Below are 288358 nucleotides of genomic sequence, written 5' to 3' on the forward strand. Positions count from 1 at the left end.
GGCACACTGGATGGGTGAGGGGAGAAAGAAGGAATTACATCCCACAGAAACCTTAGTAGTGCAAGTAGTTACTTGCTGCCTTGTAGCGGCAGAGCAAAGATGTCCAGTGAAGTGCAAGGCTCGTGGGGCAGAGAATGTTTTCATCTGAGCCAGGAATCAGCCTCCAAACCTATTTATTTACTGTACTTTTAAACCACTCAATAACATAAAATGAAACTTATAAAACCAAGAATAAAAGTGTTTGGAATAGCAAGGCTGAGCCCTGAAATGTGTCAAGTAAAGCACAAGTGCATCTGAGGATGTGCAGAGGGCATTCCCTTCACCTTTGAGTTATTAACCATACCCCCCTCTGTTACATCTAAGGCATGAGAGTAGGGTAAGCCTAATCTGATTTTACTTTTTTTTGTCCCCATCTAGCAAAGCTCCACAATAACAACATAAGCAGAAATTCACCAAATGAATTTGGCACTTTTTGCATGCAAAGTGTGTCCTCTATAACAGCTTCCCTGGGAGTCAATGATCCAGGTACTGAACCAAGAGCTCAGGCAAACTGAGCTAAATGGATGGTTCATTAACTGAGAACATTCCAGGAAAAACGCACACCTTCAGCCCCCAGGCCCTTTCTACACCTAAGGATTATCCCAGGAAAATAGAGGGATCGTCCCTGCCTGCTCCCGAGATCCCCTGTGTGTCATTTGCATGCACAGGGATGATCCAGGACAATCCCTGGAAAAGGCAGGTGTAGAAATGGCCCCAGTAGCCAAACTGGGCAGCATCACCGTTCCTTTTTCATTTGTTTGTTTATTTGTCTCATCCTCCCAGCTAGGCCAAGAAACATTTACCTAGCCTATATTTATGGACTCCAAATCCCAGAATGCCCTCTTGGTCCTGGAAGTGGCTCCCTTACATACAGGTTGTGGGGAGATAGATGGGATTCGGTTAGTCACCATTACGCCTGGAACGCTCTTCCAGAACATTTGAGAACTACAAGTTCAATCGCAGCTTTTAAAGCTCAACTAAAAACTTTTCTTTTTCCTAAAGCTTTTAAAACTTGATGTTGTGCGGACTTTATACTGTTAGTTTTACCCTACCCTGTGCCTGCTTACCCTACCCTGTGCCTGTTTGCATTCTCTTCCCCTCCTTATTGTTTTACTATGATTTTATTAGATTGTAAGCCTATGCGGCAGGGCCTTGCTATTTACTGTTTTACTCTGTACAGCACCATGTACATTGATGGTGCTATATAAATAATAATAATAATAATAATAATAATAATAATAATAATTGTCCTTTTCCCATCGCTCGGCCCCAGACAGTCTGATGGCTTGGTGGAACAAACCCGTCTAGACTTGAGGGAGTCACTGATCAACTGAAATAATATGTAGGGTGACCATATGAAAAGGAGGACAGGGGTCCTGTATCTTTAATAGTTGCATAGAAAAGGGAATTTCAGCAGGGGTCATTTGTATATATGGGGAATCTGGTGAAATTTTCTCTTCATCACAACAGTTAAAGGTGCAGGAGCTATATTAGAGTGACAGATTTAAAAGAGGGCAGGGCACCTGCTGCTTAACTGTTGTGATGAAGAGGAAATTTCACCAGGTTCTCCATATATACAAATGACACCTGCTGAAATTCCCTTTTCTATGCAACTGTTAAAGATACAGGAGCCCTGTCCTCCTTTTCAGATGGTCACCCTAATGCTGGGTCAGACCAAAGGTGCATCTAGTCCAGCAGTCTGTTCACACAGTGGCCAAACAGCTGTCGACTAGGGGCCAATGAATTTATTATTGCATTTATATCCTGCCTTTTCCCCCTCCAAGGAACCCAAGTTGGCATACATAATCCTCCTTCTCTCCATTTTATCCTCACAACAACAACCTTGTGAGGTAGGCTGGGCTGAGAGTCTGTGACTGCCCTAAGTTACCCAGAGGGTTTCCATGACCGAGTGGGGACTAGAACCTGGATTTCCTGACCCAGTCCAACACTTTAGCCACTACACCACAACAACAGCACCCTCCTGTCCATGTTCCCCCACATCTGGTGTATTTAGATAATTTAGAGTATTTCTGAGCATGTACAGAGTGCCTTTCCCTCATCCCTGAGTAATCAGAGCCCATGCCTCACATCGAGATCTGTGTGTGAGCTGGGACAAGTGGTCCTTGTCAGATGCCAGGAAATCCAGGTGGCCACAATTCCCTTCACTTTGATATGATCCATATTCCTTTTTACAACTGGATTTTCTGAAGTAAAAAAGCAGATAGCCCCTGAAAACTAAGGCATCGGTTTCATTTGGTTGGTTCACCTGCATCTGGGCTGTGCTACTTCAGACTGCAGGAAATGGTGTCACATGTCAGAAGGCTTCTCCATATCAACTGAAGTCCCTCTGTGTAGAAAATTAGCATATCAGGGAGAACCAATAGCTGGAACCTTTCATGGGAGAGTTCTGCATTCAGGGCATATTTCTTGTTGGTGCTGTTTGTAGAGGAGCGTTCAGTTCTGTGAGTCCCGTCTTCATTCTGAAGTGGAACAACCCAAATGTAGGCCTTGACCTAGGCCTTGTCGTTTTTTTTTTTTTTAATGTAGGCATATTTATTTATGAGTTTTTAATGTGCCAAATGTTGTGCTAGGAGTTCTACCACAAACAAACCGCCCCGGGCAACAGCTTGCAATCTAGCCATATTTAAAATATTTATATCTCTCTTCCTCCCCAAATCCCACAACTTGCAAACAGGCTCAATGGCAAATCTAGCTTTCCCCTCCCTGCGGCTCTGCCCAAGCAGATCTGGCAGTCTTTCACTCTGGCAGGGTTGTTTATTGTCACGCGTTGTTAAGACAAGAGCATATTACTACAACTACAAAAAACAAGTACAATACAAAAAATACACACACACACCGGCAATACAAATACAATACATGGACACTGCAGTGTCCATGTAAATAATATAGCGCGCGTGCTTGGGGTGGTATAAAACCGGAGGGGGAAGAGAGATTATCCTCTCTGAAATGCAGCTAGAACGAGACACACCGTTTCTGTGCAAAGAAGCGAATTTTACTCTCTCACTTTACTATGAGGTTCCAACGGCCGTTACGAGTACGTAAGTAGCACGTGGGATATTCTCCTCGCACTAAGGCTCCAACCCTAGCACTCACATTTAATTTAAGAGAAAGCCTCATTGTGGGCTTTACTTTTAAGAAAATATGGAGGGACCGGAATTGCGAAGGAACGCTCTTCGCAATTCCCGCGGGCGACGATGGGGATCTGCCTCAGTAGAGTCACTTACCCTGGAGTAGCTTCTGTATCCGCAGTAGTGGACTTTCCCTCTTTGTGCCCAAGCTGTAAGATCTAGTTCTCAAAGACAAGGCTGCGTTTCTTGGCTCTATGCAAAACAAAATAAAATGAGGCCGCCTGAACGTAATTTCCGCACTCACCTACTCCGGATCTGATCTGATCTGAGCCATGCTATTTCTATTCTTCAGAAGGGTGTGTCTCATCAACTTCGATGGCTGTGGTTGATTGTTATTCGCGCCTCTCTTGATTAGTTTAATTTTGTCATTGTTCCTGGGGCGAGATGGGCCTGGCTTCTGGTTAGCTAAGCATCCTATAAGCCATTAAGTCGACAATAGCGTTGATGAGTGACCTTTCAATTGTCATCGGTATACGCCATTCCTTTATGACACAAAATGGTGGCCACAGCCACCTGGAATAGTTTTCTGCTCAATTGATTGCCTCAAGGCCCACCCATGCCTCGGTGTCTGCCCTAGCCTCCGAGAGCCTTTCAGGTACAGCCTGTGTATCCTCATAACCTATATCCTACTTATATAAGAATCTCTATACATGGCCTGCATTCAATTCAATTCAAATTTGGAATGCTTAAAGCTCTCCCTAATATATATTACTGTGCCGATTTTGGTGTCTTTATCTTTGAAGCTTACGCAGATGTAAGCATTTCTTTAAAATCCTGCTCTTGCGCCCCAGCGGCGGCTGGGAAGATACACTCAAAAAGTAGGGGCTGCACAATTAAGGCAGGATGCATGGGACCTTGGATTTTGTGGCTCTGTCTATAACTGGTTTGCCTCCTATCTAGCGGGTCGCTCTTTCAGCGTGTTGGCTAATGGCAGCTCGTCTTCCTCCTTTCCCCTTTCAGTAGGGGTTCCACAAGGCTCGGTGCTTGGCCCGTTGTTGTTTTCCTTATACATGTTGCCCTTGGGCAAGCTTATTCAATCTCATGGCCTCCAATATCATCTGTACGCCGATGATACACAACTATATCTGTCATCTCCGGAACTTTCTCCTGATGTTCACGATCGTATCTCGGCATGTCTTTCAGATATCTCAGCTTGAAGCTTAACATGGCAAAGACTGAATTGCTTGTTTTTCCTCCTAAACCTTCTCCTCATCTCTCATTCTCTCTTACTGTCAATGATGTTACGCTTACTCCGGTCAAGGAAGCTCGTAGCCTTGGCTTTATCTTCGACTCCTCGCTCTCCTTTATTCCTCATATTGAGGCAGTAGCTAAATCTTGTCGATTTTTCCTGTATAATATTGCCAGGATTCGATCATTTTTGTCTGTCTCTTCTGCCAAGACGCTTGTTCATGCACTGGTTATTTCACGGTTGGACTACTGCAACCTTCTTCTCTCTGGCCTTCCTTCTTCTCACATCAGTCCGTTGGTTTCTGTTCACCACTCTGCCGCAAAGATCATCTTCTTGGCTCGCCGCTCCGACCATGTTACTCCGCTTCTGAAATCTCTTCATTGGCTTCCAATTCACTTCATAATCCAATATAAACTTCTCCTGTTAACCTTCAAAGCTTTTCACGGTCTAGCTCCTTCCTATCTCTCCTCTCTCATCTCACACTATTGCCCCGCTCGTGCTCTTCGCTCCTCTGATGCCATGTTTCTCGCCTGCCCAAGGGCCTCTACTTCCCTTGCTCGGCTTCGTCCATTTTCGTCTGCTGCCCCTTACGCCTGGAACGCTCTTCCAGAACATTTGAGAACTACAAGTTCAACCACAGCTTTTAAAGCTCAACTAAAAACTTTTCTTTTTCCTAAAGCTTTTAAAACTTGATGTTGTGCAGACTTCTACTGGTACTTTCTACTGTTAGTTTTTCCCTACCCTGTGCCTGCTTACCCTACCCTGTACCTGTTTGCATTCTCTTCCCCTCCTTATTGTTTTACTATGATTTTATTAGATTGTAAGCCTATGCGGCAGGGTCTTGCTATTTACTGTTTTACTCTGTACAGCACCGTGTACATTGATGGTGCTATATAAATAAATAATAATAATAATAATAAATACTTCACAATCAAAGCAGATTATAAGGTGGAAAACTTTTGAGTCCTTTGCATGCAATTTGCAGTGACTGCACAGTATAACGCTGGTGTGATAAAGCTCTAAATCCTACACCATTCAGGCTCTTAATATATCCCACCTTTTGCAGTATGAATTACTTTTGTTTGGTGTTCCTGAACTGTTCCTATTTCTAAAGTGGTCCTCTGTTTGCTGGCCTAACTATATATGCAATTCAAGTGATGGATTGGGGCTCAGGACTAGGTGCAAAGAATGTGCTTTGATTTTTGAACAGCTGTGAAGAGTGACATAGGAAGGCTGGAGCATTTGAAACCAGGCAGAATACTGCCTGCATATTTTTCCTTATTATGTCTCTTTACGTAAAGGGACTAGTTGCTTACTTTTCTTTTTAAAATCAAAGCTGTGTATTCATGAAGGAGGCTCAAATATCCCTGATGGTGGCAGATGCCCTTTGGCTACAGCCTTACACAAGTCCACATTGCCTATCATTTTGCTCAGCCCTGGAGCATGCAAAGTACATTGGAACGTAAGAAGAGCCATGCTGGGTAGGGTGACCATATGAAAAGGAGGACAGGGCTCCTGTATCTTTAACAGTTGTATTGAAAAGAGAATTTCTGCAGGTGTTGTTATTTGTATATATGGAGAACCTGGTGAAATTTGGGACGGTGTAAAAGCCGGAACGGAACGGAACAGGCCGGAACAGCCCCATTATATTAAAAAACCATACCAAAAACAGTGGCATGTGTTAGCAACACTTGAGAACAATATTTTAGGACTAAAACCATACCAATATTATATCACTATTAACCCCAAAACTCCCAAAACGACGTCCGGAACAGAATGGGATGGCCGGAACGGCCACTAGGGAACGAGCGATATCAACCAAACTCACCAGTCATGCATAACTAAATGGCAGGGATGCAATAAGCCCCAAAAGTTGCCCTGAAACCACGTTCAGATACCCATTCCGGGCAAAAACGCGTATTGCGAAAAACGGGCCGTAACAGCAGCTTCCCAATGAGGAAAGTCAACCAAACTCACCAGATGCACATAACTCGGTGGGGCAAATATAGAAAGCTCCAAAAGTTGCCCCGAAACCACGTTCAGATACCCGTTCCGGGCAAAAACGTGTATTGCGCAAAATGGGCCATAACGGCAGCTTCCCAATGAGGTAAGTGAACCAAACTCACCAGATGCACATGACAATGTGGGACAAAAATAGAAAGCTCCAAAAGTTGCCCCGAAACCACGTTCAGATACCTGTTCTGGGCAAAAACGCGTATTGCGCAAAACGGGCCGTAACAGCAGCTTCCCAATGAGATAAGTGAACCAAACTCACCAGATGCACATAACTAGGTGGGGCAAATATAGAAAGCTCCAAAAGTTGCCCCGAAACCACATTCAGATACCCGTTTCGGGGGGAAACGCGTATTGCACAAAATGGGCCATAACGGCAGCTTCCCAATGAGGTAAGTGAACCAAACTCACCAGATGCACATGACAAGGTGGGACAAATATAGAAAGCTCCAAAAGTTGCCCCAAAACCACGTTCAGATACCCGTTCCGGGCAAAAACGTGTATTGCACAAAACGGGCCGTAACGGTAGCTTCCCAATGAGGGAAGTCAACCAAACTCACCAGATGTACATGACAAGGTGGGACAAATATAGAAAGCTCCAAAAGTTGCCCCGAAACCACGTTCAGATACCTGTTCCGGGGGAAAACACGTATTGCGCAAAATGGGCCGTAACGGCAGCTTCCCAATGAGGTAATTGAACCAAACTCACCAGATGCACATGACAAGGTGGGACAAATATAGAAAGCTCCAAAAGTTGCCCCGAAACCACGTTCAGATACCCGTTCTGGGCAAAAACGCGTATTGTGCAAAACGGGCCGTAACGGCAGCTTCCCAATGAGGTAAGTCAACCAAACTTTTTGTATGTCTCTTTGCACATGTGCTATGCAGTGGCTCACCTGTCCCTTTCCCAGCGGACATGGTGCCTGTACGGCAGTGGATTGCAAATGAACTTCTCATGCACAAATCACTTCTTCCACGGCCAAGTTTAATGCAGAGACAGCAGCAGAGAATAAAGAAGCAAATAAATCAGAGAGAAATTAAGCAATTCAATAGTCCTGTTTCTAGAAAACCACCGAAAGGAACATTTTCTACAATCCAGTTCTTGTCTTCAGCAATACAACAGTATAACACTTCATCTTGGTCTTTGTGCTTAAAGGGTGATCAGTGCAAGAAACCCAAGGAGGACACCATGGTTCTGTGCGAGGGAGCCTGTCAGGACTGGCACTATCTCTCTTGCCTTGAGATAAATCAAGCTTCTCGTGGTATATTCAAATGTCCAAAGTGTTGTGAGAAATGAATAATCTACACTGTAGGCAAAAATTTATGTTAACAGGTGCTATATGTTAGCATTTACATTTACACACACACACACACACAGAGAGAGTATATAGATATTATGTACATTGTTTTTGTTCTTACTGTTTGTGGTTATTTTTCTTGTATTTATGTTTTCATAAAGAATATGACTAAAGAAGCGTATATGTTAATAAAGCTTCAGAAAATCACAGCCAATGACAATGGGTTATACTGAATCAAACAAATGGTCAACCTAGCTCCCTCTTATTCACATGGGGCTAACCTATTCAAGACACCTAACATACAATTAAAAATTGTGTGATTGGCTTTTAAAAATAAATTCCATGTTTGGGGAGGGGAGGGGTACCTGTCAAGATTGTGGAATGTGGGCATTAACGCTTTGTCTCCTGGTGTGATAAGGGTGACCAGATGACCCGGAAAACCCGGGAGACCTCTGGAAAAACGGAGATCTCCAGGGCAACCGGGACTGGCACCCAATTTCCTGGGGGAAAGGGCTGAAGGGGAAGGCCTCCATCAGCCCTGGAAGGGGTTGGGGGCCGCGTTTTTGGACTTCCTGGAATGCAGCCTCCAGTACTCCCATGGCAATCCTCAAAAGACCTGGGCTTTTTTGACAGAACATTTATATCCCACCCGCCACCCAGAAACGCATGGTGAACTACAATGGCCTTTCCCAATTTTGTAATAACCCTGTGGGATAAGTTAGGTTGAAAGATGTGAATAGCCACAGGTCATTGTAAGCTTCATGATGGAATGAGACAGCCCAACCCCAACAATGCCATCATAGACTGATATTTTAAGCACACTACCAAACCACATGACAACTATCGGCTTCTGTAGGAAACCATCTTTGCAGAACTTCACTCTGGATTCTGAGAAAGTTTATTAAATGTTCCAGTTAGTACAATGAAAGTAGTTTATTTGATTGCATTCACACACATAGAAGTTGCCTTTCGAGGCAATTTCCCGACAATAGATAGTGCCTCATTTTCCTCACCCATAATTTTCTTTGCCAGCTAATTTTGGGAATATGAACTATGGCCCGGAATGGGTAACAGAACCTGACTTTCATGGAAATTTCAGAGGTTATTATATCTGTCCCATCTAGTAATGTGCTTCTGGTGAGTTTGGTTGACTTACCTCATTGGGAAACTGCCGTTACGGCTCGTTTTGGGCAATACAGACTTTTGCCCGGAACGGGTATCTGAACGTGGTTTCGGGGCAACTTTTGGAGCTTTTTACATCTGTCCCACCTAGTAATGCGCATCTGGTGAGTTTGGTTGACTTACCTCATTGGAAAGCTGCCGTTACGGCCCGTTTTGAGCAATATGGGTTTTTGCCTGGAATGGGTATTGGAACCTGGCTTTGGGGCAACATTTGGAGCTTTTTATATGTGTCCCATCTAGTAATGTGCGTCTGGTGAGTTTGGTTGACTTATTGGGAAGCTGTCGTTACGGTCCGTTTTGAGCAATATGAACTTTTGCCCAGAACGGGTATCGGAACGTGGTTTTGGGGCAACATTTGGAGCTTTCTATATTTGTCCCACCTTGTCATGTGCATCTGGTGAGTTTGGTTGACTTATCTCATTGGGAAGCTGCCGTTACGGCCGTTTTGCGCAATACGCGTTTTTGCCCGGAACGGGTATCTGAACGTGGTTTTGGGGCAACTTTTGGAGCTTTCTATTTTTGTCCCACCTTGTCATGTACATCTGGTGAGTTTGGTTCACTTACCTCATTGAGAAGCTGCCGTTACGGCCCATTTTGCGCAATATGCGTTTTTGCCCGGAACGGGTATCTGAACGTGGTTTTGGGGCAACTTTTGGAGCTTTCTATTTTTGTCCCAACCTTGTCATGTGCATCTGGTGAGTTTGGTTCACTTACCTCATTGGGAAGCTGCCGTTACGGCCCATTTTGCGCAATACACGTTTTTCCCTGGAACGGGTGTCTGAACGTGGTTTTGGGGCAACTTTTGGAGCTTTCTATTTTTGTCCCACCTTGTCATGTGCATCTGGTGAGTTTGGTTGACTTACCTCATTGGGAAGGTGCCGTTACGGCCCATTTTGCACAACACGCGTTTTCCCCCGGAACGGGTATCTGAACGTGGTTTCGGGGCAACTTTTGGAGCTTTCTGTATTTGTCCCACCTTGTCATGTGCATCTGGTGTGTTTGGTTGACTTACCTCATTGGGAAGCTGCCGTTACAGCCCATTTTGCGCAATACGCGTTTTTGCCCGGAACGGGTATCTGAACGTGGTTTTGGGGCAACTTTTGGAGCTTTCTATATTTGTCCCACCTTGTCATGTGCATCTAGTGAGTTTGGTTCACTTATCTCATTGGGAAGCTGCCGTTACGGCCCATTTTGCACAATACGCGTTTCCCCCCGGAATGGGTATCTGAACGTGGTTTCGGGGCAACTTTTGGAGCTTTCTATATTTGTCCCACCTTGTCATGTGCATCTGGTGAGTTTGGTTGACTTACCTCATTGGGAAGGTGCCGTTACGGCCCATTTTGCGCAATACACGTTTTTGCTCGGAACGGGTATCTGAACGTGGTTTTGGGGCAACTTTTGGAGCTTTCTATATTTGTCCCACCTTGTCATGTGCATCTGGTGAGTTTGGTTCACTTATCTCATTGGGAAGCTGCCGTTACGGCCCATTTTGCACAATACGTGTTTTTGCCCGGAACGGGTATCTGAATGTGGTTTCGGGGCAACTTTTGTGGCCTATTGCATCCCTGCCATTTAGTTATGTATGTCTGGTGAGTTTGGTTGATATCGCTCGTTCCCTAGTGGCCGTTCCGGCCATCCCATTCTGTTCCGGACGTCATTTTGGGAGTTCTGGGGTTAATAGTGATATAATATTGGTATGGTTTTAGTCTTAAAATATTGTTCTCAAGTGTTGCTAACACATGCCACTGTTTTTGGTATGGTTTTTTAATATAATGGGGCTGTTCCGGCCTGTTCGTTCCGTTCCGGCTTTTACACCGTCCCGTGAAATTTCCTCTTCATCACAACAGTTAAAGCTGCAGGTGCCCTGCCCTCTTTTAAATCTGGTCACAGTATAGCTGCAGTATAGCTCCTGCAGCTTTAACTGTTGTGATGAAGAGGGAATTTCACCAGGTTCTCCATATATACAAATAACACCTGCTGAAACTCCCTTTCCTATGCAACTGTTAAAGATATCCCCCTCTCTCCTGCCTCAGATAGATGTAGGCTGAAAATAAAATGGCTGCCTGGCTCCTCCTGTGGTTCTGACTCTATACTGTTAGCTTCACCCCACCCGGTGCCTATTTACATTTCCCTGTGCCTGTTTGCATTCTCTTTCCCTCCTCATTGTTTACTACAACTTTGTTAGATTGTAAGCCTATGCGGCAGGGTCTTGCTTTTTACTGTGTTATCTGTACAGCACCATGTACATTGATGGTGCTATATAAATAAATAATAATAATAATTTCCTTACTGGAATCATTCCTTATGATTGTTTGGGTTTGCTTTAACCACTAAGCAGCCTGGTTTCAGACCCTATCAGAAGAAAGGTATGGGATTGAAATGTTAGTTCATAAGCAGCCCTGGCTTTCTGAGAAACAGACTCGGCCTGGTTCTTGCCTCCCTTTTGAGAGAAGAAGAGTTTTCTTTTCTCTTTTGGAACATGTTTTCCTTTGGCTTTTTGAAAGTATTTTGGGCTCTCTTTTCCCAAGGCCACTTTGCTTTTTTGCTCACTGGTGAAGCATGGTGTAGAATTCAGCAGAGATAACTTTCAGCCTTCCTCTGGATCCATGATCACCAGGTCTTTAGATCTCTCCTTGGAATAGATAGATACATTACTTTTAACCCCCTGCCCCCCTCCCTCATACACACACAGTGCCCTTTTCCGTTTTTTCCCTAAGAGTTTGGTCCATGCCACAATCCACTACTCCTGTGAAATTCTAGACCAGTGGTTCCCAAACTTTTTCAGGTCACTGCCCCCTTGGTTCCACAAACTCATGCCCAGCGCCCCCCTACCCTACACTATAAAAATAATTATTCAGAATAGTGGTTTTCAATGACCCACCAAGGAAGATAATAACAATAAAATTCAAAACAGTAACAATTAATTGAATACTTTATTCAAAATCCAATTGGTGTGCCCTGCCATGCTGGCTGCAAACAGAGGCATTCACTCTCTTTTCCCTCCCTCCCTTGGCAAGCCTGGGGTGGGTGCTTCCCATTTAGAGGGGATTCTAGGAGTTGAAGGACTTTTTTCGGTCTAAACATGCATAAAATTGTGCCTTTAACTTATCATATCACACTAGCATGAATACAGGAATCAAATAGGATTTCCTTCTTCAGTGGAACACACTTACTTAGGAGTAAGCACCATTTTGTTATAGGAAAGGATAATGTATTTTAATTAAAATTTAAAAATAATTATCTGCCACCTGGTACAGAGCTTTCCTATGGAAAATCTGGCTGGGACTGAAGTAGAGGGGCACTAATTTTACTGTACTTATTGTCTTTAAATATGGTTAAAAATCCCACAGTTACCTTGCTATTCTATTTCTACAATTCATTTTCTCCTGTCTTTTCTTTCACCCTCTCTTCGTTTTCAGGCTGAATCCTATGCACATTTACCTCAGAGTAAGTTCTATTGATCTCAGTGGGGCTTTCTTCTGAGTAGACATACTTAGGATTGTGTTGCAGCTCTGTTTTTATGGTGACACAAGATACACATACCATGTTTACCAAAAGAACGCTTGAAAAAAGGGGGTTGAACACCCAGAAATAAGCAAGGGCAGATAGGAAGGTGCTGCTGAATCTTCTTTAGCCAGGAAGGACCTGGGGAATTGCAATTCTCTCTCCCTCCCCCTTTTCTTTTCTCTCCCAATCCTCCTAAACCTACTCATCTCTCATTCTCTCTTAATGTCAATGATGTTACACTTACTCCAGTCAAGGAAGCTCGTAGTCTTGGCTTTATATTTGATTCCTCGCTCTCCTTTATTCCTCATATTGAGACAGTAGCTAAATCCTGTCGTTTTCCTGTATAATATTGCCAGGATTCGATCATTTTTGTCTGTCTCTTCTGCTAAGACTCTTGTTCATGCATTGGTTATTTCTCGGTTGGACTACTGCAACCTTCTTCTCACTGGCCTTCCTTCTTCTCACATCAGTTCGTTGGTTTTTGTTCACCACTCTGCTGCTAAGATCATCTTCTTGGCTCGCTGCTCTGACCATGTTACTCCACTTCTGAAATCTCTTCATTGGCTTCCAATTCACTTCAGAATCCAATATAAACTTCTCCTGTTGACCTACAAAGCTTTTCACCGTCTAGCTCCTTCCTATCTTTCCTCTCTCATCTCACACTATTGCCCCGCTCGTGCTCTTCGCTCCTCTGATGCCATGTTTCTCACTTGCCCAAGGGTCTCTACTTCCCTTGCTCGGCTTCGTCCATTTTCTTCTGCTGCCCCTTACGCCTGGAACGCTCTTCCAGAACATTTGAGAACTACAAGTTCAATCGCAGCTTTTAAAGCTCAGCTAAAAACTTTTCTTTTTCCTAAAGCTTTTAATACTTGATTTTGTTCTGACTTTTATACTGTTAGTTTTACTCTACCCTGTGCCTGTTTGGTGCATTCTCTTCCCCTCCTTATTGTTTTATTATGATTTTATGAGAATGTAAGCCTATGTGGCAGGGTTTTGCTATTTTATTGTTTTACTCTGTACAGCACCATGTACATTGATGGCGCTATATAAATAAATAAATAAATAAATAAATAATAATAATGTAGTCCAGATTTTTTGGGGGGTGGGAGCACACACACAGACACACAGCATCTCTCTCTCTCTCTCTCTCTCTCTCCAACCCCCCTCCTCCCAAGCCTCACAATAGCTGCCGGGCTGATTAGGATAGGAGAGCAGCAGCTCAGAGGGGAGATGGCCCCAATCTGCAACTCCTGACAGGGGAAGGGAGCCTGGTGATACCTTGCAGCAGCACAAGCAGTCCTGCTCCCCACCCAGCCTGCCGACTGACTGCTGTTCTTGGCAGCTGCTCTGCCGCCCGCCATCCTCCACATGCTCCTTCCACTCCGCCACATGGCTGCTGCTCCCGCCTTGTGCAGCAACTATCGCTAGAGGTCTGCCGGGGCAGCTTGTAGAAGGGAGCAGCTCTGGCCGAGGGAGGAAGGGAGCGAGCGAGCAGGCGGCGGTGGCTCCAGCAGGAAAGAAGCCCTGGGCCCTCCTAGGCAGGAGAAGAGTGGGCAGAGCAGCTGAATTTGCCGCTCTGCTGCCTCCTGTGGGCGCTTCCCCCACCCCCTACTTTTGGTGGGGCCGCTGTGGGCTTGAGATAGGAGGAGAGAGTGGCTGCGTGAGTGAGAAAGTCCTTCCTGAGCAGGAACGGTGTGCAGAGAGCAGCTGAATTTGCCACTCTTTCCTGCTCGGTCCCTGGGTTTTAGGACCTTCTGGTCCCCTCAAGCGCCCCCCTGCCACCCCTTTGCCTGTTAGTGCCCCTGCCAGCGCCCCCCTGCCGTCCCTTTGCCTCTTAACGCCTTTTCTTGCATGGCCTCTGTGCCTTTTAACTAGAATTTAACACATGCAGCCTTGGGGAAATAATCTACTAGTTGGATTCCTACCTGTCACGCTGCCTTTGGGGCCCATGAGCCTGCTAGTTCTGTTGGTGCAGGGGTGGACAACTTATGGCCCTCCAGATGTTACTGGACTGCAGCTCCTATCTGCCCTAGCCAGCATACCCAGTGGTTCTAGTGCCAACATCTGGAGACCCACAAATTGCCCATCCCTATGCTAGTGAAATGGTCACTGTGCTTAAAAATAACATGGAAATGACTGTCAATTGCTCAGTTGTCCCAGGGCGTTTCAGAGAATTCCAGTTCCTATTGCTGTATTTGTTATTCATTTCCCTTTTAGCCTATGGCAGCCCAAACCACTGGAGTCCTTGAAAATGGTGTGTGTGTGAATGGCTTTGACAAAATGTGATGGAACTAGAAATCCACTGTTAAGTGTCTCCTACAGATTTTTATGTTTGAAGTCTTTGTTGCTCTGCCTTCCATTCATTATTACTTAAACTTTTATTTACGCTTATTCAAGAAATTTCATGTAATGACTTGAAGTTGGATATATTAGAAGAATGGGGAAACGGGGAAACTACACAGGGGAGAAACTTGCATTGCTTCCAAAAGCTCACCTGTGTAAATATTGATGTTGAATATTTACAGGACACTCTCTGAATATTTAAATATTAGCTTAAGTCATCCAGTCTTTGATCTGCATCTTTGACCGCTGATTATTTCTATCTTTTTATATTTTTCAGTCAATACATAACAGGATTTGATAGCTGACATGCAAAGTAATTAGTATTGTCTGTTGCAGATAATAAGACATGCAAGAGCATTTTGAAATTTTGCATTTAACATTTGCCAAAATCAAAGTAAGTAATAGATCTCAACAAACTTTAAGCAGAGAGATAAAACTTGAAACTTCTGGATTTCAGGATCAAAGTGTTGCATCTGTAAATGCTACCAACCAGGCCTATAGCTAAATAACTTATGATTATAAAGGTTTACTGGATGAGTGTGAACACTAAGGCCTAATCTACACCAAGCAGGATATTTCACTATGAAAGCAATATATAAAAGACAGGAGCCACATCAAGCAGGATATAGCACTATGAAAGTGGTATGAAAGCAGTATATGGCATGTGTCAATGGGCCCCAACAGTTGTCAGTGCAATTCAATACCACTATAAAGCAGTAGTGTAGCTCCTGCCTTTTATATACCGTGTTCATACCACTTTCATAGTGCAATATCCTGCTTGGTGTAGATTAGGCCTAAGTTTCTGTAGAAAAGCAAATGCCTGCATATAAATTGTGATATGCTTTAGATTCTGGGACTAAATTTAAACATATTTTTGTGGAAAGAAGCCCTGCTGGTTTAAATACACTTCCTTGAGGGCTGCATCCTTCATTTATTAATCTAAATTGAATTATTTTAATGCCAGATGCCGAAATGGGCATCTAGGCCCCTAGATTCTAGCATGACCACTGACTTTCTAGTCAAGAGAGAGGTTGATATTCCATTGCAATGTAGCATATCTCTAAACAAATCCTGTATTTCACAACATAAAACCACAATTTCATTAGAGGCATTAATGTTTCTTCCAGCTACATGGGTGGTAACCAAGAATCATCTAAACCACAGGTGGGCAGAAGGTAGACTTGGGGTGGCTGATAGATCTCTGGGCAACTTGCAATAGATAGCAAGGATTTCTGAGTTTGTAAGATAAAGGAATATATATATATATATATATATATATATATATATATATATTAAATGTATTGTCCTGTATCAATAATTCAATTTCAATCCAGTGTGTGTTTAAGCTTTTTTTTTCTTTTTATATGTTTAATTTTGGAAAATTAATTAAAAAAAATAAAAAGCAAGGATTTCTCAATACCAATGATTTAATAATGGCAGCAACAAAAAGAATTCTCTTCCATCTTAAATTGTCCTGCAGAAATGAAGGCAGCTTGGGTCATGAGGAGATGGCATCTATCAGACTTGTACCTTGGTTCTTGGGCATTTTAAGTTTCTTTTAGTCTCACAAGTTTGCTTTCTGGGAAATGAGAATATTGTGACCAGCCATGCTGACCATGGCAGCCATTTAATGAATGGGCAAACCCCTCCCCCCGTGGCATCCATTTTGCAAGACCACCAGTGCCATTTTCAAAATCTGTATGTGTCTACTGACCCAACAGGGTTGGGGTCCCCCGGATCAATCAGCTAGGTTAGGGAAAGGTGTGTAAGACCGATCCATACGCTTCTCTCTTGCTATACCCAAGCTGTCTCCAAATACCTTCAAAACACACTGCCACCACTCTTCATTTACACTTTTCAGAAGGGGATGAAAAAACATAATTTCTGTTATCAAGATTAACCTTGATCTTGAAAAGCTTTGGGGAGCAGATTGATACAAGACTATATCTCAACCGATAAAGCAGAACTTTATTAGGGTTCAAACGGGCCATGTATTGGGAGTCTGGTCGGACACAAGGCAACCTACAGAGAAGCTGAGAGCTTGCTAACCACCTCTGCAAAGTTGGGATGGAGTAGTACCTCTGTGGAGGTATATAGAGCTGAGGAATTGCGAGTTGTACACCATCCCTCTCACCCCTTCCATCTGTCTTTCACAGCTACATTCTGAAGTATTTCAGCACAGGCCTGTGGAGTTACGTTGACAGAAGACTGCCCGGGCAAAGCAGGGCTTTGCTGTTATCTTCCTCCCTGTTAATTGACCATTGTTCAAATGGTAGACATGTCCTGTTGCCTTCCAGTAACTAACATGGAATCAACAACCAAGGCAGACTAGCTCAGCAAACAGAAGGGATTAAAGATGTGGATTCAGGATACAAGCAATGTGATCCAAGGGGTTTCGGCGGAAAGGGAGGGGGGAAGAAGGAGGAGATTTTTTCCCTACTTAAACTCTGTGTATGCTCAATAAAGGCACTTGAGTGGCCTCGGTCGCTTCAAGTCACTTCAACCATCAACCCTCAGATGTGTGCGTGAGTATTTACTACAGAGTGGCGCTCGCTCACAGGGACCATCGCAACCGCCTAACATACTTGCCGTCAGCCTGGCACAGGCTTCCAGTGGTGCACCCTCGTCTCCTCGAGACCCCCGTCTTCAAAAGACCCCAAGCGGTAAGTATGGGTTGCAGGTTATCAAGCCACCAGCAGAAGCACGCGGTAGAATTGACCCGCATAGTCAATAAGACAGGGGGGCAAGCCACATTGTCCTCGCTTCAGAAGCTGGTTGGTGAGATTGGGAAATTTTGTTTATGGTACCCGAAAAGCGGTTCGCTACTTTTAAGTGATTGGGAAAAAATAGGGGAAGTTTTACATCAAAAACCTCGCACCTCAGTTAAAATCTTGCTTTCTTGGTTTCAATGTTGGGTAGCGCTCAACAAATTTCATCAAAGTAACTCAGCCACTTTGCCTGCTGGCAGGCTAAGTGTTAATCTACCACCCCAAGACAAAGCAGTTGGAATTTGTAAGCCAACCCCCACTGTAATTTCTGCTTTTGCATTAGCTCCCGCTCCTGAAGAAAACCCACCTCAAGACATTTTGACTACTAGCGGTTTGAGCGTTAATCCGCCACCGTACTATAATGCAATTGAAATTTGTAAGCCAAAATCTTCCCTAGCCCTAACTTTAACGTCAGTACCAACTCCTGACCCACAGCCAACTCAAATTGTTTCACCACAGCAAGTTTTAGAAGCCCAATTTACTTGCAGACAAGAAGACATAATAAAATTGTCAGAAATGTCTTCCTTGAGTCCTGCGCACGATACTGGCCAAATAAATCCACAAAATGCCTGTATTGTAGATTATAAACCCTTGCCATGCCCTGTTCTTAGCAAATCTCAGGCGCAGAGTGTTTGGCCTGCAGTAACAGCCCTGCCCTTAAAGGCAGATGCCTCCTCTAGGCAGGCAAGCAGACAAAGCAAGCTCCCTTCCCTGCGTCCAGCAACTGCCTCCTTTCTCCTTTCCTTCCTCCCTGGGCAGCAAGCACACAAACCCCTTCGCCATCCTGCCAACTCTGCCTCCACCTCCTCCTTAGCGCAGCGCCGTCACAGAGCTGCCACCAGCCATAAGCGACAAAAGCACCAAGTCGGTGCTAGAGAGCGAGTGAAGTGGAGTAAGAATGCAGCAAGTTGCCCAGACCACTGGCCTGAGCTCAGAAGTGCTTTAAGAGTGCTTCTGCCGCGCCGCTTCTCCAGGCGAGGCTGGGTCAAGAGCATGCACAGCAGCGGCAGCCATAAATGTAAGCCCAAGCCCCGCGCCATCGCACAGAGAAGGCAGCTGCTTGCAAAAAACAGGCCAGAAGAGCGCACCTTAAGTCCCACACGCGCCCTGAAGCTGCAAAAGCAAGCCTGTTTGAGTTTAAACTTCTCGTGTGTGCTTGGTGTGTCCTCCACCATAGCCACCAGCATAGTTTCCACCCCTGCCACCACAAGTGACAGTGCAAAGATAGATCCTACCTTGCAAGAAAAAATAGAAATTAAATCTCCCAGAGAAGTGCAAAGAGTTCCCTTCCAACCTTCTGATCCTTTGCCTTCTAGATGTTTAAGCCTAGTGCTTCCCTGCTTAAGCAGTGAAAAAAAGAAAATGTTTATTGTTCCAAGAGTAATTGATTCTGATTGTGCCAGCACCATTATGGTGCAGCCTCAAGCATGTTTGCCACGAATCCTCCCCCTTCACACCAGACCCCCTCAATTGTTAGAATTACTTGATCCAAGCCCTACACGTTAACGCAGAGTTGCCCCAGCCCAACGTCTTTTTTCAGATGTATCCATGCCATTACAGAGCCAGGCATGAACTCTGAGCCAGCCAATATGATTAAAACCTACAAGAATATTGGCACAGCCTCTCCCCTTATTACCATTATAGTTGCAGCTCTTGTAAAAAGAGCTTGTTCTCATCCGCCAATCCCTCTTACCTAGCTTTCAACAACGCCAGAGCAATAGCCACACTAAAGAGAAACTCATTGCTCTACATAAATTAGTTCAAAAATGACTAGCCGCCCAACCTAAATTTAGTTTCCCAAAGATTTTCAAGTTCTAGTGATTGATCTAAAAGACTAGTTTTTCCACCATTCCTCTGACGAAAGCTGATTAAAGTTGCCTTACAGTTTCTGCCCTGCCCCAAGGTATGTTAAATAGCCACTGTCTGTCAGTCTTTTGTTTTCCAAACACAAGCTTATGCAGATTTGGGAGCAGAGAAAAAGAAGCGTGAGCTTCAAAGCCTTACCATAAAGAGATTTCAGAGAACAACAAAGTTAGAAAGAGCCCATAAGGCCATCGAGTCCAACCCCCTGCTCAATGCAAGAATCCACCCTAAAACAGATGCTTGCCCACCGACCCCTTGAGTGCCTCTAATTTAAGAGAGCTCACTACCTAACTAATTTGTTTCCTCTCACTAAAATACAGATAGAATGCCTTCTGCAAATGTCTGTAGCATTGCAAATATCAGTAGATGAGTTTAAAAGATTTTTTCTTTTCATGTCCCCCAACGCTTTGTTTTCCTGTGTATTGACTCATCTTTTCCCCTAACCGCTGTTCCCATGTTCCACTCCTTCATGCCCCCACCTTGTATGCAAATGAGAGAAGAGCTAACAATGACTAACTTTAATCCTATCACCCAGCAGTGACAAGCTATTTTACCGCTGCCAATGTATCTGTTTTTAGAATTGAATCTTATGTTAGACTTCCAAAATGTGTGCTTTATTATTGCAAATTTACCTAGAGCTTATGTTACCTCAAAACTTGCTACAAATACAATGGCTTCTTTAATATAACAAACAAATCTCCCAAAACCCTTTCTTTGTCGCTCACATGCAGAGCCATTAAAGCCCCTGATTGAAAGTTTCACTCAGCTTTAACTAGCCCTTGGCAGCCTAGCCAAGAGCATGTGCAAAGTGAAAACTTAGCCCTATTTTAAAAGAAAAATGCACAGATCCATGTACATAGTTCTTGTTTTATTGCTCTTCATCCAAGCGATGGAGAGAAGTCCACACCTCTTGTGTAGTTTATTTCCAAAATACAGGTTTTCAGAGTTTTCCCAGCCTGGCCTAGAGACGCAAGAAGTCCTCTCAGAAAATAATAATAAAAGATGAAACCCAGGTGAACTGCAGTACCAGAGTCCAGATGAGCTGCAGTACAGAGTACCAGAGTCCAGATGACATCAGTTGCAGCAGTCTTCCAGCATCAAAAAACCATCAGAGCCAGAAACAGCTGCCCCAAAGATTCCATATTGGCTATTTGCTTCAGCCAGTGAGAAGACCCACAATGGACTGTAAGCAGTGTTCCAGATAACTTGGTTACCGTTGAAACCAGCACAAAGACTTGCTTTGCTCTAAAAATTTCCATCCCGTCAAGAACTGATACCTCAGCTGAATAAAATTGAACTTTGAGTAAAATTGTTTTACTCCTGTATAAAGAAGGACTTGTCTTGCAAAGTCGTGCAGCCACTGACTACCTACTTCTTCAGCAACACCTAGGCTGCCAAATATAGAAAGCATGTGTTGCTTTAACCTGCAGGACAATTCCCACAAAGTACAAACTTAACATGGACTTACAAACAGTTATAGCTTCCAAACAACATGTGCTTCAACACTAGCGAGAAGTAATGTGATCATGCTTCCCTCTCAGCTGACTAAATTCTCTCTTGAAGTAAAGTATTGTATGTATTACATTGTACTACTCTTTCCTGAAGTATTATATATAGTATATTGCATTGATCACTGTATTAATAGTCGCCTGTTGGTTTATTCAATGTATCCCAAATGTCTTATTCAATGTATTCCTAATCTGGTGCAAATGTGTAGCCGCTGCTGGCGGAAAAACACCCCTCTGAGACCTTATCGTCCAGAACACATACAGATGTTATACAAACAGCTGTCCAATCACATCCCGGGAGTTCATCAGGACAACACCAATTCGGCATAATAAATTAATAAAGAAAAGGGGAGATGAAGTATTTCAGCACAGGCCTGTGGAGTTACGTTGACAGAAGACTGCCCGGGCAAAGCAGGGCTTTGCTGTTATCTTCCTCCCTGTTAATTGACCATTGTTCAAATGGTAGACATGTCCTGTTGCCTTCCAGTAACTAACATGGAATCAACAACCAAGGCAGACTAGCTCAGCAAACAGAAGGGATTAAAGATGTGGATTCAGGATACAAGCAATGTGATCCAAGGGGTTTCGGCGGAAAGGGAGGGGGGAAGAAGGAGGAGATTTTTTCCCTACTTAAACTCTGTGTATGCTCAATAAAGGCACTTGAGTGGCCTCGGTCGCTTCAAGTCACTTCAACCATCAACCCTCAGATGTGTGCGTGAGTATTTACTACAACATTCCTTTCACAGCTACATTCCTATGGAAACCTTAAGCATCCCCTGGGGGCATGCAATAAGAGGGGCCTTTTCTTGGAACTGTCCTCATCCAGGAGAAAGAAGCCACTGGAGTTATAGTTCCACACATCTGGAAGGCGCCAGGTTGAGGGAGTCTGGAAGAGTTGCATGGGAGGGCAAAATACTATTATAAATTATTATTATTATTATTATTATTATTATTATTATTATTATTATTACGCCTTTTGCCCAATGCTGGGCCTCAAGGCGGCCCATTATTATAAAGCCCTGATCCCCATTCCCCAAGGGGTGTGTTTCAGCTTATGGCCAAGCAAGTAAATTATTTTTACTCAAAGCGACTTGCGTGTTCATTCAAAACAGCACACATATATCCCTTCCTTTACTTTTCCAGTTTAACAAATGGAGGGCCAGGTGGAAGGTAGGCTTGCTGACTGCTGGTGTATATTGGGGGAGAGTGGTGGCGGGAGGGGCAGGTTCTACTGCAAAGAAATGCTGAGTTCATTATCTTTCAGCAATTGTTAGAAAAATGTCAGTCCTTCATCTCTAGACAATTCAAATTCTGCACCAAGCAGCATTTAAATTAAGAAAAAGTATATAATTTGCAGCGCAAGCCTGAACATGCCTACTCAGGAGTAAGTCTCAGAGTTTGAGACAGCTTACTTGCAGGTAATTAGGTATAGGATTACAACCTGATTCTGGTTTAGCTAGAAGTGAAAAGGAACATGCATAGCCCCCTAAAGGCACACCCAAGCCCTGGAAATGCCATTTGGTCACTTCTCTGTTTCAATACATATTTCAAGTACATCTCTCAGCCCACTTCCTATGAAGAAGGAACTGGGTATGTTTAGCCTGGAGAAGAAAAGACAGGGAGAACTGATGGCCCTGTTTAAATACCTGAAGAGATTTCTTCTCTGCTGCCCCAGAGTGCACGACTAGATCTAATGGGTTTTTGTTATAGAAGGGTATAGTTTGGCTGAACATTATGAATGACTCTTTGATGGTAAGATAGTGTAACTAATTATGGGGAGAGGGGTGTGTCCTCCCTTGTTGGAGGCCTTTAACACAGGCTACGCAGTGATCCGTTGGAGATGCAAGATGAACTGCACTAAGCAGAGGGTGAGATTGGACGGCCTAGCAGGCTCCCTCCAACTCTGAACTTCCAGGGCACGAAGAATGCCTTAGTATCATGCCTTCTGAGGGGAAACACTAGCCACACAATAAGATTAGCAGGTGGGCCAAGCCATTGCTTAGTGGTGGAAGGCTGGTGGGCCGGGAGAGGGCAGGGGGCATATATTAGGGTGGCAGACACTCGGGAGCACATGCTAATCTGGGGAAAGGCGCTGAAGAGGATCAGAAGATGAGAACGCTCTTACAAAACTTTTGGACTATGGAGGGTGCCCAGAGTAGAGGGAGGACAACAGGTAGGGGAGCACTTCCTCCACAGCACAGACACATAACCTTTTCAGCCCCCAGGGTTTATATGACGCTGGCTTGAGAATTGGACTCGCACCCATCCCAGCAAAATGGATACAGATCACCCTTTTCTCGGTAGCCACAGTGGGGAAAGAGCGGCTTGTATGAAGATCTCTGGGGAAGGAATGGAGAGTACAGGGAACGGGGAAATTGGTGATTCCTGCGGATCAGGACACTTCTGGGGGGCTGCAGTCAAGGCCTTTGGGGGGGGGTGCATGAAGCCTGCACACCATGTATGCCTGCCCTACAGGGAGGAGCATTCCCTGAAGTAAGATGCAACAACGAAAACAGCCCTGCTCATGGGTTCCCCGCTGGCACCAACAACCCCTAGGACAGTGATGAGACTCAGAAAAAGCTGGAGATCAGATACATCGAAAACTGGTCATGTTATGTTTTGGTCAGTGTGAGACAAACAGGTGGGGGAAGGGGGCAGCTGGGGACACAGCAGGTCAATGGGGCAAATCCCACGTGGCTCCTCATCGCAGTAGTGACCACTTGATCTGTTCCTTGGCTGACTGCAGTACCTGCAAATAGACGTTGAAGGGTCAAGATATGTGCAGCCCACGGGATCCAGTCAACAACTCTCCATAAATACTCCCCCCACCAACGCATGCTGTTGCTGGGAAACTATCAGCAGAAAAGGCCTTAAATCTTGGAAGAGGGGTTTATAGCGCAAGCATGCCCAAACAGAAAAGGGAAAATCCAAGGCTGTGCAAACTCCGAACTAATAAAATTGAAATTCTGGGCCCTGTATAAAACCTGCAAGCATTTGTGCTGCTAAGCAGAGTGCTGAAGTCCTACCCTTTGAAAGGTGAAAGGTTAGAAATCCTGCACAGGATTTCTCTGTCCTGTGAGATACTGTATAATCTACAGGGCTTCAAACTTCGCCATAAGGCGTAAAAGCTAGGGTGTTGTTGTTGTTTATAAATGGATGTCCAGATTCTCCACATATTCTGGATCCAACTCCCAAACCCACAATTGCAGGAATGTCCTCTGGGTGGTAGCCCTGGAAATAAACTCAATGCTGGCTTCCACTAAGGCCTTCTGGTTTAATGAGCCAGGATGTTTCCGTAGGAAGGAGGGCCAGGGAAGCATGCAGGAAAGAATGCAGGAAGCAGGATTTAATGAAGGATACTTAACAAGACCAGGCCAGTTGACCTACCTGTGAGACCGTCTGCTCTGTAAGAGGAACATCCTCCCCCTGAAATAAGGAAGAAGAAAATAGTCTGAGGGGGTACAGAAATTCTCATGGATGCTTCTGAAAATAGGTCCACACACTCTTCAACACTCAACTACACTTGGATCTATGTGTTCCTATCCAGGAGGTTTTTAGGGGACTGTTCAAAAGGGCCGTCCAAAAGGCAATTTAGTCATCCAAATGTAGAGCTATCCTCCACCTCTTCTCTCCCCTACACCCATCAACCCCATGCAATTGCAGCCAGTTTCCCTCTGTTACCAAAACGCAAAGCCATGGGGCGCCTTGTGCCCCTCAAGCTGGGGCAGGTTAGAAAGGTCAGGCCTACTGGACAGGCATGCAAGGAAGAAGAAGAGCGATGGGGCTCACTTACCCGCACTGCAACTCTATGTAGCACCTGCTGGGGGTCACTCTCAAGAATCACCCTGTAAGAGATGAAGGGGGAATCAGCCACTGGGCGGGGGCTACGATCTGTGGTAGCGCTTTGGGTGGGTGGAAGGAGTGGTGCAGGTGGCTGTATGAAAAGCAAGGCCTGCAATCGGGAATACACATTCTGCCCAGACACACTCAGGTATGCACCATATGCTATTCAGATATAAGAGAGTTTGGGGCTCCAGGTATGAAAGGAGATGCACGCCTAGCAGATTTCTGGCCCTCATGTGCTGTGTATCGTAGTGGCCGGACTCACCCCCCATCCACGATTTCATCCACTGCCAGGAACAGGCCCTCCATGTTCTCCAGGAGGGCTCGTTTCTCCACGTTCTTCCTGCAAATGAAGACACCAAATCTGCTCAGGGAGGAGCTGAGGACCTAAATATTATCTTCGCACCCAGAGCCAGACTGATCCTAAGAGCCCAGAGCATCCACACATCCCACATTTTGAAGCTTTACTGTGCAACAAGGAAGACTAGCAACTCATTTATCATCTCAGGATGCTCAATTCTGCACTGGATACCAGTGCTTGCAACCTAAACCATGGTACAAATCCTTGGAAAAGGTCTGCCTTTAAATGTGTGTATACTGTGCACACCTACATTCACACCACACAAAAGAATGCCATCGCCTACAACAAGAAAAGCCAAATTGCACAGCCCTCACAAGTCGGGCAAATGTGCATTGATTCATCTATTGATTGCCATAATATACTCTGCTTCTGCTAACCATCAGTGAGGAAGCCAGAAGCTGAAGGGCCTGGAAGCCATGCCCCCTTGGCCACTGGAAGTCCCACTCGATCAGTCCACTTCTATCTGGTGTCATCCCTCTATTTTCTTTTGAAAGAACAAAAGCCAAGATGCCTTGGTGGTCAGACTCTGGACCTCCACCATGCCAGACACACCTAATATAAATAAATTAAGAAAGCCTTTCTTACTGCTCTTCACTGCAGTATTCACACCGACTTCAACGGGTAAAAAGGAACAAGCCACCTGCTTGCAAATGCAGCTTGGCTTGGATAGTAGCCAATTCCTGCACATCTGGTACCAAAGATCCCTTTCCTCTCTCCGTTCACGTATGGCTATTAGCTCGACCCCTCCTGTGAGACCCCTCCCTCTCCCCACATCCCTGCCAACAGGAGAGAGATGAGAAGTTTTATTTGCTCTTATCATGGCTGACATACTTCATCCCATGCCTGAGTTGCTTAACACATTTTTTTTGTAACAGAGTCAGGCATGTGTGTGAAAATGGGATAGATTTGTGTTGTCCATATTGAGACTTCGCACATCCCGGGACAGGTGAGGGGGGGGGGGTTGAGGAATGCAGAGAGCTGTGATGAACCAGGGCTTGAGAGTTACAATCTAGACAGTGAAGCATTTACAAGACTTGTTCCAAGACAATTCAGTCCACTGACACAACCAATTTGCTTGGACTTCAACCTACTTATATATAAATTTAAAAAGTGACTGGGTGAGTTCGGATGACACTTTAGTCCACAGAGTGGAAATAGTCCACAGATGCCTATTTCCGGGGCGGCTTTGGGCAACACAGAAGTGCTGCTCGATGGAGTATACTATTTCCACTCCGTGGAGTTGTCATCTCTCCCACCCACCCACACTTCTCGGCCCTCCCCACTGAATGCCGGCACTGGTTACCGCTTACCTTACTGGAGCGCCCCCATTTTGTGAGGAGGAGAGGCATACTGGCCCCACTCAGAAGACACTTTAAACCATGGCCTTAGCCATGGCGGTTAAGCCAGAAAGCCAGGCCATGTTCAGAAGACACCTTAAACCATGGCTTTAACCATGGTGAATAAACCAAAAAGCCTTATTCACCATGGTTAAAGCTGTGGTTTAAGATGTCTTCTGAACACAGTCTGGCTTTCTGGCTTAACCACCATGGTTAAAGCCATGGTTTAAAGTGTCTTCTGAACTGTGTGGAGAGGCAGCGCATCCGTTGCCGAGCAGCGGCTGCAGCAGAGGAGAAGTCCCACCTCCTGTCAAGAGGAGAGAGGGCTCCGCCGGGGCTTCTTTCTCCAGCGATGGACACAGCGCATCTTTCGCAGTGATTAAGTCCTATTAAATAGTCCACCGTTGACTAACGTGTCGTCTGAGCTGAGCCAATGTGTTCTCAGTGGTGTATCCAACACAGAAAGCCCATTTTACCCTGCTCCCAAATTTGACCCTGCCCTGAATGACAGGTTTGGACATGACCGGAAAGGAGATACTTACCTCAGCATCTGACTGAGTGAGTCGAAGAGGCAGTTGAGCACAGCCATGAGCATCAGCTGCAAAGGAATCGCATAGACATACAGTCAATGCACACGCATAGAACTAGCCCCAGGCAAAGCCAGCTCTGCAGCATTTGGGGCATATACATACAGGGGCAATACAATGGCATCAATTGCCAGGCCCCAGAAAACAGTATGGTAAACTAAGTTCATTTTGCTGTTGACAACCCCCCACCCCACCCCCAAAGAGTCTCTGGAGTTTTCAATTCCTCTCTGGGGCTGTTATCTAGAGGTTCAGTGAACTGTCCTTGTCACAGCTTTCCAGTGATGATCAGCAGCACCTCAAACATGCTTTGTGCCACAGGGAAATCCAACAATCTCAAGCAAAACAAAGAGTATGAGTAACACAGACTCTGTGTGGAAGGCAGGACGGCTGAAGCCATGCGTTCTTCTGCACAAGCGGCGCAGAGAGAGGCTTTGCCATGTCGGGATTACCCACCTCATTTTCATAGGAACTGCCGATGACGTAGAAATACAGGTCGATGCTGCTCTTGTAAACAACCGTCAGCCCCTCTAGGAGGGCAATCTCACCTGGAGAGGGAAGGGAGACAAAATTAAGTGAAAGGAGAGCAGGAAGAGCACGTGAAGACATTCCCAGTCCTGAAGAAGGGTAATGCTCCAGTGCAGTCACCTTTTCCCATTATTAGTGGCGTAGCAATAACGTGTTATCTAGAGGCATCGCAAACTCTAGGTTTGCACTGCTGGGGGAAGAACCACACCTGCATGTCTGTTTAAACTGGAATGCTGTGGTGCACTACAACCAGGTGTGGCACCATATCCAACATAGTGTGGACACTGCCCCTGCCACGCGCCAGCAATCATGCCTAGCTGCACACTACCGCACATCCGTGCATGGAATCCACCCATGAAATTGTGCTAGCTCAGCAGTACAAATTTATATAGAGCAGCTGCTTTTGGAGACGGAAACCTGAATGATTTATTTATTTAAAACGAGTACAGACCCTCTAGTCCACAGGGCACCCTAATCCAGCCCATGGACCCCCTTGGGGTTCCTTCAAGGGGTGGGGTGTACGCTTTACGCGTGGCCCTCTGGAGGGATCTCCCAGTTGGAGGTAACAGCAGGGATGCAGGGCAGCGAGACTTGCCTAGGCTAGGAAGAGCAGCTGCTGCCCCACATCCTCACTGTTATCTCCAATTTCAACCAGCTCGCAGTTATCTCCAGTCTCCAAGGGGGTGCTGGGAGCTGCACAAAGCCATATGTTGTTGCTGATGCTGGCCAAGTCCCTTTCTCCATACTGGAAGGAGACACGGAGTGAGAAAAAAGGGTGGGGAACGAAATTCAAGGGGCCAGGCTATGCCCCAGGATATCATTCAGCCTACGATGGGCCCGGGGGGAGGCAATCCACCCCATCACCCTAAAATAGTTCTGCACCCCTGATTTAAAATATTTATATACTACTTTTTATCTTATAATACCAGGGCAGTTTAAGTACATTCCCGATATCCCTCGTCCCTCATCACCACAACAGAGCTAGGTGGATACATAATGTATCAGCTATTGGTTGCTTTCAAAGTCTGTTCCTCAGAGAGTTTCACATAAGGAGATCCCTGCTAGATCACACCAAAGGCCTGTCCAGTTCGCATCCTGTCCCTCCACTGTCGCCAATGAGCTTCCTCTGGGAAGCCCATAAGCAGGACATGAGCGCAACAGCATCCTCCAGCTCATGTTCCCCAGCAATGGGTATAAAGAGGCAGGCTGGAAGTAAGATATTGTGACTAGTAGCTACTGACAGCCTTATCCTCCGTGCATTTATCTAATTTGTTTAAAATGGTAGATGTCACCACACCGTATGATAGCGAATTCTATTGTTTAACTACTACTACTTCTACTACTAATATATTTATTTGTTACCTGCCTCTCCCTCTGGATTGAGGCAGGGTACAACACAAATGCAAACACCATAAAATACATATAATTGATTAAAAGATATAAAACTAATACATTATTAAAAGCAGCACATTATTAAAAGGCATCTTAAAATTCGACTGGGTAGGCCTTCTGGAAGAGATCAGTCTTTATAGCTTTCTTAAATTCCGGAAGACTCTTAAGTTGATGAATAGTGTGAAGTACTTCCTTTAACCGGTCCTGGATCTCCCACCATTCATTGCACCACACACACACACACACACACACACACACACACACACAAGCAAGCTCTAGTGTTATGCAAGAGGGAGAAACATTTTCCCCTCTCCATTTTGAAGTATGACACACAGGCCCGGAATTCCATGTTGATAGAAAACTGTCCGTGGGCAGAACGGGCTTTTGTCGTTATCTTCATCCCAGTAAATTGGCCATTGTCTAACTGCAAGCATGTCCTGTTGAACTTCCAGACTAGCATGGAACAAACATGAGGGCAGACTAACTCGACAGACAGAAGGGATTAAAGGTGTTGATTCAGGATACAAGCGAGGTGATCAAAGGAGTTTCGGCCGAGAAGGAGGGGGAAGAAGGAGCAGGGATTTGGCTACTTAAACTCTGTGTATGTTCAATAAACTTCACTTTGGCCCTCAAACCTCGGTGTGTGTGAGTTACTACACCATTTTCTCCACACAATGCAGAATTTTAGAAATGTGATCATGCCCCCCCTCCCCTTACTCGCCTTTTAGGTGACAAAGAGAGCCACAGATCAGTCACTGGCGATGTGGCCCCCCTTCAGCGATTCCCAAAAGGACCTCAGATGAGATCAATTAACCTTCTCTATATTGCCATCCCAGATGCCCTCCTCCCATCGCACTCCCCGGCAGAACCTACTATCTGTCCTGTGGGTCTTGTTGAAAATATTCTTCTCAAAGGCCTTCTGCTCCTTGACGGTGGGGTACGTGTCATCGTAATACTGCAGGGGAAAAGAAAAGGTTCGGCACATGACAGTAACAGCATGCAAACAACTTGCCAGGTTCAAATACTTCTCAAGCGAGCTTCACAAATGTGACAATGTGATTATTATGCTTTAAATAAATAAATCATGCAATTATGGATTTCAACCTGGGGTGTGGAACCTGTGGCTTTCCCAAGGTTGTTGGACTACAATTCCCAGCATCACTGACCACTGGGCATACTGGCTGGGGCTGATGGGAGCTGGAGTCCAGCAGCTTCCTGAGGGTCACAGGTTCCCAATCCCTGATTTTCATGTACAATCTGCTATACTTTCAAGGTATGGAAAGTGTATCAACAATAGCTTCCCGTCATAATAAACCTCACTAAAAAGCCTAAGATGTGGCAGAGACAAGGCCTTCTGGGTGAAGGCATGGCTCAGCTGGGATTTGAACCCAGGTCCCATACACTCTCCAGTAAAACACACCAGTTTAGCTATGGGCAAGGGAATATACTACCCTCCTTTGCCAAGGCAGCAAATACAGAACTGGGTGTGATAGCATAGTAAAGGAAAAAGAGACCTTCTACATTGGAACTTCTTCAGTAGACACTGATTACATGAGTGGGACAGCATTGCCAGCAAACAATCCTGCAGCTACCAAGGACTGCATGGAGAAATTGGATGTTAGTCACTCCTGCAAGAAAGGCCTGTGTGTGAATGAATGGAGCCTGCAGAAAATGCTGGAATGCCCCCACTGATATGAATCTTACACACTGGAAAGTGTGTAATAATCGGATCCTGGGATTGTTGATTGTTACAATTGTTTAGATATGTGTGTCGTCTGTTTAAGTGTTTGCATGTAAATGGTTTTAGTTATATACAAAATTGTATTTCTAAGGCTTTTAATCTTTGTAAACCTCCCAGAGAGCTTTGGCTAGTGGGCGTTACAGAAAATGTAATGACTGGATAAATGAAATGAATAAACGTCTACTAGCAAGAGTTAAGATAAGGCTCATGTTGCCTCAATGGGCCCAGGCGGGCAGGGCAATGTCCTTCTTGCTCAGAAAGCAGCAACCCAAGCTGGCTGCCCATAAGAGCATCTTAAAGATAATTCTGCCAAGCTGCCTTGCTTCAACCCCTTAGAGCAGGACTGAGCCACTTGTGGTCCTCCAGATGTTTTGACCTACAACTCCCATGATCCCTCATCACTGGTTATGCTGGCTAGGGCTGATGGGGGGTGGGCATTGTAGGCCAAAACATGAGGAGAGCCAAAAGTTGCTCAGCCTCTCCCCTAGAGCCCTGCACCTACTCACCCCTTCTGGATTCTAAGAAGGCTTACCTTGGCAAACAGACGGTCTCCATCATTGTCCAAGATCAGGATGGCTTTGACTGTATAGAGAGACGGCTCCTGCAAAGGAAGGCACAATGTCATGGTTCTAGCCAACCAACACCGTGTGCTCCTCCCTCCAGCTGCAGCCTGAGCTCTACAGGTTAACCCACCCAGGAGTGGGGCCACAGAGATGGGGTGACATCACAGAACAGAGCTGGGCATGTATGAAGACAAAATCTTATCTGAATTCTGTGCAAAAATTAATCCAGATGTTGTGAGGATGGAAAAGTCCCACAAATTAAGCAGATCTGCATACTTTTGCTTCTTTCCCCTTCTATTAAGGCATAGGGAAGAATACTTAAAACCCACCTGCTAACCACTACACAGCCCCTCTCCAGCTTCCAAGGTTTCATGTCACTACCCACATGGTTTTAAGCTTATCTCCATAGTCATGAGGACTAGAAACTTGCCTTTATTTCTGTCAGGGCAGAAAATTTATCTACAGAAAGATAAGCCCTGAATAAAACTGGACTTGGCATAGAGTTCGAGTTTCAGTATCACAGCAGTTGTTGCTAGTTAATGATGAAACTGTAAAGGTCAAAGATAAGGGGAGACGTTCCCCCCTTATCCCTAATTGAATAATTGACTGATGCAATAGTGTCATCATCTAGTTTCTGAATGTATATATAGTTGTACATATTGAACGTTTCTTTTTCTTGTTGTTGCTGGTCGATGGAAGATTATGTGTTGGGAACTATGTATGTTGATATGCCACAGTAAACTCTTTTACTGAAGGAACTCCACGTCTGTGAGTATTTCTTTTGAGAGGGCACTCTGTCGTTGAGCAAAGGGTCGAAGGCTGATGTGCTTTTACTTAAACTCTGCTAAGTACCTAACAATTTCCCCCTTTAAGATGAAAGCTGGGATTCTCAAGCTGCTGAATTGTATGCCAGGTATCAAGTACCATTCTTGCCTGGTACAATTTCAATATGCCCTGCACATGAAATAATTTGAAGGAGTGGTTGAAACCATACATAACAAAGCCCCACGTGTCCATACCAATCTTTCCAGGCCTCTACAGTTCACAATCCACCAGCCATGTAGGGCAGCCTACCACCAAGGGTACCTATATGGGACTGGAGGGAAAATGAGAGCGAGGCTGTCAAGTACCAGGTAGGTCACAAAGAGAGTGAGGCTGTCAAGTACCAGGTAGGTCATGAGAGCGAGGCTGTCAAGTACCAGGTAGGTCACAATGACAGTGAGTACCAGGTAGGTCACAATGGATGGCTGCTGGGCCATATTCAGCTTGGTGAACTAGGTTGTATAGGCCTGAATTCTTGCATGCATCTTTAACACTGCCTTAGCCAGAGGCTGAAGGAAAGGGACTGTGTGCCTGGATGGTGCCAACAGTTCTCAACTCAGGCCACCCCACTGGCAGCTTCAAAGCAATGAAAGCCAGTGTTTTTCTGTAGGAAAACCTTCCTTCCTTTCCCTGAACTTTGACAGAAGATCCTTTTCACAGTGACTCAGCCCCTGCTCTTCCAGGAGCCTGGGAGCTCCTCTTTCCACATGGCATAGTTCCACACTGCGACCGACTGAACAGGGCTGATCTTGTGGGTCTTTCCCACCCAATTAGCACCCTTCTCTGTCGTTGGAGTGGCGAATCCATGAGAAGAACCTATGCACCACCCATGTTATTCCCGTACGGGCACCCCTGCAGACATGGAAGCAGTGCCCTCGGTGCTGGGAGAACGTGTGAAGTCCCCCACCACCACCGTGTCCAATGGAGAATAAGCCAATTGCGGGGGGAAAGGAGGTCTCATTTCAACCTCCTCCACAGAAAAACCTCCTTCTAGGCCTACCCTGTTTCCACCTGGGGCTGCATCAGCACCAGCACAGCAGGACTTGAATTCTCCTGCAGGAGAATGTCCCCATTCCAAAGAGGATCCATGTGGCACAGAATGACTCTACTGGTATCAGGCCCAACAGTTTCTTGGACAGGAAGTGACTGGGAAAGGGAATATTTATGGCACATCACACCTCTGTTTATCCAATAGGGCAGGTGAGCTCAATGACTAGAAGAGAACCTGACTACCCTAAGAGGTGGCTTTTGCCAACATATCACCAATCCACAGTGCCTCGGATTTAACACCTTCCTGTACCATCAAGAAGGATTCCATGAGACATACTTGTACACTGATTGTGCTATTATACATCATCATCGGAGAGGCCCAGTTTGTATGATGAACTTAAGCCCTAGGCAGGCCGCCCTGACATCCTGGACCTGCTCCAATCTGTGTCCCAAGCACCAATCCCATTCCCACCTTGGCCAACTTCTAGCCCTTCACCACCAAGGGGAGCCCCAGGACCATGGTGGCTAAAAAGCAACCTTGCTGAAAACCGCATCAAGAGCCATAAAGCCACAGGAGCTAGGAGTACAGTATTATACACACAGCCTGCCCCACCACATTTTGCAGTTGTCATTCTCTAAACCATCCATTTTCAATTAATGAATTGAAACCCACACATTAATTCCACCAATGGGTGCACTACTGTTTCTCCCCCACCCACCCACTCCTTTTTTTAAAGAGACAGAGAGAAAGTAGTGGGTCGTAGCTAGAAGCAAAAGAAGGCAAGGCTCTTTAACTTTTAATAGTTGCAAAGAACAGAGATTTCAGCTCGCAGCAAGCTGCAGTTGCATCTGGTTGCCCTAGCCAGACAAAAAGAAAGTTGCACGTGTATGGTTCAAAAAAGAATTACAGCAGGTCCCACATCAAGGGTGAGTCCTGTGTCAGAAAAGATTGATAGCTACCGCTCTACACTCAACAGTAGCACATGATGTGGCCAAGAGCAATGACTACAGTTATAGCTTCTACCACTAGGCCAAGATGCATCCTGGACGTGCCTATCTCAAAGAGAGATTAAAACAGGTCTGCACACAGGGCCAAACTGCCATGCCTGTAGCTCAATGTGATGACTTGGTTAGTGCTTACAGGGAGGGGTGCTTCAATTGGCTTCAAAAGGAAGGGCCATTGCTCTTTGCATGCAGAAAGTCCCAGGTTCAATCCCTGGGGTCTACAAGTAGGGGGGAAACTTCTGCCTGAAACCCTGGAGAGCTGCTGCCAGTCAGTGTAGGCAATACTTGGCTAGATGGACCAAGGCAGCTCCCTAAGTTCCCAATAAACCCATGAAGCAAGAGAAAGGAAGGACCAGAAAAGACACAGCTCTTCCCTGCTGGATGCTGGAAAGCTCTCGAGACAAAGTTCTGTGATGCACTGACTTCCACATAGCCACAGTCAGAGTGTATAACAGAACTTCACCTCAAGCGCTGCAACAGCCCCTCCATGGGAGCAGATTAGCAGGCGGATCTGCTACTCTACAGGGACTCTAAGCCTGATCGCCCCACCCAAGCCCAAAGAGCCAGTGGGGAGAATGCCTCTGCTCTGATTTTGAGAGACTCGCATGCCCAGCCACCATGGGAATGGAAGCCTCTCTATTCTTCCCTGGAGCTATTATAACAGCAGACGCCCTCTCCTCCCTGAATACAGCACCCTTTTGCAGAGCAACCTGCCTGTATTTCATGGAACACTACGATGAGTTGGAAATTATCACTGGCCCATTGCGGACTCCTGTGGTTCTGGGCCAGCATCACAACAGGGCAGCCAGTCATAATTCTAACAAGAGAATAGTCCTGATCCTAGAACTGTTATGGGTTGGAAGCTCTCAACACTGTCTAATGCAGTTATTCTCACAGTATGCTCCAGGGAATCCTGGGAATCCTCGGCAGCTTATCAGGGGTTAGTTGCTCACATGAGAAGATGGTGCCAGCCAATTTACCCTGAAAGACTGCTCACCAGGCATCTCCTAAAACTCACATCTGCTCCAGGGCATGCTCTTAGCTCACACAAAGCAATGAGGAGGCCCAACAGGACTGGCCAGCACCCTGGACAAACTAAGTACCCATCCAAAGTGGACTTCCAGGAAGGCTCTTCAACAAGCAGGAGATCTGTGGCCAATGTTGCTAGAGTTCCCCTACCGGCAAGTCCACTTGGAAAGGGATTGGTGAAGGAAACCAGTTTTCTAAACCATAGCTCTAAAGAGGTTTCCATTTGTCAGGGGTCTCTCTTGCCAGTTCAGCAGAAACTATCCTGCCTCATACAAAGGAGGAGAAGGGGGGAAAAGAGACTGGTTTCAGAACCCCCTGTGGCTCATCCATTATCAGGTGGAGGAGCAACAAGGCAGACAAATTTAGATTCTCCTTCTGTTGCCTTCAACCTCATTCATACACAGGCACATAAATTTGCCTGGCAAACTTAGGAGGCAGGCAGATGTGCAGTGGGAATTTTACCTCTCCTCCTATAATATTTTACCTGCCCCGTGGGCAATGCCTGCCAACAGCAGTTTGAGAATCTCTGTTTTACAGCAAGATGGGGAGTCCAGATTCCCCACTGAAGCCCTTTGAAACTGCAGGCACAACAACACGACGCCCCAAAGCCAGCCAGCCAAAAATCCATACAAATGCCATCAGAGGAATATTCACCCCCTGATCTGGACCAAGCAGAGCCACAGACGTGGAGCAAAAGGCTGTGTCTCCCTCCTGCCTTACTTTCAGAGAATTAGAATAAATGCTTACTGTATAAGCATCAGAGGAGAATTTATACATCTCTTTGCCAGAGAGACAAGCTTCCGCCGGAGAGACAGCAAATAAAAACACATTTTAAATCTATAATGAGTGCTGACTAGAAGGCCAGAAGCAGCATAAATTTCTCTCTGGAGGTTTCCAGTTCAAGCCAAGGGCTGCCTCAAGCAATCAACCATTAAAACAAGACGTTAAGAGTTACTGCACAGTTTATTCTGATCATTTAATTCTGAAGTTTCAATAAATTAAACTTCAATCAATTAAACTAGGTGTGCAATGGCCCAGATGGTCAGTGCGATAGCAGCAGCATCGCCATAAAGATTTTACAGCTGCCAAGACCCCGCGGAAGGGGAGCGTTTGGCGAGGGAGACGAGGCGGCAAGAAATACGTCTGTGCTGTTTTATTTGCAAATGGCAATCGGAGAGCCACGCGGAAGAGGAAGGGCCATTCCCGGCGGGCTGCCTGGGGCTGGCAGAGCTCACATAGCAAGGTATGCCTTTCCTGAAAAAAGGAGGAAGACACAGGGCCTAGGACACCACGGCCCCCCAAATCACACCACTCTCGGTCAATATAGGCAGCTTGGGAAAAGTGGACACGTGCTCCGCGGCAAAACGACATCCTGCGTTCTCGTCAAGGCAGCCACGCTGTCGAACGTAAGACACTCCTCTCCTCCACAGAAGGCTGCATTGGTAGCTATTGTTCAGAAATCCCACTTGCAGTTCATTGAGGCCAGGAAGGGCTTCTTTCTCTTCCTATCGGCAACTGGGTAACCTCCAGATGTTTTAGAGTACAGTTTCCATAATCCCTGAATACTGGCCATACTGGCAGAGGCTACTGAAAGATGTAGCCCAAAGCATCTGGAGGATACCCAGTCACCCACCTGTGCTTTAGGGTTTCTTCAACTTCCACCACACTCCCCAGAACAGATGGGGGAGGTGCATGGGGGAGCGGAAATCCATTCCACCAGCAGTGTCCCTTCTGTTGGCAGAACAACATTGCATACAACTTAGTATGTGGATATTCTTCAGGCGCGCATATATCTCTGGCCTCACACTAGTTCAGCACATAGTGACGATGGTCATGAACAATTAAAATGGGCCTATGTACTTAGAATGGACTGCGAAAACATCCATTTTGCTATCATTATTTTATTAAAGCAATTGACTAGTCTGCATTGATTGCATTGCTAAAATAACAGACTCTGCCTGGCCATATGCTCATCTAGCTCTACTATCTTCAACCTTCCAAAGGTCTCCTGTTCCTTCAAATGACACCCCCCCACTGCCCCTTACCCATAGAGCTGCCTCCCTGAACATCTGCCAGTGCTTCAGCCACCACCACCCCTCTTCCTCCCATAAATCCCTCCTCCTCAAAGCCCACTGTTTCGTTGAACTACAAACCTTTATCCCATATGACAACTACATCCAAGTACATGTAACTGAATATTAAATACATATTCTTTTCATTTACTAGAACCTCCCTCTCCCCCCTCTCACATCTGCTCCATTGCCCCTCCAGTGTCAAACTTCAGAGTGCAAGTTCCTTGGGGGGGTGGCCCTGTCTTTTTTGTGTGTTCTTTGTAAACTGGCATCCACATCCATAGTGCCGCATGAAAATTATTATTTCATTATTATTTAAGAGATTTTTTAACCCGCCTTTCGCAGCACACTGCCTTTACAGGGCAGCATACGATACTGCAAAAACATAGGCATACAATTTCAATTAAATGCACACATCTTCACCACCAGAAGCTACTGATTTTTAAGTACCAAGCGCACATTGAAACAATTGTATTTTTGTTTTTTTGGGGTTTTTTAAGCCAGCACTGATGAAGTCATATGTATCTCCAAGGGGAGGGAGTTCAAAAAGTGTGGGGCCACCATTGAGAAAGCCCTATTGGTAGTACTTACAAGCCTAATGGTTCTTGCTGTTGGGCCAGAGAATAGGTCCTCTGATGCTGATCTTAATGCTTGAACAGGTGTAACATATGGCCCCAAACTATTTAGGGCTTTAAAGGCCAAAACCAGCACCTTGAATTAGACCTGGAAACTAACAGGCAGCCTATGGCCCCATTAAGAAGACACCTTAAATCACGGCTTTAACCATGGAGATTAAGCCAGAAAGCAAAAAGCCTTATTCACCATGGCTAAAGCCATGGTTTAAGGGGTCTTCTGAACAGGGCCAATGTAAATAATACTGAACAGCACTACTTCAAAATACAGCAAAATATTTATCAAATTAGTGTATTGCCTTCCTTCAAGAGCTTAGCTCATAGGACATGAAGGTTTCCCATTTTATCTTCACAACAACCCAGTGAGGTAGGTTAGACAGATAGTGACTGGCATGAGGTCACAACTGTAGCAATTCAACATCAATTGCCAGTAGCTAGTAGAGATGTTAGACCTCTTTACTTGTCAGACTGTTACGGCTTGACATCCTAAAATTGTTTTCTTTATTCTTTATAGTCACCCAGTGAGGTTCATGGCTAAGCAGCACTCTACTGACTTTACCACACTGCCCCTTAGAGCTAATCAACAGAGTCATCAGGGCAAGGCTTTGGAGCAGCAGAATGGGCGGGGCGGTGGTGGTAAATGAGCAGGATTGGCTTACCATGTTTTTAAGTAAGCAAAGTAATACAAATTGCTATTGGGGGGTGGGGGCATAAGACTATTAAGTCCAGAGTCTAAAATTACCCAACTACCCCACCAGAGCTAATGCAGACAACCCTGCTTATACTTCCCATATGTCAGTAAATAAGACAACCACTTACAAGTCATTTACATGTACCCTTTTGGGCCCTACAGATTCAGCAAAGGGTTACCACCCGATCAACCATAATTTCCCAAAAGCTGGGGCAACTGGCAAAGGCCAACGCTCCAGGAAGTGGTCCACTACCAATCCCTGGAGCCTCCTGCCCTCCTGCTACTTCTCTTGGCTGCCGCTGCCCATTCAACTATGGAGAGGAGTAACAAGAAGGAGCATGCCTTATCATGTCTCTCTGTCTCTGAAGTGGTGCCAACTATGCCCAGAGGCAAGTGAAGGTGGGTCCTCTGAAATCATCTTACCCCAGGTGCTCCCCAAAACCTGAAACTGGCACAGTCTAAGTCACCATTCAGAGATTAGATGCCTTATCTGCAAAACTATTTCAGGATAAACAGTAACAGATCCTTCTCTTAAATGCATTTATATTATTGCCCTCCAACTACACTTGGCAGCTATTAGTTGCTAGCCTGTAAAAAAAAAAACCACTTTCCCACTGCCAGTTGCATCAGAACAGGTGAATGAGATGATAGCCTTTAGGTCAGCTTTCCCCAATCTAGTACCCTCCAGATATTTGGGATTTCAATTCCCATCAGCCCAAGCCAGCATGGCCAGTGGTCAGGAATGTTGGGAGCTGTAGTCCAAAACATCTGGAGGCCACCAAGCAGGGGAAGGCTACTCTAGATCATTATTTCATTTTATTTTTTTAAGGGCAATGGGGTAAGAAAATCACAATTGTTGCAGAAGAGCTAAAAGCTGAAAATTAAAGTTAAAACTGAATGTACCAGGCAAGGGCTGGCCATACTAGAATAGATTTTGGATGTCATTAAAGGCCAGTAAATTAAAGGCCAGTGTGATATAGTGGCTAGAGTTTCAGACTGGGAGTCGGAAGATCCAGGTTCTAGTCCCCACTTAGCCATAGAAACCCACTGGGTGACTTTGGACCAGTCAAAGATTCTCAGCCCCACCGACCTCACAGGTTTGTTGTTGTGAGGATAAAGTGGAGAGGAGGAGGATTATGTACGCTGCCTTGGGTTCCTTGCAGGAAAAAAGATGGGATATAAATGCAATAATAAATAAATAAAATTTTAAGTGATGCAATTTACGATTATATCTTTTAACATGAACAGGGCATAATTTGGATTTCCAACTAAGGTTCCAAAATATCATAGGCTGACCCTGCAATTAAAAAAGCTTCCCACCATTTTCAAAAGTATCAGTGTTTTGCTGATGGCGCAGAAACAACTCGCATTTGTGATAATAGCATGTCATGTGTTTAAAACATGCTTGATTGATGGTGGTTCAGCTGCTTAATGAGGATGGCAAATTGATAACAGATGACAAAGAAAAGGCTGAAGTGCTCAATTCCTACTTTGCCTCGGTCTTCTCCCAAAAGCGGGTCTATGACCCCCCTGGAAAAAGTGAAGCAGAAGTTGAGGGGGCAGGATTGCAGTTTGAGATTGATAAACAAATGGTCAAAGAACACCTAATTTCCTTGAATGAGTTCAAATCTCCAGGGCCCGATGAACTGCATCCAAGAGTAATGAAGGAGCTAGCGGAAGAACTCTCAGAACCTTTGTCTATTATCTTTGCAAAATCATGGAAGATGGGTGAAGTGCCGGATGACTGGAGGAGGGCTAACGTTGTCCCTATCTTCAAAAAGGGCAAAAAGGAGGAACCTGGGAACTACAGAGCAGTCAGTCTGACATCCATCCCTGGGAAAATTCTGGAGCAGATTATAAAGAAGTCAATCTGTAAACACCTTGAAATCAATGCAGTGATTACTAGAAGCCAACATGGATTTGTCAGGAACAAATCCTGTCAGACTAATTTGATCTCATTTTTTGATAGGATAACCTCCCTTGTGGACTGTGGGAATGCTGTGGACGTCATATATCTTGACTTCAGCAAAGCTTTTGACAAAGTACCACATGACATTCTGATTAACAAACTAGCTAAAAGTGGGCTAGATGGAACAACTATTAGGTGGATCCACAGTTGGCTACAGAATCGGACTCAAAGAGTACTTATCAATGGAACCTTCTCAAACTGGGGAGAGGCAACGAGTGGGGTGCCGCAGGGCTCAGTCCTGGGCCCAGTGCTCTTCAACATTTTTATTAATGATTTGGACGAGGAGGTGCAGGGAACGCTGATCAAATTTGCAGATGACACAAAATTGGGTGGGATAGCTAATACCCTGGAAGACAGAAACAAACTTCAAAGTGATCTTGATAGGCTGGAGTGCTGGGCTGAAAACAACAGAATGAAATTTAATAGGGATAAATGCCAAGTTCTACATTTAGGGAATAGAAACCAAATGCACAGTTACAAGATGGGGGACACTTGGCTCAGCAATACTACAAACGAGAAAGATCTTGGAACTGTTGTAGATCACAAGCTGAATATGAGCCAACAGTGCGATATGTCTGCAAGAAAGGCAAATGCTATTTTGGGCTACATTAATAGAAGTATAGCTTCCAAATCACGTGAGGTACTGGTTCCTCTCTATTCGGCCCTGGTTAGGCCTCATCTAGAGTATTGCGTCCAGTTCTGGGCTCCACAATTCAAGAAGGACGCAGACAAGCTGGAGCGTGTTCAGAAGAGGGCAACCAGGATGATCAGAGGTCTAGAAGCAAAGCCCTATGAAGAGAGACTGAAAGAACTGGGCATGTTTAGCCTGGAGAAGAGAAGATTGAGGGGAGACATGATAGCAGTCTTCAAATACTTAAAAGGTTGTCACACAGAGGAGGGCCAGGATCTCTTCTCGATCCTCCCAGAGTGCAGGACACGGAATAACGGGCTCAAGTTAAAGGAAGCCAGATTCCAGCTGGACATCAGGAAAAACTTCCTGACTGTTAGAGCAGTGCGACAATGGAATCAGCTACCTAGGGAGGTTGTGGGCTCTCCCACACTAGAGGCATTCAAGAGGCAGCTGGACAACCATCTGTCAGGGATGCTTTAGGGTGGATTCCTGCATTGAGCAGGGGGTTGGACTCGATGGCCTTGTAGGCCCCTTCCAACTCTGCTATTCTATGATTCTATGATTCTATGATAAAGAGATGGATACATACAGGTGGTTCTTCAGAATAAGGCCAAGGCCATACAGTTTGGGGAGGTCTTATCGAGTGCATCAAGGTTTCAATCCCAGCCTGCAAAGCAACTTATAAAAGCAAAGATATTCCAAATTGAAGATCACTCTCATTCAGAAGAAAGCAGCAGGAAAGTCACTCTTTTTGCTTCTTTTAAAATCTGTTTTAAGTGGTTTATTCTGTTTTTATTTTCATTCTATCTTGTACACCGCTCTGAAACTTTCAATGGGGAGCGTTATATAAATATTGTAAATAAATAAATAAATAAAACACCTCAAAGGCTTCAAAACGGAAAACTGTGGTTAAGGGGATTCTAAAATGCCAAATATATACTTTCAAGGCATAAATAGCCAGTACTTAATGTCACAGTAAGTTACAGTGTAGCCCATTAATGTACTCTGAGTGTACAAATTCAATCTCTGGCTAGTGAAAGTTTACTGATCCCCGATTTACAATATACTGATACATGGGAGACCCACAGCAAATCAAGTGTTTTCCAGAATAATTTCTCTATAGTCTTAATGGTCTTTATGAAAACAACTGCCCCACAAGCAAATAAGGATCTCAATGCAATCCTAAGCATACAGAAATGCATTCCATCAGGTTCAAGGAATGTGCTTACAATTGCAACTTCAGCCTCAAAAGGCAAATTGGGTGAGGTTTCTTACTGAAGAATAGGTCTATCAGTTGGGCAACAGTGAGATAAGGCTATCGCTTCCATATCATCCTTGTAGGTTTCCCAGGTGCTTCCAGACAAGGCCTTTATCATGCAATTGCCCTGCCTCATTAGTGGAATTTTACAGGGGTCTAGACATTATTGTCTTTGATTTGTTACCCTCCCACATTTTTCCACTGCTTCAACTTTTTTTTCTTCCCACGGGAAAAAGAAATCATTAAGGAGGAAATGACAGAATGTCTTTGGATTGATAATGTAAAGACCCTCCATCTGGAAGCACCCCCAAAAGCATCCAGATGGGCACCAAAGGAAAGAGGTTGGTCTGATCCAGCAGAGCTCTTCTTATGTTCCTATCCATGAACAGATCAGGGCTTTTTTCTTTCCTGGCAGGCCTCCTGTAACAGCTGCATGGTAGAAATGAATTCACCAGGTGAAGCTTTTCCTATGATTTATCCGGATTTTATCTGTCCTGAAGCTAAGCAGGGGCAGGGCACATGTGGCCTTCCAGATGTGGTTGGACTGCAACTTCCATCAGCTCTAGCAAGCATAACCAATGTTGAGGAATGGGAGGATCTACAGTCCAACATCTGGAGGTCAGCACATATCCACCCGTGTTAAAGGCATAGCAAGGGAGAGGGTTGGAAAACCCTGTTTAGATTTTCTATTAGATTTTCTATTAGATTCATCCCTGAATGACGACCCATGTGTCAAAGCCATCTTTGGAGGCCCTTCTCCAGATCCCCCCATCTTCAAGGGCCTCTCACACTTGCTATGGAAAGCTCATACGGCATGTGCTCGTATGCTTTTTTGGTGCCAAATGATATCTATTTAAAATATTACCTGAGTTGGTTTTAACTCTGATGCTATTTTCACTACTCTATTGTTTTAATATTTATTTGAAATGTTGGTTTTTGTTACTTTGATTGTTTTAATATTACCAGAAGCAGTGAAAGTAGACTATAGATCTTTAAATAAGGAAAGAAAAATTACAAGTAAGGGCCACTACATTTGCAATGCCCAAGTAAGCCGCAGATCACACTACTGTACCCACTGGGCCTGTTCAGACAACATGCTACACCATGGTTAGGCTGCTAATCCTTTTGCAGCAAATGGTTAGTGAGCATGTTTAAGCCATGGTTATGTAGCCACCATGGTTATAGGAATGGTTCAAACAATATTGTACATCATGGTTCACATGACACCACTCTAAGCCATAACGTTTCACTCAAAATGCTTAACCACCATAGCTTAGCATGTCATCTGAACAGGTCTTCTTTCCTCAGTTTCTATCTACCTTTTCCACACAGCCTTTCTGGACAAGGAACACCTACATTTTACAGAGGATTGTGGGAGTGCTCCACATTTCACATACAGTTCACGCAGGGCACTGACCAATCCTGTTGGACCTACTTGCGCTCTGTAGGAACTAAGTGTGCACCCTACAGCACAGAACTCTTCACCAACTGCAGGGTATTTTCGGTAGTGGTAGGCAAGCTCTGTGACAGAGAAATATAGCCCCCACTACTGATTATCTCAATGAAAAATCCCAAGGTTCCCTGGCCTACAGTTCTAAAACCTCCTAGCATAGGAGAGGAACCCTGTGCTCCAAAAGAAACTTTTACATCAGAGATGGGGAATGAGTACCCTCCAGATGTTGGTAGCCTCCTTATTATCCTATCAGTACATTAATACCTTTATTCGGGAGTCCCTGTCATTTCCCATCAAACAGCCTTCTCCAAACTAGTGCCTTCCAGATGTGCTGGCCTACACCTCCCAGCTTCCCCCAGCCTGGCTGGGGGATACTGGGAGTTGCAGGCCAACACATCTGGAAGCACCAGGTAGGAGAAGGCTGCCATAAAAGGAGCTCACCAGAGGGCCTCTAAGTGGCATCTGGAGCTCCTCTCCCTCCCTACTAACAGAAGTTTGTTCCCCCCTCCCCTCTTTTGACATATGGGCCAACAACCTCCCTGCCCCCACCAAGAACCTGGGCCAGGGCTCCATCCGACAGATCCAACCCAGGCCCAAGGAGCCCCCCAGCAGCAACCTACTGGTTCCGCCACGCCCACCTGCCCGTCTCCATAGTAACGGGCGCGCCCCCCAGCCATTCGCCCTCTCCCCGCTCTTGCCCCTCCGGCTCCTACCAGGATCAGCGCCTCCATCTTGGTCGCTCCGATGCCGACGTGGAGCAGCTGCCGCGGCTGTACAACATTGGCTGGCTACACGCCAATCGTTTCCTCAGGCCCCGCCTCCACCTTTCTAAGCGACAGTTTATTGGTTAACTCTCGTCTTCCTCGCCTAACCTGCCCGGGACGCCTTGCTACCTCTTTCAGCTAGGCGAGCTTCCAGCGAGAAGGCGTGGATCACCTTGAAACCCCGCCTCTGCTTATGATTTGAAAATAAAGCTGTCGGTCACTTGCCGTAGACCAATTCCTAGGAAGGTGGGGAACGGAAGAATGCGATAGTTTCCATAGTGAATAAGGAAGCGGTTAGGCTGTCCTCGTCCTGGATAATGATTGGGTCAGCCACAATCACATGACCGGAAAAATTGCGAGCCTGTCCTGCGAATGGGGAAGGGAGGACTGCTACGTTCTAAAAAATGTTCTTTGAGGGTATTGGCTAAGACGAAGGTTGTGCGATGGTGGGGGTGAACTGTTGCCATGGCGATTCTACTGCCAATGGAAGCCTCAATATCATTCTATCGGTAACATAAGAGCGGTATTAGAACTAACTGGATAAAGTCATAAAGTCATGGGCAAGCTTTTGAGCTCACTATAACTCTTATACAGGTCGGAAGTTAATCAATAAATAAATAAATGGGGGAGACAGAGAAAAAATACTAGAGGGATAGCTGTGTTGCAGCAAAACCAACAAAGAGTCTTGTGGCCCCTTAAAGACTTAACACATTTTATTATGGCATATGCTTTTGTGGAGTACATCCACTTCGTTATGTTGACGTACAAATATATACACACATGCATGGTCTGTGTATATGGATTGTAAATAGCTAGGCCAAAGGGAAATGAAATATATTTGCTGAGTGCAAGAGGAGGTATTACGCAGACATGCAGTGCAGTCCTGTGTATTATTCTTTTTTACTTAGAAACAAGTGAAATAAATAAAAGAGGCTTACTTATAAGTAAGATCATAAGATTGTATTCTTAATTAGAGCACATGGTGCATGCAGTAAAAAATAAAAATAAATAGAAATCAGTAGCCAGGCATGCTGCATCTTCACACATGATATCTGAAGCATTTGGTGTGTGGTTCTGTTTTGTTAAACACCTCCATTCTTTTTCTGTCCAGCACTGACAACATTCATACATGCAAATAATCAGATATGGACTTGAAAGGCACTTTTGGGATTGTGTATGAAAATGCCCTAAAATTTATGATGGGCTTCATACACACCCTTAAAAAGAAAAAACCGGTATCCTATGCAAATACCAAGTAAACCAAATCCTTCTTCTTACCCTATAAAATCAAAACTAAGCCTTGGAAGCTGGTATGGTAGATTTCCCAGGAGCCATTGTGAGAGCTCTCCTTCGGAAGTCACCACCAGAGGGCAGATAATATTAACTTCAGAGGAAAGTCCCTAGAAATACTTCTGATATCACTGGATTCCTGGAAGTAGTATGCTTTCAGACAAATCCTTAAATATAGTGACAAAAGGGGATTCTTAGCACTAGCCTGATTCAGTGCTAAATTTTGTCTGCATGGGCTGACTCACATTGTTCAGAAAAGTTATGCTGGAGGAGTTGATTATGCATGGGTCTCCTGGGGGGGGGCAATGTCACACCCCTGGATGAGCCATACTCCCTAGATTCCAGCTTTCATTAAAAAAAGCAATCTCTAGAACAAGAAGAGGCATGCTGGATCAGACCAAGGGCTCATCTAGTCCACTGTTCACACAGTGGCCAATCAGCTGTAGATGGGGAAACTCACAAGTAGGATGTGAGTGCAACAGCACACTCCCACCCATGTTCCCCAGCAACTGGTGTACATAGACATACTGCCTCTAATACATAGCACGTAGCCATCAGGACTTGCAGCCATTGGTAGCATTCTCCAGGAATTTGTCTAACCCCCTTGTAAATCTATCCAAATTATTGGCCACTACTATGTCTTATAGTAACAAATCCCATAGTTTGACTATGTGCTGTTTGAAGAAGTGCTTCCTCTTAACTGTCCTGAATCTCCCACCAACCAGCTTCATGGGGTCTACCCAGGTTCTTGTATTATGAGAGAGGGGGGGAAAGTGTCTTGCTAGCTTTTGTAGAACCTGAGATACGAAGTAAAATGCACATCCACTATTCTGCCCATTTGTTTTGTAAATAGACATAATCTGCTCCCGCCTTTCAGGGTTTTTAGCCAATAAATGAAGGCATAGCAGTATTTGACACACCCACTGTCTGCAGAAGCAATTTCCTGATTCATTGTAAAGCCTTTTGGAGGGTCTTTCCTGGTGGGAAGTGACTGCTGCCAAAAATCCAATTCAGAAATCCAGGATTTTAGTGTAGCTCAGATTGGACAGTAGTGTATCTACCCAAAAAGAAAAGGTAGGAGCAAAGATAGGAGTTCATAATCTTTTTAACTCAGGTCTTAATATTTCTTGTTTGAGTATGTAAACATTTTAAAAATGACCCTGACAATGCAGGTGGTTAAAGTTCTGCATGATTATAGCTACTTTATAGAAGTCGACTGTGGCTAAGAGGGTGAGTTACACCAGCCCTCAGAAGTAGTCTAGTGTTGCTATCCAGTCTCCTGGTGTGTTGATTGTTTGAAGGAAATACAGGGTGGAGTGGGCCTGTGAAGTTGATTATAACAGCACTACAATTCATTAAGATGTACAGGGGGTAGCTGGGATGTGTGTGTAAGTAACTTTAAGAGAATGTGCAAGTTTTTAGTTTTTGCAGGATGCTTGAGTGGAGCCTTTCCCCCTTTCTTTTAGTGCAGGTCTTGGAGCTGCAGAGTTAGGCAGCTCCTCAGAAGTAAGTGTTCTCTCATGTATTGTAATAATGAGCCCTGTTGTAAAAGTGCCTGGGTACATTATGTGTTTTCTGGAGAGGAGGTTACACCCACACCCAATATTAACCATACCTTTCATGTAGGGGTGAAGGGAATCAGGGAAACTACTGAGGAGTTCAGCTATCTGTGGAAAAACATTATCTGGACACCAGGTCTGCCTACTAAGAAAAGAGAGATCTCAAAGGGGGGATTTGCAGTCTGAATAAATTAATCAGTGGTAGGTGTTTCAAGTATCAGATTACGCCTAGCAATGCATTTGGGGGAAAAGAAGCAATGGCTGATCTATGTTTCTGAGAACACTAAAGCTGGCTGCAACTAGGCTGCCTCTTGCCTTTGGCAAAACACACAGGTTTGTGAGGCAGCATAAAGAAAAAATGGAGAGAAACATGGCAAGTCTTTATTTTAATAAAGTTGGAGATTAATATTAGATGGTGCACTAGGTGAAAAAATAAATAGAGGCCAAATTGTGAACATTACCTAATGGTCGGTGGGAGTGGAACTTGCGTGGTATAAACTCTTCCCTCACTCTATTGCTATCACTTATTCATTCAGATTGCAAATCTCCATTTTGAGTCTGGGTCTGTCTAAACTTCAGAACGCATGGCCATAATACCTGGCCAAACGTTGTATCTTTTCCCGTCTCCTGATCTTTGTACCACTTAGCTTGATGAACAGTTCTGGAGAACTAGAAAGCTTGCAAAATTTTGTGGAATTTTGGTTGGTCCTAATAAAATCCCCTGACTGTGGATTTTGGATATTTTTCTCATTGACCAGCACAACTACTTTGTGGGTTTGGGATTTATTTATTAACATGTGCAACCACACACAAAAAAAGCAATTCCAAGAAAAAAATGTCCAACTCCAAAAGAATATTCTTGCAGTTCAAAACTCAAGCCATGCAAATGTTGAGTGTAAAAAGTGGCTGATAATCTGAAAAGTAAAGTGTGTAGTGCAGGCTCCTATAGAAACCTAAACCCTAAACAACCACACCTATTTCTCCTCTGCCTGCCAAAGACATGCACAAGAGATTCCACTACTAGAATTTTCATCAATGTTTCCAAGATGGGAGCGTGTTCAGAGGAGGGCAACCAGGATGATCAGGGGTCTGGAAACAAAGCCCTATGAAGAGAGACTGAAACAATTGGACATGTTTAGCCTGGAGAAGAGAAGATTGAGGGGAGACATGATAGCACTCTTCAAATACTTAAAAGGCTATTACACAGAGGAGGGCCAGGATCTCTTCTCGATCCTCCCAGAGTGCAGGACACGGAATAATGGGCTCAAGATACAGGAAGCCAGATTCTGGCTGGACATCAGAAAAAACTTCTTGACTGTTAGAGCAGTACGACAATGGAACCAGTTACCTAGGGAGGTCGTGGACTCTCCCAAATTAGAGGCATTCAAAGAGGCAGCTGGACAACCATCTGTCAGGTATGCTTTAGGGTGGATTCCTGCATTGAGCAGGGGGTTGGGCTCGATGGCCTTATAGGCCCCTTCCAACTCTACTATTCTATGAAAGGTTTGTTCATTTTAAAAATATTCTTTATTTCAAATAAATATATTTGGTGCCTTTGTTGCAGCCTCTTAAGAGCATAAGAAGATGGATTAGACCAAGAGTCCATCTAGTCCAGAATTAGGATATTCTTCTGCATTAATGCTGTCAAATTCCTAGATGGTTTTTTTGTTTTTGTCACTCTGTTGACTTCTAAAAGTCATGGAATACGACACACAAGGAAAATGCACAGGTGTGTTGTAGGAGCACATGTTGTGCAGGTCTATTACAATCACACTACTGGGCAGCTTGACCACCACCACCCCAAGAAAAAATCCTGTGTACACCCACATGATCATATGTTGTGTATGAGCACTTGGACTAGCCACCCGTTTCCCTGTTTTAACAAACAAACGTGCTTATCATTGCTATTGTTGCTTTTCCTTGAGGGGAAAAGTCAATCTCTGCTTAACAATTGCCAACAGTGTTGGGGGCGGGGACAAGGACTCCGCCTGCCCACTTCTTTTCTCACAGGAGCTCCTGCTCCTATTGTTGCTGCTGCTCTTGGAAAGGAAGGTAAATGGCTCATCAATTTTATCTCAGTTTTGCATTGAAACTATAAGGGAATCACTGCAGAGTCCAAAGGAAGAAGTATTTGTCAAGTTAATGTTGAAAGTATTGTGTCCAGTTCTGGGCTCCACAATTCAAGAAGGATGCAGACAAGCTGGAGCGTGTTCAGAGGAGGGCAACCAGGATGATCAGGGGTCTGGAAACAAAGCCCTATGAAGAGAGACTGAAAGAACTGGGCATATTTAGCCTGGAGAAGAGAAGATTGAGGGGAGACATGATAGCACTCTTCAAATACTTAAAAAGTTGTCACACAGAGGAGGGCCAGGATCTCTTCTCGATCCTCCCAGAGTGCAGGACACGGAATAATGGGCTCAAGTTACAGGAAGCCAGATTCCGGCTGGACATCAGGAAAAACTTTCTGACTGTTAGAGCAGTATGACAATGGAATCAGTTACGTAGGGAGGTTGTGGGCTCTCCCACACTAGAGGCATTAAAGAGGCAGCTGGACAACTATCTGTCAGGTATGCTTTAGGGTGGATTCCTGCATTAAACGGGGTTGGACTGGATGGCCTTATAGGCCCCTTCCAACTCTACTATTCTATGATTCTATGAAAGTAGCCCTAGCACTGTAGTAAGGCTGCACCTATTGCACTGAAAATTATAGGCTTTCTTCTCTTTACACTTTGCAGTTCTACTAGAGTTCCAAGGCAAACAAAATAATTAGTTGAAACTGACAAATTACTGGTCAATTTTACTGTCAGGGTAGGAGCTTTAACTTGTAAAAGGTTTCAGATCCAGGACCTCCATAGCAAAGGCTCCATTATAAAAGAGACATAGTGGCAGCCAGGTGAGAGAGGGAGAGGGAGAGAAGGGTGGGTGGGGTTTCAAATGAGTTTGAGAAGGATAGATGATAGGCACTTGCCTATCAAAACAGAGTCATTTGGCATCTGAAAGACCAGCAGATTCATTATGACATAAGCTTTCTTAGACTAGAGCCCACATTATCAGTTGGGCTCTAGTCCACAAACTTTTATGCTCTTATAAGTCTGTTTGTCTTTAAGACGCTGCCAGACTTTTTATTGTGTTTACCTCCAAACTGAGTAGACAAAAGCACTTCCTTACTTTACGTCTGAATAGCTTGTGCTTAGGGTCTGAATAGCTTGTGCTTAGGGTGGCCGCATGCTAAAGAGGACAGGGCTCCTGCATCTTTAATAGTTGTCATGCTGAAATTCCCTCTTCTGCACAACTATTAAAAGTGCAGGAACCCTATCCCCTTTTACATCTGGCCACTCTAAATTGCTACAGTTACTATGGGAGCTCTCAGAATTGCTACAAACCAGGACTTTAAAAACAAAACGTGGCAGGATGTCCAAGAAAGAACAGAACTGCTATAGTTTGGACGAAATTTTGTCTTGATGTTTAGAAATAATTGAGTGAGAACAATACCTGACAGACAAAAAAATGTACATTGGTTCAGGTACCTGTGGAATTGTCACTGTTCTCACTGAAAGAGGATGTTGTGGAGGTGGGGAGGAGTTTTTGGGTCAAGTGCAAGTGAGGACATGTGGTTTTGCCAACAGTATCACTGGATTGCAAAATGGAAAATTTTCAGTAGGTCCAATTGCACAATGCATTAAAAAAAAGTGTTTCTTCCACTTGCAAACAGTCATTATTTTTCTGGTGGTGTTTCCCATACTTTCTACACTGAGGAAAGACCCGTGGTTTTGGAGTGGTATGATAATCTATAAAAAAATATATGTTGATTTAGTCTTTGCTTAAAAGGCACAACACTCCCTGAAACAACTGGAAAATCCAGGGGTAATTCCAAGTATACAAGGGGTGAAATAATAAAGGGATCATGTCTACAGTTCTAGAATACAGTGAAAATAACTCTTTCCTCCTGAACAGAAATAGTTGGGCAGAATGACCTCCCATGATCCAATATGCAGTAATATAATGCGTACCATCCCCTCCCCCCAAAATCAAAGATTTTAGCATGTCATTTTTAGGTACTTGTAATACTCATAAGAACATAAGCAAAGCCCTGCTAGATCGGAAAAAGGGCATATTTAATTCAACATCATATTTCAAATAGTGGCAAGCCAGATGCTTCCAAGAAGCCTAAAAGCAGGTCAAGAGGAAAATGTCCCTCTCTTGCTGTTGTTCCAGGGCAACTGGTATTCAGAAGCATGCCGTCTCATCCTAGATGTAGCATATAAGTATCATGACTAGAAGCCATTGATAGCCTTATCCTCCATTAATTTGGCTAATCCCCTTTTAAAGCCATCTAAATTGATGACTGTCATCAGATCTTGTGGCAGCAAGTTCCATACTTTAACTATTCACAGTGTGAAGAAGGCCTTTTCTCTGTCATGAATCTTCCACTGTTCAGCATCACTGGATGACCCCAGGATCTACTATTATGCATATAATAGTAGATGCATAATAAAGAGCCCCTTCTATAAAGAGCCCCAACATTGTAACATTTCCCCTTAAGGGAATTGCTGCTGATCATTTTGCCTGCACCTTTTCCAGCTCTGTAATCCAGCTTTTTGAGATGCAGCAACAAAAACTACACTGGGGGTGCAGAAACTCTTTCAGTCTGAAGTCCAAATTCAATTTCAGAGAAACTCCTGAGGTCTGCATAAGAAGACCTTGCTGGATCAGATCAAGGGTCCATCTAGTCCAGCATTCTGTGCACACAGTAGCCAACCAGCTGCCCACAGAAAGCTTACAAACAGTACACAAGTACCCATGTTCTCCAGCAACTGGTGTACGTAGGCATGCTGCCTCTGATACTGGAGGTAGTGGTGAGTAGGGCCAAAGGCAAAGGGAACTCTCCCACACTAGAGGCATTCAAGAGGCAGCTGGACAATCATCTGTCAGGGATGCTTTCAGGTGGATTCCTGCATTGAGCAGGGGGTTGGATGGCCTTCTAGGCCCCATAGAATTATCCTATGATTCTAAGGGACGGGGCCAAAAATCCCCCAAACACCAACATATTTTAGCTTTGAGCTCTTACTGCCAGTAACTATGTCTTAGGAGAGGCATTTCAACCTTTTAGAATGGGGAAAAACTGCACCAAAGTCAGGAAACCACCAAATGACCAATGTGGAAAGGGTTGGGGCTAGGAAGAGGGTGTGGCCTCCTGAGGAACCCTGAAGGGGCAGGTTGGGCCTCCTAGAGGGCCAAATTGAGACCCCAGGCCTGAGATTCTGCACCTCTGTTGTACACAGTATTACAAATGTGGTCTCACCACAGATTGGCTTTTGAATATCAGCAGTTTTATTTTTGACTAATTTCCTAATGATCTCTAGCATGGCATTTGTCTCTTTCATAACTGCTGCACATTGTGTTAACAGTTTTTTTAAAAAAATGTTACCACCATGACCCCAACATCTCTTTCCTGGCCTGTCATTGCTAGCCTACACCGATCAGTGTATATGTGAAGTTAGGATAGATAACCTCTATGTGTATCAGATTACATTTATTTATTTATTTATTTATTTATTTATTTATTTTATTACATTTATATACTGCCCCCCAGCCGAAGCTCTCTGGGCGGTTTACAACAATTAAAAATCGTAAACATTAAAAGTATATATTTTTTAAAAAAAAAACCCATAAAAACAGTATAAAAACAACAGTATCCATTTAAAAACAACAATTCTGGGGTCCATTAAAAACAAACTTAACGTTGTTAAATGCTGTTTAAAATGCCTGGGAGAAGAGAAAGGTCTTGACCTGGCGCCGAAAAGATAACAATGTTGGCGCCAGGCGAGCCTCATCGGGAAGCATGGCACAGTCAGGGGGCAACCACTGAGAAGGCCCTCTCCCTTGTTGCCATCCTCCGAGCTTACATTAAACTGCATTGGGTATTTTATTCTTCTTTCAGCCAGTTTTGAGGGATCCTTTTGGAACTTTTTGCAATCAGCTTTTGTTTTCACCACACTGAATAATTTGTTGTCATCTACAAACTTGGCCATTTCTCTGCCCACTCCAATTCTAGATCATGAACAAGTTAAAAAGCACTAAACCTTCCGAGTACAAATCCTTGGGGACTCCACCTTATTTCCCTCATTGTGAGAATTGTTTCTTTATTTCTACTCTCTGCTTTCTGATCTTTATAGTGCTATAAGATCCTTCAATGATGTCTACTCAGAAATAAGTGTCGTTCAGCAAAGGCCTGCTGCAATTTTAATTAGAAGTTTCTTCCTTAAGGTGTCTATCTCTAATTGCTTCTTGTTCACCATAACCAGCATTGCTCTGTGAATAACAGGTTAATTACCGCTTACTTGCTCCTTAAGTAATTCCTGAGTGTTTTTAATTACTGGTTTACTTTCATAATTGTCTTTTATTGTGAAATAGCACTATTTTGGAATAATAATAATATTAATATTAATAACAACAACAACAACAACAACAGTAATAAGAGAAACAGTAATGAAAATGGGAAACAAACTGACTAATTAACAGACAAATCATTGGTTATTCATCAGTAATGACAAAGGAGGAAACTTCTAATTAAAGGCACAGTAACTGTGAAAAGCTTCAATAATGCTTTGCCTGTCCACAGTGCACAAGCTGGCACTGCAGTTATATTTTGTGTAGGAACAAAATCAGGGAAAGAAGGGAAGACAACATTGCAACAGGGTGGCAACGGCTTGTTTGGATTCTCTGAAAAAGTAAATGAATTCAGACTAAAATACTAGCAATAGCATAGGAGGCTCTGTTCTGCCTTATTAATTCCCTTTGCAATAGTCTTTCCTACTACATTAATTTCAAAGCAAAGAAAATAGCTGTTATTGTGGTTAAAGCTACCCCTGATAAACCTATTTGCCCTACAATATGTTCTCAACAGTTCAAAATAAACCTTCCCAAATGGAGTGCAATGATATGGAAGGTTGCACACTCAGTGGTGTTCTAGCATTCATGAGTATTGTGTTTACAAGCACTCAAGAAAATACAGCTGTCTTATGCTTAGAGCTGTGGCAGCTGTGAAACCTGAAAACACTTTAGCACAGCGGTGAATAGCTTTGCATAGCTTTGCGGCCCTCCAGATGTTTTGGCCTACAACTCCAATCAGCTTTAGCCAGCATAGCCAATGGTGAGCAATTACATGAGTTGTAGATCAAAACATCTGGAGGGCTACAAGTTGCCGACCCCTGCTCTAGCAGTTAACATTTGAAAAAGACAGCTCCAAAATGTCAACAAAAGAGGAAAACCAGTTGACCAGAGGCAGTTACCAAAACATAGGGGCAACCCCTGTTAAATAGGGGCTAGTGGAGCATATGTTAATAATGCTTAGTGAAAGCAGTAGCAGGAAGACCAGAGAAATGAAATATTTCACCTATGGCTAAATTGGGAGTGAGCTTGTGTTGAAAATGTAGACACAAATATAACATGTAGTAAACAAATGCAAATGTTTGTAAAGAGGCAGGACATTTAAATACTTGAAGGCACTTAGTAAAGATTTAATCAGTGTTCCACCTCCCCTTCCTGTTCATGGGCTCATACCCACCCCCCTCATGTGCTGGGAGGTAAAATCAGAGCCATCCTGTGCATAGCACATGGGGGAAGGGGGTGGACGAGCCCCTTGCTCCTAGGCCTTTTAACAGCAGCCCAACACACTGGAATTTACTAAGCAAAGCTTTTCCTGCAGCTGTTGCCCTTGTACCTGTGCAAGTTTCACCAATTTACTTTCAGTTTACTGCATCAGGCTGCAGTTAAAGCAAGGTAAGGGACCTTTTCTCTGTTGAGAGCTGCATTTCTCAAAGGATATAATTGCACAGTGACAGAACTAACTATAATACTTAGTGGGTCACAAATCAAAACTTCTGAAATGCTGTTTCCTGTTTTTGTGAGGTTTTTAATGGTGTGCTGCTTTTAATGATGCACTGGTTTAAAACATTTGAATTAGTTGTATGTATTTTATGGTGTTTTTATTTGTGTTGTACCCCACCTCGATCCAGAGGGAGAGGCGGGTAACAAATATATTATTGTTGTTGTTGTTATTATTTAGTTATTTACCTAATTGAATTTGTTGGTTTTTTCCAGAAAAGCCAGGGTATAAATGTTTTCCATAAACAAATAAGTAATGAAAAGCAAACTAACAGGTACCAATTCCTTCTGGCAAACCTGGTGTTTGTAAGGAATGTGTGCCACATACAAATTAAGTCTCCCAGGGTGCTTCCAGATTCCTCAATCACGGAATTTTACAGGGTGTCCAGAAGTCCTCACCTTTCATCTGTAACCCTCCCAGTTTTTCCCACTGCTTTGTTTGTCTTTTTTCTTACTACGGAAAATGTGTTAAGGAGGGAAAGGCCAAATAGCTGCACAACATCTTTTGAATGGTAGTGCTAGAAGCCCTTCATCTTGAAGCACCCACAGTCTAGAACTGAAAAATCTGAGATGATCCCTTTCAAAGTAGACTATCATGCTAGACACCTTGCTGAGTTAAGATAGGGTACAATTTCCTTGGACAACTACTACTGTTGACATTAGAATCCTTCACAGAATCGCCACCCTTCATAGTCTGCAGTGAAATGGATGAGAGAACCTCTTTTCTAGTTTTTTTAAAAAGAAAAATAAATTAATGGATTGTATTCAGTTCTAGCCATCCACCAGCAGAATGAAAAATGCTGGGGGAATGGTGTCCTCTCCTCCAGCCCCCCGCCCCCAAATCTGCTCTGTAGGATTGGGGGATCACCTGGAGCAGATTTAGAAAGTGCACAGGAGCTGCAGAAGGAGGGGGGAGGAGCATGGAGAAGTCCACTTGTGCAACATTGGTTTTAAGCCATAATTCCCACACACTTTTTTAAGCTTCACTTGCTAAATTTCTCCGTGTTAGGTGACTGGATACAGGAGCAGCAAAGCCAGTAAAAAGGTGGCAACCCTAAGCCAGACTTAGGGAAGCCAGATGCAAAAGAGGACAGGGTTCTTCCTGTACCTTTAATTGCTTCGTAGACGAGGGAATTTCAGCAGGTTGACATTTAGCTTGTCATGCAAGCAATTCCTATTGGAATTCCTCCACCTACACAACTGTTAAGAGTGCAGGAGCCTTGCCCTGTTTTATATCTGTGCAGACTGCTTGACAAGAAACAAACTGCTTGGTAAACAGAACTTTGAAATTGAAAGCAAAATGTAGTGTCCAGAACACACACTCCACCCTGTTATAAAGAGAACACAGATCTCTCCGGCTTCTAAAAATAGAATAGGATATCTTTGGGATACTATAGGGATAGAAGCTAGAGGTCCTGCCTGGTGTAAACCCCTTTGCTGTTTACCCGCCAGGTTCTGGCCTCTGTGGATTGCACCTAGATGGCAGAAAGGGCCAAATGCTCTGGCACAGAGCTAGGCCACAACTCCCTGGAGGATGATTTGCTGGGGATAAGAATCCTGGGGCTGCCTGATGCAGATGACAAACCGCTTTATCACGTGCACCAGAAGAACCAAGTGCTGATCTGCGACAACTTTCTGCTGGGACACTGCCCATTGCAAGAGCAGTGTCCTCGCCACCACACTCCGTTCCCCTACCACTGGCAGTGTCGCCGCCGGGAAGACCACGTGTGGCTCAGTTTCAGCTTCTCGGCTCAACACCACACGGAGAGGTGGTACTGTAATGAGGAGCAAACCAAAGCAAAGCTGCTGGACAGGTAAGGACTACATCTCTTCCTCCTTCCAGCTTTTCCTGGGAAAGGGTTCTCAAACCAGGCTCAGCTATGGAACTGTCCCAGAAACTGTGAAGCAATGATAAAGAAGGGTACATTTCTCTCCTTGTTTGCTGAGTAATCATCAGACAGTCTTGCCAACTAGGATTATGGGGCCTGACTTTAGGTGACAAGGCATAGCTGAGTCCTGACTCAGCTCTTTTTAGAAATCAGTCAGTACTTCCATAGTTTTGAAAGTATGTTCCAGTCAAACAGCACCTTTTCAGTTGTTCCCTGAAAGACAGCTTGCCTGCCTGAGGCCACAATTTTACATAGGGACAATCAGGCCAATCTCTACAAAAGAAATGACACAAATCTGCATTACAAATGGCAGTGTTCAAAAACCTGTGGGAGGACACTTCACCTCTGTCACAATGGCAGTTGGGGAACAAAGAAAATTCATAGGGTGATTACAGCCAGAGACTGTTGAATTAGAATTCATCAAGAGGTTTAATTCTGTCCTGAGCCATGAATTGGGATAAAGGGACCGTGTCCGGCTTGTGGGTCCCTGGTTGACAGATGGTTGGCCACTGTGTGAACAGTGTGCTGGACTAGATGGACCCTTGGTTTGATCCAGCAGGGCTCTTCTTATGTTCTTATGATTGGTAGTACTTAGAGCTGTGTGTCTGGAAGTATCTATGGTATAAGCTGCCCTGCAAAATGTGATTTGAAGGGCAGGGTAATTAAATACTTAAACTGGGGGGGTGGGGGAGGTCTATATGACACTACTTTGTAGCCGATTCCCTGAAAACGCTGCAGCATCGCTACTACCAGGTGGAAACAATACATTTAGATGGCAGGAGGGAACTTGGGCTATTTGGCCAGGAAAACCGCAGTGCCAGCAGCCATTCAGATCGTCAAGCCCACCCCCTGCCCTGCATTGCTGCGCTAATGCTGGACTTGGATCTGCCCCAGCAATGCCCACTGCTTAACTCAAACCCAGGCCACCACTGACAGACAGAGAAACGTGATGACCTCAGAACAACTAAAAAAATCATGGTGAAACAACACTGTGAAAAGCACAGTTTCAAGGGTAAAAGCTCGATGTGGCTGAAAGTTGGTGGCTGTGTCATATAAACAATGCAGCACCACTGCGCAGCCATGATGGGACAAATAGGCCATATAGACACCCCTGAGATATGAAGATGTTAGCAGATGATAATACTTATCCCCTTGCTGTGAAAAACTTCACCAGCTATATTATGCATTTCGAATTAAAGGCACAAGAGCAGGCTGAGTCTTGCTCCTCATCAGTTGGCAACCCTAGGTCCTTCCTCCTTTCTACTGCTCTGATGAGATGCTTATCTTACTTGCAGGAGTGGCAACTACCATACCTTAAACTTGGATACTATGAAGATCTCAGGCCCCCCAGGTTGTTGGCTTTATGACAAAATAAGGCGTCTGTCCAACAGCAGTGACCCTGCGTGCAACCCCTACTTCCCTACAGTATGGAAGGTTTACTGGGAGGAAACGGGTACTTGGATGGAATACGAGGAGGTGAGAGGATCAAAACCTATAAATTCCGTTGCCCATATTAATGCAATACCTTTATTTGGCCAAACAAAACTTCACACAAAAAAGTGAAAGCTTTTGAGATCTTCAGATCTCTCCAAGGAGCAAGGAGTTACAAAAAGCAGAGAGGGGGAGGAATGGAGGGGGAAATCCCACTGACTTGATGGTGGAGTCGTGGTGTCTGTCCATTCAGATGCCCAAGATGAAGTGGGGGAGACTGACTGTAAATAATCAAATTAAGCTCTAACAGGTTACATTATGACCTATAAAAACTATAAAACATAGCTGGGCAACTTCCAGGGGTCCAATCCCCCACCCAAGACCCCCCAGGGTCTGTACCCCCAGCTACTAAAATTGCTAGAGCAGCCAAAAAAAAAAAAAAAACCCAAAGCCCCATTTTCTCTTTAAAACAAGGGACACGGGGGAGAGCATGTCTTGTTTTAAAGCAAAGTTATGTTCCCCTGGGGCTTCCCAGAGCTTGGTTTTGCTTTTAAGTAGGGCTGAGGAGCCTCGGGCCCCGCGGGCCAAATCCAGCCCTCCTGGGATCCCAATTCAGCTCTCTGGGGTTCCTCAAATGGCCCCACCCCTTTCCCCTAACCACCAATCATTTGGTGGTTTCCCACCTTTTGTGCGGTACCCACCCACACACATACACCCAGTTGGGGCCACATAGGAATGGGGAGTGCACTGCGTCGTGCCCATTCGCTGCGCCCACTTAGCATCTGGTTTCCTAAGGCTTACCTATTGGCTGTAAGAGCTTTAAATTAAAATATACTGGGTATTTGGGTTCTGGTCTTTTTGTCGTGGCCACAGCCTCCCCCCCTTCTGCCCCATCCACCACTGGAATGTGGCCCTCAGAATCTTCTTTGAAACTCCGTTTGCCCCTCAGGTAAAAGGGATTTCCCCAGCCCTGCTTTAAAACAAAATGCTATTTCTACTCAAGGGGCCCTGACCTGGATCTCTCCACCATCTCCCTCTTTGGCTACATGCCTGGCTGAGGACAGCAGGCTGGGGGTCCCGCCCTGTCTTGCTTTGTTTACTCAGGCTGCCTATTCAGATCCACCCATTTTCTGTCCCTCGGCAGGCTCTCTGTTTGATTAGCTGGGTGCCTAAGTTCCTGTCCCCAGGCTCTAATTGATGAGATTCTCCATCCTGACAGAGTCTCTTGCAGTGCCAGCTGCCTTAGAGCCTACGTGGTCTGGCTGAGAGAACTATCCAGACAAGTGGGAAAGAACTGGTTTGCACATAAATACCAACTATGGGTTAAACAATCCATAGTTAGTTGGGGCCACCTAGGAGTGAGTGAGCGTCCTGCCCACTTATCACTTCCACTTTGCATCTGGTTTCCAAAACAACTCTGGATTGTTCATCATGATGTCCGAACCTGGCACTCTAGGTTGGTGAGGGAGAAACAACCCAGAATTTTAACCTAACAACAAACCTTAGGTTCAGACTCTGAGTTGTTTGTCAAAATAATGTGTATGACAACGCAGACTGAGGGTGCTTCCAGGCAAGGCTTTTATCTTGCCTTGTCTCATTCATAGAATTTTTTTGCGGGGAGGCAAGCAGTGTCACCCTCCCATGGTTCCCCACCACAGAAAAATCTGTTAAGTAGGGGAAAGATAGACTAGTTGCACAGTGTCTTTTGTTTGGTAGTGCTAGGAGTGGACCGTCTGGAACTGGAAGTGCCCTTAGTCCTGCCATTCAGTACAGGTAAGCAGGAGTAGTGTAACTTATGAGGATCAGTGGGATGGGCCAAAATTGGTGGGGCTCAGGCAGGAGGTGGGGTGTCTGGATTTCATTAAGGGACTCCCTACTGTATCCCCACAATTCCTTCAAGCACTGCATTAAGATAATGTGAGAGAACCCTCAATGACTCATTCACGCAACATGACAAGCCAGAGTATGGGTTGAGTATTGGTTGAATGTGGATTATTGAATCGTGTTGTTTTGTGTGAACCCAGCTGCAAAGAATCCATAGTTAGTTAATCATGAACAACCCAACAACAAACCATGGGTTCTCTTTGTGGGTTATTTGTGGTTAACACACCATGGTTTGTTAGTATAGCTGAGTTTACAAAACACAACCCACAACTCATTCAATGACAAACTAGACTGAATCCATACTCTGGCTTGTCATGTTGCGTGAAACCAGCCAATGGGTGCTTCCAGACAAAAGGCTCCTAGCGCTTCCTATCAGAAAGTATTGTGCAGCTATTCCATCTGTTTCTCCTCAATGGATTTTCTGCATTAAGGAAATAGACGGAAGAAGCAGTAAGAAAACACAGGAGGGTCAGGACTGGAAGATGATGACGTCTGGGCCCCAGTAAATCTCCATGAATGAGGCAGGCCAATGGCATGATAAAAGCCTTGTCTGGAAGCCACTTGAGGAAAGAAGAATCGAGGAGATCTTTGGCATCTCAGAATGGAAGAACTTCTCATGCTCTCTCTCCGCAGCCCATTGCACAGGAACTCGTGGCTGCTTTTGAGCGGGGAATGTGGAACCACGCCTTCTATCTGAACAATCGCCTCTACAATGTAGATCTCAAAATGCTGACCCAGTGCAACGTGAAGACGGGCTTCACTCGCAGTATCAAGTACCGACCAGTCTTTCGCTGTGGCACCTCTACTGCACTCCATTTGCAGTGAGTATGTCCCCAAATCTATCTTTTCAAGGTTGTTGGCTCCTTGAGGGTGTAAGTGTGTCTAATCCTTTAGTCTATGAATTGCAGAACCCCATGTATTTGGGTTAGAAAGATAGAGCTGATGCACATGTGTAGAGTTCGATATCTAGTGGGAAAATGAGCATTCTGATCTCAACTTTTTAAAACAACAACAGGAACAGGACCCTTACACACTGAAGAACAGTATGAGAAATACTATGGATACCTCAAAATACAGGTGCCACCTTGTAAAGTTGAGGGAAGCAGGCCATCTCAGTGTATGATTTCTGCTATATGGATTGCACTGCCTATACTAATTCCACACATTGATGCCTATGGTGTGAAAAAACTGGGGATTGAAATGGGAGCAAATATTGAGATGTCCAGTTTATGGAGCACAACCATCTATTAGCTTAATCACACATAACCAAGTAGATAATATGCAAATCTGTATGGCAATGCACAAATAGACTTTCATGATAGTGAGGTCTCTAGCACTGAATTGCTGAGTTGCCCTACTGTAGGGGTGGGCATCTTGCGGTCCTCCAGATGTTTTGGCCCATAACAACTGTCATCCCTCATGTGTTGAGTTTGCATTCTGGTTATGCCAGGAACAAGTCATCAATCAGGTTCTTTTAGTTATCAAGATGAAAAAAGCTAGTTGGGCAAAAAGATTACAGTTTATTGATGGAAAATGGATGCAGAATATATACATGCAATTAAGTTAGCACCTCCTTCCAGCTAATCAAGCTTTCATAGCTGGGTGTCTATCGGGGGGCCCACAATAGACGGAAGCAATCCCTTTGAGCTATAGCAGGTTCTCCAGGCCGGTAGTATGCACAGTTCCTCCTGAAGCAAAGCCGAAGCGTGAAGCTTGTGCATTGGATATTATAGGCTTCCTTGCTAGATTCCTGCCTCTCTCTCAGGAGCTCACAGGCTGCATCCCTCCCCATCTCTCAGAAGGAGCAGCGGGTGGGGTCCCTCTCACCGGTTCTCAAATTATCTCAGCTTGGGAAAATAATTGGCCTGGTTAGTCCAAACCTCCCAGCTCATCCAGAGATAAGACTCTATGAGAAAGGGGTGACATAACTAAGAGAGGCCCATCCAGGGAATGAGGCCTGCCCTTGTCAGCTAAAGCCTGCTAAAATTCTACTCACTGTGTTAGGTTATACAGGTCTTTTAGCAGCATTTTGTGAAGTCTATATTTCTGCTCACTAGCAAACTTACTACACCTTACCATTGGCTATGCTGGTTAGGGCTGATGGGAATTGTAGGCCAAAACATCTGGAGGGTTGCAAGTTGCCCAGCCCTATCCTAATGCCACGGGTGGAATGTGGCAGGCAGAGAGACATTTACTGCTAATGGCTGAGTTCTTTGGATCTTAGGAAGTGGCAGGGCAAAGAATATGTAGTTGGGGATGGGAGGGGGAAATGGGGTATTAAGAGGGTAGCAGATTGGTGGAGCTAGAAATGCAGGGTTGGAACTGCAAGTTGATTCAGAAAATGAAGGCCAAATGGGATGGCAAATGGGGATTAAGAAGGGGCGTATAGTAGGGTGACCACATGAAAAGCAGGACAGGGCTCCTGTATCTTTAACAGTTGTATTGAAAAGAGAATTTCAGCAGGTGCCATTTGTATATATGGAGAACCTGGTGAAATTTCCTCTTCATCACACCACTTAAATCTGCAGGTGCCCTGCCCTCTTTTAAATCTGGTCACTCTAGTACAGCTCCTGTATCTTTAACTGTTGTGATGAAGAGGGAATTTCACCAAGGTCTGCATGCAGACAAATGACACCTGCTGAAATTCGCTTTTCTATGCAACTGTTAAAGATACAGGAGCCCTGTCCTCCTTTTCATATGGTCACCCTAGCGTAGAGGGGAGAGGGCCAAAGCTCTTAGCACAGAGAGGAAGGCTGACATTCACATGTTGACTGTTTAAAATGTTAGGGTTTTTGTTTGATACTTAATTTGTGTAACTTATTCTTACACTGTGTATAATCTAGGCACATATTATACACAGCTGCTGAGCTAGGGATGTTGAACCTCAAGCCCATGGGTCAAATCCAGCCCTCCTGGGGCCCCAATCCAGTTGCCCAGATGACCCCACCACCTTCCCCTGGCTCCACTCCCTTTCCCCCAGTCACCGATTGGTGGTTTCCCTGCTTTTGTGCAGTTTTTTTCCCCATTCTAAATATTGAAATGCCTCTCCTAAGGCCTAGTGAGTGACTGGCATTTAAGAGCTTTCAGCGACAATATACTGGTATGTTGGCAATGTCCCTTCCCCACTGCTGGAACATGTTCCACTAAAGCTTTTCTAAAATTGAATTTGGCCCTTGGGCTGAAAGATGTTTGACACTCGTGTGCTGAGGTATTTAAATGGAGCCACAGTGGCCAAGCAGCGAGTGTTTCCTGCTATTAAAACACAGGGGGCTGCAAACGGGCAGATAGTCTATCAGAAAGCTAAGCTTGTTCCTGCCTCCTTTCCCTTCCAGGTCGGTTGTTCCATCCCTTCAAACTAAAGTTGTACCCGGAGAGGACGCTATGGATTTGTACAATGGGCCGTATCCTGCTACGTGGGTCCCACCACCGCAAGATGACTTTTCTTTTACAATGGTAGAAATGACTTTATCAGAGGCGGCTTATCAGAAAGTGAGGAAGCTCTTCCATGCCACATTGCCTGAGGATGAGGCACTGGTGCTGGCCATCTACCGTATACGGAATGACCACCTCTGGCAGGCGTACATGAGGCAAGAAGTGTAATATATATGACACCGGCTTCCTGGCGCTCGCCAGTATGTCTGGAGTACCTTGAATGGTAACTCTTACAATGAGGCTGGGCAGGAAGCACTGCTAAATCTCTGAGTAATTTGTAGTGGGTTGGCAAGGATTCCTGACTTCCATGTTCTAACAAAAGCAGCAATAAAATGTGCTCCCAGGACCACCTTAAATGATACTGCTGGAATCAAGGATCAGGCAGGGCTGGCGCCAAGGGCTGGCATGGTGGGGCGCCTGATGAGAGTCTACACTTGACAAGGGTTCCTGGACCTGCTTCTCTTCCTTCACCCTTGCAACCAGCTTGTTCAGCTTCTCCTTGCTCTGGCCCAGACAACAGTGGTGGTGTGTAGGAGGAACAATAGATGCACTTCATTGGCTGGCTGGCAAGCAAACAAGTGATGGCAATGATGAGGAAGGGGAGAAGGAGCAGCACGCGCCAATGCTGGCGAGAAGGTCAGACGGAAAGACGTTTTCCACTGAAGTTTTCTTGCCCGAGGGCCCTCTGAAGCCACCACTGTAACCAGGAGCGTTTCTCTGTTCTAGTACTCATAGTGTCCAATAGTGGTACTCAGGACATATTCCTGGACTCAAAATACTTTAATTCTAAGCATATCTTTTGCACTAGGCTCCAGTCGGTGGATCTTTGGATTTTGGCAGATCCTGCAAGTTTGAAATCGACTCACCTCTTCCTTACGGTGTGGGATTTCCACCTGCACCCCCCAGGTGCTTGTTGCTGGTCTTCAGTACATATCTGAAACCATGTTTAATAGCTCTTGAGGGCCCCCCAAAACTGGTTTATCATTCCCTCTACCCAGGAAAACCTGTGAACTATAGTTTTATTTATTTATTACATTTATATACCACCCCATTGCCACAGATGTCTGGGCTGTTTACAAAGAAAGATTGGATTGAAAAGACTGAACATTAAAAATCAACATACAAAATGAAGTGGTAAGCTACAAATCTCTAAGAGAATTCTCAGCACCCTCACCAAACTATAGTTCTAAGGATTCTTCAGGGCAATTAAGGTCTGATCAAAATAATGTAGGTTTGTTTAGTAGTTACAAACCACTGTAGCACCACTAAAGTAGTGAGTTGTGGACGCTTCACGTGGGTGAAGGTGCTATGGCTGACTTGAAATACTTCCACCCAATTCTAGCATGAGCATTTCAAGCCAGCCTGCTGTTTCACTCCTGAAATGTAGTCTACTTTACCTGCGAAAGTAAACAACCCTTTGTCTCTTCTTTCTGTTTCCCGCCAGGCAGAAAAAACTCATGTCTCTGGCACGCTCCGCAGAAGACCAACTGTTCCTGGAGAGGCATCTTTTCCATGGCACAGGAGCAGCCCAGGTTAAGTCTATCTGCACATCGAACTTTAACCCTCGCTTTGCAGGGTTGCACGCTGCAGCTTTTGGCAAAGGCATTTACTTTGCGTCGGACGCATCCTACTCACACTGGTATGCCTCAGAAGCCAAGGACAATATGCGGCACATGTTTCTGACCAAAGTCTTGACAGGGTACTGGAAGAAAGGCCGCCCAAGGCTTAAGCAGCCCCCTGTTTCTTACGATTCTTGCACAAATTGCAGGTCCGATCCTGACATTTTTGTCGTCTTCAAGAGCTGCCAGTGTTATCCCTACTTCTTGATTCGCTACAAGGAAGTGAACACACCTGTGATTATAGACATATGACTGAAGAGGCCTCTCCTCTACATCTTGCTGCTATTCCAATCCAGGTCTAGTCAGTCCCAAACTGCACCTGGTACTTCGTAGGGTCATTTTTTTCCTTCTCTGCAGCAAAAGCCCAGTGTATAGGGCATGGAGATTCTTAACCGTTTGACCTCTGGTGGATTTTTGGTTAAAGGTTGACTGCTTCCCCCAATCTTCTTTGCTCCATGTGGGGGAAAGATATGGGTAATACATGTGAGCGAATATCACGTGTAGTTTGGCTCTTGGAGAGGAGACAGGGTGGCCAGATGGAAATGAGGAGAGGGTTCCTGCACCTTTACTACTTCTGTTGAAGAGGGAATTTCAGCAGGTGTTGCTTGTCGTGCTACATCTGCTGAACTTCCCTCTCCTACACAACTATTAACGACTCTTTCTATTTCCATCTGGCCACTCTAGCTCTTGTGCTTTCAACAGCAGCTTGCAGAAGTCAACAAGTGACTTTTTCCTGACAGGTAGATGAGCAATATCTGCAGAGCAAGCTGCTGTTAAAGGCACAGGAGCACAGACTGGAAAAAATATCTGACAACCTTAAAGGGAAAGTCTTCAGGCAGGTGGGGTGTGTGTGTAGTCTTGGAATCTCCTATGGGGGATCACCTACAAGCAATCCCAACCTTTTGAAGGGCTCTGCTCCATGGGATGTTGAAGCAAAGATAGGGAAAGGCAATGAAATCCAGCAGTTATTAAAAATAAAGGATTGGAATTGTCAGGTCTGGACTCTAACTGGATTTGTGTAGCTTTCTGAGTTGAATAGAAAGGAAATGTTTACCAGGGCTTCTCCTTGCACACTTAGTGTCACAATGATGCACACTGGCACAATTTCCCCCCCCTTTCTATGCAGTTCTGAAAGGTTCAGGGAGCCTTTTAGGGTTCAGAGTTGGCAACCCAAGAAAGGACTTAGGAGGTGCGCAGCTCATTCCTTTCCTTGTCTATTCGGAAGTATTCTCACTGATATTTAATGAGCTCACTCACAAGTAGACAAGTATAGGATTGTAGCCTGGAGGATTTTCCTTTCTCTACTGCAAAGGACCTGGCATTGAAGGATAAGGGTCCTACTCCTGGGGATGATGTGGTGAGGCTATTTAGATGGGTCTCTGGGGGACCCTGACTGTTGGTGTGGGGGGAAGCGTCTGGCTCAGGAACAACTGCCACAGAAGCTTGTCAACCAGTTGCACAGGAAGTTAGGAAGGCGGATGCATTGTGAGGAGCTGATAACTCAACACCAGACTCCTTCCTGACCCGGCCAGCTGCCTCCCCTCCTCCTCTGCTGGTTTCATAATATCCCACAGACTGTGGGGAGTGGCCTCTGTGAGGGGTTGCATTCAGACTGGGGGCTCTTCCAGGTGCCGCTTTGGCCTTGTGTGTCCTCTTACAGCTCCGGATCCTTGGGTTGCTAGAAGGGGTTTTGCTGGTTTTGCCTCAGTTTGTTGACTGACTGAGTCAGCAACTAAACTTTAAAGACTAAAGAGTACTTCTAAGCAGATAGAAAGTACATCTCCCTCACATGTGAATAAACAACCCCACTGTGACACAGGCCCCATTTAGAAGACACCTTAAACCACGGCTTTAACCATGGTGGTTAAGCCAAAAAGCCAGGTGGTATTCAGAAGACACCTTAAACCATGGCTTTAACCACAGTGAATAAGGCTTCTAAACACGTCCAGCTTTCTGGCTTAACCACCATAGTTAGCACCATGGTTTAAGGTGTCTTCTAAATGGGGCCTGTGTCACACACAGGGCCAGGGTGGTGGAGATGTCAACACCAGATTATGCTGCTTAAGGCACTGCTGACATGGAACCTTCCAGAAAAAAGGTGGCAAGACCTACTTTTATGGCATCTGATGGAAAGCCATCCAGCATCCTTCAATATGCTGACTCCTCCTAGTCTTGAGCATTAATTTACTGCCAAAATTACCTTACCTCAGGAATTTCCCTATGAGTTATTATGCTAAAATGAGGTTGTGATGCCCATGTGTCACTCCCCTTGACAGTGCAGTGACACATATCTCTATCTCCCTCTCTGTACTACACATGTCAGAATTCCTTTGTTTTACTCAGAGAGGCCTGCAGGGAATATCCAGAAATAGGTCCAACCCCTGAGGGTTTTGAGTTGTCCATATGGCAGAAAGAGACAGGAGGTGCCACAGAAACCACAGTAACTGCCTTCCTGTGGTGGGCAGTGTTGAGAGATGTGACTGTGGTTGGCAGAGCAGGGTGGGAAAAAGGCCTAGAATGGGAGAAATATATCCCAGGCCTTGTTCCCCCCCCCTTTTGTTCTATGTATGCATCAAGCTGCAGACATTTTAAAAGCAGTAGTTCTGCCCAGATCAGAAGAACTGCCCATATTGTGAATGCATGCTGTTTGAGAAGTGTGTAGCCTGATAACAGAGGCAGCCTGTAAGATGGGTGTTATGGGTGGCCAACACCCAAGATGACAGCCTTTTGTAGGCATGGGTTAACATGGTATTATATTGTGTGAAACATGTGCTCTTTCTAAGACACCAAGGAATCAAGCTTTGGACAGTAGTTTTGATCCCTTAACTGCCCTGCATGCATCCTTTGCAAGCATTTGAGGGAGGGGGTGCTGGTTGGTTATTAAGCTGTAACAAGACAATTAATATAGAGTACAGCTTGAGCCCCCAATTCGGTGCACATTTACTTGGGAGTAAGTCCCATTGTACTCATACTTCTGAGTAAGTGTGCATTGGACTAGTCTGCCTGGATCATGGAATTGAACCGCTGCCCTGATCTTCCTGCATATTCCTCATGTGTAGCATTTCATTATGATCCATTTATCATCTGTCGTATTGCCATTGGATTCCATGCCAGAATGTATTTCAGATGTGATAACTTGAAGTTTTCATTTTCATTCTGTTTCCTAATAAATTCCTAACACTGATTTTGGCTTTTTCATAACCTCAGCACCCTGAGCCGACATTTCCAGTGGGGTTTCCTCTGCAAGCCCAAGATCATTTTTACTGAGTAACCATTGCTAAATAAGGCACCATCAACATACATGAAGTTCAGATTTATTTGTTTTTGTCCCAGTGTATATCACTTTTCACTGACTTTGAATGTCACCTTCCATCCTTTTGCTTATTTGGGAGGAAATTCATCCACCTGGATTCTTCGCCGTTCCGGATAATTTTATTTGGTCCAGAAACCTGGCTGACTTAACTGTTTAACCTTGACTCCAGATGAGAAAATTAAATAACAGGCCTGTTCAGACAACACGCTAAGCCATGGTAAGGCTGCTAACCCTTTTGCAGCACATGGTTAGTGAGTGTGTTTAACTGTGGTTATGTAGCCACTGTGGCTAGGAATGGTTCACATGGCATGCTAAATCATGGTTCAAATGACAAACTAAGCCATAATGGCCCTGTTCAGACAACAGGCTAAACCATGATGGTTAAGTGTTTTGAGTTAAACATCATGGCTTAGCAAGTCATCTGAACAGGGTCAATAAAACAGATCCCAAATCAGATCATTGTGAGACCCCTACTGTTTACTTTCCTCCATCATGAATACTGCATATTCCTACCCTTCACTTCCTTTTTAAACTTGTGATGCACAAAAGGACTTAGGGCACAGTTTTATGGGGATGGCTGTAAGCCTCCAAACTCAGAGGCTTATGGCCATCCAATATACAGTGGGATGACTGGCGGAGGCAATCTTCGCCTCTGCACTCCCCCTGCTCTGCATTTTAACTAGACGGGCATTTTTGCCTGTCTAGCTGAGGCAATCGGGGAGAGGGAGGGAAAGAGTCTGGAGAGGCCTGGGGATACACAAGCACCGTTCTTTCTGCACTGGCTTTGAGCGGGGAGGAGAGCTCAGATTCCTCAGCTAGAAATTCCCTTTTCATCGCAACAGTTAAAGCTGCAGGAGCTCTGCCCTCTTTTGTATCTGATCACTACAAAAGAGGGCAGGGCTCCTTCAGTTTTAACTGTTATGATGAAGAGGGAACATCACGAGGTGCTGCATGCATACAAATGACATCTGCTGAAATTCGCTTTTCTATTCAACTGTTAAAGGTACTGGAGCCCTGTCCTCCTTTCCTTATGGTCACCCTAGCTGTATGGAAAGGGGAATTTCAGCAGGTGTTATTTTTATTTGTAGGCATGCAGCACCTGGTGAAATTCTCTCTTCATTACAACAGTTAAAGCTGCAGGAGCACTGCCCTCTTTAGTTTCTGGTCAAGAGGGCAGGGCTACTGCAACTTGTTGTGATAAAGAGGGAATTTCACCAGGTACTGCATGCATACAAATGACACCTACTAAAATTCCCTTTTCCATACAACTGTTAAAGATAAAGGAGCCCTGTCCTCCTTTTCATATGGTCACCCTAAGTTGGCGGGTATGAATTGTTGGAAGCAGAGTGTTCCTTGATCTCATCCACCTGCTAGAGAAGACCCCATCCCCCTAAGGGGCCATCCCACTCAAGCAGGGAAACAAAGGCTTCTTTATCACCCCCAGTAAACACTTGGGATGTTTGCAGGCACAGGCACCACTCTTAAAGGCACAGGCAGCTCCTATATGTCCTTGAGGGCATCTTATTCTGAGCAGAAAAACAGGTGGAGTCTATTCACAGTACATATGCTCAAAAGGTGATAGCAACAAGCATCAACATGAAAAGCCATAAGGTGGGGGTAGGGAACATAGTGCCTACAGATGCACCCATGAAGGTCCTTGCTGATACCTGTTATTTGTTTACTTTTATCTTGTGTGTGTTTTTTAACTTGAAAGTACTTCAGAGTGAAGGACTGGCCTCCAGTCGCCTGCCACCTTTATTCCACAAAGAAAAGATGCTAGGTGGATAGAGGCCAGCACTTTGCTTTGAAGTGTACGCAGGCTCCTGGGGGCAGCGGAATGCAAGCAAGGAAGGGATGGATTCCATTGCTGTTGCCTCATAAGGAGGACATCTTTGACAATTGGGGGAGGACTGGAAGTGACCCAATGTAGTGGGAGACCAGGCTGATAGAGAAATTACTGATTTGGATGAATGGATCTTGTGTGCTGAGAGTGTGTGTGGGGAGAGAGAGAGAGAGAGAGAGAGAGTTGGAGGGTGTCCTGAATGAGATAAAACTGTATGGGGGCTCAGTCCTCACCTCTGCCACATTTTCAGGATTGTAGGCATGTTACTTTTAGCCTCAACAGTTTGCCTTTGTGAAATCAGTGTTTTGTGATTGGCTGCACTCCCCAAAGCAGCCATTTTGTAAATGAGCATTCCTTCTTCCCATGGTAACCATTTTGCAATGGCATCCATGACACTTCCTCAAAATTCCAGATGTGCCCACCAGCTCAAAAACTTAGAGGCATCTGTTAGAATTGCATAACAATAGAAGTCCACAGCTGGATCACAGTGCAGGACATCCTTTTCATGCCAATATACATACCACATCAACCACACAATCAGATTGCTGCATACCTGCAACACATTTCAAATATAAGGGTCATGGGCAGGAGACAGCTTTGCAATTCATTTCACATGCACAGCAGACTAACACACACACATCCCTGCCAACGTGTTTGCACATATGTGTCCATTAAGTTGGTACATTTTTGCAACTTTCTTCATAAATAGATAGGCTAGTACAGAACACCCCAGTTCGCTGTGTCAGGTAAACACAATGTACTAGCGCACACCTTCGCAATTCATGCAGACTAGGCAATGTGGCGGGGAGGTTCACATTAAAGGAGGATAAGGAAGTAACAGAAAAGCTGACTGAATTATTTGCATCTGACTTCACTCCAGAAGATATGGGGCATCAGATACCTGTGCCTGAACTGTTTTTTTTCAGGAATGGAATTTGAAGAACAAAGTTATAGTGGTCACAAGAATTTAAATTTAATGCCTTATTGACAAATTAAAAAAATTAAAATCCGGAAGTTTAGATGGTATCCACTTGAGAGTTCTTAAAGAACTCAGATGTGACATTCCTGATCTTATTACAAAGATATGTAACTTGTCCCAAAGACTGGTCTCTCTAAAAGTGGACTGGAAAGTAGCCAATGTAATACCAGGGGTTTGTTTTGTTTTGTTTTTACAAACAATGTGGGGAGGGGGCATGGAATCCAAGAAATTTCAGACCAGTTAGCTTAACATCTGTTAAGATGTTGGAAAGCATTATTAAAGATAACATTATCAGGCATATAGAAGAATAAGCCTCTCTGAAGATGAAACAGCATGGCTTCTGCAAAGGTCTCTCTAACATTTTAGAGTTGAGAGTGTCAGCAAGGATGTGGATAGAAATGATCTAATAAATATTATATACTTGGACTTTTAAAAAGCTTTTGGCAAGCCCCTCATCAGACTCCTGAGTAAAATTAGCAGTCATGGGATAAATGCTTCAGAAAGTTTCACCTGATTGATTTCTACCCGTCAGGATGCAATTAATTGCTGCACAATGTCTTATCAGTGGTAGTGCTAGGAGCCCTCCATCTGGAAACAGCCCTAGTCCAAGATGTTGAGAGAGTAGATGGAAGGAACACAGCTGTAAATACTCAGAAGTATTCTGCATCCTTTGACAGGGATGTTTGTAAGAATATGGAATTTATTGAGTATGAAAGAAAGACTGGATGAGAAGGTAAGAATGAAGTCTACACTGCTAATGTAATCTAGTGTAACTGTCATGGCTTCCACTAAGAAACCCTGGGAACTGTAGTCTCAGGGGTTTAACATTCTCTCACAGGAATTCTTAGCATTGTCACAAAATGGCCATTCCCAGAAGCTTTTGAGGAATATCATGAGGAAACATTTAAATATGGTTTGGATTTGTAGCATATCTACAACCTCTCTGTGTGTGTGTGTGTGTGTGTGTGTTTCTGTGTAGCTGTGTTTCTTTAACGATGGGGCTTATATGTGAAATGTCTTTATTTGCTGGGCATGTTGCTTTGTGTGTGCCTACGCAAACATCTTAATACAGTGTGTGTGTGTTGTGGCTATGTCAAGTGTTGTTTTAGGGCTGATGTTGCAGTATGGGTGTGCTCTTCGCATGCCTGTGTTGTAGTGCTAGTGCAGTGCAGTCTTGTGTGTACTCTTTGGCTTTCTTCCCTCTTTTTGTTTTGTATTATTTTCTGGCTTCCATTTATATCTGTCCGTCCGTCCGTCCGTCTGTTTCTCTCTCTCTCTCTCTCTCTCCCTGTGTGCGTGTGTGCGTGTGTGTGTGTGTGTGTGTGTAGCATTAGATTCGCTTATATACTCTCTGGCTTTCTTCCTTCTTGGGAATGTGTGTGTTGTGGTGTTCTATGTACTCTCTTCCTTTGCGCACTGTAAGTTTAGATAGGGGAGTACTCTGTGGGCTTTCTTGGAAAGGCAGGTTGCAAATTGCAATACAAGGCTTGTGGGAGGGAAAAGAACTCTTCGGCCAACTCTACCGCCACTGCCACTGTGGTTTCCCTGCCTCTTGCACAGGGGCGGCTCCTGTTATGTAATATCAGCAGCCCCCAGTGAGGCGAGGCGAAGCGCACACACTGTACATCTCTGGCCACCTGGAGTCTGTGGGACTGCAATGGAGCAGCAATGGAGGCACCCTGAAGCCCCTTAAAGAGGGGAACTGTGCTCACACCTTGGGAAAATTGGGGGTCCTTTCTCCTGCACGTTCTGGAGGGAAAGCTGTCTCTTCCCCACACCCCCAAGCTGCACACCTGGCTAGGCAGCTAGGAATTCCAGCAGGTAAGGGACCATGCCACAGGCTCAAAGAGTACCATTGTTTCCATTTCTCTTAGGAAAGGAAGAGGGCGGCATGGGGGGGGGGTATTTGTGTCCCTGAATGCGTGGCCGGATGAGACGGGGATGAAGTTAGATGAAGAGAGGCAGGATCTCAAACTGAAACATTCTGACTGAACTAGCCCTCTTTCCAAATGAGTGTTTGAAACCCTTTGGCCAGCCATTTCCGTTGTTCATGGGGCTAGGCATCGTGTTCAAAACCTTCCCTGGGAAGCGACTCCTCCTGGACTGTGGTTCCTTACTCCACTCCTTAGCCTCTTGTTCCATTTCACGTGTACGTGTATGTGTGTGTTAATAATCAGGAGCCAAGATGCTTCTTCTGCTCAACAGTTCTGATCCAATGTTGAGGCTGCTGTTCTTCTCAGGAACCTTTCACTTTATCCTTGGACTCTCTCTTTCTAGGTAGCCTGCCTTTGGTTGAGAAAAAAATTATGATTTCCTAGAGGGGTCCAAACCCCAGGGTGATGGGACAGATCAATGAACACTCATGAGTGAAGCAAGCCAAACTATGCAAACAGTAGTCTTCTGCGCTAACGGGCATATGCATCGGCATAAAAGTTCACTTGCAACTAGCCTCGTAGACAAGCTCTCTTGTGCACAAACACCACTCCACAATACAGAGACACGCAAATAAGGAGAAGCCTGCATATCCCCAAGTCTTTTCTATGTATAAGCCTATGGAAGTGTGACTGGAAGTGGTTGTTGTAGCAGATAATAGCAGCAGAAAATTTTAGTATTTGGCTGTTTGCAAAAGAACCCCAGAAAACACTTCCAGTCACACAACCCCTTGAATTGGATTAACACTGGAATTTGCAGCAGGCATGTTTGTGAAGGCTCTTTCATATTACGATGAGAGGATGTTATGAAGTCCTGGAGAAAACATTAACTTACCGGATGGAAGTTGTTTAGAATGGATGCAGTTGGTCAACCAAGATTTAATCTGAATCTAGGGATAAACCCAAGTACAGGAATTTTATGGTTCATGGGAATGTGTGAGGGGTGTGAGCCAGGGTGGCTAGAACATTTAGTTTGAGGGTTGGGAGCCTGAGTTCAAATCCTTATTCAGTCTTGAAACTCCAATGGTGACCTTGACCAAGTTACACTGAATAATGACTAGCAGTAGTCAAGTAGCGACCATACAACCACTGGGTGAAATGGTCATCATTGACCAGAGACAGACTATCAATTTTGGTTAGTTGGTTGGTTTTGCAAAGCGTTGAAAGTGACCGAGAGAAAAAATGCTGCTTGCGTTGTGCATGCTCACTGCACGTTTGTCTCTGGTAAAGAGGATATGCAAACTTGGGTATTTTTTCAGAAACATGCAATATTGTTTTGACCAGAGACAGAGGTGGGACAAAATGTGTGTTTATGTCCACCACATTAAGCAACACCTCTCTCAACTCACACCCTTAAAATTATAACAACAAAGAGTCTTGTTAAAGATTATCACATTAGAACCTTAACATGTCTCCAGCCAATATCATCCTGGCCACCACTGAAGAGAATTTTACCCATACCCTATTTCCTTAGATTTCTAATCAGCTGCAGTTGTGTTGTATCTCTCTTAGCCTAACCTACATCATAAGGTTGTTGTGATGCTAAAATGCCAGTCTGAACTCTTTGGTGGATGAGCAGGACAAAAATATCATGATAGAGAAAGGAGTGTCTTTGAGCATGGTCAAAGTGCCTCTCCTTAGTCCCCCTCCACCCCTGCTCCAACATCCCTAAACTGGAATTTGGGATAAGGCTGCTTCCAGAGGGAATGATTTTTCAGGAGGGTTTGAGCTCTGGAATCTCCCATGTTACAGTGTGTGTGCGCGCGTGTTTGTGCGCACGTGTGCACGGGCGCTTTGGAGTATGCTCTTTTATAGTTTGTTTCTCCTTTATGGTTTGTGACACATAGATCTATATTATCCAAGCTGCCTGCAAAATCTGCTTGATGGGGTGTTACTGTGTAGTGTGAATGCAAGTTATTGTTAATTTTGGTTTGGTTCTTCTTCCTGAAGATTTCTTCTGATCTTTCAGTATTCTGTTAACTCCTTTCTGCAGTGCTGTTTGCTCCAGTGTTATGGGCAGGGCCTCATGGCAAAACTACCACAAATGGCTCCTCACCCCAGGCCATGTTGCAGCCAAAGATTCACACTTTAGGACCACTCTTATTTGGGTGTTTGTGGGTGTGACCATATATATGCAAGCATGTACACATATATGTATTATATTCACATGCACATCTCTGTGTGTTCTTGTTTATGTAGGCATGTGCATGAGTCCCCACTCTGCTGCTGTCTCCTGAGTTGACCCTAGATGTCTAGTCTCTTTTCTGTTCTCTAGACTAGAGTCAGAGGGCTGTCTGGAGTGAACTTCACATACATCGCATAGGGACAGAGATTAGAGAATCCTTTCCCCTCCTTTTCAGCCTGAGGGTCCTATGTGCAACTGTGTGACATGTGCTCCAAATATACATGCAATTCAGATTCACATATCCACATTTATAGCTTGCATGCGCATGTCACTCAAATCTGAGATGCTCACCACCACATCCATTATGATAGGGCCCACATGAATGAAAGCTACACATGTATCTAGGATACATACATAACTTTGCATGTACCTGCATTATTTTGGAGCAGTGTTTACTCAATTCAGTTGTGAGGGAGACCACCCTGTGGGCCCATCCTGTGCGCCCGCTGGCCGTGTCCTCTTTTACCAAGAACAGCCCTCCATTTGAAAGGATCCTCTATTTGAAGGGCTGTCCTGTGCAATTCCACTTTAAAGATAAAGATCCATCAGAACAGTTGTCCATCAGTAGTTAGCATCTGCACAGCAAGTTGAATAGCCATGCACACAGGTCTTTTGCTGATGCTGTTCCTCTTGTTGGCCGATTCATAAGCGGCCACCCTACATCCCATAGTTGCAGCCAGTCCCTTGGCTCTGGCTGCCATGTTTTCCATGCTCATCAACACGGTTGCAACTCTAGCTTCCTTTGAAGCAAAGTGAGCTGTAAGGTCAACTGCTGTAAGGGTGAATGGGAAGCTGAGAAGGCAGGTGCCTGATGGGCTAGTTGGGAAGGCTCAGCATAGGGACATAGGCAACTGCCTTCTTCCAGCTCAGGCTGCTTAGCCATCCAGCCCAGTTTTGTCTATTCTGTCTGGCAGTTGCTCTGCAGGGTCATCAGCAGGGAGAGGCCTTTCTCCATTGCCTGCTACCAGGTTCTTTTAACTGAAAGTGCCAGCGATTGAACCTGGGACCTTCTGCATGCAAAGTGTGTGCTCTGCTGCTAAGTTTTATAGTCACTTCCCCAGTTCCCGCCTCCCCCCTCCGCAAACCACCCCTTGAGAAGTAGGGTGGGAAGGTCTCTTGGTAGCTAGGGTGACCATATGGAAAGCAGGACAGGATTCCTGTATCTTTAAGAGTTGCATAGAAAAGGGAATTTCAGCAGGTGTCATTTGTAGGCATGCAGTACCTGGTGAAATTCCCTCTTCAGCACAACAGTTAAAGCTGTAGGAGCCCTGCCCTCTTTTGTAGCTGGTCAAGAGGGCAGGGCTCCTGCAGCTTTAACTGTTGGGATGAAGAGGGAATTTCACCAGGTGCTGCATGCCTACAAATGACACCTGCTGAAATTCCTTTTTCTACACAACTGTTAAAGATACAGGAGCCTTTGTCCTCCTTGTTTTGGCCTACAACTCCCATCATCCCTGACCATTGGCCGTGCTGGCTGGGGCCTATCAGAGTTGTAGGCCTAGAGTGACCATATGAAAAGGAGGACAGGGCTCCTGAATCTTTAACAATTGCATAGAAAAGGGAATTTCAGCAGGTATCATTTGTATATATGGAGAACCTTGTGAAATTCCCTCTTCATCACCACAGTTAAAAGCTGCAGGAGCTATACTAGAGTGACCAGATTTAAAAGAGGGCAGGGCACCTGCAGCTTTAACTGTTGTGATGAAGAGGAAATTTCACCAAGTTCCCCATATAAACAAATGACACCTGCTGAAATTCCCTTTTCAATACAACTGTTAAAGATACAGGAGCCCTGTCCTCCTTTTCATATGGTCACCCTATGTAGGCCAAAACATCTGGAGGGCACGAGGTTGCCTACCTTACACTAATCCATGGAGTGGGAATGGGATAGGTCGATCCATGGCTGTTAGCTGCAACAGCTAAGCTGAACTTCCACATTCAGAGGCAGTGTACCCAAACTACCAGGTGGTAGGGACAAGCATCAGGAGAAGGCCATCACCTTTGTGCCTTGCTTGGGGGTTTGCAGGGGCATCTGGCTAGCTGCCAGCTAAGGGTGACAGCTATGGTCACTCTGTTGGTAGCTCTCTGCAAACATGTTTTGCAGCAATGAACTTGCCCCATTCTGCGCATCCTTGGCCAGTCCGGAATCTTTTGAGCGCTGCTTATTTGTTTCATAGAGACATGATTGACTTGTCAGATGAGGTCCTCTTTGGGGCTGTGGAGCGGGGGAATTCTCAACAACATGGCTACATGGGCAGGGACTTTTGTATAAGTCTTTTCCACGGAATCGGCATGTGATTAGCTCTGCTTCCAGGGTTGCATTATTCAGACACCATTTCCTGCAGTACAGGATTGCACCACAGTGAAGTGACTCTCCCAGCCCCGGGCATTTCAGACCAAGATCTCTCCAGTCCTGCATTCTGTTGGCATGATAGGGTGACCATATGAAAAGGAGGACTGGGCTCCTGTATCTTTAACACTAGCATACAAAAGGGAATTTCAGCAGGTGTCGTTTGTATGCACACAGCACCTGATGAAATTACCTCTTCATTACAACAGTTAAAGCTGCAGCAGCCCTGCCCTCTTTTGTATCTGGTCATTCTACTATAGCTCCTGCAGCTTTAACTGTTGTGATGAAAAGGGAATTTCACCAGGTGCTGCACACATACAAATGACACGTGCTGAAATTCCCTTTTCTATACAACTATTAATGATACAGGAGCCCTATACTTCTTTTCATATGGTCACCCTCAGCTGGCAGCTAGCCAGATGCCCCTGCAAACCCCCAAGCAAGGCACAAAGGTGATGGCCTTCTCCTGTTGCTTGTCCCTACCACCTGCTAGTTTGAGTACACTGCCTCTGAACATAGAGGTTCAGTTTAGCTGTTGCAGCTAACAGCCATGGATTTGTGTAAGGTAGGCAACCTCGTGCCCTCCAGATGTTTTGGCCTACAACTCTGATAAGCCCCAGCCAGCATGATCAATGGTCAGGGATGATGGGAGTTGTAGGCCAAAACATCTGGAGGGCACCAGGTTACCTACTCCAGTCAGATCCTGTGATGATGAATTCATCAATAAGAATATAAGAACTGCCTTGCTTAATTGAGCCAGCTTTCCCCAATCTTGGTCTCTAGATATTGTCTGACCACTTGCCATCCCCAGGCAGCATGGTCAGTGATGATGGGAGTTCTAGTCGACAGGGTTGGGAGAGGCTGTGATGAGCTAAATGTTTTTGGTGATCACAATGCAAATTCCAATCCCCTGTTGTTTGGGCCCTGCGCCTAGTATACTGCCTTTAGACCTTCCACTTATCTTTCATGACTGAAAGCCATTGAAAGAATTTGTCTCATCCATCAAACAACTGATCTAACTTGCCAGATTATTTGCCTTTGGGGATGGGAAGAAATGAGATGGGACAATTGTAGTTTAGAATCCCTGCTGAAGCCTTGCTCATTACATTAATGTACTTTCTTCCCCTGCCTTCACCCTCAGTAGACTGGAGGTGTCTCAAAAGCTCTGGGTGTGGTTTCTTCTCTTGTGCAACATCCCAGCAGAGGTTAAGGAAATTGCAGGGCTGGCCTCTGTCGAAACATGCACGGGAAAAGCAAAGAGCGAGAGGCGATAACGGACCACAGAGAGAGGATGGGGGAAGAGGGCAGGGTTCATGGGCTTTCAGATCTGCAGGGCTTCCTGGAACTGCAGAGCGTTGCCTCCTAGAGTTAGCAGGCATCAATGTCCCATTGAAGGAGTATGCCATAGTTACACCAGAAATCGTGGCCGGTGGGTAACGAGAGGTGCTGAGGCCGAAATGCAGCTGGAACTCACACTCCTAGACCAGAGAGGTGTGGTGCGCAAGCGCCACTTGTCCATTTAGCCCAATATTGTCTACTGTGACTGGTGGGAGCGCTCCAGGATCTCAGAGAGAGGCCTTTCCCATTACAGGAGAAAGCATTGTTCAGTGTCAGCTCCATGTTTTGTGGGGCCCTAGGGCAAATCACCATCAGTAGGCCTCCTCCCTCAGTGAGTCCGCCTTCTCAGTGCCATTGCCAACAGCTGCTCTTGCTCCTCCTCCATCTCTTTCTCATCATTGGTACCACTTGCTTCATTGAGGGGCAGGGAGCCAGTGAACACACAGTCCGCAGCATCTACTGCTCCTCCTTTTCATCACCACCATTGTCTGGGACTGAGTGAGAGGCAGGTGAACAAGCAGGTTACAATGAGGAGGAGGACCAACTCCAAGGCGCTCTTGACTCTGTGCCCCTTTTGGGGTGTGGCCTCTCAGCAGGTGTCCAGCCATGCTGACCTTTGATGCTGACTTGGTTATTGAACTGGTGATTGTAGTTCTGTGGAGATGCTGGCTGGGAATGATAGGAGTTGTAGTCCAACATATACAGAGGAAACCAGATTGGGAAAGAGTTGGGGATCTCTTAATAGAGGAGCTCACAGCCAACAACACCACCCAGGATTCTTTGAGGGAAACCATGATTGTTAAAACAAAACAGGGTCCCATGGCATTTTAGAGTCTTAACATATTTATTATGGGATAAGCTTTCATGGGCCAGCGCACATTTTGACATCTGATGAAGCAGGCTCTACTGAACAAAATATGCTACAAGATTTTCAGGCGCCCCACCAGGATGTTGAGGCAGACTAATACGGCTCCCCGTCTAGAATCTCTCATGATACGTGGTATAAGATTGATATACGTTTTGTGGATAATATTAGGGTGACCATACAGAAAGGAGACCAGGGCTCCTGTATCTTTAAGAGTTGTATGGAAAAGGGAATTTCAGCAGATGTCTTTTGTGTATGCATGCGGCACCTGGTAAAATTCCCTCTTCATCACAACAGTTAAAGCTGCAGGAGTTCTACTAGAATGACCAGATACAAAAGAGGACATGGCTCCTGCAGCTTTAATTGTTGTGATGAAGAGGGAATTTCACCAGGTGCTGCATGCATACACAAAAGACACCTGCTGAAATTCCCTTTTCTATACGACTGTTAAAGATACAGAAGTCCTGGCCTCCTTTCCATTTGGTCACCCTACAGAGTGTCCAGTGACTTTCCACATGTATTCACAAACGGGTCAGCAAAGCATGTTGCTACCTAGAGGTTTCTGCTCTGGCTTTCAGTGTATTTATCACAGGAACAATTTTAAATTCTTGGAAGGGGGGGCAAGGGTCCTAATAGGGTCCCATGGTGCATTTTTATTTTTCTTGGCATATGCTTCCCCTCCCAGCCTTGTGCCAAAATAGAACTAGATTTTTTTACCCACCCCATCCCACAAGACTATGGGGTAGGTAATTTTTAAAACAGTGGGCACAATGCTACAAAAGCCTTTAAAAAGAAAAAAATGGTGTTATTAGTTTTCCAAAACAAAATCAATCAAACCAACAAAAAGAAGAAAAAGAGAAGGAAGTAAATAGATGAAAAGAAATACATTACATTTAAATCTAATTATTGACAGAGGGTAGTACATTTAACATCTATTCATATTTTTCTGCTTTACTTTACAGACCAGGAGATAAGTGGAAACCATAGGCTGCATAAAAGTTTTCATTATAATTCTTCAGTATATCAAAGTTTTTTTCATCATGGGAACAGACTGAGTCAGATCATTGGTCTGTCTGTTATTTTTTTTATTACATTTACATCCCACTTTTTCACTATAAATAAGTCTCAAGGTACCTAACAACAATAAAATACAAAAACAAATAAAACATAAAAAAAAATCCAAAAAAGAAATAAATAGCACCCACCAAATTAAAAGCCCAAAGCCTGTCTGAATAAAACTCTCCTTGCTTGCCATTGGAAGAACAAAAGAGTTAGAGTTAGGTTGGCCAGCTTTGGCAGGAAGTTCCAGAGCATGGGTGCAGCCACCAAGAAGGCTCCTCTCTCTCATTCCCACTAAATGTGCCTCTGATGGTAGAGGGTCAGAGAGAACAGCCTCTCCCCAGGATCTTAAAAACCAGGCAGGCTCATATGAGAGAAGGTGATATTTCAAATAGGGTAGGATTCTGGCTGGCAGCAGCTCTCCAATGTTTCAGACAGGAGTCTTTCTCTGCTCTACCTGGAGTCAATGTGGATTGAACGTGGGACCTGAGAGAATAAAAAAGGCCTTCACCTGTCATCTGAAAGAATATAGTGTAGATGCCAGATGAACCACCTTAGGGAGCTCATTCCACAGCTGAGGTGCCACAGCAGAGAAGGCCCTCCTTCTGGTACTTTTCAGGTCTGGTGACTAAAGGAGGAAGGGGCAGGTACAGTGTACTAAGCCAGGCTAGCCAATCCCCTTCCTCCCCTTGCTTGCCACTCACCACCTCATCACTTGGCCTTCATTTCCTGTCCTCTGCAGGCAGAATGTCCAAGCCAGCCTCCCCAACCTGCTGCCCTCCAGCTGTTTCAAACTTATAACTCCCAGCAATATGGATATTGTCTGATTTTGTTTGTATTTTATGCTTTTTATAGTTTTAAATTTTGTATATTTCTTTTTAATGTTCACTGTTTTTAACTTTTGTAAACCACCCAGAGAGCTTCGGCTATGGGGTAGTATATAAATGTAAATAATAATAATAATAATAATAATAATAATAATAATAATAATAGTAATAATAATAATAATTCCTGACCGTTGGCCATGCTGGCAGGGGCTGATGGGAACTGAAGTCCAAACCATCCGGAGGGCACCAGCTTGCGGAAGTTCTGTCCAGGGAGGAGGTGGATCAATTATATAGCCATGTTTATGGGTTTATATGGGAAAAAGAGAGCCTAAAGCAGAGCTGTGCATTCGTACACAGCAACTGATAGAAATTCAGCAAACGTGCATGATTTCTCTTTTGTTGCATAATTTATTCTGCTTTTGCAAATCAATGGGAGTGGTACCTTCTCCACCCTTAACCACAGGAAATCTTATTTAACAACTCCTCTGACTTCTGAAATTTCAGCAGGCATTGTCCACCTACTTTTAAGTGTACTTTTGCAGTCATCAGATCTAGTTCCTCGCTCCTCACCCCCACCTCTTCCAAGGTGTAAGATTCTAAGGAAGCTAAACCATGTGGCCAATATTACTTTCTTTGTGCTTCTGCTGAAACACAGTATATAATATACACAGAGACCCCTTGATCAAAAATGTGGCTCAGCTTGGGATCCCGGTGTCATTTTATCCGATCTTTTTAAACAAAATATTTTTATTAGCTGATTTTTCTCACCTTGCCTCAACAACTGCTGCATTTCAGCCTTTGAGGTCATCACTAAAGAAACTAGAACTTCAAATGATGCTCATATACCTGAAGCAGAAGTTGGTGACGGTGGCTGCGCCCCATCCACAGTCAACCTGCTTCTCTGGGTTGTATGTGTGGGTTAACAGTACATCTATCATGGCACTCATAGGTACATGTGTGCAATGTGCATGTAGGGATGCTTCCACCTTAGAGGCATCAGGGTGACCATATGGAAAGGAGGGCAGGGCTCCTGTATCTTTAACAGTTGTATAGAAAAGGGAATTTCAGCAGGTGTCATTGGTGAAATTCCCTCTTCGTCACAACAGTTAAAGCTGCAGAAGCCCTGCCCTCTTTTGTATCTGGTCACTCTAGTAGAGCTAAATAGAATTTCCATATTCAGCATCTGAACACCAGAGATTATATACCAATAAAATGGGAGAGCTATGTCTTTCTTGCCTTCCTTAGCGGCTTCTCAGATGTGTCAGGCTGGCTGCCATTTGTTTATTCCTCACATTGATTCGGCATTCTTCCTTTAAGGAGCGAAGGGTTGCATACATGGATGGGTGTGCTGCCCTTTATCCTTGCGACAGCCCTGTGAGATAGGGGTAAGTTGAAGCAGAAAGTGATGGCCCAGGCACGGAGTTGAACACAAGTCTGCCCAGTACAAAGTCCAACCTCCTCTAAGCACCACACCACTCAGCATACTGGACCAGGCAAGTTTCTTTGGTCTGTTCCAGCAGGACTCTTTTTATGCACCCATGCAATTCTTCTGCATCTCACTGATGCCTCTTGTCAATCAGGTGTGGCAGGTTTCTGAAACAGTACAGAACCGTGCAAAACCTGCTTAACCCCTGGCAAAAGCAGGGATCAGTGGATGCATCATGAACAATGATCCTTCTTCAGCTCCAGGGGGGAAAAGGAGCTTCCTTCCGACCGACCGCAGTTTCAACATTTCCTCTAATCCTCTGGAAGAGGTTTAGGGCTCCCCATCTTTACTGTGTTAAATGGGGTCTCTATGGAAGCCAATAGATGCTTCTAGATAAGATCAGTCCCAAAGAAACCCCATGGAATTCAACCTGAATAACAAAAAGGAGGGTGATGATGGAAAGGAATTTGTCAGCCCAATGGTAAAGACAAAATCCCAGCCTTCCTGTCCCATCCCATCCCACCAATTCACTCCCCACCAATCCTCTCTTCACCTGCTCCTGCTCCTTGAGTTGATCTCTACCCAGCCTCTTGGCAGGAGGGCTACGGGTGAAGAACTCTCCACCATTAAGTAGCCACAATCACTCACACCCATCCCTTCCCAGGGCAAGCACTGTGGCTGATAAGGCGGCTGTTATCTTTCCTTTGCAGGAACAGAGTGGGCACCCTTGTGGCTTCATGAATGTCTGATCCAGGCAGCTGCACGCTGCAGATTCACAGAGCCGGCTCTGAGGTAAGCAGGAAGTATGCGGAGCAGCTTATCGAGAACCAGACGGGCAGTCCCCACCCTCAACAAACTGGGATGAAGACATGGAGGGCATGGAAAGGGATGCTTGGAAATCAACCAGAAAGGAAAGGTTACATTCAGTCCTGCTGTCTGCCTTTTTCTGCAAATGTTGTGGCCCCCAGAAATCTAGACACAGGTTCACAGCAGTACATCTACTTTTCTTTTGCCATTCGCTGACCTGATGCTCATTGCATATTTTCCATATATAGGCACTTTTTCATCATGGAATTAGTAATTTAGATTTGAGCCGCACCCCAATCAAATGCAAAATTACTCACAATTGTACCCTGCGCAGCTTAATACAGTTGAAGCACAAACCAGTGATTTTCAAATGTTGATTTTCCAGCAGCCTTTGCCACGTCAACGATTCTGTCAAGGAACATCTGCCAGAAAATCCCTGTGTGTTGCAAGGGATTTTGGGAAGTGTTATAGGAGTACTGTGGATTTTTGGCATCATGAAAAGGCAGCAAAATGTTAGCTATTAATCATTGCATTTTTATTTCCAGAGATGGGATGACGGTTCATTGCATCCCCCCCCCCCCACGCGCAGAAGTAGCTTGACTGGTCTGGAGTACTATGGACCTTGATTTAGCGGGGGTGGGAAGGGATGGTATTGCAGCTCTGCCTCAGGCAGCAAAGTGTCTTGGGTTGGCCCCGCTCCCCTGGTTTGTCTATTACAGAGAAAGCTTGGTAGAGGCAAACAAACTTTATTTTTAAGGCGACTGTAACATGCATCCCTGTGTAGCATCTTCTTTTGCCTTGTCGAGTATTTTAGCAGCCACTGTGTTGGTCTGCAAACCAATATCACTGAGTTGGATCCAGAGACGGATGAGCAAAACTGTGCTCATGTAATGAAGTGTTCCTGCCTCTTCCCCATCCTCAGGTACAGGTGCCTGTGCTCCCCCACCCATTAAAGTCACTCCTGGGGGCCAAGGGGCCTTCTCAAACATGTGATGGGGAGAGGGGATGCAGCAGGATTATGTTTCTTGTAAGCTGCCCCAAGGCAGGATGTAAATACGGTATAAACGGCATTCATTGAAATATAATGGAGGGAAGTAACAAAGTTATGTGAACTTATCCCCCATCAAAATCCATGGGGCATAAGTAGTGACTAAACTTACCTAAATGGAATCAAAGTTCAAATGACTTATGTCTAGATCCAACCTAGAGTTTCTAACACAGCTCTGTGGCAGGATCTACACTGCTGCTTTAAAATGGTTTATAACAGTAGTGACAGCTGTTAGGGTCCAGAACACACTATATACAGTTTTCAAGCTGTTTTCAAAGTGTCATGTCCTGCTTGGTGTAGATCTGGCTATTGACAGATCAATGTTAAATACTAAGCTGACATACATAAAACAAAATAGAAAGCCTGCCAGGTCTAAACCCGAGACTAAATACGCTAAGATGACAGTTTGCTAGGTCATACAACAGAGATACAATAGAGTTAACAGTGGTGGCTAATCCAGCATCCCCCTCTTCCCAAATTCCCCAGAAGTCTAGTGCTTGGTCAGTTTTACGAAGCATCGTCAGTGATTCTCTTCAGATTTTGAGTCTAGAATCCAGCGGTGCACCCTGGTAACTTCTAGGTAGACGGAAGGCCTTTTGAGGCACTCACTTTATTATAATCCACAAAAATGTTCAAGCTTTTGAGTTACCCCAATGAAGAGTTCTAGAGAACTCAAAAGCTTCCACGTTTTTGTGGAATTGCAGTTTGTCCTAATAAAAGTATTGCCCAACAGTAGATTTTGAATCCCGCCCCCTTCTTGGATCAAGACTATGTTTTGTTGTTTTATTTTTGTGTGTTTCGCAATACAGAGAGTGGTTGTGGATCCATCTGATCCAGTTTTTTGTTTACATTGCAGAACTTTGCTGCCACGGCTGATTTTGGGGGAACCCTGCTGGAGCAGGTGCTAGGCAGGGTACGGCCTGACAAAATGCCTCCCTGCCCACCCCAGCAAGGATGGGCCCGGGGTACCTTTCTCCCCTTGTACAACCCCCTGGCAGCCGGGGAACCTGGCTCACAGGGAGAGATGGAGCTCACCTGGCAAGAAATCCTGTCCATTTCAGAATTGCAGGTAAGCATGGGATTGCCAAATGACTATGGGGCAGAATCTGAGGTATGGAAATGGGGAAATTACTGACACTAACCGAGGTAGCAGCTAAGAGGATAGATTTTTTGCTGCATGTTGGGACAAAAAAAAGCAACTTCAAGCATAACTTGATGGGATCTGAGCCAAGAGAGAGATCTTGGGGTTGTAGTGGACAGCTCGATGAAAATATCAACACAGTGCGCAGCCTCTATATAAAAAAAGGCAAACTCCATGTTAGGCATTATTAGAAAAGGAATCGAGAATAAAACTGCCAGTATCATACTGCCTTTATTCAAATCTATGGTGTGACCACACTTAGAATACTGTGTACAGTTTTGGCCACCACACCTAAAAAAAGATATTGTAGAGCTGGAAAAAGTGCATAAAAGGGCAACTATGCCATGCTTCTCGCCTGCCCAAGGACCTCCACTTCCCTTACTCGGCTCCGTCCTTTTTCTTCTGCTGCCCCTTACGCCTGGAACGCTCTTCCAGATCGCTTGAGAACTACAAACTCAATCACTGCTTTTAAAACTCAGCTAAAAACTTTTCTTTTCCCTATAGCCTTCAAATATTGAGTTTGTTCTGACTCTATACTGTTAGCTTCACCCTACCCGGCGCCTGTTTACACTTCCCTGTGCCTGTTTGCATTCTCCTTCCCTCTTTATTGTTTACTACAACTTATTAGATTGTAAGCCTATGCGGCAGGGTCTTGCTATTTACTGTGTTATCTGTACAGCACCATGTACATTGATGGTGCTATATAAATAAATAAATAAATAATAATAATAATAATAATTAATAACTAAGGGGCTGGAGCATCTCCCCTATGAGGGAAGGTTACAACAGCTGGGATTGGTTGCTAGGGGGGAAGAAGGCTGAGGGGAGACATGATAGAGGTGTACAAAACTATGAATGGTGTGGAGAATGTGGATAGGGAGACATTTTTCTCCCTTTCCCACAATACTAGAATCCATGAAGCTGATTGGTGGAGATTCAGGACAGATAAAAGGAAGTACTTCTTCACAGAATGCATGGTTAAACTATGGAATTCACTACCACAAGATGTAGTGCTGGCCACCAATTTGGATGGCTTTAAAAGGGGTTTGGATAAATTTCAGGAAGAGAAGGCTATCCATGGGTACTAGTCCTGATGGCTAAGTGCAACCTCCAATATCAGAGGCAGTAACCTTGTATATACTATTTAATTATTATTATTTATTGCATTTTTATACCGCCCAACAGCTGAAGCTCCCTAGTTGTTGGGGAACATGGATGGGAGGGTGCTGTTGCACCATATTCTGCTTGTTTATCCCTGGCCAATGGCTGGTTGGCCACTGTGTGAACAGAGAGCTGGACTAGATAGACCCTTGGTCTGATCCAGCAGGGCTCTTCTTATGTTGCAAGAGTATGCTGATGGCGGTAGTAATGAGGAGGAAAGGGTGTGCTAATTGTTGACAAGGTTTGCACAACACCCTAACCCATGCTCAATTGTTGAGGGTGTGTTGTTAAACCATGGTTTGTTTGTTGAACTGTGGGTTAGCGTCTTGTCTGAGCCTAGGACATTTTCCTCAGGGTGGCTTGTTAACCATGTGGTGTGGCTTATTTTTCTCAAACAAGTCCTAGGTTCGGACAATGCTAACTCACGTTCAACGACTGAGTATGGTTAAGAGTGTTGTGTGGAGTTAGAACAGAGAACCATGTTTCACTCCTATTGTGAAGGAAACACATTGGCTGTGTTCAGATGGTCACGGCAGGTGAAGACGCCATCATGGCTTCTCCCCGTACTGCTGTGTGTGCTGCACATGAGACCGCCATTTGCATTATTCCCCATGCTGCAGTGTGGCTTGGCAGAAAACAGGTGGCTTTGTATCCACCTGACAACTCTACTGCACATCGTGAGTTGTAGGATGGGTATGAAGCTATCCCTGCTGCACCGGGTTAGGATGACACGCCAAACTATGCTGCAGGAGGATGAATAATGCAAATCGCGGTCACATGAGCTGGGGCAGGGGGAGAAGTCACAAAGGCTTCTTCCCCTTCTGCGAACATCCTAACCCAGCCACTGCCGCTCCACTGGAAGAACTAAATCAGGAGTATGGAACTTGGGGCCCTCAGGCTAGTTTCTTCTTGAGTCCCTTAGTTTAATATCAAAAGTCCTGCGATCATCTTTCTCCAGGCAGCCTGCTGGGTTGGGAGAAAGTGAGGCGTAGGGGTGGCAGGAAGAAAGGCAGGTTGCAGGAAGAGGAAGGCAAAGGGGTGGCCTCACTCACTTTCGGCTCTGGCCATTCACTGATAGCATATTGTGGACTCCATCAAATTACTCTCAAGGGACTACTTCGCTAGACTGAAAAATGGTTCCAAACTCCTTGACTAACTGCTGTATCTGCATCCCAGCAAGTTTGGGGAATAATTAGGACAGGAATCCATTGTTGTAGTTTTCTTTCCTTTAAGAATTGAAGGAAATTTGGAAGCAAGATCTCTGCTCATGGTATGCGTACACTCATTCCATTTGCACCTCTAGTAAATAGGTGTTTTAAGTTATTTGTGTTATTTCAGGAACTTGCTATGCCTGTTTGTCCAGAGATGGCAGAGAGGCAAAGGAAATTTATGCAGGTATCATTGGAAGTGATAGTGCAAGGAACAGGTGCTAGCCTTAACCAAAAACTAAACAGTTGATAACAAAAAAGTTAAGGAAGTAAATAATCAAACAATAAATATAATTTAATACATAGTGTAATTTTCAAAATTAACACTTAATATAATTTTCAAAGAGCACTTTTTATACACATTAAACACAAATAATACAATAAAAATCGTGCTCAGCAGTCACAATAAGCATAGGCCAAAGCTTTTCCACAAGTTGTCTTCTTCAGTGGCCAATTAGCTGAAAATATACATAAGAAACAATAGTAAATGCCTCAGATACAGGAACAGGAATTGTGGTTTTTATTATGTAAATAATATAAAAGTAAATTAGTCCTACCCAAGCTGTTATGTACTTCAGAAGAGTTATTTAGAAGGGGGGCTGATTTGGGGGAGGGGTATTTGCATGGACTATTGGTACTCAGCTCAGAAACACACCCAGACATATTACAGCGATCCCAAGCTTAGGTGGCCACTTCCATCTCCAAACGCATCACCAAAAAAGGGGACAGCAAAGGACAAAGATTTGCAGAACATTTGCATATTTCAATTTATAATATAAATTTCAATATATCTACCTATAAAGCAGAAAGTATGTGTGTGTCATGTATGTCCCTAAATGTTTACCCTCTTCCACATAGGGTACTGCCTTAATGCTGTTCACCCAGACAGGATTTTGTGTACATGGATCAGAAAAAATCTAAAAACATGAATTTTGGAGTTTTAAGTATTTTTAATGAATTTAATAAAAAACTAGGTTTACACCTACAACTCCCAGCATGCCTTGGGTAGGAGGCCAGACTGACTGGCCTTTAGTGGCCATTGTGATTCCTAAAGTCAGTCAACCCAATTCCCCATAAAAGGAAACAACCAACATAAATGGGCTGCATCTGTTTGTGGTGCCTCCTCCCACCTGCCATGTGTGGTTTTAAAATCATAACTAGATACAATTGTGTGTCTTTGAGAGGCTGAACTCTGGACATGCTCAAAGGCACCCTGTCCTGATATCGGTTTTCTCAGAAACTGAGGGAAGCACATGTGCGGCCTTCACCCTTAAGAGGGAGGGAGGGAAGGAGGAAAGGGAAGCACTTTGCGCATGCCCAGAAACAGGCTTGATGAAGGGGGCAAGTGCCTGGCCCAGTCCCGGCCCTTCAGTACAGGCTCCTGATGGAGCACTTTGTGGGTGAGAAGTGCGGGCTGAGGCAGTCCCAGCAGGACTTGGCTGGAGTTGTGCATGTCCACTGACAGCTGCTTACCTCCCTCCTTGGCGATGCTACTCCTGGATGCTGTGTCAAGGAGCCGCATCAGCCATGAGAGGAGGAAAGCGCCTCTCAGAGGACATGGGCACCTGAGGGCTGCCAAAGGCATGCTGGGAGCTGTAGTACTGGCATCACTATCTCTCAGTCCTAACTCGGCCCCCACTAACTGACTTTCCCCAACTACCACTAACTCCGCCCACCATTCCATTCTAGCCTGAGCTGTCAGTCATTCCTCCATTCACTCTTCTGTTTCAAAAGCCTTGGGTGGGAGGGAAGATTTATCAGGCTTTGGCAGCCATCATCTGGAAGTGTATCACCATCCTGGGCCCGAAGGGAGAGTGCCTGGGTTGGCTGCCTCAGTTACTAGGCCTCATCTGGAGCAGAAGGGAAGGAGGTCGCAGCTCTGGGCAAAAGGCATGTTGGAGTTTTTGTTTTCTGTGGGGACAAGGAAAATTATGATGACAGCTTCGAGGCGGCCCTGGACAAACGTTGAGGGTGTGTGAGAGAGAGACAGAGAGAAAAGAAACTAATTTAATTTGTTTTAAAGTTACCTCACAGGCCTAGGAAAGGCCTACCTTGCAGGGTTGTCATGAAGGTAAGGGGGGGAAATGAATTTAATTTGTTTAGAGGTTAACTCACAGGCCTAGCACTGGCCTGCTACTTTAAGATGATTACCTCACAGACATATATATCTTAGGGGACCCGAGCAAAGCTGGGTAGAAACTTGAAATCTGGCACGCTGATAGGTCTGGCTGTACAATGTACCAGAGAAATCTAAAAACATTAATTTTTGGATTTTAAATATTTTTAAAGTATTTAATAAAAAAATGAGACTTGCCTACAATTCTCTGCTCCGGCCAAGGCATGATAGGAGGTGTGGGCTTTTCGGGTAAAACAAAAAATGTGGTTTATCACGAAGCTCTAATTTAAAATACAGTTCTTATTAACACAATTTTCCATTTATTCTAAGAAAACAATTTACTAACTCAACCAAACTAAAACAACAACCTAAAGATGATTAAGTTACATAGAAATTTATTATATATCAAATAAATGTTATAAACATTATTCATGGACCCAAGCACACACACGTTTAAATAAAAATGCAATACACCTTACCATAGCATGAAAGACTGACCAGGTAACCTGTGTGCCTAACTGCGTGGGAGCTCGATAGGCAACTTTCAAGGGCCTTCCCTTCTGGTTCTTTTATCTTTAAGTCAGACCTTGACCGACTGGCCTCTATCCCAAACTGTATTTTCAACCTGCTCTTTTCCAAACAGTCTAAAAAGGGGACAGAGCTGCCTTCATGGTGATGAAAAGCATTTATAGCAATGGTTCCAGTTTTATCACCAGGCTATTAAACATATTGGGCGTTGGGGTGGGGTGAAGAATTCTGTTCTCTGAAGTCCCCATATTTCTAGACTATAATCCTTTCTTTTCATTAAGAGCTTCTTAATCAAGAACTGAGGTTTGCGGGGCTCTGAATTGTGAGCCTGGAAGTCACCTCTCACATCTTCCATGAATTTAGCTGGGTGGGCTGAGGTGACCTACTCTCTCTGCCTCAGCACATGCCTCCCCCTACACCCATCTGCAATGAGGAGAAAATCATACTGACTTGCCTTATGTTGTGTTTCCGAGATAAGGCATACAATAGGGTGACCAACTGTCAGGATTTCCCCAGATTTGTCCTGGTTTTTGTTCTTTCCATGGTGTCAGGGGGGATTTTCTATAATTTACAATAATGTCCTGGAATGACACACCTTCCCCTTTAAGGCTGCCATTAGCATGGCAGGAGTGAATGACATGCTTTCTTGAGGCACATCATTCCCCCACCCCGAGCTCCAATTGAGGTCTTAAAGGGGAAAGTGGGTCATTCGTGGACATTATAGAAAAGGCCCCAATTGGAGTGGATGGTGGTGGTGCAGAATGAAATCCTTTCCCCTCCTCCACTCCAATCGGGTTCTTTAAGGTGGCGGGGGAATAATGTACTTTCTGCAGGACTCAGAAAGCTGCTTCCCCACACACACTAGGTGTCCTCTTTTTTGGTTTCCCAAATATGGTCACCCTAGCATACAAAATCCCCTGATTGCGTTGCAAGCCTTATAGAAATGGTGAAGAACCTTTTTACCAACGAGATGCCCACCAATGCTTGAGTTCCGTGTCATAATGGGTGGGGGGGGGGGGAGAAGAGAATTGGTCACTCGGCCACTGATATCACAATAGCCCTTAACTGCACAGTGGTGCAGCTAGGGCTGGACCTTAGGGCCAAAGTCCAGGGTCTTCAGATGACCACCAAGCAAGTGGCAGGTGCTGGGGAGAGCAGCAAAGAGGCCTGGTTGCAACACCTGGGCAACTTGCACTCACCAGGGCTGACACTGCTTGCCATATCATCCTCTCTTATTTAATAGATAGATAGTCCAGGGTGGCCGAGCCAGCATGCAGATGGTTACAGTTGCTTATTTCATTAACCTTACTTTAAAAATATCTTATCCTTTTCTACAACAAAATGGTGTTTATTCCTAGCTAAATGCTTGTTTAGCATGAGTGTAGCAAAAGAAAAGACCTTTTTATTCCTGTAGTGATGACAGTGAATTAAGTGTGCTTTAAATGCGCAATTGCACATGATCTCTCTCTGTGTGAGTTCCTCTCTATCTCAGGATTGGTAAACCTCTAAAGAAGGAAGGGCATAGGACCATTAAGTGCAGGATCTAAAATTACCTACCTGCTCCACTGTTAAACTGCACATTGAACGATGCTTTTCCTTGCTGCTGTGGGTTCCATCACACGTAATTTTCCTGCTGCTTTGCCTCCGCGTTTTTTTTTTTTTTTAAAAAAACTCTTGAGCCCTTTTGCTCGTTTGCTCTTCCACTCCACCCAGCCCCTTCTCTTTCTCCCTCCAGTTCATTGGTTGCTCCTCCCCCTCCTTTAACAGGACAGGTCCTGTCAGATGAGTACTTCAGCCAGACAGCCTTTCTGCCTGGCAAAAATGGAATGACCCTTTAGTCTGGCTCCTTGGGGGCATCAAGGGAGTACCAATCCTGTCTCTGCAGAGATCTGGGCATTGTACGATTTTTAAAAAACACTTTCGAGCCTGGGATGCAAGATTTGGATTTTATATTGAGGCTTGGAGCTGGCTGCTGGGAGAGATTGCTTTTCCCTGCCAGGACCTGATGCAACCCATTTAAGCCAACAGCAAAGCTCCTGCCACAGCACACGCCCCCAACAAAGGAAAACACGCTTAAGGAAAATAATCCAGACTGTAGGTACTCTAGGAAAAGATGGAAAAGGTTGGGGAAGAGGCGGGGCATTAGCAAGATAGGCTAAGTAACGTGCTGCAAATCTGCACACCAGGCGTGGCGAGAGTGCACTAAATCACTGGTGTAATGGAGCTCTGTATGTAGAAGGATGTGGCATGTGGAGGCTGTTCCCCTTGTAGTAATGTTACTTAAAAAGTCTAATATGGTATCAGGAAAAAGATTGGAGTGTAAATATGAGTAAATCCTCCCAGTCCTCTTTGGAGGTGTGCTATATAAGATTAACAAACATTTCTTTCTTGGATTATCACCATATACATTAGTTTGTTTTTTACTATGAACAATTAACATATTTAATTGTTATGGCAGGAGATGTAGCATTATGGAGACAAAATCAGGTAGATAGATTACAAAATCCGATAAATAGTAAAGACATTTTAACAAATAAAGAAGTGGTTAGGGCCATGGCAAGTAGAAGATCTCCAAGCTTTCAGTATTTTCAGGCACAACATGCCATAACACTTTTATGTAGAAAAGGGCCTGTTCAGACAACATGCTAAGCCATGGTTAGGCCGCTAACCCTTTTGCAGCAAATGGTTAGTGTGTTTAAACTGTGGGTATGTAGCCACCAAAGTTAGGAATGGTCCACACAACACGGTCAGTCTAACGGAATGAGAGGGAAAATAGTTTTGAATTACTGATTGGCACTGTTAATTGCAAAGGTCTTGTAAGCCATTTATGTTTAGACAGAAAAAGCCCTACAGCTCCCAGAATTCCCTAGCAAGCCTGCATAGGATTGCACCCTTAAGAGAGTTATCTGGAGCTTTTATTACAAAGGTTTGAAACAAGAGATCCAAACAGAGAATGGATATGGAGAAATATTTATTTATTTATTACATTTTTATACCGCCCAATAGCCGAAGCTCTTAATATCAGCTGGTTTGAAAGAAAACTTTTTTAAAAGTCAGTATCAAGAGCATTTGACTCCACATAGGCTAAGCCAGATTTCTATCACAACTCCTGATTTTTGTTGTCAGTGTGTGTCTATCTACATGTGGGGTGTTGCGCAGACTTTTTGCATGTATTTCGGAACTGTCCCAAAATATTTGGGACAAATATTTTGAATTTGGTTAGTGAAATCACTGATTGCTCAATACCACAAAATGCTATGGGAATACTATTGGTGTCTTAAACATTTGTGTAATGATACTGACCTTGAAGCTGTAGGAAGCCTGCTCACAGCAGCGAAAACAGGTATAGCAGCAACTTTGAAGAAAGCTAATTCTCCGACAGTATCTGAACAGTGTGGTAGAATATGCAATGTTGCAGTCTTATCAAAATTATCTTATTATAGAAGATCAAGGAAGGGACAACAGATTGAAAAATGGATCTTATTTGCAGTGTTCTGCAATAGTAAATATCAAGATAATAGTCAACCATACATTTTCTTGTTTAGTGTAGTGTCTTTTTGTATGTGTAAAATATCGTTATTACATGTAAGAAAGCACGATGCATATGTAGGAAATAGTTTTAAGATGTATTCACATAGAAACCCTCTCAAACACTAGCAATGTTAATAAAGAGATTATAAACTAACACATGGGACCCTCACCCTCTAACAGGAGTGCTCCAGTTTCAGATTCCAGCTAGCTGGTTATTCCTTCCAAGTAGGGCATTCCACTCCTTCTCCACTTCCAATTTTTTTTCAGTTTTCAACTAACACTGAACATTCGGTGGCTACTGAGCACACACACCCTCCCTTGGCTGCTTTTTGCCTAAGGGAGCAACCCTACATACTGTGACCTTGCTTCTCAGAAGCCCACAAACTCAGAGGCTTTTGAGATTCCTGTGCCCTGCTATCGACAGGGGAAGAAGGAGCAGCGGAGACCATCTTTGCCTCTCCAGCTTCCAATCTCCTTCATTTTAGCTAGCCAAGACACTTCAGAGGAAGAGGGAAGGAGGCTGGAGGAGGCTCAGAATAAATCATATCTTGGCCTTTCCGGTCTCCTCCCCTCCTTGCCCACTGCCTTTTCTTCTTGGAGAGGCAGCCAGCGTGGTTCTCTAGACACAGGTCCAATCTCTGACTCCCCACTCCGAGGATTTAATGAGCCATCCTGTAGTCCTTGGGATGCTCGCCCAGGGGGACCACAGCCTTGTTCTCTCTGGTCTTTGTCTTTAAAGTTATTTTGCGTTATTGCAAACCTTGGCACTCCCTTACGAATGCCAGTATCTCCTTCATTTCTCAGTAGTCCTGTTTTAGCCACATTGCTGCTGGCACTCACCCCAAATTCACTATTAAGGGAAATAATTTGAATACAAGTAGTGTTTCTTTCCCACTCACTTCCAAACACAAGTTTAGCCTTGTGTGCAAAATACCCATGTTGCTGCCAGGATGAAAGCAACATTTACCACTTCTTTTTTTAGCGTTATGGAAGCTCCTTGGCTGATTTAAACTGTAGTTCTAGACACATTTACTTGGACATAAATCCCATTTAATTTGGTAGGATTTACGTCTGAGTTGACATGCATGCAAGGAAAGAACACGAAAAGAGCTACAAAAGGTGGCCTAAAGGAGCAGCTCACATGTATAGAGGGTTTAGGCACTCGGTGGAGGTGTGGACCGAGTCCTGGTTGCGGGGTGGCAGGTATTCATTACACACAGCTGCCTTTTTAATATAGGCTCTCCCAACACTGCCCCATTCAGCACCTGACCCTGGGGAGAAGTGAGGTGGGGGACATGGTGTACAATGGGGGATCTGTGTGATGGGATGAATCACCCTTTTGTTCTTAGGGGGAATATTATCAACCATCCATCTCAGCCAGGGAGGCACCTGCGCAGTCCTCTTCAGCTCCCCTTCCACCCCCGCACTCCTCAAATGATGGGAGTGTTATGGAGCAGAGGGAATGGGACTGAGGGATGCTGGAAAGCTACCTCCTACTTGTTATTAGAAGAACTGCCAGAATACATACATGAATGCGGGAAGGACGTTATTAAATAAAACTCCATTGAAAAGGAACCGAGAAAACACCTGCATTTTTAACGAATTAAACTGAAAGGGAGAATCGGGAGAGAATTTTATTTAGAGTTGGGCTTAGTGGATAGTCTGCCAAAGAACAGCCTGGGCTAGGAGCCCAGAATCCGTGTTCTCTTAAGTTCTGCTCCTTAGATTTTGAGATGAAATTCACCCCGGAGCCTCAACTGTGTCTCCACACATCTTTCTATGGTGGGGTAGGTACTGAGTGTTAACGATCTCCACGGGGAGAGGGCCTGCTGCTCTTTCTCAATGTGTCTCTCTCATCTCCACAGGGCCTCGATATTCCAAATGAAAGTTGCTATGACCCTACTGCATGTGGTCATGCCCAACAGATGGTACCACCTCCTGGCTATGGGCTATGCACAGGGATGGGAGACAGCTCAGGTTCCAGCTACAGTCATCCTACTCCAGCATATGAGCGTCCATACCCAGAAACTCTACCAGCCTCTTGTACTCTCTACAGCTACACCAGCATGCTGATCTCACCCTCCCTTGAGCCTCCAGGAACTGTCACCCTGGGTGGATATAAAGGAGTGCCAGAGATGGTGCTGGAGAGGGACTTGACCAGTAGCTATGGAGCCCAGGGACCTTGCAAGCCCCAGGAAGACCTGGAATCAGACTCTGGGTTGTCACTTAACTACAGTGATGCAGAGTCCTTGGAGGCAGAGGGGCTGGAGCGAGCGGAGTATACTCCTCTCTACCCCATGGACCAGATAACAGCATACCCCATGTTGACCCCTGTGCCAGAGATGACCTACCTTGAGCCACACCCAGAACATTCTCTGGAGAAGGGACGGAGCCCACGTGGGGAACTGGCTGGCAGTCGGGATGAACGTCGGGCCCTAGCCATGAAAATCCCCTTTGCTGTTGACAAGATCATCAACCTGCCTGTGGACGACTTCAATGAGCTGGTGTCCCGCTTCCCGCTGAGTGAACCTCAACTAGCACTGATCCGGGACATCCGTCGCCGTGGCAAGAACAAAGTGGCGGCTCAAAATTGCCGCAAGCGCAAACTAGAGACCCTGGTGCACTTGGAGCGAGAGCTGGACGAGCTGAGCCGTGAGCGGCAGCGCTTGTTACGGGATCGCGGAGAGTTTAACAGGACTCTGACAATCACCAAGCAGAAGCTGGGGGCTCTGTACCACCAGGTTTTTTGCATGTTGCGTGACGAAGCTGGGAACACCTACTCCCCTGAGGAGTATGTGCTGCAGCTTACTGTGGATGGCGGGGTCTTCCTTGTGCCACGCAACAAGCAGCCTGACAATGCCACTGGCTGAATAGAACAGGCTGCGGTGGGAACTGAATGGAGCCATTTGACCCAACAGAAGTGACCCTGCACCCTTTTCAAGAGTCACATAAAATATCTGCTGCCTTAGGGCTTGAGACTACCCAAATTTAATAGTTCAAATTTGAAACTCCAAGCCATATGGCACTTGATCATCAACCTAGTCCAACCGACACCTCACTTTGGTTAGTTTGAATGTTTACTTAATCCCTGCACATGATCTTTAAAGTCTGAGGGTTTTATAGAAGAGTATTTCCAAACCCTTGCTATGGCTTTAAAGTGTCTGTCCACTCCCACCACACTTCCCAGTTTTCCTGATTTTTTTTTTATCAGAACTCTTGTAACTTAGTTCCCTGTACAGATGCATTTGCGTTGTGTCAAAGGAAAGGCACTCTACATGTACTCAGAAGTACCTTCCTTATATAATACTTCACATTTCTTTAAAAGGTGCATAGCTAAAGGCAGGAAGGAATAATGCTTAGCAGGCAAGTCTAGGAGGGAGGCTGGGGCTGTAGGATCAAGATTAACATTATCCAAAAGAGATCTCAGTTTTTCTCTGGACAATGCGTTCACTAAAGATGCTCTCATGAATCCCAAGCATCAAGTTTAACCCTTTGCCAACTACCATCTCAAATATGTGCAATCCCTTTTCAGCAGTAGCCAGGGCCATATTCCTCTAGAGCAACCAGGATTGGCTAGAGCTCCAGAAACTAAAATAGTTGGCTGCAAAGGCTACTTTGGAAGTTTGATCCTTTTAATCAGAGGCTACATAAAAGGCTGAAAGGTATCTGTACAAAGGCAACCAATGTTTTATAAGAATTTAGGATCTGTATTGTGTCAATCCAACACATTTGTATTTATTTTAAGTCTCAGGAAGGGGTAAAGAGCTATACAAGGCATAACTAGCAACCCATCTCTACAAAATTTATTCTGTAACCCCCAAATTCTGAGATTAACAAATTACCATGTTACCTAATTTAGGGAACCTGGGCTGTGGCTCAAGAAATCCAAGCGTTTATACAGAAAACAACAACACCCCAAAGTGAATCTCCATAAAAGAACCTGAAGGTGGTGCGTGTGGTCTCAAGACAAGTAAACAATATTATGGGTCTCAGACAAATTTGAATAGCCTTGGCTATGATAGCCCTCTATGTTTTACATAGATGGATCTCGAATACAAACAACACTCTAAAATGTCTCATACCAGAGAGCATGTAAGTTTATTAAATGTAAAACAGGACACCTGCATCCAACAAAGGAGATGTATTGCAGAGTTGTTTTGCACAAGACCTGAAGATGCTGCAGGTGCTACTGATAGTTTGCCTTACCAGGACAACTATGACGCCAAAATAGGCCTAGCCTTCAAGGCATTTTCCTTCACTATATATTTGTAAATAGTTGCACTTATTCTTTGTACAGAATAAACTCCAGGCTAACTGGCTAAATCATGCATCAAGCGAGTGGTCCTTCAATATGCAGTGGAAGAGAGGTAACAGTGGTTTCATTTGTCAGTATACCAAGGTCAGTGGACTACTTGACCTAAGAATTCAATTGAGTAATAGGCAAAGTAAGAGCTGGGTTTACAATGGCACCACTTACCTATTCAGCCAAGACATCTGGTTTTGTTGATAGTGCTCAAGCACAATGCTCTACAGCAGGGGTGCACAACTTGCAGGCTGCCCACATGTGGCCCCAAGACAACCGTTGTGATGCTCCTGTGCTGCCCCCCCATTAGCATTACTGCATCTCACCAATAGTGATGCGAAAGCAGAAAGCTTGTTAGAGACATGGGGAGAGGAAGCGAAAGTCTCTCTCCACCCCTCTCCTGGTTACCCTGCAGCAGCCAGTACCGCTGCTTTCACAGTGCTAATTTGGCATGAAAGCAATGCCCAGCAGGGTCACTAGGTGTATGTACATCTGCAGCAGCCCCAATGCTGTCTGGGGGCCAAAATGGTTGTACACCTGTTTTAATGGCTGTCCTCATCAATGCCAGGGAGTTGAGGCTTATTTCGCCCTTCTCCACGCAAAGCACACAGAAAGGCTACACATTGCCGCTAAACAAGAGCCACGCCCACCAGGTGCTCTGCCCATTCCAGGCAAGTATTTTAGCAAAGGCTCAGTGTAATTGCACGTTTAGGGCAGTGTATATTTGTTTATACACTTCAAGGAGGAAAATTATTTCGAGAACAGGGAACTTTACATCCTTTAACAGAACCTTCGTTGCAAGAAGTGAACTACAAGGGAAGCGAGTGGGAATATTTCATATTGTACTGAAGCCTCTCTATAGAAATGTCCATCGGCTTGTCTTATGCAAGATTTTGATTGGTTTGTCTCAGCAGGCTAATGCTATACAGCTTTGGGACAGGCTTAAGCCCCAAAACGTTTCTGTTTACACACAGTACCCCCAGTTAGCAAGAAGCAGGGTCTTACTATTGGAACAGCTCACTCCTTCTCTCCATCCAGGATGCAAGTGTCAACTGTAAACAATGTCAAGAGCAATGGGATGGAACTCATTTTTCAAATGCCTTAGATGGTGACAAGCCTCCAAAAGCAAGCACGTTATTGCAAAACTTTATTCGACAAGCAAAAATGCTATTAGCACAAATAGCTTACACATACAGCTACACGGTAGCCATTTAAACCTTTTCTGAAAGTTTTATAGTATTCCAAATTGAAGAGTCCTGCAAGAGAAAACAAAAACACGAATGACTACAATCATCAGATATGGGGACAATAGAACACTTGGTTTTGTTTCACAACACACTGAAGCTTATCTCCATTTCTAGTGGCAGCCTTGCATTCAACATCAAGCTATCTTTACAATCCCACACAGAATCCATTCTACAGTTGTCAAATGGGCTCTTGTGGTATTCCTGGTTCATTCTGTTTGCCACTATTCCCTGCCCTATACAACTTCCGGACTGTCTGATTACCTTTTTAAAAGAAAAAGGCGATCCAAAGACACCCTAGTCCACCAGCCTAGAGCAAAGGCGTTTTAGCACTGGACAGCTCCTCTTCTCCTGTAAAAAAGGAAGAAGTGTTAAATATCACTCAGTGTTAAGTGTTCCCTATAACATTAAACAAAATGCTTTGCATGTGTCCCCCACCCCCACAGGTAGTCATTTGCCTTTATAGCAGCACAGCCAGTGCATTGTGGTACTAGACTAAATCTTTTAAATCGATAAGGCCACCCAAAGAGGGAGATAAGAGGCAGTGCTTTCATTAAATATATTTCACCAGCCATGTTAGGCCTGTGACTGAATTATTTTTTTAAATACACAAACCAGTATCATGTTCTATCCATCTAATGCTTGTATATTACAGCACTGGGCATTAAAAAAAAAAAAAAAAGTAGCCGGACTAGTATTTACAAGGTAAACTCAGCTTCTCAGAAAGTTAGCAGGATTAAAAAAAAACTGTATAGGACATAAGTAAAATCTGTTCTTACCTACCAGTACAGTAATATAACCTTTCCTTCCTTCTGCGTCTGACTGCTAGTCCTAAGAGCAAGGATCCTTACTCTCGTCTGCCTCCTTCCGATGGTCACTGAGCACTCCCTTCTAGTCAGCAGGAGCCTGCACCTGGCTTATCTGTCCACTCGACTCAACACACGTGTCTACTCTCAGCTGTAGTAGCGTCTGAGCTGGAAGCCATTCGGAGCTACGCTTGCTAGCCGTTCCTAGTAGCTCAACCATCTGCATGCCTCCCGGATTTGTAAAGCTACTTAGTTTTCGGGTCCTGGTGTGCTCTCCTCTGTTGTGGTTATGCTACCATGCCAAAACGAGTATTACTTCATGTATCCTGAGGTCTTGTCTCCCTCAATAGAATAAGGATCCACCTGCTATTGCAAACTCAGCCACGTAAAAACCCATAAGGACTATTAATTTTGCATTCTAAATTAAGCCATTCACCAATCAAACAAATATATATATATGCATATACACACGCAGACCATATACATGCACCATTGTAATGTTAAATGGATGTAAGCACAGGTTGCTGGCCTTTTTTTGCAAGACGCTAGGATGGCAATATTTAAAGTGCACTCAGGGCCCGATAAGATTGACTCAACACTATGCCGCCACCAGCACACCCTTCCAATTTTTAAAATGCAGTTCTACAGCCATCTCAAGGAATTGACAGCAGCACACTAGAAAATCATGTTTAAAACGGAGCCAGAAAAATTGTATCCAGGAGACCCATTTTCGACTATAGAACTGCACTGAGGAGAAATATGTCTGAGACTGTTACTTCATAGAATGGAAAAAACCATGGCCTATCCATGGGATTTGGAATTGAAAAATGCAACTAGAGCAACAGTTGAGATGAGACCTTGCATCCCTCATTGGGATGAACAGAAATAGATTTAGGAAGAGTAAATGAGGTAGGTGCCTCTGGCACACTTGTGGCACCTTGAATGCCACAAGACTAACTTAGCTTTATTAATCCTGTGAGGAGGTTCTGTTATATGTTGTAATCCTCTCAGTACAAAACCTTATCTAACCCTGAAAACAGGTCAGTGTAGTCTTAACCCAGATCTGCGGCATTTTAGGAACTTTTGACCAATTTACGTTAAAGAACAATCCTGTGGATTGCTATCTCTTACGTTCAGTGACTGGCTCCGTTTTCTTTGCATTCCTCTACCCCGCCCCATTAACTGAGATGGACCCGCCGTGTCTTCCTATCAATTTAAGCAAGTGATAACATTTCTGGGGATCAGTACCAAAGTTTCAGCTGGTATTTTGCTATTATAAGAACAAGACTGCAAAAGCAAGCCATTTCGACTGGAATTAGCTCACTCAGTATTGAGATACCACAGCCGAGGGTAGCAATTTGACTGACCCTCTTATTTCTATAGAGGAATTAACAGAGTTAAAACTTGCTTGGCAAGTCTGATGTCGGTACCACATCCACAGCAAACCAGAACCAACTGGATTTGAGGGTCTAGAGCTGTCTACACAAGCAACTATCACAGCACATCCCCGTAAATATTTAGTTGCCAAATATCTCAAAAAGCATTTCAAGCTGTAATGGCTTATATTGGCTGCTGTGCTGGTCTGCAAGTGTAGCCTTGTCATTGGTCTTTAATCCAGTATATAGGACTCCTGTTCTCAGGCATTGGAACCCTTTTAGCTAAACCTGCATGCCAACCATGCAGCTAACACCAATACATGTTAACTTGCAGTAAACTAACTTTACACAGGACATTAAAAAAAAGAGACACATTTATTCAGCGTCATGATCAGTCTATTACAGTTAGCAATCAACAGCATGGGTGTGGAAAAAAAATAATCTACATAAAACCCTTGTCGGAATGCTTTGCATTTTCCACAGAACACAAAAACTAAAATATCCTGTTATACAGTTAGTCACAAATACAGTCCTGATGTTTGCAAACAAGCGCTTGTCTAACACATGTCTTCATGAGGCAGTTCTACCCTGCCACAACTGTGTTTGGCTGAGTTCACAACTGTGGTAACCTGTAGCTTCCCTGTCACTTCTCTGGCTCTCCTCTCCTGCTAAAGCTTTGATTCCTGTTGAATAATATGGAATAAAGTTGTTAATCTAAACACATTTAGACTCAAGGCTATAATCCAATAGCAAGCTTGTTCCCACCGATTGCCAATCCATATATTAGCTTTAACATCTGCATTTTAGTCCAAGTATGCTTAAACTACAATAACTTGCTCAGCTACATTAAGAGTTACTGTTACAATTCATTAGCACTGCATAGTTATCCCTAGGCTAAAGGGGAAATTCTTACCTAGGAATTAAAACCGCCTTCCACCACCATAGCTACTGCCACTACCAGAGCCACCGTAGCCACCTGAAAGAACAAATGTTCCATTTTCAGAAATAGGCTAGAGTTTAACAAGTGGGAGCAACCCAGAATGAGAAAGGAATTGTTCAGAGGGCAAGAAAGGAGAGTGCAATTACCAAAGTTACTGTGCCAGTTCGCACATCGTGCCACGTCAATCCTGGAGAATAAACAACCGTGGGATGGTTGTTCATTTGCCAGCCCATGTTGCTCCCAACAGATGCAAAGCCGTTTGTTGTGGCTTCTTTCTCCCTCAGTCCTCCAGCCCGCTCCCTGCAGATATCCCAGGTGTCCTTTGCATGGCAACCCCTACAGCACCCCCCTTCCCGCTCCAGTCGCAATCCCTTTTTTGGGAGCACTTACTTCATTTGCCTCCTTTTTTAGGGTGATTCAGAAGTACACAACAGGGATTGCAATTTTTTAAATTATTCCACCCCCACCCCAGTCTTTTGCAGGTGTGCAGATTTGCCTGTCCGCTATATGTAGTCTTGGCTTGTTGGGACTTGGGGAAGTTTCAAAAGTGGGGAGGACTGTTCAAGGCATAATAGCAAGAGACATGGTCAAATGGGAGTTACTGCCCTGCTTCAGTGCTCCCTTTCAGAGCAATTACTTATCTTGCCTTTTAAAAATGTTTTTCTGTGCTCCTGAATTAAGCAAATGGGTTCCTATTTTCTTAGTATTTCTCCCCCTGGTCCTTTGGAAGTGTGCACAGATCACCCTATGTGTAGTCCGGTCTTGTTGATTTCCTAGTAAGTTACCTACTACACTGCAGACAGGCAAAAGACCAGGGGAAAAACACTAATAAAAAATTGCAATCCCATTTGTGTATTTCTGAAGCACTAAAAAAAAAGGCAGCAAAATAAGTGCTCCAAAGAGGCAGCAATCAAAACAGGATGGAAGGGGATACTGGTGAGATCGTGAGGAGTGGCATGGATTTTTCTGCCACTCTTGTCAGGTAGCTTGGCAGCTGCCTGGAACAAACTACAGTGCCAAGTTCAAATGTTATAGGCCACCCTCAACAACCCTACTACACAAGCCATGAGTTGTCAGGGTGGCTTGTGTGTGGTAAAGAAACCACGCTGAATTGTTCACACTGGGAACATGCTAAGTCACACTGACACTAACAAGGCTCGCAGTCTACCGTGGCTTATCGTATCATGCAAACTCCGTCACTATATGGAAAAGGCAAGAAAAAATGGAGGAAACTGGAAGAGAGTCAAGAGCTGGCGGAGTCAGCTGCTGGCCTCTTATCGTTGTTAGATAAACAGAGACTAACTTTTCTACGTCTAGCAGATCAAGAGTCAGACCTGGAATTGGTGTGGTTCAGCTTTCCTATCCAACTGCCAGTGTTTCAGTTAAGATGCTTACCGCCACTGCCACCATATGGGCCAGAGCTCCTGCCCCCAAAGTTTCCTCCTTTCATGGGCCCAAAGTTTGAAGACTGGCTGTTGTAACTGCCGAAGTCATTGTAGTTTCCACCACCTCCAAAATTGCTTCCTGGGTAGAGCAAGAAGCAACCATTTATTATGACAGGTACCTATGACAAACCAGACCCCTTTCAAAATTCAGTACATTTGCACCTACCAAAATAGGAACAACAGTTCACCCCTTTCCCATGATGTCCAATATCAGCTGCATATATTCGTATTAATATTTATCTCTATTTTGTAAACTGCAGAATTACTGTATCCACCCTAGATAACCCTCCTTACTCAACCCATGACACATATGTGAGACAAAAAGAAAAACAGGTGGTGAAGTCACAACAGTGCCTGATTGTGTGCTTTGCCACTCAAGATTTTAGAGCAACTGTCCTTCAGGAGCTTCCTGCAACATAAATATGCAAGTTTTTTTAAAATCCTCCATAAAAAACACCCTTGAACTTCATAGAAAGAAGCATATTCACAGTTACATATAAGCAGAGAATAGTATTATTATTATTATTTATTTATATAGCACCATCAATGTACATGGTGCTGTACAGAGTAAAACAGTAGAGTTGGAAGGGGCCTGTAAGGCCATCGAGTCCAACCCCCTGCTCATATACAATTAAAAACAATACAACTGAAAATAATACTTATTTGTAGTAAGTCATGGATTGTATTGTCCATGGCATTGTTATGCCAGCAAACAGGTAATGTTGTGACCATCACCTGTTTTTCTTTTCGTTATTTGAGTGCTTCTCTGTTGATTCATGCAATACCGGAGTGTTTTAATGGAATTGTTTTAATTGTGGGTTGAAGGTTTTAATGGAATTGTTTGATATGGTATTGTAAAGCGCCTCGATGCCAGAAATGGTGAGGCGGCGCTATAAAAATGCTTTAAATAATAAAAATACCTGAGTAAACCTTTACAGGTTAAAATAAGGATTAATTTGTCTAGAAAGCCGCATCATAATTATAAAATGGTCAGTGAACAAAAACCATCTCCCAGCTACAGATTTTTGGATTCTACTTACTACTGCCAAATCTGACAATACAAATATCAATTACATGAATATTTCCATTAGCAAAGTTGAGTTTTTCCTCTAGACCAGTAGTGCTTTCAACACACAATATCTACAAGTCTTGTTGCCTTAACTAGAACATTTCAAACAGGTATATGGCAAATCCTATACAACCATTTCACCATATATGGGAACCTGTGGTCCTCTAGATGTTGTAGGACAACAACTCCCAACACCTGTGACCACTGGCCATGCTGGCTGGGGCCAACAGAAGCTGGAGTTCAGCAACAAGTGGAGGGACACAGGTGCCCCACCCCTGATTTACAAGTTCTCAGGTTATATTGCATTATTAATCTTCCAAGACCTCAGCAGACATTTGCTGAAGCCTAAAGTAGTGTCCCAGTTGAAGCTCCTCAATGGATACTTCAAAGACGCTTTTATATCCATTCAAGATTTTAAACAGATCATTTATCTTAGGCAAATCAGCCTGAAAGATGGTTGTGCATAACTGTTTGAAGCTATGCTTCACCTGCCACAAGTTGACACTTTAGTATGCTTAAGAATGCCTGACACTAACAAACCCCTTTCAAGGATTTTTTTTTTAAAAAAATTGCTCCTGAAAGATTGCAGAGTTGAGAATCTGGGGCAAGATCTACATTACTGCTTTATAACAGCACTGAAGTGCACTGACAACTGTTGGGACCTATGACACATTCCATTTACCATTTTCAAATCACTTTCATAGTGTTATATCCTGCTTGGTGTCAATCTGGCCCAGAATGTAAGCAGTGAAGGAATTGCACCAGTAAAAGGCTCAGTTAATATCCCTGCATCCCTAACTTGCCTGAATTTAACAGGAAATGTTATAACACTAATGATTTGATGGATCATCATCAATAGGACACTTACCACCACTGCCACCACCAAAGCCACCACCTCCATTGTTATAGCCATCATAGCTGCCACTGCTGCCATAACCCCTGCTTCCTCCAGAGTATCCAGGGCCACTACCACCATAGCCTAGAGGAAGGGCAAGACCCAGTCTTGTTAAATCTCATAGCATAAACTTCCTAGTAAACCACACACACACACACACATCATCATCATCACAGTGAGACTAAGAAATATAAAGCATTCTTCTAAGAATTTGGGAAGCACAAAGTGATGCCGTCAATTCTTTCACCTCAAGGGGGAAGAAACAGCAGAGTGAAGGAGACAGGTGAAGACATCAGTTTGTTCCAGACAAATGGATATCACCCAACCAAACCTATCAGGTCACCTATCACAAACTGGATGGTAGAAAAACCCTGATCAACTGCTAGGTTTTGCTTTGATTTTACTTGGAAGCCAAATTGGAGGGGTTTGCATCCTTAAAGATAAGGCCATAAGTGGTCAAGAATAATCTCTTATATATAAAAGACTAGGTATTAAAATCCCAAGGACTGATGTGAGCTTACCATCATTGCCAAAGCCATTATAGCCATCTCCACTGCCTCCATAGCCGCCGCCACCACTGCCACCGCCACCACCGCCGCCGCCGCCACCACTGCGACTGCCAAAGCCACCTGAGGAAAACCAAAAAAAATCTGTTAGCGTCAGGATCTTTTCATTTAACATTTAAGATGAGCTTGTATGATAATTTCCAGCAACTTCAGTTGAATGATTAAAATTTACTTACTTCAAGGCAATATATGAGACCAAAATATTACAAGCTAAGCTGATTTCCCTAGCTTTTCAGTCCTAGATGGGTTAGTGCCATGTTTAGCAATTTATCCCTGCACCCCTTATTATAGCACAGGGAAGAGACTGGAACAAGTTCTCTAGTTGATACACGCCTCTCTCCTCAGGAGAGAATTAAATATACATGAAACCTGAACAACACTGTAAGCAGATTTTGTTTCCCAGCTCAAGAGAGAGCGAGGTATGCATGAACTCTTAATCATAGGAATAAATAAACAAAATAGGATATTGGTCTGTACTCCTAAAAGCCCTTCTATTAACATTAAAATTTAAAACCAAACAATAAGCCCTAAAACTAAAGCAAGCTGAAGTACTTACCACGGCCACCAAAGTTGCTGCCACGGTTGAAGCTGTCACCCCCACTGAATCCACCTCCACGGCTGCTCCCAAAGCTGCCAGAACTACTACGGCCTAACAAGAACAACAATCAGCACTACTGAAAAGCATAACTTGTGCCAGCTTTATTAGGATCCAAGCGCTGAAAACTCACCTCTTTGGCTGGAAGAAGCACTGGCCATTTCCTGCTTCGACAAAGCTTTCCTGACTTCACAGTTATGCCCATTCACAGTATGGTATTTCTGAACTAAAGGCGAAAGTATGTTGTCAGTATTTTCTTCACGACTGCATAACCAGAACATATAACAAATCAGTAAGTATTTGCAATAAAGAATCGATACACTTACTGACAATCTTGTCCACAGAGTCATGGTCATCAAAAGTAACAAAGGCAAAACCTCTCTTCTTGCCACTACTACGGTCAGTCATTATCTCAATAACTTCGATTTTGCCATACTGTTCAAAGTAGTCCCTCAGGTGGTGCTCCTCTGTATCTTCCTTAATACCCCCAACAAAGATTTTCTTCACTGTCAAGTGGGCTCCAGGCCTTTGAGAGTCCTACAGTAAGGCAGAACAAATGCGATGTCAGACTGTAAGGCCAGTGAGTTAATGTTTATTTTCTCCACTACTGCTCCGCAGCTATTTGAACTGGACAAAGCTACCATACAGAATGCATGCTGTAGTAAGCTGGCAACTTGCATATCTTGTATCCCAAAGCTATATATTGCAGATTCTCATGAAGGCCATGTTCCTAAGTATGCTTAAGAAATATGTCTCAGTAAACTCAGTGGTACTACTCTACACTGCCCACCCCAGCGTTTTTCAGAAGTAAATCTCAGTTCAGTGGGTCTTAGTCCCAGCTGAGTGCATACTAACTAGACTGTAGAGTTAGGCAGAGTAGAAAACTGGAATGGAGAAGACAATCAAAGCAGGACACAACAGAATCAAAGGACTCTTAAGATTCATTGGGTCAGAAAGTATTGTTTTAATGACAATACCAACACAGAGGCCCTGTTCAGCTGTAATGGTGGCATCCAGCAGCAAATCGTGGGTTAATTAACCAATGAATTGCAGGGAGATGTACAGTGCTTGAGCCGCTTCCTGCTTCTATTAAAAACACTCTTGGGTTAAAGGGCTTATTGAACTGATGAACCTGGGGAGGCCTTTCTCTTAGTCCCACAAACATCCCAGGCACGCCTGATGGGTATGCAGGAGAGGGCCTTCTTGGTGGCTGCTCTAAGGCTCTGGAACTCCCTTCCCAGGAAGGCTAGGCTGGCTCCCTCTGTGCTACAGTTTCAGAGACAGGTAACTTTTTGTTTGTTTCAGCAGGCTTTTGGAAGTACACTGGACATGTGTAAATGTATTAGATTTCCCCTTTTAATATTACTGGGTTTTTAAAAAAAAAATTAACATGTTTTTCATTTTACTGTAGGTTTAATTCTATTTTAACTTTTGTAACTTATATTTATACATTTTAATTGTACATGTTTTAATCTTGAAAACCGCCTTGAGTCCCAGTCCTGGGGAAAAGGTGGGATATAAATAATAAGCCGCCCCAAGTGCCCCTGTTCAAACATCACAGAAAAAAAGTGGTTAATTAACCCACAATTTGCCACCATACACCACCATTATATCCAAACAGAGATGATACACGGCTACAATGGTTTAGACTTTCAGCTACAGACGAGCAGCATAGCATGTTGGCTAATTCCTCTAAACTTTCAGCTGTGCAGCCAACTGCAGTTCTTACCTCTCTAGATACTGCTCTCTTTGGTTCAACAACTCTACCATCAACTTTGTGCGGTCTGGCATTCATAGCAGCATCAACCTCTTCCACTGTTGAGTAAGTGACAAAGCCAAAGCCCCTGGAGCGCTTAGTGTTGGGGTCTCTCATCACCTAGGACAAAATAGCAAAGTCAGCACATGTTTCAACTTCACTGTAAAAAGACAATATGCATTACAGCATGCCTTAGAACAGTTGGATTGTTCAGAAGATGTTCAACATACAATAGCTCTTGATCAAAACATATTAGTTCTACTTAGCCTTATCGCTTTTCTCTGGGCCAAGGGTAAAAGGCAAGACTGGTACATTAACTCCAAGACTTTACTACGCTAATGAACACTCATGCCCTTTTCTTCCTTTTTCAGGTACTCTGCTTATTGGTCCTATAGTACTCATAACCATGTTGTCCTTGAACTGGTAATGCCAAATTTAGCCCAAAGTAGCACTTTTTCCCCTCATAAAATGTCTGCACATGCACCCACTTACCACACAGTCTGTAAGTGTGCCCCATTGCTCAAAATGATTGCGAAGACTCTCATCTGTTGTCTCAAAACTGAGGCCACCAATAAACAATTTGCGCAGCTGTTCAGGTTCCTTGGGGGACTGAAAACAGAAGAGTAGGGTGATAGTAGAACCATGAAGATGTCTATATGGCAGTGCACACCACACCCACCTGGCTACTCCTTAGAATGAATGGGCATATTTCTTTCGTACTAACCCTACCAGTTGGCACATTTATGAAACATAAATGGCACATTATCTGCTTTGTTTGTTATCCTCCTAAACAGAATTAACAGTACAGCAGAGCTTTCGAGCAGTTGGAAGTATCACTTAGGCAACTACCTCCCCACTCATATTAAAGATCATATGTAACTGTTCCACAAAAGGCCCTTTACTTTTGGCCACCTTTCTCTTTCCTGAGGAACACAAGCCTTGGGTTCATAACAGAACTACATCAAATACACTGATTTCTGCAGCTTAATTTTATAATGCATCTCAGGAATTTTTGCTGAGGATATTGCTCCCCAATTCCCTATTAACAAGAAATGTATCTCAATGCTTCCAGCGAAGTAGCTGTTACTGTGATACAGAACAGTTAAGTAGGCTAGCCAACACAAGCTATTCCCCAAAAAGCGGAACAGAAAAAAAGGCCAGACCATTCAGTTAAGCAATGGTAGTATTCCTGTAATTTATTTGCGCCTACAATGGTCAAAAATAAGAGGCTCTTGCTCAGAGCTGCTAGCGATTTATATCTTATGTGAACTTAATTGAGAGTAGCTTTATTGAGCACAGGTCTCGCTTCAGAGCAAACATGCATTGTCTTCACACACACACACTCCCAGGAAAAAAACAAATCATCTAGGAGAAAGGAGACAGGAGTAACAGATCCACCGCGTCTCTCCATATTTAAGAGGGAAGCTGGCGGGAAGGGGAGGAGCAGGATTGCGGGCAGAAAAACTAGGCTGCGTAGACAAAAGCGGGCGAGCACGTGGCGTACCCATCTTCCCATCCCCCACATAGCTCAAAGAGGGAAATCGGTGTGGGAAGTACGCAGGCGCGCGCACTCTACAGGCACCCTCTCGCCTGCACAGCGCAAGCGCAGCCATTCCAGGCACCGGGGGATGTGCAGCTGTGAACGCCACGCACTGTAAAAGATGGCGCCTGCCCTATAGAAGCCAGCGCGCATGCGTAGCCCGAAGGCAATGAGGAGCAGACCCAAGCGGCAAAAAAAGGAAGGCCAGCCGGAGAAAAGGCCCTAAAGCGGAACACAGAGAAAAAGAGATAGCGCAGAAATCCGATAAAGAACACAATTAGAGCGAGAATAAAAAAATTGGCATTTTCTTTTGACACTTACTGCGTTAGGAGACATATCGCACCCGTAATCGGACGAACCCTAAAGGCAAAGGAGACATAATTCCACAAAAACAAGCCACAGGTTTAGGATAGAAAGAATAGAATACGAGTGCCCATGACAGGCTCTTACCTCAGACTTCGACATGACGGTGGGAGCAAACAGGCAAGGCCTAGCCTGACTTTCTTATGAACGACACTACCCCTCGCTTTAACCGAGACGGAAAGAGGCAGAGTCAGCCGTGCGCCGTCGTCTCACTATTAACGCCCACCCACTCCCACTCCCGTCGCCTCTCATTGGACATTGGTCATATTGCTTGCCCCCTATTGGAATATCGGATAGGAACTACGCCCTTTTTCCTTCGTTAGGCCCACCTCCGTTCACTTTCTATTGGTGAAATTTTTGTCACTCCTCGACTTGCCCACCCTGTTCGCCTCAGAGAGCCAGTCTCAATGCGACTGCATAGTTTCCCTCTGACTGGGCAATTCGGAACGCAGGTTTCTTATGATTGGCTAGCATTGCCGGATACTTTTGGGGGGTTGGCTGGTTTTCTCTTCATTCTAATAGAGGCGGGAATTAAGTTGGCGTTCCTAAACGTTTTGCGTTGGTGATTGGAAGTTTATTCATCCATGAGGTGGTGAAGGCGCGAGCGAGGGTTGAAGGGGTGAAAAAGCCATTTATTATATAAAACTTGCTTCCAGGCAGGTGTACACGGTGAGCCGTGCCATACAACCCGCGCATGCGTCCTAAAGTGTTGCATCTGACGAGAAGGGGGGGAGGAAGGAGAACGGAGAGGTGTGCGCGCGCTTCACGCCAGCGCAGTGAAGCTGGGAAGGGGGGCGGAGGGGTCGGCGCGTGCGCACTGGGAAGCTGTTTTGGCGGGCGTTGCGCAGAAGCGGCGGCTGTGAGGGGGTACAAACCAGGGAGGGGGAAGTTGGTTCCGTACCGAGCCGTTACTTTCCCCAGGTGAGCGATTACGGGAAACAGTCTTCGCCGGTGGCGCGTTACCGAGAGCCTGTGATTCCGAGGGAGGGGGCGTGGTCTCGGCGTGATTGGGGAGTCTGACTGTCTGAGCCGTGAGGTACCGTTGGAAGAGGGGGCGGGGCTTGTGCTGTGGGCGGGGCCCTGGGATATGAGTGACAGCTTGACGGGTCGAAGGGTTGAGGCAGCTGTATGTTGGAAGGCCAGCTTGTGGAGTAACAGGCGTTTTAACCAACGGAAAAGCTGTGGTTAGCTTTTGGGGTGTGTGTGTGTAATTCTGTTTTGACTGACGCACAAGCCAGCCAATGACTGGATTTGCGGCGACTAGCTGCCTGAGTCTGAAGTCTTCAAGCGGGTGGAGGGAACCAGCAGTAGCGCGCACGCAGGGAGTGGAAAGCTTTCCCGCCATGAGTCTCTCTCCCCCCTCCCCCCGCCGCGAGATGTTGCCTTTGCCTATATCTTGTTCTAACCTCGTGTGGTTTTCCCATTCATGGTTTCAAACCCTCTTTTCCTCCAGGCTTTTAAATAAAAACTCGTCCTAGACTCTAGGACTGTGATCCACCTTAAGTCAGTTCACTGACCCTGCATAAAACGCTAGTCTTCGTAGGAGATCCTCACGTGTAAATGGGACTCGTGTGTCTCCGCAGTCGCTTGTACGGGGTGGGTTCCGCCTCGCAAGCTTTGTGCAGCACAACTCCTTCGCAAAATCATTTCCCTGGCCCGTCATGCGACTCTGCTAGTCATACTTCCTGCTGCGTGTGGGTTTCTCAGGCAATTGAGTCGTGCCCACAACTCTGTAGCGGTCATTTCATGGCTGCAAATCTTTACTTCGGTGTCCAAAGCTTTAACGCCCGGGAATCCTGGAACTCCATGAAATCAAACCCTTAATGGCATACATGCTCACCCTGTACTTAGCGCGCAAAGATTTGGGGCTTTTTCATAGAAGGACATAAAGTGGTGTAAAAAACAGCACGTTTGTACTGCTTGCAATATTTGGTCTTGTCTTTTTGTGGTTGCTGCATATTACTTTACTTTGGGTAACCAGTTGGACTGAGACCTGCGTCCAAAATGCAAGTTTTTTTAAAAAAAAAACTTTAGTCGTTGTTTTTATAGCAATTCTATGCGGTATCTTATTACTGTTAGGCATTTTAAAAAGTTCTCACGGAATGAGGCTGCATAGAAATTTGCAGTGGCAGTATTGGTTATGAATGTTCTGAAGTGCATTGTAGTATTCATGTGTCATTGGATCTGTAATCTTACACAGTCAAACTTTTACGATTGGGTACTTTGTTTTTTTTCTTTTAATTAAAAAATGCACCATGTTTTTGTGTAACTGATCAGTGCCTAGATGTACTTAATAAACACTAAAATAGGAGAGTGAAGTTTCCATATGACTTCCTTTTATGCTCATGCTTGGATTATTTTGTAGTATGCCAAGAGGTTTTTTTTTTTACTGTACATAAAAATGGTGAAAGAAGGGGAATACCATTTCAAATATATATGCAGATTTCTAAAATACTCTTTATGTAGACCAATCCAGAGATCTGGAATACCTGCAGATATAATGATGCAAATGTTTGGGATTCCTGTCGACAAGCGTTGAAAGTGGTTCAGATACCTGAGTTTTAGCCTCACCTGTTTGTATAAAGGATGTTGTCCTATAATGAAAGAGAATGACAATCTTGTTGCTGATAAGAGTACCTAAGGTTATGATATTCCTGCATGCAGAAGGGCTATTGGTTTGAGAACAACCTCTTCCATTCTCCTGCTGCTGGATGGAGAAGAGAGCAAAGAAGATCAGGCTTGGTCACGTCATACTAGTGTTGAGCTTGCCTAAAGCCCATTAACGATGACATGTGCCTCATTGCATGTGTGGGTTCTGAGCTTACCCAATTGAAGCACATGTGTAGAATTCCAAAAGATAGTGGGGATAGTGCTTGAATTGATCATTGGCTCTCTGGCACGGATAGGTTGGAGCTAGTTTAAATGAGATGCTGGGTGCCAGAAAACACTTAATGGGCATAGGTATCATGTTCTTATACATGTCTGCAATATATAGTACAGATGGTATACAATCTGTAGGGGTATATAGGGGTAACCTGGGTTATGTGAAACCCTGCATACAGAAGCCAGTTTTACATACCCAACATCTTGTTTAAATCAGCTTGAAGAAGAAATACTGGAAAGAGAATGGTGGACTTCAAAGGAGCTGTATACCTGCCATAAGCCTGGCAGGTAAGCAATAACCTGAATGTCAGCAATTTAGTGGTGGCTTGGCTAGAGGGGTGGAGTATCAGGGCCTGAAGAGAAGTTGACTGGATGGTTTGGTCAAGCATCCCATGTGCTTTTTGCATTGCAGAATTATTTCTTCTTAGAGATACAAGATTTTTATTTGCTTCTCACTGGACACATGTAAGAATACTAAGCAAGCTCACTTTTTGGCTAAAGTTAGGAAATCTATGCATACTTATTGAGAAGAAAATCACATTGAATAAAGTGGGAGTTACTTTCCTCTTTGGAATTTTAGATTGGGTTGTAGGTCTTCATAATGTCCCATCCACGATGGGTAGTAATTACTGGATAGAATAATTTATAACTTAAAAATGAATACATTGTGGGATTTAAATAATTGGGATGGCATAAATAGGAGTATAAAAGTCCATCTGTATGGGTTCTGTGACCGATCATGATGTAATGCAACGTGGCATCTCCTGGATGCTTGCACTTCTAATGAGTTTGCTAGTTCCTGGGTCCAGGAGGGAGCCCACAATAATAAATACAATACATGATTTATTGTTAAGCCAAGATGTCTACCTTATCAAGCCAGAATGTAAATGAGATGTTTGTTGGTGCATACAGCCTATTAGTTCCTGCTTTTCTCCTCTCTTCATGTGAGTGGGTAAACACAGCAAGTATGGGGGAGGCTAGCATGACCTCTGAACCCAGGATTATGGTTTCTCTTATCAAACAAACCAAGATTGTAAACCAACAACAAACACTTGATTTCAAGCTGGTTTACAATCCTGTGTTATTTGAATGCAATAAACCATAATCCCTGGTTTGGAAATCACCCTGAGCTCTCTTCTGCCTGATTTATTTGCCTGTTCACAGGAAGAGCAAAGTGAGAGTGAATGAACTGCATACTTAACACAGAGTTCATTCATAAACTAAGATTACTGGATTACAGTGATGTGCAGATGAGGCCATTGCGTTTTTTTACAATGCTTCACATATTTTACATATTTTCTCTCATGGCTTACTTTCATTTTAAAAACATCTTTAATTTATTTGATAAATAGTCATGATTCGGTGTAGACTTTAAGACATTCTTATTAAATTCAGATTTTCTTTTAAGTCAGGTTATTTAAAAGAGACTTTGAAATTAATAACATTAATTTGCAATTTTAAAAATCAGTTTTTTTAATTCAGTTTATCTTTGATGCAACTGTGAACAATTTCCTCTCCCCAAATTATTAGAAATGATTGGGTGGGTGCTGTCATTTTTTACTGGACATCCTGATGATCAGCAACTCCACCTTTATCCAACCCCCACCCCACAAATATGGAATTTTTTTTTAGATTTTGTTTTTGTGTGTCTCTTAACAGTAAAGACTTAATGAACATCAAGCTGAACACGTAATATTTTACTTGTTAATCTTTCCTTGTTTTGTTTTCCTTCTGTGCTTCTTAATTTTGGAGGGAATTTATTTTTAACATTTATCAGTTGCAAGTATATATTTTTAAAAGTCAGTAAAATTATTGGATAACTTATAGTAACAAAACAGTTGTAGAACTTAAATATTCAAAGTTCTTAGGAATTTTCCATGTAATTTTTAAAGTTGCAGCTTGGGCAGGCTGTTCCAAAGCTGCTGTACCTTCTTTTAGTAAGTTCTAGTCTGGGTGCAACAAACTGAGCTTTGGAAAAGAAAGGCATCTAGAGCAGTAAGTCCTCAGCAGATCCTAAAACAGTTTTAAGGCTTTGGATTGGGTATGTTTCTTCCTTCAACATAAAGAAACTGTCTAGATCTAGAGACAGTGAGGACTTCAGCAACTTCTTTTACTACTTTACCAATATCAAAGTAAAAACATGTACAGGATAGTATGAATTAATGCATCAGACATGTAAATTGTTATTTCCACGTTTACTGTTTTATTTATTTTATTTAATGGCTTTATGTATTGCTGGGTATATTTAAAAATATTTCTAAGTAGTTAGAGATAAAATAAATGAAAGCTGGTGCTAGGAGAGGAACTGACCCTCACTGTTCTTTTAAAGAGAACAGAGGCAATTTATACACGTATGGGCCGTTCATAACTGACACTGTATGTGGGTGTATTCTGTTATTGAATATCTGGATCTGAATACAAAGTGTGAAAAAATGCTCATGATGATGATGATAATAGTAATATTTATTTCTTACCCGCCTTTCCCTTTGGATTGAGGCGGAGAACAACATTAGTACTAGGAACAGGAAGGGTCTCCAGAACTAAATAGATTGATTGTGCTTCGCTGTTTCTCTCTGTTTGCTTAATAGGATTGTTGTGAACATGATCAAATGTTTTCCTACAACATAGACTTTATTAATGATTTTTTCCATGCACAATAAAATAGAAGCCAATTATATTAGAACAGACAAATTGGCAACTATCATTTAGCCTTGTATTTTCTTTTATAATGTAACTTCTATCTAGTTACTGTATATTGTCTTCCCCAGCATGCTGTCTGAGCACTTCCTGAACAAACAAGCAGATTTGCTTATTAACTGTCCAGATGTAACTTGAAATATGTAACAAAACATCTGCATTCCTGATTTGCTGTACTAATAAACCCTTTTCATATCCTAAACCAGGAGAATTTCAGTAATTTAATTGGCTGAATTGCAAATAACTAGCAATATTTCTATTTAAATTACTGTGGCTGTCAAAATAATGAGTAAATGTTTAAGAACTTAAGTTCTTTCCTGTTTTGCAATCTTGCTTTTAAGTTGAATGTTTAAATCTTGTATGAGTCTTGAACATCTGTGTTCTTTCTCAGCAAGATGGCTGCTGCTGGTTTGAGGATCAGAAATGGCCACTGTTGAATATTATTTGTAGTTCAATGACTGCCTGGTAAGGGCTGTGAGAACACTGAAGTTAAGCTGTGTGTATTGTTTTGAGATGGAAGGATTTGTATTTGTGCTTTTCCAAAAGGCAAGATAAATTGCTTCCGAACATTCCAGGACAGATAAATCATGCGAGAAAAACCTAGAAGACAACTGTACAGAAGAATACATCCTTTATTCCTGAGGCATTTCAAAGGTGACTTTTGATGAGATATAAACTGCATACACTTGAAATGAACAAAGATAAAATCATTATATGCAGATGCATTAAAAATCAACACCATATTATTCCATACATCTGTAGATGTCTGAGGATGCATCTATCTGGTAAAAAGACTCTTAGCATTTATTTTACTTATTTCAAGTTTCTTCCCTTTTCTCCTGAAGAGAACCTTGAAACAGTTATGAAAACATGCCAGCCTACTGCTCTGTTGGTGCAGTAAGAGGTATCAGAATCATTTCTGGATTCTTGGTATTAAAAAATATTTTTTAAAAAATAAAAAATCAGCATAGCTGTACTTGGAATATGAATCGGAAATGCTTGACGTATTGTGTTTGTCTCGTTTTTCAACAACCCCCCCTAATAGATTCTAAGAATAGCTCTGTCAAAACACCTTTGAAACTCAAGGTGTTCCTGCCTTAAGTCTGAATTGATCTGAAGAAAAATTATAAATCAGTCTGGACAATCCAAATAGTTCTGCTAAAACAATTCCTTGTTAACTCCCTCCATCCCCCCATTTAAAATATTGAGGTGTAATATAATGGCCTGGATCCAAACACCACTGCACAAGTAGAGAGCACTTCTGCTTGTCAGGAAAGAGGTTTGCCTTTTTTGGATTTCATTTCCAACTGTAGCCTTGCATGCTACATTGAATCCCACTCAGAAGTAGCTTGGGGGTGGGGGTGTCAATGGTTGCAAAAAAAAGTCTTGATATATGCATGAAACCTCTTTGGATTGTGTTCGATATTGAACTCAAATCCAAAAATGTTACCTTCAAAGAAAGTATCATAAAAACATTAATAGTTAGAAAGTACACATAGACCGTTTCTCATGTAATGGTGGCAAATTATGGGTTAATTAATCCAAGATTTGCCACAGCATGTGCTGGCATGTTCCACAGCCCTTTTGAATATTCAGCCCCTGATCAGGGGTTGCTATATGACAGCTGAAGCTGGACACTATAGGATAATTGTGGGTTAAAGAACCTATAGTTAACCTACAATCAGTAGTTAACTGTGGGTTCCTTAACCTATGATTAACCTATATTGTCCAGGTTCAGATGTCATCTAGCAGCCCCTGATCAGGGGTTGAATATTTAAAAAGGTTGCCTGACTTGGGTTAATTAACCCATGATTTGCTGCCATTACATGCAAACAGCCCCACCATGGTATGATAACCAACAAAGTTATTTTCAAAGTTATCAAGCATGTGATTTGATACACTAGTACCACACCAGAGTACAAAAAATTCCCTTGAATGTCAATGTAACATAAATTGTATATTGTATCAGAAATATCCATAGCAAAATTAATGGTTTTTTTGTGTTTGAGTGTTCTCCTGCCCCATATATCCCCACCCTCCCAATCCTGCCTCAGGTGTTCCTTGTATTTTGTGGGCAATTGGGAAATATTATTTTAAATGTTGATGTTGAAAACTAGCCATGGTAGGGTGCAGTTTTCTATCGGATTCTTAGGCATATGGAATGGCTGCTTTTAGATGAGCAGCAAAAGCATTTTTATTAAGTCTTGCTTTTTTATGGTTTTTAATTTGAGATCTTCAACTCAAATTAAAGTTTTCAACTCTGATCTTCTTGGTTTTAATATTCTGCTTTAATTCTGTCATGGTATTTTGTTTTATTTTTTGGAATTAACATGGGGGACTCTTGTTAGGGGCATAAGGTGATTTTTTTAAATAAATAAATAAAATTAAAAATGTTAAGTGAACATGCTGCCTCCCATCTGCTTGCTGCTTCTGCATTGCATCTGCTTTCATCAACAGCCCAGAAACTATTGTTGTTACGATTCTTATTATTTAATAGATTTATATACCACTGAACATATTTAAAATATCTCTAAGCAGTTCACAAGAAAATCAAAATACATAAAAATACATTGTAATATAAAATACAATTAAAATACCTAACAATGCTATAGCATTTATATAAAATGTTAATAAAAACATTAAAATCAATTCAAACCAACACAACACCATAATTACAAACAGACAGAGGGAAGGCTTGCGTAAAGAAATGGGCCGTTAATTGGCGTCTAAAGCATGATACAGTTGGCACCTCCCCATTGTTCGTGGGGACATCATTCCATAAATGGGGTGCCACCACAGAGAAGTCCTGCTTCCTGGTTTCTGCACACCGTGGTGTGCAGAAGGCTTCCACTGATTATCTTCATGCTTGCACAGGTCTATGTTGGGGAAGGCGATCTCTTGGTTTGTTTGATGTAATCTACGAACATGGAACTCTGTATTGTTGAGGGACTAATAACCCAGAATTTTAATCCAACACAAACCATAGGAGCAGTCCTCTCTGACAAATATGAGGATCCTGTGATATATGAGCACCATCTACTGGATATTGGAAGAAGTAGCAGGAATAAAGTTTTGAGCCATAAAAATCCAGGCCTTAGTACCTGAAGTAACAGCACCGGAGTCTTCCATGAAGGGACTGTGTGCACCACTAAAACCTCACTGTACCCAGACTTTCAAAGACTACAATAATTGATAAGATGCATTCTCTTTGAAACAATTAGCCTATTTGAATGTAATGGTGTAATTAACATAATTAACCCAGGAATTGCAGGGATGTGAACTGTGCCCGAGCCACTAACTGTTTCCATTAACAACCCTTGAAAGTAGCATTTGACGCTTGAACAGGAGCATTTGAGGTTGTTTATGTGTTAAACACTACCAAGTTAACCGAAGAACAAGCCTCACTGCAGTTCATGGGTTTACTGCCGGCTGCTGCTCTTAAAATAGTTATACCTTAGAGAATGAGCGATATCTTAGTGTAATTGCTGGAATTTGTGGGCATGTTTCCTAGCCTTTTTTATTTTTCATCATAACACAAAGGATGGTCTAAGATAGAATACACCTTGAATTGAGTCTGGAAAGCAATTGGCAACTGGTGTGGGTCTTGCAGTGTTGGTGCATGACCTTGATACTGTGCACTGGTTAGCAGCCTAGGTGCTACATTTTGCACAGATTGAAGGTTCTGGACATTCTTCAAGGGTAGACCCATGTAGAGCGCATTGCAGTAGTCTTAACGTCTGTAGTAGTTCAGACATTTACCATTTACTGCTTTATGGTAAAATGTAATACTGTGTTTTACTAATTTTGTATCCTATCTTTCTACCCTACACTCAGAGGGGTGTTCATTATTTATTCATTACATTTCTATACCACCCTATAGCCGAGGCTCTCTGGACGGTTTACAAAAGATTAAAATCATGTACATGAGTATCTCCTTTCATCCTCAGAAAATCTCTTTGAAGTTAAAAAGATAGTGTTTGGTCCAAGGTCACCCAGTCAGCTTCATGGCTGAGGGAATTTGAACCTTGCTCATCTCAGTTCAGTATTCATCCCTTATGCCACATGAGGTCTGTTGTGGTCTACAGAAGTTTACTGAAGTCTAATGGGACCTTCAGCACCTTTTGATGGAATTTAGGGAGGAACTGGCAAAACTGATTTCTTTGTGTTATAACTAAACCTATTTGTTGTTTTGATTGTATCCAATGTGGAATCATGCACTGTTTAATAGGATATGGATTAGGAGGAAGTGCTTCAGTATCATCCCTGAAATAGCAAAGTTCATATTTTAGATGTGGAATAATTCCTCAGTTTCCATGCATCCAAAGCTGGGAAGCATATCAAGGCATAATGAGTGCTTTCTAAACCAGAAAAAAGGCTACAGTTATCCCTGGTTCAATTACGAACTTCAAAACACATCTGCGAGTGAGTATTAAAATACTATCCTGATGTATTTGTATATATCAAGCTTTTAAAAAATACACACCAAACTTTGTACATTTTTTAATTAATAATCTTATATTTTAATTATGCTTTAGGGGTTCCATGTCAATAAAGTACCAGTATGAAGATTACAAAGCAATGTGAATGCCACCCTGGAAGTCAGGTAACCCAAACTTGGGAATAAAGAAAACTTATTGTGTCTTGAGTCTTCAGCAACATCACTAGATGCCAAAATAAATGGAGTGTATTCTAAAGAGACTGCTGTTTCACAAAAATTGACTTATTTGTAACAATGTATCATTCATGGAACACATCCATTGGAAACTGTTGAAACAGCCATAATTATTGACATACAGTTGAAAAATATGTATTTAATCTTAAAGTGTTTTAAAAATAAATAAAAACATAATTATTGTAGCTCTCCTTATGATTTGAGGCTTGGTTTGTGTTTAGACAGAATGCATGTTAAGACAGAAAAAACTCACTACAATTCCAGAATTCCCCAGCCATATTTTTCTGTCTAAACCTGTATTCTTGCACCCTTAAAACACTTTCTCCTTGTCCAACATAGGGCAAAGTTGTACAGAAGCAAGCTTTTTGTGTTGGTCTAACTGGACCAGTTAGCAAGGATGTCTGTCCTCTTACCTAACTTTTCTATTGCTGGGCCATATCTGCATGTGAATTTCCACAGGTCTGTCTGTTCCTGCACAGATGTATGTTCAATCTGCTTGATGACCTGTCATCCTACCTCCTGACCTTTTCCCACTGAGTGCCACCTGGAACATGGGGAAGAGTAGAGTGAAACATTTCCATAAATATGATCCAGAGTTATGTCTTGCTTCCTTGGCACTACACCATAGTTATTTAAATATGTAAAAAAAAATATCCCCAGTCAGATATTCAGAAGACATACGTGAAACTGAAGTCTTTTTGTGAACCTATGGCCAATACTTTTTAATATTTTTAGGTTTTAATAAATGCTGAAATTATCTCTAGATGAATGCTAACCAGGCACATTGACGAAAATGGCTCTAGTGAATGTCCCAAGAATCATAGGATATTGTGAAGTTCCCCGCCTGAGGCTGTAGACTCTCCTATAACCTTGGAAGGGGAAATCTGAACCAGGATATTCCCCACCCCACCATTCCTGCCCCTTGCAGCTGCTGTGAGAGCACCATGGTGTCTTCCTCCATCAAGGTCTGAAGCTCTGACCTGGGATGAAGATGCAAATGAGAAGTCAGGGAGGGGAGGCACTAAGGACCTTCAGGGTCCTAAAGTCTCCCAGTTCCTCCACCCACGATTTTATTGGAAGGAGGATGGAGAGGCGAAGATCTAAAGACATCACAAACTTCTTTTCAGTAGCTAATGACTTTTAGGCATTTTTTTTTTGTGCATATTAATATTAGAACTTCTACAGCTACGGCACCTGAAGTGTAGACACTGCTGGTGAAAGCTATACTGTAATTGTTAGCAGTGAATGAAATTATTCATTTTATGAATTGAGTTCTTAGGTCAGTGAAGCAGTATTTGCATCCTCACATCCTGCATCGAAACCGAGTTAGCTGCTACATGACTGTGAACAAGAAGCAGACCACTTTCAGAAAATCATGTTGCTGCCATGTTGGCCCGTCAAGATGATAAACAAGTCTTCTGTTGAAAATAGCTTACATTTTGAGAGTCACCAGTTTCGCTAAGTTTTAAAGTTTTGAGTCCAGCAACAGCCACCAAAGAGTAGAGAGGTTATATGACAAACAACAAAGTCTTGAAATTCTGAAAAGATACTTGGGAGCCGAGAAGGTTTTTCAGCCTGAATAACACTATTTTATGCTCATCTACACCAGTTGCAATGTTATTTCACCTGGCACTGTAACTAACCAGTCAATGAGATGAAAGATGTATAAACTCAAGGATTCTCACAAAATGAGACTTCCCTGCTCCCTCCTCCCCACTTTAGCCTCTGTGTCTCCCAAAAAGCTAATCCTGAGGACATAAGACTGGTGTAGGGTGCAATGGGAGGGGTGAATTCGCTGAAATCATTGTGTGAATGTCTTTGCTCTTATTTGGATCCACCCTTTAAATTGTCCCATAAACTGTTAGTTCCTACATTTTAAAAATAATAATAAGCATGCCTTATTTTTGTTCCTTTCAAGTTCTTGTCAAACTATAGATCTAAAGTACATTTTAAATTACATGTATATAAGTTTTCTCAGCATTAATAAAATATGTTGTTGAACGTAACTGTGTATTCAGTATTTTATTTTGGAAATACATTATTGACTCTTAGGGCTTGGTCTGAAGGTGCCTGATTTAGCGATCTGATTTAGCGATTCTGGCCAGATGATCACATTCACATCACATAATGAAGATTTAATATTTCTGTATTTTTTTATTTTTTTATTTTACATTTTTATACCTCCCAATAGCCGAAGCTCTCTGGGCGGTTCACAAAAATATTTTCTTAGAAATGGTATTTGAAATGCTTCTCGTTGAAAGTAGAGCTTTGGCTATTGGATAGTATAGAAATGCAATAAATAAATAAATATATTTGAAATAGAGATTAATGGAGATTGTCATAGTAAACCTCATAAAGTCTGTAATGAAATTCTCTGGCTTCACCGAAGTTTAAAATTAAATCCTTTATGATGATGATGATGATAATAATAATAACAATAATAATAATATTTGTGCATACTGTGGCAAGGCACAAATGCTGGAGACTTTTTTCCTGTAGCAGAAGTAAAGCCTTCTCTTATTGTCCTATGCCAGTATATGTAAATTAATTACATGTTGCTTATATGTAGTTAAACATGTTTGGTGTTCTACAAGCTTTTAATACATATGAACACATATAGGAACACTGTGTATCCACCCCATGCACTTTAATCTATTTTCTCATATGCAAACCTGGCTCATCTCCCTTACATAGATCCCTGTGCCAATTCTTTCTCTAGATTGACGTGGTTAACATCTATTACAGAACTAAATAAGATCATTTGCACAGTAAAGAATTCATATGACTGAACATCCTCCAGAGTGGCGTGCTCTCTGCTACCAACAATATACTTTTGTGGCTTATGTAGGACAAACAAAAAAAGTTTCTTTATGCAATCATTTCTAGTGACCAATTTGTATCTATTCATTTTCTTATTACGCAAAAACAAGTGGATGAACGTTTCAATCTCCTATTTCTGACCTCGGGGGTGGGGGGTGGGTGGAAAGATCTGGAGGGCAGATAAAGTGAAATGCTGACACTTCTGGTGGCTTGAATCATGGTCTAAATTGATGAAGCAACTTCAAATAGTCATATCTCACACGTGGTGTCATAGAAATTGAGAGCTAGCTTATCCTTGCGTCTGGTATGCTTTGACTTCTTAAATCTTATTTTTCCAGGCAGTACTTCTCCCCGGCAACTGGACTTCTCTCTGTGTGTGTGTGTGTGTGTGTGTGTGTGTGTGTGTTTCTATATGTGATACACACAATGACCTGGTTTGCACATAATGGCAATTCAAGTTTTGTTTAACCCATGAATTGTTGGGGTCATGTGGGAGTCAGTGAGTGCGCTGCCTCCTGCCCACTCACCATTTCCGCTTTGCATCCGATTTCTCACTCGAGACATTATTTATTTATTTAACTGCTCCCCATTGAAAAATTTCGGAACGGTGTACAAGATAAAATGAAAATAAAAACAGAATAAAAAAGTTAAAACAAAATTTAAAAGAAGCAAAAACAGAGATTCAGGCTGCATATTAAGGAAAGGTGTTTTCAGGAGGCGCCGAAAGGAGTACAGTGTTGGAGCCTGCCTGACCTCCAGAGACAGGGAATTCCACAGGAGGGGGGCCACCACGCTGAAGGCTCTTCCCCTGGTGGATTCCAATCAGAGGATGGATCTGTGTGGAACCACCAGGAGCAGGCCTTCGGATGACCTCAGTGACCAGGCAGGTTGGTAAGGGAGAAGGCGCTCTCTCAGGTATCATGTCAATCAATGTCTCTACAAAATCTATATTTCAAGGTTCTTGTTAATATAAAATGGGATAATACCATAAGACCATGAAGTGTAATTAGCTTTTTTTTAAACCCTTACACACACACTCTCGTAAAAACATAAGAGTCATGCTGGATCAGAACAAGGGTCCATTTATCCAGCATTTTGTTCACTCAGTGGCCAAACAGATATCCATGGGACACGAGTGCAACAGCATCCCCTGCCCTGCCCTGCTCATGTTCCCCAGCAACTAGTGTACATAGTCATACTGCTTCCAATACTGGGGATAGCCATCAGGGCTAGTAATCATTGATAGCCTTACCCTCTATGAATTTGTCCAATCCCCTTTTGAAGCCATCCAAATTGGTGACCATCACTACATCTGGTGAAAGTTAATCCCATTCTCGTCCAGATGAGAATTCTATCCTCCTCCCTTAGCATTGAGATAACCTCCCATTCATGTTCAAGCTGTTCTTCCAGCAGCAAGTGAAGTTCTCCAGGCTTTTGCAAGAGATCTCTGTTCTACAGCTGGGAAGCTACAGCACACCTGATGAAAACAGAAGCGCCTGTGCAAAGCTCCTGCTGCTAGAGAACATTGAATGGATCTGTTGGGGCAAAAGGACTGTTCCTTCTTAGCAGCTCCTGCTTTTTTAATTTACAGAGGGTAGCTGTGTGACTCTATGGTAGTATTGCAGTGTTATGAGTTTGCATACTGTGTATTTGGTGGTGATGGGAAGTATTCTAAACAATTCTTGCACATGCAGTATATGTATTGTATATAAAACTTCAAAATATTTCATGCATCTGATGAAGCAGGTTGTTGTCTGCAAAAGCCTATGCCAGAATAAATTTGTAGCTTTTAAAGTGCCACAAGACTTTTAGCTGTTTTTGCTTTATGAACAATGGCTTCAAGTTCTTCAGAAACAATATAGTAAATGGGAATGTAAATCTTTCTGTGTATTTGTTTGTTTGTTTGTTTAGGATAAGCTTGGATTTCATATAACAGTAATAAGAATATATTTTTAAAAAGAATGCTATGAAAGAAATATGGTGCAACATTGGTTTATTGTGGCATGATCTTAAGTAGGCAACGCAATATCATATCAAATGCATATGGAAAAATGGAGAAGGATGTGGTAGGATGTGTGCATTGGTTGAGGCAAAGGAAGAATAAACCAAGGTAAGAAAAGATGATTGCATAAGTATTGCACTGAGTGGTGATGTTGCTGCTCCTAAATGTTGTTTGTGGTCGTGGGTGCAAACAGATTCCTGTAGGTAGAGCCATCCTGTTTTCTGCTATCAGACAACACTACACTAAATTTTAAAAGTATGTATGTGTGGTGAAGCCAATTTCATTTATTACATTTCCATACCGCCAAATAGCTGAAGCTCTCTGGGCAGTTTGCAAAGATTAACACCTTTAAAATATAATATCTAGTATAGAACTCATAAAAACATATAAACAGACAGTACATGCACGCGCACACACCCCATACACCTTTAAGCTATCAACAATAAAAAAGTATTGTTCTTCTTTGTGGTCTCCATGCATCACACATATGGGCTCTGCGCCTGCGCTGAGCTCGTTTCGGGGAAACTTCTAAAGCCGAGACAGTACATGCACATGTGCAGACACACACAGACACATCTATACACCTTTAAGCCATCAACAATAAAAATATTGTTTTCATTATCATATGCTGCCAAATGCCTGCAAGTAGAGGAAGGTCTTAATTTGATGCTAAGAAGAGAATATTGGCATCAGGTGGACTTCAGAGAGATAGTTCCATAATTAGGGGGCCACCACCAAGAAGGCTCTCTCCATTGCTGTGACCTTCTGAGCTTCTGTTGGAGGAGGGTTGTACATGATGAGGGCTGTTTTAGTGGCGTGGGTGGTTAACCACACCAAAAATCCATCTTCACCTGGTGTGGATAACTTAAACTATGGTGCTCACCCACTATGGCTTGAATATTAAAAATGGTCACTGGCACATGCTGAACCCACTGTAGCTTAAATAAGACACTGGGTAGATTGCCATTCAAATTCAGTCCTGAGGGGGGTTGCTACTGTCCCTAGGCAGAGATTATGTCTCTTTAGATGTCTCCCGTGGGGAAAATGAGCACTTGAAAAGTGATTGAGAGCTCCCTCCCTTCCTGTTGACCAGCTAACATCCACTATATATGCTAAATTGGGATCATCCTTGCATTTTTCACATTGCCTAAACTGTCATCATTATTTTTAAATATGTACTGGGTTGGTAATTTTCTGTAGATTTCAAAACCTGTTTTGTGGTTAGTAACTTTTTTATTTGTTAAATCAAAACTGCATTTTTTAAATAAAGTAGAGGTATTAGTTGCCAGACAGCTATGCACTGGTGTCCTCTTGAATTTAATAAAAATTACAGGAATTTATTAGATTAAAATACAGCACACTCTTCTTCCTTATGATGATAAGAATTCTTCTTTTTTCACCCCTAACATGTGTAATAGAGGAGGTAGGGTGGGGTTTGTTCAGCAAGGCCACATTTCTTAGTTAAAAATATAGTACTGGAAAAATTCAGCTAGGGATGGGAAGACCGTATGGAGTTATGAGTGTGTGAAATCAAAACTTTGATAGTTGTGTCACTGCAGTGGTTCATGTTGACCCAAATGGTTAGCTGGCATTTCTGATTCCTGTGGCTTAACTGTAATCTTTGTAGATCAGTCAGTGTGATTTACCTCTCCCCACCAACTTCTGGCAGCAACAAAATAGTCTTCACATGTGCTTCAAAGAAGGGCTGGTATTCAGAACCTCATGGGGGATCTGAGGTCTGGGTGCCAACCCCAGCTCTCTTGGGGTCTCAGTCTACACCCCCTGGGGTTCCCTAGATGTCCATCCCCATTCCACCAATAATTTGTTGGTTTCTTGGCTTTTGTGCAGTATTTATAAAAGCTTGAAATGCCTCTCCTATGACTTAGTTATTAGTAATAAGAGCTTTAAGCCACAACATGATGGTATTTTTGGCCCCACCCCTTTTGCCTTTGTCCCTGCTGATCACAGGAATACGACCCCCAAAAATTTCTCCCAAATTGAATTAGGAACATAGGATGCTGCCTAATACCGAGTCAGACCATGGGTCCATCTAGCCCAGTATTATGGACACTGACTGGCAACGGCTTTCCAGAGTTTCAGAAAGGATTCTTTCCTCGCCTCACCTGGTGAAGCCAGAGATCAAACCTGGGACCTTCTGCATGCAAAGCAGGTGCTCTTATCACTCTGAGGTATGGCTCTTCCCAATGAGCTATGGCTCAGTCTGAAAGAGGTTCCCATCCTGGAGGATATATTTTTTTAATGCGGAGAATCCTATGTAGCATCTACTTAGTGCTTTTTGAGCATCCAAAGAATTTCACTTACATTGTCTCAACAATCTTTTCAACAACTCTGTCAAGTGTGAATTCCTTCAGTATTCCCAGTGGCTCATAGTTGATGTTTGTGCTAACCAAAAGTAGCAAGACAAGCAGTTATGTGAAATATAGATGGTGTGGGAAAGGAAGAGGGCTGGTATAGACAAAACTTCTGGGCAAGAAGATCACCTTTTGTGTCTGGTATTTATAGCCATATGCATGGAAATTGCATCAAAACGGTGTAAATTTCCCTTATTTATCTCAATAGGGTGTTAATGGTAAAGCCTAGTTGTCACAATTTAAATGCTAATGCCCCTAAGACAGTGGCCCATCTTGAGTCACTGGAATGTGACTATAAATCATCCAGTCCAGACTTTGCTGTGAACTTTTGAAGCTGTGATAGATGTAAAAGCTGAGGGAGTGCATGAAGGTGATATTCTACTGATGTTCTTGCAGTTCTTCTGTAGAACCAAGACGTCTCTAGGCTTTTGATCTGAGCCTGAAGTATTCCTCACTCATTTCAAGTTAAGGATAAACTATCCTGATCCTAGCTTCAAGTACGCCTTAAAGGGGAATACTTCCAGGCTAAGTTATATCTTAAAGTTCCTCTCTGGCATTGTTAATAATCCCGCAGCAGGCCTGTATTGTAAAAACATTCAAACACTATATTTTTGCCTTTTAATGTTTACCTATGATCTGATTAAACTGTTTAGATGTATTAAACTATTTTGTAGCCCAACAGTATAATCTGGAACAAATGTTTGTGGAGTGATTGGGTTTTGTGTTCTGTTTTGGCTTTTTTAGGGTCTTGCTTTTTACTGTTTTACTCTGTACAGCACCATGTACATTGATGGTGCTATATAAATAAATAATAATAATAATATATATATTGCAGGCCTCATGATAGAGAGTAGGGAAATCCAGGGCTCATTAAAGGTTGACTTACATTGTTGACTCAGGAAGCTGCAGGTAGAGTTCTCTCCCTGTGACACCAGGCTGTGTTAGGGATTGGGTGGAGGGTGGGGCGAAGAGAAGTCTCTGTGTCCTATAAGGCACATGAAACTAGTCCTTAGGATTGTAGCTATGCCATAAATTGGAGTGGTCAGTGCTGCAGAAGAATGATCATGTATTTTAACGAGAAGCAGAAACTGTTTTTAATAAAATGTAAAATGAACTCTTCTATAAATTATTTTTTAAAATCCATATTACACCGTTCATAAACTATAATTCAGAGATTGAGGTCTATTGGATTGTGTGTTTGAGAACCAAGTGAGCAATGGGTGAGTGTGTGTGTGTGGAATTTGTATCAATTCTCTAAAAATTAAGTAACTGAGATTCCTATTCCAGACCAGCAAGGTTATAAGAAAGCTTTTTCTTTTTGTAAGAAGTAGCTACCTCTTCTTTGGAGCTGATTTTTTTGGGTGCCATTTAAATAACAATATATCTGCAACACTGAGCACATTTTATGATATTGTGGCACAATAACTCACACTTAAATGTCAATAGAGACACTTGAGAGAACCTACAAGGTTCAATAACTTCTGGTGTGGTTTGTTTCTCCTGTCATCGGCCATTATATTTTTTACAGCTTTTAAATTGCTACAGAGAGAAATTGCTTTGGATTATAATGGATGGTTAAGAGGCTGCCAAGGGTACCCTTGCACGGGGTGGATGAAAGTTCAATACTATTTTGGTTTTATGTGTCTAAGTTCTAGGCTATATAGCTTAAATATAATTTGTTTGACAAATGCATTGGAGTGATACCGGAGTACAAAACTATACTGTGCATTAAAAGAGGCACCGCCAAACTCTTCATCAAATTTTTGGTAGAAGATTAAACTTCGGCCGTTTTCTTAGTTTTCTGAATAGATGCTTGGGACTTCTCGTGGCCTTGTCAGCCATGTGAATGTTTTTTTGGTCTTTGCTAGAAGAAGTGGGCCCAAGAAGAGAACTTATACTAGTCTTTCCTTGGACCATAGTTGTCAGAAACTGGGGCACTAGTGTACTGGTTTATTGTATTGTTATAATCTCATTGTGAATTTTTGGATGCTGGCTGCCTGAAAAGAATCCAGTAACTTCATCAGGTTCATTTAAAAGAGAATTGTTATCTTAAAACAGCCTTGTATTTAAGTAGTAGCCTGGTAGGCATAGCTGACCAGGAATTGCATGCAGGTGCGTGGGCAAGTTGGCAGATGGAATGCGCTGTCCTTCCACTGTGCTCTGGCTTAATAATCAAGTACCCTATTTCTTCGATTCTAAGACACACTTTCCCCCCATATAAACATCTCTAAAAATGGGGTGCGTCTTAGAATCACGGGTGTTTTTTAGGGATTTTTTTCTGTTGGTGGTACGGAAATGAGTGTGCGTCTTACAATCGATGGCGTCTTACAATCAAAGAAATACGGTAGTGTTCGTGTAATTATTTCTGTGGCCTCCTTATGCTAACTTGAAAATCCTTGGACAGTTTTAGATAACTTTATTTTTATTCTTACAACAACCGTGTGAGGTAGGTTAGACTGCGAGATAGTGAGCTAGCCAGAGCCATGCAGTGAACATCATGGTTGAGCAGGACTTTGAACACAGATTCATATACATGTGTGGAATGTATGTAATCTGTTTTGCTCACAGTAAAGCTACAAAATAGGCTTTGAATTGAAAGATCCCACTGTGCCAGTGCAAGGTCCCCAGTTCCCCTCCCCCTGCAATGTGCCCCACAATTCTTTTTTAAAAAACAACAACCCCCTTCCCTCGTGAGTCCTCTGATCCCCTGGAGTCAGTTTGGGGGTGTTAAAGAAAGGGGGGAGAACCGGAATGAAATTGTTCCCATGGGTTAGATCCCACAGTTGTGCAAGCGGAAGGCCACTCATTCAATAGGACTTCTCTGTCTTCTCCCCCTGCAGCCTCCCAAGTGGCCCCCAAATCTGCTTCAGAGGCTCCCACAACCCTCAGGAGCAGATTTGTGTGTGTGGGGGGGGGAGGGAGGGCAACTGCAAGGGGAATGGGAAAATCATTCTGCCAGCAGAAGGGAAACTATTGACATTATTGGATAGAATCTTGTGAATGGGAGTGTCTTCTGCTCATGCAGTAGGATCTTTGGATCTAAGACTTCCCCTTGTCTGGTTGTTGAATTCAGACTTTTGATTTGCAGTAAATCAGTGTCCTTGATTATGGGTAAACTTCAGTTTTAATATGCCCCAGAGGACTGAAGAAACTCACAGTAAAGTCATTGAAAAGTAACAGATTTGGCTGTCTAAGCGTAAATGATGTTCATGTGAACTTTAAAAAGTTAAATGACGTCTAGAAGTAGAAAATCCCTGTGGCTTCTAACATCTGGTGATGTCTTATGCTCTGTTTTTAAACACAAAGAATCCCAGTTCTACACAATGGATTCACGAAGCCTATGAATTTAACTTTGAGCCATGATTTAGCAACTGGGAACAGGCTGTGAGATCATGTATCCCCTTTTCCTTTTTGCTGTACTCCTCTTGTGCCCAGATTTTACTTTCTCTTTCTAACCTGGTTCAACATTAAGTGTGAGTGTTGTTCACTCTGATTAAGAGATCTCTAATCATGTTACTGATGGTTACATATATTGCCAAACTAATGTATAGGAGGGAAATGTGATCCTGGACCCAATAACTAAACTACTTGGGCAGTGTTACATGTGCCCTGACCGATGTGATTATTTGTGAAAACATAAAGTTTGGACCTGGTCTTTACAATCTCAGTTTCACTAGCGACACAATGCTATCTTGTGAAGTTTTTTTTTTATCTTAACTAAGAATGAAAATAATTATTGACTTCTAATCAGGCTGTTTGTTGATATGTATTAGGGCATTTACATGGATTTTCCACTTCTCCAATTAAGAAATATAAACTTTCTGGTAATTGGGTAGACATAGTAGGGATCTGTTATTTCAGTTCATCAGTGGAGGTTATGTTAACATTTAAAAACTTAAAAAGCTTGAGACATTCAGAGGGATTGTTTTGGATCAAATAGCACACTGTGAGTGTTACTGGAAGCACAACAAAACTTTATGGACTGGCATTACCAGAGGAAATGTATATCTTGATTATGTTTTTGTAACTAAATGTTTAAATCTTAAATGCTCTGTTATAGAGATCGCTGTACAGTATTGCCAGAGTATTGTAAATGCCAACTCCATATGGCTTACAAATAACAGATGGCACACAGACATATATTAAACACACAAATTTCTAATTATTTTTTCCCTTCTCCCATTATCGCTTTCTGTGGGCAAGCATAGAAGACATGGTAACAGTTATGTTGGGGAATAAAGCCTAAGGTTTATGGCCTGGTCCTTCAGCTGCAAGTAGAAAGCCTACTTGTAAAGTAATTTTTATTTTTATTTATTTGGGCCTTAGAGTTGTGCTTGCTGTTTTGACAGTAGTCCCTATTCTTCTGTGGTAAGACATACCCCAATAGGTTACAAATAGCCAGATTAAAATGAGTAAAACGAGATGAAAATACTAAAACTTAAAACCCCAGCCCAATCAACATTAAAACCTTGACACCAAAGTTGTTCCTTCAAATTTGTATCGGTGAACTGTTCTTCCTGCAGCATTGAAAAAACATGTGAGAAACAAATAGCTTATGTATGCAGATAGAGCTCCATCCTGCAAAGGCTGGCTGTACCTAGGTCTGTTGGCATCTGGGATCTTGCTCATTTTCTGTAGATTGAATATGTATGCTATCTCTGTCTTCAGTATGTGCTCCTTTATCTTTTAAACATTGTGTGTGTGAGAGAGAGAGAAAGAGGCCATAGCTAGACGGGGCGAAATCCCGTGGCAATCCCTGGGATCATCCCTGTGCGTCCACATGATGCACAGGGTATCCCAGGAGCAGGGAGCCCCGAGATCTCGCCCTCCCCTTTGAGCCCACTTTCCCCACCATCTCGGGCTGAACGTGTGTGCAGGTGTCGCGGTTTGTCCCAATTCCTCGCTAGGAGCCGGGACCCGCACATGGGGCGCAGAGCTACTCAGGAGCTCTGCGCCCATCGGGGGTGGGTTGGGGTGAGCGAGGAAATTCCCCCGATGGGCGCAGAGCTCCTGAGTAGCTCTGCGCCCCATGTGCGGGTCCCGGCTCCTAGCGAGGAACTGGGACAAACCGCGACACCTGCACACACGTTCAGCCCGAGATGGTGGGGAAAGTGGGCTCAAAGGGGAGGGCGAGATCTCGGGGCTCCCTGCTCCTGGGATACGGCATCCCAGGATGTCCTCTCCCTCTGAGGTTGTTGCGCGCCGCATGTAAACAGAGGGGGAGATCTCGCGATAAAAATATTGGAGATTCTCACCTCTTTGTCGTGCTAGACCGGTAGGTCTAGCTGAGGCCAGAGAGAGAGAGACAGAGACAAAGAGAATTCACTATCTGATGAAGTAATTCTGGTCCATGTTGCCCCATCACTCCTACTGCATGTAGAAGCAGCTAAACAAACTGCGGATCTTCCTTCTGTGGTTTGGGTAGCAAGAACTTGGGCTTTGTCTCTCCCCAAACAAGAAAGAGTCATAAACCAAGAATAAGCAGTTATGATTCTGGTTTGTTATGGGAGAATCAAGCCAGAGTCCCTGGTTCATACATAATGCTAATTAAACCATTGATGACCTGAAGTTTACAGTGGGAGCAATTGAGCAGTGTACACTGGCATGCTGTCTCATTCAGGATAATCCCCCCAAAATTTAAAAGCTGAGTTGTGTGCAGATGGGCCCATTGAATGGGTTCACACAACATGACAACACCATGAATATGGGACGTAGTTGAACCATGGGTTGTTGTGTTATGTGAAGCCAGCTACGCTAACAAACCATGGTTTGTTAACCACAACAACTCACAATTCAGAACCCAAGAACATATGGGTTGTTTGTGGTGAATAAACCATGGTTTGTTAGTGTGGCTAGGTTCACACAATAAGTCATGGTTCAACAATCCACACTCAACCCATACTCAACCTCGACTTGTCATGTTGTGTGAACCCAGCTGTTGAATGATCTTAGCTACAGGATCTAGGAGCATCCCCAGGCTTTGAAGCATAATTACAAGAGTGGTTGGTCCATACAAAGCAATTCCCACTTCACCTTGCAGCCCCCATGCATACCCCCAGATCTGACCTGTAGGATTGGAAGATCCTGCAGAGGAGATGGTTGGGGGAACAGAAGGGTGGGGATGTCCCATTTCATGAGTGGAACTCTGCTTGCATGACATTGGATGTCGCCCAATGGTCTTAAACACTCAACTGTGATATGAGGAACAGAGACCTCTGTGGCCTGCCATTTAATATTCATTAGCTGGAATACCATGCTCAGTGTTCACAAATTATTAAATAAGATCGTAGTTTAAATGTATACAGTTCAGTGTTCCTCCCTCGCCAGTATATGTAATGGTTTTTAGCCTTCTGGATGTATACTAAATTGGATCTTTTTTTCAGGCATGATACTTAACTCCTTAGGGTTTACAAGATAATACAGATTTAAAACCGGGTGTAAGGAGCCTCCATGGTTGTGTACAGCGTTAACTCGGTTGGTTTTACCAGCTCCAAGTGCAAATGCTTCCATTATAGAGACACAAAGTGGCTAACAGCATGTTGTTAACGTTGCTGTAAAATGCCAGCATGATCCCAGCCATTGTTGGCAGTTTTGTTGATCCGTCAAATGGAGCAGAACCCCCCTCCTTTCCCTCCTTTCCCCCCTTTTTTCCTTTTGCTACCCTGGAGCTTTAGTGCCTCAGAAGCACCAGTGGAATAAAGTACATTATTCTGTCCATTCCATGAGGAGGCTAGGCAAGTAGAAACTTGCTACTTTTAGACAGCTGTCTTTAACAGAAGAGCAAAAACTCAAATGCAATAGCAGTTTTTGCATGCTGTCTTCATCTGTTACCTCCATATGAATGTCTCCCTGTACAAGATACTAGCTTTGCATAATCTCTGTAGTAAATAACAGCCTGCCCATAGGTGCAGTTCAGGCGTAGACTTGTCATGGGCTGCCTAAAGCGGAATCATTAACTCCTCTTTGTTGAGGATCTGGTAGTGCTGGCCATTCTGTTGCTTTTGCCGTGGGATAGATTTACCAGGCAAACACCTATAGGCAAAGAACATGTTATAATAAGTGTTTTAAAATGTTAGCCGTCTGACCTAAACTGACACAATTCAGGAAATTCCAGTTAAAAAATGGGAGCTTGCTTGAACATGGAATTTCCTGGTTTCTGTCCAAATAGGTCTCCTTGTTGTCTTGTGTTAATTTCTTTTAAAACCCAGTGAATAGCCTTATAAAAATACGCATTTTCCAAGGAGCTTGTAATGTCTCCCCATTTTGGGGAAATTATTAAGAACTCCCATTTATAAGCTCTCATACGTTCTTTCGTTCAAGGCTGCAACACCTAATTTCAGGTCTGCATGTGGAATGTGAAATTAATTGCGATAGGGGTGTGTGGATTTGACAATGACAAAGGTTCACAGTAAGGGTGGGGCCGTGGGGGGCAATTCATAAGTAAAAGTTAAATACAATTTCTGTTAGAAGCGCAGCTGGACCACACAGTGTTTATGGACTAATCATCTGCTAAATTCAAACTTGTTAAAATTGGAAGCTGTGTAATTTATAAGAGCACAAAGCAACTATAACTATTTTTTTCCTTCGGTCTTGTAACTCAAATGGTGTAATTGATTTCTCTTCCACAGACACATACCATTTTTTGGGGGTATTAAACTTCACTCAGGGCCTGAGACCTCATAAGCCCATATTTCAAGCTGCAGTGAATTTTTATAGCCAGGTTATAAATCCCTGGAAAAATATGCCTTTTTATAACTAGCTGTGACAGAACTTTCTACTGATCCATGAATACCAGCATGGCTACAGTCCAGTTTATTGTAACCGTGGCTGTGAAGCTCTCATCTGTTGAAACTATCAATCTGTTTCATTTTTTAGTTATTTCAACTCTAGTTTTCAATCAAGCTTTCTCTTGTTTGTTAAAATTACTTAAATACAAAGGATCTGTTAATACTTGCATCACACTATCCAAGTAAAGATTACATACTCCAGAAATTATGTGTGGCAGATATGTATCTTGATTTTTACCTTGGGAAGATGCAGCTTTAGGGTAATATGGCCAGTTTTTAGCAATTTGGATGTGGGAAAGATATGGGAGAGCGTTTGAACAAGTAATTTAAATTGAATAAAAATTAAAGATCTAATTTTTGTTCTGTACAAGAACATTTCTCACTTTTATTTCCCCCTCCAGCCTTTTACCACCACAATAGAGATTCATGTTCATTTTATGGAATGTATATTTATATTTTCCTTAATTGATCAGCAAAACAAAATTAAGTGCTATACCTGCAATAACTTGTATTGTTAAGATACTCTCTAAGGAGTTGCACTATTGTGGGACAAAACTGTCATCCTTTTTCTTTTCCTTTTCTAGAACTTCTGGACCTTTTTTGGAATACCTTTCCCACCCCTTGCTCCTGAATCCACAGTTGTTTTGGTGCTACACCTACCCCCACCCCAACAATCTTTATCATGTCACTCTGGTGGACCACAGGCAGTAGCTTTCGGTTCTTCAAGAGCAAAGCTTGTGAATTCCATCATGACCTCTTTGATCTTCTGTACCTCTTCTTCCCTTGCATCTGGCCCCAAAGAAATTTGACTTACAGTGCAGTCTTAACATGTCTGCTCAGAAGTAAGTTCGAATGAGTAAGTCCCTTGTGGCTCTTGACTTCTACATTGAGCAGGTTTACAACCATTTTATCAGAAGTCAGACCACAGCTGCTCTTGTGCTCAAAGCCAGAGGTGGCAGAAGGTACTTGGATAAACTGGTAGATCTTTGGATGCTTCACAAGTCGGCAAAGTTTTCCAACTCCCAATTTTAACAATAGTGGCAACAAAATCACTCACCCACCTGCTCAGGAGTGGATTTTGGTGTGGAAGGGCTATGAGCTCCATTCACTTCTGGGTACTCAGAACAAGTTCCTGGGCTCAGAATTCTTTAATTCTAAGTGTGTCTTTTGCCCTGAGCTCTGGCTAGTGGATCTTGGGGTTCTACTAAAAAACAAAGTAGATCCCACTAACCTGAAGTCTACCCACCGCTGCTCAAAGTGAATCCAGTAGCACAGTCCTATACATGTTTTCTTGGAGTCCAGAGGGACTTGCTCTCTTGTAGAGAGAATGTTTAAAATTGTAGCCTAACTCACTTCCCCAGTTTGGGCAAGCTTCTTGAAGTGAGACAGCCTTGCCCAAATTTACTTCTGCTTAGGATCCTACTTTCACTGTATGAACTATTAGAATTAGACATATGTCTATTTCAAAACAGCATGCTTTCTATAATTTGGAATCACTGAGTCATGGTTTCCCAGGTGCAGTTCGGTGTTGGGTACTGTAGCTAAATGCAAAAGAGGGCAGGGCTCCTGCACCTCGATTAGTTGTGTGGAAGAGGGGATTTTAGCAGGTGTAGCTTGGCGCGCAAGGTACACTTGCTGGAAAATCCCTGTTAAGTCCAATGCTAAACCTGGGTTCAAATCTCAACTCCTGTCATCCTATGAGCATGCTGTATAGCCTTGGCCTGCCTTTTAGCCTCACATCCCAACCTGCAAAAAATGAAAATGCTCAGCAGCTTTGCAGGGGTGTTGTTAAAACTGTGAAGGTGGCAAATTATTTTACTTGCTAAAAGCTTTACATAAATGAGAAATTTAAAATGCAGTTGGGAGCTGAAATAAATGTTCTCCTTATTAGAATCGCCTCCTGTAAGGGAGAGGAGTACTTTTGTAAATGCTGCAATTGGCACTTTTGAAGCATGCAGCTACCCACCTACTTACCCACCAGTTAGGTTCATATTTATAATGAGCACTCTATCACCATATTTATAATGAGCACCCTATCACGAGTGCAGTGCGAAGTTCTGGTATTTCACACCCTATGAGGTCTTGTCTTAGTCTTCCATTTTCTCTGAGGTAAATGCAGCCGTTTTTGTTAGCTACTGAGCATGACCATTAGTTCAGATAGGACAGTGCCCAATAGGTAGTACACTGCCAGCACAGTAGATAGTGTGTGGCTCCATGGAATATTATATTTGTACTAAACACCTTTTTTTTAAAAAAAAATCCTTGTTTGAATCTGGGAGAAAAAGCCTAATACCTCATTTGTGTATCACGCTCCTCCTTGTTTTATTTATCGTAATTGTGGGTCTCTTCTGCCTGCCGACTTCCCTGTAGGCTTGGACTGTTAGCAAGTGGACAGTAAGAGGCCTTTGAGCTGTGTACCATACTGGTGGGTGATGCGGTGCAAGATTTCTGGAACGAAACGCCGTTTTTCAGTTACCACCAATTAACATGTCACTTCCGATTTGCAGGAATTGGGTAGCCTTGGTGCATTAGGTGCAACTTCTGCGCTATGGGAAAGAGAAACAAGAGGACAGCAGATAGTTCGTCCTCTGAAGATGAGGAGGAATATGTTGTGGAGAAGGTTCTAGACAGGCGTGTTGTGAAGGGTCAAGTGGAGTATCTTCTCAAGTGGAAAGGATTCTCTGAGTAAGTCCAACTTTCCTTCTGACATGGGCTTTGAGCTTTCTCGGTAGCAGAGCTCCAGGCGGTGTTTCAAATTTAGCCTCCATTGCCCTCGTTCAAGCTTTCCTTTAAAAACAACAATAAAACCCCTCAAACCCCTATGGGTGGGAGCTTGCATTCCTCACTCCAGACATGAGTGGCGTGCATCCATTTAAATGAGTGGGTCACGAGGCAAGGGCCTGGGACCTTAAAAATCGGTTTTGGAAATACTGGCATCTGCGTTCCCTCTCTCACTTCACAAGAGTTGGTAGTTCCACTTGAGTTATTCACCAGCACTATCGTCTAAATAGTCTTTCTCCTCATTTTGAGTTTTTATTTTATTTTCGAGGTGGGGGGACATTTTGGTCAAATCCTCCGGTGGCCCCTTCTGTGAATTACTTTAAACAGCTGCTTAGGCAAAAGGAATATTAATCCCTTGCCCCTCCATACAGGGCAGTACTAAATCTGCAATTGTACAAGCACAGAATTTTGGTATTAGGGATGGACCTGAGCATCCTAAATATTTCTGCTTTCAATTAAAAAAAAAAACTTCCTAGCCCTTAAGGCTGTTATGATTAAGCTTGAAAGTTGTGGGTGATGCTTGGTAAAAACTCCAAAGCCAAGATGGGCTGAGCAGAATTTCCAGGCATCAAGCAATGGAGCTTCAGTGACCAGCATACTTTGCTTCTCCCCACAATTAACAAGATAAAAATAAATTATGCAAAACATAGGTTTTTAGCACAGAGTATACACAGCCCTTTTCACCTGTCCCGATGCAAAATAGTTTCTCTCAAAGGGTTTTTCTGAATGTGTGTGTTTGTATGAATATGTAACCTGGATATTTGACCTGGGTTCTGGCAGACTGCTTTATGATTCCATGAAGTATGGTCATGGTTCATTACCTACAAGGTCCAAATTAGAGGCTGAGGCATTTTAAATGGATGCACACTACTTAATGCTGGGAAGGCAAGTTACTAAGCAGATAACTCAAGGCATTGCCCTACTCCGCAGCAATTGAAAAGGCATGTCTGCGTAACCTTTATCAGCACCACAGCAAAAGGGAGGAGGTTCTGTCCTCTCTTTGAGCTTGCAGTAATTCAATTACTCAAACGGATTCTGTGTCCCCTACTAAGTTGAAACCATGCTCTATTGCAGCCTTCCCTAATCTGATGCCCTCCAGATGCAACTCCCATCATTCCTAGGCACCATGGACGAATGGATTGCTGGGAATTGCAGTCCAATACATCTGGAGGGCACCTGGTTGAAAATGATTTACTTATGTATTTTCAAAGGGAGAGTAGTCACTGCTTCTCTGATAAGCTTTTGTGCAGCCTGTGATGTCATATGCTGGATACAAACTAACCTAATTGCCTGCAAATACTTTCCCACCCCCCTCTTATCCCCCCCATTTACCCACACCGCTTTTTTCTGTTTAATATGCTTTAAAAGGGTTTCCTTGAAACTCAAAAGCTATCTTACTGCCTTGTTTTTTTTTAGTTGGCCCTAATAAAGGCAGTATTATACTGTTCCTATTTAGTAGTGTTTAGTTACTTTCTCTGGTACCGTTCTTAGAGCAGCTTCTATCTTCTGAGGAATAAATATTTAGCATTTTATGCATTAATGCAATTACGAAACGCAGAATTTTTTTCTGAACTTAAGTGGGGACATCGCACAAGAGTGATTGTGTGATAATTCCTTTACTACCCATCTCTTTGAATATTGTTTCTATTGTTCCTAATTTTCCAGTGGGGGGAAATCACCCCTGGAGTATGTAAACCTTTAATCAGGAGTACATCTAGAAACCAGGGCTAGAAAGATGTTTCAAATTCCAAGGGATTGATAAGGACAAGCCCTGTGCAGGAATCAAGGTGGCAGGGAGGGAGGATACATTTCTTCAGCGTTTCTATGAGATTTTTTTAGAAATCTTGGCAAACGGCACTTTGAGTTCTTCCCACTGTGGTTGAAACAACTTCCAGTTTGCCACTGACCTGTGTTTGAAGCACTCGGAGATTAAAATAAATTTTTCTTGGGCCTAATCTACATGCTGCGTCAAATGTGTAGCCTGTAGCTGATCCTAACATTTTTAGCTTTAGTGTAAGTGGGACCCCCAGTCTGGAACACGACCACTGCATGCCTGGGTGTGTGTGTGTGTTAGAGGACTGAATCTGTCCATCCAGCTGCTTCCCTGATAAATTTACCCTCTGAGTGGGGGCTAAGAAAAGGAAAAAACACTCCGTTGGCACCAATTGAGCCCCCGCACATTGGTGTGTGTGCATGCGCGAATTTAGGATTGGGACCATACCTGCGTGTGGTGGTCCCAATCCATATCTGGAACCCCACACACTTACATTAAAGTCGTTTAAAAAAAAACATGTTAGGAATCAGGCACATACAATGCATTTAATGTAGCGTGTAGTTTAGCCCTCGGAGTAAACGATCATGAGAACTAAGTCTCCTGTGCTGGTTTGGCAAGGGTCCTGTCTGCCTAAAGAACTTGGAACAGTTCTTCCCATACACTGATCTTTTGTACATGGAAATTCTTCACTCACTCAGCTCTGCACTCAATTGATGGCTGTAATCAATGTATGGGAACATTTTCAACTTTTTCTTCTCTTTTGTTGTCTCTCCCCTGCCTGCGCCCCCTTGTCGCCCTTCTCTTATTGTGTCAGGGAGCACAACACTTGGGAACCTGAGAAGAATCTTGACTGCCCTGAACTGATTTCTGAGTTTATGAAAAAATACAAAAAAATGAAGGAAGGTGAAAATAAGCCCCGGGAGAAATCAGAGAGCACCAAGCGGAAGTCAACCCTTGCCAACAATACTGAAGACATCAAAGCCAAAAAGAAGAGAGAGGTGAGTATTCTGCTTTTCCATTTCCATTGCCAGACATCTTTCTCTGTCTCAGCAATAAGCTCCTTCCAGCATTGCCTGTGTGGGACTATGCTAGTGTTTCTTTGCTTTGGAACAGCATGGAGAAAACATTAAGATTTTAAGTTTAAAATATCAAGAGTTGAGAAGGTGGCTTCTCAAAGCAAAGCTTCAGGTTGGCTGTGTTTCATTTGTGCCAATTTTCACACCCCTCTCAGGGAAAACTACCCTGTAAAACAGGATAAGCTAATTGCCAACACTCATTGTAAAGAAAAGAATCGCTAAAATAATTATGGCCTTTTAAATATAATAAAGATTAACAATCAAGCAGGGAGCCTCTCAGTACTTTCTAGAGCAGATTAAGATCCGAGGAAATGCAATTTACTGTTTGAAAGCCAGTCCAAATCAGGATTCCTTTAAGGCACTCTTCTAATTGTGACAATAAACAAGTCCACACCGAGTAGAGGCTTCCTTACTGGGTGGACAAGGGGGCTGCTCTTGCTTTTTTGTTGGCTGAGTTCCCTGTCCCCCTTTTTTTATTGGGAGAAGTAGCTTTGAAAGCAATGACAAGACTGCTGTAGGACTCCCCTGCTAAGACTGTACTGACCAAGTAACTGACCCTTGGTACTGCAACTGGTGGATACTCAGCGCGGAGGTACCACATTTTTTGGGGGGGGGGGCAACTGATTTTGGAAATTAGCCTTGTAAGGACTCTAGTCAGACCCTTCACTGAAAGAGGTGGGATGGATCTTTCACAGTTGCTGGTTTCTTGCAATCAAAGGCCCTGGCTAACATTTGAGAGGGCTGGGAGTAGCATCAGACCCCCATTCTAAGCAACTGAGAATTCTTTCCCAGTTCCATATACAACAACTAGATTGAACGACAGTCTTCCAGTTATAAAGCTGCAGCACAGATTGTTGCAATAGACATGTCTGGAAACTGTGTTGCAAGAAAATCGAATCAAGGACAGCATAGGCGGTGGGTTGGAATGGGGTTCAGTTTTTGTATTCAGACCATGTTCTTCAGTACACACATGCTGGTACTTCTAGCTTTCTAGTTGCTCACTGGTCCTTGTCCAAAGTGCAGGCTGGAATGAGCACATGGTCAGCGTAGAGCAGGCAGTCCATTAATGCATACATAGTACAAGCAAATTGCCCGTGTTTTGCTTCTCAGGCTTCCACTGTTCTAATTTAGTGCGTGGTTTGGGTAGCTACAGCCATACCAAGAGTTTGGGTAGCTACAGCATGGATGAACCTTTAGGGGAATGTTACAAAGTTATGTACGGAGATGCAGAGAGAGAGAAGTTTCTGTTGAGGCAAACAAGGAAAATCCAGCCATACTTTTCCTAGGAGTCAGTACTCCAGTTTCAAAGCCTCAACTGCTTTTAGCTAAGAAAAGGATTTGAGGGATAAACCCATGCGATTCACTTAGAAAATGCAAGTGGCTTCAGTGTGTACTCTGTGCTGAGAAAAATCAGAATTCTGTGACTGGTGTAACTTACGCCAACATAACACACACACCCCGAAGCTGGTTCTGCTAACGATGCAGAGGGGGGGTGTCTAAAAGACCTGCAGGGCACTGAAACGTTGTTCTCTGTTCCTCCCACTTCTGAAATTTTATGAGGAATAGTCTCCACACTTAGTTTCAGACCTATCAATGCACTCTTGAGAACCAGAGGCTTAAGTAAATCTGAGATTCTCAGGATGCTGATTTCTGAGCCCTGTCTCATGTTTGTGCAGTTTGATTTCCAAATGAGAATATATACACAATTTTGTATATGATATTGTAAAGACAATGCTCTTGCTGACTAAGTTACAAGTATTGGAAATACTGTGAAGGTCAAATGCATCACCTTGGTTAAAGCATTTCCCCACCTTATTAAAAAAAAACCCTGCCGTATTCGCCAGCCAATGCATGAGGAGACATGAGAACATGGGTTATTAAAACATCTTTATAGACGAATGTGAACATATGAAATTCTGTATAAATGAGGATCTGTTGAGTGGCATTTTATGTCTTGTCTTTCCCTTCCTGGAGGAGAAAAATCTCCTGCAGTTCTGTGTGTTCGTTATTTTTTTATAACCTTATTTGAAGAAATGCCCTGCCCTTTACAGCTGTGTCTGTACAAAATTATGGCTAAGTCACTAGAGATTCAAACCTGCACTGCTACTGTCGACCCTTAATGAAATCATAAGGGGTAATAAGGTCGTATATTTCATATCCAGCAGGTTATCCTTAGTGCGTTTGGATTACAGTTTTATAACCCATTATGTATTCTCCTTAAAGTTTGGGAAGTAAAACTGTCCACTGTGGAAAATGAGTGGTTTGGTTCCTGCCAAAGCATCCTGTCTCCTCCGGCATTTTAACTTGCCATGAATTCCCCCTTGGAGACGTTGCCTCACTTTTTCAGGGCTTGGCCATTAGGGCTGGGTGCAGACATAATGCTTAACTGTGGTTAGTGATAACCACAGTTTGGAACCTTAGTAGTGACTAGAATTCAAAAAATACAGTCAAACCACAGTTTAGACATTAGAGGAGGCCACAGTCAAGCTATTGTTTAGACATCTGCAGTTGGCATGATCAGGCAGCTACCAGGGCCCACGGACCGGCAAGGGGCGCACCAGTGTTCCACCTTTCAGCACCACCATCTTTGTAGGCCTCATGCTCATGGGGTGACATGCTCTAGGGCATACAAGACTTTTCTGAAGAGGTAGTGTGGGGACGTATGAGGTTCTGTTGCTCTGGTAACTTCTACTATAGCCAATAGGAAGCAGGGGGTGTATCATAATGCATCCTTATTACTGTAGTTGCCAGCTGCCATTTGCCGACCTTGTTCCTCTTGGAAACCTAACTAGCCAGTTGTTGCTGTCATGCAGGTACCTGCTATGTTTGTACCACCATCTAGAAAGTGAAAATGAGATGTGACCCCCTGGGCTGGCTACCCAGACTAGCTCTGCAGGGGTAGATGCCTTGCTGCCCACCAGTGTGCTCTGTGTCCTACTGTAATGGCCTTGCAACCTGATAACTCAAGAGCCCCAGTCCTGATGCTGCTCTCCACAGTAGCTTGGCCAGCTGTTTCTAGCCCAGCTGTAGATCTTAGTTAGATGTATTGTGATGACACTGTTTGGCTGGAACAATATTGCTGGAGAGGAGGAAGAGTGGCCAAGTTGGAGTGTAGTGTAGTTTGCCCCAAATCAGAGAGAGAACAACATTCCAGAGACGTAAACCATCTTGTGCTGCTGTCCTTGCAGAGGTGCTTGGCTTGGTGGCATGATAGCATCAAAGATGCTTACAAGGTAGGAGGAGGGTGGGGGGATGGAGGGGTGAGTGGATGAGCATCTGTGGTATTCCTGGGGGTTTGGTTCAGCAATGCACTTCCTCTTTCCCATGCTGCTCACTCTGCCTGGCCTGGGTTCAAGCAGCAGCTTGCTGGGCTTTGTGCACACACAATGGGGAAAGGGCCATTGCACAAAGTCTAGAGCTGGCTCCGCTGCAGAGCAAAGCCGTTCCGCCTCTGAGCTCATCTGCTTCCTTCAGCAGTCCCAGATGTTGCTGGACCCTTCTCTGCTTTGCCCTACTGAGGGCAACGTCACACTTGCAAGCCAGTACAGTACCATTGGTAGGCTGCTCCTATGGGACAATGAAACTAAGGCTTTTAGTTTCCCCCCCTCCAGTTCAGGTGTCTGATCCTGGAACTATCCACCCCATTTTCTGCTCCCCAAGTTTATAAATCCTCTTACCCTGAGAGACTGCCACCTGTACAATGGTATCTAGTAATGCCTGCAACTTGGGTCATCCCTCCCCACTTCTTCCTCTTCCAGAAGAATATTGTTCTCATTTTCAGCGGAACACGGTCCTAAAGAGCACCATGTGTTGCAATATTTGCTCACATGTTTTGGTCACTGCACTTCAAAAAAGATACTGTTTTGCTGAAAAAGGTGCAGGAAAGGGAAACAGAAATGATCAAGTGACTGTAACCAAAAGTTACAGCATTTTGGGCTTTTTAGCTTAGAAAACAGGCAAATAAGGTGATGGTGGTGGGGAGACATGATACAGCTGTATAAAATGTATGCATGGTGTAATACGTGTGTGTGCGCGTGCGTGTGTGTGTGAAACAGAGAGAGAGAGAGAGATCTAATGAAGCTGAATGGTGGGAAATTCAGGTCAGATATGTACTTCTTTACACAAAACATAGGTAAACTATGGGATTTTCTACCACAAGGTGTGATTATGGCCACCAATTCAGGTGACTTTAAAAGAGGATTAAACAAATTTATGACTAGTGATGGTAAAACGGAAGCCTTGTGGATGAGTGGTTCCCGAGTCTGGGCAATAGGCTAATTGCCTGTTCTGAATGGAGTTGCACTCCCTTTGAAAGATCACTGTCCCTGGAGGCCTAAATGGCCATGGTGGCTTGGAGTGCCTTTTACGAGCTTCATCTGGTTCACCAGATATGGCCTCTCCTGCACAAGGATATCTTGGCCACAGTGGTATAGGCACTAGTAACCTCAAGACTGGATTACTACAATGCGCTCTATGTGGGGCTGCCCTTAAGGCTGCTCCGGAAGCTGGAGCAAGTGCAGAATGCAGTAGCTTGGCTGTTGTTGACAGCTCCCCCTTTTCGGCACATCACTCCTTTGCTGAGGGAACTGCACTGGCTGGCTGTTTGCTACTGGGCCAGGGTTAAGGTTTTACTACTAATGTATAAAGCCCTAAACAACTTGGGGCCAAGATACTTGAGAGAGTACCTTCTTCTTTATCAACCTTCCTGGTCAGTGAGGTTATCAGTTGGTAGTTTCACACAGTGTTATGGCCCAGCTGGAGTTCACCCAGAATAGAACTTTCACTCCCTGTCCTTTGATGGACAGGGAGGCACCAACATGTTGTTTTGGTGTCTGCTGAAATCTTGCTTTCAGAAAGCCTTCCAAGATTGACCAGCCACAGTTTTCTATTAGCATTCTGTTTTTAATTTTTTTAAAATACATTTAATGTGGTGTGTTATTCCTTTTATCTCTTATTGTTCATTAATTAACTTAGTGAAGCTTTTCCTGGATTGTGTAAAGCTTCACTGTCTCAATATCTGCCTACTTAAAAGGTATAAGATTGTGGCTGGCCAAATTGTTATGTCATCTTTCTAGTGCTTGCTGTGACCCATCGATGGTGAATGCCACCAAAAGCAGGTATGCTACCAGCTCACTTAAACAGCAGCATTTAGGCAGCTGACTTCCAGAGGTTTAATTTCATTCATTTTAATTTCATTTATTACATTTCTGTAAATATTCAATGATCATCAATCTTATATGTTAGTGTAAATCTTATTATTCAAGATCTACCAGACTGTGTTTGTTCATTTTAAACTAAACCTTTAGCAGTGTAGATGTGCAGAAAATGTTGAAACTTCAAAAAAGTTCAAAGCTCGAGCTTTGGGCAGCTGCCGAAGGGGAGGTTAATGCAGATGCCCCACACTGTGCATACAATGTAACAAGTGACACAGTGTGTGTGTGTGTGTGTGTGTGTGTGTGTGCCCCTGCATGTGTCATAATGCTTCCTCCTGTGAGCCAATGAAAGGAGAGGCAACGAATGTTGGGAAAAGGGCTGAAGAAAAGCCAGTTGGGGATAGGAGGAAGAGAAGCTGAGCAGGAAGAGCTAAAAGGACACCAGAGAGAAAAACGTGACCTCAAACTTCAAGAAATGGTAAATGATCTTTTTAAAAAGAACTTTTTTGGGTTTGTGTTCGCCTTTGCCAGTTTATTTGTGGTACATTTATATTAAAAGCGTAAGATTCAGGTAACAAGGGAAATGGGCAAGCATATTTTTATCCAGTCGTTCTCAGACTACTAGCCCCCATGGAGACATGGAATTTTCACTATTATTGTACATAATATAAAAACCATTTGCATACAAATATATTAACAGACACGTATTTGAAGAATTTTAAAAATAAACAAGAAATCCCAGGACCACATTAAAACCTTCTCATATGCTGCCAAATGCCTGAGGATAGAGGAAGATCTTAACCCAGTGCTGAAAAGATAACAATGTTCGTGCCAGGTGGATCTTTCTGGGAAGATAGTTCCATAATTGGGGGTTCACCACTGAGAAGGCCCTCTCCCTTGTTGCCACCTTCCTAGTCTCTCTTGTAGGAGGCACCTGGAGTAGGGGCTTAAATTGTAAGTTTATACATGGGTAGGTTCATGCCAGGACAGGTGCTCTGTCAGACGTTGCAGTCCTGAGCTGTGTAAGGCATTATAGGTCAAAACCAGGACCTTGAATTGGGCTCAAAAACAGAGGCAGTCAATGTAAGCAGGCCAGAATTAGTGATATGTTTAGCCTTCCTTGTCCTTCTTAGCACTCAGCTGTCTTAAATGCCATTTTTTGGTAAAAAGGAGAGGTGCAAATGAAATAATTAAATATCAATCTGGCCACTGCATTTTGCACAAGCTGCAGCTTCTAAACCATCTACAAAGACAGCCCCACGTATAGCAAATTGCAGTAATCTAACTTATCAGAGGTTATCAGATGTTACGTAATGTGCTCTCACTAGATCCGTGTACAAACTTGTACACGTTCTAATGAGACTTACACCCACTTATAAGGAATCTTTTGACATTGGCAATAGAGCATCTGTGGCTAAGTAAGGCAATTCTTACTCAAGAAATCTACACCATTGAAGAGGATAACGCCACAATGGCACATTTATTGAAGTTGAAACAAATACAAATGCACAAGCTAGTTTTGGGGAAATTAGCTGAGCAAGTGGAGGCTTAGAAGTAGTTTCAAGACTGAAAAATAAATTTTCTGAGACTTAACAGCATACACACACAACAGGGGAAAGAGCAGAGGGAATCTTTAAAGGCAATATACCTTTCCTTGGGCTGCAGCCCTTTCCTGTAGGCTGGAACTGGAGAGCGTTGCAACTCCTGGTCTTAGGTGAAGAAGAAAAGGATACAGGGAGGCAAAGCACTCACCAATGGCAGCTTGCTCACGCAAGCTGGATTGGGTAGCATGCCTTGTGCTTCTAGTCCAAGAGAGAGCCAGCCTCCCTTTCTCTAAAACCTGAGGGTTTTTGTATATGATTTAAAGAAAAGCAGTGACATCACTGCTCATAAACATTGGAAGTGATGCTACTTGCTATGGGAGAGAGACATAACAAAAGAGGGTGATTGGGGATGATGGCTGTACTTACTGAAACATTCTCTTTACAAAAGATAATTTCACACAATAATGATTGCTTTAAAGACATGTGTGTTCAGGTTGGGTTCAGCAACAGGGCTGCATTAGCATGTGCAAGACAAGTTATCACTCTCGCCATCAAGCATTCATATTCTGCTTAATTTTACCCCCCACCTTTGTCTCAGGGGACTGCATTTGAAGAAGTTATCAGAAAATGATTACTTGATCTATCTTTGTGTGAATGCTCTCAGTCTCATTCCTGGTGTAGGTGGGGTTTTGGCTGCTTCAGTGGAGTCAGTACTACTCACAGAAGCTACTTTGTAACTGAGCATAGATATACAGATAGGGGTGTAGCTGGGTCACCAACCTAAGTTACTATTTATTATTATATTTATATTCCAACTTTTTTCCTCCACGGAACCCCAAGGTGGTGAACATAATCCTCTCCATTTTATCCTCACAACAACCCTGTGAGGTAGATTGGGCTGAGAGTCTGTGAGAGTCACCCAGTGGATTCCATGGCCGAGTGGGGATTAGAACCCGAATCTCCCAACTCCCAGTCCAATACTTTAGCCACTACACCACACTGGGTCTCATGCCATTAAGGCCACCTGAGCCTCAGGTGACAAAGATGGCTCCAAGAGAACCCCAAGCTGCAACCCCGTCCAGAATAGGTTGAGCACCTTGAATCCGGTCAGAAGAACCACCCACTAACAGCATCTTGGTCTTCTCTGGATTGAGCTTCAGTTTATTAGCCTTCATCCAGTCCATTGTTGCAGTGAGGCACTGATCTAGCCCATCCACAGCCTCACCTGATGAAGATGAAAAGGAGAAAAAAGCTGTATGTCATCAGCAAACTGTTGACAACACACTCTAAAACTCAGGATAACTGCACTCAGTGATTTCATATTAGATATTAAATAGCTTGTGAGACAAAACTGACCCTTGCAGAACCCCATACTGAAGAATCCATGGGGCTGAGCAATATTCCCCAAGCGCCACATTCTGGAGCCAACCATTCTGGAGCCTACAGAAAGTGGTGGAAGGAACTAGAGGGTCAGCAATCCTTGACTTGTTATTGACCAATAGGGATGACTTAGTGGATAAAGTGGCAGTTACGGGAACTCTGGGGGAAAGTGACCACGTCATACTTGAATTCTTGATTATGAAGGAGACAAAAGTCGAGCATAGCCATACACGTACTCTGGATTTTAGGAAAGCTGATTTTAATAAACTCAGAACTATAATAAGTAAGGTCCCGTGGCAAGGGAGCCTAAAAAGAAAAGGAGTGCAGGATGGGTGGGAGTATCTAAAAAATGAAATTTTAAAGGCACAGTTACAAACAATTCCAACAAGGAGAAAAGATAGAAGACAACAGAGGAAACCAATGTGGCTCCACAAAAAGCTTATTGATGAACTGAAAACAAAAAGGGATACATATAGGAAGTGGAAGGAAGGCCAGGCTACAAAAGAAGAGTACAGACAAGTGGCGCAGAAGTGCCGAAATGGCGTCAGGAAGGCTAAAGCTGTGAATGAGCTGAGATTAGCGAGGGATGCTAAAAGCAATAAAAAGGCTTTCTTCAGATACGTGAGTAGTAAAAGACAGAGGAAAGAAATGGTGGTACAACTGCTTAATGAGGGTGGCAAATTGATAACAGACGACAAACAAAAGGCTGAAGTGCTCAATTCCTACTTTGCCTCGGTCTTCTCCCAAAAGCGGATCTATGACCCCCCTGGAAAAAGTGAAGCAGAAGTTGAGGGGGCAGGATTGCAGTTTGAGATTGATAAACAAATGGTCAAAGAACACCTAATTTCCTTGAATGAGTTCAAATCCCCAGGGCCCGATGAACTGCATCCAAGAGTAATAAAGGAGCTAGCGGAAGAACTCTCAGAACCTTTGTCTATTATCTTTGCAAAATCATGGAAGACGGGTGAGGTGCCGGATGACTGGAGGAGGGCTAACGTTGTCCCTATCTTCAAAAAGGGCAAAAAGGAGGAACCTGGGAACTACAGACCAGTCAGCCTGACATCCATCCCTGGGAAAATTCTGGAGCAGATTATAAAGAAGTCAATCTGTAAACACCTTGAAATCAATGCAGTGATTACTAGAAGCCAACATGGATTTGTCAGGAACAAATCCTGTCAGACTAATTTGATCTCATTTTTTGATAGGATAACCTCCCTTGTGGACTGTGGGAATGCTGTGGATGTCATATATCTTGACTTCAGCAAAGCTTTTGACAAAGTACCACATGACATTCTGATTAACAAACTAGCTAAAAGTGGGCTAGATGGAACAACTATTAGGTGGATCCACAGTTGGCTACAGAATCGGACTCAAAGAGTACTTATCAATGGAACCTTCTCAAACTGGGGAGAGGCAACGAGTGGGGTGCCGCAGGGCTCAGTCCTGGGCCCAGTGCTCTTCAACATTTTTATTAATGATTTGGACGAGGAGGTGCAGGGAACGCTGATCAAATTTGCAGATGACACCAAATTGGGTGGGATAGCTAATACCCTGGAAGACAGAAACAAACTTCAAAGTGATCTTGATAGGCTGGAGTGCTGGGCTGAAAACAACAGAATGAAATTTAATAGGGATAAATGCCAAGTTCTACATTTAGGGAATAGAAACCAAATGCACAGTTACAAGATGGGGGACACTTGGCTCAGCAATACTACAAATGAGAAAGATCTTGGAATTGTTGTAGATCACAAGCTGAATATGAGCCAACAGTGCGATATGTCTGCAAGAAAGGCAAATGCTATTTTGGGCTGCATTAATAGAAGTATAGCTTCCAAATCACGTGAGGTACTGGTTCCTCTCTATTCGGCCCTGGTTAGGCCTCATCTAGAGTATTGCGTCCAGTTCTGGGCTCCACAATTCAAGAAGGAAGCAGACAAGCTGGAGCGTGTTCAGAAGAGGGCAACCAGGATGATCAGAGGTCTAGAAACAAAGCCCTATGAAGAGAGACTGAAAGAACTGGGCATGTTTAGCCTGGAGAAGAGAAGATTGAGGGGAGACATGATAGCACTCTTCAAATACATAAAAGGTTGTCACACAGAGGAGGGCCAGGATCTCTTCTCGATTCTCCCAGAGTGCAGGACACGGAATAACGGGCTCAAGTTAAAGGAAGCCAGATTCCGGCTGGACATCAGGAAAAACTTCCTGACTGTTAGAGCAGTGCGACAGTGGAATCAGCTACCTAGGGAGGTTGTGGGCTCTCCCACACTAGAGGCATTCAAGAGGCAGCTGGACAACCATCTGTCAGGGATGCTTTAGGGTGGATTCCTGCATTGAGCAGGGGGTTGGACTCGATGGCCTTGTAGGCCCCTTCCAACTCTGCTATTCTATGATTCTATGATTCTATGATCCAAGTAGGAGTGAAACCACTGCAATGCAGTACCTCTAAACTCTAAAACTATCATCCCAGGATACCATGATTGATGGTATTGAAAGCCACCAAGAGATCAGGGAAAATCAACGAAGTCACACTCCCCTTGACTCTTTCCTGACATAGGACATCATACAGGGCAACCAAGGCTTATTTCCATGCTAAAACCTGGCCTGAACCATGACTGAAATGGATCCAGATAATCAGTCTCATCCAAGAGTGTCTGGAGCTGATTGGCAACTACCTGCTCAAGGTCCTTGCCCAGGTGACCACTCCCTCTTATAAGGAGGCATTGATCACTTCCCTGGCCCAGTTGGCTGTTCCTTCCCTGCCAGTTTTTATAACCCAAGAGAGGCAAGGATCCAATACGGAAGTGGCTGCACAAACCTGGCCCAAGTATCTTGTCAATGTCATCAAGGTGTACCATCTGAAACTCATCCAAGAAAACTGGATGAGGCTGTGCTCTGGATACCTCACCTGATTCACCTGCTGTAATACTGGAGTCTTAAGCCTTGGCACAGGCAGGAGATTTTATTTTGGAATTGCTCAGCAAGTGTATTACAGAAGGCTTCAGACAGATCCATGGCGTCCATGTAATAAGCTTCGGACATCCCTGAAAAGTTCCACACCCACAGAATTCGGTAGAAGCAGCAATATAATATTTCTTTGCCAGCCTCACCGCCCCTGAATATGCCTGACCATGGGTGCACACCAGTGTTCAATTGCATGCATTAGGAGTTTTTCTCCATCTGCCCTCTAGCTGTCTTCTAATTTGCTCCATCACTCTCGGCTCTGGAGTATATCATGGAGCTCTACTCTGGAGAGGGTTCTCTAGAAACCATTTGGATCCATTAGCCTTCAGGAACAGACCATCTTAATAGGTCCCCCACCTTTGCAGAGGGGAAAAGCTGCCATAAGTCTAAACCAGACCCCAAGGGCAGGCTGATAGGGCAATCACCAAACCTGCAGGTATGGGGAGGGCCAGAACATGCACAGCCATCAATTGTCTGGGCTGTGTTCCCCTAACCTGACTAGCTCTCCCAACGCTATATCTACCTCTGCTTGTAACCAAACTAACTGGGGGGGGGGGGCTCAGCTCCCTCCCCTCAGCCCCATATCCTCTCTCCCAGGCATATGGCCAGATTTTGAACTGGCACACACAGAAAAAACATGTAAGCCAGTTAACCCCAATGCAAGAGGGGTGGCTCTTGTCCTTGGTTCCCCCGCTGAAGTGCCCCCCTTTGGTGAACCCCCCTTCAGAATTGGTGCTGCTGCCCTACATCAGGTCCTGGCAGATCTCAGGAGGTAAACACAGCTGGCTCAGATTGGCAATCAGCTGGGAGAGTGCTTCTTCTTTATTCAGCTCTTTCCCTTTCACGAGAAAGCAGCAAAAACAACCAGAAAAGCTATCTAGGGCAAAGCCTGAGAGACGGTAAATTGGTTCATCTGCCCTGTAAGATGCCCTGACTATCTTTCTTTTGTTGCTCTGGGCTAAATAGCCCTAAGTCAGGTCCTGGCAGGTAAGAGCTGTCCCAGGAGACAAACACACCCAGCTTAGATTGGCAATCAGCCTAGGAGAGTTTTTCTTCTTTCTTCACTCTGGCCAGGATTGGTACTTTCCCTTACACCAGAAGGCAGCAGGAAAAAAAAAAGGGGGGGGAGGGGAGGCAGGCTTGGGCAGGGTCTGAAAGATGGTAAGTTGGTTCACCTGCCTTATATGATGTCCCAGTCTTCTGTACTCTCACCTTATGGTTAGAATCCCTCCCCCCTGCCCCCCATTACTAGTCCTTTCCCCACCCATACGCCTAACTCATCTTGGGTTCTGTATAGTGCATCTTATTACCATTGAACCGGCACTAGTGGCAATACCCCTCTGGCATGCATTTTTGCTGTTACGCAGTGCAGAACAAGTAACTCCATCCCTTCACCCAATATTTAAAAAATCCTACAGATTATTTTATGGCATCTGGTAACAATTTTCTTCCTCCTCGAAAGCTTCCCTTCACTATAATGCTTAGTTTAATAGTCAGAGACAATCACCTTCCCTGTTTCCCGTGTTCAGCCCCCAACACCATCCCACCTCGCATATACTTCATGACTCGCCCAGCTTCCAATATGTAATTAAATTAATAAGCATAACCTTTTTAAAGATTCAACTGTTCTTTACTGATGGCTAACCAATGCACCTCTGAAAACTGGGTGTCAGCTAAAGCAAGGATGGAGGTGAGATGGGGTTTGTGAGGGAAGGAAGCAATTTTGGAAGCTATAGGAATAATTGTCCTTGATGTGCAAGCTGATGGCATTCTGGGTTACTTTTGCCTTGCATGATAATTGGTTTGGTTTAGCAGGGGTTGCTTCTGCTCCCCACGATAATTGGTGGGATTCCTTTTGCTCCTGCTGTGGTCCTGGCAGGCAGATAATCCTCCTCCACTCACAACTGTAGAAGTACGTGCTAATGCCCATAAACTGAATCCGTGATGACATGCCATTCCAGGACAAACATGGCTCTTCTTCTTTGCCTTTCTGTAGGCTACAGTGGCGACAGTGAAGGACGGTGTGTGTGTATGTCATTTGAAGTGCTATTGACATCTCTCTAACTGAAGTATGTGCTAAATACTTATTGAGGCCCAGTATTGGGCAAAAGGCGGGATACTACTACTACTAATAATAATAATAATATATGGAGAAAATTCTGAATGTGCTAATGGAAAGTTAGTTGGGTGATGCAAGCAAAGGAGATTCAGCTGTAGTAGAGCATTATTCCTCAGAATGTCAGTTCCCCTGCCACTTGTCACCTTCAACAGTCACCTTCCCTGAATCCATGATGGCTTTGATAAATTCTCCATGATAGGAGCAGGATGACATTCAACAAGGACCTGTGACTCCAAGCATCTGTGCTACCCAAGCAGATCGCACACCATTCCTTTCTATGAGTAAACTGCTGTTGAGAATAGGAACTGGTCATTGCCATTGCTCAAAGTATACCTAGCAACAAGTGTCCTGTGCTCTTCTGTCCCATCCCCAGCAAAGGCATAGCTTTTGTTTGGTGGGCAGGGAATAGGGAACCAGAGAAATATTGGAGCCAGCAGGGAAACAAAAGCAAAAAAACCCCAAAAGATTACTTTCCCTTAAGACATCCTCATATAGTTGTGTACCTTCAGAGAGGACACAACAAAGCAAAGGCAATTCTACTATAATCAAAAAGGAAAAAAAACCAAAGCAGAAATCGACAATATGGATGGAAAGGAGTCCCTAGAGGTGGTGACCTGCAAAGGGTGTGCAATGTTCGTGTTTCTGCCTGAGCTCAACATGGCGTATACCTGCAACAAGTGCAAGCTGGTGGCACTTTTGGAAGAAAAAGTGAGGGGACTTGAGCAGCGAGTGTCCACCCTCCAAGGAATAAGAGAAGTCGAGGAGTTCTTAGACCGAACGGTGGAACTGCAACAGCAACAAGAAGCACATGAGATTGAAGAACAACAGCCAGCTGAAGCCGAAGTGGAGTATGCTGAGGGGAGGAAAGCCAATGAAGATGAAACTCCTTGGAAAAGAGTGACAGTTAGGAGAGGAGGAATTAGAGGGCGTTCTGCACCGGTGGGGCCATTGGAGTTAAGCAACCGCTTTCAGCTTCTGGAGAATGAGACTGAAGGACAGTTTGCAGAGGAGGAAGTACAGGAGACACCATGCAACAGTGACCAAGGGACAGAAGGTAGGTCAACCAAGAAGAAGAGAAGAGTAGTCGTTGTGGGAGACTCCCTGCTGCGTGGGATTGAAACCCAAGTATGTCGTGAAGACCCATGGACTCGCCAGGTGTGCTGTCTCCCTGGAGCACAGATTAGAGATGTGACTGAAAGGTTACCGAAGCTCATAAAGACAACGGACACATACCCCTTTCTTCTCATCCATGTGGGAACAAATGATGTCGCCAAGCAGAGCTACGAAGAAATCATTTCAGACTTTGAAGTTCTGGGAAGGAAACTGAAGAACTTTGGGGCCCAGGTAGTTTTCTCATCCATCCTCCCGGTTCTTGGAAGAGGATTAGAAAGGGAAAGAAAAATACTCCGGATGAACGACTGGCTTCGAAGGTGGTGCCGTCGTGAGAGTTTTGGATTCTGGGACCACGGGCTACGCTACTTGGAACATGGACTGCTGGCAAGAGATGGGTTGCACCTCACAAGGGCTGGAAAGAATGAGTTCGGCCACAGCATGAAGAACTTCATCAGGAGGGCTTTAAACTGAATCTTACGGGGGTGGGAGATGTAAATTTTGAGGCAACAATGGATGAAGGCCAATGCACCACAGTACAGAGAACAGCTCCAACAGTGTCCCAAAATAGTGTCTGCAACAAAGCCAGACTATAAAACACATGGTCTTCGATGTCTCTATACTAATGCCCAGAGCATGGGAAACAAACAGAATGAACTTGAACTCTTATTACATGAAGGCAAATACGACTTGATAGGTATAACTGAAACTTGGTGGGATGACTCCCATGACTGGAATATAGCAATTGAAGGATATAACTTGTTCAAAAAGAACAGAAGAAATAGAAAGGGAGGTGGAGTTGCACTATATGTTAAAAATACCTATCCCTGCACAGAAATACAGGCGGATGAGATTGGGAGCCCCGTCGAGAGCGTCTGGATTAAAATAAATGGGGCTAGGAATAAAAAGAATATGATAATCGGAGTCTACTACCGACCACCCAATCAAGGAGAAGACGAGGACGAAACTTTTGAGAAACAAATTACCAGTGTTTCAAGGAAGTGTGATGTAGTAGTGATGGGGGACTTCAATTACCCTGATATCTGTTGGGAGACCATTACTGCCAAAAGCGGCCCTTCCAAGAAATTCCTGACATGTATGGGTGATAACTTTCTCCTACAGAAAGTGGTGGAAGGAACTAGAGGATCGGCAATCCTTGACTTGTTATTGACCAATAGGGATGACTTAGTGGATAAAGTGGCAGTTACGGGAACTCTGGGGGAAAGTGACCACGTCATACTTGAATTCTTGATTATGAAGGAGACAAAAGTCGAGCGTAGCCATACACGTACTCTGGATTTTAGGAAAGCTGATTTTAATAAACTCAGAACTATAATAAGTAAGGTCCTGTGGCAAGGGAGCCTAATGAGAAAAGGAGTGCAGGATGGGTGGGAGTATCTAAAAAATGAAATTTTAAAGGCACAGTTACAAACAATTCCAACAAGGAGAAAAGATAGAAGACAACAGAGGAAACCAATGTGGCTCCACAAAAAGCTTATTGATGAACTGAAAACAAAAAGGGATACATATAGGAAGTGGAAGGAAGGCCAGGCTACAAAAGAAGAGTACAGACAAGTGGCGCAGAAGTGCCGAAATGGCGTCAGGAAGGCTAAAGCTGTGAATGAGCTGAGATTAGCGAGGGATGCTAAAAGCAATAAAAAGGCTTTCTTCAGATACGTGAGTAGTAAAAGACAGAGGAAAGAAATGGTGGTTCAACTGCTTAATGAGGATGGCAAATTGATAACAGATGACAAAGAAAAGGCTGAAGTGCTCAATTCCTACTTTGCCTCGGTCTTCTCCCAAAAGCGGGTCTATGACCCCCCTGGAAAAAGTGAAGCAGAAGTTGAGGGGGCAGGATTGCAGTTTGAGATTGATAAACAAATGGTCAAAGAACACCTAATTTCCTTGAATGAGTTCAAATCTCCAGGGCCCGATGAACTGCATCCAAGAGTAATGAAGGAGCTAGCGGAAGAACTCTCAGAACCTTTGTCTATTATCTTTGCAAAATCATGGAAGACGGGTGAGGTGCCGGATGACTGGAGGAGGGCTAACGTTGTCCCTATCTTCAAAAAGGAGGAACCTGGGAACTACAGACCAGTCAGTCTGACATCCATCCCTGGGAAAATTCTGGAGCAGATTATAAAGAAGTCAATCTGTAAACACCTTGAAACCAATGCAGTGATTACTAGAAGCCAACATGGATTTGTCAGGAACAAATCCTGTCAGACTAATTTGATCTCATTTTTTGATAGGATAACCTCCCTTGTGGACTGTGGGAATGCTGTGGACGTCATATATCTTGACTTCAGCAAAGCTTTTGACAAAGTACCACATGACATTCTGATTAACAAACTAGCTAAAAGTGGGCTAGATGGAACAACTATTAGGTGGATCCACAGTTGGCTACAGAATCGGACTCAAAGAGTACTTATCAATGGAACCTTCTCAAACTGGGGAGAGGCAACGAGTGGGGTGCCGCAGGGCTCAGTCCTGGGCCCAGTGCTCTTCAACATTTTTATTAATGATTTGGACGAGGAGGTGCAGGGAACGCTGATCAAATTTGCAGATGACACCAAATTGGGTGGGATAGCTAATACCCTGGAAGACAGAAACAAACTTCAAAGTGATCTTGATAGGCTGGAGTGCTGGGCTGAAAACAACAGAATGAAATTTAATAGGGATAAATGCCAAGTTCTACATTTAGGGAATAGAAACCAAATGCACAGTTACAAGATGGGGGACACTTGGCTCAGCAATACTACAATGCAATTAAGCCTAGCAGGGAAGCTGATTATTGGGGAACTGTGATTGGCCGCTGTGACTTTGAATTTGAGACTGTGCTTCGCCTCTTCCAGGTACTTGAGTCTCCAGTTGGCAGGGAAGCAGTTAACAGAGCACATGCAATTAAGCCTAGCAGGGAAGCTGATTATTGGGGAACTGTGATTGGCCGCTGTGACTTTGAATTTGAGACTGTGCTTCGCCTCTTCCAGGTACTTGAGTCTCCAGCTTGCTGGAGGCGCGAGCCTTCGGGGCGTGAAGCCGCCAAGCGGAACTCTTTACCTCAGAGGTAGAACCCCAGCCCCGGACCGGTCTTCACCACCTCTGCTACAAGACATGCTCTCCTGCACTGTCGAGTTATTAGTCTGGCAATGTGACTGCCTTAACATACCCCAGCTGTCTGCACTTCACTGTACCTACCTTCTTGCTTGCTGATACTGGTCTTGGCCAGGCTAGTTCTGGCTAATCTCGTCCTGCGCATGTCTTACTTCCCTGCCTACTTGCTATCTCTCTCCCCATTTCTTCTCCTAATTCCTTTCTCATCATATCTGCTCCCTATGGCTCGCTCCAAGCTCATCTCTCCCAACTTAGTTCCTATTCGGTGTCTCCCCCCCTCACAGCTGCCTTTCTCGTGCTCCTTATGGAACTGTCGCTCTATTGCTTCCAAGGCCCCTGCCATCCAGGACTTGTTCTTCTCTAGATCTCTCCACCTCCTTGCTCTTACTGAAACCTGGCTTCCTGCCCATGATACCGCCATCTCTGCTGCCCTCTCTCTTGGAGGACGCTCTTTCTCTCACTCGAGTCGCCCAGAGGGTCGAGGTGGTGGTGTGGGTCTTTTATTATCGAGTTTGTGCCAGTTCCAGCCTCTTTCCATTCCACCTTCACACTGCTTCTCCTCCTTTGAGGCTCATGTGGTGAGACTCTTCACTCCGCTGCGACTGCGTGTTGCAGTTCTCTACCGCCCCCCTGGCTCATCCTCTAAATTTCTCTCTGATCTTGACTCTTGGCTGTCCTTTCTCCTCTCTGACAACTCTCCTACTCTGATCTTAGGTGACTTCAATATCCATGTAGATGACCCTCACGATGCTGCAGCTCTACGATTTCGCTCCTTATCTTCCTCTTACGATCTTAAGCTCTGCTCTGAAGCACCCACACATTCCCTTGGACACTGTCTGGATCTTGTCCTCACTCGGAACTGCTCTGTCCTGGACTTTTCTATTGCTGACTTTCCTCTGTCAGATCATCATCTAGTCTCTTTCAATATCACTCACAATCCCCCTCCTTCACGTCCCGCTTCACGCCCTTGTCGTGACCTGCATTCTATCAACTACGAGGCTTTTTCTCAGTCTTTAGCCTCCTCTCTTCCTTCTGTCTACACAGCCGTCTCCTTGGACTCAGCCATCTCCTCCTTTAACTCCTCCTTATCTTCAACTCTTGATAATCTTGCTCCATCTACAACTCGGATAGTTCGCCCCTCTCAACCCCAACCGTGGCTCACCTCTTTCCTCCGCTACCTTCGCTCTTGTTCCCGGGCAGCCGAACGCCTGTGGCGTAAGACCAAGGACTGGGCGGACTTTGTCCACTACAAATTTGTTCTCTCCTCTTTCTCTTCTGCCATTTCACTGGCCAAACAGCAGCACTACTCAACGTTGATCCAGTCAAATGCTAAGCACCCTCAGCGGCTCTTCGCGTCCTTCAATTCTCTTCTGAAGCCTAATCCGCCATCTCTCCCCGCCTCTCTGTCTGCCAACGACTTTGCCTCTTTCTTCAATGCTAAAATCCAAACTATACGCTCAGATCTAGCCAACTCTGCTCCGCTTCCAGCTCCTGTCCCTCACCTGTCAGTTCCTCCTTCAACTCTCTCGGCGTTCCCTTCGGTCTCAGCTGATGAACTGTCTAAAATACTGCGCTCGTCGAAGCCTTCCACTTGTTCCCGTGATCCGATTCCCTCTCGCGTCTTTATTAATCTTATCTCCGCTATCCTCCCGTCCTTGCTTCACATCATTAATTCTTCTCTGTCCTCTGGTTCATTTCCTTCTGCTTTTAAACATGCTACAGTCTCTCCCATTCTCAAAAAACCCACTCTTGATCGACTATCCCTGTCTAACTACCGACCTGTCTCCCTCTTGCCCTTTGTCTCAAAGATCCTGGAACGTCTGGTCTACTCTCATTGTCTTGACTTTCTCTCTAATAACTCTGCTCTGGATCCCTTTCAATCTGGCTTCCGTCCTTTGCATTCCACTGAAACAGCCCTTACCAAGATCACCAATGATCTTCTTACTGCCAAGTCTAAAGGCCATTATTCTGTTCTTATTCTCCTTGATCTAACTGCAGCCTTTGACACGGTTGATCACGATCTTCTCTTAGATTCCCTCCATGACCTTGGACTCTGTGGCTCTGTCTATAACTGGTTCGCCTCCTATCTAGAGGGTCGCTCTTTCAGCGTGTCGGCTAACGGCAGCTCGTCCTCCTCTTTTCCCCTTTCAGTTGGGGTTCCGCAAGGCTCGGTGCTTGGCCCGTTGTTGTTCTCTCTATACATGCTGCCCTTGGGTAAGCTTATTCAATCTCACGGCCTCCAATATCACCTGTATGCCGATGAAACACAATTATATCTTTCATCTCCGGAACTTTCTCCAGATGTTCACGATCGTATCTCGGCATGTCTTTCAGATATCTCAGCCTGGCTGCTTCATCGTCATTTGAAACTTAACATGGCAAAGACTGAATTGCTTGTTTTTCCTCCTAAACCTTCTCCTCACCTCTCATTCTCTCTTACTGTCAACGATGTCACGCTTACTCCGGTCAAGGAAGCTCGTAGTCTTGGCTTTATATTTGACTCCTCGCTCTCCTTTACTCCTCACATCGAGGCAGTAGCTAAATCCTGTCGTTTCTTCCTATATAATATTGCCAGGATTCGACGATTTTTGTCTGTCTCTTCTGCCAAGACTCTCGTTCACGCACTGGTTATCTCTCGGCTGGACTACTGCAACCTTCTTCTCTCTGGCCTTCCTTCGTCTCACATCAGTCCGCTGGTCTCTGTCCACCACTCTGCCGCTAAGATCATCTTCCTGGCCCGCCGCTCTGACCATGTCACTCCACTTCTGAAATCTCTTCATTGGCTTCCAATTCACTCCAGAATCCAATATAAACTTCTCCTGCTGACCTTCAAAGCTCTTCACGGTCTAGCTCCTGCCTATCTCTCCTCTCTCATCTCACACTATCGCCCCGCTCGGGCTCTCCGCTCCTCTGATGCCATGCTTCTCGCCTGCCCAAGGACCTCCACTTCCCTTACTCGGCCTCGTCCTTTTTCTTCTGCTGCCCCTTACGCCTGGAACGCTCTTCCAGAACACTTGAGAACTACAAACTCAATCACTGCTTTTAAAACTCAGCTAAAAACTTTTCTCTTCCCTATAGCCTTCAAATATTGAGTTTGTTCTGACTCTATACTGTTAGCTTCACCCTACCCGGTGCCTGTTTACACTTCCCTGTGCCTGTTTGCATTCTCCTTCCCTCTTTATTGTTTACTACAACTTATTAGATTGTAAGCCTATGCGGCAGGGTCTTGCTATTTACTGTGTTATCTGTACAGCACCATGTACATTGATGGTGCTATATAAATAAATAAATAAATAAATAATAATAATAATAATAATAATGGAATTGTTGTAGATCACAAGCTGAATATGAGCCAACAGTGCGATATGGCTGCAAGAAAGGCAAATGCTATTTTGGGCTGCTTTAATAGAAGTATAGCTTCCAAATCACGTGAGGTACTGGTTCCTCTCTATTCGGCCCTGGTTAGGCCTCATCTAGAGTATTGCGTCCAGTTCTGGGCTCCACAATTCAAGAAGGATGCAGACAAGCTGGAGCGTGTTCAGAAGAGGGCAACCAGGATGATCAGAGGTCTAGAAACAAAGCCCTATGAAGAGAGACTGAAAGAACTGGGCATGTTTAGCCTGGAGAAGAGAAGATTGAGGGGAGACATGATAGCAGTCTTCAAATACTTAAAAGGTTGTCACACAGAGGAGGGCCAGGATCTCTTCTCGATCCTCCCAGAGTGCAGGACACGGAATAACGGGCTCAAGTTAAAGGAAGCCAGATTCCGGCTGGACATCAGGAAAAACTTCCTGACTGTTAGAGCAGTGCGACAATGGAATCAGCTACCTAGGGAGGTTGTGGGCTCTCCCACACTAGAGGCATTCAAGAGGCAGCTGGACAACCATCTGTCAGGGATGCTTTAGGGTGGATTCCTGCATTGAGCAGGGGGTTGGACTCGATGGCCTTGTAGGCCCCTTCCAACTCTGCTATTCTATGATTCTATGAACTATACCTTGTCTGCAGTTTCGTGGCTTCCCTTGAAGCAGGCACTAAATGCTAACTTCTTTCTTTGCCTCTTTCCTCTCCTTTGAACGCTTCACAGCCGTAACCATAGCTTGCAGTCTTCATGGTTTGCAGCAAATCATAACATAAATTTGGAGGTAATATTTAACCATGGTTAAGCATTACGTCTTCACCAGCTTTGGAAGAGGGCCTCTCAGACTTCTTTTGTTAGTGAACCTTCTTCAGAGGAAAGAAAGAAAGAAAAGATGAGAAGCTCAGTTGGCAGTGTTTCCTCTTGTCCGAGGTCTATGGAAGCCGGTGCAGTGGATAAAGGGAGGAATTTGGACTGCAAGATCCTTGGGTTCAAATCCCTGCTTGTTCATGAAGCTCACTGGGTAACCTTGGGCAAGTTATTCTATTTCTCTCAGCCTATCTTACTTTGCAGAGTTATTGTGAGGATAAAATGAAATAACCACATGGGTGTGGCCTTGTGAGCTTATTGAAGGAAGGACAGGATACAGAAGAAAAAGTAAACTCCCTTAAATGCCAAATGAAACAAAACTGTCTGCATTGCCCACCTAAAATGTAGCAAAGATGGGGCTACTTTCACCTCCCTAGGAAAGGAATTCTAGAACAGGTGCTGCCAACTGAGGCGACTCTCCCACCTTCCCACCAACCTAGCCTCTCTTGGTAGTTGGACACACAAAATCGCATCCCCACTTCCTGCTTTTCATGTGATTGGGCCCGATCCTCATTTAAGACACCTGTCTACTGCTGTCATGTGCAGCTTGGCCACTTACCCTGAGCTATCAGCTGGCGACTGCTATTGCAGACAGTTTCCTGCACTGGCCCACACTGCGACCATTTTAGAGATTGTAACAAATAACAATCACTGCTGAAGATAAACCTTTCAAAACGATAACTAATGTTTGACTGGCACACCGTCCAATTACTTCCCTGAACAACATAATCTGTATACACAACACACCTTTACTTTAAAACACAGTTATCCTATTTCTACCGGGGTGCTGGAAGATGTAATAGCTATAGATTTGTGTCATGTTATCTTCAAGTGGTACTTTGGGGAACCAGTCCCACCCCCACAAATTTCATTAGCCCTACATATCATTCGTACCTATCTAGAAGGATATTTGCTTTAAGGACTCAGTTCTTGAGTAAAGGCACCCGTTTTAACTCTATACTGAGCCCTCCCCCCAGTCTCCTCACCACCATCTTGCACCAGCATGTTTAGGGATGAGAAGGCCACCCCATAATTTACATTTTTTCCACTCGGAGATTATAGTGTTTCTGGCCCTTTTATGAGATTATTTTACAATGTTTTAAGGCCGGGGGCAGCAGTATATTAGCCCAAGCTGTCCTGAACCACAAATTTGGTCTGGACTTCTTTTTCAATTTTAAGAAGTGGAGAAATGATGTACCGTGGCGACTTTCTTTTGTATTATATTACTTGATTTGCGAATTCATTAATTCCCGCAGGGTCCCCCAATCGCTAAGCAAGCTGGCTCAGTTCTGCTGCAGTCTGTACTCTCCCAGTTACCATCGAATATGAATATATATATATATATATATATATATATATATATATATATATGATTTTATTTCTTTTCTTTTTACCTCGTCATTTGGCAACTGGCTTTAGTGCCTGGAAAAAGCCAAGCCGTCTGCCGCTTAACTGCTTGGTCTGCATAGCCGCATCTGCTAGACAGTATGTGTAAGCAACAAATGTGTGGATCTCTAGGAGAATAGCGTGTGCTGCTGTTGCTGCTGCTGCTGCAGCAGAGCAGGGAGAAACAGGCTCGCTCCAGGCTTGCAGCGACTGAAAGCTGTTACCAGCCTTCAGATGGTATGTGCAGAGGGAGCTGACCGACCCTTGTCTGGGGCCCCGGCGGTTTAAGCTCTCGGTGCAGCAGCAACAACAACAGGAGGAGAGAAAAAAACCCCTCCCCGCATGAATGGGACACACCCATTGACGGCACCGGCACAAAGAGCTCAAGGACCGTGAGAGCCCGTAGAGGTGGTGCGCTCTGGAGCGGGGGAGGCGTAGCAGGGATGGGGAGCTTTGGAAATCACGAATGGCTGCTGCTGCTGCAGCAGCTGCAAAGGCAAGACGACTTAATTCCCTCCATCTGCCCATCGCTTTGCTAGCCCGTTTTAATGGCGACTCTTTTTCTTTCCTCCTTTAGGTTTCTCTCCCCTCCCCTCCCCAAATATTTAATAAAGAAGAAATGTAAATAATAATAATAACAATAAAGCCAGGACAGATATTAAGGCCTCCCCCTCATCTGCTAATGATCATGAAGCCACCTACGGCATCTGTTTATCACCTGGTTCTTAGTGCCCTTTGAAGCCCCTCTGCTTCATGGTTGAGGGAGACTAACAAATGGCCAAGGAACAGGAGGGGGGGATTTTTTTTAACTCTTTGTTTTGCTTTCTCTTTATCAGAGCACCGATATTGCCAGGGGCTTTGAAAGAGGTTTGGAGCCGGAAAAGATCATCGGAGCCACAGACTCCTGCGGAGATTTGATGTTCCTAATGAAATGGTGAGTATACTTTTTCAAACATATTAAAAAAAATCGTCCTGCTATCTGGTTTTGGTCCCCCACCCCCTTTTCTCTCTTCTTCTCCTTCTTCTTTTCCTCTTCTGACTGCTTCTTCTAGAAACAGCCAGTAAATGAAAAGTCTTGGGTGAGATGCCATGGTGAAATGGCCCAGGGGTATTTTGTTTCTTGGGCTTTGTTCTCCCTCAAATGGGTGTTAAAGCCTCTGCATGGTCAATGCAGTGTCCACTCTGAGCTTGTGCATTTTGCTCTGCAGGAACAGAATCCCGCTCTCCTGATCCTCCTCCATGCCCCCCCCCCAAATGTAGAGGGAGCACTGGAAATCCTCTTGGAAAGGTTTTGACTTGCCTCTTGCTTTTGCTCCTGGGCTTATCTCAACTGGAAGCTTCTCTGTGGGTAGAGAGAGAGAGGGAGAGAGACTTGCCTGTGCTGCATATGCAGCAGCTGCCCCTCCCCCACCAGGAGCGAAGACAAAGAGCCTGGAGTCTGGCTTATCTGCCTGGCAGAGGTTATAGCACAGCTGTGCTCCCCAATCTCTCTCTCTCTCTCTCTCTCTCTCTCTCTCTCTCTCTCTCTCTCTCCTCCTTCCACCACCCTCACCAGCTCCACCAGGTTTCTATCCAGGGAGAGCAGGTCATCCCCGTAGCTTTGCAGCAGAGAAAATCAGTTCTTGTCCTCCTTTCCTTTCTCTGGCGCTGGCCGCTGGGGTTGAGATGGATGGGGTTGCTCCTTGCAAGGCAGGGTGGGGGAGGGGACCCAGCTGTGCCCAGCTCTTTGGAGAAGGGGCTGGAGGGAACAAAAACACAGGGGACACGAAGAGGACTTGGTGACTTTAAGCCATCCTGGTTAATTTACTCCATGGTCAAATGCCATGGTTGGTAAATGGGGCAGATTGGAGCAGGGGTGGGGGATATTCTGTTCACAGAAATAGTCCAATACTCTTTCCATACCTTGCAGTGGTTATAATCCCTAACTGGAGAACAACATGTGTAGCATATCACGTTTGTTACAGTTGCTCTCAGCAATGGTTGTTTATATGAGGCCCAGGTCTCATGGTAGCTTGGTCCCAAGCAATACATCAAAGGGAGACTTGGGTTGTGGAGTGGTTGATCACCTCTGAATATCCAGGCATGTCATTTCCAGCTACCCTGCCTGTATTCTGAGGGGGCAAGAAGTCTGTTCAGTGAGACTAATGGTCTGCAGTTTAGCACGGTAATATTGTATTTATTTATTTTTGTTTATTTAAAGCATTTTTATAGCGCCGCCTCACCATTTATGGCATCGAGGTGCTTTACAATAACATATAAAACAATTCCATTAAAACCCTCAACCCACATTAAGACAATTCCATTAAAACCCTCACCCTCAAACCATTAAAAGCCCTCAACCCCAATTTAAACCACCCGCTCCCCAAACTCTTGTGAAAATAAAAACGCCTTACAAAGGTGTTTGAAGCAATTGAGAGTGGGAGCCTGTCTAATCTCCAGGGGCACATTATTCCATAACTGGGGGCCAGCCACTGAAAAAGACTCTCTTACAGTACTTACAGTAATTGTCATCAGCCTTGTGATACATTGTGGCTAAGAGAATGTGACTTGTCCAAGGCTTTGATCTTAACCCAGGGTTTGTAGATCCACAACTAAATTATCCCTGGAACCACATTCATTCTCAGCCTGGTAAATTAACCAATTCAAAACAACCTCATATAGTTCTAGACAGGAATAGGAGTAACCCCTATTGTAAAATGTTATAAAAACAGATTGTGAGGTTTAACTACACTAATTTTAATTACTCTGAACTGTGTGTTAGATCATTTTTTAATCTTACCTTTGCAACTGACTTCACTATATGCTTATTTTTTAAAAAAAGTTAGTGTCTGGCCTTTTAACTAATTTGTTGAATTAAGGCTGCAATCCTGTTCCCATTTATTTGGGAGTAAGCCCCATGAAACATAAAGGTTCTGCTTTGAGGCTTCTTAGGAAAAGGGCAACCACCTATAATTTAATAAATAATAGCTTCTGTTCATTGTTGTAAGGCAAGGCCATCTTTAAATATATTATTTTTCATCAGATGTAGAAACAAGGAATATTCTACTTAATTAAAAAAAAGCAGCAAGGTCAGAGCTCACTGCTATTGTAGGATCTTGGTTTAAAAAGATGGATTTGTATTGATTTCCAGTGAGCGCTATCAGGTACAGTTACTGATGATGGTGATGAAATCCTTTACTTTCCAGAGTGTAAGAGTCTGCTAGTGTTGGGAGCAAACTTGGAAGGAAAAGCCATCTTGAACTGTATTTTATCAAATTTGGTGCAGGATGGGGCCAGTATGGCTATGAAGTCTCCACCAATGGCGGACTGTTGAAGAGTTCTGGTCCCAGAGCATTTGCTTGTCATACCTTCTCATTAGTCGTGTGTGTGGATGGATGGAGGTTAATTTGTGATGAAATCTCTCATTGATTGATTCATTGCACCAATTAATTGATTAAAGCTTGCAGCCTTGATCTTTGCTAGGTTGCCTGTACAGTTAATTATTGTAGGCTATATCGTTTGGTAGTAAGTGCTGTTGAGCAGGCAGCTATGTCAGTGGACTGTCTCCATTGTGTGTGAAACTGAAATCCAGACAAAGCCAATGAGGTGACTGAGGCTTTGTCTATATTATGAGTTTACCCCACGTCAGCAGCTTTTGTAATGGCTTTTACTGAAGGAGCAAGAATTGGTGTAGGGACCCCTAGAAGCTCTTAAGCTTTAAACAGGGCAACAAAAATGTGTGCAGATGGACATCCAGGATAATCCCCATCTCAGTTCTCCTGACTTTAGTAAATTTGGCTGAGCTGGTTTGTCCGCCTGCATTCCCTTACCTTTGCCTATCCCAGTTTTGGCAAGCTTACATTTCATCTAATTTGTGCAGTTTGCTTTATGTTTGTGCAGTTGCACATTTCTCTGTGTGATTTCTTCATTAGTCATATGTATTTGCAGTTCCCCTTGAGATTTTAAAATAGAAAATATGTTTTCAAAATTTGATGCAGACTGTGATCCCCCACCCCACCCACCAATCCCAATCCTGTACAGAAAAAAAAACTCTTAATGAAGTATCCCAAAGGGGGGTGGCCCTTTGGGATACTATATTGTAAACTGTGGGTTTGCTCATGCTGCCTCAACCTTTTAAAAATTAGGCCCGTTATAAATGTCTAGTCCCTTTGAACACAGTGTTACTTGCTCTGCTGTTGACATACTATGGTGTGGATAAGTGCAAGAGCCAAACTGTGTTGCCAGAGATCCCGGAAACCTAGGCCCCATTCTGCACTTCGCTCCTATGATGCGAGATGGGGAAGGGACAAAAGTACAAAAAGCCCCCTCCCATCTCGTCTGAAACTAGGGTTGTCATTAATCAACAAACCTTTGTTGATTAATTGTATGACTTTTGATTGGTTCGATTTCCATATGGGTAAAAAATAGTCATCAAACAAGATGGTATACTTTCTTTTTAGGTGGTTGTGTGTCTGTCTTAGAGGTATTCCCTTCTTCGATGTACAAGAAAAGGGGGAATGGCTCTGCTAAGGTAACGCTTGCCACCCACAGTTTTTGTTAAGGATTTGCAGTAAAAATAATGTGTCAAAAAGGAGCTTCTCCTTGTAATCAGAGGCACACTTTTCGTCAATTAAAACATTTTAAAATTGTTTGATCGAACCGATTTACTGATTTATGTTGTGCATTCCTACCTGAAACTGCACAGTTTCTGGAAAGACTGGAGGGGAGGTACCTCTCTGTGCTTCCCTTCTGCCCTTTTACAGTCCCAACTTTAATCCTAAAGTCCATTTCATGGATGGGGGGAGCTGCAGAGAAAAGGGCATCTGTGCACTGCACTTCATTAATCAGAGCATGCGAGGGAGAAATGAGGCTCCTTTCTGAGCACGGATAGTAGTTAAAATGCCATTCCAGTAGTTTCAGTTTTAGCAACTGGAAACGCCCTTGCAAAGTCGAATCACCTGATTAGAGATGCCATCCTGGTCCTCGAGTTGCCACTATAGAGGACGAAAGGCAACAATGGCATCTCTCACCTTCTCCTCAAAGGGGTCCTCCAAGAAAACCAAATTGTAGTATCTTTGCTGGGAAAAAAAAGAAGAAAAGGTGCCAACAACACACTTTTAAAAAGTATACAACAATAGATATACACTAAAACTACATATTACCACTGGAGTTCTAAATTTGCAGTAGCTGCTTTCCTTCCTGGTCCCGGGCTAACAGAAAGCTTAAAATATTCTTGCCTCCTCTGATCATGCTGCTTTCTTCAGTCAGCTTATATGAACCTCGACTGTCATTTCTCTTCAGCCCAGTCCATCAGGGGGCATGTCTCTCCTTGAAATCAACTAGTGACCATTCCTCCTTTTGTTGTTCTTGCTTACCTCTTCAGGAAAGACACGGATGAGGCCGACCTGGTTCTAGCGAAGGAAGCCAATGTGAAATGCCCTCAAATTGTGATAGCGTTTTATGAAGAGAGACTGACCTGGCATGCGTACCCAGAAGACGCCGAAAACAAAGAGCGGGAAGCAGTGAAAAGCTAAAGTGGCCAGGGTCCTCGGTCCGTCCATAGTTGTACATATCCGCCCTCCCTTCCCCTCCGCCCAAATGCATCCATGAAAATGTGCTTATTACTGTGCTCAACAGGCGAAACGTTGGTATTGGTTGGTTTAGTCATAACATAAATGGCGTGAGTCGTGTTCAGTTTCACTCCAAGAGATTGACATGCTGTGTGTGTTCTTCTCTTCCCTCATCTCAGAATCCCCCAAATGGTTCTTGTTTTGAAAGTCCTCTCAGAGCCTCCAGGCCTTTCCTTCCTGGCCTGGCTGTTCAGTTCTGCATCTTCAGCTTCGTCATGTTGTGTGTGGAGGGTGGTTGTCCCTCATTGCTTGAGAGAGCTGTTGAAACGGTGATGGGAGCTGCCTGCATTCAGGGAAGACCCAACTGACTCAGCACATGCTTTAGATTCTGAGATTGCCCAAATAACAGTCAAGCCAGGAGTACATAAGGGCTCTTTCTAGTTGTTTTAAGAATGGCTGATAACTTGATGGAATTGGATTCCAGGATGCTGAATAGCAGTTCTCATCCTGGTTCCCAGTGCCAACTTCATCGGCTCCATTCATTCCTACTCAACAGCCTTGTTTTCTAGCTGCAGGGCAGGAGCAGGTAAATCTGAGAAGGGAATGAACCAGCAGAGCCTAATTAGCTGGCAAGAACAGCCTGCCCCCCTCCAACCTGTCCTTTCATGCAATCAAATCTAGTATCCTTCTACCCTCTACCCTTTTATTTTTCTTACCTTGCATTAACAGTGTGTTACATAGACCACACCCCAGCCAAATTTTGTGCCATGTTTGAGATCCTTCTCTGTCACTGGCTGTTCCCCCACCCCTGCCCTCCTAAAATTGTGCTTCCGAAATTTGGTTTGTGTCTGGGCTCTTATCACCATTTGGGTGAGTCTCTTCATTGCTTCTTTGCATGCAGCAGGGTTCCCCAGCATGACCACCTGTTTGAAAGAGATCTTTTGTTCTGGGATCTCAGCCTACTCTCATTTCCATGAGAAGCCGTTTACTCCAAATCATTGTAAAGGAAAACAACTACCTAGCACTCTTTGCTTGCAAACACTTGGCTGTGTCTGCTTATACAGAGCACACCTGTCTAGAAACAGCTCAGAAGACGCAGTGGCTGTCCCGGAGTGGCATTTTCATTTTCTTTGGCTGGCACCTGCAACTTACAGCATTACTCTGCCCCAGCAGTTGAATGATTCCGTGTTTAGGGTGTTGGGGCTGTTAATAATAGGGAGTCATTCCAGCAGTTGCTTCCCCTCTTGTTCAATGCAGTGAGGGGCTGGAGGACCCAAGTCACAGAAAGCGGGTTGTGGAATTCCCCTCGGTAGTGCCCTTTTCCGATGACAATTCCCCATGCATGTGTCCCCCCCCCCCCCCCGCACGCACGGAATGTCTGTATTGTGTAGTATAGTTGGGACTTCAGGGCCTTTCAGAATGAGATGTTGGCAAACAATTTTGTCTTCGCTTTCCCTCCCGTGCTGCAACTCTTGACAATAAAAGGCAAAGCTGACAGTATTAACATTGATCGGTGCCGGCCTCCCACCAGCTGGGTTTGGGGGTGCCTGAGGGCCATTAAGGGTCATGCATGCTGGTAATAGACTTGATAGGAGCCTGCAAAAGGATCAATTTTGAAGTGAGCCAGACTTTTTTTTACTGTAGAATTGAAATGTCACTATTCCTTGCATTTCCTTCAAATCTTCTTTCAGGGTCTGTGGCTTAGCTCTTTTGCCTGATCCCCCACCTCACCCCCACTCTGCTCGCCCAGCCATATTCTTCTTGCTTCTTTTTGTAGGGGTGAGAAGGTGAGGGGTGTTCCCACCAGTGCTTGATAGCAAATCCCTGTTTGGTGCTACTGCTTGCTTGAGTTTTGCATTGTGAACTTCTGCTTTCTCTTGTTTTCCTGCAGCAGACAATTGAGAGATGGTTCTCCGTTCGATGCCTCTGTTGTTCTAAGCCCTGTCAGGAATCTGTACTTGTGTGTAGTTTGGATGTGGCATGGTTAACATAAGTTTGGGCTACTACTGGTGACTTCTTTGTCAATCAGTGGACTTTCTCATTTCCAGCACAGTTAACTTTTGTTAAATGCCCAGCGCCAAGGGTCACTTTTTCAGAATTCTTCTGGCCCAATTGCCGGAGGTAGTCATGACAACCATATTGGAACAAAAAGCCATTTATAAAAGGGAAGTGTGTTTTGTTGGACAGGTCCCTCAAATGACTCCTGGCAACTAGATTAGGAAACATGTATCGCATCCCCTTTCAGAGGACCCCAGGACTGGTGCAACCCTTTTGCTATGCAGACTTTGCAGCTTGCTGTGACCAAATAGGCCTGCTTCTCCTGCAGCCTTTCCCAACCTGGTGCCCTCCAGGTGTGTTGGACTACAATTCCCACCATCTCCCAGCAAGCACATTTGGAGGATACCAGTTTGGGGAAGGTCGTTGTACCTAATGCGCAAGGAGAGCATGCCGGTACCTATTGGTGCTTGTGGGGTTGGTGAGCTAAATTTCATCGGTGACAACTTGGGCATTTTCTCGGCTGCCTCATTTGATGAAGGGGGTTCTGCAGGAGGGGATGAGTTGATGGGAAAGAGCATAAGCAGGTAGATTTAAAAAAAAACATTGCTTGTCTGGAGTCGTTACTTAGCATGGACAGTTGTCTGTGAAAGTGTTGAGCTCAAGAGATAGACGAAGGTGCTTCTCTCACAGAGACAGCTAAAGACTAGATCCGTAGCCCTGTGCTCCTGGTTCCCATTTGAGTGGGGGCATATGCAAACAGAGCCACCACAAAGGTGCTTGCCCTACTGTTTTACTCTGTACAGCACCATGTACATTGATGGTGCTATATAAATAAATAAATAATAATAATAATAATAATTGTCTGCATTCAGTTAGCGACCAGTCCACAGCCCCTGAGTTCCTCTGAGCTGTTCTGAACTCTGGACAGCATTAACCTGCATTAGCCTTTCTGTGTGTTAGCATCTTTTTACCCCGTCCCCTCCTTCCTCCCCCACACGCTGAGCTGGGTGAGTGTAGCATCTGCTAAACAGGATCTGTGAGGAAAGATGGATTTAATTGTCTGTTTGCATTTGGTCTGTACCACTTATGCCCTGTGAATGAATAATCACTTTGAGGGTTGTTTGACAGGAGAGGACTCCCGGGTTCTGCATTTTGTATATCGCTACCTTAAAAGAAAAAAGAACCCTTCCCCCCCCCCTTTGTTCCCTGTACTTGCCCAGACTGAAAACTCGCTCCCCTCTCTTGCTCTCTCTCTCTGCCTCCCATCCCATAGCTGTTGGAGAGGGCTAGTCCCTTTGCGTTGTGTTCTGACTGTGGAAGACGGAAAGAGCAAGTGGGTTAAGATCATAGAGACTTCTTAATTTTGTATATTATTATTAGCCATCTGTTCAAATCACAACAGCATTGGGGGGAAGGGGGAGAAGAAGCCCCTGCATGCTCCAAATCTTATTTGTACGCCTGAAGGCGTTTCATTTAGAAGGCATTCCCACTCAGGTGGGGGTTATGACTCATCGTAGCTTCTGGGAGAAAAAGAATTGGGTGTTTCTAGCCGTCTGTGCTGGGCATGTGGTGTTGGAACCGGGACACCTATTATGTAAGGTCTGGAAAGGTAGCATTGAGAACCGGCTGCCCTCAGATCAGCCAGGGGAGCTACTCTCCCCCCTTCAGAGGCAACACGGCCTTGGGTTTTCCCCTCGGAGCTGCGCACTTCCCAGGTTCTTAGAACAGGCTGCCGCATCTCATGGCTTGCCCTGAGTTGTCTCTGCATTGTCTGGAATTAGGGGAAGTGGACAAAGAAGTCAAGAGAGGAAAGCCTCTGCAGTTTGAGTGCACCATGGGGCGGAGACTTGAGATGATTTGCAGCGGGGAAACCTCTTTGCTGTGCCGCAGTTCTGCGGAACAAAGTCTGAACTAGGCGGAGGATTTCCCCCCCATTGTTCCCAGCTCCCTGAGCTTCCCCGCCCACGCCGCCAGAGCAGCAAGCGCTGCCTCACGTGGGCCAAGTGCATTGGGCAGGCCGGAGTCGAGTTGATTTCTGGAGGGCACAGCCAGGGGTTCAGCAAGAGGCATTTCCCTTCGTGAGTATTCTTGAGGAACTAAATCCCAAGAGGCTCTCTTTAAAAAACTCTGCAGACCCAGCATCTCAAGCAGTGTTTCTCGCACTTCTCTTTTTGCTACTGTAAAGCGCGTAGGAGTGGAAATAACAGAGTAGGGAGTACGTCTTCTCTTTATATGCACATGCAAACACACAGTGCAGCCTCAACAGTCGTCCCCCGTTCCCCCCCCCCCCCGGATTTTTGCAAGCTGCTACAAATAGCTGTTTCTCAAGCTAAAAAAGATTCCCCCTCCCCGGTGGTTATAAGCAGGCAAAGGCGTCTGTTACGACATTAGTAGGCATTTAATAATGTGATTGTCCAAGGAGATGATATGTAATTTTACATCCACCACATTGGCATCTCCCATCCTTTGCAAATAAATATTTGCGTTATGATTTCTCAGAAGTGTGAATTCTTAAAAGATCTGCTCTCATATGCAGCTCACTTCCCCCTTGTGAGTGCATGTGTGAGAGTGATACTTTTCCAGGTGGGGAAATTAGTTACAATAACTTGGACGTCATCCTGCCCTCCCTCTTTTGTGTGTGTGTCCATTGGTCTGAAGTAGCACACAGAACCCTTCTCAGTTGGACAAAGACATAAGCTGGGAGGTGCTTCTTGCCAAGCTAAATGCACCAACAAAATGGCTCTGCTGGACACATGGAAGGATTGCTTAGCCTTATAAGGCAGAGAAACTGAAATTCCCTCTCAGCCTTCTCAACAGGCAGAAATGTAGGAAACTACCAGCCCTTAGTGAGTTTCACAATGTGAATTGATGCTGAGCTCTAACCTTGTTCAGAAGAACTCTTTTTCTAAGAGAGAGAGGAGTTCTTTTAATTATATCCAAAAAAAGCAAAGCCAGATACCTACGTACCAGAAAAGGGGAAATCTTATTTGTCTTCTTTTCGGTTTGCTCCCTTCCGCTGAAGACCCTGTATGTTTGGTGTGTTTCTTAGTGCAGTAGAACTAGCCAGCTGATTCAAAACATCCAGGATTTCTAAGCCATTCATGCTGCATTTAGGTGGCTTCTGAACTGATCCCACCTCCTCACGTTTTGGCTCCTGGTCTCAAGTGTTTCAATGGCAAAACAAAACATTTTGATGTTAGCTTTTTTGGGTGTCTTCTTATATTTGGAGATAGTGGGGATGGGGTGTATGTGTGTGTGATGAGCGAGGAGGTTCGAATCTCTGATCTGGGCTTTCACCATAGGTTTGTAGCTGTTTTATCTATGTGTGTAAATGTGAGGTTTTTTTTAAAAAAATGGATTTTTTTTTTAAATGGAGTACTTCCTCTCTGAATTTATCATGGATTAAGTTCATGGTGAGACATTCAATTTGCAGGTGCAGTCTTCTGATGCAGCCCATTCTTAGCATGCTGTCAAGAAATGAATTGTTACCCTAGTCGCCTAGGAGAATAGAATAAAATACAGAGAGAGAGAGAATTAATTTTATTTTAATTAAACTCATTAATTTTTTGATTAACAGTCTTAATTTTTACCTGGGGTGGCATCTAAATCTTTCCGTGGCTGTATGGGCTGTAATGACACTCTGTTTCCTCCCATCAGTGGGAACAGTGGAAAAGGCAGGAGGAGGAGGAGGAGAGAAGCCATGCATTCATCCAGCCAGATTTGAATTTTCTCAGATCGCTTATGTTACAGCTGCCTTTTGTTTGAAACGTGACCTAGCGCATTAGATTTTACCTGCAACTTTTGCCACAGTTGTAAGGTCAGCAACCTGCTGCCTGACCCTACAGCAGAATGCTAGCCTTTGTTTGGGCTACTGTGATTCTTGCTCATAGATTTAAAAAAAAAATTAAAAAGAGGCCTTTTTAAAAGGCCTCTCAATTATTTTGAGCTAGGTCCTGAACACAGAGGACTTACAGTGCCAGGTCTTCCCCACTCCAAGAGACAAAGGGAACATTTCGCTGGGAGTTTCCCCTGTACAAGCTCTTTAGTTATAAATTTGAGCTGCTTGAGACAGACAGCCGAGATGATACTTCACTTCCATCACTTCACAAGCAAACGCCCAGATTTCTTTTCCTCTGAGAGCCAGCTCATGTGACTGCTCTGCTTGTGGTTGAGTATTTTTGTTTGCTTGGCTGCTGCTTCCCCCCCCCCCTTTTTTTTTGCCCTGCCTGGATCCAACCATATATGTGGCAGGCAAGGTCGCCTGGAGTGTTCACGATATGCTGAAGGGCAGTTCCCATGTGGCACTTTTGAAAGACTTACAGATACATGTAAAGTTGCAGCTGTTGCTTGTGACAAGCAATTCAGATGCCCCTTGAACACATGGTTGGATCTAGGCAGAGAGAAAAAAAACAAGCCTCAAGGACATGCAGAGTGGTTGTGTGAAAGGACCCTGAAGGTTTGCTGCTAAGAAGCTGGTGTTGGGCAAGGAAGTGAGACATATTATTGAGGTTCAGCATAATCAGTGTTAGAATTCTAATGGAAAAGGGGGACGAGGCTTTGCTGGCGGTGAGGTCCCAAACCCTCCCTACTCAACCCCACAAACAGGCTGCCATCCGCAGCAGATTGAACTTTTGGCTACACGTGTGTGTGTGTGTGTGTGTGTGTGTGTGTGTCTGTCTGTCTGTGTTAGCCCCCCCTTCCTTTTTGGTGACATTTTAGCCAAGCCCTTTGATGCCAAGCTAATTATGTTACACTGGTTTTTAAAGTGTGAAAATGATTTTTAAAATATGGAGCTCTTTGTCGTACAATCTGACATGTTAACAAACCTCTCTCTCCTCTGACCTGTATCCCTCATCCCCACTCTTTCATACTTCTTGTATTGGTTCTAATAAATGGTTACTTTTCAATATAGGCTGTTGTCCCTTTTTTCCTTGTTTGTTTTTTTTTTTAAGTGGGTGAATGTGGCTGCGACATTGATCGAGAATCTGTGCTAGAGAGGAGAAGTTGAGGAATCCACCAGCAGAAGCACAACAGTGCTGGTTCACATAATGTCGGCTGCTTTCTCCTTCACGCTGGAGGCCTGGTGGCCACCGTATTATTCATGCAGATGGTCTGCAGCTTTTCCAGAATGAGAACCTGGTTTTCACTTCCCCTCTGCTGCCTGCCCCCCGCCCCACCACTTGTGCTGTCTAGGCAGAACATCTGCGCTGACTGCAAATGCACTAGTGCGCAATGGCAGCCATTTTAGATTCCATGAAGATTCTTTCCACCCATTCTTTCTTGACCATCGGTAGGGGAGGGAGAAGCAGCAACACTAGAACGGCCTGCTCATACCGGATCTCGACTTACGAATTGGTGCATACCTTAGCTGGGGAGCCTCGGGTCTTGTCTCCGTTCCTTGCAATCACTGCGTGGGCCCTTTTTACCTCTGCGGGCCGTGTCATTCAGGTATGGGATCTTTGTTCTGAGCATTTGTACGGAAGGCAAAAACAAACTTTGCAAAACCAGCAGAGTATTCCCATTCCCAGTAGCAGCTCTTGCATTCTTAGGACACATGTAATTATTCTTATTATTAATTTTTCTGAGTGCAGAATGTGATGGAATATTGGGAGAGTGGAATGCGTTTAAAAGGGAGAGGCATTGAGTGCATCTCCTTCCTTGGTTGAATGGAGCAGCCATGTCTAGAGGCAGGATATCTGAGTCCCAGATGTCAGATGTTGGGGGGAACAGGAGAGGACTGTTCTCTTTATGCTCTGCTTTTGGGCTTCCTAGAAGCTTCTGTTTGGCCACTGTTGGAAGCAGACTGCTGGGCCAGATGTGAATAATAGCCATTGTAGTCCAAATTTCTGGAAAGAACCAGATTGGAGAAAGCTGCTTTAGACTTAGTATCTTATATGATTAGGTACAGAAGTGCCATGACCCATTAACATTTTTTTTGGTGGAGGGAGATTCCTGCAAACAAAGTTGTGGAAGACGCTGTCTCATTCCAACCTTTCAAGTAGGCTAGCAGGTGGTTACACACACAGAAAAGTTTCTAACCATTAGTCTATTACCTGCAGGAAGATGGACACGAGACAGGAAGCACTGAACCAGCATTCAGATAGTCTTTTATCTGGTCTGGGATGGCTCTTGTATCCATCTGTGGCGATGGCGACCAAGGAATGAGATTACTTGTTTTGGCTGCTTCCACGTTAGCTGTTTAGCTCAGAATTGCCATAATCAGTTCTGATGTAGAAACGAGATGATGAAATTGATGACCTGTTGCATTCCACTGACGGCCAACACATCTGGAGAGCACTAGATTGAGGGAGGCTATACTAGTGAGTATGCATTATGGAAGGGTCTTTGCCATGGGAGAATCATCATCGGTATCTATGTGCTGCTATTTCGTGGTAAAACCATGCTCAAAGTAGCTTACAGCAACATTAGAAAAATGTACACAATAAAATATAACAACATTTCAAGATAATTCTCTTAAAATAATATTGCTGGAGAGAAAGAGAGAGACTATTTTATCCCATTTTCAGACAATACTTGTTTCCCAAAGTGGATCACATTAAGAGGGGGGGGGGGGCTCTGTACTTCAGGCAACCAGGCTGATGTTCCTGCTTGGATAGCAGTTGGTGGCTCTTGTTCCTCTGGCCGATGGAGGCTGCCAGAGTGTTCTTGGTGGTGAGGAATCAACTGTGAATTGTTTCTTTGTCCCAGAAGCCCCAAGTGCAACCTGAAACCTTCACAGCACCTGATAGATCCAGTTTAAGTCTGCCGTCTCCTCCTACCCTCCATCTTAAGACAATGATTAAAGACAGGCTTTGTGGCTGCAGCCTCAAGCCCCTTTCTTCCTCCACTGCTAAACATCCAGCCTGGTGAAGTGTTCTGGAGAACTCAAAAGCTCGCTCGCTATTTATTTATTGATTGTATTTCTATCCTGCTTTTCAGTTACTGTTTTCCAAAGCAGCTCAGGTCAATAAAAACAAGAGGGAGAGGCCCTGCCCTTAGCCTTACAAATTAAAAGGCAAGGCATACAAGGAAAGGGGAGTGGAGGGGAGAGGTAGTGAGCAGACAGTTAAATGCACTTCAGGCCAGGCTGATTTTCCCTTGCTGGTGTCCCTGCTTTGGTGGCTCTTGTTTCGTTGGCCGATGGATGGGGCCAAAGTATTCTTTGCCTGACCAAAGTAGAAAACGCCAGTTGGAGCCGAGTGTTCCTTCTGGCAGGGAGTGGGGAAGTGAACTCCCTGCAGCTGCTCCTTCTCTGGCCAATGGTTCCCCCCCCCCCCCCCGCTGGATGTCATTCTTGGGAAATGGGGTGCAGCTTCCCAGCGGCCCTCGGTCCTCGGTCCTCTGGCTGATGGGAGAAGACACAGTGTGTTTGTTTCCAGAACCAGGGCAATTGTCAAGGGTTCTTTGTGACGCTAAGTGGAAACCTTTGTTTTAATTCCACCTCTGGGGAAAGAAGAAAATTAAGGGGTTATAATGTAGAAGCAACCCATTTAACTGGGCCAGCTTCTTAGGACGTGTGCCCTTGCACAGCTGGGTCGCAGTGGAAAGGAAGTGAATACTCAGTGGCCACAAGGACACATGCGGTGGCTTTTACAGCAGGTCCTCTATGCTTATTACTTTTTAAAATTTCTTTTTAAACATTTTTAGGCTTCCTTTCTGGACAAAGCCCTCTCAAGACAGCATCCAACAATCGAAACAACGATCCAATTAATTTATTTAGAAGTTCAAGGATCAGAGACAATGTTTTAAAAGAGATAATAGCCCACGTAAAATAATAATCACAAACTAGAGTAATAAAGCAATATAGCAACGCTATATCCAATAATATCACATCAAACCAAAGCCACTTGGGAAAGAATGGCTTTTCGAGCACCAGGGGTGAAGGGGCCAGCCATACATCCCTTGGAAGGGAATTCCATATGAAAGGGGCCGCTACTGAGAAGGCCTGCTGATTTAATTGCTCTTGAAGGCAGGGCAGCAGGCAGGTTTTTGATACTGATTCCAAGGAACTAGCAGGTCCATACAGGCGAAGGCAGCTCTTCACATGACCTGGCTGTAACCTATAAGGTTGGGATTATACTAGATGATCTTTCAGGTGCCTTCCAACTCTTGTGATTTTTAAGCCTTGGCTGAAGCTAAGTAGGTCCAGGCTTGGTCAATACCTGGATGGGAGATGTTTTTGGAACCCCACGCCTGTTTCTTTGACCTCCACAGAATAAAAGGTGGGCTATACATGAAATAAATTAATGAATAAATAATTGGATTTGAATAAGAGACTTCCTGCTTGGGTCAGATCTGCAGAGGAGGGGAGACAGTGCAAAGAGGTGCCTGGCTTACAGCAGCTGCCTTGCCGTTTAAAACGCTGCCATGTTTTCAGGGCCAGAGCAATTGAAGGCAGTGCACTCTAGCTCCCTTATCAGCAGGGCTTAAATGCTCAGCTCAATACACTGATAAAGTCCATCTCCTGCTTTCGTTATTGGAAAGCGAATTAGGAGCCTGGCGTTGTTCTTTCTCTGTAGCGAGAATGGTACCTTGAGCTTTTCTTCTAGTGCCACCTGGTGGCCAAAGTGGTGCTCTGCCATGCAGAGTGGTCGGTCCCATTGTTAGGCCACGGGGTGGGACGCACCCAACCCTTATGAAGGTGGCCAGGGGAAGGGTTTTTTCATAATACAAAGGCAGATTTATTAAAAAAGAAGGGGCCTGACGCATTTTAGTCTGCATTTAGCTCTTTGTCGTGAGATATTCTAGAAAATGAACACAAATACAAGAATTCCATAGACCGCAATAATGCAATGTTAAAAACCTCGCCAAAAAAAGCACCAAAAAACCTACCTGAAATTAAGGCGCTTCTGCAAAAATCTCCAAAATATATCTCTAGAGTAAAAATAGATCATTCATTTTTTTTTGAATTTAATTATTTGTTTCAATAATAAAATTTGACCAGATTCTACTTGTAACAACAAAATAATGGTGAAACCTGCAAGTCAGCTTGGATTGTGTCTTTGAAGCACCAGATGCTGCATTTATCGTAAGCATTTATGTGCTGCCTGTAACAAAGTTAAGAATCCGAACAAAATAAAAAATAAACACAGTAAAACATATAGTGAAACATATAAAAGCTCCGTAGGAGCAGTGGCAAACAAAACTAATTAGAACCAGGAACAGATTAAAAGTTCTGGGAAAATAAAAAGCTCCTTGCCTCACACGGAAATGGCATCAAAAGTAGGCAGTGTTATAGTGGGGTCAGGCCTTGCAGGGACACAGAGGTGGTGATTTTTGATTAGCAGGGATGCTGAGGTCATCTGCACCCCACCCCCCTCGGAATTTCCCATTCCTTCTTAACTTAGCTGCAATTTTCACAGTAGCTGGGGAGAAGTTAATTTCCCCAGCCACAATATATTTCTCCCTGTTGTGATATAGAGTATTTTGGAGTAGCCTGGTCTTGAATGGGCAATTATTAGGACCCATGATCTTCACAAAAGACCTGCTCTTGGTGGAGATGAGAATGGCTAGAAATGGTTTTTTGATAGGGATCAACGCAGCTGCCAGAATTTTGGGGCTGTCCTTGGGAATTTGACCACGGTGTCTGTCATGATGAGCATCTGCACTCTGAAATTTACCACTACATCACTGAAAATAGGCATTGGGTGAGCCCCTCTATGTAGGGCATTTCATAGCTGGGGAAGTGGGGCTACCACTAAAAAGGCCCTTTCCTCAGTAGCCACCAGCCACATTCGCCAAGCAGATGTATCCAGAAGGACATTGTAAAGTCTAGGCTGTTACATGAAGACAGCCAATCTTTAAGTACCCTGGTCCCAGGTCATGAAAGGTTTTAAAGGTCAAAAGCAGCACTTTGAATTGGGCCTAGAAATGGACTGACAACCAGTGAAATTGGCAAATCACCAGTGTGATAAGTTTCTGTCACCCAGTCCCAGTTGGCAATCTTGTAGCTGTACCAACTGAAGTTTCTGGACCTTCTCCAGAGGCATCCTCATTGCACCAGTCTATCACATGGTTCTCCTAACAAAGCACACTGAAACAAAGGATCTAGAAAAATAGTTGCATCTGCAAACTGGGCTCACCCACCCAGGGTGTGCTGTATGCCAGGGGCCAAACACTCAGAGGGAAGAACATTAAAAAGAGCCCTGCTGGATCAGACCAGGAGTCCATCTTGTCCAGCACTCTGTTCACACAGAGGCCAACCAGCTGCTGACGGGAAGTCCGCCAGCAGGACAGGAGTTCAACAGCACTCTTCCACCCATATTCCCCAGCAACTGGTGTACATAGGCTTACTGCCTCTGAGCCCAGCTATCACTCCCTGCAGGAGTATTGCTAGCCAGGAAAGGGTTTTCCAGGGGCAACTGCAAATAAAATATGCCTGAAAATTCTTGGAGACCTTTCAGAGATGAATTACAATCCCCGGTGACTGTTCTGGTTTTGTGGCGACAGTCAATTCGCCAGAGACATATGCTGACTTCATAAGAATGGGTTCCACACAGGCCGCATAACATTGATGACTAGAGGCTTAGGCCTTAGCTAGACCTAAGGTTTATCCTGGGATTGTCCTAGGGTCGTCCCTGCCTACTCCCGGGATATCCTGTGGGTCATTTACATGAACAGGGATGACCCCGGGGTGATCCCAGGATAAACCTTAGGTCTAGCTAAGGCCTTAGTCTTCACAAACACCTGATGGCAGGCTGAGGTGTACATGACTGAATGCGTGCCCGTCGGTAATTAGTATGGCAGAGAGAAGGTTAAATTAGAATCCCTTATCTCCGTAGAAGGAATCTTTTTGGACAAAGGAGCATTCATTCAGGTGCCTGGTATGAATTGGCATAGCTCAGAAACTCCATTACCTTCTCATCCTTGTAGATGTTTTATTGTTGATTTGTATATCTCTTCAACTGTTTGTTAGCGGGAGGAGGAGGATTCATACATTTATTAGATAACAAATCAATCTGCTGGTTATGAGACCTAGGGCAGTTTGGTCATAGTGTTGCCCCTCAACCAGGGGTTAAAGGGTCGCTACCCCAGTGCGTTAGTAGCCAATCAAACACACGAGGCTGGAGAATACACTTAATCCATTTACTTCCGATACTGCAGTATGGGGGTGCTCTCCAGTTCTACAAGATGGAGGCACCAAGAACAAAGGAATCTCACAGTATATATAGGCACTGACTACAATAGGGTGTTAGTCTCTTTCTAACCCTTCTATTGGTCAGTTCTGGATTAGCAAGTTAAGTTACATTCAATTCTCAAGTTAAGGTGCACAATCTCAATGAGTCATAGGTTACATTCAATGCTCCATTGGTTGAAAGTCTTTCCCTTTGTCTGCTAGCACATGATGTCCACCATTAAGGAATGCAAATCTGGCATGTAGCCACCTGTAGCCACCCTTTGGCAGAGAAGCCATCTTTAACCCTTGGCACATTACATTCATCAGAGAGATGAAACCTCTCCCTGGGTCTATCCATAGGATGTGCCCAAGTAGATGAGCAATGATAGGTTCACCTACCTGATATATCACAGCCCACATCAAAACCACCCCTCTTTTAAAAAAAATGGAAAAGAAGCACTATGGCAGTGTAACACCACGGAAGTTGTACTGCTGTCCTGTTACTTCGCTTGATTTGGCGAACAATTACAGAAGAACAGGGAAAACCCAGGAGAACAGCGGTTTGATGATGACATTATTGTAGCTAAGGCTACAATCCTACACGCAGGTTTTTGGAAGGAATTCCCACTGACATCCTTTAGAATTATTCCTCCAAGGACACAGGAACAGGTCTGGGCTGGACTGCCATATAAATATTTACGTACGTTAGGGGAGGCAGATTTCAGGTTTGTGCAATCTGTTACAGTATTTACTAGACTGCTGAGGCCTACCAACCAGAGATAGACACAAAATGGTGGCTGGAAGGTTGAGGTGGAGTCAATTTTCTTCTCCACCCCCTGAACCAAACACTGTAGCCTATGCAAACCTACATGTGTGGTAGCATTGATCAGGGATCCTAACACATCACTCTAAAACCGGCCAGCAGAGCTGATCAAATAGCATCATCAGATGAGCATTTTACCGCACGCTCATTAAAGCCCACACACTTTTTTTGTACATCCTTTAGAGGCTGCCATCCGCCACCCACACACCTTCCGCTCCTTTTTCTGTTTCAAAAAAAGACCCAGAAAATCCGATTTATTTGTGTAAAATGAAACTTCTTGCTGTATGCAGGAAAAGTAGCACAATAAAAACTCCCACTGAACAGGCCACGTGGTTGTTGCTGCTTCCTCTTCCTCTCCCCATGTAAAGAGGCTGTCACTATCGTGGGACAGCAACAGGAGGCCATAGCGATGGTAGGGAAACGCTAAAATCCCCCCATCTGATGACGCCCAAAGACAAGCAATCGATTAGTACTCCTGTTACAGATGAGGAATACTAAGGATGCTTCCAGGTGGAGAGGTCCCAGTACTAACCTTCCTTTGGTACTGCTGCCTTCAGACACATGCTTGGTGATGATGTGGGGGAAGGGGCTTTTTGGTGGCTACTCCCAGGCTTTGGAACTCCCAGCCAAGGGGGGGGGGGCTACGTTCACTCCCTCTTTGCTTTCCTTCCACAGAGAAGCCAAGACCATTTTATTCAAATAGGTCTTTGGTGTCTAAGTGGGTCCGTTGGGTTGAATGCTGTTTTTATTCTGTTATTGTTGTGTTTTAAATTGTGTTTTAATGCATTTGTTTTCTGATTGTTTTAATCAAGGTTTGTGATGGTAAGTATGGTGACCATATGAAAAGCAGGACAGGGCTCCTGTATCTTTAACAGTTGCATAGAAAAGGGAATTTCAGCAGGTGTCATTTGTATATATGGAGAACCTGGTGAAATTCTATCACAATGGAGCTATACTAGAGTGACCAGATTTAAAAGAGGGCAGGGCACCTGCAGTTTTAACTATTGCGATGAAGAGGGAATTCCACCAGGTTCCCCATGTGTTCAAATGACACCTGTTGAAATTCCCTTTTCAATACAACTATTAAAGATACAGGAGCCCTGTCCTCCTTTTCATATGGTCACCCTAATGGTAAGCCGCCTTGACTGCCATTTTCTTTGTAGAAAGGTGGGGTACAAATCAAATCAATCAGTCAATCAATCAATCTCCTTTGGAAGGTATTCTGGCTTTTCTTCATTAATGGATATTCCACAGCAAGAAAAATTCTGTGAATGAGGCAGCATGATGGTAGGATAAAAGACTCCCCGGAGGCTGAAAGATAAGCAATTAACACAAAGATAGCCAAGGCAGAGGTTTGTTGCTGGTGGTAGTTTTATTTATTTATTTATTCATTTATTGCATTTATATCCCACCAGTTATACCATATAACAACAGAATATATAAAAAAGAGAATGTAGGAAACATAATTAGACTATAACAAACTCTTTTACTATCGGTAATATATTATATCCTCAATATTTATATGCTGTTAATCTCCACCATAGATGCCTGGGATTTATTGCTACTTTATAGTGCACGGGAAGTTTATGAATTTACCGTGCATATTTATTAATTGTCAGATATTAATCAGTTTGACGTGGCTTTGTCAACAGATTGGGCTTGCTGCTCCCTAAATGCCCACCAGGTGGCGCTTGTGCACGGAGGAAACCAAGGGATTCCCAGGGATGGGGTGTTACTTGGGCTTTGCCGGTCCTTTTTCCTTTTCCATTGAATGAGGCTGGTCATCGTAAAGCTCTTTTCTGCCCACAGCCATTGTGAAGCTGTCAGTCAAACACTGTGCCGAGCTAATATTGCTGTTTCTGCAACACGGGAATGAAGTAACCCAATCTAGTGGAGACGTGGAAGTTAGCCAGAGAGATCATCTATTGCTTTTACCTTGAAAGGAGAATACCTGAGCATGAAGCATTCCTAAGCAATATAGTGTATTTATCCTCTTCTGTATGGGGCGTGCTGTGAGTCTACACAATCTCTGCAAGAGTAGGGTGACCACATGGAAAAGAGGACTGGGCTTCTGTATCCTTAACAGTTGTATTAAAAAGGGAATTTCAGCAGGGGTCATTTGTATGCATGCAGCACCTGGTGAAATTCCCTCTTCATCACAACAGTGAAAGCTGCAGGAGCTCTACCCTCTTGACCAGTTGCAAAAGAAGGCAGGGCTCCTGCAGCTTTCACTGTTGTGATGAGGAGGGCATTTCACCAGGTGCTGCATGCATACAAATGACACCTGCTGAAATTCCCTTTTCTATGCAACTCTTAAATATACAGGAGCCCCTGTCCTCCTTTCCATATGGTCACCCTATAAGTGTGTTGGACGAGAACTCCTATACACCCGGTGGCGGCTGGTGGGGCAGACTGTCAATATTCTATTGAGACTGCTGGAGTAGAGGAGAAGAACACCTGGAAGCCGTGGAGCAAACACACCTGGTTGTGGGGGGAGGATCTCTCTGCCACGAGTGGATGGGGGACAGGCAGGGGGTCACAGCCCCATTTGCCCCAAATATAGAGCCACCTCTACATACACCTCCCCCCCCTCCACTGCCAGCTTGACCAATCAAAGCTATATACCTATTTCAGGCAATTTTAATACCAAACAGAATCAGCAACGGTAATATTTTCTAATCCAGAATTTGCATTATATGAATAGCCAAAATCCTGAATTTCAAGCATTTTTATCTAGAAAAATCAATGTGAACCTGAATTAATTATAGAGCGTTTGAGGCTCTGGTGCAGATCAATGTATCATTATCATCCTGCAACAGGATCTGTAGGCCATGGTGGGGAATTGGACCTTCCCTGTTGCCTCTGTGGGCCACCTAGCCTGGTGACTAGTGGTAGAGAGTACGTAGCTCGCACGCTAAAATCCCAGCTTCAACCTCCTGCCACACCTGGGGGGCAGTGGAGGCTAGTGGCTGCGATTTTGGTAGGTCTGTGAATCCATTCTGGGTTTCAATCAGAACCAGCCAGAATTCTAAAGGAGCTACCCAAGGTGCTGCAGCCCTCCAACTAAAACCAGCACCTTGGATACTGACTGCTTCTGGCTGAAACCTGGTCCCCACCGAAATCAGAGCCACCACCTCCATTCCTTAGAGTTTTTATTGTACAAGTAGCATATTCTGCCAGTCCGCTGTGGACTCTTTCATCCCACATCTGTCTCTGCCAATCTGTGTCACAGGTGGGAGCAATGGCAAGACGGCCGCGGACTGCACAATCTCAACGCAAATCATGCTTTGATCCCCTCCACCGCAAGACACTGCTTTGTTTGACGTTCCGCCTGGCCAAATTTATGCACACACAGAAAAACCCAAATGGGGGTTGCAGAAAACTGCTGCCCCCTGGACACACCTTGAGTTTGGATCCAAAGCTGGCCGCCCTATCGCCAAAGGCAGAACAAAGCAGCAAAGTTGGGAGGAGAAGTTGGCATATCCAGAAGTGGGTTTTGACAGGTTCTTTCCCCACCCTTCCTGCCCCATTGTGGTAAGTGGGCCTCTTAAAACCCACTCCACCTGAACCTTCTCCGCTTCCTGCCGTGGGCTCCATGCAAACTTTTGCTCCTTCTTATCGCAGCCCCTTTCTTCTTGCTCTCTTACGCTCCCGGCTGAATTATGGGTAACGCGCTGCACACGGCCTTGTAAAATATTATGAAGACATCTGTAGCACCGCCTGGGTTTATGATACGTGACCCTTGGTTGCTCGCTGTAAACGCACCGACTGCGGTGGGGCGGCATCTGGGAGCTGTCAGTTGTGTGGCTTCAGGCGAATTCCTCAGGTGTTGGTGAGAGAGGAGAGAGAGAGAGAGATTTTCCCCATGGGCTGATTGATTTGGGAGAGGGGACCTCATGGGGGCGGCTTTCCCCACCTTGGCCACATGTCTGTCATCCTCTGTGGTTTGTTGCTTCATCGGTGGTCCTAAGAACAGCTCCACATGAGTGGGAGAGTGTTCCCCTTCCAGGGTGCCGATTGCTGGCGTGCTAACACCCTACCTGCCGAAGGGGCCAGAATGTGCATGATCAGTGCATTTAAATGTGGTGATGCAGCCTGCATGGAACACTTGCAACGGCAAGTGCCCATATAAAGTCAGAGTTCAGCAGGGACCAATTGCAGAACTCCTTTTCTATGCTGGGGCCTCAGCACTGGAAGGAATAATAAAGAACACCTCTAAACATGTGCAGAGTGCCTTTCCTCTAACGCAACTAACAGGCAGAGGCCAGGGCTCAGTTATAACACACATGCTTGGCATACAGAAGCTTCCTGTGACAATCCCTGGCATATCCCGTTAAAACTGCAGGGCCTTTACTGTAATTTCCCCACTCGATAAGGTTTGAGGCTTCTTTTCTCCTCTGGTTTTTTGAAGAGGCTGAAAAATGCACCTCTTCCAGGGGTCATTTAGATCTTGATTGATTTAGCTGCTGATCAACACCACCACCAGAGACTTTTCTTTATTCTTAACATGGACTTTTTGTTGCAGCGTTTACTTTCTTATTGCTTTGTTTTAAAATTGATATCCAGACTGAGAGAGCAAGGTGTTGCCCCGAGGTCACCCGGTAAGCTTCATTGCCAGCTGGGCTTCACACGTGAGTTCCTTAACTTCCAGGACTCTAGTTTGTGTACCATGCTGGCTGCAAGCCCAGAGCAACCGAGACGAAATATTGGGGCCATAAGAGGGAAACTGGAACCACCTCCTCCTCCTGTGTGGGTCTGTCTGTCTCTGTGTGTGTGTATCTGTGGGAGTGGGCCAGGGAACAGCCTCCCTTTAATTATTGGCCAGCTCCTTTTAGTCATTTTTCATCTTAGAGCCCGGGGTTCTCTCTTCAGGTAAGCCAGCACAGTCACCCCTTCCGACACAGTCCGTCCGCTGATACCGGAACGGCACTTGCCCATGTGAAGCAACGCAGATTTCGGGGATCAGTTGGTTGCATGTTTAACTTGCAGTTGACCCGCATCAGGGATGCTAGGGCCAGCGGACGCATCTTCGGCTCCAAGGAGGGCGTGATGTGCAGGGAGTGAGCTGGATTTGGGTGCGGGGAAAACCTGTCTGACAGACTTTCCAGTGGCCACAAGGTGGCGCTGCTCATTGGAGGGGAGAGCTTGGAAAGGACAAAGGGATGCTATCTGCAACTGTACAGTGTGTGTGTGTGTGTGTGTGTGTGTGTGAGAGAGAGAGAGAGAGAGAGAGAGAGAGAGAATATATGGGGTTTTAGACAGTGTTTCTCTCTTGCAGGCACTGAGTGTAGAAATCCAGGGTTGTCTCCAATGTTAGACTAACTTACAGCCCATTTATTTCTATGGGGTTTCTCTAAGTAGGACTACCATTGGATACAATGTTTGTGCTAAAAATGAGCCAGTGGCTAACGGGGCCTCCGCTCTGGAATCTATTTTCAATGCCATATAAAGAAATAATACAGGAAAGGGTGCCTCTGAGCATGTCTTGCCTTCTCCATTGAATAACAAGAATTGTCTTTGTTGATCAGGGCAGAGGTCCTCCATCCAGCCCAGTGTTTGGATACCAGCAGTGGCCACTTAGAGGCTTCTGGGGACTCATAAGCAGGACTGCATGTGAAGTTAGATACGTTAAGATTGCTGACTGAAAGGTCTTATGGATCTTCATCTCACCCCCCCCGAGATGGTGGTCTGGATTACTTACTTCAAAAATGTGGTAAGCTAGCCATGCTGCATTTGAGGCCCTCTCTGGTGAGGGGGGCAGTGACAAGCTGCCCAAAAGTCCTTTCCTGATGGAGAAGAAAGGACTTAAATATGCCAAAGGAGAAGGAGCCATGCAGATTACTGGCGCCCCCATCCCTTGACCGAGAAAAGTCCTGTTCAAAGCAACACACACACTGCCATTTCCTTCTTCTGAGGTTTTACCATGGTCTGTTTTGATTTTTCTTTGTTTCTTTGCAGCCGCCAGGGAGACAAACTTGTTTCATGTTTTATTTAAAAGAAGCGCAGAGCTTCTCAGGAGCCTGAATGTGACATACCCATCCCAAATTTCTAGCTTGCGCAGTGTGAGAGCAGGAGTCGGGAATACACTTGCAGCCCTACTTAAAAGATGCAAACAACTGCAGTGCGGCAGTGGAGTGGTTAGGTAGTTTTTAGATTCGGGACTTCTTGGTCTTGTGTGTGTGTGTGCTCTTTAGGTGGACACATGTGTCACTTCACTTACTTCAAAATGTGCTGAGCCATCCCTGCTGCTGCACAGGGTGACCATATGGAAAGGAGGACAGGGCTCCTGTGTCTTCAACAGTTGTATTGAAAGGGGAATTTCAGCAGGGGTCATTTGCATGCATGCAGCACCTGGTGAAATTCCCTCTTCATCACAACAGTTAAAGCTGTAGGAGCCCTGCCCTCTTTTGTATCTGGTCAAGAGGGCAGGGCTCCTGCAGCTTTACATGTTGTGATGAGGAGGGAATTTCACCAGGTGCTGCATGCATGCAAATGACCCCTGCTGAAATTCCCCTTTCAATACAACTGTTGAAGACACAGGAGCCCTGTCCTCCTTTCCATATGGTCACCCTACTGCTGCATTTGCCCCATTCTGCTGAGGGGCCCCCTTTACTCATGCCCTGAAGTCCCGACAGCACCACAGCACTTCAGGAACTACTGTACTAGCTGTTCAATGCCAAACCAAGGAAACCTCTGCATTCCCCCCCCTCAATCCCACCTTGGGACTGCTAAGCATCTCCTTGTGGCTCCTGTGGCCTAGCCCTGTCTCTGATCTACTCAGGCACCAAGCTCTGCTGTGTGGCTCTGAATCTGCAAATCTCCGAGCCCCCAACTCCAAGTAAAAAAGAAGCCCTTCCAAACCCACAGACAAAAACGTATGTATTCTGAAACATTGCCCCGATTCTGACCCAGCCTGAAATCATTTGGCTAGAGGGCACCTCAAGGCCAGCCCCGCAGCTCCTCGCCATAAATTTGTTGCTTCGGGTGTTTTAGGCAAAATAAGTAGCATCCCAAATAATCCCAGTAGAATAAAGGATATTTATTAGTTCACACTTGGGAGGTTCATCAAAGTTTATTTATTAGGTAGCAGGGAGGGACATTCATTTAACCAAGTGCGGCATTCCACAGACCCAGCTGCATTAAAGCCAGCCATGATCTATTATTGGTAATTATTATTAATTATTTTAAAGCCCCAATAACAGTAGCCCCGAGAATGCCTGACTCAAGGTGTGATGGCCTGATATGCCTTCACCCTTCCGTCGGCTTGAGTTGGAGCATGAGCCTTTCAGGTAGAAGAGCCTCAAATTCATCTCTGGCACCTGCGGTTCAAACAGGGGCTTAAACCTGCCCCAGGGGTGTTGTTAGGCACTTAAAAGAATCGGGGCCCAGGCCCATGGGATTGCGATCTGTCTAGAATTGACCCATGCTGTTTTATATCTACGTATGCAAATTTAGAAATAGCTAGCAGGATTTATTTAAATATCACAGGAGGCAAAGACAGCTAATTAATTTCCCATCCCAATCACACCAAGCAAAAGACATTCTTTAATTAATTTGCAGACCAGGCCCAGATCGCTCTAAATCAGTAGTTCTTCATCAATTACAATTAATTTGCAATGACTGTGAACAGGCATGAAAAACTGCACAAAGAAGCGTGGCTGGTAAGTCTTTTCAGGAGCCCTTTCATGCCCCTCCCCCCATGGAAGGAAGCTTCCGGGAGGAAAGCTTTCATTGGCACCACGGGGGTGGGGACAAGGTTAAAGGCACCCCCCCACTCCCAGTTTGATCCTGTGCCAGGTTGTTCTTTCCCAGCTGAAACAGCAGTTTGTTCTCTGCCCTCCAGCTGATGGGGTTGGGGAAAAGTGGGCGGGGCATCCCAGAGGAGGGTGACCGTATGGAAAGGAAGACAGGGCTCCTGTGTCTTTAACAGTTGCATAGAAAAGGAAATTTCAGCAGGTGTCATTTGTCTGCACACAAATCTCCTCTTTATCACAACAGATACAGCTGCAGGAGCCCTGCCCTTTTGTATCAGGTCACTCTAGTTAAAGAGGCTAGATAGCGCCGTCTAGTGGTGGAAGATCCTGCTGTTTCCCAGCTATTACCACTTTAAAAGCGGTTGTTTTTATATCTCGGGATTTCTAGAGGATTCTGCAGGAGACATCCTGGTTGTTGTTGATGTCATGGAATCGATCTGAAACCTCTGTGAGTCGCCAATCACGAGCGGGCAATAAATCGCTCGTTTAGAGGAGCCCATAGATCTGCGTCAATTGGCATTCAGCTCAACAGAACCACTCAGTTTTACTGGCTGGGCTATCTCAGCAAGCCTTTTCAGAGGTCAGACATGCATCAAAGCACCCCAAAGACCAAATCCACAAAGGTGTCAATCTGTGTCTTTTTTTTTTTTTTTTAATCTTCATAAATTGCTGTGGGGAGCGGTTCTTATTCCCAAGAGCTGGCAATGAACAGGCAGCAGGAATCTCAGCTCATTCACTGAAGCCCCTGGAATCTGTCACATGCATGTAATGCCTGGACAAGCCACCCGGGAGCTGGGATCGTCCTGGCCTTGTTTATGACATGCCACCTGTTTAAAGCGCCGTAATGATTAAGTCTCTCTGCACCCGGAGCTGCCCAAAGCAGGGTGACCATATGGAAAGGAGGACAGGGTTCCTGTATCTTTAACAGTTGTACAGAAAAGGGAAATTCAGCAGATGTCATTTGTATGCATGCAGCACCTGGTGAAATTCCCTCTTCCTCACAACAGTTCAAGCTGAAGGAGCCCTGTCCTCCTTTCCATATGGTCACCCTAGTTTGGCCCTTAAGCCTCATTCTCAATATACTAGGGTGACCATATGAAAAGGAGGACAGGGCTCCTGTATCTTTAACAGTTGCATAGGAAAGGGTATTTCAGCAGGTGTCATTTGTATGTACGGAGAACCTGGTGAAATTTCCTCTTCATCACAACAGTTAAAGCTGCAGGAACTATACTAAAAGAGGGCAGGGCACCTGCAGCTTTAACTGTTGTGATGAAGAGGGAATTTCAGCAGGTTCTCCGTATATACAAATGACCCTTGCTGAAATTCCCTTTTCAATACAACTGTTAAGGATACAGGAGCCCTGTCCTCCTTTTCATATGGTCACCCTAGCCCAAAGGCAGTAGAGGGCTTTAACTGGATGGATCCCGGGGTGGGGTGGGCAGAACTGTGCCAAAGGAAGCCTCCCTGGCTTTACATGCTGCAGAGCAACATCCATTTCAATTAAGGGGATGCCTCCCCCACTTGCACAGCGGCAGCAGCTTCGTTCAGGGGCTGGTGCACGGGGAGGAAGTGGGGTGTGGACCACAGTGCGGATTGGCACATGGAAAAAGAGACCGCCACTGTAGGCTGAGTGTTGGGTTGCCACTTATTATTATTATTATTATTATTATTATTATTATTATTATTATTGATCTATAGATCGCAATAAAGAAAGTTAGTTAGTTATTATTATTATTATTATTATTGGCTTGGCTCCTGTGATTTTAGCATGCTTTTCCTGGCATGAGGATAAATAATAGGAAAAGCATCACCTGCTCCTTTCCCCGTGCGTTAGGCGGCTGTTCAAAGCAGCTTTCTTCCTCTTGAGTCACCAACTTTTGTCCCCCCTGAAAGAGGTGCTGTTGTGCCTTTGATAGCTGCGTGATATGGGAAGCTTCACCAGATGAGGGCAGGGGGGAAAAAACACCTGGGGGCACTAGTCAAGCGTAGAGTTTGCAGGGATGGGGAACGTGGGGCTCTCCGGATGTTGTTGGACTGCAGCTCCCATCAGCCCCAGCTCTGGCGGGGGTGCAATTTCAGTTGGAAAAACAGCACAGGTGGAAAGGGTTAAACTCCCTGCCCCCAGCACCATGGACCTGATTGGAATCAGGCCTCCCCACTACTCTTGTTAGTAACACTTTAGAAAAGAAAAGTGGGAGAGCCAGTTCATGAATCACCTGTTAAGTTTGGCCCTGAGATCCACGGAGGGCACCCTCTTGATGGTACCATGACAGTTATGAGTAGGGTTGAAATGGAGGAGGTGCTCTTGGTGGCTGCTCCTCCATTATGGGAACTGCTCCCTCTGCAGGTTCGCCAAAGTCCAAGCTTGAGCAGCTTTCAGAAGCATTGAAAGCCCACCTGTTTGGGCTGGCCTTTGAGCCTCAGAGCATAGCTGGGGGGCACGAAGCCCTGCAGATGTATATGGGTGGACTGCAACCCCCATTAGCCCCAGCCAGTAAGGCCAATGGTGGAGAATGGTTGGAAGTGCACTCCAATCACATCTGAGCCCCCCCCCCCCAAATCCTGGCTCAGAGCTCTAAGAGTGAAAAAATGTCAATGAATTTAATTCACCCCCTGCTGCTGTATTTAGGTACCTGCATGTACGTACACAGGAAAGGCTGTCCTATGGAAATCAGAATCCAGCAATCTCATCAATCCAATCTCAGTTATAGGTCAAGTAGTTCACTGAACATATTTAAGTATTTATTGAGAGTATTTTTGTCTAGTTCCTCAGCCAAAAAGGCTTCTGCAGCGGCTCCCAAATAATCAATAAAAGAAGGCAGTCCCTGCCTACAGAGAATGAAATGTACTAAATGTGTCCTCCTGTAGTTTACTGCGAGGCCGTAGCTCAGTGGTAGAGCACCTGCTTTGAATGCAGAAGGTCCCAGGTTCAATCTCTGGCTTCTCCAGGTAGGGTAAGGAAGGAATCCTGCCTGAAACCCTGGAGAACTGTTGCTGCCAGTCAGTGTCAACAATACTGGGATAGATAGACCAGTGGTCCAACTCAGGACAAAGCAGCTTCCTATATTCCTAAATGGTAAGGGTAAGCAAGTATGGCAATCTGACTCCCCCCCACACTATTTTTTTTGCGGGGTGGGGGGCTTCTCTAGTAATGTGAAATTTGCTTGCTTGAGCCTCAGGCTACACTGCTGCTGCCATACTAAGCGTTTGCTCTGGAATCACCACACTTTGTTGGCTCAGGTTTTACAGGGCATCTACATGACATAGTCATCAGATAGTTGTTATCAGGTGCTTTTTTCATTTCTTTTGAGGGCTCACAGGGGCCTGGTTCAGAAAACACTTTAAACCATGGTTAAACCATGGTTTAAAGTGTCTTCTGAACCAGGCCAGGGTCTGCTTCCAGACAATGTGGTCTTTGCACTATGACTTGGGTTCTTCCTTCTATCTGAGGCTTTTAACCTGTACCTTTACCGAGGCTTCTGCTTCTGGATTTTTTGCAGGATTAAGATCGGCTCCTTTCCCCCCGCCCTCCTTTTGTCAGTGGGCCCCTGCTGGGGTGTGGGTCCTCGGCCGATGCCCAAGCACGCCTACCCTGATGCCGGCCCTGGATTTTCCCTGCCCCCTGAATTTGGGTAGAGCTCATTATTTCTCCTCTCTTTGAAATCCCATCCTTCAGCCTTTAGTCAAACAAAAATGCAACAGAGTAAACCCTTCATTCCTGGACCCCTTCCCATCCCTGCCCCGCCACAATCCACGTGAAGCAAGCCGCTTCTATTCAGCCAGGAACCCTAACACTCCAGGCTGGCACGTCCCCAGCCGGACGGATCACTCGGTGCCCACTTGCCTCTTTGCTTGCCAGCCATTCATCGCGGAAGGCACTAAACATCAGTGAGCAGTTTTTAATAAGCAATTGGTATTTAACTGGCTAAAAGGTACTAAATGTCAGATCGGGGAACTCCGAATCCATCGCAGGTTTAATGGACTAGGAATGCAATCCATTAATTGCCTCTGCTTTATGTTAATTACACTGCGCCAGGATTGATGGCCCGGCTGCCCCAGACATGCTGGCAAACTTTGCCGTGCTGGGAGGTTTGGGGGAATGAAAGTGACTCATCTGCCAATTAAAGAGAACCTCTGTATATTCCTGGATTGGAGAATGTTGAGGGTGCTCCCACGTTTCTGTGAATGATCAGAGATTTTGTGGGGGGAACAGCTTTTCCAGAGCCAGTTTCCTTGTAAGGAGAGAGCGAGAAAGAGTGGAGGCTTTGGACATTTCTGCTATATATCTGTTGACAGATTTACAAGCTGAGCGTGGGGGAGCAGGCAAGCCCTGAGTCTGAGAGTGCTCGTCTTTATAGCAGCATCAATTCCTCCGAAAGAAAATGGTGTGCAGCCCATCTTCAGGAGAGGCCCCCAGGCTGCCTCCTCCCAGCCCAGCTGCCAGACTTAAGACTTCTGCCTCCTTTGCTGGCGATTCCAACTCACAAACTCTTTTGCTCCAGAGGCCAGCTCACACCCAAGCAGGCGGGGTCTGAGCGCAGCTAGCAGCCACCAGCCATCAAAAGCTGTTGATGCTCATTTAGGCTACAATCCTACTCTGCTCACTGACCTGGGAGTAAGGCCCCATTGAACTCAACGGGGTTTGCTTTCTAGTAGACGTGTTAGTGCCGGCTTCAGGCTTTGGTGGGCCCTCGGGCAAGACACTCACTCCCAAAGGGCCCCCTCTCTCAGGGAGTCTGCCATCTCACTGCCATTGCCACCGGCTGCTCTTGCTCCTGCCAGTGGGCATCGGCTGGGGCATGGGCCCCTCACAACTGCCTGGACATGCCTACCTTTGATGCCAGTCCTGAGATATGTATAGGGCTGCACTATTAAGAGCTAAAGGTGCTCCATATGCTTGTTTAACTATAGAAGCTGAGAGATGCTTATTCCTTCACATCAGTGTTGGCCCAAGACATTTTGCTGCCTGGGGTGGGACAGGATCTCTCCCTCCCTCCCGCCACTGTATGTCTGGCTAAAATAGGGTGACCATGTGAAAAGGAGGACAGGACGCCTGTGTCTTTAATAGTTGCATAGAAAAGGGAATTTCAGCAGGTGTCATTTGTCTGCATGCAGCACCTGGTGAAATTCCTTCTTCATCACAACAGTTAAAGATACAGGAGCCCTGCCTTCTTTTGTATCTGGTCACTCTAGGGCAGGGCTCCTGCAGCTTTCACTGCTGTGATGAAGAGGGGATTTCACCAGGTGCTGCGTCCTCCTTTCCATATCGTCACCCTAGCTAAAAGAAATTCCACAAGTGCCTCTTGCCCTCCCAGGCTGTACAAAAATACAACAATCGCTAACAATTTGCTGCCCTTTCATGACACCCCAACTCAGCTGCTTAACCGTAGGGTTGGTCCTGCTGCATATGCCACAACAGAACAAGATTCCCATTGCAAGGCGGTTCCTTTATCCTGAAATGAAGACACCTCCATAATTCACTGGACAAATGGGATACATTTGTCCTGACTACCCTGGAGAAGTAGTTTTACTGCTCTATTCCTTCCATCTGAAGAAGGCAAACTTTGCAGAAGGGGAGGGGGGTGTAAGCAGCTGTTGGGTGCCCATTGTCCTGTTTCGGAGCTTTTAAAGGAGAGGATGCCACGATCTAAGGAAAGAGAACTCAACAACTTGCTCCTGAATCCAGTCCGCATTGTACAAAAACGGTCCTGGAACTAACACCTGTTACAGCAGTCTGAAGGAGACCCAGAAATTTAACAAGGGAAGTCCCCTCCCCACCCCACCCCCGCATGAAGTAAAGACCAAAGCTTCATCTTCTTTCAGGTCCTGTGTGTTCCAGGCAGTTTCCTTGGCCTAGGATTGTCAATCTTTCCCTGACTGGGATTCGGTACCTTTTAACACTTGTGTATAGAGCAGAAATTAATCATGTGAAGCTTTTCACCTCACACAGCATCCGCACGCCAAGAGAAGATGAATTTCTCTTTGTCCCTGTCACTTTCTAAAGTCACAAGAGCACTGTGGAAGACTACTTCTGAGCATATGCAAAGTACTGCTAATTCAGGATCATAGTCAGTCCAGCAGATCTGAAACTAAGGGGGAAAGAGGATAAAAGAAGTCTTATTTTCAACCTCATGACTATAATAAGCATAAGGTGGTGATGTGGAAAGATCTGGAAGAAGTGCCTTCTCAAAGCTGTGAACAAACATAAATACTGCTTTTGATTTTCATTGTTTTTTTCACTTGAAAGTCAAGAGTACTTTTGCACATGCGTTGAATTCCTCCTCTATTACAATGTGCTTGGGTCACCTGATACCAAACCAGAGGCAAAAATATTAAATTTTAAAAAATGTTTTAATATTACAGTTGGTTTATTATTATTATTATTATTATTATTATTATTATTATTATTATTATTATTTATATAGCACCATCAATTCTGTTTTAACTTTTGTATATTTCTATTTATATGTTTTAATCGTATATGTTTTAATTTTGTAAAGCCGAGTTCCAGTATTGGGGGGGGGGGAGGCTGAATATAAATAACAACAACAGCAACAATAATAACAATAATAATACCATCTAGGCAAATAATGGTGCAGACCTGCATATATCTGGCTGGAAGTAAGTCCCTTGAGTTCCGTAGGGCATACTCCAGTCCCAGCTGACAGTGGGTTCAGCAGCCTTCCCCAACCTGGTGCTCTCCAGATGTGTGGGTCTACAATTCCCAGCACCCCCTGCTTGCTAGCTGGGGATGCTTGGAATTGTAGTCCCACACATCTGGAGAGGCACCAGGTTGAGGAAGGCTGGTGGCATAGGATTGCATCCCCAAATACTCAAGTCTGGCAAACAGTTTCCAGGCGAGCGGGGAGGCCCAGTGCCTCTGGTTTTAAGAACTGAGCTCTTTCTTCTCCGCCTCCCTCTGAAATGGCTCTTTCTTGCTGCTGCTGTTGTTTTCCCTTTGTTCCACTCATCTGGTTTCTGCCAGCTGGGGCTGGCTCCCCCCCTCCCCTGCGGCTGCTGTTTGCAGCCGTGCTTCCCGCCTTCCATCGCTGCGCCGCCGAGCTCTACATATTTAACTCCCTTAATCTGCCTCCATAACTCAGTCCCGCCAGCCCCCTTTATCATTTTTGTAGCCGTTCTCCCAACTGCTTCCAGTTTGTCAATATCTTTCGGGTAATGAGCTGCCTTTGCAGAGAGGAGGAGGACGACAACGAAGCAGCAGCCTGTTGTGGCAAGTCAAAGGAGGCAGAGTGAGCGAGAGCATGTGGTGGCTTTGCCCCTTTATGCACGAGGCGAGGTGGGCAAGGTCACGGGGGCTTCCAGAGTCCAGGCAAGGAGCCCTGTGTCTGGAAATGCCCTAACTCTTCTATTTGGGTGTGTGGATGGGTGCAGTTTAATTAATCTGGGTGACTGCACCGAGGCACACATCTCTCAATTTGACTCAGAGCTATTTTCAATGCCAGGGGACAACCCTGGAGTGTATGAATTGAGAATGGGTGGAAGTGTTCCTGAGCATGTGCAGAATGCACGTTCCTCGCCACTGAGTACCTAAAACGAGCGCATGGCCTAGCAAGGATTTGGAGGAAAGGGCTTCCGGATTCAAGGGTGATGTTGCCTACCTGTGCTTCCTTTCCGCACCCTCACGTCAAAGCCTCTGCAAGTTATTGTTTTAGTACTCGGAGAGATCCTTGAAACAAATTCTATTTTGGGAGCTTTCTGCATGTCAGCTGTAACACGTCAGCTGTAACATGCAGTTAGGGTGACCCTATGGAAAGGAGGACAGGGCTCCTGTATCTTTAACAGTGGTATAGAACAGGGAATTTCAGCAGATGTTATTTGTATGAATGCAGCACCTGGTGAAATACCCTCTTCATCACAACAGTTAAAGCTGGAGGAGTCATGCCCATGACAAGATACAAAAGATTACACCATAGGCCTGTTTTCCTGCAGTGGTCTATCAGATGTCCCAATGGAAACACCGCAACAGGACATGAGCGCCACAGCCCACTCTTGCGTGTGATCCTAGCAACTGGTATATTATTATTATTATTATTATTATTATTATTATTATTATTATTATTATTATTGCATTTATATACACCCCCTTAGCTGAAGCTCTCTGGGCAGTTTATACTGCCTCTGAGACTGCAGGTGATATGTGGCCATCATGACTAGTAGCCAGTGATAGCCTTCCCCTCCATAAAGTTGTCTAAGTCACAATCCTATGCATGTTTAGACAGAAAAAAAGTCCTACAATGCCCAACGTTCCCCAGCCAGGGAGCTGTAGGACTTTTTTCTGCCTAAACATATGTAGGATTGCGCCTTAGTCCCCTTTTAAGCCATCCTACTTGCTGTCTTACCACTACTGGGGATCTGACTAGTCCAATCTGGCTGGCAGCCACTTTCTAGGATCTCAGGTGCAGGTCTTTCATAAGTCTTTCATAGCGCTCTGCTACCTGCTCCCTCCCCCACAACTTAAAAATGGGAGATGGCAGGGGTTAAAGCTGGAACCTTTGGCATGCAAAGCATGTGCTTTATCACTGAGCTGTGGTCCCTCCCCACAACATGGGATACTGGCATAATTGAACACACACACACACCTGTGCCTAGGAAGGAAAGGGAGAGGAAAGATGCAAAACACATTGTAATGCAGCACGTGAAGCGAGGCCTCTTGAATGGTGATTTATGGGTTTCATTTGATTTCTCTCCCACCCTCTTCCCAAGGGCTCAGCGCAGGTAATGGGAAGGGGGCACCGCTCAGCAGCAGAGCACCTGCTTTGCATGCAGACGGTTCAGTCTGGAGTATCGTTGGTTAAAAGGATCACGGACAACAGGACTGGAAGAAGCCTAGACCAGCCTTCACTGACCGTGTGCCCTCTGGGTGCTTTGGACTACAACTCCCAGCATTTTTTTGGCTTTGTTTTTCTTATTTAAAGTTTATTTCCAATCTTTCAAGGCTTTAACAACAAATTGAACTATGATGTCCCGACTTCTCCCCCCACCCACCCATGACCTGACTCCCAGCATGCTTGATCATTGGCCGTGTTGGCTGGGTCTGATGGGAGCAGAAGTCCAAAACATCTGGAGGACACCAGGTTGGGGAAGGTTGCCTCGGTGAGTGTCTGCCATTCAGAGTAGGCAAGAGTGGGTTAGATCAGGGGTGGACCACAGGGAGCTCGTCATGGGTCGCAGGTGGCCCCTGGTCCTCTTTTTGTGGCCCCAGCCAGCCCCATGCTGACAAATTTGTGGCAGAAAAAGAATCAGCATCTTGATGCCAAAATTTAACAGCAAACCACTACAGAGCCTCAGAACGGAAAATTTAGCTTGTTTTTCAAACCGGCAATTTTTGGGGTGGGGTGAGGTGGCTGCAGCAGGAGTATGGCCCATGGGGTAGGGGTCCAGGATGATGGAAAGTGGCCTGCTAATCCCTCCCCTGGGCTAGATGGACCAATGATCTGACTCGGTACAAGGCAGCTTCCTATATTGATATGAAAAGTGAAACATAAAACATATTGCAGTAAAAAGGCAATACCCAATTACAGTAAAATCACCCCATATCACTTAACTCTGGCCTTTGAATGCCAGCCCAAGTGGAGTTTTACAACTCTTCCGGAGAGTATTCAGGGTCGGACTTGGGACATCCCCGGGGCAGGGTGGGCAGCAGTAACGGTGTTCCATCAAGGAAGTGCCCCGTTAGCGATCCTGGAGGTAGTAACAGTACAAAGGGGTGAAGGTGGGCTTCAGAGGTGTCGGGGGGGGGGCTGGGCTCCAGCATTCAACAAGGTTTGGGGGACAAGAAAGGAAGGCCAGAGACAGGCGTGCTGTGGGCTCACAGCATTGGGCAGCGTTTATAGCGTGGCGCATCTTTGTGAGAAAGTTGCCCGCCCGTAATCTCTGTGCCCTTCTTAATGTTTGCTTTGCCTTCACTCTCTTTAATAAATGGCTTCTCTGCCAGCAGCCGAGCTGCGGTTTATGGCGCCGTCACCTGCGCATGAACTCGCTGCTGTAATAAAGCAGCGTTAAAGGGGGAAGCGGGCGGCACGAGGCCGTTTGTTATTTCCCCCTCCTGTGCTGTGCGCTCCGTAACTAATGCTGCCTGGCGTGGAAGGAAGGGATGGGGAGAGGAGAGGAAAGGGGGGGGTGTCCCCTTGCTTGGATCCTGCCCTACAACCAGGGCAGCCTGTGAATCAGCTTTCCCCAACTGGTGTGCTCCAGATGTGTTAGACTGCAACCCCCATTATTCCCAGCCAGCACGATGGGAGGTGCAATCCAATCCATTTGGAGGGCACCAGCTTGGGGAAGGCCGCTCTGGATCATGATGGAAGCCTGATTTCAGGTGCTGGAAGAAGGTGGAGCATCAGAAGTGTGTGTGTGTGTGTGTGTGTAGGTCCTAAATGGTGCTTTACAGCTGTGCTGTGGCGAGAGCAATGATGTCATTGCAGTGTGGCTGGGTAGGTGCTTCTGTTTCCATCCGGTTGGCACCATGTGGCTCTCACAATGCTTATCCTGAGTTGCTTTCTGAGTTCTTGGTGATTTCCTCCTTCAGCAGCCAGAGTTAATTCCCCCTGCCTCTCACGCGTGTTGCTTGGAGCCGAAGATGGTAGGAAAGCTCTCCTGCCCTTTCTGACTTTAGAATCTCCCAACTTTCCCTTTCTGCTGGTTAGTAGTTTCCCTCCTATTGAGGCCTCTAGGCCAGGGGTGGGGGCCATATGCAACCCGCAGGTTCCCCCCCCCCCCGGTTTTTTGGTCTGCCCTCCCAGACTGGCACCACTGAAACTGCTGCAGCAAAACTGCAGCCAATTCTGCTGTGAAATGAGGCGTGTGTGTGTGTGCATGCCTTGTTTCACAGCAAAATTGTGCTCCTGGAAGCATAGTTTTGTTTTAAAACAAGGCACATGATGCTGCTGCTTTGGATATTTGAAGCAGCAGCAGCAGCAGCAAACACACACACACACACACACACACACAAGCTTTGCAAGGAAATTAGGCATATTGGGAGCCCAAACCTTGTTTGCAAGTGGAATCACACTCCCAAAAGCCTGTTGGGGTGAATAATTCTGCTTGCAAACAAGGTGCTGTTACTACCTTGTTTTAAAGCCAAAGAGTGGCATTTTTTTTTTGCTGCCATGCCAGTTAATTTCAGTAGCAAATTCAGTGGCATGCAGGGGTGTGGCTCTGGTGGGTTCTGTGTGGGGTGGGGAGGTGTGGGGAAGGAATTGATCCCCACATGTTACCTGTCCAGACAGAACATTAGTGCAATTAGAGTTGAAATGAATTTGTCCAAACTATTGTCAAAATTTCCATTGGCAAATTTGATGGCAAATAGTCTCTGATGTGAGAGTATTTGGCAAATATTTGACATCCAACAAATATTATTCAATAGAATGCAACATTTTGCTGTATCTGATATGTAGCAGTCAGTGTTTTAATTGTAACTGGCAGCTGACATACAGTAGCAAACAACACCTGACTGTTGAGTATTTAATAGACTCTTAAAGCTGGCTTACAGTAGCATTTAGTAAATATGGTTAAAACTCCATTCATTCACTTGACTACTCAATTTCCCTTGAATGAGTGAAAAAGCCCCAGGAACAGGATTTAGAATTGTGGAGGAAATGTTCAGTGGTAGATTTTGAATTTGAAAGTGGAATTTTGGGATTTGAAAAACGCAACATTTTTGAAAATTTCAAATTTTCTTAAATGTTCTTAACGTGTCGCCTTGACCTCCTATAAACTTCCAGCTGTACAATGCTTTCTGATGGCTACCACCAGGAGCCCTCCATCTAGAAGCAGCCTGAGAGGACATTTGCCCTGAGCTTTCCACCAGAGGCCCAAGACCCCTTTCCTGGATGGTCACAGCCAACCCAGACCCTGTGGTACTTGCATGTTTTCCTCTCCGGGGTAAACAGCAGCTCAGAGAAAGGGATGATTCAGCACCGCAGTCCTGATCTGACCCTGCCCTCCCCACGGCTGCTTTTCCCTTCTTTTTTCTTCTTCTCCCCCACCCCCCAAATCAGCAAGATTTCCTGACATCTTGTCTAATTTCACCCTGGTGCTTTTGTTTTTGCTCATCTTGTCCCCAGCACTCCCTCCCTCCCTCCCCAATTTTAAGGCCATCTCTGCCCTTTGGGTAGAAAAGACCTTTGCTGTGACAAAATGCACATCAATGGCACAATAACTGATTTCAAGTCGCCTGAAAGGTTATTATACCTTCTCCCAAAGAACTCTGGAAATTGTTGTTCTATGAACATGCTGAGACATTTGGAAGCAGATCCTTACTACAAACCTATCTTGGTTTTATGCTGCCGTGGCTTTCTCACAAAGGATAATGGGAACAGTAGTTTGCGGAGGGTGCTGAGAATTTGGTAAGAGAGGCCTCCATACAGAATTACTGTTCCCAGTGTTCCTGGGGAGAGGGATTGACTGTTTAATTATATTGTATTTAATGTTGTTTCCTGCCCCGATCCAGAGGGAGAGGCGGGTAAGAATTATTATTATTATTATTATTATTATTATTATTATTATTATTATTATTATTTAATGACTGCTCAATCAGTGGGGTACATGTGTTTTGTTTTGTTATGAAGCCCAAACACCTTTAATAGAATCACAGTTCACAGCATCCCTTCAGCGGGAACCATGACATGCTTAAAACTAGCAGAAATCTGTACTGCAGGGCAGGGGTGGAGTACATGCGCCGTGAAGGCCGCAAGTGGCCGCCATAGCCATTTTCGCACCGCCTGCCACTGCTGAATTTGCTGCTGCTGCAGCAAAAAACATGGGGATTTTGCAAGGAAATAAGGTGTGCAGGGAGCCCGTCCCTTGTTTGCAAGGGGAATTGCATGCCTAGAAGCTACCCAGGGCTGTGGTTGTGCTTGCAAACAAGGTGCTGTTATTGCAGCGGCAATTTTGGCAGCAGCAATTTGACGGCGGCATGTATTGGGCTCCAGGGAGGTGGCAATGTGACCTTCCCCACCCCCAGAAGCTGCCCAGCCTTGTTGTAGGTAATGGATTTTAGGTAGTCAGCTTCCCAAGGTTCTGTGATTTCTCATGAAGAGGCCTTGACAGAATGCTAGGTTGATAGGCTTATAGCTTCATTGGAGATTTAACTCCCAAAGTGGTCGTGATCTCATTTCTCCCTGCAGGGGGCACTCAAGCCCATTCCTCCCCATGGGGGTGTTCTTTGTAGTCATCTGTAGATCCCAGCTTTCCTGGCACGTGTCACTCATGGCCTCTCCTCCCCATGCAGCGTGTTCAGCTGAAGTCTGCCCTGCAACCTGTGGCAACAACATTAGCAGTATCAAGCACAGCTCTGCTACCTCCAATAATCTCTCCCATCTCAATCCCATGCTGGGAACCACATCTGGATTCCCTCTCTCCTTGCATCCTGGGATCATAGGTATGTTGGGTGGGTGAGTGTGCAAAACAGACCTTACTTTAACTCAACGCCAAGCAGTAAAGTCTTTCTTTTCATTTTTACTCTAGAGTAAGCCCAGCCCCCCAGCCCCTGATCTGGATCGGGACCCTAGTGGGGAGGTAGGGGTGCTTTTAAGATCCCTGATTGGGTCTTCTGTGCCTACTATAGAGTAAAAATGAAAAAGATGTAGCTGCTGGATACAGATTTAAAGTAAACTCTGTTTTGGCCCTCAGAATGAAGACCCTCTAGGTAAGCCTTTTCTTGTTTCGCAATGATGCAGTGTCTCCCCGGACCCTTTTGGAAAAAAAGTAAACTAGACTGAATGGATCATTGATCCGATCCATCCACGTTCTTCTTGCGTTCTTATGTTAAGGGAGAGGTAATGGTGCAGTTACGTAACTTTAGATTCTGGACTTAATAACCTTACCCCCTCTTTAGATGGTAACGTGTATTACATCAAAAGGAATCCGTAGAGGCATCAAGACCAGAATCAGGCCCAATCCTATGGCCGGTGAATGCTGAGAGTTGTAGGATTTTAGGGTGACGATATGGAAAGGAGGACAGGGCTCCTGTATCTTTAACAGTTGCATAGAGGAGGGAATTTCAGCATGTGTCATTTGTCTGCACACTGCACCTGGTGAAATCCCCTCTTCATCACAACAGTTAAAGATGCAGGAGCCCTGCCCTCTTTTGTATCCAGTCACATTAGGCAGGGCTCCTGCAGCTTTCACTGTTGTGATGAAGAGGGGATTCCACCAGGTGCTGTGTGCCTACAAATGACACATGCTGAAATTCCCTCCTCTATGCAACTGTTAAAGATACAGGAGCCCTGTCCTCCTTTCCATATGGTCACCCTGCTAAACTTGCATAGGATTGCATCCAGGGGGCATCGACATGGAATAGAGTTTGGATATACAGTCTCCACAGCTGCTGTTGAGCTGCTGTGAGCTGCAAAGTCATAGGAGCTTGGGAAGCTACCTTTTTCCAGGTGAGACTGTTTGTCCATCCAAGCTAGTATTGTTTACTTTGACTGGCAGCAGCAGCTCTCCAGGGTCTCAGACAGGGTCTTTCCTATCATTGGCTGCCTGATCTTTTTTACTGGAGTTGTCGTGGATTGAAGTATGGGCTTTACCCATCTATTCGCTGAAGTACGTACTCACTAAGCAGCTTTAGGAAAGCTTCTAACTCTTGGCCTTAGCCCTGCATATGTAGCAGGCAGTTGTGGTGGTGGAATAAGAATGCTAGCCTACCTTAAAGGGTTGTTGTACAGATGATTGTGATAATGTATGTGATGTGCTTTGAATCCTCCAAAATTGCTATAGAAGTGCAAACAATGATATGATGATGATGATATTGGGCCTGTTCAGACAACACACTAAGCCATGGTTAGGTCGCTAACCCTTTTGCAGCAAGTGGTTAGTGAGTGTGTTTAAGCTGTGGTTATGCAGCCACCATGATTATTAATGGTTCACATGACACACTAAGTTATGGTTCACACGACAGGCTAAGCCATAATGTTTAGTTCAAAACGCTTAACCATCATGGTTTACCATGTTGTCTGAGCTGAGACAATAATTGACTTGAGGTTGTATCTAATGTTGTCTAGTTTAAGTCCCATGCATTTCAATAGGTCTACTCTAAATAGGACTAACGTTGGATACTGCCCTTGATTTCTGCTCCCAACTACTAAAAAATGTATCCCCAAAGCTTTTTGCACAGATAGAACTTTTGCCCTGAGTTTTGGCTCTATAGGAGGTAAATCAACCACCAGGCAGCCCAAATCTATCGGCCATTTTGCCTACCTTTGTGCAAACAGGAAGAAGTCGTTGACATCCTGGTATTGTAGAAGCTGCTTCCTGTTCTGGATCAGGACAGCGATGCAAAGCAGGACCTCAAATGTGATCTCATCCCGCTCCACAGCAGTAAAAGGGGCTGGCATCTCCTCACCTGTGGGCAGAGAATATGGTATGTTTTTTCCCCAGGCCGTCTTTTGGATCCTGGCTCTGATACCAAGCTCAGTTCAAGATGGTGCCTGGAAGAGAGACACTAATGTGAAACACTGATGGGAGAGCAGGAGGTGGGGTGGGGATGGATTTATTTCTTCATTTATTTCATTACATTTACATCCCACTTTTTTTTTTTTTTTTACTCCTCAAGGAACTCAAGACGTCAAACATAATCCTCCTCCTGTCCATTTTATCCTCACAGAAACAACCCTGTGAGGTAGGTTGGGCTAAGAATTTGTGTCTGGCCTAAAGTCACTCAGTGAGCTTCCATGGCCGAGTGGGGGTCTAGAACCAAACTCCTAGTCCAACACTCTAACCACTATACCACACTGTCTCTCTTGAGTTGCGGAGCGAATGGGTGGAGGTATGACTTTGCTTAAGTTAAATCTCCTGTGAGATAACAGATGGTTTCCTGTTCTGCAGCTGGAGAAGCAAAATTTCCCACAAATTCAAAGTTCAGTGACATCTTCACATTTGGTTCCCTCCTCCATCCATTTTGATCATTTTTAGAGTTCACAGTCTAAATAAGGCTAAGAGATGTTTTCAGCTTGTCCAATGAAATACTTTTACATCAAGACAGTTTGGGGCAAGAAATTCAGAGTGCCAAACTTTACTATTGTGAGGGTAAAAATATATTAATTAACTAATTGACAGCTTGCTGCCTCTTAATGGTGCTCCCAGAGTTGATACAGGTTGCCTCACCCTGCTTAGGGCTTGCCCTGATGAAACACCTTTACTTTCTCTGTCAAATCTGGATGGACCAGGACTAAACTTGCAGCAGAATGAGAACCCTTGGTCTGATCCAGCATGGCTCTTTTTACATTCTTATGTCCCAAGACTATAGCTCCAGTGCTCACCTTCTCTGCGAGTCAGCCATATCCAAGCTCCAAAATTCATCTTCTCAGATTCCAAGGCACTGATCTCTAGGACCCTCACAGCATCTGGGTGGTCCAAGTCCTTCTGGAAAAGGAGCAGCAGCCACCTAGCACAGAGGCACGAGGGATGTGTGAGACGGCCCGTAAGGAGAACCAGCCATCCCAGCCTCTCCTTCAATGCTAGAGTGACCATATTTTGGAAACCAAAAAGGAGGACAACATGGTCGCCCCCAAGGGGGCATGTCCAGTACCAAGGGGGCGTGCCCACCCGAACATAGCCTTGGTCACATATCTGATTTTACAGCACACATTTAAGACAAATCTGTTCTACATAAAAGCTTAATGTTAAAATCACTGAAATAAAGAACAAGTGAGAGATTCAATGGATCTGAAATTAACTTCACTCACTCCTACTTTTGTAGGTTTTGCTGTACTTTGAAGCTTTTGCTATACTCTGTGTTACATTCTCCCCTTCCCTCAAATATCTTTTCTGACTGTATCTTCACTCATTGCAAGCTGCTGTTGTTGTTAACAGGGTTTGCTACTGGCCCCAGATCTGTTTCAAATTTGGTATGGCTAAAGCTCTACCTAAAAGCTATCATGGTGCCAACTTTCAGCTCTTTATCTTTAAAAATGACAGTTTAAAAAATAATAATTTTAAAACCTCATTTTTAAACAAATTCCTAAAAAATCAATGGATGAACGGATCTGTTTCAAATTTGGTGTGGCTAAAGCTCTACCTAAATCCTATCATGGTACAAAGTTTCATCTCTTTATATTTAAAAATGATGATTTTAAAAATAATAATTTTAAAACCTCAATTTTAAAAAAATTCCTAAAAAATCAATGGATGAACGGATATGTTTTAAATTTGGTGTGGCTAAAGCTCTACCTAAATCCTATCATGGTACAAAGTTTCATCTCCTTAACTTTAAAAATGACGATTTAAAAAATAATAATTTTAAAACCTCAATTTTAAAAAAATTCCTAAAAAATCAATGGCTGAGCAGATCTGTTTCAAATTTGGTATGACTAAAGCTCTACCTAAGAGCTACCATTGTGCCAAGTTTCATGTCTTTATCTTAAAAAATGACGGAGTCATAAGCATTTTTGTTAATTCCCATTAGAGCTGCTCTTTGGGAAAAAAATCCGGATTTCCCCTCCCCTCCCGGATTTGCCATCAAAACCCGGACAAATCTGGGCAAACCCAGTCATATGGTCACCCTATTCAATGCTGACTCTTCCTTGCCAGGTGCGATACCTATCCTGGACTCAAGGATAGGTATGGCACCGGGCAAGGGCCTATGGCCATCAGGGCCCCACTGACAAGAACTCCCTGGACCTGCTGCTCCTCTTCACAATTGCAACCAACTTCTTCACCTGTCTCTTGCTCTGGCCCAGGCAATAGTGGAGGAGAGCAGCAGCAGCAGTAGATGCCATTGCCTGTTTGCTCTCTGCCTGGCAAGCAAATAAGTGGAAGCAACAATGAGAAGGAGGCGAGGAAGAAGCAGGAGCAGCTGGTGACAATGGGAACGAAAAGGTAGACTCACTGAGGGAGGGGGGGCCATGGAGTGTGTCTCACCTGAGAACCTTCAAAAACCTGGAGCCGGCACTGCGCCCACTTCCTTACAGACCTGTCTCACCCATATGTAGGTGCCTCCTTGACCAGGGTTATATATCTGATACCAACAGCGCTCAGCCCTGATGTCTGCTTTGAATGAATGCTATGCCCTGGATAAAGTGTGATGTGTCTCTGAGCAGCCAAAGCACGTATTTCTTTCATCATCATCATCATCATCATCATCATCATCATCATCATTTAATTACATTTATATACCACCCTATAGCCGAAGCTCTTTGGGCGGTTTACAAAGATTAAAAACACTGAACATTTAAAAACTAATATACAAAATGTAAAAGGGTTCAGTTAAAAATCTCAACATATGCTGTTGAATGTCTGGGAGTACAGAAAAGTCTTGACCTGGAGTCGAAAAGTTAACTATGTTGGCACCAGGCAAGCCTTGTCGGGGAGATCGTTCCATAGTTGGGGGCCACCATGGAAAAGGCCCTCTCCCTTGTTGCTGTCCTCCGAGCTTCCCTCGGTAGTAATCAGAGCTGGTCTCTTCCCCCACAACACTTCTCAAGTGAACTTAGAGGGGCTATTATTTTTTAGCTCTGGCTTGATTGCTAAACTCTGAAATTCATAAATGCAGATGGCAAAGGTATAGAAATGTAATAAATAAATAAATAAATAAATGGACAGTAAGCCTGAAAGGCCCTGCCTTTGGAGATATGCAAGGTCAAATGTGGAAAAGAGACAAAGCAGTGTATTTTAAAACACCGTGTGACTTTTAATTTTTTTTCTCAGAGATATATGCATGCTGATTCTGCAAAATAATGTTGCATCCGCCCACCCACATGCAAAATGTGCTTCATTGGCATGGTTTGATTTATACAGGTCACAGAATTTGGCTTTTCTTGTTGCAGAATTCGGTTATCTGTAAGAGCAGCTTTATCTGTAACAGCACCTGTGGGCCCTCAGGTGCTGTTGGACTTCAACTCCCATCACCAACCAGCATAGCCAATGGCCAGGGATGATGGGACTTGGAGTCCAATGGCCTCTGGGGCCCAAGATTGGGGAAGATGGTGTCTGAGATGGGCAGTTCTACAGTGTTCTCCTTCTTCTGCGGCGGGAGATGGATTTTTACCTGAGGCAGAACAGCAGCTTTTCCTTGGACACCTTCTCTATGTGGTTGTACAGTTCAGGGTCCACGTGTCTCAGAAGCTCCTCGCAGATTTCTGTGTGGAGACAACAAGGGTGTTCTTGGTGCACCCGCCCACCTAACAAGCCATCTTCTGATGCCAGCTCAGCAAACTCCTTCCTCTCAGAGGAGGAGCAAACCTGGGCCAGGTTGGCGACATAGGTCATGCGACCCTGATTTGCCAAGATTGCCCACATGTCAAAAGAGGCAGGCTCACCTCTAAGCCAAATGAATTTCAAAACTGCACATGGTCAATCTATACTGAAATGGCTACGGCCAACAGAGGCTCATTAGGACTTCCAGGAGTCGTAGTTGGATCTCCTTCCCCATGACTTGCAAAAGTTGAATAACAAACATGCAATTTGGCTTGTTTGCATCGTTTATTTATTATTTTATTATTTATTTAAAATATTTATATCCCGCCCTATATCACTAAGATCTCAGGGCGGCGTACAGATAAAAACATACAGTATAAAACAATAAATATACACAGTTAAAAACAAATTAAACCATGATCCAAGTTAAAACAATATATAATTTAAAAGCGATAGATGCAATTAAAACATCTGGTAGGTTGCAAAATGTTGCTTTTCTTGGCACAAAATATTCTTCATTTTTTAATTGCACACAACCCTGCCTAAAGGTACTGACCAGGTTTGGATGACTAAACAAACCACAGTTTGTTAACTGTTGGTTGTTTGCTAGTGGTCGGGAAGGAGTAAGTGTGCTTGCTCGCCTACTTCCAGTTTGCTAAACAACCCATTCCTGGCTTGTTCACAATGATGTCTGAACCCAGAACTCTGGGTTGTTAAGGTAGAATCAACACATAGTTTTAACCCCAAAACAAACCATGGGTCAAAACTCTGGGTTTGTGCCGGGTTTGGATGTTCCTAGTTTTTTTAGAAAATCAGAGGCAGGTGAGTGCATGGAAGCCAGAAAGCTTGCTCACTCCTGCATGCTCACAAACAACCTATGGTTTGATAATCATGGGCTATTTGATCATCCGAACTGGTTACATTCTCTCCTTTCACAGCCGACTATGTAGTGTAGCGAGTAGAAGCCTGGAGAGAGTACACCTACACGTACCAGTTTTATAACCTTTCTCTTCTAACCTGTCCTCCTGCTGCTTAGAAACTGGCCACTCATATCTTTCTCCCTGGTTAAAGGCAGCTATAATATTTGTAGAGAAGCTACTGTGGTTCTTTGACTACACTGTGAGTATGACTTCCTCCTACTTTTGCAATTTGCATGGCAATATCTATATAGACATATAGATATATTAAAACTGCTCTGAGAATTCAGAGAGATGTCTTAGTGACATCACAGGCATCAGCCAATTGGTGCTTTCCACAGTTTGGTTTCACTTCAGATTTGCAGAACTCCCCCAGCTTAAACCTTGATGTAGGGTGACCATGTACCCTTTTTTATAGTACTCTATCTGAAAGGCTACCAGAGGACTGTACTCATTTTGAAGGTGTCCTCTGTGTGAAGGGCTATCCCATCCAGTTCTGGTTTTAGGATTAAGACCCATAAGAATTTAAATTATAGTAATAATGTCTAAATTGGATCTTCGGCTATTGGGCTTTGGCTATTGGGTGGTAAAAAAATGTAATAAATAAATAAATTAATTAATTTGCATCTATAAATGTAAATTAGAACATGCAATTGTTAGGCAAATCACTTGTCCTCTTTTTGGGTGATGCATTTCCTCGTTTTTGGCAATTCATAAGTGGCCACCCTAACATGGAAAGGATAAGGTACATTTCCACTGAATGTGATGAGGGTGCTTCCAGGCTAGACTTCAGATGTTACAATTGTCTTCACTCCCCCCATTTCTCACGTGTCTTGCGGCGGACGCCCATGGTTGTGAAACTCCATGCTGAACGTCGCATGTATCCCACGAAGCACCAGAAGGTCTCTGTCTCATTGTCCAGGGTCTCCAAAAAGCGGCTGCCAAAATCATTCATGCCCTGGCAGTATCCGATGTCTGCAGAGAGGAGGAAAGAAACCAGAAGCAGGGGAGATGAAGTGATGGTGGTACCATCCAGAATTTGGGCAAAAATGTGACAAGCACAAAGTGAAGTCTTGGTGCTATACTTAGAAATGGAGTTGCAGTGGCTAGAAAAATCATAGAGCAGGGGTGGGCAGAAGGTTGATCTCCAGATATTTTGGACTTCACCTCCCAGAAGCCTCTGTTGGCATGGTCAACATGACCATGCCAACAGAAATGCTGGGAGCTGAAGTCAAAACATCTGGAGATCTTTCTGCCTAACCCTGTTGTAGGGCCACAGAGCAGTGAATTCATAGTATACCCACCAATATTTTACAGATACAAATAGTGATGTGTTTGTGTACTTGATGTCCCTATTTTTCACACCAAAGACCATAACATATTGCATGTGTTTATTTACTCTGCAATAGCTTGTCCTACACTGCTTTAAAAGCAAAGCAGGTTAAAGCAGTCTTTTAGTTAAAAGCTCACTGGAAAATGAATCAGAAATGCCTTATGACATATTACAAAATATTGTTTGTAATACTTTTATTAGGCCAACTCAAAAAGTCACCCACCCACAAAAAAATGTGCAAGCTTCCAAGATCTCCAGATCTTTTCATCATGGAGATGTTATCAAATATAGGTTCCATCACTGATGGAGGTGTGGAAGGCTGATAGGATATTTCAGTCAAAAGGTTCGTATAGTCAGAATCTTGGGGTGCAATCCTATGCATGTTTAGACAGAAAAAAATCCTTCAACTCCTGACATGCCTCAGCCAGGACTGGGCTGGCAGAGTGAGCTTCCTCCCTATAGTGTGCTGTATTCTATTTCTGTTTACATTAATTGTTTTTTAAATTTTGCATCTACACACACATATGCAGATTTTATGGAAAAGTGTGTCTTCTTTTGGGTGACGTGTCTCCTCTTTTTGAGGGGAATGCATCAGTGGCATCTTGTGCCATAATGGTAGGGCCAGACCTGGCTGGAGAGAGGCAGAGCTGGAAGTTGGCACATTCCTAATTATGTGCATACCTCTACCACACCTCTGTCTAGCCCAGCTTATGCTTTTCGCAGGGATATTCAGCAGGTACCTATAGAAGTCTGTTCAGCCCCTAAACCTCCTTGAGAAAAACCCTCCGCCTCTCTGAGAAACAGTTTGGATCAAAAGGGACTTGGCAAATTAAGAGCACTATATAAATGATGAATGGCAGAACTGTAAAGTGTCAGGAATGGAGAGGATGGAGGTGAATGGAGCAAGGAAACTGGCAGATGCAGAACTGATGCCATCAGCTGAGATTCCTGGAAGCGGGCACAGGACGGTGGGTTTCTCACCTTGGTGGAAGGCCACGTACGTGATGAGAATATCCCGGAGGTAAAGCAGCTTCACCAGCCCCTCGCGTCTGCAAGAGAGAGAGAGAGAAAAGGCACAGGGGGGATTGTGGGCCTGGGTACACCCCAGTTCCATTCTGAAATGCTCAGAAGGTGCTCAGACTTCTGATCCCAAAGCCCTATGCCTCAATCTCAGATGCATGGAGGCTGGCTGGGACTATTCAGCGATGAGAGGATAGAACTTGGCATATACTCAGAGTAACGCTTTTCTCTGTTATCCCTTCGCATGCTCCAGGGCTGAGCCCTAGCATTAGAAAAGAGTCAGGGGTGTTGCTACTCTGCATACTGAAAAAATGGAATGTTTCACAGACATTTCTGTTTCCCAGGAAAACCAGGAAGCTGAAATTGGGGCGGCAGGAAACCGCTAAGAGAGAACTCTGAATGCAAATCAAACTACAGCTCAAAGGAATCTTTGCCAGAAGCTATGATAATACTCGTATATAACTGATACCAGTTTGTAGGATAGAGAGGGTGCCCTGGTTGCTACCTCAAATAAAGATCTGACCTAACACCAGAACGAAGGAAAAGATATTTGGGAGAGAGAAGTCTGTTATTTCAAAGGAAGCTGAGTTGGATGTGTGGTGATGGGAAAGAGGCAGAGAGGTATCTGACATTGGCCCTGTTCAGACAACACGCTAAACCATGCAGCTTAACCACAAAATGGTTAATGGAATGCATGCATTCCATTAACCATTTTGTGGTTAAGCAGCATGGTTTAGCATGTTGTCTGAATGGGGCCAGTGAGGACTATAAGGGGGTTAAGGAATTCAGGGCTAGATCTACACCAAGCAGGATACAACACTTTGTAAACAGTATATGGGATGTGTCCTGAGCCCCAACAGTTGTTGATACCATTATAAAGCAGTAGTGTAGATTCTGCTCAGTTGTACAGGGCAATTTACTTACATATATGAACATGTGTGCGAGTAAAGTAAGACTCTGTAGAACTGAAATATGTTTCGATGGGCGGGGGCGGGGAGAGATTTTCACATTCTGGATTTGCATCACATTCTGGAATTTTGTAGCTGCATGTGGATAACCTCAACCCTGAATATCTCGGGGCCAAACCAGACATGGTGATTTGTGACTGGATCTTTCTGAGTTCTTTTCAGTCAGAATTTAGGCCTGCTTATGGCACTGAGACAGCCTTGGTCATCTTGTGGGATGGCTCCTGCTAGGAGAAAGACGGGGCAAGTGCAACCCTGTTGATTCTCCTTGGCTTCTTGGCAGCTACCAATACCAATGTTATCCTTCTGTAATGGCTGTTGGAATTGGCTGAAGGGAAGATTGCCTTGCAGTGGTCCTGCCTTTACCTGGATGGCCATTTTCGGAAGGTGGTGCCAAGGGATTTCTGCTCTACTCCAAGGCATCTTCCATGCCCTTTAACTTCTATATGAAACTACTAAGTGAAGTCATTTTTGGAGGGTGGGGCAGTTGGAGTATACTGGCATCAATATACAGGTGACACAGAGGTCTGTTTCTTCTCTTTGGAGCTAGGTAAGGTTTGCAGGGTGCTGGACCATGGCCTGACCACAGCAATGGACTGGATGAAGGAAACTGAAGCTCAATCCAGACAAGATGGGATGCATTGTTAATAGGTGGTTCCTCAGCCCAGATGAGGGGAATCACTCCCCCTGAAAGACCAGGTACATGGCTTGGGGATACTCCTGGATCCATCAGTGTCATTAGGGGCTTGGGTGGCCTAAGTCTGTGAAGGACCTCCTTTACCAGGTGCGGTTGGTATTCTGGCTATGACCCCATCTGGAGGTGGCTAGCCTAGCTGCAGTGCCCGACGTCTTGGTAACCTCCCATTTGGATTACTCTAATCATTTGTACACGGGGCTGCCTTTGAAGACGGCTCAGACTAGTGCAAAATATGTCTGTGGGAGTTCTAACTAGGCCCAGGTGTTGTGATCATATTATGCCAGGTTTTTCTTGCCTTCATTGACCCTGTTTGCACGTAGCAACAACCCAAGGTTTTTAAAATGGGAGTGAGCAAGCCAGTGTTCTGGCTCCTGGCTGACCAATTGCTCCTGCTGCAAACTGGAGGAGCTACAGGGATGCTCCTTTGGGTTGTTTATTACCCCAAACTCAGGGTTGTTCAGAGAGAGACAGCGTTAGAACCCTTGAATAAACCATGGTTTCCAGTTCTGGATTGTCACTCCCTCAACAGCCCGGAGTTCTAGGTTTGGACATCATGATAAACAACCCAGAGACTGAGTATTCCTGGGTTGTTTGGTTCAGTGGGAGCGACTGGATGGGCAGGAGCTCCCACTCGTTCATGACAAGCCAGGATTTTTTATTTTTTAAAAAAGAAAAGGGTTTTTAAAAACCCTGGGTAGTCTTGACACGTGAAGCAGATCATCGGCTTCCAGTTTGTTTCTGGGCTCAATTCAAAGTGCTGTTTTTGACCTATAAAATTCAACTTGGTTTAGTACCTGATGGAACGTCTCCTCCAGTATGTGCCAACCTGTGCTTTAAGGTCATCTACAGAAACCGGTCTTAAAGGGCCCCCTCAATCTGAAATTCAGAGGGTGGATATGAGAGACCGTGTGTGTGTGTGTGTGTGTGTGTGTGTGTGTGTGTGTGTGTGTGTGTCTTTTTTGGAGCTGTTCCACCAGCTTTGAACTGCCCTCCCTAGCAAAGCTTGCCAGGTGTCCACATGGTTGCTTTTTTGGTGCCTGGGCAAGATTATTTTGTTCTCCCAGGCATTTAAAGTGTTTTAGATGGTTTATTTTAGCCTCTGGAAGGTAGCTTTAGCTCCTGTTGATTTGTTCTCGATTTGTAATTTGTACCGTATTGTATTCTGCTATGTTCATATGTGCTAACTGGGGTTTTACGCTGAGCTGGATTTTAATGATTTATTGTGATTTTATCATTTTATCATTATGTTTTTAACTGTTAACAATGCCTAGAGAATGAGTTTTATGAGGCATTTAATAAATATAATTAATCCACCAACTTCTTCTTTGAAAATGAGAGGTTCAGAGCAGGTGTGTGTGTGGCTCTAATTTGATTCGAGCATTGATGCTGGGTAAGAGAGGGTTTAACCCTTCATCCTGCATTGTTTTCCTGATTTAAATTGTTCCACCCACCCTGCCACAGGGCTAATAGTAATGTCAGGGTGAAATTAGATCAGGGCAGGATCTACACTACTGCTTTATAACAGTATTGAAGTGCACTGACAACTGTTGGGGCCCATTGAAACGCACCATATTCCGCTTTCAAAACACTTTCAAAGTGTTAGGTCCTGCTTGGTGTAGATCTGGCCCAGGAAAACAGCATGGGAGTTTTCCTGTAGACACCCGTGTCCTGAGCCACATTAGAGGACTCTGGCTGCTTCGAAGTTTTAAAAACAATGGTCAGGGGATACGATGACAGATCTTCCATGTCATATCTGTCTCAGCTCTAAGTTTTCAGTTTTGAGTATTTTTTCTTACCAGATTGCAGGGTGGGGAAGGGGATGAATGTCATCTGGTGAATGCTCGCAACTTGGTAATAAGACTTAAGAGTTTTGGAGTGGGAGAAATCATATATCCAATTTATTTGCTGCGAAAAGCCAAATCTTCTCAGGAGGTAATATTCTGTGTCCTTCTTCTAAGGAGGAGGAGGAGAAACAGTGCTGGCTCCAGTTTTTGGAGGGTTCTTGGGCAAGACACCCTCCATGGTCCCCCTCCCTCAGTGAGTCTACCTTCCCACTGCCATTGTCACCAGCTGCTCCTCCTCCTCTTTAACTTTATTGCTAGTACTTGCTTGCTTGACAAGGAGAGACAGTCAGCAGGTTGGCAGAGGCATCTGCTGTTCCTCCTCACCACTGCTGCTGCCTGGCCGTACTGAGAGGCAGGTGAAGGAGCTGGTTGCCATGGTGAAAAGGAGGAGCACCTCCAGGAGGCCCTTGTCAGTAGGGCCCTGTTGGGGTGTGAACCTTTGGCAAGATGGCCAACCATGCCTACACTAGACACCGGCCTGAAGAAGAAGAAGAAGAGGAAATTTATCCATGTTTTGGTATAATCTCCTGGATATTCCAGTATCCCAGTTCAGACCTGCACAACTCCCCACCCCCACCGGCAATACAAACACAATCTGCCAATTATAGATGGCAGCCAACCAAGGGTTTGATAAACCAATTTTTTTCCTGCCTCCCTGGGACTGGAAAAGCAGCAGGAAGCCTGGCATGGGTTCATGGGTGGGATCACAAAGTGTGTGGGCCTGCACTTCATACAGGATTTGAATTCTCAACATCTGTTCTCTCCCCCCCCCCCCCCCCGCCATAAATGTTGCTGGTAGGGATGTTGGGGGATTCAAATGCATTCAGATTTCTATGACCTGTGGATTTCAAGTCATGCAGTTTCTGTAGACCAGTTTTCCACTTTAGCATTAATAAATATGTGTTAAAGTGAATTTGCGCAAATACAATGAAATTCTGGTTAAAAAAAAAAAGGTTTCCATCACTGTGTGGATGATGGAACAACAGATGCCTGACAATTTGCAAAACAAGACCGATGGGATTTACCAAATCCGCACATCCGTATTTGCTGAACACCCCACTTTTGGTTTGAGGTGAGTCCTGACTGGGGGAGGGGGGGCAGGCTCTCACTGGAAGAATGTCCGGTGTCGGTCCGTCTGGGGCACATCGGCGTCAATGTCTTGCACTGCTTTTCGGAACTGCCGTTCGTTAATAGACGGGAAGGGCAGGCTATGCTGGCAAAAGACAGAATTGTGTTAAATGTTTGCGGGCCTCATTTCCTCATGGCTAACCTTGGGGGGGGGGGGGGACTGCCTGCCAGCAGGAGTGGGACTAAAGCAAAAAAGTGGGTGTGGCTGAAGAAAAAGTGGGCAGGGCCACCCAGTCTCATAAGCCCCTGACCCATTTGTACACATCTACCATAACACACACATTCATATACTTACACGTACATACTGTCATGGATATAGAGCTGAGGCCCCATTTGGTGTTCCAGTCTGGCTTTCTGGGATTCCCCAGATGGCCACACCCCCTTCCCCTGAACCACCGATCGGTTGATGGTTTCCCAGATTTTGTGCAGTCCCCTGCCCCCATTCTAAAAGGTTGAAATGCCTCTCCTAAGGCTTAGTTAATGGCAATAAGAGCTTTAAACTACAATATGCTGGTGTGTTTTGGTATTTTTGCCCTTTGCCTGTGGCCTCTCCCACTTTTGCCTTGAGCCCTGCCCACCACTGGAATGCACCCCCCAAGCGCTTCTCAGAACTGGCTAAAAGAGGTTCAACACCCCTGCTGGAGGTGATATTAAGGAATTGCTGCTCAGAGGCACATCTTATGTATTCTTAGAGCTCCATCACACCAGCGATTTATTGCACACTCGCCATGCCTGGTATGTGGTTTTGCAGCCCGGTACTCACATGACGTCACCCATGTCCTGCACTCATTTCACCTCTTCCCCTGCATGTTTGGTTTCTTTTTGGAGTGGGGAAAGTATGTTTCCCCGCCCCCCATGCAAAATAAATGCGCTCCTCCTGCCCGTGTACTGCTCTGGTTGCATTCTATCCGACCATCCCATTCTTTGTTGGGGGCGTGCGTGTCTAAGGGCGGTTTCGCTAACAAAAGAGGAGAGTGGGGCGGTTCTCTGCTCAAATGTGAAGGGGGCGAGAGAAAGAGAGGTTCCATTTAACTCTGTGTTCTTACTCCTGAGTAGGCATGACCAGGGGTACATTTTCACCTGAAAAGAAATGCAGAAAATGCACCAGGACAGGGGTGGTGATGGTTCACCCCCACGTCTCTGTAGAACTGCAAAGCTTCACAGTTAAAGACTTGTACCTCTTGCAAGATTTCAGGACTGCGCTCTGCTGAACTCGAGTTTAGTTTAGGCCCAGCACACCAGTTCTCAAGCCTAGCTGCTCCAGTGTTATTGACTATTGTTCACCTCTGTACTGGCCCAGACTAACTCATATATACCTACATCACAACTTCAGGGAGGCCAATTTCTGATTCATTTCTCACCTCCATGTAAACATCTGTAGACGGCTTGGCTGCTTCATTTTCCCTCTGTTGTTCGTTATACCTCTGGATGGCCATGGAAAGCTCCACTGCAGGGGTAAATAAGGAGTAATCATTTGCCAGGTGTGGTCCCTTTAAGAGATGGGGTCCTGTTGCTCCGCCCAGTAGGCGGGACCTAGGGGAATATAAAGCTAGAAGGCCCTGGTGGCACTTACAGTCAGAACGAGTCCTCATGCTGGCGGCCCAGGGAAAGCGCTGTTTCCATGAATGTTTCATCCACTGATACTGTGAAGACATTTGCCGGTCCAGCTCCTTCCTCTCTTCGGTTGTGGATTTCTCAGGGTACACACCGAAGAGGAACTTCCAGGTGATCTTTCTCTCACTGGGATGTGTGCCTAAAACAAGGAATTACTCCACATCCAGCCCCAGGTGACAAAATACACACAGACCTGCTTCCATACTTCCCCTGCCTGTAGAGCAGCACTATAGATCAACATGTCCACAGAAGAGGCTTCCACATTCTTGCTTGCCATGGTGAGTCTGCCATCACCCTCTGACGAGGGCCACCAATAACCAGCCTTTCTCCTAGCTTTGGAACTTCCGAGGCGGGGTTGGCATCAACCTGGCAACTGCATGGGAATCTCTGCCCAGTCCCTTCTTCTTAAGTTGGGAGGAAGGCTGGGGGTTCTTCTGTGGCATCTGGACCGCAGAGCAGTCAAAATGGCAAGCAGCTCACCGGCCTTTCCTGCAGGGAAGTCGGACGGTGGGCTTCCTGCCAGGAAGACAGGCTGCATTGCACACAGTTGCACTAGGTCTTGGACACCACAATGTTTGGCTTCGCTAGCAAGGGGATGTACAGCAACAGGACTGAATTGACTTCTCTCTTGGCATGGTCTACTTCTCATTTCTTAAAACTGGAATCCCTGTGGTCTACCAATGTGTTTTAAATGATGAAGCAGGAGTGCGTAGGTTCTCTTGACAACTGAGGCACAATTCATCTGTGTGAAGCTCTAGAGCTAGCGGAGGGATTTTTTTTTCAGCCAGAGGGACAAATTAAAATCTGAGAAAGGATTTGGAGGCACAATCCATCTGTGACCATGGGCAAAAGCAGAGTGGGCAGGACAAAAATGTGATTACTGCTGATTTTAAGCCTACTCACAAGCAAGGAGGACAAGGCTTCTGCATGACTACTCAGAAGTAAGCAGCACTGAATCACTCAGTGGTATTTTCATATTGGGTCCAACTACCTGTCTGCTCTGCCTGTCTGCTCAGAAGAAAGCATGAGAAGCATGTCTGCTCAGAAATACGCAGGACAAAGCTCAGAAGTAAGCATGACTGTATTGCTCAGCAGCTTGTTTCCCAGACCCTGCCTCTCTCCCCTGCAGGAAAAGTTCTTATGTCTGATCAGCAGCCGATCAGAGATATGACCCCTTCTTGGGTAGGAGCTCACTCTCCTCTTCTCCAGATGCTATTGTTCCACATCCTCTTTTTCATAATGGCTACGAGTTTCTTGCTTGACAGGCAGAGAGCCAGGAAGCAAGCAGGCTGTGGCATGAACTGCTGCTCCTCTCATCACCGGCAGGTGAACAAGCAGGCTGCAATGGGGAAAGAGGAGGAGCAAGTCCAGGGGGCTCTTGGTGCCCAGCTATGCCTACCCTTGACGCCATCCCTGATCATTGGCCCTGCTGGCTGGGAATGATGGGAGTTGCGGTCCAACACATCTGGAGGGCACCAGGTTGGGGGAAGGCTGATGTAGACTGTGTTGCTAGTACCTCTTTCATAGACCAGCTTGCGCATGCGGAAGACATCCAGCCGCCCGTCATGATCAAATAAGCTGTAGATGGAGTGAGGGGGCAGTGATGTTCTCTCTGCCCCAGGAGCTGCAGCATCTTGATCCTCCTGGTCCTTAATGGGATTCTTCTGGCTACCATCTGCTATCTGTCCTTGATCCTTTGTGTGGTCTGTTGTGAGCTCAGCATTCCTCCTGTGTTAGCCCCATCAAGCAAAGAAAAGAAAGGGAAGAAAAGCATGATAGATTTCGGCCCTGTTCAGATGACACGTTAAGCCATGGTTAGGCCGCTCACCCTTTTGCAGCAAATGGTTAGTGAGTGTGTGTAAACTGTGGTTATACATCCACCATGGTTAGGAATGGTTCACACAACACGCTAAGCCAGAATGTTTCGCTCAAAATGCTTAAGATGCCTTTTTTAATGGTGTGCTGCTTTTAATGATGCACTTGTTTTAAACGTTTGAATTAGTTGTATGTATTTTAGGGTGTTTTTATTTGTGTTGTACCCTACCTTGATCCAGAGGGAGAGGAGGGTAACAAATAAATAAATAAATAAAAATTATTATTATTATTATCATCCGTGGCTTAAGATGTCATCTGAACAGGGTCTTTGTTTAGAAATTGTTCCCATAGGTGCACTGCTGTCCCTTAGGGTGAACTTAGCTCTAGTACAAAACTATATCTGAAAACAAGCTGCATATAAATTTGAAACTTTTTTAAAAAATCAATTATTACAGAAATAAACAGAAACAGTGGGGAGGACAACAACAACAACAATACTAATGAAACAAAATGAATGGGGGGGAGTGTTCTTTGAAATATATGTGTTAATATAATTTGACACTTGGCTCAATTAAGAATACTCAGCTCCAACTACTCGTTACTCTGGGACTGTGGAAGTAAGGCACTCTGGCCTCTGCCAATGGCCGCAGGGGGAATTGGGGAATTTCTTCATAGTATCACAACAGTGTAAATCACCTTGGAGTAGAGATCTTCAAAACAAACTACCCTTCCCCCAAACTGGACTGCTCCAGATTTGTTGGACTGCAACTCCCATAATCCCCAGACAGCATGGCCATGTTAGCTGGGGATTACAGGAGTTATAGTCCAGCAAATCTGGAGAGCACCAGATCTCCTGAACTGAGGAACAGGAGTGGAAGACAGGAACTTAGGCTTGAGCCTTCCCCAATATTTTGGATGTCAACTCTCATCAGTCCTAGCCAGCGTGAGCAATGGTCAGGAATTCTGGGAGCTGTAGTCCAAAACATCCCAGTTTGGGAAAGAGTTCTATAGCCAATCCCATTCTAACCACCACCATCCCCATCTGACTTGCATCCCTTGTGGCAACAGTGCCACAGGTCAGTCACCCCATGCTCTGGTGAGAATGAAACATTTACAGGAATGTAGCTTGGGGCCCTCTAGTGGCAGGGAGTGTCTCTGTTGTACTAGGACAAATGCAGGATGAATCCTCATTGATCATAGCTTGCTGCCTCATTACTTGTTTATCTGTTGAAATTTGCACAGGGGTCATAATTTAGATCAGCTTCCCCCAACCTGGTGCCCTCCAGATGTTTTGGACTGCAACTTCCTTAATCCCCAACCATTGGATGTGCTGGCCAGGGCCCATGGGTGTTGAAGTCTAAAACATCTGGAGCGCACAAGGTTAGAGAAGGCTGCTTTAGAGATTTATTGATTATTGATTTACAGTGTTTTTACCCCACTGTTCAGTCAAAAAGAGACCCCCAAAGTGGCTTACAAAGGTTAATAATGAAAAAGTCCCTGCCCTCAGGCTTACAATATAAAAGACACAACATAAAAGGAAAAGGGATTGGGAGGGATGAGGAAATAACGTTCATGAACAAAGTAGATGCCCCAATCAACAACTGGGAGAACATGATGTACTGATTTTAGCCTGGTGTTCTAACAGCTTCCCTTGAACATGAAAGAAATGTACACCTGCCAAGTCTTGAAAACACTTAATAAGATGGACTTTGAATCAATACATTTCTTGAGACGAGGCTTTGAAAATGAAATTGGATTTCTTTTTGTTTGGCTTCTCATTTTGTATGTTTCACATTTTTGGCTGAAATGCATTTTAAAACATAGCTCTGCCTCACAAAGGACTAGATGCTTAGAATTAAGATGGTATTCTTAGGGTTGTAACAAAAGTGCCCCGAGGTTGCTCGCTGTCCCCTCCTTCAGTCTAAACAAATGCATAATAATTATTTATTTTGTGTATTTATATATTGCCTTTCTGGGCAGAAAGCCCCCTCAAGGCAACTTACAAAATAAAACATAAACAATTGATTTCAAAGTTATACACACACACACACACACACACACACACACATTCAGTACCAGCAATAAAATAGAAGCAGACAATAAAAGTCTTCAATTACAATCTGGCTTCCATTAGTCAATTAAAACATTTCATTTTCATTTATTTCATTCATTATATTTCTATATCGCCCCATACTTTCTTTTAACTGAAATTAAAACAATTTCAATTACGGGCAGATTCGAACACCTAGGACTTAAGGCCCCATTTCAAAGTGGTCAGTGAGCAAGCCAAACACAGTTCTCAAAGGAGGGACTGCCACACTGATGGGGCCACCGCTGAAAAGGCTGTGGCTTTTGTGCTTGCCCACCTGAGTGGGATCTCCATGGCCAATCGTAAGGTCCAGGCAGGTTCATATAATCATCATCATCATAATAATATAGGTGCAAATAATCTTTCACATAACCTATCCCCATATTGTTTAGGGCTTTAAAGCAAACACCCAGAAATATGCTGGAACCAGTCTAGCCAGTACATTGTTGGTGGCTTATCACATGCCCCCAATAGAAGTAACTGGGAAGCTGCAGTTTGCACCAGCCAAAGCTTCTGAAGTATCTTCCAAGACAACCCCACTTGGAGTGCATTACTGTAGTCCAATTTAGATGTATCCGGGGCATGAATATCTATAGCACGTCATGCACTCTCTGGATAGCGGTGCAGCTGACAAATCAGTTCTCCTCCTCCCTGCCTTCCCCCCACCCCGCTCATGCAATTTGTTCCTTGTAGAAGCTCTGACCTGATCAAGGGTCCCAAACACGGGAACAGAGTCTGCAGCAGACGATTACTGGAAACCCGTTGCAGCAACCACTGGGCCTGGTGCTCTGCAAACTGTAGCAGCAATGTGATGGTTTCTCTGTGGGACATTAACGTTTGGTTAGCTCTGGTTGGAGACAGGGATGAGCAACAATGCAGAGGGTTGTTGCAGCAAGGTGAGCACACCTCAGTTGGAATCTATTCTGTTTTGTACTATAATCTGTTTTGTACTAGGTGCAAAATAAAACAAAGTAAGAGTTGCGCCATAGGAAAATCCATGGTCAGGCAATCCCTTTATTTTGACCCCTCCTCTCTCACACTCTCTCTCTCTCTCTCTCTCTCTCACACACACACAGAGTTGTGGACAAGTTTTTGAGACCTTGAGTTCTCTTACTCCAGCCAGATGTTACAATGCTAGCTTCTAATTACCTATTAATATTGGATACTGTAGTTTAAAATTTTATATTGGTTTTATCATGTTGTGTTTTAATTGTTGTGAACTGCCCAGAGAGCGTTGACTATTGGACAATATGGAAATGTAATAAAAAATAAATAAAGAGAAGATGTGGAGAGCAGGATGAGAAAAGGAGAAAAATAAGGCTTTTCTTGTGGGGCTTTTCTGCATAAGGCTTTTAACCCACACCTTTCCTGAAGCTTCTGCTTCCACAGCCTTCACCTCCTTGCGGGATTAAGATCAGCTCCTTTATATGTGTTTTCACCTGAAGTTTCCTTTCTCTGCCTTTCTATATATTCCATTATATAACCAGTAGGTGGTGTTGTGGTATAGTGGAATTGCAGAATTACATGACGGTTCTATATAGTCATTCAGAAAAAACACCAGACTTTCCTCATTAGGGGGGAAAAGGTGATAATGGTTGCAATGCCTGGGAGAGGCCTTGGAGGATGATGGTGTTGTGTAAAGGCCCCCACAAACTACCATGAGTGAGCAGTCATGCATGCACAATAAAAACCTTGTGCAGAGAGGCTTGCGGAAGTCATGATGACAGATTCATGGTCAGGGTCTTAAGAGTCACAGACTTACATGGATTAGATTCTACTAGTGGATGTCATGCAGGTTTCAGATTGCCCCTAGGACTGTTGGGGCTAATGAAGATACAAAGGCTGATTCTCCCATTGTTGAAAATCTAGAATCCACTTGTTACTTGGATTTGTCTCCATTCAGAAAGCAGAATTAAGGAAGAAGGGTGCCTCTGAGCATGTGGCTCAATTAGGCATGGATCCAATGGCCAGATTAGAGTAAAGCAGGGATGTTGAACCTCTTGCAGCCCAAAGCCCAATTGCCTCTGAAGATGGCTACAGTGGAGCTGCCATCTTCAGAGTCAACATGCCTCTAGAGGGGTACCATTTACCGATGAGTAAAAAAGCTGGGAGAGAGCTATAGCTTCCCAGCATTAATGGTGGGCATCCCCAAAACGATCTGGCTCATTACTGTGGGAAACAGATACTGGACTAGAAGGATCCTTTGATTCAGGAATTGAATTTGGACTTTGGGCTAAAAGAGGCACAACCCCCTTGCTTTGGTCTAGTTTGGCCATTGGATCCAGACTTCATCTACATAGAGTTGAATCACTGAAATCAATGGGACAAATTAGCCATGACTAAATGAAGTCCCACTGATGTCAGTGAGGCCTTAGCTAGACCTAAGGTTTATCCCGGGATTGTCCCGGGGTCATCCCTGTTCATGTAAATGACAGGATATCCCGGGAGCAGGCAGGGACGATCCCAGGATAAACCTTAGGTCTAGCTAAGGCCTGAGTCTTCTCCAAGGGTAATTACATTTGTAGGGTGACCATATGAAAAGGAGGACAGGGCTCCTGTATCTTTAACAGTTGCGCAGAAAAGGGAATTTCAGCAAGTGTCATTTGTATATATGGGGAACCTGGTGAAATTTCCTCTTCATCACAACAGTTAAAGCTGCAGGAGCTATACTAGAGTGACCATTTTAAAAGAGGGCAGGGCACCTGCAGCTTTCACTGTTGTGATGAAGAGGAAATTTCACCAGGTTCTCCCTATATACAAATGACACCTGCAGAAATTCCCTTTTCAATACAACTGTTAAAGATACAGGAGCCCTGTCCTCCTTTTCATATGGTCACCCTAATGACATTTGGATCTAATGCTATTGTTGTCAGATATCTGTGAGGACATCAAGGCTTGCTCTCTGTCATCCAGCTTCTCCTGAACTACTTTACCAGTTCCAGTAACTCAGAGATTAGAAGGCAGGTTGGGATCTACTGATAGATCTCTGAGTGGGGATTTGATTTGCAGTAGATCTTCAAGTATTTCTGACTCCCAGTTGTTTAAGCACACCAAAGGCTTCCCCTCTAAACTAGGGTGCTGAAATGAAGAATCCTGGCTGGGATAGTAAGGGGGATGGAGATGGACAGCAGGATTGCATTTTTGGTAAAACAGGAGTGGTCAACTTGTTTTGGCCTACAACTTCCATCTGCCCTACTCAACACAGCCAGTGGTGAGGAATCATTGCAGTTGTAGGCCAAAACATCTGGAGGGCCACAAGTTGCCCAACCCTGGTGATAAAAGGACTGCCAGCTCAGTTCTGATCAATGCTGCTTGAACTGGTTTCAGGTTTAGGGGCTGAGGGATAACTTACTGGATTGTCTGTAACCAGTTCCACAGGAGCTGATAAGCCAGACCCCCTGGCTCCACCGCCTTCATTTCCTGCCTCCCAAAACCATAGGCATGAGGGTTCAGGACTGCTTCCTTGCCTATCTACCTGGGGTCCTCTGCCTGCTGATGACACAGTGGAACCTTCAAGCTCCATCATGACCTCATAATGGCCCTTTCTGTTTTTCTACTGGCCAACTTGTATAGTAGCCAGGTTGGATTTCTTCTCCCCACCTCCTTTGTTTTGCTGAAAGGGAGACCAGAAAGAGGCTTTTGGAGAAGGAAGGGGGGATTTTAATCTTGCATCTAGGGCAAAGACGGCCCAGATTTGAGTGCTTCCACCTTGGTGGATTGAATGTTTCTCTGCTTTGGAGAGGTGGGATGCCTTCCGCCTGGATCATTCTGTTATAATCTGTGTCAGCCTTCCTCAACATGGCAAACCCCCCCCCCCCCAGCTCTCTGGGCGGTTCATTTAGAAAAGCTGTGTATTGAAGAGGCCTTGCTCCTGCTTTTGTGGTTTGCTCATTTCAGGCCCCTTGTGCAAAACTCTTCACCATGTTCACCGTGCACAAGGTTCAATCCCCGGTATCTCCAGTTAGAAAGTCCTTCCTGAAACACTGCTGCTGATCAGGCAATATTGGCCTAAATGGACCTGATTCTTGAGCAGAAGCAGAATATTTTAAGGCCCTGATCAAAGGGCTCCAATTAATAAGCTAGCGACACTGCTGATAATTGCCCTTCTTGCTTGCTTCACAGCAGGAATCGTTGTCTCACAGTCTCAATACTCTTGGGTTTTGCTCCCTGCTTTTGTTTTCTGGGGGTGGGGGAGATGGGGAGCGAAATTCCAGCCTTGTCAAACTGAAGGGAAGGGCACCCCCCTCCTCTGCTTGTGCTGCAGGGAAAGGGACCACACAGCAAGCCATCCCTGCCCTGGTTGGGACGACAACTGCACCAGGAGAGAGAATACGTGCCCTCTCTCCAGCCACCACACTCACCCACTCTGGCCTTGCATGAGATTTCTGCTCTGCAAAGAGATGGCACCAAAACAAGTGTGGCCCACAGAAGCCTGGATTCCCATACAGACAGTGCATCTGAGAGGTCATATTAGAATGTGGACTTAATGCCTTTACAGACCCCCCCCCATCTAGTTGAGACTGGTGGCTCCGATATCAGTGGGGCAGTTAATCCGTTCCAGGTTTCAGCCAGACCTCTAAATGAACTATACAAGGTGTTTCTGCTTTGGACCTTGGCTAACTCCTTTAGAGTTCTGACTGAAACCCGGAGTAGATTCACCACCATGTTGATGTCGGAACTAGCAGCCTCCATTGCCCCCCCCCACTTTACTTTCTTTGAAATGTGATACGCCACCCGTACTGCATGTGGCGGGGGGCTTCCTCCTCATTCTTTTCAGTGGGGCCCTGGAGCTCTGCCCCAAAGTCCTGCCCTAATGGCACCTGCCCCAAAGGCCCCTGTTCTCATATGCCTCAGAAGATTCTCATACATTAGGCAATGCCGTTTCGTGGGCTTCGGTGCTCAAACAGAGCCGTGAAAGCGGGGCTACCTCAGCGGCTCATGTAGACCCACAATCCCTCCCTGTCAACCAACACCATCCTCAGCAGTAGCAGCAGCCCCAGTAGCCGCCTGGCAGGTTCATTAGGGGAGCCCAGAGCAACGCTAATTGCGCTAATTAATATGGAGCAGATGCAGCAGGAACTGGGTGGAGGGAATATTTCGGCAGGCAGAGGCGGCAGGATTTATGAGGGAGGTAATTCCCAGCTTCCTTTGCTGTGAAGCCGCAGGGTAATGGAGCTGCCATGTGGAGAGCAATTTAAAGATGCTTTTCCTAGGGTGGGCAGGAGGAGGAGGAGGAGGAAGGGGAAGGGGAAGGGGAAGGGGAAGGGGAAGGGGAAGGGGGCAGGTTGCCATTGCTGCATCTAGATAGTTAAAGAGATGGTATTCTAAGGAACTCTGCAGCTTCTTGCATTAAAAAAAAAATGGCAGAAAAGCTTTCCTGAAAGAGTGTTTGTTCCCTGTTACCAATCTCCCCCTGCAATGTTCAGCTGAAGGGAGTGTTGGCTGTTTTCTAGGTAAGGTGGCCAGATGGCCTCCATTTGGAGGGCTGTGCGCTCCACGTCCAGGTTTAAAGATAACGAACCCTAAGAAGGGAGAGCAGGGAGGGGCCGTGAAGATCCCCATCCTCAATGAGCACCTGGACAGCAGACCAGACAAGCTCACAGGACACCTAGTGGTCACAGTCTTCACCGCTACAAGAAGTGTTTTATTTCTACTTAAATTGCAATCATTATTTCTAAATTTGTACATCTAAATGAGCACACCTAGTTTTTGTGCCCATCTGCGTCCCTTTTTGGAGTGATGCTTTGGCGGCTACCCTGCGTCTAGGCCACACACTCAGGGTCCAGAGTGAGGCCCAGAGTCCTGACCAGCGCCCGTTGTGAACCACAGGGGTATTCATTAAAACCTCTCACGCAGGGTTTAACCTCCAGTTCTGTAGTCCTCTAAAAAAAAAATCATAATAATTCTCCTTCCTCTAGGGCAGAAGGGCATGCTGACCATGGAAAGCAATAGCAAACTCTAGGTGTATTTCAGTGGGGTTCCTTGAGGTATGATTAAGCGCTCCATCACACCTACTTTTTTAATCCCGTTTTCATTCACAGTTTCCCCCTCCGTTTCCTTAGTGAGTCGAGCGATGGGGCACTTCCACATCTGTGCGTTGTTGCGCTCTTTCAGCTCATTTATCTTTTCACCTGGAGCGCTTCTATGCTGGCAAAATCTCCTGCCCCTTGGGAAAGGTTTACAAGGAAGGAGGAGCAAAAGTTTGTTTTGCTCGTTTCAAAGAGTGGGCAGACGAACAATCATTTTAAGTAATTTCTTTTGTAAAGCTGGTCAAGTCCCCTCTTTTGCTCCAAGGTAACCATAATGCTTACATCTGCGTAAGTTTTAAAGATAAAGAGCTCAAACTTGGCATGGGGTGGTAGCTCTTAAGGAGGACTTTAGCTACCCCAACATTGTATATTTATCTAACACTTGCAGTGAGAAATTTTTGCTAATGGCCACCACAGCATCCTGTGATAGTGAGTTCCAGTGACAGGGAAAAGTGCTTGTTTATCTTAAATCTGGCAATTTTAGTGGATGACTGAGGGTTTTTTGCATCATAAATGATTTTTCTCTGTTCATTTGTTTCTTACTCTCAAGGCTTTGGCAGAGGCTTGAGTCTAAAAAATGTCAAGAACCGGCTTTGCCCTTTGCTTTGAGCAGTAGCATAATACACAAAAAATTCCTTTCCAGGGCAAGAAAAGCAGCCACTGCTAAATGTCAGTACGGCAAGCTGTTCAAGACATAGAAGTAGGACTAGTAAAATCAACATTGGCACCCCCTGTCATGTCCTTCCTCACTTTTCTTTTGTTTTATGCTTTGAAAAAGGACCCAACTGCATGAACAAAGAAACTGTCCTCTTCTTATATAAGTAAAAAGAAAAAATAATAACAAAAGTGAAAAGACGAAAGAAAAAATAATAGCAAAGAAGTAATGATCCCTGATCAATTTCAGATCACACCCTCACCATGTGAAAATTGGGATGACTACCATTTTAAGCACTCTGAGGTTTCCTGCACCTCAGTTGTGGTTGCTCCCACTTCTGTCGCTGCCATGCACACATCCTGGTACTATTGCCATCATCTGAAGTTGGGGCTGTGCTTGAGGACTGATCCCTCGACCCAAGGTCAGGGGCTTCAGACAGCAGCTGCCATCTCCACCGATGCAGAGGCATTTCTTCTTATTGGACCCCCTACCCTGAAAGGGAACATGAGCCCAAGGGCTTTATATTACAGCAGCTGGAGTCTCATAAAGCCACAGCCCACCTGCCCCACTGATCCCTACTCTGGATCATGGGTGGGCTTGCTTGGGGGGAGGGAAGGCAGAGCCTAGCATATGTCATCACCACAGTAGGAGCCTCCTGAGCTGCCTCCCTGGAGCTCTCCCTCTGCGCTCAGATTATGTGGCCATTCACATGGTGCTGGGTTACCGCGGCTTTTGCTTCTACCTGGATCCAATAGCAGTGATTGGAGGTAAGGCTCTTGCGTTTTCTTCCCAGGGCGCCATGCATTTCCTTCTCCAGGCCTTTGGCCATGCTGTTCTTAAGCCTGGAAGGAACAACCTCCTTCTTTCTGTGATGTTTTGAATGCTGAAAGAAACACATCTATCTGCAGGAGCCCTCGCCAATCAAACATTGTAAGGAGGGCTGAGCTGAATGCAGAAGCTCCATCTTCCAGTATCCTGTTCCCTGCAATGGGCTAACTGGATGCCCTTGGGAAGCTCTCATGCAGAGCACGAGCCTTTCCCTTCCTCAGCAACTGGTATTCAGTGGCATCAAGATGCGTGTAAAATAAACATCTACCGCATGAATTGTTGCCTGATCATTCATGTTAACATTCATAGCGTTAGAGAAACAGTTGTGTTGTAGCGGTTAGAGCATTGGACTGGGGCTCAGGAGATCCAGGTTCTAGTCCCCACTCAGTCATGAAGCTCACTGGGTGACTTTGGGCCAGTCACAGACTCTCAGCCTAACCTACCTCACAGGGTTGTTGTGAGGATGCAGAGGAGGAGGACCATGTATGCAGCCTTGGGCTCCTTGCAAGAGGAAAAAGTGTAATAATAAATGTAACATTAAATTTAATTATAAAATAAATTAGCTCTAATATGCATCACATGTCAAAGCAGAGAGTCCCACTTTCTGGGCAACTTCCTTGACCTTCCTGTTCATATTTTGTTTAATTACTTACTTTATGTTTCATCTTTATGCTCCAAAATGGCACTCAATGCGGCTAACAATAAAATCCAATGTTTAAAAGAACACCTGATATATTTTTTTAAAAAAAAATTGCACTCGATGCAGCTAACATAAAAATAGATAAATTAAAAGCACAATTAAAGACACAATGATAAAAGGAAAAGAAAAAAAAGGGAAGCACATCCCAATTAAAAAGAAAACCCTTTGGCAACAGATCAGCTTATATGCTACTAGTTCCTCCTTACCAATGATACAGGATGACAATAAGGTTAACAACTATAATACAATCACCTACAAAGGCAGCAATGGTCTGATCCCTCTCTGTCTTAAAATATGAAAGCTTACCAAATAAGGGTGGAATTAGACAGAAAAAGCCCGAAGACTCCCAACATTCCCCAGCCAGCATGGCTAACTGGGGAATGATAGAAACTGTAGGACTTTCAGCATGGCTGGGTAGGGAATGCTGGGGGTTGTGGAACCTTTTTTCAACATCGCTGCCTGGAGAATGCTGGGAATTGTAGGACTTTTTCAGTTTGGTGGCTGGGGAATGCTGGGAAATGCAGGACTTTTTCAGTTTGGTGGCTGGGGAATGCTGGGAAATGTAGGACTTTTTCAGTTTGGTGGCTGGGGAATGCTGGGAAATGTAGGACTTTTTCAGTTTGGTGGCTGGGGAATGCTGGGAAATGTAGGACTTTTTCAGTTTGGTGGCTGGGGAATTATTATAATTATTATTATTATTTATTTATATAGCACCATCAATGTACATGGTGCTGGGAATTGTAGGACTTTTTCAGTTTGGTGGCTGGGGAATGCTGGGAAATGTAGGACTTTTTCAGTTTGGTGGCTGGGGAGTGCTGGGAAATGTAGGACTTTTTCAGTTTGGTGGCTGGGGAATGCTGGGAAATGTAGGACTTTTTCAGTTTGGTGGCTGGGGAATGCTGGGAAATGTAGGACTTTTTCAGTTTGGTGGCTGGGGAATTATTATTATTATTATTATTATTATTATTATTTATTTATTTATTTATATAGCACCATCAATGTACATGGTGCTGGGAATTGTAGGACTTTTTCAGTTTGGTGGCTGGGGAATGCTGGGAAATGTAGGACTTTTATTTCAGCATAGCTGGTTGGGGAATACTGGGAACTGTGGGACCTTTATTTCTGTCTAAACTTGCATAGGATTGTGTTCGAAGAGGCTGCTGTTAGACCAAGCTGCATCTCCCGGCCCCTCCATTCTTCAGTTCCACACTGGTTTCATCCCCAATGGTGTGAAGGCAATCTCAAGCGAACATCTCATCACCTATACAAGCTTTGATGCATTGTTGACAGGTCTGCGTGTTGAATTGTAGTTTTTCAGCACCGGTAGATGTGAGGCTTTTCTGAGAAGAAACTTTACTTCGAAAACATCAAAGGATAGGATTCATCAGTAAAATCTAGATTTGGGTAGATTTTGAGTTGTATGAGCCAGACTTCTCCAACCCGGTGTCCTCCAGATGTGCTGGACTATAACTTCCATCCTGGCCCTTTGGTTGTGGATGATGGAAGTTGTAGTCCAACACATCTGGAGGGCACCAGCAAGGTTGGAGAAGGCTGCTGTATGCCTTTGTCTGAATTTGGAGTGAGCAAATTGCTCTATTGCTCTGTGTTAATTTTAACATTTCCCTTCCTATAAAACAGGCTTCCTCTGATTTTCAGGAATTAAATGCCACAGATTCTGTTTCTCATTTTTAGGTTTCTTTTCTAACAATTGTCTTGTTTTTTCTTTGCTTGCGATCCTTTAGTTGGCCACAGCGGGGGCAGGGAGGGAGGGAGGCTTTGTGTCACCAATTTTTCAAAGCTTCCACATTGTCTATGGGCATGTTACTCACCTGGGTTCAGATCTCTAGGTGATGGGCTAAGTCACTGCCACTAGATATGGAGAGAGACCAAATTTGCAGCTCATTCTTTTCTAACCTTGATATTAGGATCTCACCCGAGAAAGATGACTCAGTCTCCTCTGACCTTCAGATCAAGGACTTGTGTGCATCCACTAAAATTCTGAGAGGACACTTGATTTGCTAAGCAGATTATTCCAGGCCCAGTATGATGGTTAGTGCAGTCAACACAGAGATGGACAGAAAAAACTAGCAGCTCAATGTGATGACCTGGGGCTGGTTAGCATGTGACACAGTTCTGGCATGGAAAGCATTTCCACAAAGGAACTCGTAGGCAACCTAAATCAAAACATGTGCCCATCTTTCCCCCTTGGTGGGTGCATGTGATTGTTCAACACTTCCCAGTACACATATGTGATTGATCACCTACAATTAACAACAAATGCTCACTGCGTAAAATCATCCCATGTTACGGTCTGCAAAATGCCTGTCTTTTGTGAATTCCTATGCTGCCGTTCCTTCTGTGTAGGAATTGTGACCAGCTTCCAACACTCTGTTCCTATGCACACTTACTAGGAGTAAGTTCTTTTGCACTCAGTGGCCCTTATTTCTAAATAAATAAGCTCAGAATTGTGTTGTGAAGATCCTCTGAGTCAGCTTGGCATCATGATCCATCTGTTGCCAGGGATTAAGTTTCACTCATTAACATCTACACAGTTCTGTATGGCAGCAATGTGGAAAAACATACCAGGAATTTGTCCCTTCTACTAATACAGACACACACACACACACGTGTGTGTAACATCACTTTCAATTTGGGAAGAACCTTATAGTGTTCATATGCACTCTAGTGGTGCATCTTGATAATTTTAGACCCCACATTTAAGACTTTAGATGGCCATGTGTATTACCATGGGCTTTAGATGGCCATGTGTGTTACTTTAATTGTGAAGTACACAAGTAACACTTCTATCCCCACCCCACTCCCATCTCTGCTGTTCAGTGCTTTACATCTGCTTCTGCGTTCCTTACATGAATAATAATACTCTGAGTATGTGAAATTTTGCATTTAAGCTCAACATAGTACAATGTAGTGCCATCATGACAACTGGTATAAAATGGAATTTACTTCTGCTACCCTGATGCTCTCGTCATCTGCTGCTTTTTTGGGTAGTCATTTGGGCTGTGGGATCCTGACTGCACCACTGGTTCACCCTTTCAGCCAGTCAAACCAAAACATCCTCACTACCATGAGGGTGAGAAACTTGCCTTAACTTCCCACCCACCCCACCAAAGAACTTGCAATTCTTAGGAACCTGCCTTCTGTGGTCAATACTACAACCTGCAGGTTTTCTGTGCTTCTGTGAAGTTTTGGGATGGGTACATGCCTCCACCACACCTGGCAACACCGAGGTCTCTCCCACAGGTGCAGCAGAACCCCCTGGCCCACAGCGGAGGGAAGCGCCTCAGCAGACAATTCCCCCCTGGTTAATTTCATGGTGGTTAATGAGCTTGGCATTACACAGCAGCGGCTCATCCATCGGGCACTGATTGCTCCCCGACTGCTAATGATCCGCTTGCATTCACTGGAAAATTTGCCGAGAGCAGGAGGAGGAGGAGGGAGCAAGAAAGCATGCCTGGGACACCCTCTTTGTGACAGCTCACAACAGGAGGTTGCCACTGGTGCCAGCATCTGCCCGTGCGCTGCAATGGATGCTGTGATCCCATGCCCCGCCCCGTCCCAGTGCCCACACTAAACATGCCTGCACATGAGAAAAGACAGGGCGAGGTGAGGTGAGGAGGCCCTCAGGGTTTAATGTGGGCCTTGGAGAGGAAACAGCAGGGGATGTGTGCAGTACAATGGCCTGCAAGGGGCTTCCGCTGGATGTTCTTCCGGGCACAGATTGTCACAGGATTTTGTGTTGTCAGAAGTGTCTTGAAAAAGAGAGGATTAAGTGCATGCATTATTTTTATAGATATTTCTATGCCGCATTCTTCCCCAGTGTCTTGCAAAAAGGAAATAAGGCAATAGCAGCAATCAACAAGTATGGTGGTGGAGGCTACTGGGTATTTTCTGTTTGTTTTTTAAAGTAATTTTACGTTCGGTATGGAACCTCCATGGCCAAGGGCAGTATATACCGCTTATCCCCAGCTGCTAGAAACTATCTGGGAGGGGTATGCAGCCAGCACCTTTGTGCTGTGAGATTCTCAAGAGTATCTGGTTGGCCATTGTTGGCAGTGAAAAAACAACGGAGTCAATGACATTTTGGTCTGATTCAGCAAGACGCTCACTTCCACACCTTAAGTCTATCTGGAAACTGCATCCTCTTTTATTTCATCCCAGTTATGAACTGTAGCTGGGAGAGCGGGATGAATTCTGCACATGCACAGAGGTAGTTGTTTTCTCATATTACAGCTGAGCTTGGCCTTCAAAGCTGCCAGCACAATGTCTTGCCCCAAACTGTGCTCCTGGAAAACATTTGTTTAGTGCAGGGGACCCCAACCTTTCTGGGCACATTTTGGATTTTGAGAGCGTGTCATGGGCACTCTCAGAAAATGGCTGCTGTAGCGAGTCGGCTTGCTCATTCACAAAATGCTTGTCGTGGTAGACATGACTAGTCCCCAAACACCTATTTCTACAGAGAAGGCAAACTGGTGAGACTGAAGGTAAAATAACTTGCCCAAGAACCTACCTCCAAAATACAAAACCACTCTTTGTGAACCCGCAGTTTTCTGCTCCAAGAGCCATTTCACAGAAGACAAACTGATGAGGCTCAGAGATAAGTAACTTGGCTGATGAATGGTGTACAAAATGCAAAATCACATATTTGCCCCAGCAAAGCACAATAAAATACCCATTTCAAGGAAGCTATACAGATGACGCTCAGAGAATTACAACCTCCACCCCGAGCACACCAGGACCAGATTAAGACATGCTGAGGCCCTAAGTGATGTCAAGTTTCAGAGGCCCCATATCATACAAATGAAGAAAAAAGTATATTATAATAGGGACAATGAAAGGGTACCACCCATTCTTAGGGTGTGCTTGTAGTTAAACAGTGTTCAATTGCCTTCTCTGAAGATGGTTATAAAGCATTAATAAAGTTGATTTGAACCTCTTTTAAATTGGCTCTAGTCTGTGCTTATTGCCTGCAATACTCTGTTGCCACACTTCCTCTATATAAGGCAACTCTGCTGTAAGTCACACCAGACTTTCCAATATATTTAAGCCAAAGTGATTTCATCTTTATCTTACAAATTAGTTATCCCCAACATATTTAGAGGCCCCTCATAACATGAGGCCCGAAGCCACGGTTTACTTGGCTTGTTCCTAAATCTGGCACTGCGACACCCACACAGTAAAAACACCCACACCACAAACCAAAACACCTCCAGGCAAAATACACACTGCATCCCAAAAAGCAACCCACCATGTTTTCCAAGAATGTGTCTGGGACTCAGAGGCATTCTTGGAAATAAGGATGCTTTGCAGGATGTCAGCTTCTCAGTTAATAATAAAATAATCTTTAAAAATAGAATAAAAATCTGGGGCTGGTGGGTGCCAAGAGAGGTATCCACATTGGAAACCTGTGGTTTAGCACATGATATGTAAGTAGTACATTCCCTGAACTGGGCAAGAGCAGGGCTCCCTCTCATGTCTGTGTCATCTTTTCCTTCAGTGCCTGAGCCGACATTCCCCATCTGCGCCCACATTTGTGTGTGCATGCTGGCTGGCAGGCACTGCTTTCGTACATATATCCAGGCACATGGGGACCAGCACTTCAGAATGTACTTGGGGGTCAGGGGAGAGAATTATCCGTAGGAAAGCAGCACATGTCAGGATTTTCTTGAACATGGCCAGAGCGTGGACTGAAGGCACAAGAGGCAGCCTCCTTGTTGAAGCTAAGCAGGTCTGGGTCTGGTCAGTGTTTGGAGGAGAGACCATCTGGGACCATGTGTTGCCACCTTGAGTTCAATGATGGAATAAAGGTGGGATATTATAATAATAATAATAATAATAATAATAATAATAATAATAATAATATACAAAGCTTACCAGTTTGTTACAAGCCTTGCATATCAATAAAGTGGCCCTGTTCACATGACATGCTAAGCTGTGGTGGTGAAGCATTTTGAGCTAAACATGTGTCATGTGAACCATGACCTAGCATGCCATGTGAGCCATTCCTAACCCTGGTGACTATATAACCATGGTTTAAACCCACTCACTAACCATGGCTTAGCGTATTGTCTGAACAGGCTCTGTGTGTGAGAGCGAGAGAAAAGCGAAAAAAATGGTGGTGGGGGCAATCCTAGATCCGTTCCTAGCTGTTCCACCTTATCACTCCTTGCCATCTTTCCCTTCCAGCAGATCTGGGCCTGAGCTTTATGGGGCCACGTGAGATGAGGGAAGGGGGTGCTATTATGCTCCCCTGGAGCAAAGAACCCCTCTTTGAGTTGAGTTAAGTGCGTGCGTATGCGTGGAGAGTTGCTTCCCAGCACGACTCCTCCGGGTTTTGCATTGGCCTGGGTGGGGAGAAATGGGCTCCGACCAATGGACTGGTGCGAAAGCAGCAGCCCGCCTTGTTTTTGTGACACAGCGCCCTCCTGTGGTTTGGCACGGCACGGCGAATTCCGGCCGAGGGAAGGGGCCCGGGCCCGGGCCGAGCTCCGTTTCAGTAGCCCCCGCTCAGGTGGCTGTTCTGGAGGCCTCCGTCGTGCTGCTGACCCAGCTTACCCCCCGCGTGAGCTGCTGGGTGAGAGATCTGAGGCGGTCGGCGCCCGAGGTGCAAGTTGGCCACCGCGGGGCCTGTTTTTCCAGCAACTGTTTTAGGTGCTGGGCTAAAAAAGCCATCCACCGGCCTGCAGGTGATTCCGCCCCTCAGCGCCCTCTCCGTCCTGCCCCACTGTTGCTCCTGCCCAGCCCCACTGGCAGGCTGACCCTATGAAAAGGAGGACAGGGCTCTTGTATCTTTAACAGTTGTGATGAAGAGGGAATTTTAGCCGGTGTCATTTGTATGCATGCAGCACTTGGTGAAATCCCCTCTTCATCACAACATTTAAAGCTGCAGGAGCTATACTAGACTGACTAGATACAAAAGAGGGCAGGGCTCCTGCAGCTTTATGTATTGTAATGAAGAGGGAGTTTCACCAAGTGCTGCATGCATACCAATGACACCTGCTGAAATTCCCTCTTCATCACAACTGTTAAATATACAGGAGCCCTGTCCTCCTTTTCATATGGTCAGCCTACCCACTGGACCTCTACTGAAGTGACCCCCCTCATCATGTCGGAGGAGACTTTCATCCTGTGCCGCAGGGGATATCAGCCAGCAAAAACCCAACAGGGTACACAGGTAGCCCCTGGGCATGTGGCAAAGGCGGAGGTGAGGGGCTCATCTGTCATTCTGCAGATGCTATTATCTCCCTCTCTGCATTGGAATTCCTATACCTTCTCCCAAGAAAAAAAAGCAGTTGAGGAATAAGCAGTCAGCCGCCTCCCATGGCTGTGGGTGTATATTTTGCATTATGTAAACAACAAATACAACAAGACAGAAGCATCTAATTCTCATAGGTCATTTAGCAGTGCTGTAACATCATCCAGCAACAATGTATGCAGCTGTGGCAGAGGATATCGCCATACTTTCCAAGTTCACCCCCTGGAAAACAAAAAGTGTCTTTTTTCTTGCCTCTTCCTTTCCTCACCTCAGCTACCCATGCCCCTGGCTGCACATTGTATTACAGGATTGGGTACATGGGAAGAGCTCTGGGAAAAAGCAGGCTTCACTTTAAGTCCAAGCAGCAAGAGCTCTAACAGGCATTGTAAAAGTCTACTTCTACGCGGGAGACAGGGTCATGCCCATGTTGGTGGGACGGCCTGAAACAAAACTGTAGCTGTGTTTGGGTAAATGCCTTTACAGTGTTCCAGAGGATCAGGAACGTTGTGCAATCCTGGTTCCTGATCCTCTAGAGCAGTGGAACTGCGTTCAGCTCAGAGACGCATCACCCCTCCCCGGAACAGACTTTTAAAATACCCAAATAGCATCACCTTGCCTGCAAGAAGTTAGATCTCTTTTGTTTACTCTGCTGTAACAGACTAGGGTGGTGATTCTTTGCACATTGGGGGGCTGGAACATTCCTACGCCTCCCCCTTTCAGAGGCTCACCACCAAGCTTCAAGAAGCGCAGTGTCCGAAGTGAGGAACGGGCCCAGGAACAGAGGCCAGAAGCCTCTGACTCCCCGTGTGGCCACCTGTTTTGGGTCATGGAAGGGGAAGAGCTGTAGCTCAATGGTAGCGCACCTGCTTTGCATGCAGAAAATCCTAGGTTCAGTTCTCCAGTTAGGGCTGGAAAAACGCCTGCCTGAAACCCTGGAGAACGGCTGCCAGTCAGGGTTGACAATACAGGGCTTAGATGGACCCAGAGTATAAGGCAGTTTCCTACACTCCCACGTGCAGCTGTGGCGCAGTTAAGTAATTTTTAGATGATGGACTTAATAGTCTTATTATTGTATATGTGTGCATGATGGTGGGGCTCCTGAGCTGTTCATGCGTGTTGTGTTTTACTTCTCTTATTCCAAATGGTCTTTCCCGGGGGGTGGGGGGGACTCCTTTAGATGAAAACGTCCCACTCCACCTCTCCCTTCAAATTGTGCTCAGCCGGCCCTGCTGCCTTTGTGGGTCCCTCCACCTCATTCCGCTGAGCGGGGGCCCAGGTTTTCAGCCCAAAGTCTTGTCGTGAAGGCACTGCTGCCCATGCGCAAAGGGGCACTGTGACCAACACAGCTGAAGCTTGGATGGGAGAGGAGCAGAGATCCCTGGATTGAGATCAAAGGGCTGCAAGGAGGAGGAGGAGGCAGCTTTCATCTGGCTGTTCAAAGGCTCTGCGGTTGCTGCTGCTGGACAAACAGCCTCCCTCCTCTTCATGCCCTTCTCCTCCCCTGCCAGTGCATCTGTCTGTCCCCAATGTGTACATGTTTCCGAGACCCGGGGTCTGGGGCCCATGTTGTTTGCTTTATCCAAAGCGCTGCTGTGACCAAAGGCATTTCCATACATAAGGCTGCGGTGTGTATATGGTGTATGGCAAATTACACATTACATACAATAAATGTGTTAGTGTTTAAAATGCCGCAAGACTCTCTCTTGTTTTTACATTACACACAAATGCTTGTAATGGATCTCTAATTATTCTTATTATTTAAAAGGGAGCAAAAACAGCCTTGGAAGACTGTAGTTTTAAGTGGTGTGGTGGCAGAGGGGTGTGTGTGTGTGTGTGTGTGTGTATGTGTAAGGTTTAACCTTTTTCCTACCTGGGGGAAGCACCTGAAAGGATGGCATTTGAATGGAAAAATGATGAGCAAGGAAAGGGTTAAGCAAACCCACTCCACTGAAAGCCACAGCCTCAGGGGGCTGATTTTTATAAAAATGTATTTTTAAAAAATCAGCAAGGCTTTGCATGCATCTTGTTCGCCCCTGAAAGCAGGTCTTCCATCAGCTTGTAATGCAAATGTTAAACCTTACATTGGCCAAAATGTTCATTTGCATTACAAATGCCTCTCCTGTTTCTCCTCTGCATGACCAATATTTCATGTCAAAAGTGGTAGAGAAGCTCAAAGGTGATTTATTTAAGCCTCACCTCTGTGTGTGTGTGTGTGTGTGTGTGTGTGTGTGTGTGTGTGATCTCTCAGGTTGTGTGTTGAAGCTTTCAGTTCTCAGTACATTTTAAGCTTATCTATATTGTGTTTGTGTTTCTGCATGTGCCCCTTCCTACCAGGAATTTAAAACCTGTCCCTCCAGCCTTGCAAAAAGACTGGAATAATGACTTGACCAAGACCGCTACACAATGACTATGGATTTGACCACGGGATTCCTATGTCAAGACCACCACTCCAGCCAGGGAACATATGCAGCACTAAGAGAAGAAAGAGCTTCTGAGTGTGTGCAGAGAGATGTGCCCAGGGAGATGGTCCAAACCACAATGCTGTATTTCACTGAATGAATATTTCGCTCTGTTCCAGCCCTGGCGTCTCTTGACACCCCTGAAGCTGCTTTTAATTAAAACAGCAACAGCTAGCAAAAGACCAAGTATATTACTTGCCTATGAGTTTAGCTGGCAGCAGCTTTTGAACATTCTTCAAGGAGGGGCCCATGTAAGGTGTATTACAGCTGTCCTTGCCAGATGCTGGTGGAAAGTGGACTTTCTGACATGCCCCATTAAAAACAAACAGACAAAACAAACCCATAATAAATGTTCTTTTATTATTCATTGGTGTGATTGATACATACATAATGATAACATTTTAAAATGTCACAGTGCATTTGCATGTAGTCAACTAACATGCGAATACACATTTATTACTAGCAAATCACAGGTCATTACAATGGGTGAAAGGAGTGTGTGTGTGTGTGTTGAGCCAAGGCATGGTGTTTATAGAGGAATATTGCAGCCACTTGGAGGATATCTGTAAGTAAAGACCAGGCCACACTTGCCAGGTCTAGAAGTGTGTGTGTATGCTCTTGCTGCATCAATGTTACTAAGTGCAACGCTTGACTTTTGCCCATAGGACTGAATAGCAGCCATTCATTTATATGATAGAAAGTCAAGAATATGCTCATGTTAGTGGCGGCTAAATATATTCCCTGCCCCTGATGATACCACTAAGAATAAAATCTGATTCAGCAGTCTCACCTTGAGTTTTGTGTGTGTGTGTTTGGGGTCACACCACATCAGGGGTGTGGGACCTCAGACTTGGGCCCCAAATCCAGCTCTCGGGGTCCCAGTTTAGCCCTCTGGTTCCCAAAGAGCCCCTCAGTCTCTGATCATTTGCTGGTTTTCCGGCTTTTGTGCAGTTTCCCCCCCTTCTTAAAGGTTAAAAGGCTTTAAAACTACAAATTATTATTGTTATTATTATCTTTCTTTTCTTCCTTGTGGCAGTTTTCTAGACGGCATGATGGGCTTTGCCAAGTCATGCTGCCTTTTACTGATTCAGGAATTTCCTGACTATTGAACATGTTTTAAATATGACTGCTTTCTGGATGTTGGTATGGATATATTTTGGTAGGTCTAGTTTCTGAAGGTTTTCTGTATAGTTTTTTGAAGTGATGCCGGTAAATGATGTGTCTAAATGAATAATTGTGACCTTTTCCTGTTGCCATAGTTCTTTTATTTCCATAGCCAGTGGTGTATATTTTTCTCCCTTTTCCTCTTCCTTTTCTACAACATTTTTGCCATTAGGTATTGCTATGTTGATGAGGTAAGTGTGATTTTCTTTTTTGTCTATAACTGTAATTTTATCTATTTAGCATTATTATTATTATTATTATTATTATTATTATTATTATTATTCCATCCCACTCCATCCTGAGCTCCTCTGAAATTCAATTTGGGGATCGGGCTGAAAGAGGCTCCCCATCCCTGCACTAAATGGTGACAGAAGACTAGATCCGGATTTAGGCTGGTGGAAGCATCCTTCCCTGTCCCCTCCTCCCAGAGGCCCCTCCAGCCCCCTGAAAGCACAACACAGAGGGTCAAGAGACTCTGCTGAAAGGGGTGAACAGTGGTGCAGAGGGATCCCCCAAATTGGTACTTGGTGCAGTAGGGGGAAATCCCCCCAGAGGCCCTTTCCATTAATGGAGCTCATCCATCTGCAGAAGGGAGATCCTGGATCTAACCGAATATGTCAGGTCCCTGAGGATGAAATATTGGTTACTGGCTTTATGCAATGGAGATAGATTGGCTCAGGCTTCCTCAACTGGGTGCAGTCCAGATGTGTTGGAATATAGCTCCCATCACCTCCAGCAGCCATGTTGGCTGGGGATGATGGGAGTTGTGGTGCCACACAAACAGAGGGCAGCAGGATTAGCTACAAGAAAAGGAACTCAGTAGCAGATGGGGAGAACAGAACTATTCCTGTTATGGGAACCCATGATCTTGAGTAGCTACTAGCAATCTTGCCACCTACTCTGCTCATGTTTTCTTGGAAATAAGACCCATTCATCTTCTGTTTGCATAGCATGGTAGTGTACAGCTGCTACCCTATACACACTTACGTCTGAGTAGGCTCCATTGGAAACAATGAGGTATACTTTTGAGTAGACATGTATAGACTGGAAGAATGATAAGAGAATTGGCCGTTTCACTGAGCCTGGTAATTTGTCAGAAGAATTTGCACACATTCAGACCAATGCGGAAAAGCATTATTATTTAAAAACAAGGCAAAACAAAAATACACACCACCAGGATAGGTTTCTTTCTCTAAACAATGATTAGAAGCCTTTTTAAAAAGTGGTTTTAGAGAGAGAGAGACTGTCATCACCTTTTTCCAGATCTGTAATCTGTAAGTTATGTACATTTAATCAGCCAGCTAATTATTCATGTAAAAGCCAGGCTATTAACTTATTAAAAGATCTTGAATCAGTCATCATTCTTGGTTTGAACACAAGGTAAGAATTGTGTTCTAAACCTGAACCCAAGTGTTAATTTTCTCAGCCTTAGCTGTGCAATGGTGCCATCAGGACACTAGAGGGCAGCGAAGTGCTTCATCTGTGAACCACTAGCCCTGTTGCTGTGGCAGACTCCAAAATGCCTAATAAATAAGCAAAGAATGGGATTTTGCGTATAATGTGCATCCCCATTAATGGGGATAATTGGCATAGTTTAAAGAGTGCATCCTCACTTACAGCAGGGGCAAGCGAGCTGTCTGTCTGCAGTGTGTGTGTGCATGTCACAGGCCTAGGCCACTGTGTTTTCAGCGCTATATCACTTCAGCTTGTCACCCTTTATCTTGACAGATTCCTGTGTTGTATGAAAGGCAGATGTTCAACAGGTGAGGCTTTGGCTATCATTAAGATGGGGGAAATGCTTTGCCTGGGGCGCGCCATACAGAATGTTTTTCACTAAGGTTGCCAACTAAGGTTCAACTGGTTTCTGTCACTGCTTTATTTGCGGTGTACATATTACCCAAGTGGTGTTTAGTCTCCAGGTGGTGAACAGTTTCACTGATGAACTCTGTACATCCAGCTGCTGTTAAAAGCACAAGAGCAGCCTGACCAAATCTTTTTCGGGTCAGTTGGCAACCCTCGCTTTCACCTTTACTACTTAAAGGAATATTCACACTTTCTAGGAAATCCAGTGTTCATTCTCAATAGCTAATGGACAATAACAAAATAACAATAGAACTGGAGCATGAGGTTAAGGGTTTGGGGCAAACTGGGGAGGTTGCTGGAAGCCAGAAGCAAGGAGACGTTTTGTAGGGTTTAATTTCTACAACTAAACGTTCTGGCACAGGCACTCTTGATCTGGAGACTTCAACTTCTCTTGCCATCGATGTGCCAACTGTAGCAGTGACAGAAAAACACTCTGCATATGCTCAGAAGCACATTTCTTCCTGCATGTTCCTAGGCTGAGCTCTGGCCTGCAGTACAGTTTCAAAAGCTTAGCCTCCCTCCCTCATCCCCTTCCCAGCTCGAATTAAACCATGGTCCGGCATAGTAAGGGAAATAAAACTATGATTATTACAGTGAAATCAGGCGCATGTTGCACGTCAGGGAGTAGAGGAAAATACCTCTGTTGTGTTTCTTTCTCTTTCCCTTCAGATTCCACCTTAAAACTCACCATTGGCTTAACCCCTTAGTCCTCATTCCCAACTACAACAACACCTAGCTATGTTTCCGGCGCCAGGTTAAGACTTTCCTCTTTGCCCAGGCATACGGCGGCACATCTTAATTACCCACGTTTGTTTGTTTTTTTAACAGTTTTTAATGCTTTATGTGTGTATGTTCTGTGTTTTAGAATTTTAAATTTTGTATACTTGTTTTAATCTTAATTTTAGAATTTCTGTAAACCGCCCAGAGAGCCCTGGCTATGGGAGCTGTATATAAGTGCAATCAATCAATCAGTCAATCAATAAATAGGTATGTATATCTGTATTAGCATCCCTTGTTACCATAGCCTCTTATTCAAATCAGCCCAATGTGGTATATTGGTTAGAGTGCTGGCCTGGGATTGGGGGAACCTGGGTTCTAGTCACCACACAGCCATGAAGCTCACTTTGGGCCAGTCCCTAACTCTCAGCCTAACCTACCTCACAAGGTTGTTGTGAGGATAAAGATGGAGAGGAGGGGGAGGATTATGTATGCCACCTTGGGGCTCCTTGGAGGAAAGGCGGAATATAAATGGATGAATGAATGAATGAATAAACAAATAAGCAAACAAATATATAAATAAACCCACCTTGTAATAAATGGAATACAAAAAATATTGCAGTCCATCCTCATCCCTACTACTGTTGGTGAAAGAACTCTAAATAATGAAGCACAATGGAAGTGGCTAGAAAGAAGTTGGATGCCAATTCCAAATGGACTACTCTAGAGGCAGATTATTCCCTTACTATTTATGGGAATTGGGGTGGGTTCACACATGTGTGCACATCACCTTTGGGAGGAAAGGGCTGTAGCTCCGCTTTGCATGCAGAAGGTCCTGGTCCAATCCCAGTTGCATGTCCAGTGAAAGGATTCCAACTAGCAGGACTCTCCCTGCATGAAACTCTGGTTTAGCTGCTGCCAGCCAAAGTTGGCAGTTCTGGCTTGATGTGGTATAAGACAGCTTGATGCATTCAACATTCATCCTGTGATTTCTCACCTAACACTGAGAGCTGCTCAGACAACCTATCAGGGCAATTGAGTGAGTGTGTGTGTGTGTGTGTGTGTGTGTGTGTGTGTGTGAGAGAGAGAGAGAGAGAGAGAGAGAGAGAGAGAGAGAGAGAGAGAGAGAGAGAGAGAGAGAGAGAGAGAGGATTCTGGGGTGGTGCAGTTAGGTAATTTTAGACTCTGCACTTAATGGTCTTAAAGGAGTCCTGCTTTTTCAATGGTAATAATGTGTATTGTTTCCCCAACTTCAAAATATGGTAAGCCAGTTCCATCACCTTTGGGAGCCCTCGTTCTGTTGAGTGGGGCTCTAAACTTCTGTCCTAATGTCCTTGCCTGGATGGCACCATTGGCATTAGGCCTTCCTCTTGGAAGATTCATCTCTCCTTCTGTATAGAGCTGACACACCTACAAGTTGTACCTCCATTGGCTTTGCTGAAACAACAAAAAACGAGTTGGTAGGTTGCTGAAGAGCAGGAGTAGTGTGTGCGTGTATTGAATTTTGGCTTACATGGCCTCCTTTTTCTTTTTATTAGACTCCTTAACTTGTATCCAATGGTGGCTTTGCAGAAAGCATATACACTTCCACAAGGCAGGGCATCCAATTTTTGCAGCTTCCCCTGCTCTCTAGAGCACCCCTCTGCCTCATATCCCATATCGTTCCAGAGGGCCTCCCAACTCTCATCAGCAACCGGAATGTTTGCATGGGAGGTGCAAGGTAGATTGGGGATTGATGAAAATGCAATGCCTGCCTTGGGCAAGCCTGAGCCCTTTTCTCTAGGGCAGAGCCGCTACTGTGTAACCCATTGTGTTTTAAATGGACAAAGCAGATTTCATTAGCTGGGCCTCAGTCGTTAAGAGAAGCTGAGCATGCACTTCTGTTTAAGAACATAATCCTTGCTGGATTAGAGCAGGGTCTGGATTAGTACAGATGTCTTTGCAAAAAAACCATTAAGTGGTCCACCAGAAATTGGCCAATGTGCCAGGATGACTGATTTACCTTCTACCCATCCTTATTGGAGGGGAAAATGAGGTGTGTGTATGTATATGGACCAGCAAACTGGCTCCAGGAAAGAAGGGAGGCTTTGTCCTCCTGTTAACCCTCCGTGGAGGATAATAGGAGATGTTTATCTTGGAGGGGAAACCAACTTGTCTGTCCTTGGTGATCCTGCCACATTCCATCATTATTTCTCCTCTCCCTCACATTGCCAGTTCCTCCCACTACCCAGCCCAGTCCCTGTATTTGAGCCTCTCTCCCAAAGAAGGCGGCTTTGCAAATTCCCTCCAACAATAAATCAAGGCACTTTCCAGGGTAGGGCAAGATTAGGGAGGCAGATATGAGACGCTGCAGAGTTCCGTCGCCTCTGCCTCTGCTGCCACGGGATTGCGCTGCAATGACCTTGGGCTGGCCTTGCCCCCTTCACCACACTGCTTCCTTCCTTCTCTCTCTCCCCCCCCCCCCCCCCCGTAAGCACCCTAGGAGCACGCCTTGTCCTGGATCTGAACGATTTATTTACGTGCACTCTGCTTTTCAGTGCAGGTTCACAATGATGTACAATACAAAAGGAAAACCCCCAACACACCCAACCATCTTAATTACCAATTAACAGAACAAAAACAGCCTCTCCGCACGGTAGCACAGAGGTAGGACACATGCTTTGCATAGTGGAAGTCGCAGCTTCAATCCCTGGCACCTCTGCTTGAAAAGGATCAGGTAGCAGGTGGTGGGAACAGCTAACCCTGGAGAGCTGCTGTCCATCAGAGTTGACAATACTGGGCTGGATGGGCAAAGTTTGACCAGGGATAAGCCTTTGCGCACATTGAGGGTGGTGGGGCAGAGGGCAGGGCAGGTACTCGATATTCTACCGAGATTGTCAGAGGAGGGCAGGGGCTGATCATGCATGGCAAATGGTACATTCCCCATCCCTATCCCTGAAAGCTGTTATTAGCCCTGCAGCAGGAGAGACAGATATCTGTATCAAGACTGCCTTCTTTTCTGTTGCTGGTTTAGTAGTGGCTTTGGAGGTGATTTCAATTGGGAAAATGGCTACAGGGGGAGTCTCCAGCGCTGCTGCTGTGATCCAATTTGGTGTGTGTGTGTGTGTCTTCTTTTAAGTTGTTGTTTTACATCAGAAGATATGCAGGGTGACCATATGGAAAGGAGGACAGGGTTCCTGTATCTTTAACAGTTGTACAGAAAAGGGAAATTCAGCAGATGTCATTTGTATGCATGCAGCACCTGGTGAAATTCCCTCTTCCTTACAACAGTTCAAGCAGCAGGAGCCCTGTCCTCCTTTCCATATGGTCACCCTAGTTTGGCACTTAAGCCTCATTCTCAATATACTAGGGTGACCATATGAAAAGGAGGACAGGGCTCCTGTATCTTTAACAGTTGCATAGAAAAGGGTATTTCAGCAGGTGTCATTTGTATGTATGGAGAACCTGGTGAAATTTCCTCTTCATCACAACAGTTAAAGCTGCAGGAACTATACTAAAAGAGGGCAGGGCACCTGCAGCTTTAACTGTTGTGATGAAGAGGAAATTTCACCAGGTTCTCCGTATATACAAATGACCCCTGCTGAAATTCCCTTTTCAATGCAACTGTTAAAGATACAGGAGCCCTGTCCTCCTTTTCATATGGTCACCCTATAATATACTAATTATAACTGGATTGATGGAGCTGGCCTGTGCGTGGATTCATGTGGGCAGAGATAGTTTGCTCATTCTGGTTGGAGTTTGGGAGTCCATTTTTACCTCTTCTGAATGTAAACAAGCAAACAAACAAATGTTAAGACTATTGTTGGGTCATAACCCTGGTTGCATGAAACCTAAAAAAACAGGCCGATTGAGCTTTGCAAGGCTTGATTCTGTGTGACCCTAGCTATGTTCCGTTCTGAAGGATTGCCAAGTTGCTGCTGTTGTTGTTGCTGTTTCTAAACTGGACCATAAAAAGAGCTTGATGTGCAGAAATATAACCGATGGGGTGTGAAGATGAAGGCATAGCTTTTAAAACAAAGGTGCAGGAACAGAAAAGTATGCAAGCCTGGGATGGGCCTACTTTCTTCCATTCAAGTGCCTCCCTCCTAAAGTAGGGTGACCACATGAAAAGGAGGGCAGGGCTCCTGTATCTTTAACAGTTGTATTGAAAAGGAAATTTCAGCAGATGTCATTTGTATGTATGGGGAACCTGGTGAAATTTCCTCTTCATCACAACAGTTAAAGCTGCAGGAGCCCTGCCCTCTTTTAAATCTGGTCACTCTAGTATAGCTCCTGTTGTGATGAAGAGGGAATTTCAGCAGGTTCTCCATATATACAAATGACACCTGCTGAAATGCCCTTTTCTACGAAACTGTTAAAGATACAGGACCCCTGTCCTCCTTTTCATGTGGTCACCCTACCTAAAGAGAGAAGTGATGCACCTTAGGTTTACTTGGAAGTGCTGTTGCCTGATTCAGGTGATGATTTAGGGTTCTCACTATACTACAATGGCCTGATTCACACACAGCACTAAACCATCATTTCTTGCCTTTCCCAGGGTTTGTCTGGCAGATCAAGCAAACCATAGTTTCTCAATGCCTGGGTTGTTTGCTCCCTCCTCCTTTTCCCACTCCCTCCCTCCCTCTCTCCCTCCCAAATGCCAATTTACTGCTGTCATGTTTAGCAGCTTTTTTTTTTTTTTAAAAAAAAACACTCTTGCCCGCTGCCTGTGTAGCCTGGTGAAGCAACGTATGAATGATTTATGGTTCTGGGTTCATACATAAAGGCCACCTATGGTTTAAACAACCCAGAGTTCACAGCCCAACAACAAACCATACATTCTTTTTCTGGGTTGTGAGTGGTTAACAAACCATGGCATGTCAACAGGGCCGTGTTCGGACATCATGACAACCCAGAATTCAATACATGAGTTCGCATTATGTGCTCTTCAGTTGTGTGGAGATGAGTTGTGAGAGGCTTTCTGCGCATGATCAGAGGGCATCTCTTCCTTATTATTATTATTGCAAGTTTCTGGGCTGAGCCAAGATACTTAGAAGAGGTTTGGGCCTCCAGTAATCCTTCGTCTACCTGAAATCCTCCTCCTTAATCAAGCGTGAGTCCGTCTTCCACTTTGGTCTTGTTGCTTGTGCCAGTGGCTGTTGATGCTACACAAGAGCCAGCCCGCCAGCCCATGCCCATGGATTTGTAATAGTCATCAGGCACCAGTTCTGCTTGCCTGTTTTGCTGTCTAGCCAGGCCAGCTCATGCTGGATAAGCGTTTGGAATCCAGGGAGGTCAGAGGTCAGCTGGCGAGAGCCATCTGTAGGGGATCAGCGACGGTGTTTACACAGGAGGCTTTGCTGGGAAGGTGTCTGGCCCAAGAGAGATTGGCGATGGTAGACTCCCCCGGCCAGCCATCCGGCCGAGGTGGGAATGCGCTGCCACGTCTATCAGTCTGCCTGTCTGTCTGTGTTTGGGCCGGCCGTAAATCGCCAGTGAGACGGTGGGAGGGGAAGAGGCATCACAGAGTCCGCTTTTATGATCCTTCTTGCCGTGCTAAAGTGGCACAGTGTGGTGCTGCCTTTCCCAAAGGAACCACTTTTGCAGCCATCTTTGGTCTCCTCTTGAGACGGACCAGGCCTTTTGCCATATGCATGACTTCCTTCATGCGTCCCACATGCTGTACTTCTGCAGCCACACACCTTAGTGTCATGGGTGCCATCCTTGCTTTCATGCAATGTGATCTTATGCATGTCTGCTCAGAAGTAAGTTCCAAGTTTAATGGGATGTATTCCTAGGTTGGCCCAGTGTTCTGCTTTGCAGAGGACAGTCCTCCATTTGAGAGCTGGCACAGGATAGTCCTCTATTTGATGGGCCGTGCAGTGCAAGTCTGGTTTAAAGTCGAAGAGCCACCAGGAGGGAGAGCAGGGACGGGCCTTGAAGCTGCCTATTAACACTCAGCACCTGGACAGCAGACTGAGAAACCACACAGGTCACCTAGTCAATCTTCTCTCTATGGTGAGATGATATTTATTTATTTATTTATTTAGAGTATTTTATTCCGCACCTCAGCTAAAAAGGCTCCCGGTGCGGCTTACAATAAATCAGTAAAGAAGACAGTCCCTTGCCCTCAGGCTTACATTCTAAAAAAGAAAAGAAAAAGACATGACACACAAGGAAAAAGGGATGGGGAGGGAAGAGGGGGGAAATAAAAGGCAATTAAGGAGACTGTTTAGCAGGACTGATAGGAAGGCCCTGCTCCCCCCTCTCATCTCCCAATGGAGGGCAGACCAACAGCTCCTTCTTCCCCACAGGATCAAGATGACCGTTAGCCCTGTGTGTGGGGGGTGGTGGTGGTTCCAACTGAAGCAGGCCCTAATGTTCTCTGCCTGCTCCCATCTCCCTTACTGCTGTTTCTTCCCCACAGGGACAAAATGACTGTTAGCCCTGTGGGGGCGTCCAACTGAAGCAGGCCCTGATTTCAATTTAAATTATAGCCATTATTTCTAAATTTGCATTGATAGATAGATAATGTGAATTTTATGCAAAGTTTTTATCTCTTTTATCCTCATTTTTTTGGGGGGGGGGCAATGCAATGGTGTCATTCCACTGGTGGAACAGATTCCCCCTTTTCCCCTGTGCACACACCCAAATTTGCTATAGGGGAGAGTAGAAAGGCAAGGAAGGTCCCTTTGCGCAAGCGGACTTCTTCTCACAAAAAGTTTGGTTCCAACCCCATGTGATCACTGGATAAGCTATCCTGGCATATTCTGATTACCTATCAAGGCAAAACCAACTTGTGTTCAGGCTTTTGGTGATAAAATGTGGATATTGCTTGCTGCTATGCCTGGAAATACCCACACAAGATTATAATAAGTCATTATAAGTGGGGGTTATGATGGACACATTTTTAGCCACCTTATGCCAAAGAGATGGAGTGGGTTAGAAATCAAATAAACAAGCCAAATATAATTCTCATAAAAATAATAAGATCATGAACTGGGTTTATAGCCAAGCCATCTTGCCCAGTATCGTCTACGACTGGCAGCAACTCTCCAGGGTTCCCTCTCTGCCACCTTTGGTCTTTTGGGATGGAGACGTGAGGAACTGAGCATGGGACTTTCTACATGCAAATAATTATTTATTACATTGACATCCCACCTTTCCTCCAAGGAGCTCAAAGTAGCCTGTACGGTTCCCCCACTCCCATTTTATCCTCACAACAACCTTGTGAGGTAGGCTAGGCTGAGATAGTAACTGGCCCAAGGTCACCCAATGAGCTTCCTGAGTGAGCAGAGTTGAACCTGGGGCTCCTCAGTCCTATTCCAACATGCTAAACACTACACCGCACTCTGCTTTACCTCTCAGCTACAGCCCTTTCCCTGATCAGTAGTATAGATATAATAGTGCCTCTTACACATAATTTTTTTTGGTGGGGGGGAGAAAAAATACAAACTAAAAAGAGATTCAGATATCTAAATCTGCAATAAAGGGAAATGTACAGTGTCTTTCATATTCTGTTGACTACAGGTGAGATTCCAACATACCAGGAGGTCCATTGAACGTAGTAAGCACTTCCTTGCATACCATTGCATGCAAGGAAGGCACACCTGTGCCAAGGCTGTGTATTAATACAAGATGCAGACAACAGGGGAAGCACATTTAGGCACTCCTTACCATGTGTGTTGTCCCACTTGGATGTTAACGTTAATATGCTGGCAATCCTTGGGCTGGGTAGATGCACTGCTGATGTGCTAATGGTCCATGCAAATGGCCAGCACACATTTATTTATTTATTGCATTTCTATATTACCCAATAGCCGAAGCTCTCTGGGTGGTTCACAAAAATTAAAACCATCAAATACAACACAAAGTATAAGACAAATCACAGTATAAAAAAGCACAATATAAAAGTACACTATAAAAGCACAACCAGGATAAAACTGAGCAGCAATGCAGAGATTTTTACACAAATAGAAAACAGCAAAGTTAAAAGACTAAGATGATAAACTGCTAAAATACTGGGAAAATAAAAAGGCCTTCACTTGGTGTCAAAAAGAGTATAACACAGGTGCCAGGTGAACCTCTCTAGGGAGCTCATTCCACATGGGGTGCCACATGATAAGTGCATGATCAGTCCGGCATGGAAAGGCTTCGAGGCCAGCATCCTATATAAATATATAAATTCTTGGCTTATCCAAAGCTCCTTGCTTCTGAGACATTGGGATGGATATATAGGTAGATGTGCACAGCATGGGCATGGATGCTTCTTCCTTACACACTATAGCAGGCATATCACCATATTCAGTGGAGTGATCTTGAAAAGATAATAATGTAGGCCTAGAGGTCACCTGGCGATGCTCTTCTGAACCATTCCTCTCCTCATTCTAAGGTAGGATTACTGGCACATAAACCACCATTGACAGATGTTTATCGAGCTTGTTTACAGAACACCCAACCTTGGGGTCTTCTCAGCAGTTGATCACCTTGTTTTTTAAGAACGTATCCTGTCCATTCTAAATCTTTTCTTACTGTGAGTAAACATGCCTGGGTCCTTCCACTTACCTTCCTCCTAGATCTTTTTCACTACCCCTCCTTGCAACCCCTTTCCCACTTTCCATTGCTGCCCTCTGAACCCCGTCCAATAGTTTTTCATTGTTTGTAAAGGCCAGAGAACCCAAATGTATATTGAATACTCCCAGTCTCACTGGAGCCTCATCAATGTCAATTAACGCAAAATGAGGTCTATAATCTCTTCTGAAAACACACACACGCATATATGTACATGCACACTTTAATTAAATTTCCTTTATGAGATTTACATACCTTGACTTATCAGTGTAATATAGATTAACAGAAGAAGACAACACATTTTAACAAATCAGAACAAAATGGTCAATGTAATCTCAAAATATAGTAATTAAAAGGGCCCCATTATCTCATTAGGGAACCCTCATGAAGAATGTCATCCATCCATATTTCAACAAAGTTGATCTTTCCAAAATGATTGATGCTGAGGAGGCGGGTGCTTATCTTGGCTGTTTTGATTCACGAAAGTAATAAAAGGATGCCAAGTAGAATAGAAAGAGTCCAGTTTAACCAGTTTCTTCATCAAACAAATTCTGTGTTGTTTTTCCCATCAATGCCAAGGTCCCCACCCTTTGATACTGATGTTCAATGGAACGCAGTTGGCTGATTGAATATTGAGACAATCTTAAATACATAACTTTCAACATGCCCATCGGAAGATGTGGAACACAGCTAGGGATGCCACAGGTCCAGATTGCCCTGCTCGGGGCTGTCTAAATGCTTGGAAAGTCCCGGGGTGGGTGCGCAGTGGCACGCATCAATTATATGCCGCTGCTGCAATTGCACACCCACCCAGGGGCTTTCTGCTGAAGCAGCGGAGAAAAAAAGTTGGGGACTTACCCCAACTTTTTTCTCCGGAGCGAGGTGAGAATGCTTACAATAGTGTCAAGACAGCCCCAAAGCCTTGCTCCAGAGTCGCAGTGGAGGCATCGCCGGGTGGTGCCTGATGGAAGGCGACCTGCTGATTTGAAATAACCAAACAAATCTTGGGGATCTGAGAACTCTAGTCATTGTACAATAAAATCATGCCCTAAGCAGAAAAATGCTTCAAGCTCCCATCTTGTGCCTTTTACACTCATGGATGTGGCAGAGTTGTGACTGGCAAGAAGGGGGTGGGGGCTGGCTCAGTGGAAGAGCACTTGCTTTGCATGCATAAGGTTTCCAGCATCTCCCTGTGGGGCTGGAAAAACTCCTGCCTGAAACCCTGGAGAGCCACTCCCAGTCAGTGTCAACAATGTAGGGCTAGATGGACCAAGGGTCTGATAAAGTCATGTTCCTGCATTGAGCAGGGGGTTGTACTCGATGGCCTTTAGGCCCCTTCCAACTCTACTATTCTATGATTCTATGAGGCTTGGCTGGATGCACTCTTCCCTTGGACCACTAGACGGCACTATCTTTCTGACCGGGTTGTGGAATGCAAGAAGACTAAACATAAGGAGATGTGTGTGTGAGAGAGAGGAGAGAGATCCCTTGTGTATGGCAACATGGTGAAATTATAGATACGTTATTTTTAAAACCCTACACTAGTGTGTAAATCCAGTGTTACTAAGATCGATCACTCCCAGTTTATGTCACTCTTGGTGAAATCAGAGGCTGCTCCATATGGCTTTACTGTAACCCCAATCAGACTCTTAGGTATTGCGCTTTACTGTACCACACTCCGCCCACCCTGCACCAAATCCCTCTTGCATATTCATCACTTGCTGGATCAGACCGTCATCTGTCGGAGTCAGAATTGGACCCTTCTCTGGGAGGGTATAATAAGGCGAAGGGGGGGGGGGGAGGACACAAAGAAACACCCCTCTGGGGAAAGCAGATGTGATAATTGCCTTGGTTCAAAGGGGCTGAGGGCTGGGGGGGTCCCCTTCCGATGAGGCCTAGAAGGGACAATTCTGTGTGAATGGAGCTGCTGCAGATGGGGTGGAACACAGCGAGACAACAGGCTCACAACCAAGTGCAATAAAAGGCCAGCAGCGGGCAGCCATAAATACCTTAGCATGAGGCCTGGCGGTGGAATGCAACTCCAGAGCAGGCTGCGTCTCGCGGCAGGCCTCAGCCAGCCTGCCAGCACTTCCCCTCCACATCCTGGGCCTCTTCTTAGCCTTCGCTTGGGTGAGGTGCAGGAGGCGGGTGTGGGGGGTGGGCCAGACACTTTGTTACTCTTCACTCTTCAACAACAAAGCGCAGGCCCGGAGATGTTTATCTGCTGTGACTGGGGTTGGGGGGCCTCTGGGGAGCTTTGAGAATGAGGCAATTATGAGGCAAACTGTGATGGGTTTATGGCCTACTTTGGGAGGCGGCAGCAGCTAGTGGGACCGAGAGAGGGTAGAGGCCTTGTCACATCTGACACAGGAGCAAGCACCTGAAGGAAATACAACATTCCTGCCACACCCTTTTCAGGTGTAGGAATCTAGAGTGGCCTTTGTGGCTACTACTTCAAGGTGGCAAAGTCATCCAGGACTGGCTGTGCAATAGGCCGAGAGATCTGTGGCCTAAAAACAGGTCCATTTTCATATTTAAGTGCACAGTCACAAGAGAAATACCTTAGGCATGTGTTACCTGTGATAGGAGAATGAGGTGTTTGCAAGGGAAGTCAGGGCCCATGTGCCTTGGATACAGGGGTGCACAAAGACTGCATTCAATTTTGGCCTGACCCAGTGTGTGCGTGTGTGTGGAATTATTCCATATGTCAAAAGTGATGCAGGTGGCTACCAGGAAGAGTGCCTTTTCTGCTGTGGCACCCTGGTTATGGAATGAGCTCCCTAAAGAGGTTCGCCTGGCACCTACGTTGTACACTTTATGGCACCAGGTGAAGACCTCTTTATTTCCCCAGTATTTTAGGAATTTATTATCCTAGTCTTTTTAACTCCGTATTTTAATTCTCTGCATTGCTGCTCGGTTTTATTCTGGTTGTACTTTTATATTGTGGTTTTAAGCTTTCATATTGTATTTTATGCTATACTAATTTCTGTGAACCGCCCAGAGAGCTTTGGCTATTAGGCGGTATAAAAATTAAATGGAATAAATAAAAACGTTCATTTACACATTTGAGCAGGTTCGGCATGCCATGCAGAGATGAGAAAAGCTGCACCTGGTGAGATTTCTGTCCTCCTTTGCTTCAGGTAAGGTGACCTGGAAGAGAGGGGGCTGTATGTTGAAGCATATATTGAAGTGTCCCACCTGTATGCCCCATAGAGCTTGAGGTCCCTGAAATTATAACCAGCGAGAGGTGCCATGGTGTCCCTGCCTCCTACTTTATAGAGGAAACAGTCCTCTGTTTCAAGCATCATCCATTCAACGGACTGGTATAAAGTTGAATGGAGAGAAGTGGAGAAGTGGAATAACAGCCACATAAGAAGTGGAGAGACCAGGGGCCTTGAAGTTGTCCATCAATATTTAGTTAGCACCTAAACAGCTGTCACACAGACTGCTTGGTCACAGTCTTTCCCATTATGGTGAAATTGTTGCATTTCTATTTAACTTTAATCACTTCTTTCTAAATGTGCCTCTATACATGTCAATTAGCATATGCAAATTTCATGCAAAATTGGCACCCTCTTTTGTCCTTTTTTGTGGCTGGGGGTGGGAGATGTTTAGGTGGCTACCCTCGTATAATATTGCTACAGTTCAGGCTTTGATTTTCCTAGGGATAAAGGTAAGCCAAGCCTGGATGGAAGTAATCAAAGAGAGGTGGTGTCTTCTTGTAGAAAAGGTGGGAGACCTACTGCTGAGGCACTGCACATCAAAGTGGCCTGCAGAGGGCGATCAGGATTATGTCACACACTTCCTGTCTTTTTGTCAGGCCAATAAAAAATTGATGTAGGTTTCCTGCAGGTCGTATATCTGTCAGGCAAAGCGCGCTCGCTGTTCGCACTAGTCCCTTGGTTGCCTTCAGTCTAGCCATTGAAAGGATTCTGTGCTCCACGTTTTAACTTACAAAAGATGTGTGTGCATATGGTCACTTTGGCAGCATCTCAAATTCACTGGGTTTCTGATTTGAATCAATGGCCCTCTGGAACCGCTCTGGAATAGCAGGAGAGAAAAGGAATAGCATTACAGAGATTTCTTTAAATTATCCATATGCTTTTTTTAGTATCTCTTTTAGATTTGTCTTTGCTATTTATTTTGTCCTAGGTGGGAAAGTTAATATATTTCAAATTGTCATAAAGAGCCAGTGTGGTGTCGTGGCTAAAGTGTTGGACTGGAAGTCAGGAGATCTGGGTTCTAGTCCCCACTTGTTCATGGAAACCCACAGGGTGACTTTGGGCCAGTCATAGACTCTCAGCCCAGCCTACCTCACAAGGTTGTTGTTAGGATAAAATAGAGAGAAGGAGGATTATGTACGCTGTCTTGGGTTCCTTGGAGGAAAAAAGGGGGGATATAAATGTAATAATAAAAATAAATTATATTGGCAACTTAATATCCAAAATCATGTGTCCACTGAATGTTCAGTATGCAGATAGAATCAGATGAACTTGGAGGACTTGAAGAAAGCAAAGGGGATGTGCGTCTCTTTCCATGAGAGTGAATTCTGACACTGCCATTTTCAGCCAGAATCCACACATATCTGGAGATGCTGTGCCAGAAAACATCTGACTACTCTTGGGGATCCCATACACAGCTGGCAACTTCACCCACAAACAGTTGGGAACTAGAAAGAAATCCATAAACATCTGAGACCTCTGTAGATGGCACCTACTGGGTCTAGTAGCTTTGCCTCTCCCCATGGAACAGATGCAGCAATCTACAGGGCCCATCTGTGGGTCAGGAGGACAAACAGGCAGATGTTCACATAGCCATCTTTCTGCAGATGAGATATGGACAAGGGAGAAACAAAAATATTCTTTGCATTCAATCTGGAGATAGTCCCTGGATCCTTCTGACACTGGCAGGATGTATTTAGTTTTAAATGGCATTCGCCATAATTAATATGTACCCTTCAATTGGTTCGCACCACAAATCCCATAATTCCTGACCATTGGCTATGCTGGCTAGGACTTATAGGAGTTGTAGTCCAAAACATCCGGAAGGCACATGCCTTCAAAGAGAAGAGGGTGTGAGTTTTTCTGCTTGGTTCCTGCACCTTCCCTCCTCAACCAACACATGTATAGCCCATAGATTGAAAACATCCCTCTCCTCCCAAGCTTCAAGTTGTTTGCTTTACATTTGTTTGGTGTTTTTTCAAGTTCCCAGGCATAATTTTTTGCTCTAGTGTTTGTTCAGCCCTTTATTTTCATATATTTTTTTGGTCATCAGTTCTTATAAAACAAGGGCCACCCAATCAATGCTGTTCACAGGTGTGTGTGTGTGAGAGAGAGACAGACAGACAGACAGACTTATTGATTTCATGATTGACACAAAGGTTGGCCAATCAGCATTGTACATTTCTGCTCTAAACAGGGGGACTAGGTTTCCCAGAGTCCAATCCTTGGAAATAAGCTTGTGTGTATGATAGATAGGCAGGGAGTGCCTAAAGTGAGCTCACAGCAATCAAGTTGTACAGTTGTTTTCACCTGTGGAGTGAAAAGGAATCTCTGCCTCTTTCCTGACTCTCATGTTCCCAATTGCCTCCTAGCCAGAATTTTATTAGTTTGATAAAATAATAGTATCCTCATCCCTGACCAAAATCCTAGCACTTTCCCGAGAGCCTTTCCCGAGATTTTTAGGTAGATTTTGCTCCCTTCCCACTAGTGCTATTGCACGAGAAGCCTCAATAGATCTGATCAAAGATGAGATGGGGCAGCAAAGGTTGTATTGGAAGGCATATCGAAATCCCAAAGCAAGCATCCCACCAAATCCTGAATTGGCTTAAATTGACAGTTTATTATGTGTTTATCAAGATCGATCATATCTTGCCTTTCTACAAAATATTCAGAAGGAGCCTTGCCTTCAGGATAAAAATACGCAAAACTATGTTTAATAAAGCAGCAACCCAGAGAACAGTTTCAAGCAGCAACAATAAACGGCAGCAAGAGCCTCAAGTATGTGAACTATCCTTTGCAAGGGCTAAAGGATATAATGGTAAAGTTACGCTACAATCCTATGCACGTTTACCTGGAGGTAATGCCCACTGAACATAGCGGAACTCCGAGTAAACACGCATAGGATTGCCCTCTGAGGGCCCACCCCTATCCATGTTTAGGTAGAAAAATGTCCTACAACTCCCAGCAGCCCTCCAGACAACTATGCCGGCTGGGGCATGCTGGGAATTTGGGGACATTTTTCTCTGTTTACGCATAGGATTGCACCCTTAGTATCTTTTTTGATGAGTTGCCAATTTTGTTGCAGTGTTCTCCCCCTTTCCAAAAATTGCACATTAAAACAGGACACTCACCCATCCCCTACTTATGAGAAATCGTATTGTGCTCCTGGCCGCAATCTTCCCCATCCCAATACTTGATCGCGCACAGCGGATTTGGTCTTGGGAGTCTGCCGAAATCTGCTCCAGCTCTCTTTCCCGCCCGCCCCCTTGATGTAGGGCCAAGAGTAGCTTTAATGGGAGCTGCTTAAATTTTACAGTCCCATAAACCATAATGGAGAGACACTAAACGCCCATTTATGGGTCGGGAGCGAGGCCGGACGAGAGGAGAGATCGGCCTCGGTGCGTGCGCCTGCCGAAGTTTCCTTTTAGGGCTTAGTCTAGCCTAGAATCAAAGCTTTGCCTAGGAAATTCCTCCAGTCGCCCCAGTTTTCCGGGGGTGGGGGTTGAAGAGAAAATATATGGACAATCTGAATTCTTGCAATCCAGGTGTGAGTCTGTTCTCCTTGGCGTCTACGTCGCCAAGGCATGCGGCTGCCCACGTGACATCTGGAAACCCCCTCCCCAAATGGATCCCCCCCCCTTGAAGACCGGCATCCCGCCTCGTTCGTACTATCAGGGCGTGGTTACAATACAAGTTCTGGAAATAAGGCCGTCTGTTCTGCTTTTGTCGTAGTTCACCAGCAGGGGGCAGCAAACGCCTGGCCTGAAAGGAACGTACTGAGACTGGAATGGAATACTGCAAGCTTGGGCCGGAAGGGACACCTGGCCTGGGGTGGCTGGGCGGGTGTGTCTATTTGCGCATGCGCTGTACTTTACTCTATTATATATACGCAATTAGTATTGGGCCCCTGTTAGGGAGGGTTGTTTTTTTTCAAACACGGATAATGCTGCTAAATTTGAAATTCGAAAGGAAAATCACCAACAACCACCTCTTGCAAGATTGCACTTTTGGAATACAGGTTAGTTTTATTGGGCGCAATCCAGACAAAATTACACTTTTTAAAGCCTTGGAATTTCAACGAGATTGTGCCATCCGTGGTTCAATACTAAGTTTCTTCCACTGACATCACAGTGGGGAATTAGGCAGCAGTTGTAAATACATGGACCAGGAAGAAAAGCCCTTGTAAACATGACTAGACTTGTGCTGCAGATTCTGATTTTGACCCGCGAGGAACAGGAAAGCGCCTTATAGCGGCAGGCCAGACTATTCGTTCAGCTAGCCCGGTATTGTTGGTTTCAGCCTTCCCCAGCCTGGCTGACGAATGCTGGGAGTTGTGGTCCAACACATCTGGAAGGCACCAGGTTGGGGAAGGCTGGTTTCTTCTGTTGCCAGGGTTTATTTATTTATTTATTACATTTATATACCGCCCCACAGCCGAAGCTCTCTGGGCGGTTCACAAAAGTTAAAACAGTAAACATTAAAAAGTATACAAAATTTAAAAACCATCAGAAACATAAAAACAACAGTATTTGTCAAACTCAAAAGAGGATGAGGCTCCTGGAACTTAAAAGCTGTGCAGAAGAGGGAATTTCAATAGGTGTAGCTTGTATTGCAAATTGCATCACAAGCTACATCTGTTGAAATTCTTTTTCCACAAGTCTCTGAAACCCTGCCTTCTTTTGCATCTGGCCATCCACCATGACCTCAGGCAGAATTCCCCCCCCCCCCGCCCCCAGAGATGCTGTTTCCCAAGAGATGCTACTGGGTCTAAACTCAGGGACCTTCCGTGTGCGCAGCATGTGCTGTGCCAAGGAGCCACAGCCCCTTCCTTTTTATGTATGTTGTTAAAAGACTGACCTGTGGACATTTTAATATGTGTCTATGTGATCCGTTGCTACCTGGCTAATGTTCAGGCTGTCCACAGCCTCTCTTAACCCCTCCTCTTGCTTTAGGCTTCCTCAACCTGGTGTCCTCCAGATGTGCTGGACTTAGGAGTGTGCTGGGAATTGTAGTCTAACATCTGGAAGGCACAAGGTTGGGGAAGCCTGTCCTGCTGGAATTTCTGCCCCATTGCCTGCAGTTGGCACATGACAGTGCCAGGTGGCTACTGCCACTCTCTCAGCAAAAACAGGGTGGCCAGGTGTCAAAGGGTACAGACCTCCAGCACCTTTAATAACTTTACCTTCTGCACAACTATTAAACATGCAGGAACCCTGTGCTCTTTCAAAACTCAGAAACTCCACTGAATAAATGGGGTATGAAGGGGTATCACCCAAAATTGAGTGGAAGGACTTTTTGCGAGTGGAGCCCTTCTGCTCACAGAAGGCAGATTCTAGATTCAACTTGATTCTAGATGTGGCTTGAGTTGTCTCCCTTTTGCTGGCCTCTGCAGTTGTACCTAGTAACTGCTCGATCTGCAGTGATTAGCAACTATACCAAAATACTAATAAACCCGTTAGCTCTACACTAGGAAAAGTTTCGCCTGCTAATTGATGCTGATGCTTAAGCTATTGTGGAAAGTTGAGGAATAGTTATGATGAAGTTGTGTGTGGAGGTTGTTTACACAGACATTTGCTAGCCAATATTATGCGGTGTATATCCAAAGAATCGCTATTGAATAGGGGCTGACTGTTTCAAGGGATTTGAGTATCACTGTTGTTTTTCACCCATCCTTCCCCATTCGGTGGGACACTTATGTCCCTAGAAGGCATAAGGTGCTAGTTGTTATACTCTTAGCATCTCTGATGCACATTCTCAGTAGACCATAGGTAACAAGCCATACACAGGGCCAATTCATGCCATCATTTTTTACCTAGTAATTACAGGGCGAGGCAATCAAGAATTGGCTTGTCATAACTGGAATTAAATTATTGATAACAGAGCTGAAACAAATTTGCTCCAGGAATTCTCTGCAAATGTTACGTTGGTTATTCGCTTTAATAGTTGTGCTGAAGAGGGAGTTATTAAAGGTGCAGGAGGCCTGTCTTCACTGGTTATTTTCAGCTGCTGCTTATATTTGCCAAATTTTCATTGAGTATTTGATCTCTGCAAGAATTTGTGTGTTTACATTGTATATCTATATAGATATTTCTGGTTGGGGCTGGGGCAGTGCAGGGAGAGAAAGGGGTTATATGTGCATGCATCTTTAGTAGCCTGTGCTTGCATGTTTAAATGTCTACTCACTGTGCATATTTACATTCGTACATATGCAGTTTTGCCAGGAGCTTGTGAGTGTGTATTCGTACTTGTATACCTGAAATCTTGTGTTTGTCATGCACACACTGCTTGTTTTTTTACACATCTGTGTAAAAGTGTGTGAATGTGTACCCGTGTGTGTGTGTGCGCGCGCGCACACACACACACACACACACACACTGATCCTAAAACCCAAAGGTTCTTTGCATTCCCCACCCCCATCCCCGGGTCAATTTCTTTTGGAATGTCATCACTAGAAAGTTTATTCTTTGCAGTTCAACTTTTGCTCACTTCCACCTTTTCAGAGCTCCAAGAGTTCAATTGAGGAACAGAACTATTACCACATGTGGTTGATGATGAATTGCTCCATGTACCTCTTTTTGAGAGAAACCCCAAGGCAGGAAAATGAGCAATTTTCATTGTCAGGGAAGAGGGTATACCTCAGGTCACCATTGGGCTAAGTGCATGTGACTGCAGGCAGGGGTGTGTGGAGTGCTCTCTGCTGGGACTTGCCAAAGGAGAGGCTTGCCCTGGGCCATGCGTCTACCACCCTTTTCTCTTGCTCTGATGAATGACAGAGCATTTGCTATTGAAGTGTACAAAGACGGGACACCTGTTAGCATCGGCGGTTGCTGCCTAGGAATGCGGCTGACTGTCTATGACTCCTGGTGGTTTGACCAGTGAAAGAATGCTGTTCGCAACAAACACTTTCCAACTCCTCGGCTCTTTTGCTCCAGGTGACTTTGCTCACTTCCCTGCTGCATATGGAGTCATGCACAGGACTAAGTCTGGCTTTTCAGATAAACCCTCCTGCCAGCACTGAACACTGGCTGGCCACAACAGGCTGTGAGGGGAACCAAAAGACAAAGCAGCTAGCATAAGCTGACATTTGCTTTTTCAAAAAGTGGCTGGGGAGGACAGATTGGATTAGTGGTCAAAACAAGCAGCCCAAAGAGGAAGGGGCCTCCTGACCCCTTTGCCTCCCTGGCAGCTTGGATCCTCTCCTTCCAAGCACCAGAGACCCATAATGGCAGGGCAAAGTAGGAGACGTCACATAGTATGCAGGTTCAGTACCTGATATCTCCACAGCAGTGATCTCAGGTTAGAAAAAGGCCTGAGAAAGTCCTCTGCCTGAAAGCCACTTTTAAGCTGGGCTAAACATAGACCGCTGGTCTGCCTTGGTATAAAACAGCTTCACAGCTCAGGAGATCATCTAGGGGTCTTCGTATAGCTGCTAGCTAAAGACATTGCCTTAATGAGCACTGAAATCTAGAAGATGGTTATTTAAATTAGCATGGCTGGCTGGTGGCCGCTAGCTATGAGTCACAAGTTGCATGCTTGGATAGGGGCTGGAAATAAACCATTTGCCAGTTTGAATATAGCTAGCTAGCCTGGTGGACATGGGGAAATCTCTTTTTCCTCTCTTTTGGGAGGCTCCAAGGTAGGTTTTTGCTTATGGGTAACTGGTGCTGCTTTAAAGACAAACTCTGCCCTCTGGGTGCTTGTCTATTCTTCTCCACTGCATGTATATAATGATAAATAAATGTTACAAACACACTGTAAAGCAGAGAGGCTGAACCTAAGCCCGGGGGCCTCATCCCAGCCACCTGTGCTCCCAAGATGGCTGCACCCCCTTCTCTATGTTGCCAGGTAATTCCCACTTTCGCCCTTTGCCTTCGTCCCTGTCGCCTTCAGCCCTGCCCACCACTGGAACGTGGCCCATGGGAACTTTTCCAAAATTGAATGTTGCCCTCTGGCTGATCAGGGTTCAACATCCCTGTTGTAAAGATGGCAGGAGATTCTCCTCAAGGGAGCGGAACCTGTTAAAAATGTTTCTTGGACTTCTTACTTAGAACTGGGGCAAAATTGTCTCTAAATTTTGCAGCAGCAGTTGCAGGCAGAGAAAACAGAGTGCCCTTTTGGTTATTTTGGGGGACCGGGCAGGGCAGGTTTTGAGGAGAGATGGTACAACATTCACTGGTACTACATCGGCCGTCTCTCTGCTGCCATGCACCATTTTTCCCACTTCAAAATGCCCTGGAACAAAACTATATCATGATGTTCTGGAGCATTCTGGGTAAACAAAAATGGCAGCAGAAAAAAGGAGGCGAGGTGTGTTTTGCCCCTCCTACCTTGACATTTTTGCCCCTGAAGTGCAGAAGAGGGGAGGTTGCTTCACTTGCTTCTCATTCAAACTCCGACTCTCAAATCCAGTCAAAAGTTCTTATTTGAGAACTTTCAAAAGCACGTGGTACTAGAAAACACCTTTGACACTTTCTTCCCCCACTATGTCCTGGGACAACCTCTGAGATCGCCAAGAGTACCCTCTGAAGTTTACCTCCTGTGTGACAAATTAGTACAATGATACCGCCCCCCCCCCAAGAAATGAGGTGTTCTTAGTCGTTAATTAAACCCTAGCTCTAGAATTCTCAACCCTGCAAATTGCCAAAGGTTGAGCCTGACACCTCCTGGAATCTATTTATTTATTTTTAAAACTCACCTTTCCACTTTAAAAGCACTCCAGGTCTATTACAACAAGTCAGCCAACTAAAACAGAGCTTCAATTAAAACTGTTAGAACAAAATTACTCAATTAAAGGCAGCAGCATAAGTTGAAACTAGGTACTTAAAATAAAAGGAAAAAGCTCTACAACAGGAACGTTACAATCCTATGTACACACCCTTGGGAGTAAGCCTGGCTGGACAGACATCTGGGTAAATGTGCATAAGATTGCGCTGAAAATGAGATTCCATTCCCGACAGCTGGCCAGTAACCCAAGAACTGCAATCAGAAGTCTAGAAAATGCAGAAAGCCATTAAAAGGCTCAAAAGGTTTAAAGGGCTTAGAAGCCTGGTGGTCTTTCAGCCATGTCTTCTAAATGTAGGCAGAATAGAATCTTGAATGCTCAGAAGTGCTCACTTGTTTATTAACAGGGTGCAAACATCATTTTGGGGGTGCCCAATACCAACTTGTAACACGGGTAGGGTGACCATATGGAAAGGAGGACAGGGCTCCTGTGTCTTTAACAGCTGCATAGAAAAGAGAATTTCAGCAGGTGTCATTTGTATGCATGCAGCACCTGGTGAAATTCCCTCTTCATCACAACTGATAAAGCTGCTGGGGCTATACTAGAGTGAGGTACAAAAGAGGGCAGGGCTCCTGCAAGCTTTAACTGTTGTGATGAAGAGGGGATTTCACCAGGTGTTGCATGCCTACAAATGATACCTGCGTTAAAGCTCACCTGAGGAGGGCAGGTATCTGAAAAGCTGCAGCTTTTCTTGAAGGGTGGTGTGGGTGCACATGTGTGTGGAGGGCGGGGCTGATGGCACACACAGGTCTCTGTGTGCGCTAGAAAGGGAGGAAGCTGCCTTGTTTGAGGTTAGGTCAACATCAAGCTGAATGTTGTCTACTTTGGGCAGTGAATAACTAGTCACGGTGGCACAACAAGGTTAGCATGTTGATTACTTTCTGCAGTAATGTAAAGCAAGGGGGCAATATAAAGTGCAAAAGTGGTGGGGGTGAGGTGCTGAACCCATTCCCTATCTGCACCCCCCAAGCTGCTCCGTCCAACTCTGTTTTTCTCATGTTGAGGCTTTGAGCGGAGAAGTATGCCCCACCAGGAGAAAAACAACCAAGGGGTGGTGGTGGCCTTGTGTTAGAGGTGGGTACGAGGGAAGTGTAAGTAAAGAGTGGCTCAGCCCCCCTTTTGACCTGCTGTTCCTGCATTTTAAGCCCTCCCCAGTTTTTCTTTATGACTTTGGCATCAATCTGTGTTCTAGCTAGCCCTTGAGTGCCTTTAACATTTCACACCGATGCAAAGAGAATGTAGTTTGTATAATATGAAATTCCAGCCATCTCCACTAGATGGCACCTTGGACCATCATCCAAAGTAGCGCTGGGTGATGTTTAATACTGGCAGAGGTGCGGGTCATACCTTTGGGTTGGGGAAGAAGACATCTGCCTGGCTGCTTTTGGTCACTAAGAAATACTTCAGGGTGAGGTGAGCAGAGTGTCTCTCACCAATCTTGGAAAACAGAGGTGTTCAAATGTCACAGATGATGTTTCTCCAGAAACTTGCAAGGCCTGGCTTATAAATCAAAGAAACAGATGAATTCCTAATTCTGTCTCTTGTTTGTGTTCATTTTGACATCCAAACCCTGACTTTTCTCAGATGAAAGCAAGGGCAGGGATCTTGGTTATTAAAAAGTATCCGGTGATAATAGGGTCCTGGGATCTGAACAGCACACGATTCAAACATTGCTGGTTTTCTGCTGAAGAGAGAGATAAACACTTTTCACTGGACCACGCAGAACTTCATTAAGACATGGCACACTCAGAGGAAAGATCTTTCATTGCAATATTGTGTGGAGTGGGGAGGGAGAATCCGTGGTAGAAGAACCACCACTTCCTAAGCCCTGTCTGGCTTGTGCTAGCCAGATCAGAAGGTGTGCATGGTGTGTTTGTGTGTGTGTGTATGTATATGTGTGTGTGTTCGTGTTCCTCTCTCTTTTTCCTCTCATTGGTTTCAATGGAAGCTCCAGGGCTTGTTTTCCTTTGTTGTGTGGTGGTGGTGGTGGTTGTCCAGGGAAAGCAGGTGCTTTGAATCCAAAGCCTCCTTGAATCCACCTGGACCCACCCCTGGAATGTCTCCCCACACCCTTTCACCCATGCCACTAGCGGTGCACCACCAACCACAGAAGCAGGTCCATGGGTGGACCTCCCTCTCTGTGGGTGGAAGGGGAGATGCACAGTATCCTATAGCTCCTGGGACACCCTCCCAGGGACCACAAGGTTGTACCCTTTGTGTTCCTTCTCCAAGCTGTGGAAGGAACCTTGAAACCTCCCGCCCAAATTGTCCTGGTTCTTTCCCCAATTGCTTCTGTCACAAGTTTGTCCACGTGATTCCATTTCTGATGATACAGCCAGTAGTTTGGATTTGTGCAAGTTTTCAGATTTCACCGATCAGGTATGGAGTGGCCAATTGTGTCCTATTTTACAGAGGATAGCCCTCTATTTGAACGGCTATCCAGTCAAAATTCAGCATAAAGCTATCAGAAGGGAGAGCAGAGAGGGGCCTTGAAGTGGCCTGTTGATACTTCTCACTTGGCCAGCAGACTGAGCAAGGCATGCAAGTCCCCTGGTCAGAGTCTTCCCCACTATGGTGAGATGGATTGTATTTCTATTTCAGTGATGGTAATACTTTCTAAATTTGCATCTGTGCATATAAATTAGCACATGCAAATTTTATGCAAATCCATGTCTTTTTTGTTTGTTTGTGTGTGAGATGCATTTCCTCCTTTTTTATATATATAACTTGTTTGTTCCCACCATAAATGGGTGAGGCAAGGTTCATGATCATATTTCCCCCGACATACAGCTACAAAGGCTTGTTTTGGAGAGGCCTTTAGCTGTTTTGTGTGAAAATCTGTACATGCATGATAGTTCATGGCAGACCAGTGGCCTATCCTACCTCTGGTGATATCCTCTTAGGCCCCTGGTTTTCAACACATTGCTCCCTCGCCGTTGCTGGTTTCCTGGTGGCTTCCAATTTCCCTAAGTCCAGCCACCACTTCCTTTATGCTTTTATTCATGTTCATCTGTGCACACTATTTCATACAGTGGCTGTTTAAAACAAAACAAAACACTGCCCATGGGTAGGGCGACCATATGAAAAGGAGGACAGGGCTCTTGTATCTTTAACAGTAATGTAGAAAAGGGAGTTGCAGCAGGTGTCAATTAAAGAGGGTGAAATTCCCTCTTCATCACAACAGTTAAAGCTACATTAGCTGTAGTAGGTGGCCAGATACAAAAGAGGGCAGGGCTTCTGCAGCTTTAATTGTTGTGATGAAGAGAGAATTTCACCCTCTTCAATTGACACCTGCTGGAATTCCCTTTTCTACATGACTGTTAAAGATACAGTAGCCCTGTCCTCCTTTTCATATGGTCACCCTACCCATGGGTGTTTTTAAACAAATAATCCCACAATCTGTAGCACACTAGAAAGAATAGCAGCAAGGAAAGAAAAATGAAAGAGAAAGGTGGGGTGCAGGCAAGATGATGAGTGAGGCTGTAATCCTAAACACACTTAGTAGGGAGTAAGTCCCATTGAACACAGTTGAACTTAACTTCCAATTAAGAATGCATTGGATTGTGCTGCAAACCAGTTTCAAATTAGCTTGGTTGGGTCACATCCAGTCTTGCCAAGTGCCTCACCCCCTTCTGGGCAAAATATATTTTAGATTCAGCTTTAGGCAATATACAGTTCTCATTTTTCATAGCCCTAGATAATTAGTTTAAATCTATGATGGTGCTATATAATAATAATAATAATAATAATAATAATAATAATAATAATAATAATAATAATAATAATCTGATAGTCAGGCATCTAATTGCACTGCAATTTTGTTGTTCCTGCACCCTGCTTATGACTCACTGGCTGGGTTCAGATGACCCAATAACCAACGGTGGTTTGAATAGTCAACAACGGGTTAAATAGTCAATGGTTGGTTATTGTGTTTTCTGTTGGGACTTTTTTCACACCGTGGTTGGTTATTCAGCTGAAATAACCAAAGCAAATAACCAACGCTATAAAGAGTTGATTATTTGAACAACCGTTGGTTATCATGTCATCTGTCAGGCACCGTTGACTATTTCATTGCACAGAGTTAATTATTTTCAGTGACTACAGAGTCCTCCGGCAAGAGTGACCAAAGTGGCTGCTGCTGCTCTAGTCCAGCTGGCAGAACTCGCAGTGGCTAATGGGATACCGGTGGGAGGACTGAGGGAGGGAGAGAGGGCAGGGGATGTGTCAGTCAAACACACGGTTGACTAATAGTCAACTCAACGCTGCTTTAATCCACATCACGGTTGATTATAATCATGTCATGTGGGGACATTAACCCACCATTGACTATTGTCCAAACACAGCCACTGTGGTCTGCATTGTAAAGGTTGATTTGTAAAAGCAGATGCTTCTGCCTTGCTCTGTGGAGATGGATGAAATGGGTGAGTGTGAGTATTTGGAAGGGGTTGTTGGATGACTGCCTTCTGCTCCATCTTGATTTTATGCTTTCTGGAAAATACGAATGCAATACACACAAAATCCTAGTCCTTCCCTTATTTTGAATATGAATTTTATTTATTTATTTATTACATTTTTATACCACCCAAGAGCTGAAGCTCTCTGCGAACCCAGCTTGTGTGAGGGTTAAACAACCCCCATAAAACCCATGGCCTGCTTTAGGGTTATGTGAGGATTGTTTAACCCTTGCATAACCCACGCCCACTGGGTTCGCATGGCATAACAACCCCCAAGCGGGGCTTGCAGATGCAACTTAGTGCCTGCTGGCATGATGGCTTGTCATGGGTTAAATAACCCATGACGAGATGCAGCATGTTGTCTGAACCCAGTCAATATGGTCACAGCTTCAGCCCAAAACATGAGCAGTCCCTGGCCCAAACCCTTAAAAGTTGCCATCTTTTTCTTTCCATCATCTGTGCACACAGATCCTCTGCACATCAATCCTCTGCTTTTTATAGATGTACAATAAGCAGGAATTCAACAGGAATATGTCATTTCCACCATGGGAAGCCTTTTGCCTATTGCATTTCTTCCATCTGTAGAATTACTAATCCTCAGAAGCCCTGTTAGAAAAAAATGCAGCAACTTTATCTTCCTCCCTGCTTGCTATTGAGTGGCAGAGTGCCTGCTTTGCATACAGAAGGCCCCAGGTTTGACACCTGGCAGTTCTAGTTAAAAGGATGAGGAAAGGAAAGTGATGGGGGGAAAGGTTCTCTGTCTGAGATCCGGGAAAGCCCCGGCCAGTCAATGTGAAGCTAGAAGGACAGGTAGTTTGACCTGGTCTAAGACAGCTTCCTATGCCCACTCTTTCTGCAGAAAGGAAGAAGGGAAGGGAAGCCAACCAGCCAGTTGCTTGTAGAAAGGAAGCCAACTAGCCAGTTATTCCAACAACTGCTTTTTCAAATGGGCAATAATTTCCTCTAACGTTGATGCACATCGTAATACTTCCAAACCACAGCAGCCTTACCCAACCCGGGTCCTTCTAGATGTTTTGGACTCCGACTCCCTTCAGCCTCAGCCAACGTGGGCCCAAAGTTGTAGTCCAAAACATTCTGGAGAGGCCCAGGTTGGGGAAGGCTGAGCCATAGGGAAAGGAACCAGGCCTCTAGCAAGAGGAATTGGGTGAAATTAACCAGGCTTTCCTAGGACCCTGTCAATTTCACTGTGGACCAGAATGGGGGACAGGGAAGGAGATGGGGGTGGGGTGAGCAGTGCAAGTAATATAATCATCACAATGGGGTTGCATCAGTTTTAAGGAGGGGGTTTCAGATAATCCACGCACCTTAAAAGAACACATGAGGGAATGGTGTTGCAGAGCTGTGTGGGCTGGAGCCCTCCCCACATTGGGCAGACACACACCCTCTCCATGCATTCAGCTGACATGTGGAGGGGCTGTATGTGTATACATGTAGGAAATCCATATGCATACATCATTATGCACTGGGGGGGGGCTTCATATCTTCAGTGGGGGCAGGGCTAGTCTGCATGGTATTGCAGGCCCCTTTCACACATTCTTTCTGTTCTGGGGATCATCTAAACCTGTTCCCACCCCACTCTGTTGCAGGGCAGTAGAGGTAGGCATGGGTGTCTGTGACATTTTTCCTGCACTGAAGTGGAAGTGGTGACGCTTAAATCAATCAAAATGGAATAACTTGTGAATTGAGATAATGTGCATTAACTGTACATTCCTGAGTGATGGTTGAAGCCGCGTGTGAGGTGGCGGCTTAAGGCTGCTGTCCGATTCACATTATCTTGGGCATAGCTGTATTGGACACGCTGGGACTGGAATGTAAGCCTGCGGTTGTAAGTACTGTTACTTGGAAGGAAGTCAATAAAATTAATAGGACGTGCGCCTGAACTGAAATGATGAAGAGAGATTGGGTTGTATTAGCATTTCGGAAAGTGAGTTGTAGGTCTGGATTTGTTGTTGTAATCTTGTAGTTATGACTAGAGCTGGTTTGGATTCTGTGAGTGCTGTGCTGTTGTTTTTGCCATGATCTGTGCCATCCTACTCCAGCCTAAGGCACTCCAGATGTATTTTACTACAACTCCCATCACTTCAGGCAGCATGGTCATGCTGGCTAGGGATGGTGGGAATTGTAGTCCTACACATCTGGGGGATGCTGGGTTGGGGACGGCTACCCTATAGTGACTTGCCCTGTGCTCCACCCCAGCAGACACACTGAGCAACACCCCTTCTTCATGCCTCTTATACCCTTTGTAACAGCCTTTGTGACTGAAGCATGAAGGAAGCATCCTTTTCACAGGGTCCGTTTCCTTGTGATTCTAGAGTCATACGGTGGTTTGATAATAAATGGTTATTCTAGAAACTTCATATATTTACAAATGTACAAACTGAGCATGGGAGAGCAGGCAAATGCCATATAATGCAGCCTTTATAACTGCATGAATTCTCCCCAAAGCCAACTGGCATACTCTCGGAGTCCCCCAGCCATCTGCAAAAAAAAAGGTAGACATCAGTCTCTTTCACTGGCTGCGTAGAAACTGTCACATTGTTCCCCCTCCACCCAAGCAGGTGTCACGCTTCCAGTAGCTAGTAGCCACCAGCCATCAATGCTTTCCTTCAGTGAGCATCTTCTAACTTAATCGGTGCCAGTTCCAGAATCATCATTGCCTATTTTGCCATCCTAGAGCCTAGAATCTGGATCTCTCTTCCCTTTGTGTATGGATTCCTGTTGCGATGCGGTCGCGGCCTGCCACGTTTGGCTTGGGCTCGTTAGAAGTTGGAGCCCACGTTCCTTCCGTGAACGGAGCCCACTGGATGTGGGGCCGTGCCGGGCTCTTAATTAACGAGCCCGACACCTGCCTGAGAGAGTCTGCTTCCCCTTGAGCCGAGACGTGCTGTTTTATGGCACTCTCGGCCTGGTTTATGGTTTTTCTGCCTCGCTGTTCTCCGCAAAAGCAGTAAAACACAGGAAGGAATCGGCCTTTGGGGGTTGCCTTACATGGCTCCCATAATTAAACAAGCACGCAAAGTGGAGAAGCACGCAGGCTGGCTCGCGGGGAGAGGGGAGTTGTGGTACACTCAGCCATATGGTTGACATGCCAGTTGTTTGAGAGGTAGGATGCCGGGTGGCGGGGAGGCAGGGAGGGGAGAACGTTTGGCATCCAGCTTATGGCTGGTGCTGTGCAGCCTGATTATTGCAAGATCTAGGCGGACAAGGCGGCTGGCTGGAGGAGGCTGTTTTGGCAAGTTCCTATGTTAATGGACTGGCGAAGTGATAATCCTAGTTGGAGCACACAGAGGGGACAATTGGAACGAAGAACATGAGGGAGGCCTTTATGGCTTGGGCCCTCAAAGCAGTTCATTTAAGAGTGTAATGATCCAGAGATGAAGGGGGAGTGGTCCTGGGCCACCAAAACTCCCCACCCCTCCACATGCTCACAGTTTCTGATCCACCCACATTGAACATGGGGTAACGTCACATTCTTCCAAGTAGTGGCCTGGCTTGGCCTACGGTGTGCCCCCCCCCCACTAATAGCAGCAAACTGAGTGGGAAATGGACCCCCCTACACACACTGTTCTCCTGTGTGTATTACAATCACTAGATTTAAATTCTCTCTCATACATGCCGTGCACACACACACACTGAATGTTAAAAGGTGTCCTGAAATCATATTGTCTGTTTTGTGTGCCTTGAGAAGCTTTATAGTGTTCTGCAGTAAGGAGCCTCCATTATTTTTCATTAAAACTGTGCACAGGGTTCATACTTTTTCCTCCAGAGCTCTTGAGGACTAGACACCTGCTCTTCCTAGATGCCAACATCCTGTGAAATCTATTATTATTATTATTATTATTATTATTATTATTATTAATTTATTTATATAGTACCATCAATGTACATGGTGCTGTACAGAGTAAAACAGTAAATAGCAAGACCCTGCCGCATAGGCTTACATTCTAATAATCTATATCACATTCCACACACCCGTGTGTCCTGACTCAGGTTTTAGCATAAGGGATGTTCCTTATTTCAATGCTTAACAATTTCACAAGAATACAGACCAGACTAGACACAGAGGCTCCACTTCTCTTAGTTTTATTTATTTGTTATTATTATTATCAAGAAACCCTTAGAAAAAAGATGGGGTATATGCAACACCCTGTTGTGTTGGCTGCTCCCAGCTGTTGTACATCTCCAGGACACATTATTACTTGCAGTGGAAGCTCAGGGCAGAGTGTGCAAGTCTGTCATCTGGGATTGATGTGTTGTTGGCGAGAAAATACCAGTTCCTTGAAAACGTGTGAGAGAGGAGGGGTGGGGATGGGGAGCATCCCTTGCTTCATGGTCCTCAAGTGTCCTCCCAGGGCAAAGAGAGGCAGAATCCACAGTGTTCTGTCCACTAGAACTGTAGCAAACCTATACTCGTTTTGGGCAAATTTGCGGTATTTGGGCAAATACTAATGCCATCTAAATCTGCAATTCTTAGGCTGCACACTGAGGGCTTTACTACATGAAGCTTTTAAACCACACCTTTACCAAGACTTCTGCTTCCGGATTCTTTGTGGGGTTAAGATAGGCACCTTTACATGCATTTTTTCCCGAGGGAGGGGTGTCTTTCTTTGTCTTTCTATATGTTTCAGTACACAACCACTAGATGGCACTGTAGTATAGCAGAATTTTGCAATTTACTCGAGAGTTTCATCCCGCCATTTCAAAATAATACCATACTTTCCTTGATCTAAAAAAAGATGGGGAAATGGTTGCAAAGAGTGAGAGAGGCTTTGGAGGATGAAGATGTTATGTAAAGGACTGGCAAACTACCGTGAGTGAGCAAGTACGAGTGCACAATAAAAGTCTCATGTAGAAAGGCTCTGAGTCCAGTTAAGCTCCTGCAATAATTTATTCCCCCCCCCAAAGTAAACATGCTAAAAATCAGGATGCAAAGTCTGCCTGCCAAGGTGTGGACACCCACATTGGGGGGGGGGGGTAAGGAAAGAGGGTACCATCCATTGGAAGTTGTCCTGGATAAGCCGCACTGAAACAAATGACACCTGAGTGATATGGCTTCTGCTTCAACTTTCTCAGCAGTTCATGCCCAAAGGGCTCAAGTCGCGAGGTAACGCAGGGTGATCTTTGGGGAACTGAAATCAAAAGAGCCCCAAGATTTTATGAATATAAGAACCTAGAAACTGCCTTATACTGAGTCACGCCCATTGATCCATCTAGCCTAGTATTGTCAACAGTGACTGGCAGCAATGGCTTTCCAGGGTTTCAGGCAGGATTCCTTCCTCACCTTACCTTGAGAAACTGGGAATTGAACTTGGGACCTTCTGCATGCAAAGCAAGGGCTCTATCAAAATTAGTATGGCACCTCAAAAGAACAAATGAAGAGCCCTGCTGGATCAGACCAAGGCTAGGCTGACAAGTCAGTGACTGACCTAAAACTACCCAGTGAGCTTCAGGACATGGGAAGGATGTGGAGTTGCAAGCTTCCCCCCCCCCCCCAGCAGAGCACCTGTGTCTTCACATTCATGTGGCTAGCAGATCTTAGTTATTAACTACTAGTGAATGGACCCAGCTTTGCATGGGTGGTAATAGCCTTTACATTGATAAACTGAAACCTTCAAGCAAATATAGGCAGATCACAGAGTTGTGCCTGCCCCATCTGAGAGAAGCCATGCCCCCTGACACCCCTAGGCACAGTCCCTGCTATGATACACCCCTATAGATTCCTGAGTGAAGGTTCAGGGAGAGGGTCAGGCATATAACTGTGTCCCTCGACCTGTTAATTCTGTTGTGGCTTCAAACTCTATGGAGTGCAAAGCTATGTGCTAATGAAGTCGGTCTCCAGTAGTTGAAAATCTAACTGCAGGCTTCAACCACATGGACACACTTAAGTATTATTATTATTATTTATTTATTTATATAGCACCATCAATGTACATGGTGCTGTACAGAGTAAAACAGTAAATAGCAAGACCCTGCCGCATAGGCTTACATTCTAATAAAATCATAATAAAAAAATAAGGAGGGGAAGAGAATGCAAACAGGCACAGGGTAGGGTAAACAGGCACTGGGTAGGGTAAAACTAACAGTATAAAGTCAGAACAACATCAAGTTTTAAAAGCTTTAGGAAAAAGAAAAGTTTTTAGCTGAGCTTTAAAAGCTGCGGTTGAACTTGTAGTTCTCAAATGTTCTGGAAGAGCGTTCCAGGCATAAGGGGCAGCAGAAGAAAATGGACGAAGCCGAGCAAGGGAAGTAGAGACCCTTGGGCAGGCGAGAAACATGGCATCAGAGGAGCGAAGAGCACGAGCGGGGCAATAGTGTGAGAGGAGAGAGGAGAGATAGGAAGGAGCTAGACAGTGAAAAGCTTTGTAGGTCAACAGGAGAAGTTTATATTGGATTCTGAAGTGAATTGGAAGCCAATGAAGAGATTTCAGAAGTGGAGTTACATGGTCAGAGCGGCGAGCCAAGAAGATGATCTTAGCAGCAGAGTGGTGAACAGAAACCAACGGACTGATGTGAGAAGAAGGAAGGTTGCAGTAGTCCAACCGAGAAATAACCAATGCATGAACAAGAGTCTTGGCAGAAGAGACAGACAAAAATGATCGAATCCTGGCAATATTATACAGGAAAAAACGACAGGATTTAGCTACTGCCTCAATATGAGGAATAAAGGAGAGCGAGGAATCAAATATAAAGCCAAGACTACGAGCTTCCTTGACTGGAGTAAGCGTAACATCATTGACGGTAAGAGAGAATGAGAGATGAGGAGAAGGTTTAGGAGGAAAAACAAGCAATTCAGTCTTTGCCATATTAAGTTTCAAATGACGATGAAGCAACCAAGCTGAGATATCTGAAAGACATGCCGAGATACGATCGTGAACACCAGGAGAAAGATCCGGAGAAGAAAGATATAATTGTGTATCATCGGCATACAGATGATATTGGAGGCCATGAGATTGAATAAGATTACCCAAGGGCAACATGTATAAAGAAAACAACAGCGGACCAAGCACCGAGCCTTGCGGAACCCCTACAGAAAGGGGAAAAGAAGAAGACGAGCTGCCATTAGCCAACACGCTGAAAGAGCGACCCGCTAGATAGGAGGCAAACCAGTTATAGACAGAGCCACAAAATCCAAGGTCATGAAGGGAATCTAAAAGAAGATCATGATCAACCGTGTCAAAGGCTGCAGTTAGATCAAGGAGAATAAGAACGGAATAATGGCCTTTAGACTTGGCAGTAAGAAGATCATTGGTAATCTTAGTAAGGGCTGTTTCAGTGGAATGCAAAGGACGGAATCCCGATTGAAAAGGATCCAGAGCAGAGTTACTAGAAAGAAAATCAAGACAACGAGAGTAGACCACACGCTCCAGGATCTTTGAAACAAACGGCAACAAAGAGACAGGTCGGTAGTTAGACAGAGATAGCCTATCAAGAGTAGGTTTCTTGAGAATAGGAGAGACTGTAGCATGTTTAAAAGCAGAAGGAAATGAACCAGAGGACAGAGAAAAATTAATAATATGAAGCAAGGAAGGGAGGATAGCAGGGATAAGGTTAATAAAGACGCGAGAGGGAATCGGGTCTTTATTAACCTTATCCTTATTAACACTTAATGTTAACACTTAATGAAGATTAGTGCATTTTAAAAACAAAATAACCCCACACTGCACATTCCTAGAGTACTCTCAGTATACATGCAACATTTCAGGCGTCTAGCTTTCATGATCTTGGAGCTATGGCGAATATGGATGGATGTATAGAGACACATCTTTTGTGATTATAGGTAATCAGATAGTTAAAACATATTGTTAAAATTTGCTCGCTGCAGTGCCGAATCATCATGCCAAGTTTGGTTGAAATCGATCAAATGGTATTGAAATTGCAAATCTTTTTTTAAAAATTTTTGGCTGCCATTTCAAGATGAAGGATGAAAGTTTCACTGTCCATTAAACCATCCCAGACAGAGAGGTAGAACAAATCCTAAAAGTTTCATCACAATGAGATGTATGGTTTTCAAGTCTATCAAGGATGTACAAGAAACACTTCCTTTTATATATATAGAGAGAAGATAAGAATTGAAATGAAACTTCCATGTTCAGAGGCAGTATACTGGGGTTATCAGATACTGGAGACAAACAAAGAGGAAGACAATTGCCTTCATGTCCTGCTTGAGAGCTTTGCAGGACACTTGGTTGGCCAGTACTATATATCGGCTTCCCCTAACCTGGTGCCCACCAGATGTTTTGCTCTTCCACTCTCATCAGACCCAAACCCATGGCCAATGGTCAGGAATGCTAGGAGTTATCCAAAACATCTGGAAGGTACCAGGTTGGGGAAGGCTGCTGTAGATGGAAAGCTTGATTAGAAAGAACTCTTTTTTTCTGATCCAACAGCTCCTTTTGGGTTAAGTCTGATAAAGGCCTGTCTCCTCTTAGCCTGGCCAATTATGGACTGTCCAGCTACTCACTGGATAGAATAAAATGTTTTGAGCTGCAAACTGGTCACAGCCATCTAATCATCTCATTTTAATTAAGTGCAGAGTTGAAAAATAACACCCTTTGTAATGTTGCACAGCAATTTCAATTATTACTGGGTGTGTGATAACCATCCTTTGCATTGTATTTCCACATAACAATTTATCCCTATTTGCTGGTTTTCTTTAAAAGGGAGAATGCTTGCTAATACTTTCCCCCCTTCACCCCCCCCCTGGTTTTAGACACACACAGGCATTGTACTTTACGGGGTACAAGAGAACAGATCTCTGCCCTTTCTAAAATTCAACATCAGGGAGAAGGGGAAGCAGAGCTGAACCAAGAAGGGATAGGAGTATGTTTCAGCTACACATGCTTAGGCTTGTTGGCAGTAGGACATGGACATGGGGGCTAGTAGCTTAAGCCAAAGGCTTCGTGGGGAAGTTGCTTCTTACGCTGAAGGTAGCGCTGGCTGAACTTTCAGACGAGTTTTGCCTTCACAAATATTAGGACAGGTTCTATCTAATACTAAGCTTTCTGCATATGGACAGAGCTCCTGAAAATGTGATAACCAGTAGGAATGCCTTCCCCAAGCCAGCACCCTTCTCCAAATGTGTTGGACTGCAACTCCCATAATCCCTAATCAGTACAAATGGCTGGGGGATGGTGGGAGTTGTAGTCCAACACATCCAGAATAGGGTGCAGGTTTGGGGCAGGCTAAGAGGATGAACACGGTGCGGCCAGTGATGTGATGACATTATGCTCATGTGATTCATAGATGTTCATATTCACCTCATCATCCCTGACACAGGATATGGGTCAGTTCTGGGATGTAGTTGCACCCCCTTAGTTCCACTTAGCAGCCCCTCCACACTGGGCCAAGTCAAGATATTTAGCAAGAGCTGTTGTGGGGAGAGGTTGTGGAGTCATGTTCACAGTGGGCCCCTGGCACTGAGTAATAGAGGAGGCCCCTCAGCACCCCCATCTGTCCCTTGATGCTCGCCCTTTCTTCCTGTGCTCCACCAGGAAATTGTCTGTGCGCCAAAAGCCTTGCCCCTTCTTGCCTCTTTCCAGACCCTAGTCTGGGCCAGTTCCAGGCTTGAGTGGGCTTTGAGCAAGGCGCACCCTCTGTGAGTGGTGGAGCTTATCTGGCAACGGCCGGCTTTCCAGGTGTTGGCTGGCAGCAATAGCAGTCTTTTGAGCAGTGTTGTGTGGCTTGTTTTATTTTCCCAGAATGCCTCAGATCCATGTTATGTAGGGGTATTGTGGGACATGGCAGCTAGACCTAGCCACCATAGAGTGGCTCAGTGAAAAAGAGGATAGGACTCCTGCCCCTTTTAATAGTAGTTAGAAAGAGGGGGTTTCAGCAGCTGTTGCTTGTGGCACAACTATTAAAGAGGCAGGAGCCCTGTCCTCTTTTCCATCTGGCCACAATATACCTTGTGTTTCTTGGCCCTCCAGGCTGCAAAAAATACAAAATTAAAATGTTTACAGAGGGATTTGGGGAAGGCATTGGTGCTGGGGCCCTGGTGCCGATGTTGATCCTGATCCCGACAAAGACATCTTTTGCCACAACGAGACGGAAGTTTCCTGTCCGTCTGCATTGCCCACCGAATGCTGCTTCTCCCAGCCTCATCCATCTCCTGCCACATCCATTACCCACGTCAGCTCCTGGATCTCTCGTTTGTTTGACTTGCTGACTGTGTTTTGACTAGCAAGGCCGTAAGCGCTTGTGTTTTACAAGGGGGGTGACGTGGAGGCTGTGCTCCTATCGGCAGCCACAGAGACTCTGGAAGAGGGAGGAAATGAGAGTGAGTGGCTAGAGACAAGTAGAGCAAGAAGCAGCAGGTTCCCATCTCAGGGAAGGAAACGTAGTCCAGTGGCTTGGCATTGGAGAGGCAGGGCGTGAGCGGTAGAGCTGTGTATGCCCACAGCCAGTGCCGGCTCCAAGGGCCCTTGGGCAATGGGCCCCCTCCCTCAGTGAGTCCACCTTCTCACCACCATTGTTACCAGCTGCTCTTCCTCCTCCTCCTCCTCCTCATTTCTACCACTTGTTTGCTTGGCAGGAAGCAAGTTGGCTGATACATCTACTGCTCCTTCTCACCACCACCCTTGTCTGGGCCAGAGGAAGAGGTAAGTGAGCAAGCATTTTGCCATGGTGAAGAGGAAGAGCGAGTCTAGGGGGCACTGGTCAGTGGGCCTCTGCTGGGATGTGGGACCTTGGCAAGTGCCTGGCCATGACTGCCCTCGGGACCTTGGCAGGACATGGGAATGATTCTCTGTCTGGGACCCTGGAGAGCTGTTGCCGGTCAGAGCGGACAACACTGGGCTAGATGGACAAATAGTCTGAGCTGGAATTAGGCAGCTCCCTGTGTCCAAATTCTGTCTGAGATATTTCCGAACAAACACCAACCAGATTATAGAAACGTAGATTTCACAGCAAAATGAGTGTGTAATGTGAAGCTCCCAGTTTAAATCTCACCTCAGCCCTAAATCTAAGTCGCAACCTTGGGAAAGTCCGCGAATTCGCAGCGATCTGTGCAATTGATAGTTAGTTTAATTCCTATCCTGCACCTTTAGCACGTAAGGGCTCTCAGGGTGGCTGACAGTTAAAAAGTAAAATAAAAATGCATGACACAATGTAATAGCACAGAATAAAGAGGTAGCTATAAGTAAAAACAAATAAAATCACAGCAAAGCTAGGTAAACCAATATAGAACTCTTATATAGGCACATATATTGCCAGTAATACTATTAGCTAATAGGTGCCCACAAACTATACCCTTCCTCCTAAAGTGAGTGCTCCTGTTCAGGTTTCCAGCTTGCCATTCCTGTCAAGCAGGGTGTTCGACCCCCCCCCCCTCCCCGGGTGGTGGTGGTGGTGGTGGTGCATGTTTCTTTTCCAATGGACACTCAACATTTCTTGGTTACCTAGCATACTCAGTCTTCACTGGCATGTTTTGGGGTTTGACTTTTTCTTTTTAAGTTTTTGTTTCCTATTTCTCCAAATCTCAGGATTCCCCTGAGCATGCTGACACCTCCCTCTTATTTCTCAATGGTCCCATTTTCACCCCATTTCTGTTGGCACTCAGCACTCAGGTTTACTATTAGTGGGAGTGATGACGGCGACAGTGACGCTTGCACAGCTACAGTATAGTCAATACTCCAAGCTGCAATGGAGATGGGGGGGACACATTTTCCAAAAAAACCCAAAATATTGGGATTTATTCCTGGAAAAAATTAATTGATACCTTTCTGGTCTGCGATGGGCTGCACCTTAAAAGCACACACAAGACTTCTGCATCAAAGTAAGCCAAACTCTGCATCGGTCAGCATGAAGTATGAATATTAGCATATAATAGAATATATTTTGCCTTCAGGTGGCAGCTCTTGAAAGGATTCCCTCCTCCCCAAAGAAAATGGCAAGAGGGGAGAGAGATGGTACCCTTTTGGCAAGGATTATGGCACGGATGAGGAGCATTTAGTAGACCTCGAAATGCTGTTGGACTGCAGCTCTAGCCAGCATAACTAATGGTGAGGGGGATAATGGGAGTTGATGTCTATTGAACAACAACTGGAGAGCTGCATGTTTTCCATCTCTGGTTTAGGGAGTTTGGATGTAGGGGATTTTAGGAGCAGGGGCAAGAAATAGTTGGAACGTCTGATCTCTGCCCTATGCGCAGCGCCTGCACAAAGTGTCAGATCTTCCAGGCGGTCATTCAGACTGTATTTATTTATTTATTTACAATATTTATGTACTGTTCCCCACTGAGAATTTTGGAGTGGTGGACAAGATAAAATAAAATAAAAACAGAATAAAACACTTTAAAATAGATGTTAAAAGGAGCAAAATGTACAGTGAACCATGGCTGGTCATTAAGGAAAGGCTTCCTGGCATAATGACTTTTTTTTAGGAGGCGCCGAAAAGAATACAAAGTTGGCACCTGCCTAGGCTGACCATATGAAAAGGAGGACAGGGCTCCTGTATCTTTAACAGTTGCATAGAAAAGGGAATTTCAGCAGGTGTCATTTGTATATATGGGGAACCTGGTGAAATTCCCTCTTCATCACACCAGTTAAAGCTGCAGGAGCCCTGCCCTCTTTTAAATCTGGTCACTCTAGTATAGCTCCTGCAGCTTTAACTGTTGAGATGAAGAGAGAATTTCACCAGGTTCTCCATATATACAAAGACACCTGCTGAAATTCCCTTTTCTATGCAACTGTTAAAGATACAGGAGCCCTGTCCTCCTTTTCATATGGTCTGCCTACACCTGCCTGACCTCCAGAGGGAGGAAATTCCATAGGAGGGGGGCCACCACATTGAAGGCTCTTCCCCTGGTGGACTCCAATCGGAGGATGGGTCTATGTGGAACCACCAGGAGCATGCCCTTGGATGACATCAGTGACCGGGCAGGTTGGTAGAGGAGAAGGCACTCTCTCAGGTATCTTGGTCCCAAGTTGTTTAGGGAGGGATACAGGGAATTCAGAGATTTTGTGACATAAAGTCTTACATTGAAGCCTGATAGCCCTGCTTTTGGTGGGGCTGTGAATCTGTTCTAGGTTTCAATCAGGACCAGCCAAAACACAAAAACAGCTATCCAAGGTGGATTGATCACTTTGGATAGCTCCTTTAGAGTTAAGACATGACTTTTTAACAAAGCCTTTGGTGGCTAATATTCACCAAGCCTAAACATAGTTCTAATTGTTTCAGTTGGTTTTACTGTTTTTAAATTCTGTACTGGTTTTAGCTTATTAAAGGTTTATTTTGTTTTTTAGCTGTGTATATTTATTGTTTTATATTGGTTGTATGATTTTATCTGTACGCTGCCCTGAGATCCTTGTGATATTTTTTTTAGAATGTAAGCCTGAGGGTAGGGACTGTCTTTATTGATAAATTGTAAGCTGCTCCGAGAGCCTTTTGGCTGAGGTGCGGGATAAAAATACTCTAAATTAATAAATAATAAATAAATAAATATATAGGGTGGGATACAAATGTCTTTATAAATAAATAAATAAATGGATAAAGTTCTGTCGGGCTCTGACTAAAACACAGAATGGCTTCATAGTCCCACCAAAATTGGAGCCACCAGCCTCCACTGAAATCTTGTTAGGTGTTTATTATTCCAACCAGCTTTTAAGCTGATGCTGAAGTAGATTTTTACAGCTGGGTTCTGTCTATTTCTTTTCTTTTTTTTAATTGATATGTTTTTAATTGATTTGCAGTTATATTGTAATTGTCATGTTGTACTTTCTTATATTTTAATTGTTATTAGCTACCTACAACACTATTTGTAGTGGAAAGAAGGGATATTTATTAATTTCATGTACATCCTGCTTTCCCCCCTCCTTATGGAACCCAAGGCACTGTACATAATCCTTCTCTTCTCCATTTTATCCTCACAACAACCCTGTGAGGTAGATTGGGCTGAGAGTCTGTGACTGGCCCAAAGTCACCCAGTGGGTTTCCATGGCTGAGTGGGGACTAGAATCCAGATCTCCAACACTCTAACCACTACTCCACCCTGGGATATAAATTTTATAAATGAATAAAATAAAGTAGCAAAAGTCAGGGAGAGGTTACAGTCCCAGAGAGCAGGCCCGCAAAGCAGAGTCCCAGACAGAAGGAACAACCACCAAGTCTAGGACTTGGTGCATAAGAATTGGCTTGTGGGGTCAGCTGACAATACTCAGACAAGCTGATAGTGCAATTGTGGCTGGCACCCTTGAACCTCAGTTTAAGGTGCAATCCTATGTGTGCTTAGACAAGAAAAAAATCCTACAACTCCCAGCATGCCTCAGCCAGGCATGCTGGGGCATGCTGGGAGTTGTAGGATGTTTTTCTGTCGAAGCACACATAGGATTGCACATTTAGTTTGCCAGATTTGCCAAATAATTCCTGATGGCCAGTTCTAACAAACATTTTCGTGACTGCACCATCATTTAGAGATTCCCTCTTTACAGAAGAGTGTCGCAAATTGGAAGAAGGATCTGGCAGTCACTAAATGAGCTTTCCCCAGCCTGGCGTGCTCCAGGTGTCCTGGATTACAACCCCATCATAGAATCATAGAATAGCAGAGTTGGAAGGGGCCTACAAGGCCATCGAGTCCAACCCCCTGCTCAATGCAGGAATCCACCCTAAAGCATCCCTGACAGATGGTTGTCCAGCTGCCTCTTGAATGCCTCTAGTGTGGGAGAGCCCACAACCTCCCTAGGTAGCTGATTCCATTGTCGCACTGCTCTAACAGTCAGGAAGTTTTTCCTGATGTCCAGCCGGAATCTGGCTTCCTTTAACTTGAGCCCGTTATTCTGTGTCCTGCACTCTGGGAGGATCGAGAAGAGATCCTGGCCCTCCTCTGTGTGACAACCTTTTAAGTATTTGAAGACTGCTATCATGTCTCCCCTCAATCTTCTCTTCTCCAGGCTAAACATGCCCAGTTCTTTCAGTCTCTCTTCATAGGGCTTTGTTTCTAGACCTCTGATCATCCTGGTTGCCCTCTTCTGAACACGCTCCAGCTTGTCTGCGTCCTTCTTGAATTGTGGAGCCCAGAACTGGACGCAATACTCTAGATGAGGCCTAACCAGGGCCGAATAGAGAGGAACCAGTACCTCACGTGATTTGGAAGCTATACTTCTATTAATGCAGCCCAAAATAGCATTTGTCTTTCTTGCAGCCATATCGCACTGTTGGCTCATATTCAGCTTGTGATCTACAACAATTCCAAGATCTTTCTCGTTTGTAGTATTGCTGAGCCAAGTGTCCCCCATCTTGTAACTGTGCATTTGATTTCTATTCCCTAAATGTAGAACTTGGCATTTATCCCTATTAAATTTCATTCTGTTGTTTTCAGCCCAGCACTCCAGCCTATCAAGTTCACTTTGAAGTTTGTTTCTGTCTTCCAGGGTATTAGCTATCCCACCCAATTTGGTGTCATCTGCAAATTTGATCAGCGTTCCCTGCACCTCCTCGTCCAAATCATTAATAAAAATGTTGAAGAGCACTGGGCCCAGGACTGAGCCCTGCGGCACCCCACTCGTTGCCTCTCCCCAGTTTGAGAAGGTTCCATTGATAAGTACTCTTTGAGTCCGATTCTGTAGCCAACTGTGGATCCACCTAATAGTTGTTCCATCTAGCCCACTTTTAGCTAGTTTGTTAATCAGAATGTCATGTGGTACTTCATCCCCAGCCAGCACAGATAATAGCCATGCTGGCTGGGGATCAAGGGAGTAAACTACCTGTGGCAATATCATAATCCTGTTTACTTCTGACTTCTTTACTCTTGCATTGTGAGTGTCTTCTTTGATCCTTTGGTCGGCTCCTTCTTCCTGATGCCATTGGCTGAGCTGTTCTGATGTCACGGGGACGGCAGTCTTGGGATAGGCAGCTGAGTGTTTAGATACTGTGGCCTTTTTGAATAACACTTTGGTGGGTGTAATT

At 44.6% G+C, this 288358-nt stretch overlaps 5 protein-coding genes across 13 annotated transcripts; 3 read left to right on the top strand and 2 right to left on the bottom strand.

The window, feature by feature from the left end:
- Positions 1-23451: 23451 nt before the first annotated feature.
- On the bottom strand, positions 23452-44650 carry COPZ1 (COPI coat complex subunit zeta 1). Its single transcript, XM_063119606.1, has 9 exons — positions 44474-44650; positions 31178-31246; positions 29778-29859; positions 27441-27532; positions 26943-26998; positions 24968-25045; positions 24653-24704; positions 24247-24285; positions 23452-23608 (listed from the first exon to the last, which is right to left on the bottom strand). Exons 1-9 carry the CDS (start codon positions 44489-44491, stop codon positions 23561-23563), a joined length of 534 nt encoding a protein of 177 aa, XP_062975676.1. The 5' UTR covers positions 44492-44650; the 3' UTR covers positions 23452-23560.
- A 12089-nt stretch (positions 44651-56739) lies between these two features.
- On the top strand, positions 56740-67344 carry LOC134395281 (protein mono-ADP-ribosyltransferase TIPARP-like). The gene is made up of 5 exons (XM_063121433.1): positions 56740-57074; positions 58445-58625; positions 61098-61285; positions 63797-64051; positions 65341-67344. The coding sequence occupies exons 1-5, from the start codon at positions 56740-56742 to the stop codon at positions 65765-65767; spliced, it is 1386 nt and encodes a 461-aa protein (XP_062977503.1). The 3' UTR covers positions 65768-67344.
- A 4908-nt stretch (positions 67345-72252) lies between these two features.
- On the top strand, positions 72253-99499 carry NFE2 (nuclear factor, erythroid 2). Of its 4 annotated transcripts, none has more exons than XM_063119611.1 (5): positions 72253-72383; positions 83523-83590; positions 84342-84423; positions 86343-86555; positions 97037-99499. In XM_063119611.1, the coding sequence occupies exons 3-5, from the start codon at positions 84373-84375 to the stop codon at positions 98039-98041; spliced, it is 1269 nt and encodes a 422-aa protein (XP_062975681.1). In that variant the 5' UTR covers positions 72253-72383; positions 83523-83590; positions 84342-84372; the 3' UTR covers positions 98042-99499. The 4 variants fall into 4 exon arrangements, with proteins under 4 accessions (XP_062975681.1, XP_062975679.1, XP_062975678.1 ...); XM_063119608.1 differs by lacking the exon at positions 72253-72383 and adding an exon at positions 73193-73471; XM_063119609.1 differs by lacking the exon at positions 83523-83590.
- Positions 99500-100608: 1109 nt separating this feature from the next.
- On the bottom strand, positions 100609-112260 carry HNRNPA1 (heterogeneous nuclear ribonucleoprotein A1). 5 transcript variants are annotated; one of them, XR_010025172.1, is made up of 13 exons: positions 112157-112260; positions 112028-112066; positions 110659-110775; positions 110140-110286; positions 108737-108947; positions 108544-108636; positions 108372-108464; positions 107771-107878; positions 107223-107333; positions 105236-105364; positions 103814-103876; positions 100983-101069; positions 100609-100730 (listed from the first exon to the last, which is right to left on the bottom strand). XR_010025172.1 is itself a non-coding variant. In XM_063119614.1 (12 exons), the coding sequence occupies exons 1-11, from the start codon at positions 112169-112171 to the stop codon at positions 103821-103823; spliced, it is 1119 nt and encodes a 372-aa protein (XP_062975684.1). In that variant the 5' UTR covers positions 112172-112259; the 3' UTR covers positions 103495-103583; positions 103814-103820. The 5 variants fall into 5 exon arrangements, 4 of the variants coding, with proteins under 4 accessions (XP_062975682.1, XP_062975683.1, XP_062975684.1 ...); XM_063119614.1 differs by lacking the exons at positions 100609-100730; positions 100983-101069 and adding an exon at positions 103495-103583 and having other exon boundaries at positions 112157-112259; XM_063119612.1 differs by lacking the exons at positions 100609-100730; positions 100983-101069; positions 103814-103876 and adding an exon at positions 101398-103583.
- Positions 112261-112902: 642 nt separating this feature from the next.
- Positions 112903-174213, top strand: CBX5 (chromobox 5). Of its 2 annotated transcripts, none has more exons than XM_063119617.1 (5): positions 112903-112990; positions 139810-139987; positions 142672-142855; positions 166762-166859; positions 171288-174212. In XM_063119617.1, exons 2-5 carry the CDS (start codon positions 139851-139853, stop codon positions 171436-171438), a joined length of 570 nt encoding a protein of 189 aa, XP_062975687.1. In that variant the 5' UTR covers positions 112903-112990; positions 139810-139850; the 3' UTR covers positions 171439-174212. The 2 variants fall into 2 exon arrangements, with proteins under 2 accessions (XP_062975687.1, XP_062975686.1); XM_063119616.1 differs by lacking the exon at positions 112903-112990 and adding an exon at positions 133199-133209 and having other exon boundaries at positions 171288-174213.
- Positions 174214-288358: the final 114145 nt, after the last annotated feature.

The sequence above is a fragment of the Elgaria multicarinata genome, chromosome 3 (assembly GCF_023053635.1).
Source record: "Elgaria multicarinata webbii isolate HBS135686 ecotype San Diego chromosome 3, rElgMul1.1.pri, whole genome shotgun sequence".
NCBI lineage: Eukaryota > Metazoa > Chordata > Lepidosauria > Squamata > Anguidae > Elgaria > Elgaria multicarinata.

Excerpts from the sequence above, each read along its gene's own strand:
- COPZ1 (XM_063119606.1), bottom strand. Across the intron at positions 29,860-31,177 it reads GAGACCGTCTGTTTGCCAAG|TATTACGATGACACGTACCC; the intron begins GTAAGCCTTCTT and ends TTTCCCCTGCAG. Across the intron at positions 27,533-29,777 it reads CAAGACCCACAGGACAGATA|GTGAGATTGCCCTCCTAGAG; the intron begins GTAGGTTCTGCC and ends TTCCCTCTCCAG.
- LOC134395281 (XM_063121433.1), top strand. The coding sequence starts at position 56,740 with ATGGCAGAAAGGGCCAAATGCTCTGGCACAGAGCTAGGCCACAACTCC. Across the intron at positions 57,075-58,444 it reads AAAGCAAAGCTGCTGGACAG|GAGTGGCAACTACCATACCT; the intron begins GTAAGGACTACA and ends TCTTACTTGCAG. Across the intron at positions 58,626-61,097 it reads CTTGGATGGAATACGAGGAG|CCCATTGCACAGGAACTCGT; the intron begins GTGAGAGGATCA and ends CTCTCTCCGCAG.
- NFE2 (XM_063119611.1), top strand. The coding sequence starts at position 84,373 with ATGTCTGATCCAGGCAGCTGCACGCTGCAGATTCACAGAGCCGGCTCT. Across the intron at positions 84,424-86,342 it reads TTCACAGAGCCGGCTCTGAG|AACTTTGCTGCCACGGCTGA; the intron begins GTAAGCAGGAAG and ends TTTACATTGCAG. Across the intron at positions 86,556-97,036 it reads TGTCCATTTCAGAATTGCAG|GGCCTCGATATTCCAAATGA; the intron begins GTAAGCATGGGA and ends TCATCTCCACAG.
- HNRNPA1 (XM_063119612.1), bottom strand. Across the intron at positions 108,637-108,736 it reads CTCTGTGGACAAGATTGTCA|TTCAGAAATACCATACTGTG; the intron begins GTAAGTGTATCG and ends TTTCGCCTTTAG. Across the intron at positions 108,465-108,543 it reads TGCTTCTTCCAGCCAAAGAG|GCCGTAGTAGTTCTGGCAGC; the intron begins GTGAGTTTTCAG and ends TGTTCTTGTTAG.
- CBX5 (XM_063119617.1), top strand. The coding sequence starts at position 139,851 with ATGGGAAAGAGAAACAAGAGGACAGCAGATAGTTCGTCCTCTGAAGAT. Across the intron at positions 142,856-166,761 it reads AAGCCAAAAAGAAGAGAGAG|AGCACCGATATTGCCAGGGG; the intron begins GTGAGTATTCTG and ends TCTCTTTATCAG. Across the intron at positions 166,860-171,287 it reads TTGATGTTCCTAATGAAATG|GAAAGACACGGATGAGGCCG; the intron begins GTGAGTATACTT and ends TTACCTCTTCAG.